Source organism: Gavia stellata, chromosome 1 (genome assembly GCF_030936135.1).
Source record: "Gavia stellata isolate bGavSte3 chromosome 1, bGavSte3.hap2, whole genome shotgun sequence".
NCBI lineage: Eukaryota > Metazoa > Chordata > Aves > Gaviiformes > Gaviidae > Gavia > Gavia stellata.
Window position 1 is genome coordinate 79,357,583 of NC_082594.1, and position 288,358 is coordinate 79,645,940.

General features: G+C 38.1%; 2 protein-coding genes and 1 non-coding gene across 3 annotated transcripts; 1 reads left to right on the plus strand and 2 right to left on the minus strand.

The window, feature by feature from the left end:
• Positions 1-32,585: 32,585 nt before the first annotated feature.
• Positions 32,586-112,133, minus strand: PUDP (pseudouridine 5'-phosphatase). Its single transcript, XM_059830754.1, has 4 exons — positions 112,051-112,133; positions 83,826-84,044; positions 67,661-67,890; positions 32,586-33,072 (listed from the first exon to the last, which is right to left on the minus strand). Exons 1-4 carry the CDS (start codon positions 112,124-112,126, stop codon positions 32,896-32,898), a joined length of 702 nt encoding a protein of 233 aa, XP_059686737.1. The 5' UTR covers positions 112,127-112,133; the 3' UTR covers positions 32,586-32,895.
• Positions 112,134-112,279: 146 nt separating this feature from the next.
• Positions 112,280-227,421, plus strand: STS (steroid sulfatase). The gene is made up of 12 exons (XM_059816268.1): positions 112,280-112,353; positions 112,998-113,051; positions 140,558-140,710; positions 142,080-142,201; positions 144,807-144,929; positions 150,583-151,006; positions 159,542-159,678; positions 181,584-181,598; positions 182,463-182,600; positions 193,459-193,618; positions 196,314-196,435; positions 226,858-227,421. The coding sequence occupies exons 1-12, from the start codon at positions 112,280-112,282 to the stop codon at positions 227,238-227,240; spliced, it is 1,905 nt and encodes a 634-aa protein (XP_059672251.1). The 3' UTR covers positions 227,241-227,421.
• On the minus strand, positions 197,649-197,721 carry TRNAK-CUU (transfer RNA lysine (anticodon CUU)). Its single transcript has one exon. It is a non-coding gene; the product is annotated as a tRNA-Lys (tRNA).
• Positions 227,422-288,358: the final 60,937 nt, after the last annotated feature.

The window sequence follows — 288,358 nt, forward strand, 5'->3', positions numbered from 1 at the left end:
GGGGAGTCTAGAAACTGAAGGTTGTTTTGATGATTTGTGCGACACGTCTTCAAATGTAGAAGCAAATATGATGGAAAGTTCCCTAGGGATTTTCTTCTGCCTGCAGGCATAACCTCTTTCTTACTTGGATTTAGTTTCAATTAACTCCTCATCAGCTATGTACTGAGCTCAGCCAGGTACCAGACCAGTCAGCAGCCTTCATAAGTTGTGACAAATAAACAGATTTAAATATAATCTGAATAAGTTTGGTTGCTAAACATGGGTATGCTGATTTAGCATTACTCTGCATTTTTGCATGGCTATTTATGCTCCCACATAGTGTCTGCAAAAAAGTACCTTCTCTAATCTGATCATATTTTGCATCCCTTTTTTCAGTGGCAGTGAATGTATCGCCAGACATTTGGTTTATATGTTTTTATGGTCTACATTGTTTTACTTTCTACCTTTCCTGAGGTTTGCTAACTAACTTCTAAATCAGTGTATCCCCAAGACAGGTAAACCACTTACTGCCTACAATCAGCAACTACATCTATATTTATTATTGTAAAAGGGTTTGACCCAGGTAACTGATTTAAATGCAGCCATAAAAAAATGTTTGTCCAGGACAAGGTACCTCTTAGAATGTATTTGAAAACTGCCTGGAGCTGACCTGATGAAAGGAACATTTTTAAATGGTATCTCTAGCCATGATCTGATATTAAAATACATTTTATGTACTACCACTTGAAAGCCAGCTTCTGTTTTACTTTCATAGGGTTGCTTGGTATGTCAGAAGCTGTGATAAAAGACACTGCCTAGGTCAACGCTATCTTCCAAAAAAATTAGCATCTTATTCAAGAAGAGCATGATGATGAGACAAACTTCTTAAAAACAAGCCCAAAACTCTAATAGGGAGGGTGCCTTAGGGTACCTTGGTGATCCAGACATTCTAACTCTTTAATGGAGTGGGAAGCTAGACAAGTATTCACAGTATAGGAAAGAGATCTATCTCAGAAATTACTTCAGAAGTCCTTTTATGTACCTATCATGTTCCTACAGGCAATGTCCATTCATAAATTTTGTGTGAATCTGCCAGAAGTCTGGGAGAAATCATTACAGAATTCCTCAGTACATATAGGCTTGTTTTTCTTTCACTGGTTAACACCTGGGAAGGTCTTAAGGAACCTAAGTGGTATCCAGTTTCTGCTTACATATCAAGTAGGATGCAGGGAAGTTATTGAGCTAGTTGCAGAGGTCTATCATACAGAAGGTAGTCCTTCTCAGGAAAATCGGAATGGAAGATGGGAATGATACCTCTCCATCCAACAACACCTTATTTTCGTAATTAGTCTAAGATACCGCTTCCCTCCAAAAAATAAGGTTTTTTGCTATACTTATTGTAAAAGTTAATATCGACCTACTATTGTAATAAAGCTAACAATTTCCAAGTGTGTTTGTTACTGCTGGAAAGGGCTTTTTTCTCCCTTTTATGTATTACAGAAGAATGCAAAAGAGTACACACTGAGTTTTTTACTGGCTTTTGTCTAACATAGCAGTGAGGATATTGCATGATGAAATGTGGTCTAAAAAATACTTAAAGCAAGCACTGAATGTTATGGTTTGTCTTTGAGAAATCATGCAGACCAGGTGACACACTTAGATGCCTGCAGAAGGTGCCTTGAGGAAGTTCCCCATTGATATCCTATCAAAAGGTCATTTTCAAGCAATGTGTATCAATTCAATGCCCTTCTATGATAAGGGGAGGGAAAGAAGCAGTAAAGCTTCAAGTTGTCTCTTTTTCTTTCTTTTTTTTGGTTACAATTATAGTGGTCTCATAAGCAAGGGGGAAAGTAGATTAAATTAGCTAAGAATAAATATGGCGTCTACTAAAAGTGGTAAATATCAGTAGCCAAGTGGTAGAGCAGAATCTAGCTACTGCAAGACTATGGATATACTTTCTTTTCTAGGTCTGGTAGTGCTCAATATTTTCATTAATAACCTGGATAGCAGAATAAAGTGATGAGTAAGTGTTAAAATTACATTGATCAGGAAGGGGACTCAGACCCTTTGGAAGACAGCCTCAGAGTTCAAAATGATCTCTGCAGTTTGCCATGATCATCGGTTGTAAAGTCCTGATACTAATGATAATACCAAATTTGTATTTGCCGTACTTAATAGGTAGGCAAGCAAAGGAGAGCGAGATTGCACTAAGAAGCAGCTAACGAGCACTAGTGGCAATAGAAAGGCCTCTGCTGGGTAGTATACATTGATTTCACAATGGCACTTAGGAAAAATATGGAAGCAAAATTACACCACCAAAATCACTAAAAAAATTAGAAAATTTGAATGTGAAGACAGGTTAAAGGAATTTGCCTCTGATTAGAAATGACTGCAACTGAATTTTCCAATATAAAAGGTTGTTATTAATGAGCATGATCAACTGTTCTTTATGTCCCCTGAGTGTAGTATATTAAGTATTCAGCTTAATTTACAGCAAAGAAAATTTTGAATAGAACAGGAAAACACGCTTCTAACTGTAAGCATAGTTATAAGTCAGAACAGGCTGTTTAATAGCCTGCAGAAACAGTGTAATTTCAAGCTTTAAAAGAATTCATACAAGCTTTTGTCAGGGACAACCTAGCTATACTTGAATTGTCTCAAAACAAGGAGGTAAATGATCTTTTGAGGTGAGGGTTGGTTTGTGTGTTCTTTTTTTTTTCTATTTCTATGTTTTTCCTTTTTAGGAAGGTTTATACTTAACAGATAAAATTTACTTTTCTGCTTAATGTTGTTTTTCCCACAAGACCATGATGATTTTTCAGGTTCAAAACATCACATCCATTTTATCAAGCAATCTGGGAGCTATTAGTCTTATAGAAAACTCCCCTTATATTGCTTAGCTCTTCTTGACACGGCGGTAATAATGAAGCCAATATGTTAAACCAGTTTTCTGCTAGATCAGCTACTGGTAATCACTAAAACATAGAAAGATTCTAAATAAAAATATTAAAATAAAGCATAGAGATGATAAAGATAAATAGTAAAAATGGAGGCAAAATTTACTTGTTACTAGCATATTAGAAGCATTAAAGTGAATTTTAATGTAAAGATAATGTAGGATTGAGTGAAAAAGCTTTAGAAAACTATTTAAAAACCCTATGAAAACTACAGAACAGAAGATGTCAGCCTTTGAAACATTACCTGAGGAGGAATTATGTAGCCAGAACATCATGTAGCCAGAAAGGTATCAACAAAACCTGAAGGACATATCCAAGAAGGAAACAAAGAGGCTTTAGAACTGCAGGCGATTCTTACTTAAACAGTGTGTCATGCTGAAGCTATCAGAGACACAGGAAGAAAATGCAGATGATAGAGAAGAAATTATGAGTCTTCCATAATGAAAGGACCACAACAATCCAGCTTCAGCAAAAAAACAGAGGTTCTTACAAATGCAAGTTTCCAGCAGAAAACAATGACTTAGAAAGATCCGCCGAGATAAAGCAGAAGAGCAGGGCTTCGTGGTCACAGAAAAAAAGCATGTCATATCCACCTGTAAATGTTGGAAATAGTTTATTAATGTATTGCTTGGACTGAACTGAATAGGAATTGAGCAATAAAACTTCCCTATATCAGCTTAGTCATATAATAAGAGAACTCAGCTAATATTGCTAGCTCAGAAGGAGACATTATCATTTTGTCCAAGAAAATGTTGCTGCTGCCTCTTTTTAAGTTTCTATGAATCAAAGAAAAAAAAAATTATTAGCTACTTTACTAATTCCTATAAAATATTTCCTATTGAGATCACAATGTTGTTTTAGCCAGATTCCAATATATTTATAATACAAGGGCAATGAAAAAGTTTGCAGTCTAGTCTTCTGATATATATGACTGACTTATTCCAGAAGACCTATACTACAACTTATATTAGTTGTATTAATTGCATAAAATTAGGCTGCTGAATGAGAAGATAGGTGGAATAACTGTCAGAAGGTAAAAACTGAAAGAAATAATCATAAATTAAAACAATTAAAAATTTATAAAAAATCTGAGTAGGAAATAGCTCTCAGGAGAATGCCACAGTGGTGAGGTTAGAATCATCTCATATTTCTAGCTCAGTTCCTTCAGGTAGGAATGAGTATTCAGGAAAGGAAGTCTAGTCAACGTAATGGAAGAAAGAGACAGTATTCAGTTGATACTGCTAAGTATGAAGCTTATGGAAGTCAGCATTGCAATAACTGCAAGGTAAAAAAATGAAAAGAAAATACATAGTATCTCAAGTGTGAGCAGATCAGTAGAATACCACAAAAGTACGAAAGAATGTTAGTGTCTTCCATGGATATATGGACTATGATATTTTCCCCAAACTATCCAAACCAGAGAAAACAACTGAAACTATTCAGCTATACATTGCATAAACTGAAGTCAGTGTCAATTCTCCTTTCTCCTCTTACAAAAGACTGCTAAAACCTCATGTGTAATATTGTATTCGATTTTCATTTTCTTGCATTAAAAATGATCGAGATATTCTGCAGTTAAAGCATCCCTATTGATCTGGATATTCTAAGAACTTACTCATGCTGAGTGTTCAGAGGAGCTGTAGAGTGGAATTCTGTGAGACTGAGAAATTACCTAAATGTGTTATAGGGTAAAAAATAAAGTTTTTTCATTATCTCAGGAACAGAAAACTCTGTGTTTGGAAAGTCAGGATGTCAATAAATTTGGCAAAATATTACGTCACGTGGAACACCGCTGAGAACACCAGCATTCAGAGAAGTTAGTGAAATAATATCGAAAATAAACATGCACAAGTATTTTGAGTTCAAGGGAACTCTGAACCTAGGCAATGTAGGCTGACAGGTATTATTATTGCTATGATAATTTATGAGTACTTTAAATGTTTTACCCTGTCACATTGGCAAGTATAACCATAAAGAAGTAGATAGTCCTGTACCAAAATCCACTTCTGAATAAATAATTTCTTTTAAATCACAGTTTTAGAACATGGAATAAGAATTTTTTTAATGTGTTTTGATTTTTATTCACAGGTGCATACTGCTGAAATGCTCAAATTTCATATTTTGCAATAAAAATGCATGAAAACAAAAGAAGCTGAACTGATTTACTCAACTACATTTTCTTGAAAAACAGTCTCTTGTGACATTTTCTTCTCAGACAGAAAACCACTTGTTTAAGTTTCTGTCCTATCATAGATCCAACTTTCCTTTTATTGTGCCACAATGAATACATTTTAAGAAACTGTGCCTATATTTTAACATCCATCATTCTTTTATTGTTTTGGAAAAAAACTATATACAGAGGCTGAATTTTCAGTTCTGCAGAAAAAAAAGTTAGGACAAACTTAATAAACTTAATAAAGAAACAAGATTCTCTGAGACAACTACTGTAAACTGCAGAAAAGAAGAAAACTAAGAAAAAAATTGTACAGCAACTTTTGTGTGTCCAAATGTGGAAAGAAATTGAGTATATTTTTACACCAGAAATGTGCTCAGCACTCTCTGAAACATGAAATGTCTTCAGCTGAGCAGCAGGAAATCCTAATTGCTTTTGAATTTTGGAAAAAATCATTTTCTGTAGAAAAACTTGCACTTTTCTTCATGATATTTAAACAAGTCTTATAAAAATGCACATGAGCATCTGCAAAGGAGCACAGCATTTCATCTATACAAGCTGAGTTCATCAACTTAGCTTGATATCAGAAGAGTATCATCAAATTACACCAGCTTAGGTCTAGGCAATAATTTAAACCTATTTAAACAAACAAAAATAATGGGGTGTGTGTGTGTGTGTGTGTGTGTTTTCTACTTAAAATACTTGTGATTTTATTTACTATACTTAAAAAAGTTATGGTTTTTATTTATTCTACCTAGTACTAGGATTAGATCACCACTGTTGCTCCCCTCACAAGCTATTTTAGTATAAAATGGAAGTATGTAATAGCAAATCAGTCCCATTGTTGCTTTTTCATATAGGTGTATCCTGTGAATATGAATTGTAATCTTTCCTTATTCTCAGTCTTTTAATTTTATCATTTAACATCACTGAAATTCAATATGTAAATGAAAGGGTTTAGCCACAGGAGAAAAGATGAAGCCAGCCAAACATAGACTTAAAGCTTGAGGGAAAGAACTGGAAACATTGCACTTCATCTTTCTACAGGGCCTTACATGTTCAAAGTGCAGTATGAGCATTCATTAGTGAAAAATGTCTCCTTTCATCCTCTCATGCTAATTACTGAGAGAAGTAGCAAAATGTTAGTAGCGGTAATGTGCATATACACTGCACAATATAGTACCCTACCATGTATTAATTAGCATGAGAATAGGAGAGAAAGCTTTTATTGGAAATATTCCAGGAATTCAAAAGCAGCAGGAAGGGAAAATGCTGTTCCAAAGTACTTGAAGGTAACAAGATATAAATGCCAAATAAAATAAGCTAATCTGAAGAAAATAGCTGGTTGCAATGTTTTGGGTTTTTTTTAATTGTCGTAGTGAAAGGGGAAGTACTTTTTTAATGATGAATCTCTATTCATTCTCATTCAACTTGTTGCTTGTATTCATAGAAAAGAGTAATTGTTGACAGAACCTCAATTAAATATTGTTAGTAAGTCATCTTCCATTATAACCCTGTTTATTCCCCATAGTGAGCTTGTAAATCACACAAATTGAGCACTGTGCCTTTCTCAGATGCTGGTCAGGGTGAAGACTGTGATCTCAAACATTTCTTGGAATTTCTCTCTTCCCCTAGGCAGTCTCTAACTGGAATTTTAATGTGATTTTCCACTGGTTTGTTTTATTTTAGAAGTCTGTGGCAACATTTCTTTTTTGTTTTAATCAGTTTCCCCACTAATTTTCTTTTTCAATGAGAAATGCAAAACTTCATAATACTTTTAAGAATAACATCTGTTCATTTTCATGGAGAAAATCTTATTTTATCTGTTATTTTCTCATTCCCCTAGTAACTAACAAGTGAGAAAAATTGAACTGTCTTCTGGCAGAAGGGAGGGAAATAAGAATTATTTTTTCCCTATATGTTTATAAAGCTTAAGTTGTATTGTTGTTTAAAATTCTGCCAGAGAAGCTGTATTGAAATACTTAGAAACAAAGCAAACTGTTCAAAGATAATAGTCTAAATACTACCAAATATTTTGCTTCAAAACAAGCATTTTCATTAAATAAAATTATCAATTCCTGTACGTCAGTCTTTCATCCTTCAAAGCCACACGTAGAAGATGCAGTTAAAATTTTCAATAACATGGATGCTTCATCCAGTAGGAGGTGGCTTTTCTCCCACTACCTTCTTTGAGGTTTGAAATCTTTATGGTATGGGACACTACTTAAAAATGTAATTCACATCTGGCTTCTGAAGTTTTTTAGGTACATGAGGGAAGACAGAATATCCCAGCAAAAGGCAGAGTTGATTAAGAGAAGAATGCAGCCATGTGGAAAATCTTATTACCACATGTGATTTAAAAACATAGATGAGGACTTAACAAAATGGAGTAATAATTTAATGTTTATTCACCCACAGATGCAAGGGTATGCCAGAATATTGCAAACTGATTCAATGGACTAATACACTGTAGGTATTAGTTATGCACATTCCTTCTTACTGATTTGTCGGAAGACTTCTTCCCTGACAAAGAAAGTCTCTCTTTTTTTTTTATTTTTTTTTTTTAAACAGAGTCCATTTCAGCCTCCTTCTTGTCTTCGTTAGCAAAAGGGTTAATTGCTGCCAGTTGCTCTGATGTTTTTTCCATAATTACTTCATAATCTGTCTTTTATGGGCTGTCCTAACGTCACAAATAATACACAGTATATTTTGGACAACCAAAGAGATAACAAGCACAGTTAGTTCGCTGTAAAGCCCCAATACATATCTATGATATGACATAAACAATTGATAAAAAGCAGATATCACTAATAAATTGTGTTGATCAACTTCTCTATGCACTTCAAATAACTGAAGTTAGGATGAAGGTCTCTGTGTTCAGCAATGCGTGTCCAGGATATGTAGATAACTGTGGCCATTTTCCAGGATTTTTTTTCCCTGCTAATTATCTGTCTTTCCCAAGAGAATCAAAAATTCATCTGCATTGTAGAGAAATACCAGATTGCATAGCAGATCAATATGATGAATTTAGAATTTAATATTCAGCTTTTACATTTAATTCATCAGACAAACGTTACACATTTTGCCTTCACTAATTTAAAAAAAAAAAAAAAAGTTCCAGTAGGGATACTTTTAGACTTTCAGGTAGCAAATATTGAATTTCAACGCAGAATAAAAATCTCAATAACAAAAAAACCCTGTGTCACTTGCAAGTAATTTTTTCTATATAAGCAATTGAAATTTTGACTAATTTTTGAACATATTTTATTCTGAGAGATCAAAAACTAATTATAAACTTCTAAAATCTAAGGTTTGTAATTCTCAGTTTTCTGCGGGCAAAATGTGCTGGTATACTGCACTGATGTGTCCTACTGCACTAGCAGAGTCATATTTTGCATGCAATTGAAATTATTTATTTACAACATTTCAGTCACTTTGTTAACAGTGAACTTCAGAGCTTGGAAGATAGCAAAAGAAACAAATGAATGGAAATACTTAGAGGACATAATCTTCTTTATTTACATCATATAACCCACACTCGCTTGTATCTTATTGATGATGTTAGTACGACAAAGCCCCAAACCATTTACCTGAAAGAAGACATTAAAATGTGTCAGCCATAAATCAGGTGAAACACTGAAGACTTCTTCCTTGTTCATATGTTCAAATAAGAGAACTGTACAATGTAACTCTGTTGTGGAGGTGTTGTTGGTTTGGGTTTTTTTTTTTTTCCTCTTTTGATACTTTAAGAACATTATTTCAAAGCAATGAAGTAATAGATATATTTTATTCTCTGGCATCTTCGGAGAGGTTTATTTAAAAATATATATACACTGTGAGAATATGGATACTGTTTTAAGATGACTCAAGAGACGTGTTTAGGACCTCATGTAACCATCAGTCTTACTGCCCCAAGTATTAAAATTGTACATTTTTATCTTTTGCAGGTGATTTTACTTTCATTGTTGCCACACTGAGTTTATTGGACTACACCACTTATTCTATATGGATGATTCTGCAAAATACTACAGTTTAAAATACATGCAAGGCATGGGTAAACAGATAGAACAGATGCCATCTAAACCAAGCATCACCCATAAGAAATTGTCAGACAGGGTATCTATTGGAAACTAATATCATAAAAATGCACACAAATTTTATCACAAAGCCATTGAGATCTTGCATGCATCTTCCTTGGCATTCCAGCATATGGAATAAAGCCAGTGGAAAAACCCAGAGACCCGGAAATCATTAGTGGATTTTCCATTACTGGAGACATTAGCTAGCAGTGAGTTTGCTCCATTTCGGTGCTGTGCATTGTGGCAGGATTTCTTTGCTCTTTTTATTAAGCTGGCAACGTTAACTCTGGCATTGCAATCCTGTTTGCAGTCAAAATTGGTTGTTCCGGTCAGAAAAGCCAAGCTGAGAAAGTGGCAGCATACTGATCATCTCTCAATAACTTTCCATCCAAACTTCCTTGAGGAATGTGAGGGAGGAAGGGGACTTGTGAGCGTACAGTCAGTGAATGAACTGTTGAACCTGAAAACCAGGCTTTCATTCAGCTAGGTCTTATCATCTCCTTTTACCCTGGGGGTCTGGCGGGTCCAGTGTGCTGAGGTAACTAAGAAGCAATGGCAATGGAAAACTGCCTGTGGTGGGGAGGAGGGATGTTCAAAAGAACAAGGAGGCCAAGATCCTGGCAGCAAAAATTTTCATGTTGCTATTGTGTTTCTACGTCCTGTTACACCATATGCAACTATGGAGAGAACAAAGGCATTGCTCAGCATCCACTCAAGGTGTCCTAGGCAGGAGAAATAGTTTATCTGAATTTGCAGAAAACACGTAAATAAAGATATTTGGATGTCGTCTAGCCTGTTCCCTGGCCCAAAGGCAGGGTCCACTGAGAGGATTCAACAGGTGGAGCTGATGTTGGCAATACTGAGCTGCAGTCAGCCCAGCATGTCAGCGTCTGCTCTGATATGAAGAGCTGAGACGTAAAGGTCTAATCACAAAAAAAAATTAAATCACTCCTCCTGTTCCTATGTTTCACTCTTTCTCAAGAAGTCCAGTCCCTCAGCGTATTGGTGAAATTCACTGTCACCACAGTTCCTTGTTAGTTAAATACTAGTTAGTTATACTAGTATAATGTTAGCTATATCAGTAAATTAAATCTGGCTAAGGCATGGTCTGAAGTACAGGCATGAAAGCATCTCTCCTATACAGAGGGTAGCTTGCTGTTGGGCATGGCTGTGGCTTGTGCCAAATAACCCCCACCTGAACCCTGTTCAAGAGATAGCACAAGCCAGAGACACTTCCCAATGTGCAAACGGCAGACCCTGTAGAAAAACGAGAGTTTAGTCACACAGACATAAACTGTGCTGCTGCAGGGCCACAGAACAGGATGTGGCCATTTTTTAATTTATTTTTATATTAGTTATATGTCTCCATTGAGAATTCTATCTTTCATGATTTTTGTAATAACAGTGAAGTTATTTTATATTAGCTTTTTATATTAGTATATTTATATTTTATAATTTATAAATTTATATTTTATATTAGTATTTATTTTATACATATTTATAGTCACTAGGAAAATGAGCCACAAAGATAATTTTCCTTCAATTTTTCTCATCTTTGGTGGTCTGGAATCGATCTATTCTTTCTTTTGCCTCAGATTTCCATAATTCCTGTTGCAGAAGCAGGAATACATCCTTGTCAATCTGCAAACACATGTTTCCAGCATCACAGAATTCAGCAGTCATGGATTTTCAGTACTCAGACCAGATGAATCACAGAATCACAGAATCACTAAGGTTGGAAAAGACCTGTAAGATCATCAAGTCCAACCATCAACCAACAAACACCACCATGCCCATTAAACCATGTCCCACAATGCCTCATCCACACGCTCCTTGAACACCTCCAGGGAGGATGACTCCACCACCTCCCTGGGCAGTCTATTCCAGTGTCTGACAACCCTTTCAGTGAAGAAATTTTTCCTAATATTCAGCCTAAACCTCCCCTGGCGCAACTTGAGGCCTTTTCCTCTTCTCCTGTCACTAGTCACTTGGGAGAAGACACCAACACCCACCTCTCTGCAACCCCCTTTCAGGCAATTGCAGAGAGCGATGAGGTCTCCCCTCAGCCTCCTCTTCTGCAGACTAAACAACCCCAGTTCCCTCAGACGCTCCTCATAAGACTTGTGCTCCAGACCCCTCACCAGCTTCGTCGCCCTTCTCTGGACACGCTCCAGCACCTCCATGTCCTTCTTGTAGTGAGGGGCCCAAAACTGAACACAGGATTCGAGGTGCGGCCTCAAAGGAGGTTCACAGCAGGACCTGAGGCTGGGTCCATATTTTTGGAATTCTATCCCAACAACTGAATCTTAGGTCTCTCCTCTATGCTAGTCCGCAGATATTTATGGCTTGACCCTGTCTTCATGGCATTTTGTTAAAAAGGTGATGTTGCACTTATATCCCAAATCCTTTAGTGCACTCTGAAATCTGTCAAACCAGTCACGTTTCCACGTTCACAGCATTTCACAAACAACTCAGGGCAGCTTAACTGCATAAATTACATGCCAAAAAGACACAATATAGTCACCATAATGTGAACATAACAGCACTGCCAAGGTTGCCTGTGACAACTGGATGCAAGAATAAGGAGGTGCTTATTTCTTTTTCAGGAGAAAAGATTATGCATTACGATAAGGAGATTGTGCATTACGTATACCTGTGCAATAAATAAATTTTGAAACCATTACAATTTCTATTCTGTTCTGAGCAGTTTCATATCATGCTTGAAAAATTCCTTTAAGTCCGCCAAAGGCCCTCTGAATACTTCATAATGTTGACTTCTTCCTACTCAATAATCACATAAGTCACCCCACCATCAATATGCAATTATATAACATTCCTATGGCAACTACAGCAACTGCTTACATGGAAAATTAATATTAGGAGAATAACATATTTTTAGCCATCTTCCAATACAATTTTGCTGTTGGAAATCTCAGAGGAATGGTACCACTGTGAGATGATGCAGCTCCTTGTGGCACATCAAGAACTGCTCTTTGAAACGGAGGACTGCTATGTTAAGTGGCCACTAGGAACCTAATTAACATTTTCACTTAGTACTAGTCTCTTAATCTGAGAGCCAAATCAGATTTGTATTCCAAGGCATTGCTTCTAAAACAATAAATCAAACTGAAATATTTCGTGGCCATCTTCCAATGAGCTGCTAAATGCTAGTGGCTTCCAAAAAGTAGAAATCAGCATCACTATCAATGCAGAAAAAAAAAAAATAAAGTATAAGCTGTGATCGGTGAGTATATTGACTCTACCCAGCTACATTTTTCATTTTCAAATGTTCTGAAGCACTGCCGAAGAACAACAGACAGATGAAGATCCCTTGTAATCTTAATCTAAAAAAAATCACTATTTTTCAGTGATTTCAATACCTTAGTCCTCACACAAAACCCTGTAACAGCAACCAGCTAGATTCTCGGGGCTGATTTGGCAGTACTATGCCAATTTGCATCAACTGATATCTAGTGCATTACATTTTGCGAACTGTAGGTGCAAAGTTTGGGTGCATGCTAGCCCTGATGTTGAGTAAGCAAATATATGTTCTATATAACAAACTGTTGTCTGCCTGCATTTTTTTTTTATTACTTAGTAGCTAGGCAGGTCAGAAACTCAAGCATCTATTCTATCATTTAGGAAAAAGCTTTTGAATTTGTTACAGTCCCTAGAGGATTTTTGGTCTTCTAAACTAATCAAGGATATATGAAACATATATACTATATTATGTCTGTGATAGATGAATTTTTCTCCCCACTAATGATCCTCCAGCCAGTGTAAGAACTGAATGTTGTTGGATGAAAAATATATATTGTAATACATTGCCTGTAGGGAGTTATACCAGAGAGTGAAATGAGGGAGGACCTTTTCCACAGGTGGTCATACAACTGTAAAATAGACAGGTGTTTAGATATTGTGATTGTGGAAGCTTATTTGTTTTGAGTATTATTTGGATTTTAATGAATACTAAAAACATTTTATGTTCAATAACTTTGTTAATTGCACAAAATTCCATGTTGAGCAGAACATCTAAGGAAAATATGAAGAGCTTAAATTAATATTAAAAAGCTCCATTGGCATGGATGAAGCTGCAGTGGTTTATACCAATTGAAAATCTATCACAAAAATGACATGTGGCTAATGGTTGTGAAGTGCACTTCTTTTTGTAAATTGTGGAAGACAAAAATGTGATATTTTTAGAAGCAATATTGTAAGACACAACTTATGCATACATGATATTAATGGCGTAAGACATTAAGCTCTGAATGATTGTGTTTCCCTGCTTGCATACCAATGCATTATTTTATATTTAACTAATATGTCAGATGGGTATCTGTTCTTTCACCTCCTTTATTTATGTAAGGTGTTTTCTTCTTTTTCTCTTTTACACGTTTTGTTTGTTTGTCTTGATATTTATAGTGTCTGCACATGTATTCTGGGAATAGGTTTTGTTTGTCAGGATGAGTCATGCCCACCCTCTTTCTCTCATCCATACAAGCACACAAGCAGAACTGAAATGTCCCTTATGTCTTCAGAGCAGGAAGACATTCTCTTGGTAGGATGTAATTTATTTCATCTAATAGAGATCTTATCGCAGATGCACAGAGAATGAGAGTTACTTTTGGCTCCTTTACAGGTGGGTTTGGTATTGGTTTGTTTTCTTTTCAAACCCAATGGAGATAATCTTTACTAGATTCACACTTCTTTTATGACCTGTGGGCTAATGCAAAAGCTGCTGCATTCCTTACTGTTTAGTAAAATACAAACTTATTTATTCTTACAAAATTTTTCCCTGCTTCTCCAATTGAGATGTTAATATTCAGTGCATGACCATACATTGCTTTGTAGACAGTGTGTTACATGTCTCCATAGAGAATTTTATCTTTCATGATTTTTGTAATAGTAGTGAAGTTTTTAGTACTATTGTGCATTTATTTTGTATGCAAATAATATTTCATTCAGTTGCATGTCTCTGTATTTCCCTTCAACTGAAATATATGCACGATAGCTATCAGTTATCATATCTGTAATATCTCTTGTACTTAGGACAGTGATACTTTTGCTTCCTTGACACATGCACAGGTATGTGATGCATACATATTACCGACAGGAAAGCAGCAATTCCTAAAGACAATATATTGGAAGTACATCTTGTTTTATAAGCATGTGTAGCTATCTCAATCAGCATTTTTGCTTTTCTTCCAAGAGAAATATTTATGGATAAAACCTCACATTAAAACTGTAGCTATTGACTAGAACTAGAAAGTAGGTTTCTTTGGATAATTAAATCAGCGTAACCACATTAAGTATAACTTACTGGTTTTTTTTTTTTTATTTCAGTCTTGGTCACAATATGTAAGATAACCTTTTTGTTCCACTTTCAACTCCCACACTTCACTCAATTTTTCTTCTTAAATTGGATTAGAATCTCTTGAGTGGAAGCAATTACCTTGCTTCCTTAAATTCTCTGTCAAAGAAAGAAGGTCTCTGAAACAGAGTGAAAGGAACCATCTTCAGGTTTATCTGTCCTTTATTGTGAAATCTGCCAATCACTTTCCAGAGAGGATGTGACAATAGGAGGAGGAGATGAAGGAAACAGAAAACATGTCAGAAAAAATACATATACTTCTGCTTGTATTTTACTTTTTTAACTTCATGGTCGTAAAACCAAAACAATGATTATTTTAAATTTGTGTAATTTGCAATCTTTTAGTCCTTTCAGTTTATCTGTACAGCTGTTTGCGTAGTAGTTTCACAAGGACATAATCCTCAGCTAGTGTAAATCACAACAGCCCCATAGTGGATGTATAAAATTTGTAAACAATTATATTTTTGAATCTTCAGAGTCACAGGCAAATACTGAAATCACAGGTATACATGGAAATGTACCTTGCAGCCTTCTTATCAAGGGCAAATTTGCCCACTGATTCTAAGTGAACTGGAGAGACTAAAGCTGCATGAATTGCATATGGAAGGACCAACAGAGAGAGATGTAGAAGGGAAAGCAAATGTTTAATGCATATGCAGCAGTTCAATGCGTAAGAGGGATCTGATGAATACTTTATAAGTTAAATTTGTAAGCGTGTCCTGACTCCCTCAGTATGCATTGTTTAAATTCAAGTTTTGTACATCCTGTATGGCATACTCAGATTGGATCAACACTTCAGAGTGTTTTGTCTCATTCCCAGCAATGGAATGTACTTCTTGTACACATTTTGCAGAGTAAAATGAGCCGTGATGCTAAGATACACAAAGAAGATATTTCTGTGATCTTCCAAAGTGTGTTGGCTCATTTCCTTCAATTCTTCTCATTGCTTAAAAAACCTAATACATACGAGAATTTTTGTCAGCTTAGTTACAATGTTACTGTTAATCACTTGATGAAAAAGATGCCGATCTCATGCACAGCTAATATCGGTCAAAACAGAGCAGCTCAATTATGAGGACTACATCTGTGGATGTTTTACAATTTACACTTCTGGTGCCTTCTTGAATCGTTGTTCCTGCAACGTAAAGAGAAGGATGGAGATGAGATGCATGAGGAAAAAAAACTGCTGTGAAGCTTTTTTACTAATGTAAAAAAGATAAACTGGGGTTTAGGGTTTTCTTAAGATAAAAATTTCCTTGCAGGATTTGCAGCAAAACTTAACTAAGGCATGAAAACTTTAAAAAGTAATTTGACTGGAAAGCTAAATGATATTGGTTTTTCAAGAGGCCCAAGCTTAGAGAAGTAAAAAAATGTAAATCTAAAATAAATTATAAGAGTATATTTGATTTGAAAAAAATCTGGGAAAATAATTCCTCAATGCATAGAAGGGATGACTTGTGTTGGTAGTTCTTGCTAGCAGAATGTCTTGTTTGTGAGACAGATAAGGATACATGCTTTGGTACACACACTACGTACCTTTAATGATAGTGTTTTAGTTTTAGTCCTTTTTCACTTCATGACATGTCTGGAGCTGAAGTCAGGCATGAGCAAATTTGCTTGCATGAGATGTCAATGCTTTCATGAGATCATTATGGGGGTGGCCTTTCATTTACCTTATTAATTCTTTGTCCAAACTGAAAAAAATGATGGTTTGTCACAGAATCACACAGAATCACAGAATCACTAAGGTTGGAAAAGACCTGTAAGATCATCAGGTCCAACAATTACAAAAAAAAAAAAAAACCACCAAAAAACCCCACACACCACACACCACACAAACAAAAAAACCACACCACACAGCACCATGCCCATCAAGCCACGTCCCACAATGCCACATCCACACGTTCCTTGAATACCTCCAGGGAGGGTGACTCCACCACCGCCCTGGGCAGTCTATTCCAGTGTGTTGCCACTCTCTCAGTAAAGAAATTTTTCCTAATATCGAGTCTGAATCACCCCTGCTGCAACTTGAAGCCATTTCCTCTTCTCCTGTCGCTAGTCACTTGGGAGAAGAGGCCAACACCCACTTCTCTGCAACCTCCTTTCAGGTAATTGTAGAGAGCGATGAGGTCTCCCCTCAGCCTCCTCTTCTCCAGACTGAACAACCCCAGTTCCCTCAGCCGCTCCTCATAAGACTTGTGCTCCAGACCCCTCACCAGCTTCGTCGCCCTTCTCTGGACACGCTCCAGCACCTCTATATCTTTCTTGTAGTGAGGGGCCCAAAACCGAACACAGAATTCGAGGTGCGGCCTCACCAGAGCCGAGTACAGGGGCACGATCACCTCGCTAGTCCTGCTGGCCACACTATTTCTGATACAGGCCAGGATGCTGTTGGCCTTCTTGGCCACCTGGGCACACTGCTGGCTCATATTCAGCCGGCTGTCAATCAACACCCCCAGGTCCTTTTCTGCGGGGCAGCTTTTCAGCCACTCTTCCCCAAGCCTGTAGCGTTGTCTGGGGTTGTTGTGGCCAAAGTGCAGGACCCGGCACTTGGCCTTATTGAACTGCATACAATTGGTCTGGGCCAATCGATCCAGCCTGTCCAGGTCCCTCTGCAGACCCTTCCTACCCTCAAGCAGATCAACACTCCCACCCAACTTGGTGTCATCTGCAAACTTGCTGAGGGTGCACTTGATCCCCTCATCCAGATCATCAATAAAGATATTAAACAAGACCGGCCTCAAAACTGAGCCCTGGGGGACACCGCTTGTGGCGGGCCGCCAACTGGATTTCACTCCATTCACCACAACTCTCTGGGCTCGGCCATCCAGACAATTTTTTACCCAGTGAAGTGTGTCTAAGCCACGACTCGCCAGCTTCTCCAGGAGAATACTGTGGGAGACATTGTCGAAGGCTTTACTGAATTCCAGGTAGAAAACAGCCTTCCCCTCATCCTCTAGGCGGGTCACCTGGTCATAGAAGATCAGGTTGGTCAAGCAGGACCTGCCTCTCCGAACCCGTGCTGGCTGGGCCTGATCCCTTGGTTATCCTGCACGTTCCCTGTGAGCGCCCTCAAGATGAACCTCTCCATAATCTTCCCCAGCACCGAGGTCAGGCTGAGAGGCCTGTAGTTCCCTGGATCCTCCTTCCAGCCCTTCTTGTAGATGGGCATCACGCTGGCAAGCCTCCAGTCGTTCGGGACCTCCCCCGTTAACCAGGACTGTTGATAAATGATGGAGAGTGGCTTGGCAAGCTCCTCCGCCAGCTCCCTTTGTACTCTTGGGTGGATGCCATCAGGCCCCATAGACTTGTGAGTGTCCAGGTGGCATAGCAGGTCGTTAACTGCTTCCTCCTGGATTATGGGGAGTTTGTTCTGCTCTCCATCTTTGTCTTCCAGCTCAGGGAGCTGTATACCCTGAGGATACCTGGTGTGGCTGTTAAAGACTGAGACAAAGAAGGCATTAAGTACCTCAGCCTTTTCCTCATCCTTCGTGACAATGTTCCCTCCCGCATCCAGTAAAGGATGGAGATTCTCCTTGGCTCTCTTTTTGTTGTTAAAGTATTTATAGAAGCATTTTTTGTTATCCCTTAGACCGTGGCCAGGTTGAGCTCTAGCTGGGCTTTCGCCTTTCTAATTCCCTCTCTGCATGACCTAACGAGATCCTTGTACTCTTCTTCAGTTGCCTGCCCCTTCTTCCAGAGGTGATAAATTCTCTTTTTTTCCCTGACTCTCAGCAAAAGCTCCTTTTTCAGCCAGGCCGGTCGTCTTCCCCGATGGCTCTTCTTATGGCACATGGGTACTGCCTGCTCCTGCGCCTTCAAGATTTGCTTCTTGAAGAAGGTCCAGCCTTCCTGGACCCCTTTGCCGTTCAGGACCGTCTCCCAAGGGACCCTCTCAAGCAGTGTCCTGAACAGGCCGAAGTCTGTCCTCTGGAAGTCCATCATAGTGGTATTGCTGACCCCCCTCCTTACTTGGCCAAGAATTGAGAATTCAATCATTTCATGGTCGCTAAGCCCAAGACGGCCTCCGACCTTCACTTCTCCCACCAGACCCTCTCTGTTTGTAAACAGCAGGTCAAAAAAAGCAGTTGTCTTTTCTTGAGAGAGGCAAAGTTGATGGCTATATTGCCACCACTGTTCTCAGCATTCTTGTGAGTAGGGGCATTTATGAAATTCCTATTTGGACAAAAAAAACCCACAAAACCCAAACCCATGAAAATTCATTGTCAAGGCATTTTCTGAGATACTATGTTTTACATATTATACGTTTCTACCTTAAGAGATTTAAAGCTGAATCTAATTTGGAAAAGTGAGATTGTATTTTTTACAGAAAATTTCACAATACAGCCATGTGTCTCTAATGCCCATAAATAATGATGGTTGTCCAGATAGCTATACTGTTCTTTTTAAAAATTGCTGAATTGCATTTGAGATTAATTCATGTATCTAGTACTAAAAATGCATGAAAGATTATGCCTGGCTGTTTTTTGTTAGTAAAAAAACTTAACTTAGCAGACCTGGACATGATGTAAAAGGATGTTTCAACTCAAAGTTTCAATGGGATGAAAGACTGGGAACATTTTTCAGCAAGGACTGAACAGCTCCTAAAGCCCATTTTCATAGATCATAAGGTGAAGTAAAATTATTGTGATCTTCAGATCTGACCTACTCCTTGGCAGACAATGAAATATTTCCCTGAATTAGGTCTTACATAAATTAAAAAAAAAACAAAACAACAAAACTTTCTAGTTCTTACTTCAACATTTCAAGAAATAGTGAATTCAAAACGTCAAGTGACAAGTTCTCCTAGCAACAACATCCTGTTCCAAACCCGCCTACTTTCGAATCTTAATTTATCTAGCTTTAAATTTAAGACTTCTAGCTTACAAAAGCCCTGCTAAACTGAAGAGCTTCTCAACGTTTCCTTTCTCATAGTGGCGGTACCAGTACCAAACCCAGAGCCTACTCTCTGCTCCTGCTTGACATTTCTCCGGGCATGTGCGCAAGGCTGGCTTCAGCCATTATGCTCATGGTGGCTCTGCCTCTTGTACAAGGCAGGGGTGCACAAGGGAGCCCCTCGAGCACAGGTGCCATTCTGAATGGTGGGGAGAAGCCAACATGGCAAGTGCTTTCCAGCCTGGGGACTAAGGATGCCTCTGCTGGAAATGTGGGCTCACAGCAGGGTAGATGGTGTGTTCCCAGGTCTGGCTTCAAAATGAAAGTGTTGCTGTGTCCCAAAGTACAGATACTGTTCCGTTGTTTAACAAAATCTCCTTTGGGCTGACTGGGTGTCAGCCCAACTGCTGGAGGGTTTCACATTGCACATGTGTACATATATATTCTCTGGCCAACCTCCACCCTGCCTGTGCAGAGACGGGGACAGGATGAGTCCCTTGGTGCTGCCTGCGTTTGTGCAAGTGCTCGTGTGTCTGTGAGTGTTACCTGTGCGGCTGGCAATTTACTGAACTATACTATACTGAACTGTGTATGTGGTGTATACATGTGCTCTGTGGGCATGTGCCTGCTGGGAATGCATGCTCAGTCTCACTGCTGGTTGGACCTGGGGGCATGGTGCTGCAGCTGCCTCCTCACTGCAAGATTTGGCAACTCCTAACTGATATGTCTCCTGCTGCACCGGAGACTCCTTTCCTGCAGACCCATCCAGCGTGATCCGGAGAGTTTTCAGAGCTGTGGCTTACCAGGACTGAGTTCTCCGTCCTGTGAGAACGGATTGCGTTCATAAACACTTTGCTGAGAGGCAGTCAGTAATCTGTGAAGATTTTTCTTGACCAGTATCCAGTCATTCTTCTGCCTCCACCTGCTTGTTCCCTCCTTCTGTAATTTGTGCATCATTTGAAGACTGTATCAGTAATTATTTTCCCCCAAGACATTCATAACCTCGTTAAATAGCTTAAAGCCAAAAACTGATCCCTGTGAATCAACCTCCGTAACCACTTAACAATGAGTCCTGCTTATAATTACACCAAGCTATTATTAGATAACTTTTAATAGACTTTATGTATAGCATGCAGATTTTTATATAGTTTCACATTATATATCAAGATACTGTGCCATATCAGGTCAGTATAGAAATCCAAGAATATTACAGCAACAGTACCTTTACAAGTCAGATTTGTATATGTCAAAAAAGCCCTCAAGTTACTTTGACAAGATTTGTTTTCCAGAAACCTGCGTTGATTTGCATTAATTAAATTACTCTCTTCTAATTCTTTATAAACTGGGTCTCATTTTAGGGGTTTCATTTTTTTCCTCGGTTGGTTTTACGATGACAAGCTTATAACTGAATAGGTTATTCTATTTATTCTTTTCTAAATATTGGCACAACATTCATTTTTCTTCCAGATGTTTCCAGAATGTCCTCCATGTTTCAAATCTTTGGAAAATCAACCTTGACAGTGTAGAGAACTCCTCTGACACTTCTGTTATAATTCTTTGATGCAAATTACATAGACATGCTGATGGTTCATCCAAGTGAGAGGGAGAAAAAGTTTAACATCCTTCAGAGTAACTTTTATACTGAAAATTTTTTTATCATCGTCTATGATGGGACAATATTATCTGGATGTTTCCCAAAAGAGAACAGAAATACTGAAGAAAACCTTTTACTTTGTCCAATGATAATCATTGTGAATTCATTATATTCTATTTTTTTCCATGTTCAAACACAAAGAAGCCATGTTCCAAACAGAAAACTAGCCACATATTTTCTTTGCCGATTTGCTACCCTGTAAGCTTTGGGTCCATGACTTAGGACAGGGTGTTGAAACTTCTTTGCCATGATGGGCATGGATGGGCGTGTTCCCAGGAAGCCTGAAGCTCCACAGTCACATTAGCCCACAGCCAACACCTAACAGGGAAAGGCACAGAAACATTAATGTCACTAAGCAGCTGAAGGGTTGCAATTACATTCATCTCGCTTCATTATTTCTTTATTTTTATATTGTGGTTGGTCACATTTGCACTGAATCAACAATCTAAACAAAAACCACTCGATGGGTATCTTAACCCTTCTGCATCCACCCTAGACCTGAAGTAGGCATTGCTCCTATCCACAGTGCCAAAAGACAGCTGAACTACGTTGCTTCCAGTTACCCTGGCTTTATGTAAGCAAAGGGATTTTTTTTTTCCTCAGCCTTTAATACTTTTTATTATTCTGAGATGGTAACTTCTTATTGTGTTGATCAGAGGCAGTACACGTAGTAATCCTGGGTGATTAAGCTCCATATTTGAAGGGATAAAAAAGAAAGAAGGATAAAGAAAAAAGGGATAAAAGAGCTGTCCCTTCTCTTTGTGAAGAGAAGGGACAGCTAGGGATTTACGTGTATTCTAGATTTAGGAGCTATGAGGTTTCACTTTATTTTATATTGTTTTTTAATCTTGATCAGAAGTTTGTCTTTGTAAAATTTACAGCGATAGTTAAAAAAAGAAATTATTTGGAATGTGGCTAAAATACAGCATTTGGTTAAATTTGGCATTTTCCTTTCAATGGTCATTAAGTTGTGTGGTTACAGTTACAATATTCCTGACAGAAATGGTCTTATAAAAAACTAATTACAAACTGTTTACTTAAAATATTATATAATAATATTAAAGCAAATTTCCTCTCAAAAAATCCCAATGCATGACTAATAATTTCCCAGTATTTCAAATCCCTGTTTTCATTCTACCTTATAAGTTTTTAACTTCTATGATGCAGAATTATATTTTTTTATGTGTGTTTTGTGATTAATTAATTGCATCTGCAAAGCTCATGTCTGCTGATTGTTTATATCTGTAATCAGCTGTGCAATCAGACAACTAAAGGAGTTGACTAATTCAACTAGTTCACATGCACTTCTAAAAAACCTGCAAGTACAAGAGGGGAAAAAGTATCATGCTATCATTAGTGAGCTATTACCAAAGACTTCACAGCTATGATTTGAACTTTAGAGAGGGGTATAACTCTGTAATGGTGACAATTCTTACTTCAAGCATTTTGGATACACAGACAGTTCTGCTTTTCTGGTGCAAGGAGTTCTGTGCCCTGAAGATGGCTACTGATACTGAAAGGCATTCAGCAAGGTCTGAATTGCCATCTGGCCACTCTGCAGTGATCAGATGATTACTGATTGTATGCACATTTTGCTTATAGTTGTTGCTAACTTTTTCTTGTCTTTCCATTTGGATAACATGACTAACGGCAGCTATTTTATCATGTAGAAGCTCTTCTAGCATACGATAGTCTATTTATTCACCCTGACTGCACATAGCAAGTGTAGCCCACACAATGGGTTAGCTTTGTATTTCCAGGAGTCCCAGTGTATTAGTTTTAATCTCCAACATCAAAAGTGATTTGTGTTCAGATCACTAGGGATAACTGTGACAGCATGCTGGGCTGTAAACTGAGAAATCTGAGGATGAGATTCACTGTAAAACAAAGATCTAGGTGGTGTTACCCAAAAGACCCCTTGATGAGGTGACAAATTTTACGTTTCAACAAACAAATCTCAGGTTGTTTTTCATTTAATTAGTACAATGCACTTTTTCCCTTTTCACATCTGAAATGGTTTGTGTTTTCCCTGGGTACATGTTAGGTCAGAATCTGATATCAAAGACAAGGTCTCTGTCTAATGCATAAGTGCAAACAACTCTAGTTATTTGGAATTCTTGGAATCTTTAGTTTTGAATGGATTGTCTAAAATTTTGCCAGACATTTCTGTGGACATTTTACTTACAAAGAGATGAGTTACTAAATAAAACAGATAAGAACAATAAATTTTTACTTTTTATACAGGTACAAACCTCAAATATTAAAAAATAGTAATAATTTGGCAAGTTGAAGGTCTTTTTAATTACCAAGGCAGGTAGGACATTTATCCAATGAACATCCATACATTTGAAGAAAGCATTTATCTTAATAATTTTGATGTTAACCTAACAGAACTGAAAAATACTGTACCAAGAATGTGGAACCCAGAAGGGAAGATGGCATTTAATCACTAGTATTAGGGTCACATATATGTTGATGACTCCTTACCTTCCAAGATTAATTCATATGAGCCATAGTGTTCAATCATGTCAAAAAAGTTGATCTACTGTTAGGAATTTAAAAAATATTTTAATCCTTGCATTTAACTTTTAGCACATACTAAACTCAAATGTTTATATGTGGCAAGGGGAGGGGAAGGAGAAGGTAACAGGGGAGAGAGGGAGATGGGCTAAAAGGAAATTGGCTGCATATACTTGTGTGATGTACAGCCCATTTAACAGAGGATGTTATGAGCTGCAATTACCTGTACCTCTCATGAGAGACAATTTTTCTTTAATTCCAGCCACCACAGTCAAACAAGAAATGTGTTTTGCACCCTTCTAGTCTTATCACTACCACTGAACCTGGTAGGAAGACAGTATCATGATTTGTCATAAATCATCATAGTCTGCAGTATTGTTTTTAAATTTTCTACAGAGTTGTTTGAACAATTCTACAGTACATGTTAATTTACATCAATTAAGTGTTGATGAAGTTTGCCTAGCGTCATGGCACAAAGTGAATTGGACATGTAGCTATTGAACAAATTCAGTGCAAAGCAGTGCTGGAAGTCTTCCAGTAAAACTCAACCCCCCTGGAGTCAGAAGTTTGTCTAGTCTCTAATGTTCACTTGCCCCTAACTGGGGCTTAGAAACAGCATGTCTGAGAGAATATATATTACTGGCACTTCTCTGAAGTGACTACTTTTTGTTCTGCAGTTACTTAGCTCTTATAAAAATAACAAAAAAACAAAAACCAGCCAAACAAAAAAAAACCAAACCCAACCCAAACAAAAAAACTGATACTCTTCCGAAAAAGACATCTTAATAAAAAACAACAAGGCCAATGCTTTAGATGGTAGTAACTTCAGATGACTTAATGGAAGGAAGGGTGTAAGCAGAAAGGTTTGTAAATTATAGAACTAAAAATGCAGGGAGTTGTATAAAAATTATAGGCAGACTAGAACAAATAACTATGATAGTTCCTGATTGATGGTCCCAGTCACCTTTGTGAGACAATATCTCAGATACTCAGTATGCAATCACTCACAGATATACTCTCCTAAATGTGCAATCTTTGGTGTGGTCATTACAGCAATTAAAAGCTGATACAATACGCATCCAGATTATCGACAGAATAGCTAGATTGGGTACCGATACTACCATAGAAACATAGAGGTAGAGGTAGCTGTAAATCGTAGACCACAAGAGAGGTAAATATTAATGCAGTTAGCTTGCTCTGAAAAGAAGGCTGCTTCATGTTAGGTGCTGTTATTTGCAGAACATTAGACTAGGTTGTCTACACCTGGTTCAGTATCACTGGAAAAGGGAATGTAAACCTTCCTGTGGGGTGCTCATACTAAGTGTTTAGTCCTTTAAGCACTCCCTCTCTTTAAAGCAGAATTTATGGTGATAAGGGTTTACTTCCATTTCCTGGGGAAGGTTGGTAATTTAAGTAAATGTAATTGAGAAATAGCCTGTATTTTTAAAGCTCATGGAGTCTCAGCTTGGAAGGAGAAGAGCCAAACAGATCTCATAATCATAAATATCTTCCACATCCAAACTGGTGATTCACTTGACTGAGAAGGCTTGAGTCAACTCAGTAGGCAGGGTGCCGTTCTCCTTCCTTCCTTCCTTCCTTCCTTCCTTCCTTCCTTCCTTCCTTCCTTCCTTCCTTCCTTCCTTCCTCCCTCCCTCCCTCCCTCCCTCCCTCCCTCCTCTCCCTCCCTTCCTCCTCTCCCTCCCTCCCTCCATCCCTTCCCTTCCTCCCTTACACCCTCCCTTCCTCCCTCCCTCCCTCCCTCCCTCCTCTCCCTCCCTCCCTCCATCCCTTCCCTTCCTCCCTTACACCCTCCCTTCCTTCCTTCCTTCCCAGAGCTAGATTTGGCTGTTCATTTCCCTTCAGCAAAATTTCACACAGGTGCAAACTTCTCTAAAGATAAAGCACTCTCTGCTGAGTTTATAAGTACTATTAATTTCATATCAGATACAGCAATGGTTTCAAGAAGTGCACAGATGACAGCTCCTTTCATCCAGATGTCAAAAAGTCCTTCGTTTAAGAAGAGGTTTACAAGCTGTTCCTAATAATACAGTTGAGTCTTTACTAGAAAATCAGAGCTGAAAGGACCTATGCCCCATATACAATTTCACAAACCACCTTCCTTCAACCATACCTACAAAAAAATTAACAATGATTTGATAAGATAGCCATGGAATGTGTTTAGTACACTCCAGACAAATTAATTTCCAGCCACAAATTTCAGTTACATACGTGCTCTGTAACTTTGATAAAATCGTTACTAACCAGAGTTACATAACAAAGACTAAGGAAATATGACAGGATGAAATTATATGATTAATAAATTTCCTTGCAGTAAGATTTGCTTTGTAGAGGGAAAAAAATCCACCATGTTTTCCTGCCTCAAATTGCAGTGAAAAACATAAAGTCACTTTCCGAATGTGTTTGGTCTGAAGAAAGTGAATGCCATGGGTTTTACAATGTTTCAGATGCAGACATCAATAAGAACGATGTTGAGGACCATAATCGATAAGTTTACAAGGCTGCAGTCATAGGCCACGAGGAAATCCACTTTGACTTAATCAGCTTTCCAATTTTTCAGGTAAAATACAGCACTTTTGGATCATATCCAAGCACTGAAGACACAGTAATAAAATTATTCAATACAGTTTGCACAGTCTTCACTATTTTACAATCAAGATGGTATTTTATCAAAGATTAACACTTGGCTTCCCCCATCTTGTGTACTCCATTCCTCCCCCTTTTTTGATACTGTAATGAAAACTGTGCTCTCCCTACTTAAAACTGGCTTATGACATCTGTATCTCTGTGGGTATTCTGCAGCAGGTTAAATGTGAAATATTCCTATGTGATAAAACTACTGTTTGCTGAAATTACATTCTGCTACAGCAAAAAGACATTTCAGAAGGTACAACACTAATGAATGACTTTCAGCATTTTCTGAAAAGGGAAAACATTCCTTCCCCCCCTCCCCGCCCCCCCTCCCCCAAGTGTATCACCTTCTTTTTCTTGAGCTTAACTACCATGGTCCAGTGCCTGAGGTGCTGAGTGTCTCAGTTAACTAACTAAAGAGCACGAGAAGCTGCAGCTGGGGCAACCGCTGAGAACAGCGGTTGTACTGGTATGTCACAGAGATGCTTGTTTGCATTTCTGGCAAGGTATACAGAGAATTTTCTGCAACTGAAGCCTAACTGCATTTCACATATTTTTGTTTACCTTTAAAGGTCATACACAACATAGAAAACTGTGAGAACAGAGTAGAATTTGTGTATCCGAATTTGTTATGCCAAAGCAATACTTTGTTTAACAGCTAGAAGAACTCCTCTCCTTTTCTTGGTCTCAAGCACCTCCTCTGTGTGTGTCTTCCTCTTGCCCCTGCACGTTTCTACCCTGCCTTTGGAAAAAGCCATGAGGAATAAAACTATTTTGTGTAACTATCATAGTTACATTCTTCCCCAAACAAGCTGCATCTTTGTATGAGGAGCCCGTGGCGAGTGTGGTTTTCTATCAGTTGTAGATCTACATTATCCCCTACTAAAGACTTCCTTTTCACAGAAAGTAGGAGGATGATCTGGACAATAAACCTCTAGTTTGAAGTTCCTAATTCTTTGATTTTATCACATTTGAGTGTAAGCAAGTTAGCAGTTTCAGCTGCAGTCATACGGTGATTTGGATTGGATACTGTTCCTATTAGACACATTGCCCACACCCTGGGTATGTAGGTAATTAAACTAAAAACAAGACATCCAGATGATGCAGTGGAAACTGCTTTGTCAAATCTACAGGAACTCAATTAAACCTTTGTTCTCCAACTTCCAAAGTTCTCTAAATGAGAAGGAGTTGCTGGCTATATAGTGTTATTGCTCTTTGTGAAATGAAGAGCAAATGACATCACCACAATATGCTTTTTTAAAGTAACCATGATATCATGGACAAAAGACAGTTAAAAGTCCATCTCCAATATCCCCTTCTATGAGCAAATTGCTCTCGTTGCCATAGGGGTGTTGTTGACTTCAAAGAAATAAAGAATTCACTCCATCAACATGCAGTTTGAGCTAAAGATGATGGAGAAAAATGGTATGCAGCAGGTTTTTTCAGTTGTCTTCAAGCTGATGACATACTCTTCCATTTTGTAGCTGTTCAAAAAATCTAAAATTTTGAAGTAAAAACTAAAACGATTTCACAATCTTACAAGCATCTGAACTGAGGCATCCACTGATATGTTTTCTACATTTATATATGCTCATCAAAGGTGATTTACACATCTTCTTTGATTCTGGATTCCAACTGCTTCATTTTCTTTGGACCTTAGTTTTAAGAAACATGCTTCAGGAGGTTGACTCTTACCTCTATAAATCTCAATGCCTCATAACACAATGTCTTTAAATATGTTTTTGACCTGGGTTTTGCTTCTGTTAATGCAAAGATTTTCCCTCCATAATTACTGGTTTTACATTTTTGCTAAGGACAAGCGGAAGACTTGACTTTTCTGTTTCCTTCATTTCATTGGAGTGTTTGGTTCTAGATGGTTTATACCACGGTTTGCTTCCTTGTCTCCAGCTCCTTCTACCATTTTGTTTTTATCCATCGAATAATGCCCTCTCTGCTATTTTTTGAATCTAAGGAACCTTGGATATTGACAATGATCCTGTTAATATTTCACTTCATGTTCATTTCACATTTCAGATATTCTGGGGAAAGAGCTGCAAAGAGAGGGGTGAGAGCTGAAATGCTTTCTCCCTGCTGAGGCTTCTTTTAATCATGAGAGCGAGCCACCTCCTAACATTTTGAATATGCTGGCTTAGAGGCTATAGGTCAAAGGGCTGTAGAACAGAAGAGGCCAAGAGACTTTCTCATGCTACCCCATGCCCTCTAAAATCTAATTTTTTTGTTGCACTGAGCTACCTGGTGTGGACCCAGCTACCGGCACACTCAGTGAGCCCTGCTGCCAGGGCAGGCTCCTCAGCTCTTGGTAGTTCTGGTACAGGCTTTAGTTTGAGTTCTCGTCCTCCTTCTGTTCTCCACTTTAATAAGGCGATTAGACCCACAACTTGTGAAGTATCAGCCAAAGGGAAGGTTAACATAAAGTGTTGATGACAGTCATGTTTCTCTCGGGACAGAGAAGTGTTCTGAGAGAGCTCCTTTTGCTCCACTCCAGTCTTTCAATTTATTTACACTAATTTTTGGCAAAAAAACAGTTCTACCCTCTCAATGTCAAAACCAGGAAGTTCAGTGAAGTTACAAAATGGTAAATTAGAAAAAAAAAAAGGAAACTAATTAGGAAAAAAGTTTCTATTTTTTTTGTTTTATTTAATTTTTTATTTACTATTAGTCTAATATTAAAATATCAGAAAAAAATAAAAATTTCATATGGCCCATGGAATTGTGGAATTTAGTGCCTAGCTAGTGTTTTCAGTGTCTAAATTTATCAAGAGAAAAAAAAAAAAGTGGATTTCTGTATGGATAACTGGTATCTAGAGCTAGTAAAAAAGCAGAAAATTTCAAGCTTCATTCTCTAATTGTTAAAGATACGGATGAATTTTAATGCAGTGGAAAATAATTTCATTTCTTCTTACTATGAAGTTTCTTGCAATTTTTTCTGATCTAGTTTGGCTTCTGCTGAAGACATTTTTGGGAATATATGCAACATGAGCTTGATCCTGGGCAGAGGTTTCTATGGTTTAACTATAGCATTCTTTAGAAAGAAAAATGAGGAATGAACATCTCAGCTTTTTCTGATCTTTATTTGCAGAAGGCAAATGCCAAGCTTCACAGAAAATCAAACTGCATTTTGAAATTAATCGTGTTCCAATGCAATGAATTTTCACCCGATTATATTTGATGATACTCCCGTTTATGTATATCTTTGCAACCTGGAAATTCTACCAAGATTAATCCCATTGGAATTCCAGTAAAATGTAAAACTTAATTCACTTGTGAGGCAGAAAGGAGTTTAAGTTCCAGTACAACACTTCATACACCATTAACTTGCCTTTTTTTTTTAATATATTTTCATGGCTGAATTTAGCTCCATCTTGCTGCACTTATCCTATTTTCCAATGGTAAAAACTTGGTCATGAAGTTTTGCCTTTATTCTGTGGACGCTGGAATTCTTCTCAGGATATGCGTGAAGCACACGCTCTGTATTAAGCCAAATAAAACTAAACATATCCTTAGAAATAAGCTGATGCTTACTTACTATGCTTAATAAAAATTAATTGAGCATGTGCTTTAGTATTTGTTGGGATTGAAGTCTGCTAGCTGAGTTAGAGGATAGTGTTTTTGGATTAGTTTTAACAGTCCTCGTCATACAAACACAGATGGAGCATTCAAATGTCCTGATTGCTCACATGTCCTCATAATCTGTAGCCAGGATCTGGTATGGATTTTTTTAGTTCAGTCAGAACAGGACTTCATCTGGAAAGCAGCAGATGGAAGGAGGGGAAGGGATCCAAGTTTTTAATACTTTTTTTTTTCTTTTCTGAACAGATGCTGTTGAGATGATTGAGCTACAGAGCCACAAATCCAACCAAAGAGTGGGTAAAGAAATACATACAAACTTATGTTGATATTTGGCAGGCTACAATCACCTACTGCTGACATGCATATCCACCTTGCATATGATGGAGAAGACAGGATTTTTAAGATTACTATAGATGTAGAATTTAATTTTGTGTACTTTCTGATTTCTCATTCAGTCAAGAGAAAAGCTAACCACAACACTGATTCTTACCTTATATGGTTCAGCACGGGACCAGGAAGTTGGCCAACAGCATGCAGTAAAGTACATGGAAGGGAATTTTACTAAAAGGAGGGGAAGGTTATACCATATGGCTCAGGTTCACAGATTTCAGTTTGGGGCAATAATCTCACTGACAACTGTCAGGTGGGATACTAAATGCATGAAGGAATAATTGTATGGGATAGGATTTACTGTTGAGTTAAGAAATGATAGTTTTCTGACTATTAATTATGAGCAAAAGATAAGGCTATTAAATTGGAATTGCAGGGTATGCTGATCTCATCACGGTGGTCATGATGAAGTAATTCTGATTTTGTCAGTGATATATTTATTAATGCCTCTACATCTTTTAAAAGAAAATTCAAGACTTTGATGACAGTTTCTTCGAAGGAAACTGTAAATAAGACGTGCTTAATTTTTATTTTTTGTAAAACTCCCCAGTTAGATTAAATATATGCAAAACTTTGAAAAAGTTACTAATTACAGCTTATTAAAGCTTGTTCTACTTAGTAACTTCCCTGTTGGAATTCAATAATTACAAATGAAGGGGATCCCAACAGGCACCTGGTTTACACTCAAAAGCTCTGAATTATTGCTCTACAGTAACACTTTGTGTTATGTAACATAAGTCAAAGGAGGAATTATACAGTAATATTTCTGTTATCTTGTCTGGAAAGACCAGAAATGGAATTCATGTTGGATGGGATGGGTTGTTGCCACTGTACAAACACTAATGACTGCAATATCCATGGGCCTAAAGAAATAACATAATATGCAAAATAGCTTAGATGAAAAGCATTTAACTGCAAACCATTATACTGTATGCAGTAAAAATCTTCTGGTACCATCTAGGTCATATTTGACTGACCATATGGAATAAAATTTTCTTAATTTTTTGAGGTATGAACAGACTACAGTAACAGAAAATAATAACAGTCTATATAAGAGATGTAAAAGTTTGGGTTTTTTTAAATCCCGGAGGAAAAAAATGTAAGAAAACTCACCCTGAATACTGAAGTGTCTATGATTCACTAATTTTTGTTCCTGATGAAAAAACCTTAAACATAAAACAGTTAAACACCAGAAAAGCCTAGAAAGATTTTTGTAAAGAATATTGTAGATAGACAGATGACATTAAAAAAAAATGAGGTCAGACAAGTCTTCTCATAATACATGGAAATTCTCTTATTTGACATATTTCATGCTCCTTGTCTTTATGGAGTTTGATACTTTACCAAGATTTTGGAGTACCTTATGGACACTCAATTAGAAATTTAGTTTTTTAAATGCTGAATACAAGAATTCATTTTATAAAACAGTCATAAACCCTACATAATACATCTTTCTTTAGACAAAGTAAAAGACATTGCTTCCACCATGTCATGCATGTACTTGTGAATTCCACCAAAACCTGTCTACATGTCTAGCATTTTCTAAAGAGACCCTTACCCTTGTCCTGAGGAGATGCCAGAAACAGACAGAAGTAAGAGGGACAGATGACAAAGTAAACATTTTGTGGAAATTATGGTAGCCAGGAAAATAGATTTTAAGTATGTAAATAAACCGAAACTACAGTTTCTGTATTTTAAAAATAGATAGCAAAACTCTCTGTAGGGAACACAGAAAAAAAAAGGGCTCAAGAAAGAGGTAAGAATGGAAAAGTAAGGATGGCTTAAAGAAATCTATTTGGATACAAAGGCGTTAAGGCCATAACTTTACCAGAATTGAAGCAGGGAGACAGGATAGAGTCATTTCACAAGAATGAAAGGGAATGCTACATGGAAACATGGAAAATGAGACGAATATAAGGAAATGAAAGAAGGAAGATGCAAAGCATTTTGGTTAAACTGTAGGATCACACAACCTTATACAGCTCCTAGCAGGCAATCACCATGCCAAAAAAGATAATGACAGAATTACAGAATAATGGAGGTTGTAAGGGACTTGTGGAAGTCATCTCATTCAACCCCCAAGAAGAAAACAAAATAAGAAAACACAGAAAGCACAACAAAAACACTGCAAATGACTGCAAAAAAAATGACAACAGGATACAAAGGGGAATAGATGGGCAAGTACAGGATGAGGAAATGGATAAACATGTTGACAGCGATAACTGTATCAAAACCAATGTAATGGATAAAAGCCAATCCAGAACAGATTTCTGGTTAAGATCTAAACAGTAAGTCATTCAATTGGAAACAGAACAAGAAGCTTCCAATGCAGTTACAATAAATTGTCTAAACAGTTTTGTGATATTCCCAGAAAACATTATAATGTGCAGGGAACAAGGCTGGATTCACTTCACAAGACAAAACTCTGCTTTAATTTAGCATTTATCATGAGGACAAATCATAAACATTCCAGCCAACTTTCAAAGATACTGTGTGGAAGACTTGGTGTTAACAGGATTTTTGTGCTCTAGTTTTAAGGAAGAGAGGAAAAGATGCAAAACAATGATAAAACCATGACAAAATTTCATTCCACTTTCCTGATCTCCAGTCAAGTGCATGTTCATAGACATTAGGCATTAATCATATGCTGGTAAACCAAACAGTTCTGGTTTGAAATCCTCCATGGAGTTCAGCAGTAGTGTTGCCTCCTTTTTAAGATCTGGATTTAATTTTTCATCTGGAATCATAACCACTTGCATCCCTGCTGCCAGGGCTCCTTTGACTCCAAGTGGTGAATCTTCAAACACAAGACACTAAGAAACAAGGAGATGAGGGGAAAAAATTAAAGAATAATGTTACTAAGAACTTTTAATCTTTTGTTTTAAAATTGAGAATGACCCCAAATAAAACTTAGTAGGAAAGCTAAATTCAATTTCTGGCTTAGACACCACTAATTAGAACAAGAGCAAACCTCTCAATTTGAACATCTGTATGGTAATTAACCTGGAATTTATTTCACTTCAAAAAAACCATCAAAACACATACTTAAATCCTAGCAACTGGTTATCCAGATGTTCCTAAGTGATTTGTTTTATAGGGATGGGTTTAAGCACGAGCTTAAAGTAAAGTTAAGCAAGTGCTTAAATACCTTTATAAGCAGGCAATTTAACTCTTCAAGACCAACTTTGCAACCTGCAAAATGGCAAAAGCAGTGATTCCACTAACAGGTGTGGCATTTCCTACACACACGAGAGGGGGAAGACTACACTACCTAAGTCAATATTAGGACTTTGGATGAGTGGAGAGTAAGACAGAAGACACTTGCCAGTAGAGTGCTGTCAAATTCATGCTCTATTTGCTTAATTCTTACAAAGCAATGGTGAGAAAGAAAATCAGCAACTATATTGGAAGCTTACTTTTAGAGAAGAGACAGCTTAGTCAGGTAAAAGATCCATGTCTTACAATAGTCACAATCATTCAAGATCGCAGTTTGGAAGCAAAGTTGTTAAAAATAATCAATACATTGTTTATGTGAATTTTGTAATTTAACATCAGAATATTGAATAATAAACATATAACATAAATAAATATATAACAAATCATCTAGTCTGAACTTTTATATAATAAAAGATAATGCTTCTGAAGTTCATTCCAGAATGTATATAATGAAGCATGTCTTCCTGACATTACCCATTACCTTGAGTTTGAATCTTTGGTTATGGACAATCCAAAGCAACCTTGGGCATCCAACCATCCGAAAAATTCTGACCTACACTGACAAGTGGTTTCTAACACTTCTACAATTCCGACTGCATTTATTATCAATATTATTAGCACTGCTACTACTAATAATAGCAAAATTACTGCCACAAGTAATTTCAGTAATTCAACACAGATGTTGGGATGGTTAGTGCAATTTTCCCCACACTCTTCAGACAGTGCAACTCTGCCTTATCAGAAATCTCTCGTTCATGCATTAAGCCCTTCTCTACAGTCATTACTGATCTACCGAATCCCTTCCTACATACCCAGGATGGATTTTCTTACCCTTTTCTTCACAACACAATAGGCTGTGGCAACTAATACTGAATGGGTAAGAGTAATGATTTGCTAAACTTGATTTAACTTTTGACTGAATCCAGATATGAAACACTGGAAGAACATACAACAGCATACTGAATCTTTTAGGCTGTCTAACACAAAACTATTTCACCATGGAAGATTAGGGATGCACAACGTTTGTCTGTTCTGGCTGTGCTCTAAGATAACGAAGTTGCAACCTGCAAACACTTTATTATGTTCAAAGAAAACATTTTTACAAGACATATTAAATGTCTGCACTATACATAACCATCTGTATCAGAGACTGTGGAAGCGGGAATGAACATTTTCTGCTTTGTTTTCAAAATATTGATTCTTAATCGTCAACATGTCAGCAACTACTTGGAGTCTGCCAAGAGAAAGTAAGGTGCTTTCTACCTTGTATGTAATAAAGCAAAACTTTTTAATGATTTTTAGTGAGCCAGCAGAATCACACTAATCTCTTTTGTGCTCATTTCCTTTATACAGTCACTGAATTCCAGTTTGAACAATGTGGTATTTTCAAATGTTGATCATTATCACTATTACTAACTACAAATATGTAACCAGTTGATCCTGCAAAGCTTGGAACAATTGCTATTAGAACAGAAGCACAGTTCTGCCTACACGTTTTGTTCTTAACAATACCTTAGTTTGTGACCTTAAGCACTCCGAAGACTCTGAAACAGTAAATGAAACCCTGACAGGCTTTGCCTTTTGAAGAGTAAGCTTAAATGTTGCACAGAACAGCCTTATCAAGACCTTTCAGAAACCTTTTCTAATCCAGCCCATACAAAGAAATGTACTTCACTGCTCTGCCTTGAAAGATCTAATTGACTTCCATGATGTCACTAAGCTTATTGTACAATAGGAGCTGATGATTATGGAAGGCAATATACATAATGAAAAGCTTAACTAATTCCCTGGAAATAGAAGCAATTAAAACTCTTAATTACCAAAGAAGCCAGTCAAATGACCCATAATTACAGTAGCTTTAATGTTACAGGAAATAAGTGTACTAGGTCTTCCTCCAGTCTTTCTTGCTACTGACACTTAATGTCAACAGCACAGCAACATTTTTAATGGATGACAAAAAGTTTACAGAGGTTCACATACAAAATGGATTTATTAACTTTGCTGCACAGAGATGTTATAAACTGTTCACTGTCCTGGTCCACTCACATACTAAATTTAGAGATATGAAAGCAGCCAAGTTCTTCCCCATTTTGCTTAAGTATTGCAACATCAGCATCACTCCAACTGAGAGACAGATGAGATTTATACAGACTTCAGCTGAGATTCTGGCTGCTTCTCTGAATTACTTCTAAAACTTGTGTCACTGATCAATACTGCTGCTATGAGAGCTCTCAAAAGCTCACACTAATATAGGACAGTTTTCACTTTGGAATGAACTAGATGCTTAAAAAAGTAGTAAAGCATACTAATTTGTATTTCACTCTGTGAATCTAGAAAAAGGAAAAATCATCACTTAACCTAAGCAAGAAATAATAAAATCACTGCAGCACCTCATTGCCTATACGAAATTTAAGAATATAAGAAAAGACTGTTAGTTAGGCCCTTGGTATGTACCGCAGGCCCTCTCCAACCTATATACTGTAAATGGATGGATGGAATATTTACATAACTAACAGGGATATCCATAAGTGTTATTGCTGTTAGTGATAACCAAGGAGTCTAGAAGGATAAAAGATTAAAATCAGTTTTGAAATTAAGATTTTGAAAAACCTGTGAAGATAATACATATGCATGGGGAGTGCTTATTGAAAAAATATCGTTGACCACATATGATGCTACTGTATCAACTCTAAAACAGAATGAAGGATGAGACTAAATATGGTGTAATTTATACACATGGAACTTGTCTGCAAATTACCATCTATTGTTCTATAAAGAAAGAATGAAAAGAAAATTTTCACCATTTTGAAAATGGGTAAATACAGCCTCAAATTCTTTCATACTGTATCAGAAAAATCTTCCATTTGCTGCTTCCGATCTGGTCTGCTTAGGGCCTTAATCTTGGTGAAAACATCTACAGACATGGGGACTAAACCACACATTTTAGCACTTTGTCTTTGAACCAGAGTCTTACTGGTAAGAGTATCGAGTATTTAATTTCCTTTGATAAAAAGAGTGAGAAGAAAAGGAACTGAGTATTTGTTAACTCATTCCTTTTCTTCCCAAAACATTTTCTTTTAATATATTATTATTTTTCATTGTATTCCCCATATGCTCCATGGGAAACCACTACTATGGAATTAATGAGAAAACATTAAACTTCAGTTTTCATTTTTTTTCTGTTATCACTGTAACATTTACTTTGTGGTCTGTTCAAACTGAAGCCAACATGGTTAAGTCTTTCACTGGGCAAAATATACTTAAAAAAACTTCAGTCCTTTTGAGTCTTACACAGTACTAAGTTAAAACTACCCTGCCTTCTGAGGAACTACTGACAGAATGGCTCTTCTACCATGCATAAAACCCCATTTCAAAACCACTGCATGTATTTACTCTGACAAAAAAAAAAATCCCAAAAGGCATTCTGGTGACAAAAGTGGTTAAAAAATAACGACTAATAATTAATTTTATTCTTCTCTCCTGCTGAATGAAAGCAAAAAGGGAGAACAGTGGAATTTTGAGGTTTCAAATCACAGTTTCAAAAAGGGCTGGTAAGACCTCTGAGAGGTTATCCCTCTGTTCATTCTCCAACTTCTGAACAGGAGCAGTCTCTTTCTGAGCTTGGTGAGAAGAGACAGCACAATATTATTCTATCTTCTGTCCTCAAATGGCACAGAAACATTTGGTATCAGAATGTGACGTATTATGTTTGGGGCTTCTTATGGATTGCATATTATACTTCCGTAACTTCTTTATTTATCATTGATTTTTCTCCTTCATGATCAAATCAACTGGTCAAAAGCATGATACATTATTTGTAAAATTTGCACTCTGGAAACATTTGGTAACCTTATACATTAATTTACATTTACATACACAACACAGTCTTCTATAAACATTTAAGGCCTCATTCAAATTCCATCATATTGCTAAAAAAATCCCCATTGATTTCAATGAGCATCAAAGCGAGCCCCAAAACAGGCTGCAGGAAGAAATCCACCAAGTACAACCAGCTCACGTTGATTTCAGAATGACATTGTTCATCTCTACAAACCAGAGGTGGTCAGGTCTTTAATTTCTACAGGTGACTTGTTGACTCTTCACTTCCAAAAGTATTTTTACTTTCCTCATTGTGAAAAACTAGTGCATACTCTGTGGTTGTAATTCAAAACTAAGTAGTATCTAAGAAATAAATTATCAGTCTGAAAGATAGTACTATTGCAATCGTGGTTTTTGTTTTGTTCAACAACTTTTATCTCTTTTTCCTTGCTGACTCAATTTTTTCAGATTTTCAAAATAATTCCACTACTGACCAATTGTGTTACTAGCGTGAGTGACACAGGAATTTTCAAGAACCACAATATAATTCAGAATACAACACAGACCCATCTATATTCCTTACAAAATTTTGAGATGCTGAAAAGATGCTGTTTATCATTTATGGGAGGTGGTGGAAATTCACAAAAAGAGAAAGGAAATACCAACAACTTTACTAACACGTCATAACACAGATGCTAGGCTGTTTTTTAGGTAATGTGTTTTCTTTTTTTCTACGCTTTGATATACAAAGTATCTAGGAATAAGGAGAAAATGTATTGCTGGGTGACCCATTTACTACCAGAGTTACTTAAATTGCATTTTAAACAGCTATAGTATTTGCAATTTTGGCCTCCCACTGTGTTAACTTTCTGAAGAATTAACAAAAAACAATAATGAAATAACTTGATTAATGTTTCTCTCCTAATCTTTTGAGTTACACTTTCTAGAAATAGTTGGGAAAAGTCTCAGCAGGAATAATGAATTACACTTCATTTTATTTTAAGGACATATGCCAGTTTGACTAGCCAGGGATAACAGAATCATATTAAATATGCTGTTTAAGAAAGTCATGCAGCTTACAGCCCCACGACTTAGTTCCGTTAAGGAAAATGAGGCGTAAGCCAAGATGTTTTTAAATGCTATATAACAAATGAACAAACAAGCTGGAAATTTATAAACAAATGAATTAAGCATCAGAGTATCCAGAATACTAACTACCAGCCACCATTCTTTATGATTCAATGATTCATATTAAGAACTGTTTGGAAATTATATACACATATGCTTTTTAATTCAGATTTTTATTAACTTGCTACTAGGAGTATGTTGCAGACCAGTACAAGAATCAAATTATTTACCAGAAGACTTACAAGATAAAACCAAAAATCATTAGCATAATTTAAAAAATGAAAAAAAAGGAAGTGTATTATTACATCTGCACATAATTAGATCACTCTGCATTTCCAGCTCTTGCATAAATGCCACTTTACATTACTCTCTCACAAACCAGTTCATAGGATGTTTTCTTAAGGTGGGCCAGAAGGAGTAAAATGGTTTGGATGGGGAAGAAGGAAGAGAAATTGCAAATTTCTTGCTTGTTTTCAAGACTCGAAAGAAAGTGCTTCTGTGAGTGACAGTCAGACCCAGACACAGTGGCTCTGTGAGGCAGGGAGAAGGTCACATTTACACATGGGGTTACTGTGATCATTCTGGATGGCTGGAGCACTCTTTTCACAGAGGACTGTGTGTTTAGAGGACAGCACACTGGGAACTTTGTATGGCAACTTGTGTTACAGGCCTCAAGAAATTCCCAGGCGTGTCTGAAACAGTGTCCAATTATCCCAGCAGCAGCAATCATCTAACTCAATCAGCTGCGGCTTGGATTAGCCATAGAAGAGTATTGTTCTTTTATGGAGGACACAAGGCAAATACTCAAGATGATCTCTTCTGAGGCTACTCATACTGCCTAACATGCTGGTTTTTTATGCCACTATCTCTAAAGTGGCCTAAAAAGAAATTCTGTGCAATGAAATAGTTAATCTGTTCTGCCTTCCCTTCCACACAGAATACCTTTACTAAAACCACTGACTTCCTTGACATGTAATACAAAGCACATTCAAGTAACTGAGCTCAATGCAGAGCTCAGAACCCTAGGATCACTTGTACTGGAAGGGATCCCTAGAAACACCCCTACTCAACACAAGTCCAGACAGAGCAGGCTGCTCTGGGCTTTGACCAGGTCAGCTTTGCATATCTTCAAGGACGCAGATTCCACATACCTCCTGGGCAAATTGTTCCCATATTTCACCACCCCTATGGTGAAAATGGTTTTCTGAGCATCTGGCAGGAGTTTCTTTTGTTCCAGCTTGTGCTTGTTGCCTACTGCACTATCACTCTGAATCTTAGAGAAGAGGCTGGCCCCATCTCATGAGCAAACACATCAGAGATACGAACAAGGTACATCCAAAGGAGGAGCTGTTTTAATGAATCCAAATTCTAAGTCTCAGACTGAAACTGGAAGTAGGTATCAAAAGTATTTCCTGAATAAATGCAATGACCTTTTTGCCACAGGGGATGTCTACAAAGTCACAGGTGCAGCACAGCAGGCTGAGGATGGCAGGTACCCTGCTTGTTTTGTGTAACTGGACACCACCACTTGCAGATGCTGCAGAAGGCAGCTGATTCTCATGGAGCAATCCAATTTCTTCAAGCGGCATAATTTTCTGGCAATAGTTTCTTTTTGCTCAATAATGTCTCCTTGACCAGTGTTATTTTCCCACACAGAAAGATCAACCTGTGTACTGAAATGTACCTTAATCTGATCTAAACATCATCTTAATTATGTATAATCTTTGACAGAAGAGTTCATAACGACCCACATACACTTCAGACATAAATTAATTTCCTAATTTCTTCAGTAAAGAAAGAAAGGGTGAGAAAAAGCATTCACCTTTAAATGGGTTGTCGCTGGGAATGAAAAAAGTCATGGAAAAGGTCTTTATTTTCTATTCAGTACAAGCTCCTCATCGAACTGTACATGACACAGTGTCACCCGTTTCAAGTAACTTGGTGAGGTGTAGCTGTGTTACACTTTAACTTTTCATGACCAGGAAGAAAAGTGGTTTTCCTTCAAATTTCAAACAGCTGGAAGTTATCTTTTTCAGAACTTTTAAGATTAATAGCATAAAACTCCAAGCACGAAGCCACAAACTAGCACCTTCAAGTAAAACAAACAAAACACTAACAAAATTTGAATTATAAGTTTCTACATATTTCAACTACAGGAAACAAATACTTATATTAAGAATGGCAATTCTCTGTTCTCAATATAGATTTTCTAAGGGGAAGGTGGACAACAAAGTACAAAATTAAGTTGGAAAAAAAAAAGTCCCAATTTGTTGAATTTGGGTAAACACCAGAACTGAATCTGAAAGACCTTCTGTTGGAAATTGGCTTTTGTAACTTTTAAAAGAAAAAGAAATGAACCATTATTTATGACATTGCTTGGAAGAATAACTTGATAGTACCAGCTTCACAAAAACCAAGAGAATGAAAGCAGGAAATTAAAAGCTGGTTTTACTCCAGTACAAACCAAAACCAAGAACAACAACTAAAATCTTTAAAAAATGTAATATCTTGGAGAGAATCACACCTCATAAGAGGGTTAAAGAAATGGAAGAGCCAAAGAAGAGGAATAAACTTAAGATAATCAGCACTAGGAAGAACCATTAGAATCTGAAATAAACAAACTATTTTTAAAAAGGAGATAAATTAACACCATAGAGAGATACAAACCTGTAAAGCTTCAGATTTTGAAACACAATAGTACAAAGGTTTGTCTCTGTGTCATTTCAGGGGATGTTTGCTAAAACAGAACTACTTCAATGTTTTCTTTTGAATCATTGATATTCAAAGTACTATTTCCACTAAAATATGAACTTGTAAAATAGCAATATTATTAACAGCAATTGTTATAAAATTAGTCTGTTACATCTATGAAAGGATAATATATGCTTCAATATTTCCATCACAAGCCATTAGATTAAATTCCATGTACATGTTTAAGACAAAAGCAAAAGTGACCAAATTAGACAATTTTCTCCTACTCAGGCTTCTAACCTGTTCCTAGGAGGTAATTTCAAAACTAACTGAGCCAAACTAATGGTTTGCTGCCAATGAAAGGTTGTTTCTTTCTTCTCTTTCTTTAATCTCCTGTTAACCGGTATAAGCTACCATCTGTCTAGTAGTGATGGGTGTTGTGTTTGTGTGCCCTTTTGTGAAACAACTCTGTACCCTAATAGCAAACTATTCTTCTATTAGGCTCATAAACTGGAGAACAACCACATGACAGCTGGGAGTGAAGAGGAAGACTGAAGGAGGAATATAAATCTTCCTTTTTGGGCAGTGTTTAAATCATAGAGGGGTTCCTCCCTTCAAACTACAGTCTTATTCCTAGCATGCCTTGCATCTGCCTAAAGCAGACTGTATGTGTAAAACCACAAAATGGCTGTGCAAAGTTTTGCAGAAACCGCTCTTTCATCACAAGCCCAATTGTGGGCATGGGATTACGGTTACGAACTCTGCAATTCCAAAATTTATTTTGCCATAGCAATCTAAAAATATCACATCTGAAATGAAATGCCTCATTACATCAATAACCAGATCTATTTAAGTAACTGTCCTCATGATTTCAAAAGGTGATTTCTCAGCCTCTTAGTTGGCAAAGCTGTTTTGACTGTGCAGGCAAACAGAGCTCAGAACTCAAAATTTCTTACAACATTTTCTCTACCTGAGAAAGTATTTCTGTGTGCTAAATACAGTATTTCTAAAGAACATGAAATCTACCACCAAAAGTAAGAGAATTAATAATAAACACCATATTTCTACAAATACTATGCACAATATACCCCCTTTGAACTATTTATTATGAGAAATAATTAATTAAATGGAGAGCACTCTCCTAACCCTGAATGAGGGATTAACTTTAAGTGCACAGCAAGATCTACCTGATCGATACAATTATTATTGGTAAAAAAAATGTATTAAGAATAAGAGGAAAGTTAAAATGTCAAAAATTATTTTTTAAGAGTTCAGTAGAGAAGTAATCTCTTTCACATTAATCTCTAGGTTGTTTTTACCAGCTTGCTTTGTTTATATTATCTGGGTATTTCAAGCTATGAAAACTGTAAGATGGAAAGCCAGTGAATATCAAGCAGTTTTATGTGAATAAATCATTAAAACAGACTACTCCTCTAAAAAAAATTCTTTATACTGTAAACTCCAAATTCAAATATTTCTATAAATATGAAAATTAATACGCTTTTAAAATGAATTCACATGTAGAAAGTTATTTAAGTCTTAATCTGCTGTTGCAATATATTTCAAAACAGTTCTGTCCAAATTTCCCTAATAATATTATCTAGCTATTTAAAATACTGCATGGAAACACTTTTTTTTTTTTTTAATGCATTGATGACCCACAGTTATCAAGCTGTGCCTTTTTCTCTATTAGACCAGCTCTACCAGATAAGAGAATGCTCCTAGTTGCCTCAATCAAAGGCTATCAGTTCTTATTTTGACACAAACATTCTTACAGGCAGAATAAAAGGTCATTTTCAGTGAAAGGGATAAGGGGCATAAGATGTACGTGAATGTTTCAGAGTAAACAATGAACAAAAATAGAAAAACATGCTTATTTAACTTCGTGTACGTATGCATGTGTATAAATATATGGTGTATATATGGTCTCTATACAGATAGTCTCTTTCTCTGGGGCCTCAGTTTAATATATATTGGATTAGTAACTAACACAGCCATGACACTGACTTAACATTAACGTTAGTTTGGGAATACCAGCCATGGTATCAGCAACTACTAACTATGCTTGTCATACAACTTCTGCCATAAGTAACTTCTTTCGGGTACTCAGTTCTTCAAAGAAACAGTTTTATCATTATCTGGGTTCTCATGAGCTTTTACTTAATATAATTTTTATTTAAAAAACCTCTCATCTGTATATTTCAATCAGAAATAGTGTCCAGATGTCAACAGGGTATAAAGCTGACAGATGGCAGACTAATTTAAAAGGAAAACTACCACCTATCTGCCTGTAAATTGACGTCTCATGGGCAAAGTCCTCAAAACATTGCAACAGGCCACATGCTCAAGTGGAAACTACTTGCTTATACAACACAATAATGATTTTATATGAAAAGTAAGAATCACCACTTACCTAACAAATCCACTGATCTGAAATATCCTGCATTTGCTGACTTTCAACAGTTTGAGTGAGTCTTTGGAAAAGGGATGAGGGTTGATTTCCCATTTAAACTAAATGTGTCCACTTCTCTGTGACTGTTGGAACTGTTACTCCAAAGTTTGCTGCCATGTTATTGTGCTACTATGTTATGGATTACAGATGCCCACACATAATATAAATACACACACAGAAAATAAGCAAATGCTACATAAATCTCATATGGACTCTCAGAATCACAGGATCCCAGGATGACTGAGGTTGGAAGGGACCTCTGGAGCTCATCTGGCCCAACCCCTCTGCTCAAGTAGGGACACCTACAGCCAGTTGCTCAGGACCATGTCCAGCTGGCTTTTGAACATCTCCAACATGGGAGACTCCACCACCTCTCTGGGCAACCTCTGCCAGTGTTTGGTCACCCTCACAGTAAAAAAGTGTTTCCTTGCGCTCAGACAGAGCCTCCTGTGTTTGTTTGTGCCCACTGCCTCTGGTCCTGTCACTGGACACCACTGAAATGAGCCTGGCCCTGTCCTCTTTGTACCCTCCCTTCAGGAATTTATATACATTAGTAAGATCCGCACTGAGCCTTCTCTTCTCCAAGCCAAACAGTCCCAGCTTGCTCAGCCTTTCCTCATACAAGAGATCCTCCAGTCCTTTAACCATCTCTGTGGCCCTTTGCTGGACTCCCTCCAGTAGCTCCATATGTCTCTTGTACTAGACCACAACTGGTCACAGTACTCCAGGTATGGCCTCACCAGTGCTGAGTAGAGTGGCAGGATCACCTCCCTCAACCTGCTGGCAACACTCCTCATCATCAGCCGCCTTTGCCGCAATGGCACATCGCTGGCTCATGGTCAACTTGGTGTCCACCGGCCATCATAATTATCTTTTTTTCTGAGAGTATGAAATCAATTTGCTTTTCTTTCCTGTTCAAAAGTGTGCAGCCACACTCACTGGTGCAGAGACAGATGGCACTGTAACGCAACTTCTAAATTTAAAGGGTTGAATCATGAATGTGCAAAAAATACAGACAAAACATATTGCTAAGTGACCATTAAAGAACCTACGATAAGAATATAAACCACTCCATATAAACCACTCCAATACTGATACAAACACATTTCTTCACAGTTAAGGAAAAGGCAAATTGCCTTCTCTACAAATTCTTGCAATCAACTTACAAACAATCACCTGAATGAGATTTAACATGCTTATAACACATACTTGTTTTGGGAAAAAAACTAAGTCATCTCTGCCTAAGCACAGGCCACCCCTCTTTTCTTCTTTTAAAAATCAAATTATGTGCATTTATATATTAGCAAGACTACCATGGCATACCACAAACAGTGATTTTACATTGCTCTAACTACCACAACACATGGCCTGAAAGAAACCACCTCTAATACAGTGAACACGATCAGTTCAGAAATAGACGCTGCCATGGGTATTGCCAAGAATCTGGATAAATTGACAGGCAGCTGAGTGCTACAAGCAGTATTTTGCTGATAACTTGGAAGCTTCAGCTCCCAGACAGTATATAAGGATTCCCTGGGGAAACCAGACTGCTGCAGGTATGTCAAGGTGACAAAGTATCACTGCCACACAATCCATTGAAAGATATGTTCTGGCTACCAGGTAAAATATGCTGTGACTACAAAAAAAAAGGAGGACAGGCTGTCAGGTGAAGAAGCAAAAGAGAATCTCAAACACCATGATTCAGTATACAGGAACTATCTCAAGTAATTTTTTCCCCCATTTTTTTCTGATTAGAAGCTGTAGTGTTTTCTCTCTATTAGATTTTAAAACTTCACTAATTGATTTCAACTACTTCTAGTGAGATACAGGTAAGATTCATTATTGAAATGAGAAAATTTATAAATTGGATGGCAAATATGTGTAAAGAGTGAGGACTGAAATTTCTCATCCATACATAAAGATTGTCTTGGGGATATATGTTCTGGGTTTGCAGGTCTTGAAGGTGTAGCTAAACACATCTGTTTCGTATTCTTCAAAGTTTCTAAGTTCTAGTCTTAGCAAGGAAAGCAATGTGAGAAAAGACACTAAACTTCTATTTTCTCCATCGACCCTGCATCTGCAGATAAAACACTTCAATATGTTCAAAGCCATAGAGAACAGTTTCCTCATTGAGAAGTAAAGTAGTAATTTAACAAGTAGTTCTATGGAACATCAAGAGATAATGGGTTAAAACCAGAAAGAAACAACTACTCTATCTAGAACTACTGTTATTATAATCTCAACCAGGTCAAGTTTTAACTTTGTTCCCAGAAGAAACAGGAAGAAAAATATTACAAAATCAAGTGACAATTGTCATTTTGAGCTTCTTCAGATTACCAGCATCTTGCATCTAGATGGAGAGCAAAGATGTTGCTCATGACACTAAATGGTTTCCTCAATCAGATGTTCTTGAGCTCAGGAGTGCAGTGGTGCAGGCTGCCAGCCGAGGTTCTTCACTCCCATGTATTCTCCTACTTCCCTATCAACCAAAAAAGTTTTTCTCCCTGCTTTGGATGCCTTCCTAACTACCCTCCTTGGAGAAAAGGAGCACAGCTCAGGTAGACAGTTTTTAATTAATAAGAATCTTTCCTTCCAAATATTCTGTGGTTATGAAACATCACATAAGTCCAAAGAGCATCTATGGAGCATTAGCAGTTAAAATTGCCAAGTATGTTTCTACAAAGAGGGATCTGTACATTTTCATATCTAGAAGTATATATATATACATACACCCCTACACACACACGTTAGTTGATGCGATAGAAGTGCTCGTCTTTGCACACAGGAAGAAGCACAGCAGGAGCAACAAGAGGGCAGGTGGAAAAGCCTGAATCCCCCCCTGCCCAGGTCCTCCCAGGCCCACCACACGAGCTCATCCCTGTGATGCTTGACAGGGCAGGAGGCCCAGGGGCAGGGGGAGACCCAGCAGCCCCCCAGGGCAGCGGACTGTCCCCCTCCCCAGTACCACAGGAGCCCCTGGGGGTCCCCGGGACAGAGCCACCCAGACACGCCACTGGGAGAGGCTCCACGGGTTGGGGCACCCCGTGGGAATGGAGGACAGAAGGAGCTGGTGGGGTGTGAGCAGGGTCCGTCAGTCCACGTGCCCAGCCGTGTCTGTGCCAGCCAGCTCAGCTTACCCTGTCTCCTCTAATTAAACTCCATTTCTGACGGTTTTCCTGGGCAAGGGCTTACTATTGTGCATGACCACATGTGTGGAGGTCTCAGTGCCAGCCCTGCCGCGGGACCAGGAGTCGACAGCACCTGTAGCGAGTATGGGTGTGCAAGTGAGCGGGTGAGAGCTAATGAAGAGCACGCTGGACTAGCTGGCAAGTAGGTGAAGTGGCCTGGGAGCCGGACATGTCTTTACGGGCAAGAGCACAGGCAGCTCTGGCTCTTGGAGCGACAGGGTAGGCATAGGTAGCTCTGGCCAGCTGCTGCAGAGACCATGGCATCTGGGGCTGTCTGAGAGACTCCTTGTGGGAGCTGATGGTGGGGAGCACAGGGATCCAGGACCACCCAATGGGCTGTGCCTAAGCCATCCACTGCATGGGTGTGAGTGAGACAAAGGGGAAGGGGAGAAGGGTCTGCACTGAGGGCTAGAGTGGGGCTGTGACCTTGGGGGCTCATGCCTCCAGGTGTCAACAACTGGGGAGATTGGGATCCAGGCTAGCTGAATGCCTAAATCCAGCTGCTGGAGGGATCCTCAATGCACATACGTGTGTATTTTGCACTAACGGACCTTCATTCCGATCAGTCAGAGAGGGGAACAGGATGAGGCCGTTGGTGCTCTTTTGCTTGTGCAAGGGCTGAGTGTTTCTGCTGTGCCATTGTGCTGAGCTGGCACATATATGTGCATACATGCCTACCGTATACTGTGTGCTCATGTGACTACTGGAAATATTTTCTCACCCTCACAGCTGGCTGGATTTGGGGCCATGGAGCTGAAGCAGTCTTGCTTCTATCAGGCTCCTGGATTCAACACATTTGTTATATACAGATGCATATATGTAGTATATAGTTTAAAATAAGCATCTGCATATACCTCTGTACAGATAAATATCTCTATATATACAGATATAAAACTGCGTGCCTTTATATAGGTAACATAAAAGGCAGTAAAATACCAAGAATGGTAACTCAGGAAGGGTTGGGGAGAAAAAGGCGACTTCCATGATACTTTGTCTGGACTGAACCAAAGCCCCAGGATGATGGGGATTTGCCAGGAACTAAAAATGTTCCTCAATTCAATATGAAAGTACCACCAGCACAGCATCAAACACAAGGAAGGCATTGGTAAACCGAAGTTATCAGTCTTAAATTCTACATTATCTGATATTTCATTGTCATTAAATGTTCAGCCTAATTCAAGCACATGAAATAACACTTTGCCTGCCTGAATGATTTCTAATTGGAAAATGTGATGGGTGAGGTCCTTGCTAAACTTCCTAACTGATTTAGCAAAATAAGTAGTAATTCATATCCCACACTTCCATGTGACATTGCAGATATATACTGAAGTACCTCCAACATGACTGAATTTATGTATCAGACACAGTAAAGTGTACCACTGATATTTGTATCCAGTTGCCTGTTGTTTCCTCCAAGTCCTTCCTTCCCAGAAACCATTGCTGAATCCAAAGAAGGCACACAGTAAAAATTAAGACAGATTTTTGTTTTTATTCCTCCCAGTGTCCTTCTGCGTTCTACTAAAAATCAGTTTCTAAACAACTAACAAATAATTTTTTTCTTCCTTTTTAATTAATCATGACATCAATAGCCAAGCTCTGAATATTTTTACAATATTGCTTCCCAAGACTTTTATCAAAAGAAATCCTAGTCAACATAGATGGATCCACAAGATAAACATAGGTGTACATCTGAAAACATAGATTTAAGTTCTCTAAAATTCGCAAGTTTATTGATACTAGCAAAAGCTTCTGAAGTCAACAGAAGGTTTGGCACTTCATTGTCTGTACCATGAACATGTGTACTTGTTGAAGAATCACAGCATTTTTAACTTTTTGCCAATTAAGGTGATTTTTATTTGTGCTCTCCACAGAAAAATGCAAACTGTGTAGAAGACCCATAAATAAAGGTATTCACAAATAAAATGAGAGACACAGACAACTGAAATGGTACTGAGCCCTTTGCTGTATTTATAAAGAAATGCAAAAAAGTGGTTGGTTGGTTTGTTTTTGTCGGGCAACACAAGCTTTTAATATCTCCAGTCATTCAGACCTTTGATTGAGATTTATTAACCTGTCAAAACAAAAGTAATTTTACAACACATACAATTGCAGTTCATTTCAGAACATTTATTGCTCTGTAGACAGAAAATCCAGATTCTCTTAAACAATCTGTCCCTTTTCTTCTCCTTGAAGCAAGAAGGAAGGTATGGCAGAGAAAGAAATTCTAAGTGTAACAGAAAGAAGTATTCATGAACTTAGATACGCAAGGATACAAAAAGCAAAAAGTTAGAAATTAGAACAGACTTTTACAGCAACTAATTCTATTGAAAAAAATCTTTGGTACCAGTAACTTACACCAGGCAAATCAAATAGGGACACAGAAATGAGAAACAGTTTAAATTGAAGGTGTTCATGATACTGAAAGGAAGACAGCCTTGCCCAGGAGATGATGTAGAACACCCTCCTCATTTGGGCAACATGGATGGGAGGGGAAGGGGAAACAGAACATGGCCACAGCTCCTTGTTTACTTGTGCATTTTGTGCTGTGCAACTCCCTAGCCGTAAGTTAAAGCTAAAAGAAGTGTCAAGTTTCTGTATGCTCTTCAAATCTTTAAACACAGAACAAAATGACAAGTCCAAGGAAATGTAAATAATTGTGGAAGGCTATTTGGCTCATAATTTAAGCTAATAGTATCTGTTGAGCAGAAGCTTGACCATGAAATTCTGTTACTCTTTAGCATTATAATTCTCAAATAAGCAAGGATTATGTTTGAAAAGTTCATTGGTCATTAAAATTAGGAAAGAAGAAAACAGAAGGATGATGATAAACTTCAGGAAGTCCAGCAAAGGGCCACCAAGATGGCTGGGGATGTAGTAACTTGCCCTATGAGGAAATGCTGAAGGAGAGCTTGGCTTGTTCAGCCCAGAGAAGAGAAGACTTCAAGAGGGCCAAACAGCAAGCAGCTGCCCAGTATCTCTGAAGACATTACTTAAAAGATGGAGACAGTCTCTTTACCAAGGTGCATAATATGAACATGAGATGATGGTCCTAAACTGAAAAAAAACCCCAAAATCAACACATAGCAAGAATTAAGCACTGAAAAACATTGCCCAGAAAAGCTGAGTGGTCTTCACCCTTGGAGGCTTTTAAGACCTGACTGGACAAACCCAGAGCAATGTGGTCTGAATTAAGTTACGTCTCAGAAAGCTAGATTAGTTACTTTGCAAGGTTCATTCCAACCAAAATGACTCTACAAAAGAGTTAAAACAATGTATTAAGTATCTGTAAGCATTCCTCTGCTTCAGTTTTCAATCCTTCAAAGCATTAAGAACGATTTCTAGAATACTACCAGTACACTGGATGCTGATCTTTTGTACCTACTGCATGTTAGAGCAATTTTTACCTAAAAGAAGCCCTGCCTGCCAGACCAAAGGGAAATATTTTCTCATACACTCCACCTCCAGGCATCGCTGCAATACAATGCAAAATGAACAGATATCTGAACAACTGAAAGATTTTTTCCACTATAAACTAAGACTATTCGCCGATAATATAATCAATATTAGTTTAGATATCTTTTGCTCTCTTAGTTTATATCTAGAACATGAAGACATCCCATTTCCTGAGTCAGGGGGTGAGGAAAGTTGTGACAGTATGGTGATGTTCCCAGATGGGAACAAATGGGGCAAGACTTGTCCCAACAGAACTGCAATAGAAAATCACAGAATCACAGAATCACTAAGGTTGGAAAAAACCTGTAAGATCATCAAGTCCAACCATCAACCAAAAGAAAAAACCAAAAAAAGCTCAAAACACCACAATGCTCATCAAGCCACGTCCCACAAATATGGGAGAAGATAGTGTAGAATCATAGAATCATGGAATTGTTTAGGTTGGAAAAGACCTTTAAAATCAAGTCCAATCATAAACCTAACACTGCCAAGTCCACCGCTAAACCATGTCCCTAAGCACCTCATCCACACATCTTTTAAATACCTCCGGGGATGGGAACTCAACCACCTCCCTGGGCAGCCTGTTCCAATGTCTGACAAACATTTCAGTGAGTAAGTTTTGCCTAATATCCAGCCTAAACCTCCCCTGGCACAACTTGAGGCCATTTCCTCTTGTCCTATCACTTGCAACTTGGGAGAACAGACCAGCACTCACCTTGCTACAACCTCCTTTCAGGTAGTTGTAGAGAGTGATAAGGTCTCCCCAGAGCCTTCTCCAAGCTGAACAACTCAGCTCTCTCAATTGCTCCTCATAAGACTTGTGTTCCAGACCCTTCACCAGCTGTAGGTTTATTGTAGATCCTACAGTAGAAACTAGGAAACTAGGGTGGAAGAACTCAAAAGGCTCTGAGAGATGCTTAGAAAGGAGGGGTTTTATTAGGAGACTGAAACAGAAGGACTAAGATACCTACCTGTAACACCTACACCTGAACTGGATGTCTAGTCTCCCTTTATGGAGAGAAACATGATCCTAGGGAATGGGCTACTGCTGCCTACTCCAGTAGCCTGACAGAGGGCAGTCAGCTCCATACCCCCTGGCCCAAACACTAGTGAGGCTGAGCAAGGATCGCCGGCAGGCATATACACACCAACACATACATAGATATATACATGGCTGGCCACACAGATCAACGCAGTTACACTCAGCACTCACATGAACCCATGGGTTTGTCCAGCTGGTTCTTCTCTAGCTCTCACACACTCACCTGCACAGACACACTCGATCTGGGAGCTGGCACCACAGACGCACGAGTCAGGCCCCAGTCACCCACAGTCCCACGCCAGGGGCTGACATTTGCTTTCAATCATTCCGGTCCCTCCGGCCACCGGCTCTCAGCACATGGGCCCTCTGGCCCATGGTCCCAGCCCAGCCACCGGCACCCAAACCCTCGCTCGCTCCAGCCACTGGCAGCCTCTGTCCCAGGATATGACTCTGGTTGCTGGTAGGCAGGCTCCCATACATGCCCACACACACAGAGAACAGATACCCCTCAGACAGGAAAAGAGTTAGAAGTGGAATTTAATAAGATAGGACAGACTGTGCTGGTCAGGAGCAGGGCATGGCCAGACAAGCGTGTCACCTATTTATACACATCCAGCCTTTTTTATCCCCTTACCCCTCTATTTCCCTGTAACAAATACTGAGCAATCCCAAAATGCTCTCCCCTTGCATCCCATACTGTGTGCCATGCCCCAGGCAGCATCTCCCCTCCGTCCAAAAGGGAAGCCAGCATTAACTCACCTTGATGGGTCTTATGGCTGGATGATTCACCTTGATGGCTCTCCTGTGACCGCCCTGGGATGGTCAGGACAGGCTGTCCCTCCCTCTGAGTCCTTAATACCGTCTCCCATCTGCCTTCGGGACTCTGTGCTCCCCTGGCCTTGTGGAGACTGGCCTCTGATGGGCTGATGGCTCCTGTGGTGAGCCTGGGAACAGGCGGGCAGAGTGTGATTTGGGATCCCTCACCTGCCATTGCCTCTCTGAGCTCTTTCATGGGTGTGCAGACAAGCTTTTATCACACAACCTCACAGCTGCATCCTGTGGCGGATATTCTTTAGCATCTATCCAATTCTATGCAAGTTTACGCATCACATGCTGCTTGATTCCTAACATGCAAGACCAGGAATCCAAGTAGTTTCTTTCACAGGACTTTATAACTAGGGCCTAGCATACCATACACTATGCTAAATATAGAACTCAATAGGAGAAAAAGAGATGCTCAAATCAGACATCCTATTTTTTCTTTCTTCTCGATGCTGCTGTTATTCCGATGTTCAGTCTGATCCTAAAGAAATACAGCACAGCATGTCACAAGCATTATTATGTCTTCACACTGCCAAGTAACTGAAATCCTTTTATTAAAATACAGTATTCTGTGATGGATTTCTTCATCCTTGAACTGACATTGAGCCTGAAGCTCTTACTAGTAATCACTTTACACAAAGCCAGATCACATACTCAACTCAGACAGAGGAAGCTAAAGACTCAATTCACAGATTTTTAAAAATGGTGTGAAAGCTGGTGAGACTGAGTTGTTCCTGCAAAGAATGGATACATTTCAAAATTTCTGAGAGAAACTACACTGAAGACCTTTTCTGAATAATCAACTTACAGAATGTTTTATTCATCCTTCATTAACACTGTATTATTAAAACAAAATCAGTTCCCAAAAACTTCAGAGAAACAAGAAGAAAGTTATTCCACTGAATATTAACAATCTTAAAGGAATTTAAGGCTGTCATGTACTAACACCACAGCTGTAAAGAAGAGCTGTAAATAGTAAGATATCAGTAAAACAGCCTTCCACCAGCCTACTCAAAGTTAACCATCATCTTTCAAGCATACTTGCTCTTCAACTGATTGCTAAGATGGTAAGAAAAAAAATCAAGCAACAAGAGAAAGGGACAGAAAAAAATTGTCCAAACGCCTTAGAATTACTAGTTAATGAAAGACAGAATAGAAGATGAAAGTCCAACATCAGTGTTTCTAAAGAAAACCTCTTTACTTTGAGAGGCAAGCCAAAGTACACATTTGCAGCTGACTCTTCTTTCCACTATCTTCATGAGATTTTAGACATGTAGCATCCTAAATGTTTGAAGAGTTTTTGCTGTAATGTTAGCCCTGTCACATCATCTACCAATCCTCTTGAGACAGCATGCTTAGCCTCGGAAAAGTAAATGCTTTTACTGTTTCAGTATATACATCATTAACTTACCTACTGTTTCCTGAGTCTTCATCTACACTCCCTAAAAAATGTTTGGGAAAGCGTTAAGGACAAATGGGCTACTGCACACTATTAATTCTTTATAATTTATAATGAAGCTATATAGATTACTTAATGCAGTCACAAATTCAAGTTTTCATTTTCACCTTCAAGGCCCTGTATTATCTTACCCACAATTACTGTATGTCTTGCTTTTATTTCCTTCTACTCCCTAGACATCTTCCATCCTTTCACTTAATTGCATTCTTTATCTCTTTCTCCCACTTTCAGCTGTATGTCTTACATGATGCTGACCTCTGTGCCTTGTACAATCTCCATGCCTACACTCCTCATCCTTCTTCAGCAGTATCTTTAAAAATACACTCTTTCAGGAATCATTGGTACATTCTCTTCTTCCTCCCCTTCTTATTGCTGAGCTATTAACTGAAATTTGTCTTGCTTAAACCACTTTTGCTCCTTGCTGGACCAGGGCAGCAGAGAATACAGCTGAAACCTAATGCAGAGCTGGCTGATTAATTTCTTAATTCTACAAGAAATGACCTCTGTTAACTCTTTAACTCTGAGGAATATTGAGGGACAATACTTGCTTGTCATCTGAAATAGGAATTTCGAATCTTCTTCACTAAAAAAGCACAACATTCACTAAATAAATGCCAATTTGTGTGTGTGTGCGTGTAGTGATTAGTTTCTACAAGCTATGTCTGTACTTCTTATAGTCTTAGATGTTTATATATATTACAGTGCTCTGACAGTTGTCCAGAACAGGCTCCATGCCTATCATCCAGAGTACATGGATTTGCTGCTTTTCTTTCCCCTCAGGGTTTAGCGTGCACTTAAATATAAATGTGATGTACACAGTGAGCAGCCATGGCACACAAACATCAGGAAATTCAGGAGCATTCCCAGGTCTAGTCATGATCATAGTATGGTAGAGTCATAGCCTTATTCCTGACTCCTAGGACACCTGTCTGCAGGACTCCCAGCTTCCTAAACTTCAAACACCTGCTCTGCACAATATAACTCTTCATGGAAGTTATCATATGACCATTGTACTAGTTATTACTATAATTAGAAAATATTAGTATCTTCCAAGGAAAACATTAAAATAATTGCAAACACCTTTTGCTGAAGAAAAAAAAAAAATCTTCTCAAGGAAAATTTTCTGCCTGAAAAGTTAAAAACTCACAACTGAAAGCAGTCTTCAAAGGATATATCATAGCTGATCTTAAAACTGCAAATGCATTCTACCTAAGATACATGATCATTCTTCGTAGAACAAAAAGTTCTGTTGGCATTCTCTTGGGATAACTGCATTATTGCAACTGGAAAGCAGTAAGATAAGTTACATACTATTCTGCTTTTTGCCCATGGCACTTTTTTTGAACCAGTAATATTTTTAGTCTGTAATAGCTTTGAAGCTCAGAACAATAGGCTGCAACCTCTAAAGCTTCCACTCTTTAGTCTGAAGCTGCAGGATCCAATAATGTGTTCTGGAGACAGCAACTGAATGGATCACTGTGACCAGGTATCTGTTCAGGAGAAAGAGGACAATCTCCTAATGGAAGAAAACATGTTCTGTAACAGAAGATACTTTCAGTAATGGATGAAATCTCATCAGCTAGTCTTTCCTAGTCAGCAAGACCCTGAGGCTTTGAAGCAACTAAACTATGAAGTGAAGGAGTTACTAACATTAAAAACCATTTCTCATTATCATGCTACTATTCTAGAAAGTAGTTGTAAATGCATTTTAAAAGAATTCTGGTGTTACTCAGAGAATTATTGACTAGTAAGCCTTACCTCTATACTTGGTAAAATCTGCTGATGACACAAAGTTATGCAGGTTAGCTGGGATAAAATACGTCTGTAAGAAACTTAGAGTGACAAGGTAGTGTACTGGGCAGTCAAGTGTCAAATGAAATACAATGGTCAAGAAGTGTAAGCAATACACATTAGCTGGAAAAAAATAAATGACACGTACATCTTGTAACATTCAGTTTAAGTACTGGACATCACTGCAGACAGCTCAGTGAAAACTCAGAGCTTTGGTGATATTGTATATATTCATAGACATATAATGCTGCCTCATCTGGAATACTCTATGTACTGTATGCCACAGACATTATTCTACATTAAAAAAATTTTTATAGGAAGCGTCTGAAGAAATGCAATCAGAATGCTTATGAGGAAAAAAAATAAAATCCACCCCACACCACCCCCCCAAAAAAAAAATCTCAAACACAACCCTTTCAGATGGTGAGAGTCTGAACAGACTGTAAAATGTTTTACTTATGGAGCAAGAAATGAAAAGGGATGTGATGAGTAGTACTTAAAATACTGAGTGGCAGATCAATTACTTCTTATCTTTCTCACTCATAACATAAAAAAAGGCTGACATTCAAAGAAGTTAAAAGGTAAGAAGTTCAGAACATATGCAAAAGATTTACAGAATTCATTGTCCCAGGTAGTTATCAGCATCAAGAAAAAAACAACTACTGTGAAAGGGTTACTAAAGCCCCCCCCCCCCTTTTTTTAAAATTAAAAAAAGAGCCTTCAATTACTTGACATGGGAGCAACAGAATTTCAGTGGATAAATTAACCCCCTCTAGCTAAAAGGCAATTATTAAGCCTCTAGTATTAGCTGCCATCAGAGATGGTACCAAATAAGATGGACACTGAATCTGAGCATGAACAGCAATTCCTATATTCAGTACCATTTAGACAAAAAAGAAAAGCTTTCTTTGATGGAATAGGAGGACAGCTTTTCTACCACTGCTTGGAATTGTTTTCTACTTTAAATCAGAATCACTTCAGTCTTAGTGAAGCTTAACTTGAACCATTTCCTTCTTGGCTTTGAATCACACTATTATTCTAAGATAAAGAGATGCTGGAATGGAAATGTTAAGCATCCTTTTTCTGCAGATAAAGCTGTCACTTCTTCAGCTCTTGTGTGTGCTACAAGGTCTTTTATCTTTATACCACCAGTCTATCATAGTAACAATAAAAAAAAATTCTCAAACATTGCTTTATGGAGTACACTTTGTAATCATCTTGTAAGTGCACTTATTTTGTGATACAGCAATCAACCTGAGCAAAATGCTTTGCCCTGTTTAGACTACAAATTGTCAGTGTTAATGACGGTCCTGCAACCGTGCCAAAAAACCCAGACTCTTACAAATTCTTTACCATAAAACAGAATAAGCAAAACCCTGACATGAATACCAGCTCTCTGAAAATTACTTACAACTGCATGTCCACAAAGAGCAAGTAACTTAAACAAAAAAAAAAAACAAAACCAAACAAATGAACACTCCCTCCTCCAGCCTTAGTGCATTAAACCAACACATAGTTGACCTTAGTCTTTCAAAGGTTTCTGGAGGTCTCCCCATGACAATAATTTACAAAAAAGCAACCAAAAAATACTGCTAACAATGAAATTCCTTGTTTCAGTCTTCATTCTTCGTCATGAAACTGTTGAAAAGCATTGTTACAACAAGCTCTGGGGTGATTACAAAGGTAACTTGAGATACTTGAGGATCAGTGCACTAGATCCTTTTGAAAGATGATTTATTCATGCTTGGTATAATCCAAGAGATATTAAAAACATTTTTTGTCAAAATTCTTGTTAATTAAAATCTGACTTTTCAAAGACTGCTCTGTTTGGCATCTCCAAAAAACGCTAAAGGTCTTGAAAGAAAGAAAAGATAAGTCAGTGAGCAATTGATCATAAAAGAAGAATTTTTCCCCTCTCTTTTTTATTACTTACCATGCATAATTAATATGTGATAATACCCATAATGAGTTCCCTAAAACAATTAGCAACGCATCTCCAGTGACCTGCTAATCTGAATATAATGCTTTTAGAATTTGGAGGTGTACCAGTCTCTTTGTGCTTACACACTCACCTCACGTAGAAGTAAAGAAGGCTGCAGAACATAGTTTATTATTCTGCATCACATTTCATCAAGTCCCTTAGCAGCTACTTCATATACTATCAAGACAAATGCAAGGAAAAAAAAAAATTATTCCTGTCCCCCCACCCCCCAGGTAGGGTACCCCAAAGACTAAGAACCAATTATAATAGTTCTTTCCTCTTCCAATCAGATACATTAAGTGAAAGCAAACCTTGACTAGGTTGTTTTTTTGCATGGAATTTCAATGACTTTTTCTCATCTCCGTAAGACAAATACATCCATAAATAAACATGCACTGCAGTAACAAGGGCAACGTCTGGAACACTTAAGAGCTAAATTACTTTCAAGCTATGCAACACCTCATTTTTCTTCCACAAATATATAATAAAGACTGCCAGCATGGTGGGGGGGTGTGGGTGCGCACACGCAAGCACACCTGCCTCAGGAGAAGAGGGAGGAAGAAAATCAACCATGTGAACTGAGAGCATGGTAATGGAAAACAAAACAAAAAAAAAACTTTATAACTGTCTCCTTCCTTTAATTGTCTTGTAAATCTAAAATAGTGGCCTATTATGGATTTAGGGAAAAGGTGCATGTGTATAGCAGATCTTCAGAAGTCCGGGATTGTTAGATGTAGTGAAATATCTCACATTCTTCGCTCTACAACCGTGTCCATTACACTTACGAAGCTGGAAGCTGAGCTTCATAATCACAGCCTTCATCATCCAGCCTGGGAGACACAAATAAGGGCTACATGCTTATACTATTTAGAAACTGAGGAAGGTGCAGGATTCAGACAACAGACTATCCAGCAGCATATCACATAAAAAGTACATTCCACTAGAGTGCTGTGATCTTTGCATCCCAAGCTGTAAGCCTCTAGCAGTATTTCAAGATGGAGGTCTTTACACATAAAACTCTATGTTTTTCAATACCTACTTACTTTAAATTGCCTAACAGGCAATTTAAAGGTATAATTTATTAATAATTTATTCCTTTAAATTTCTCCAGTGTCTGTCTGAAATCAATAGCTCCTCCAGCAGGGAAAAAAATGTAAAAAAAAGTTATGCTGTTTATTACTTTGCTCTGGCCACAGTAGCAGGAATTTAAGAGCTAGGCCAGCAACACATACTAAATACTCAAATCACAACTTGCTATCTGGAAATAAGTCTTCAGTCACACTGCAGAGCAAGAAAAGTAAAGGCTTTATGAATTCAGGAAAAAGCACTAGTCAAGAACTTTCCTGAGCAAACAGCTGATGTACCATGTGGTAACTAGGAAAATCCCCAATAAAACCCAAAAACTGGAAGACTGAACTCCTCAGGTAGAATAGTGCTCAAAATGCTGTTTTCCCCAATTCTTTGAGGAAGTATTCCACACAGAGGACAAGATAAGGACAACCCTCTCTTCTGATCTGCTTTAAAAAGAAAACAGAATTCCCGGATTGCTGTTATGTTCTCTACGGAGCCAATTTTTCTTGACACTTTAGGAATGTGCTGGGACTACTTTTCCAATTATTCTTTTCAAAAGATTAACTGTAAGGGATGTTTAGTTCCTGAGAAATAGACACAAGCTGTTGAGACTGGGTAATTTTGGATGCACACATGAAAGCAAAGACCTCATTTCTCAAAAAACTATGAAGTCAGAAAGGGAGGTTCCTACTGAATTTGGCACCTCATCTTGGGTTAAAAGGCAGACAAGTGGAAATGTCCTGTTCTTAAGCCAATAGATAGACTGTTTCATATTTCACTTGCTATCCACTCTCAACACTTAAGGGTATAACTGCATGGAACAACTAAACTAATCTGGGTACACAGAAATGATGCAACATACTTCATTCACCTCCCAATCACCCCACGTACAGTAACAGTAAAATCTGCCATATGTAATCTAAACTCATCAAGGGAGTGAACTCCACTTTTGCTGCAAACTTAAGCATGCCACGTGTACGCAGAAGCAGTGGTTTCAAGCTCTCGTGGCACGGAACTAGTTGCTCAGCAGTCCCACCACCTCCCAGGGAGGACTGCCCCCACCACACAACACACTGCTGCCAAGGGAGAGTCTTCTCTGCTCTGTTTGGAAGCTGGCCACTGTGCAGTACAGGATGCGAGGCTAATGGGAATGCTGAGGGAGCACAACCTTGCAGGTAAGGAACTCCAAAGGGGCACTCTGTGCAAGCAGTGAGGAAATTATCTCCAAAAAAGCCCAACAAAAAAACCACACACACCAGAAACACTCAAACAACCCAGACGTTCAGTCAGCATACTAACCGCCTGGCTACACAGGACTTGGCACCAACAAATCAGATGACACAGGAAGTTCTTAATTGGCTCTAACCCATCAATTGCCTCATTTGAATTAATCAATGAACTGTAATTACATCAGTACAGACAAGAAAGTCAAGTGGCTTCCGAAAAGAAAGCCTAAATTCTGCCTTCTACCTCAAAATGCACTAGCAGCTAGAGTGCGTCATGAAGCAACACTGATCTCTCTACACTCGGTAAGAGGCCGCTGGCATGTGCTGTATCTGCCTCTGTACAGACTGCAGTGTATGTGAACAACTGTGACCTACTACAAACCTTGCTTCATGTGTCCCACTGAATGCAGCCTAACGCTTTAAAAGTCAGGTCTACTATGAGCATTACGATTGCAGGCTATACCACTGGGAGAAGCAAATATCTAGCAATATGCTAAAATAACTAGTAAAAATTGTGACTCCAGGGAGATAAGACAGCAGAGCATAGGTAAATCAGAATGGTTTATACCATGAACAGCTGTTCAGAAGAGTGTTTCAGCTGAGGAAAAATTGGGAACATAGGCCTATTCAAAGGACAGACTAGAGCCAAGGTTGAAAAGACAGCCATTGATGTAGGTGTGAACTAAGTTGAAAAATGTCTATGTATTTTTACATTTAATGCTTTTGTTATTTCTAAAATAAAATGTCTGATTTGTGAATTGTAAACATTCAGGAAAGAGTGCAAGTCAATTTATTAATAAAATGGAAAAGGAGCACATTTATGATGACTAAAATACGTGATTTCAACAGCAGGGATTCCAATTTACAGCACAATACATGACCTAGAACAGCTGTTCATGCCTTTGTAATTTCTGAACCTTATTTAAAATACTCCTAATAAATTCAACCTCCAGGTATACATAAGGAATACCAGGAACATCACTAATAAAAACACTGTTTATCTGAAAACCACAGTAAGTGAAATACATATACTACATGCACACACTAAAAGTGGTGCAGTGGAGGCGGGGGGGGGAAGTAGAAAAAGGAAAAAAATGAAGGGGGGCAAGAAATAAAAAATAGATTTTGGCATCCTTTTTACACAAGCTCACAATAATGATCATAGAAGCACAGAATCGTTTAGGTTGGAGAAGACCTTTAAGATCATCAAGTCCAAACCTAACCCTGCTAAGTGCAGCAATAAACCATGTCCGTAGGAGCCTCATCCACACGTCTTTTAAATACTTCCAGGGATAGGGACTCAACCACTTCCCTGGGCAGCCTGTTCCAATGTCTGACAACACTTCCAGTGAAGAAATTTTTCCTAACATCCAGCCTAAACCTTCCTTGGCACAACTTGAGGCTGTTTCCTCTTGTCCTGTCACTCGTCACTTGGGAGAAGAGACCAACACCCACCTCTCTACAACCCCCTTTCAGGTAATTGTAGAGAGCAATAAAGAGAGCCTCCTCTTCTCCAGACTAAACAACCCGAGCTCTCTCAACTGTTCCTCATAAGGCTTGTGCTCCAGACCAGCTTCATTGCCCTTCTCTGCACATGCTCCAGCATCTTAATGTCCTTCTTGTAGGGAGGGGCCCAAAACTAAACACAGGATTCGAGGTGTGACCTCACCAGAGCCAAGTACGGGGGGATGATCACCTCCCTACTCCTGCTGGCCACACTGTTTCTGATACAAGCCACGATGCTGTTGACCTTCTTGGCCACCTGGGCACACTGCTGGCTCATATTCAGCCGGCTGTCAATCAACACCCCCAGGTCCTTTTCTGCAGGGCAGCTTTCCAGCCACTCTTCCCCAAGCCTGTAGCGTTGCATGGAGTTGTTTTTTACCCAGAGAAGAGTGCATCTGTCGAAGACATGAGGAGTCAGTTTCTCCAGGAGAATGCTGTGGGAAACACTGTTAAAGGCTTTACTAAAGTCTAGGTAGACTACATCCACAGCTTTTCCCTCACCCATTAAGCAGGTCCCCTGGTCATAGAGGCAGATCATGTCAGTCAGGCAGGACCTGCCTTTCATAAATCCATGCTGACTGGGCCTGATCACCTGGTTGTCCTGTACATGTCCCGTGATGGCACTCAAGATGATCTCCTCCATAATCTTTCCCAGCACTGAGGTCAGGCTGACATGCCTGTAGTTCCCCAGGTCCTCCTTCTGGCCCTTCTTGAAGATGGGCATCACATTTGCTAACCTCCAGTCCTCTGGGACCTCCCCGGTTACCAGGACTGCTGGTAGACGATGGAAGATGATGGTCATGTTAAGTACTAAATCAGCCTTTTTCACCCTGTTTTCCTTGTACAATATAGACTAAAATTACAAAATGGTCATAATGTTCTGAATCTCTATTACTCTTTCACTACATCTTTTGTGACAAAAAGTCTCAGAAAATTTCTCTTTGAACTTCTCATTTCTATGACATAAAAAGTCCACTGAGACTCATAAATCCTAATGCCATTTAATCAGTCTGAAAAATTTTAATGAGCTCTCACTAGATTTGGTACAGAGATTATTCGTAACTATGGGATCAATTAATTAATTATAAATGGAAGAAACTGCAAAGAAGTAGTGTTTTAAATTAAGGCGATGATTTACATCGCTTGGAACTTTTTAAATAGAACAGATTGATTCTTCATATGAGAGTTATGACCATTTGTATTACTACAACCTCTTCTTAAACAATGGATATAAATGGTATTTGTTTGTTTTTAAATTACACTACTAGTAAGATCCTTCATTTTACAGAAAAGCTATAGGCAAAACAATCAAAATACTGGAAAGAAAGGCCTTGGCCTGCCACATCCTCAAGTAGGTAAATAATTAATGTGTTTTTCATGACATAAGTATATTGGATACATGTATAAATGTTTGCATGGGAACATATGAAACTCTCTGAGTTAGACTGATATTTGAAATAAATTTAGTAGCATAACATTTTTGTTACTATGAAACAAAATTGCTTCAAGATAACACTAAAAAGTTATAGTTGACATATATCTTACATACAAATACACACAGAAACACACAAACAGCAAGTTTTTTATGAACGCTTTTAAAGCAAAAATTAATATTCTAATATTTATAAATTCAAAAAGCATGATTTTAAACTATTTGAGCCCTTTAAATCACAATGGAACAGAAAAATATTGTTTAGCAAAAGCACTTTTGTTTCCTTATTTTTTTTTCCAGATCAAATCTGTGAAGTGTCTCACTGAATGACAGGATGATTGAGGTTGGAAGGGACCTCTGGAGCTCATCTGGTCCAACCCCCCCACTCAAGCAGGGCCACCTACAGCCTGTTGCCCAGGACCATGACCAGATGGCTTTTGAACATCTCCAACATGGGAGACTCCACCCAACATGGGAGACTCCTCCACTTCTCTGGGCAACCTCTGCCAGTGCTTGGTCACCCTCACAGTAAAAAAGTGTTTCCTTGCACTCAGACAAAGCCTTCTGTGTTTGTTTGTGCCCACTGCCTCTGGTTCTGTCACTCAGCACCACTGAAAAGAGCCTGACTTTGTCATTCTTCCACTCTCCCTTCAGGTATTTATATATTATTAAGATCCACCTCAGCATTCTTTTCTCTTCATCAGCAAACTGCCCCATCAACCAGGTCATTAATGAAGAAGATAAACAGGACTGGAGCCAGTATTGACCCCTGGGGCACACTGCTAGTCACTGGAATCCAACGAGACTTTGTGCTGGTGATCACCACGCTCTGGGCTCAGCTGTTTAGTTTTCAGCCCACCTCACTGCTCATCTGGCCCATACATCAACACCTCCTCTATGAGAATCTTATAGGAGAAAGTGTCAAAGGCCTTACTGTAGACCATGTAGACAACAGCCACTGCTCTCCCTTCATTTGCCAGGCCAGTCATTTCATCGTAGAAATTTATCAAGTCGGTCAAGCATGACTTCCCCTTGGTGAAGCCATGCTGACTACTTCTGATGATTTGCTTGTCCTTACTGTGCCTGGAAACAGTTTTCAGGATTAATTGCTCCATCACCTTTCCAGGGCTCAAGGTGAGTCTGAGCAGCCTGTAGTTCTCTGGGTTCTCCTTCTTTCCCTTCCTCAAGATAGGAGTGACACTTACTTTCCTCCAGTCTTTGGGCACTTCTCCCACTGGCCATGATCAATCAAAGATTATCAACAGTGGCCTTGCAATGACATCTCCCAGCTCCCTCAACACTTGAGGGCGCATCCCATGGACTTATTAGTGTCCAGTTTGCTTACGAATTCCCTGACCTGATCCACTTCCACCAAGGGTACATCTTCCGTGCTCCAACCCTTCCCCTTTGTCTCTGGGATCTGGCATTTCTGACTTGCTACGTTCAGTACTTCAGCCTTTTTCATGTCCTGTGTAACCAAGCCCCTATCTCATTCAGCAATGGGCCCACACGTTCCCTAGTCTTTCGTCTCCTATGTACTTATAGAAGCCCTTCTTGTTGTCTTTGATGTCCCTTGGCATATATAGCTGAATTTATCAAATTTCACAGTAGTGTCATCAATGAAACTCCAATTTTGTCTCTGCAGCACATTTTAAAGGTTCCCCTAAAAGGAATTCCAGTTGTAAAAATTTGAAACATAGTAAAATACTAAGTAACTAATTCTAGAAAAATACATAACAACTTGTTTTCCAAATTATGATCCTATAAACTTAGGAAAATAATAAAAAACCCCAAACAAAAATAATACTTTGAGGTTTTTTTTTCAATTGTCTAAATAAAAGGTATGGAAAAGAACACACTGTTTTGAACATTGCAGCCTGAAATTTCTACAATATTCAAACACACATTGTTTCTACATATGTACAGCTCCATCTGGTTTTCTTACAAGTTGCACCTATGTATCTAAGAGCAGACTTTGGCATATATTTAAAAAAAGAATAAAACTGAATTTTAGTAAAAGACAAAATTTCTAGCATTTGATCACATTTTGAGTACCTGACTGATTTAATTAATTAGTTATATGACAGTGCATTTTTACTAGTGTTGGAAGTTCATATGAAACTTCATGCATCGTAAGATAGTAAGACCTAGGCTAAATTTGCAGGGTGTATCGTGTTCGAAATTCCTGAGCTATGGTTTTGTCATTATGCTTATTAAGTTCCCAATTAACCAAAGACTGCAAACCAAAAGGTTAATATTTAAGAAATTCCCAGATGGACAATTATGACATCCTTCAATGATAGTAAAGCAGACATTGTATCTCTTTTTATATCATTTTAGAACTGCCTACTCGTAGAAGTATGCCTGCACAGCAAGTCACAGGCTGATATGCCACTATAGCTAAAATTCTGGATTTGGCCTTCTATGGCTACATTGTCTTTTTTGCTTAGAGCAGCAGTGAAGTTTTGAAGCAAATCTGACAGTCCTCAGTTGCTATTAAGTAGTTTTGGTGTGTACTAGGTTGCTTTAGCAGGACACTAAAGTGGAAGTCCTTTCCAGGTGCATATCAAGCAATCTCCAATGCTTATGCGGACATAAAGCTCCAAAGAACCTTATATAGCTTTCAGCCAGGGATCAGAGTAAATCTAATCCAATGGAAAACATTCAAATCACATATAGCATAGATGTATGGGCCTAAGCACCAAATACACTGCTCTAATAATCTGCTTCTTTTGAGTCCAATTACTTGCTTACGCAGACATCGCCTATACTTCCTGGTATTTTGCTGCGAACTTGCATGTTACTGATTTTTAGCATGAAATCCAAAGCTGTAACTCTATTACTTCACCGCTTGGGACTAAATGCTACAAATGCCATCACTACACTGCAATTGGTCATGAATGCCTCAGACAGTTTCACATGCACTGTTTTGATTTTCTTCTTCTTGGGAGTTCTGTGCTTGTGCTAAATTCCTACACTTCGACATTCGTGACTTTTGTAGATGCGACAAAAAAAAATTCAACTGAATTATCTGCACTGAGGGAACTCTGAATGCTGTTAAAATTCATATAAAGGAAAAGCATGGGTTCAAACATTTATGCTCTTCTTCAAAGAAAGGTTAAAGAAAATAACTCTACAAAACTATGATGAACACTCTGAAATTTTGTTTGTCTAACATACACTTAATAATTTTAAACTTCAAAGGTAATACAGATGCTACTATTATCTTCAATTATTTTTTCATTGTTAACACAGTGAAGGCTACTTACTGCTGAAGAAATAAAAGTATCTACAACACAGTGTCAACTGTATTATTGGTTGTTGTTTGGTTTTGGTTTGGTTTTTTTTAATGTTTTTATCCTTTTTAATTATTACCACCTTGTGACTTTTCTGAAATAGAGCCAAATAAACTAAGAGCTTTTGGAAAGCTGTCCCTCTGGATATTACTATTAGGCTCCTCACATGAAATAATAGTTTAATTTGTCATTAACACAGCTGACATTCAATTTCCTTACCACTCCTTCAGATACAATACCAGTGATGACCCAGCTTTATATAAATTTTCAATATTTTATGCTGTTTTACTTTCAGAATTACAGAACAACTTACAGCCACACCTCCAACCAATTGAAAAGTATGCATTACACACCTCTCATCCTGTTTCACAAAAAACACACCATACAACATTACAGGAACATACCCTGATTTTTTGTTCCCTAGACATACAGTTAAGCCAGAAAGACTAATTTTATATGAAAAGAAGATTAAGCTGTGGTTTCAGCTTGTTTTTAACTCCCCTCTTACTCCCTCCAAAACCTTGCGCTGCTTCCCAGTATTTGCTCTCAATTGAGTATTAACACGTTCAAAATTCATAACTACTTGACTCTAAGGTGAGATTTACAGCCTTGCTGCTCAGATTCTTCAACATTTGGAATGCACCATACATACAAGGCCTATTCACACAAGTACCCAACACGTACATACAACTGCCATCCACATGAACATGATTATGTACATTTGGTGTATCTTTTCTGAACTTCTAAGTTTCCAAATTTAGTTGATGCACATACACAGAATGTCAAAAGAACTTGCAACAGAAAAAAAAAAACCAACAAAAACCAAAACCAGCTTGGTTAACACTGTTCACAGTATGCCACATTGCATCAAACTTATTTCACTTTCTATTCCCAGGCAACGCAAATACCATTTGCGTGAGAACTTGACGTATGAAAGGCTGAAGAATCTTAGCTAATCATTCCGTATGTATTTGTGTAACCATTTTTTCCTCAATAATCCTACTGAGAAAACAGTAATTACAGCCTAATCCACCTAAAGTTGTTACTTAAAAATTAGTATGTAATGCATTTTTCTGCAGTAATGACACTCCAGAACTTCAGAACTTATGTTGCACTCGGGATAGACAAGAAGTGAGAAAAATATTTTAAAGAGAAAGGCAACTGAATTTCAAATAAAAGCAAAGACATTATTTTAATTAACTCTTAAGTTATCTTTCAAATATTCTCCCTACAGATTTCTATTTCATAATCAAGTTTGGAAAGTTATATATCAGAGAGAGAAACTAAACACCTCTACTGTTTGAGAAAGATTGCTCAAACTGATCGGTTTTAAATCAGAAAACAAGAATTATGATCTCAGAGATTTAGAATGCAAGAGGAAAGAGATTACTTAGGAAAAAAATATGCCCTCTTTACAAAGAAGTATCTTTAATGTTTAGACGCTTAAGAGGTAAATCAGCCATGAATGTATGAAAAATAAACTGATCTATGTTTAAATAACTGTTTCCAAACTTTGAGTAGTGAAGTTAAGCTTGCAGATTTATGCATGGAACAAGAAATCATTACACTTTCCTATCACTGCACACTACCATGTAGTAAATCAGAGAAATGTGCATTACAAATATTATACACTGTGGGGGGAAATGATGCTTTCCAACAATCTCTTGCTTCAACAGTATAAACATCTTTGAAAACAGAGGTTGCTGATTTTCATAATGTTTCTATTGAATCTTAACCCAAGTATTTATCACGTTAAAAAAACCCCCCAAATACAGCTCAAACAGACTATTCCTAACTTTTCAGTTAATTTGTTCCCTCCCCTTCTTACCTTCTCTGGAAGTGCAGGAGGGTGAAATCTCTTTGCACAAACTAGAAATGCATCAGGCTGTGGCTTGCCACACTTCACCTCGGGGTCATCTCCCAACACAATATGATGAAAAAGACCAAAGAATTCTTTGTGTCTGGCTGTTTTAATCTGAAATGTCACTTCAGCTGAGCTGGTGGCAACAGCTATGGGTATGTTGTGTTTGTGTAAATGACGGATCAGCTTATCAACCCCTGCAAGACAAATATATACATCTTATTTCTTATATATATGCATATATGTAGGTATACGTATTAATATTTATGCCTACTTACAATATATTTAGTAGTAGTTCAACAATGTTGTTTTACTGAATATAACAACCTACTTCAATCAGTGTAGAAGAAAATTCTTGATATATCTGAAATATTCCTTCTCCACACAAAAATCACGGAACATTCCTCAAGGTATATACTTGTTCTGTCATCAAATGATGCTTTTCTCAAAATATGCCAAAAATGGGTTCAACATCATTGCATAAGTACACCCACTACAAGCTCATTAAGCAAAGTCCCCAACATTATGTATGTTTATTATTTCAAACTCTCTGTAAGTGAGAGAAAAGCACAGAGGGAAACATTTTCTTGTATACACAGAGTTATGTTCCTGGAAAAAAAAAAAATCATAGAAATATACTCTTCTCACTGAATGGTAGAGTTTTAATTTCTGAAGCAGGTATCCAGTTGGCTTAAACCAGCCCCTAAAAGAGCTCAGTTTCTCTCTTTTGCAATTACTAAAGCAAGTAACACTGGGCAGAGGAGGGGAGCTGTCAGTCACAGTTGTCAATACCAGAGCTTTATCTGTTGATGCTGTGAACGCAGAGTAATGAACACCTCAAGCCTAATGGGTAGAAACTTCAACCTGATCCAGTCTTCTAGGGAAGGTTAATGCAGGGAACAGTGAAAACACAGCAGTCTGTGTAAGAGGGAAACATATTTCATTATTTGGTGCAAGTTTTGAGTTACCTATGCAGAGGTTTCAATGCTTCTTTGCTGCAGCATTCTAAATGCTGGATACCTCTCCCAGACAAAACAATTAGCAGTGTCTTATGGTGAATGAGAGTGGATGTCTGGTCTTCACCAAATCACAAGAGAAAACCCCTCCATATCTGTAAAATCATTTCAGCTCTGCTTCTTGGCATGAATCCAAACTGTGCTGGACACAGGATATTAGTTTCAGGTAGGTAAGCCTCTAGTTGACTTTTGTCTCTTTGAACCAACTTGAGAACAATTCTTTGTTTTCATCTTCCAGTTGCATGAATTCCTGTCCTACTTTTCATGCCTGGCTAAAGTAATCTTATTCCCTTCCTCCTGACTCACTATCATACTTATGTCAAGTCCCTGTTCCCTCAAAACATTCCTACTCCACATGTCCATTTAATTCTTTCTTTTGCCACCCCAGCATCTCTGATTTGCTTTTCCCATGTGATCCATTCTTTCCGCTCCATTATTCTGTTTTGACAATTTTACAAACAATCTTATCTGCAATACATTTTACGCAAGTATAGTCACATGCCTAACTTGGAGAAGTTATAATTACTACTGCTAATAAAGTGTGTAGATTAGTAAATAGGTGCATTAACTTACCCATCTATCTGGAAATATGACCTGTAGATATGACCCTCCACAGATTTCTTCTCTATTCTCCAGAATCTAATCAATCCAATTAATAACTGACATTTCCAGCTCCATGCTTGTATTTCAAGACAGTCTTTAAACTATAAATACATGCACTTCTGTGATGTTAGATTTCCAGTTAGACAGAAATAACAACAGTGTTATTCCTCCTCTAATGTCAATGCATGACCCATTTAAAAAGCCTTCCTATGCCCCCTGAAATGGTTATACTAATAATAAGCAAGTGCATTTTTTCCCAAATGATGCTACTCTGTCCTCTCATTGAAATATGATGCTAAATACAAAAGTTAACTTCTTATTCCAGATACAGATTATGTGTTCATTCTGAAATATGTGAAGTAAGTCCATATTAAATTAATGGAAGTACTAAGATCTCTTAATGTAAAGCAGTAGCCTAGATGTCTTTTTTAAAAAAAAATGCATTAATTCAAAGGAATTTATTCTAAATAATCTGCAACATTTAGCAAGGCTAAGATACTGTGTATGTAGTAATATAAAGAAATCTAAAGTGAGATCTAAAGATGACACAAGACAACTTTTCCTATGTCTATGACCTTGCTACAGTTAGCTTTCTCTAAAGTTGTGCTCTTTTCAAATAGCTAATTTTCTTCAGTCCCACTGCATCACAGCTTCAGTTCATCTCTCACAGGGTATGTTTATTCTACATTTCTAGTGGAGGTAGCCAGCCACAGAAAAGCACTGTTGCAGAAAGGTTATTTCTTCAGGGTTCTCTCTTACATTCCCCCAGCACATGTCATGATTTCGGTGTGTATATGTGTGCATGTGTGTGCTTACTTTCTCTTTTTGGCTTCCCTCACTACAAAGGAACTAAAATGCAGCTGTACCTAATAGCTCCAGAGAGCAAAGATTTACATTATTCAGAAAATGCACTTTAATAAAAATATGCCATTTAAAAAATGATTATTTGCATATGTGTAAACATAGCAAGACATTAGAAAAAATACAAGGAGAAAAATCAGCTGCATGGAAAAAAATTAAATTGCATATGGAACAATAGCTAGCATAACTTAACAAGCTCAAGACAGTACCAGCTGAAAAATATTTTCATTCCAGGTTTGTTATCTTTTTGTAAAAACTACAGATCAACAAAATCCGTTTTTGTCTGCATCACTTACCACCAATATAGGTCTAGACACTTTGCCACCACATCAAATTACGGACACAATTATTGTACTAATTCAGCATATAATTCTTCATTAGGAAGATAGTATCTTTCTTAGCATCTTTGTTGTGCTTTTTTTACAGAAAACGTCAACAGAAGGGGAAGTGGGGAACTACTTTAAAGATCTGAAAGAAACTTTCCCTGGCATATACTTTGTCATTATATCCCCTGCAGCGACATAGATTTTTCAATCAAATGGAAGACTTCAGTTACATCAAAAACAACCAATAAAAAACTCAATGGCTATGAATACGTATGGTGAAAATTCCTGTGAACTTGCTTACTTCTAACTTACTTGTAGCTACCATGTAAGGGACTGAGGCCCATTCATCACAGAGGAACCCGTCTGCTAGGCTTTCTGGGATCATCTTCCACCCCTCCTACTGAAAGCTTAGCCACATACAGCAAGCTCTTTTTTTTTTTTTTTTTTTCCATTCCTTTTTTTTTTTTCTTTTAGCATCAGGTCCTGCTTGACCAACCTGATCTCCTTCTATGACCAGGTGACCCACCTAGTGGATGAGGGAAAGGCTGTCAATGTTGTCTGCCTGGACTTCAGTAAAGCCTTTGACACTGTCTCCCACAGTATTCTCCTGGAGAAGCTGGCTGCTCATGGCTTGGATGGGCGCAGTCTTTGCTGGGTAAAACACTGGCTGGACAGCCGAGCCCAGAGAGTCATGGTGAATGGAGTCAAATCCAGCTGGTGGCCCACCACAAGCGGTGTCCCCCAGGGCTCAGATTTAGGACCAGTGTTGTTTAACATCTTTATCAATGCACTGGATGAGGAGACTGAGTGCTCCCTCAGCAAGTTTGCAGATGACAACAAGTTGGGAGGGAGTGTTGATCTGCTCGAGGGTTGGAAGGCTCTGCAGAGGGATCTGGACAGGCTGGATGGATGGGCCCAGGCCAATTGGATGAGGTTCAACAAGGCCAAGTGCTGGGTCCTGCATTTGGGTCACAACAACCCCATGCAACACTACAGGCTTGGGGACGAGTGGCTGGAAAGCTGCCCTGCAGAAAAGGACCTGGGGGTGTTGATTGACAGCCGGCTGAAGATGAGCCAGCAGTGTGCCCAGGTGGCCAAGAAGGCCAACGGCATCCTGGCCTGTATCAGAAACAGTGTGGCCAGCAGGAGTAGGGAGGTGATCGTGCCCCTGTACTCAGCTCTGGTGAGGCCGCACCTCGAATCCTGTGTTCAGTTTTGGGCCCATTACTACAAGAAAGACATTGAGGTGCTGGAGCATGTCCAGAGAAGGGCGACGAAGCTGGTGAGGGGTCTGGAGCACAAGTTTTATGAGGAGCAGCTGAGGGAGCTGGGGTTGTTCAGTCTGGAGAAGAGGAGGCTGAGGGGAGACCTCATCACTCTTTACAATTACCTGAAAGGGGGTTGCAGAGAGGTGGGTGTTGGTCTCTTCTCCCAAGTGACTAGCGACAGCACAAGAGGAAATGGCCTCAAGTTGCACCAGGGGAGGTTTAGGCTGGATATTAGGAAAAACGTCTTTACTGAGAGAGTGGTGAGACACTGGAATAAACTGCCCAGGGAGGTGGTGGAGTCATCCGCACTGGAGGTGTTCAAGGAATGTGTGGATGAGGCATTGTGGGACACGGTTTAATGGGCTTGGTGGTGTTGGTTGATGGTTGGACTTGATGGTCTTACAGGTCTTTTCCAACCTTAATGATTCTGTGATTCTGTGATCTTTGATTAAACAAAAAATAAAGAAAGATCAAAAGAAATAAGGATCTTTCTTTCTCCAGCATAAGGATACACTCCTAATGTGGTACACATGCAATAACAATCTTAGGCAATACAACATAAATTCTTCAAGTAACCATAAAAAAAATAAGGAATAAATTTCCCACATTGCTATGCTTTATTTCCAAATGTAGTCTTTCATTTCAAATAGTCAAAAGGTAAATATTGTTACTTTCCTCTATCGCTTTAAATATTAAGTTTTAGAACACACACAGAAGCTTACTATATTATAAAAGTAGTAGTTAAACACCGATGACTATTGGAAAGAAAAACAGGTGAAAAGAATTGTAAGCTGAGTTTAGTTACAAAAGCTGAAAAGAAGAAGGATCAACTCTAAATGTCAGCATCTTTAAAACCCCATTAATCACAAATATCAATGAAGTTAACAACTTTGGGAAACAAAAAACTAACTAAACCAACAGAAAGCAGTTATTTCATCTGAGACCACAGATGCATTGTAAAGGAAGAGATCAGCACTTCTGTTCTGAAAGTTGCAGAAAAACATGTATTATATACATTTTTTTTTAAAAAAAAGGAAGCATTATTCCTCCATTAGAGTCACAATGTGATTTTTGTTCTCTTTAGATTCAGCTGAAGCCACGGTGACTAATACATAGGATCAACTGACAAACTAAAATTAAGACTTATACTGAACAACAAAACCCTTGGGCTAACTGTTGCATTTTCCTTTTCACTGACTAATACAAACATGTACAGCCAGAGTTCAGGAAACCAAATAATGCTATGCTAAAATGGTCTAACGATAGTCCCTATCTAATTATTTATATGCTATTACAACACTGTTTTTACATGATTTTTTTTTCAGTTATCACATTTTATAATCAAATGGCATTATTCATTATGAAGTGAAAATTATCAAGACGTAAGTACTGAGAGCTAATTCAAATTGATGGAAAACAAAGGGAATTTTTATTTTCCTTTTAGCTTTATACAAACATGAGCTCAGTGTCATAAAAAACACTTCAGAACGGTGAACAACACATAAATTTTTGATACATTTTATTTGATATACTTTCAAATTTTCATACCATCACTTTTCCTATGTTTGTCTACCACTGAACAGAACACTGTTCTTAACTTATATCAATTCTGGAACACCATATTCAGACCTATTTCTTGTGAAATGCCTCCAGAAAAATAAGGAGATAATATAAACCTCTTATTTTTTTTTCTAACCAAACTTTTGTCTTACAAAGCATTTTTTATTTTTTTCTTTTCCTAAAGTGAAGTTTCTATGAACATGTTATAGCTGACTGTAAGAATGCTTTACAGATAGAAAAGAAAGTGATCTCCATCACAAACTGGTCAAACATCTGAGATAGGGAAGAGGATTATGCATGTCAGAGAATCACAGAATCACTAAGGATGGAAAAGACCTGTAAGATCATCAAGTCCAACCATCAACTAACACCACCAAGCCCATTAAACCATGTCCCACAATGCCACGTCCACACGTTCCTTGAACACCTCCAGTGCGGATGACTCCACCACTGCCCTGGGCAGTTTATTCCAGTGTCTCACCACTCTCTCAGTAAAGACGTTTTTCCTAATATCCAGCCTAAACCTCCCCTGGTGCAACTTGAGGCCATTTCCTCTTGTGCTGTCGCTAGTCACATGGGAGAAGAGATGGCCTGTGGTGGGCCACCAGCTGGATTTGACTCCATTCACCACGACTCTCTGGGCTCGGCCATCCAGCCAGTTTTTTACCCAGCGAAGAATGTACCTGTCTAAGCTACGGTTCGCCAGCTTCTCCAGGAGGATACTGTGGGAGACAGTGTCGAAGGCTTTACTAAAGTCCAGACAGACAACATCCACAGCCTTTCCCTCATCCACTAGGCGGGTCACCTGGTCATAGAAGGAGATCAGGTTGGTCAAGCAGGACCTGCCTTTCATGAACCCGTGCTGGCTGGGCCTGATCCCTTGGTTATCCTGCACGTGCCCTGTGAGTACCCTCAGGATGAACCTCTCCATAATCTTCCCCGGCACCGAGGTCAGGCTGACAGGCCTGCAGTTCCCCGGATCCTCCTTCCAGCCCTTCTTGTAGATGGGCATCACGTTGGCAAGCCTCCAGTTGTCTGAGACCTCCCCTGTTAACCAGGACTGTTGAAAATGACGGACAGTGGCTTGGCAAGCTCCTCCGCCAGCTCCCTCGGTACCCTTGGGTGGATGCCATCAGGCCCCATAGACTTGTGGGTGTCCGGGAGGCATAGCAGGTCGTTAACTGCTTCCTCCTGGATCATGGGGAGTTTATTTTGCTCTCCATCTTTGTCTTCCAGCTCAGGGAGCTGTATACCCTGAGGATACCTGGTGTGGCTGTTAAAGACTGAGACAAAGAAGGCATTAAGTACCTCAGCCTTTTCCTCATCCTTCGTGACAATGTTCCCTCCCGCATCCAGTAAAGGATGGAGATTCTCCTTGGCTCTCTTTTAGTTCTTAATGTATTTATAGAAGCATTTTTTGTTATCCCTTACGACCGTGGCCAGATTGAGCTCTAGCTGGGCTTTTGCCTTTCTAATTCCCTCTCTGCATGATCTAACGAGGTCCTTGTACTCCTTGTCACTTCAGCACTGAACCAAGATTTCAGTTTCCTCTGTTCAACAGTTGAGTGATTTCTGGTGTTCATGTTTCTGCTTGCAGTTTATTCATTTGAAGGCATAACTACATCACCACGCAGACAATCACACACTAAGCTCTGCCAGTACCTTAACCAGAAAATCCACTGTTTGATGGTCTTATAAATATGGACAAAGTCCTACAGTCTTATGGCTTCAGAAATACAGCTGGCTTGTGTCCTGCCAGCACAGAGTGTAGGAACAAGGTCACATAAATGCCCAGGCCTACACAGACAGTCCCACTGTCTTTTCTAATGTCTGTTTCAATCCCAAAAAGATGAACATAATCTATGTAAGAAAAAGCCCTTGAAAAATGAATGGAACTCCCCAAGGCCTTCTCTTAAGCAAAAGCATACATTGTAAATAGGACCACAAGAAGTTAGTATCCTAAAATTTACAAGGTAGCTTTTATGAAAATTAAGCTTCAGAATTACATTACAGGAGCTCCTACCTGGCTGAGAAGGCCTCAACTAAACAAACAGTGGCATTTTCAGTGACAAATCGTTTCATGAACGTCACAGTGTACCATACCTCTCTTGCTTCTCTTGAGTCCTTCCTTGGGTGCCACCTAGGTACTAATTACATCTAATTTCTAATTAATAGTATTTTAACCATTATGCAATCCCAGGAAGAGACACAGGAAATCAGTGGGCAATAGAGAAGACTCTGTGTGTGTGTGTGCGTTATGTCTTTTTAAAAATTTGTTACTTGAAAGCTAACATGTTCTGCTAGGAAGGACATTTAGCAGACACATCCCCATTTTTCCCACCCTCAAACAAAACCCAAACAGTTCACCAGGGTTTCTGCATCAACGATCATAGATAATATTCCTTTATAGTTTCCAACTAATTTAGCTACGGTGTTAACCAGTTCAAGAACATTTTGAGCTGGAACAGACAGCCATCATATACATTAATACCTTACATTCTTCCAAATGAGTGTTGTGCTTATTCAAACAATACATCTAATAATCTGAGAAATAGTATAACACAGGATTATGTTAGTTCAAGACAGTAAATAATGAAAAAAAAATAACCAAACCAACCAAACAAAACACCATAAATACAGCATATTCCTTATGCTAACTAAATAGAAGCATCAAGGAGCCAAAGAAATCAGTTTATATTGTGGAGTTTCCATAGATTCTGCCCGTTCATTTTCAGATTCAAGTGAAAAGTCAAGCTAAACTATTACAGAAAGCTAAAGGCTACATGTACAGAAATGATAAAAGCTTCAGAGAGACTTAATATGATCATTTTGCGTCTTTCTCTTCACAGTTGCTTTTTTTATAAAGCAAACAAATTTGAACTCTTAAAAAAACCCAAAATAGCAAAGGGGTATTTTAAAACTGATATGAAGATGACTTTCTATGCCCAAAAGCTTCTCCACAGTTCAGTCAGTTTAATGAAAGATAGTACTTCTCATTTAAAACCTTCCCTCACATAGGCCTCAAATCATTATGATTATACTAACAATATTACTGCTACCTACAACTGCTGTGTATCCTTTGACATAGTTTTGGGGACTACAGAAATACTTCAGAAAAAGTGAGTTATTTATGTCTTTTACTGATTAAATTGTCTTATGCCCCTCCCCAGTTGGTTAATGGTTATTTGATTATTTATCCAATTAGATTCCTGTGCTATTCTTTTATTTGTGTCTGTATTTTGTAATTGCAATATGTAATTTGGTCTCCAGTTAATTTTAATTGTTGAAAAGATACTCATTCTCCTTACTTCAACAAGCTATACAGGCCACTCTCATTTGACAATTTATTCATGAATACTATTAGTCACATTTATTTTATTGTCACCTGTAATAATAAGCCCAAGGAACGATTTTCTCCATAAACTTTTTGATAAGAAACGTGCTTCTTTGAAAAATGGGGTGGGGTATTGCAACATGCCACAAAGGTCTTTTTAATGGAGAAAAAACCCTTTATTTCATGGGCAACCAAGTCTTTCTCTATGTATATTTTGTTGTATCTATATATGCTTGAGTTTTCTTGTGGGGGAGCGCACGTAATTTATTTATTTATTTATTTAATCTGAGCTACTTACTCTTGTCCAAAAAATATTCATTTTTGTTTTCCTTTCCTTTTGTTTTTCCTTCATGTTTGACTAATCTGTTAATCTACTACCTCTTTTATCCTGTTTCCCTTTTCCTTCACTGGTGTATGTGCATGTGCATGTTTTGTTTCTCTTTCCCTGCTGTACTTTTGGAGCTCACCTACACTATGTAGCCTGTGCTAATATAACTATACTCCTAAGTCTTGTAGCTGAGATGCACCATATTCTGCAGAAGACACAACATGGCTACAGATTTTTTACAGAACACTGTCTTGATCAACAGACTTTTGCCCTGTGCACTGAAATCTTTGTTGGAAGAACTATACTGGTCGCCGTGCTCTTTTTTCACATAGCTTGCACACAAATTATGAGCCCAAATACAACTTTGCACTCTTTTTGCAGACTTTCAGTACTCCCTCTAAGATCTTCATATACATCTATCACAGCCTTGCTCTTCATTCATCACAGTGTAGACACAGTTAGCTTTCTACTCACACTAACAGCATGAGAACAGAGGACACCTGAACTCTGGGGCACTAAAAATCAAGGCTCTTTAGACAACCATATTCAAGTCCACTTCATTTTGCTGTAACATTACACAAAACAAGCTGTCCGAAAGCATTCAGTGTGTATTTGGAAGAAAATATTTACTGCTGAGAAAAAGACTAAAGGAAACCCAAGTGCTTCATGCATTGTTTAAATTAACTGTGTACATGCATTATGCATGTCTTGATGATTTATGTCCAGTTGCGCACAAATGGAAATCTTAAGGATAAATATAGTCTCTGTATGAAAAGACTGCTCCTCTTTTTCGAAATCATTTACAGCTCCTACATTGAATGTGGTATCAGACCAAACTTAAAGCTTTTCAAGATTTCATCACTCTCTTTAATCAAAGAAAAGCTAACACTACCACTCAGAGCTTTGTCAAGTTGATTGGATTTCTAGCCAATTCGATGATAATCCTTTAAGTTCATAAAAGCAATTCCATGGTAAAAACCTCAGTAGCCTCTGAACACTAAAAGCACCCAACAAAAAAAAAAAAAAAAAAAAAATCACACTTAGAACATGAAGCAGCTGTCTGTTCACTTAAGTCACAAACTGATTAAAAAAATATTTTTTATGTAGTTTGGTGTGCTACAACAGTTGCAAGCCCATCAGCACAGTGCTATTCATTATCTACACTTGCTCTCAATCCTCAAGTGAAGTCAGCATTGTTGCTGTGAAGGTGACAGTGTGACAGAGGTGGAGCTGTCCACCACTTGGTGTAATTGCCATGAATGCTTTAACTTGGTCAACCCTGAATTGGTCAGGCAGTTGGACTAGATGATCATTGTTAGGTCCCTTCCCATTGAAATAGTCTCTTCTATTCTATTCTATTTCTGATTCTCATGAGACTATGGAAACATAACTCTCAGATCCACCTGTTTCTTTTTTGTTCTGAGACATTGTTTAAAAATTCTATCTGCAATGGTATGTTATTGTGCTGGTTTTGGCTGGGGTAGAGTTACTTTTCTTCATAGTAGCTAGTGTGGGGCTACATTTTGGATCTGAGCTGAAAACAGTATTGATAATACAGGGATGTTGTCATTATTGCTGAGCAGTGCTTACACAGCATCAAGGTCTTTTCTGCTTCTCACACCACCCTGCTAGCAAGTAGGCTGGGGGTGCACGAGAAGCTGGGAGGGGACACAGCTGGGACAGCTGACCCCAACTGACCAAAGGGATATTCCATACCATATGACATCATGCTCAGCATATAAAGCTGGGGGAAGTAGAAGGAAGGGGGGACATTCAGAGTAATAGCGTTCGTCTTCCCAAGTAACCGTTATGCATGATGGAGCCCTGCTTTCCTGGAGATGGCTGAACACCTGCCTGCCAATGGTAAGCAGTGAATTAATTTCTTGTTTTGCTTTGCTTGCATGTGCGGGTTTTGCTTTACCTAATAAACGATCTTGATTCCCCCCTCCCCCCCCACTGTGGGGGAGTGAGTGAGCAGCTGGGTGGTGCTTAGTTGCCAGCTAGGGTTAAACCACATCAGTTATCCTTTCATTGAGCTACAAAAGTGGAGGTGGAAACTAATAACCTACTCCCTAATTTGGAAGTTAATTGGCTATTAATAAAGAATTCTATCTTCTCATCTTATTACTCTCTACCAGAGATCCTTCTGGTGGCAGAGACTCCCTGTTCACCAAATCGATAATCTCTTTTTAGTCTGGACATACTGTCACACGCATGGCCATGGAAAAAATATAAGTACTAAATTTTACACAGTTCAGAACGTCTGTCAACTGTGTTGCTGATTTCCTGGTAAAGCATTTTTGGGTTGCAATCCTTTAGGACTTAATGTGAAGGCCAAATGTTTGAAATCAGCCAAACAGCATCATTCTGAATTTCCAGATAATCGACTAATGTCTAGGAATTACAGGCTCACTGAGCCCAGCATGGACTCACTAGAGTTTCCTACCATTAAAACAGTAACAGCAAGGAAAAGAAAAGATAACATGGGAGGAAGTCTGTTTAACTGTTAAGGGCGTAACATGAATCAAGGTAACAATAGCTGAGCAAACTAGACTGCTGGTTGAATAGAACTGTTCAAGAAAAATATATAAATTACTTTAGAGCAAGTTGCCATTGGAACTTGAACTGGTTTTCTCTCTTCTCTTTTTGTGATTTCTGACTGGCTTCATTTGGTACTAAAACTGAGCTATGAAATTTATTCCTCATGTCTGCAAGAGACAGTCAACTGTACTTGAACTTGGAAAATAGTTTGCACATCACATTCTGCACTGGCTGAACAGGAGCTGCAACAAAGAAATCCCAGTTATCATGAAAACAACGCAGTAATGGAAAACATCTGAAAGGTATACACAACCACACAATCCTTAAAGATCTGTTCTTTGTGATGATGATGACCCAAAAACCAGAGACTGCTATGAAAGAGTGGCATTAATTTCATAATCCTGACATGATTATAGCAACTGTTGGCAGCTGTGTAACTTGGAGTTAGGTTTTTCTGGCTCTGTATATATTCTGGGTTTATGCTAAGCAAAAGGACATCTATAAATGTATAGGTAAAGGTACATATGCATGGTTTTCTTCTGCTCCACTTGTCACTCCTTACTCTTCTGATGATCCACTTCCCTGCAATGTAGTACTGCATTTGCAGAAACAGAAAGCCTATTGTGTTACTCTTGCAAATAACAATGTCTGTACTCTGACAGAAATATTTAGAAAAGCTGCACAAGTGGCAGCCCTGTCATTTTGTCAGTGTTGTCTTGGATTCCTTTCTCCACTGAATCAAAACCAACCTTCCCTAAGATTCTTTCAGAACTAAAAATAAATCTAACCGTGAAAAACTCTCAAACAGTTACCGGAAAATTCCATATTAGAAATGGATATATCATCTTCATAGATGAAATCTGTATTCTGGCCACAGCCTGATGTATTGAAGCTTGTCAGTCAATTCCGCCATACTGAAATAGTCAAAATTCTATCTTCAACCACTAATGCCTCAGAACTCTTGTACATTAAGTGGCATGGCTGTGATATAGCCTGTCAGGCAAAGAACTGCTTTGCCAATCATATATTCATACAACTTCCACACCATCCTTAACCATGACTGACATACCTGTCAATTACTTGATTTTGGAATTAACAGAGTTATCATCGCTGGCAGAAACATGCACATAGCTCATTCTATGTCCAGAAAAAAGGGCTGCTTTGCTTGAGTCACTTTCTCAAACATCGTTTGTCATCATTCAGCACTGCTCTCCATCAAACCAAATCTGAATCTTATTTTTTGGAAAAACTGTAGAAATTGATTGAAAAGTAGAACCTCACCTGTCTATTAACTGTCAAAAGGTGGCCAGAGACTCAGCATGTCAGAGTCATCTTATGCCATTAATAAATATGACAATTAACTTTCACTTTCCTGTATTTACCTGTAACTATCTGAAAGATAAGTTCAGTCAGAGAACATCGTGAACTCAAAACATCACCACAGTCTTGCATCTTACACAACACCAGCATGAAGTCCATTCTTAATTAAAGAACACTAAGAGGCTGTAGAATAAATCCACAAGGATTATATTAATAAATATCCTCAGAAGATACAAAAGAACAGAAGAAAAGTATCAGATTAAAAAATCTGATTATCAAACTGAAGAACAGGTCAGTCCTTAAAAAAATTAAATACTAAGTAGGTAGAGCCACCTCCTTCTAGATTATTAGCTGACATCAACCTGGTTTTCTCAAAATTCATGGCAGTTCAGCTTGTATCTCATATGCTGCTACCAAATAAAGTAGAGAACCCATTACTTCAGTGACCAAGGCTGCCTTTGCTGTCCACAATGGCCAGTGAGCATGAAGTATTTAAGTTCACATCAATTCAGCTTTAGAAAATAGCCTGAAGAAAATTATCACATGTATTTAGTTGAACTGAAAAGATAATCAGTTGAAAAATTCTGGCAATGATAAAAATGTTTACTTGCTTGTCCTAGTAAGAATTTTGCTTGTTTCATCTGTAATAGCCCAGCTTCAGCGAGCCCAGAATTCACTTTTTGAAGGCAGGAACAGCACAAAACTTCATGTTTCCTTCAGCTAATCTGTTCCTTCACCTCTCTGCAACTCTGTTCAAGCCAGCTCAGCCACATTATCACAATCCTCGGCAGGCACAGAATATCCACTTAATGGCATCTATAACCTGTGCTTTTACATTACAGTGACTTTTCCCTGTGTCTCCTAACATTTCACCCAGTCTGTCCATCTGGCATTTTCTAAGACCAGACTAGGGCTTTTTTGTTTGTCTTGCAAAAGATATAGCTGCAAAGTTAGTCCCAAAAGTTTGACATGAAAATTGAAAACCACATCTTTCCATCTTTCTTGTTTTCCTAGAGAGTTTTAACTAGGCTTACAGTTCTAGGTAGATCTGTAAGTAAGAAAGATGCAATTTGAAAAATCTTGCATATAAAAGACAACAGAGAGATAATTAAATACATTGGCTGCACAAAATACTCAAGTTTTTAAGCTGCCTAAAAAAATTACACCTTTTATTTTTGCTGCTTGTTATTAATTCCTAACATATCACAAATTTTTAATTTTCATCCTCTTAATGCATTATGAAACTAGGTATAAACAAAGCATCTAAAAATTAAAACATCATTAATATGCTGTAGAGATTGTCTGAAAAAGCAAGCACACATTCATACAGGTTAGAGGCTGACCTGCTGGAAAGCAGCTCTGTGGAAAGGGACCTGGGAGTCCTGGTGGACAACAGGATGACCATGAGCCACCAATGGGCCCTTGTGGCCAAGAAGGCCAATGGCATCCTGGGGCGCGTCAAGAAGAGTGTGGCAAGCAGGTCGAGGGAGGTTATCCTCCCCCTCTACTCTGCCCTGCTGAGGCCACATCTGGAGTACCGTGTCCAGTTCTGAGCTCCCTGGTTCAAGAAGGACAGGGAGCTGCTGGAGAGGGTACAGCAAAAGGGCTACAAAGATGATTAGGGGACTGGAACATCTTTCTTATGAGGAAAGGCTGAGGGACTTGGGTCTTTTTAGTCTGGAGAAGAGAAGACTGAGGGGGGATCTTATCAATGCTTATAAATACTTAAGGGGTGGATGCCAGGAGGATGGGGCCAGTCTGTTTTCAGTGGTGCCCAGTGACAGGACAAGAGGTAACGGGCACAAACTTGGTCACAGGAAGTTCCATCTAAACATGAGGAGGAACTTCTTTACTTTGAGGGTGGCAGAGCACTGGAACCAGCTGCCCAGAGAGGTTGTGGAGTCTCCTTCTCTGGAGCTATTCAAACCTCGCCCGGACGCATTTCTGTGCAATCTGCTCTAGGTGAACCTGCTCTGGTGGGGGGGTTGGACTAGATGATCTCCAGAGGTCCCTTCCAAACCCTTTCATTCTGTGTGATTCTCTGATTCAAAGAGAAAAAAACGTAACAGTTACACTTGTTATAGTGACATGTAGCTATATCACTTCTAATACGTTTTTTTATTCCTCCCCCTCTCCTCAGTCCTCCTTTTTTTTTTTTCTTTGTAAATTATTGGTATTTGCTCCAGGAAGTTTAACATTGTACAAAAAGTTAACAGCAATCCTAGCTTTAGGTACTGCTTGTCTTGCATGGCTGAGGACTTTTCTCTAAGCATTTCAGATGTAAATGTAATGGAATCAAAGTATGAGCTCACACCACAGCTAAGATTCATCCTCTTGCTTATCTTGAGGTATCTGGTTTAAGCTACTCATTCACACTTCCTGCACAATCACTGGTAAAAGACATGTATCTTCAGAAGGTGATGAAACTTACCTGTCTTAGCTTAACCTGAGAAACCCTCCCCCTCCATTGACACACAGCTGGCTCAGACACCATGCTTAAGTTTCAGTGTTCAGGTCAGGTGAGATGAATCCCAGCTGAAAGAACCCACAGGCTCATACATTTGCCTGCACATTTAAAAGTGTATTTGTGCTTAACAAAGCTGGACTACGCTCATAGCCAGAGAAAACTAACTTGCTAAGTTACACAGCTGCCAACAACAATTATAAAGAATATCTGGTTTACAAAACAGAATTCATGCACATTTACCTAGTCTTTTTTTTTTGTTTAAAACATATAGGAAAAAAGCTGTTCTCCAAGTAAACAAGAAAAAAAAAGTTTTCAGTACCCTTTAACAGTTAAAGTATCTCTTTAACAGGTAAATAACAGGTAGATTTGAGCAAAACTTGCTAAAACAAGAGTGATGAAAACAAATCTGAATGAGAAACTGTTTTGTGGAAGGCAGATTAAAACCTTCTACCTGGTTAGCATTTCAGTAATTCCATAAAGAGTTTATAAATTTTGAAGAGAAACATACCTGGCATCAATTCAGCAGTAGGGAATATCTTCTCCTGCTTCATTTTACTTTCATGTAATAACTCTTCTTTGGTTATTGGAAGATCTAGAACATCTCGAATAATCTGTGCCCCTTCTAGGGCTTTTTTACCCATGACCAAGGATTTCACATCCCAGGTATAGGTCTTTCCAAAACGCCCACAGATCTCTTCGAACACTACTGTATAGAGATGCTCGGTATCTGCCAAAAAAAAAAAAAAAAAAAAATTAAAATCATGTACAGCCAGCTGAGCAGCCAATCTTACAAGTAAAACCACATAAATGGTCACAGAGTGAACTGCCAGGAGCCAGAGGGCATATCAAAGTGGAAAAAATTGCCTCCCTTTATTTGCAGAGGGGAAACCAGACTTGTAAGATCACCTCAGAGGTACCTAGGTTTTCCAAGCTGTCACTTCTGTGTTAAGAAAAGGTTACTGAGGGTCACAACAAAGAACTATCTGGACCTGCTCTTTCATCACCTTTCTTTACTATACAGGTTAGCAAGAAGTGTCTTGATTAAAATACTCTATTTATTCCTTGCATGAGAAAGAAAAGAAGTGAACGGAATCTGGTACTTGGGGGATGTCATTACATATTCCATGTAAGTTGAAAAAAAAAAAAAAGATTTAAATAATTAAGAGTGTCTTTGAACGTAAGCTTCAGAGTGCCTTCAAAGACACTACAGTCATTATTACAGTGCTGCTGGCACCTCTGCATTTACATGTGATTACTCAAGCAGAACACACCCACTTGAATATCCAGGGGGTTTCTGGCAAGAGTAAACTTCAGGCTGAATTTTGCCAGTGAAACTATCAGCTTCTATGTCAAAGGTGTTTTTAGTTTTTGAACTAATTTTTTTTTTTTTTTAACTACAATCAAACATTCCTTCCTGTCTTTCTCCCAGACAAATCTTTGAAAAAGAAGGTCAATAATATTTAATTTAACACTAAAACGGGGAAGAAAAGTCCTTTCAACTCTTGGCTTCATTTCAGTAAAGATCTTGAACAGTGGCTTTTCTACCAGTCTGTTTATCTTTTTAAGTAGTCTCCTTTGAAACGCCAGTTACTGCTGTTAACCATGCTTTAATTTCCTTCTCATGCACGTCTTTGCCCTCTGTATCTCTAAAGGTATGTTTATTATTATCGCTTTAGCAATGAAAGGCAAAAGCGAGGAAAGAAAGTAGCTGCTCTTAGGAGATTTATTTAGAGAAATTAGGGACTTCACTTATCAACATGTCCTTTGCCATGTAAAAGTATTTTTTATAGGGATAATAAAATAGTGATTTTATTCATGCAGACAATGTCTCACTTTCTGAATATACAAGAAGTATGCAACAATTTAAGCTTTAACATAGATACTACGAAGAAGACAGACTGAATAAAGAAGAGCAGAGCCCATGACTACAATATATGCGAAGATATTCCCTGCAGTCTGACAAACGCTTGCCGCTTAACCACAGTAGTTTGCTTGTCCTGAGATCAGCAGATGATTCCAATCTGAAATCAAATGAGAAACATAGGGGCCATTTCGTATCATCGCACCTACCATCATGTGAACACACAGCAGTGCAGAAGACACGTTCTGCCGCCTGCCAGAGCGCTCCTCTCCATGTTCCTCTTCAGTAACTAGAAGGGACGTTGAGCCAAAAGATCAGCTAAAGACCCAACGTACTTGTCTGGACTGCTTAACAGGGCAGCAAATGGTTCACAAAAACGTCTTAGCTTAGAAATGAATGGAAAAAAAAAAAATAGCACCTGTACTACTTTTTGCAAATGCTTCTTAAACAACGACATGAAAAAAAGTGAAGAGTAATCTGGAGACCCATAAAACACATAAGAAAGGTATCACAGCAGAAACACAAGTAACTGGGTTTTGAAAAGTGTTAAGCTGGGTAACACCAGGAAGGAAAAAAAAAGAAAAAAACAGCAACAAAATCCCCCAGATTTCTTGATAATGCCAGGTGGTACTCTCTGCGAGCTGAGAAGGTGAATACAGAATACAGTGTTTAAAATTTCACAGTTCTCTCTTTCCTTTTTTCTGATACACTAATTTTTCTTCTATATCTCAGACTCACAAGGTGAAGGACATAAAGTTTTTACCCTAAGTTTAAAATTGAAACTGAAAATTAATCATCATCCTATTAAGTAATACATAACAAACTAAGCACAAATAAAACAAAACAAAGAATCAAAAAGTATAATTGTAGAACATGAAAATTTTCCTACAGGTGTCTGCGATAATTACATGTTAATCTATGTGAAAGTGAAAGACTCAACTGTATAGCTAAAGATACTCAATTTAATAGCCTCCTACTTTTTAAATATCACATACCAGACATGTGAATGGAATTTTCTCTTTCTTCTTAAAGAAATGCTTAATAATGTCCAGATTGTGGACCTAAAAATAATCTGTTATGCAATGTTGCAGTTTGCCAACTGAAGAGCACTCATGAACAAGTTTGAGTCAAATCTATTAAAACGGTTAAATGTTATCCTATTCGTATTGTGTTAGAATTCAGTTTTCTCAATGCTGAGAAAAAAAAACACCACACACACAAAACAAACAAACAGAAAAAAAACCAAACTGGTCAACACATCACAACTGATCACTGCCTACGTTTAATTTAAATGTGAGTTAGTCTCACATATTACTCAAGTGTTTAAAGCAGCATAAATGCTTGAACAAGCAGGATGTCAGAAAGCTTTCTTTCCTTCCCTCTCCTCATTCATTATCCATTAAAAGAACTGGCTTACAAAACCTCTAACTTTTCTTTCAAAGAGATCACTTTCATTCTGCCTGAAGTCATAGCATTTGGACCCTGGACATCAACTTGGTTGCAACGAAAATTATCATCATCTCAAGATTCATGACCTCTTGTAAGATTCTATGTATTTGTAATTCTTGAGAAACAATGCAATTCTAATTCTCATGATTGGATGAAAAAATCACAGAGGTGGACATTTTACTGGCTCAAATAGACATGTTTCACTACAGCACATGAATAGAAACTGAAATCTGGGGGAAAAAATTACACACACACGAGCTACACACACATACTGCAAAATCTCCAGTTGGAATCTGAGGAGACTGCTGCTGAAAAAGCTGCACTTCCTACATACATGTATAACAGATAAGGACATACATTCCTTTTGATTGAAGACAAAGGAAAGTCTGTATGTGCCCCTCATAATTACACAGCAGTAAATAAATACTAAATAATGATACAACTTCAAGATTTCTTATTCCAATTGAAATAGAGGCATCTCAAAAAAAGTGCATAACAAATACAAGGTAGGCTAGCTTTTTCACCACTGTAACAAGAAATAAACCATAGCACAACTGATTGATAAGATTTTAAGTATGGCAAAAAATCATAATTTCAAACTACTATAAATCTGCAATACAATGAGCAATTAAATCTCATGCACACACATGAGTATAACACATCAGTGAAATACAACAAGCAAGACAAATTAGAAGTTCAATTCAAGTGCCTAATTATAGGCACCTACTGGTACCTTAGACACCCCAGTAAGTCCAAGACATCCACACACAGTTGACATCAAAAAAAGTAATATGGGCGAGACTCACACCTTACTGCATGAGCAGCTGGATGCCCTACAGCATCACAAGTGGTAATAAACACACACATTTCAGCAAGGGAATCCAGCCCCAGCTGGTAGCTCCCATCAGGAATACAAGCTCAGAACACAGCAGGATACAGGTGGCAGTGGCCTGTTCTAACAGGGGGAAGGAAAAGCGAGACTTCTTAGTTCCTGCAATTTGCAGTAAATGTATAACCTCAGTTTCATTCTCTTCGGCCTTTCAAAATATTCTTCATCCTTCTAGCTCTGGTCCCTTGATAGACCTTTTACATGGACATTATCAGCACAACGTATGGTCCATCCACTCACTACATTTCACTGCGAATGAGTGATATTCATCCCCTAGCACATATCGTCTTCTAGTCATTTTTATAGCAACCCTTCTTCTATATAAAAAGCACAGTCAACTCCACTGGTGCTGTTTACGGTGTGTAAAAGCCAGTCACAATAAATACAAATAAAGTAACAAGAATGACAGAGGCACTGGATTACTCAATTTGTGATCTGGCACAAAAATATGCTGACGCATATTCAGGAAAACCTACAGGTAACTTGGAATCAGACCACAATGCATAACTGGAGTGTATGATCTGCTCAAATCATTGCAGAGCCAGAATTAGAAGTGCAGATCTATGTAGGCTGGGGGTACAGCAAGCACCTCTGCAGTATCTAAACCTCAGCTTTGTCAACCACTTACACATGAAGACATCCTAAGCCAGAAGATTATGACTCCATGAATGAATACAGAACTTGATTTTTTCAGAAGGTTGTAAGCCTTCTGAATTTATTAAAAATAATTTATTGTAATTCTAAAATAATCTCTATCAAGGAGATCAGGTTAGTAGGCATCAAAGGTCATCTTAGCCATAGGTCATCGTAACCATTGGTTCTGAGTTCTTCTTTGTTTGAATAACTCATCCCATCTTTGCATTCAGCTTCCCAGATGAAATACACCTACAATTTATGCTTCTGCTAGAAGTCTAAAGAGAATTTTAACTGTGTACATTCAATATATTCCACTAAGTCAAAATCAGATCCTGGACACCTAAACTCTGCAAGACTTTTATTTTGATGGGGGATATAGAAATGGTTAAAGGGAAGAATTTTAATTCCAGCAATAGGTTTCTTGTGTCCATACCTGTGAGGCAGATTTCTGTCCATATGTAGAAGAGAACCATCTTCAGTATTCAATTTAGCCAAATTCAAACACAATTAGTAATTTTTACCGAGATTTTGGCCCCAGATTGAGAAAAATCTCATTAGATTTTGTCACTGTCAATAATGAATGAACACACAGATGACTGATTTTGCTTTCCTATCAGTCTTTCATAATATTCCTTTAATCTCTTTAGGGGATGCAACAGTGTAAGAAGCCATACAAATTACTGAAATGCTCATTTGAGGTACAAAAGATAAATATAATTATAAATCAGAACATAATTATAGAAGTGGAAATTTTTGCTTTGCTTTTTGCAGCTCAATTGATGGCATTTAGCACAATATAAAGTGTTAACTTGCAGACAAGTCTACGCAATTGTTGAAATGGTGGGGGCAATCAACATTCTAGAGAGTATTAGATGTTTCTTCTACTTACGGAGTTATAGCAATAGTAATGACATTTACATTTTCTCTCATTTCTAGATTTAAGTGTAACACAGGCCTTTGTGTGTTTATTCTCCCACTGTATTAACTGAACAGTGTTAAAGAACACGGGATTTAAACACAGTAATGGCAAAAAGAGAATAGTGACAGATTTCCCATCAGAAAGACTAACTTTGTGAAGTCTTGAATATCACATGCAGAACTCAGTCAATGGTCCTCCAAGCTTTATGTCCACCTACTTCAACATCTGCAAAATCATGAACTCATGGTTCCCTTCCCTCTCTCTCCAGCATACAAAACACGTGGTTGATCAGCTCACTGACCAGTTGTGTCAGGTTTGTCAGACTCAGGAGTATAACAAATACTGCAGCACTGCATGAAAGCCAGGGAATGGATGTCTCTCAGTATGGCTCTGTGCTCTAAAGAGATCTGTCATCAAGCCTGGTGCTCTACAACACCTCTCCCCACAGGCAGTAGATGCTCTTAGCATGTTTGATCACAGAAGTGAACCAGTTCTTAAAATATCCATATAACTGAGGATATGAACATCAAACAGTGGTACATTCACCACATTTCCAAATGGTATGTGGACTCACAGAGTTCAGGAAACACCGCTGCAAAGATAAAACCCACATAACGATCCACAAAACTTCCAAGATCCTGCTGGTGGTTTTGGCAAGCAGGAAAGAAGAAAAGAGTGGGAAACCAATGGCCTCTGATCAGCAAACTTACAACATCCTCTCAACCCAAAGAATAACTCAGGATGTTACTATCCACAGTATCAATTACAGCTCCATCTCAAAAAAATTAAGAAGGAATAATACATTATGACAAACTACTGAAACATAAAAATACGACAGCATTATAAAAACCAGTCACTGAGGGAGCAATAGACTATGCCACTGAATAAAGCATGGTGCATGATTCATTCCCCATTCTTTTTCTATCCCTACCATTTCTTTCAGTGGGAATCTGAGACTGCCCCCTTAAGATATCAGCAGTCAAACAAGACAGACAACACCAATATAAGCAATGCAAAAGACTAGCAACTATACAACTGCTACTGGAACAGGTCTGAAATTGCAAAAAATAGTTTAAATCACCCAGAACCACTGAAAAATTAGAGCTGAAGGCTCCTAAGTCAGCAAAACAATCAGAAAAAAAGGAAAGGAGAATTTGAAGATTTTTTTTTTTTTTTTAAATAAACAATCTTCAGGAGAAAACTGTCTTGCAATTTGTGGCAAAAGGTCAGTCTTGCAGTTCCTTCCCAACATCCTTCCATTCACATTTTCACTACTGTGAAAGCTAGTTTAAAAATGCATTACTATGGTTACCCATGATGGCTAAGAGAATAAAACCAGCATTTTAACAGCTGACCTCAAAATTACTTACAGTAGCTTAGCAAGAGTGGGGATGAAGAAGGCAGGCAACAGAAATTACTTTTTGCGTGATAGCCTAAGTCTTACAGCACCAGTCTAGAAAATGAGACTCAGCCTTTCAATCTACCCTTAGGGCCTGAGCCTACTTCTCTAATATCCCAGGAGATTTTTGTATGCTATTATGTTATATACACATATAAACAATTTATATGCTTGTATATAAAGCATATAAACATATTTTTTATATATATATAGTGTGTGTGTATACACACATTGTGCTGGTTTTGGCTGGGATAGAGTTAATTTTCTTCGTAGCAGCTAGTATGGGGCTATGTTTTGGATTTGTGCTAAAAACAGTATTGATAATACAGAGATGTTTTTGTAATTGCTGAGCAGGGCTTACACAGTCAAGGCCTTTTCTGCTTCTCACACCACCCCACCAGTGAGAGGGCTGGGGGTGCAGAAGAAGTTGGGAGGGGACACAGCCGGGACAGCTGACCCCAACTGACCAAAGGGATATTCCATACCATATGATGTCATGCTCAGTATATAAACTAAGGGGAAAGCTGGCTGGGGGACCGCTGCTTGGGGACAGGCTGGGCTCAGGTGTGAGCAATTGTTTTTCATTTGCATCACTTGGCCTTCTTGAGGTTTTGTTGTTGTGGTTGTTTTCCTTTTCATCACAATTTTTATTATTATTATTATTATTATTTTATTTCATTTCATTTCTTAAACTGCTCTTATATCAACCCATCCCGCTGGGGCAGGGGGGGTAACGAGCAAGCAGCTGAGTAGTGCTTAGTTGCCGGCTGGGGTTAAACCATGTGCACACAAACACATGTGCGCACACACAGAGTATTGTGTTTTAAAGGCAAAAGCTGCCTTTTAAAGTAAAACTCAGACGAGTGCTAGCCAGTGAATACAAATCAACCTGGAGCCTGTTGACTTAAGGGCTCCTTAAAGGGATGTCGATTTAAACTCCTTAGCAAAGAAGGCCTCCTGAGGAGATGAGGAACAGGAATGTTATATTCTTTGCTGTAGTATTCCCCCCATTCCTTCCAAATGAACTTGCTTATGAAGAAAAATGAAATCTAAATTTATCACCTTACAGAGACACCCGCTTCAGTCACTGTCACAGGAGGAAATAAGCATTGCTTTTATTCATGCTCAACCAAAATATCTGACCCATGCCTAAATTTCAAGGCATGTACCCAACCAGGCAGGCTGAACCTAAACACAGTCTGGCCCATCAAACCAAAAGAAATGCTGCTGCAGTATTCATGTCTTGTACATTTCAACTGATTTACTCTCATAACCAGTACCATTTAAGTTCACCTTATTGTTACCTGTAAGTTAAAGGAACGTAAACCCTCTATTCAAATAAATAAGAAGCACCAAATAATGGTACTTCAAAATCATAAGCTAGTTATAAACAGCAAGTTATTCGGTAAACCATTTTACATGATTGATAGACCGTAACTTCCAAATATAAAGAAAAAATAATTACTATAATTGCTGAAAATTAAAATTACTGCTTCCAATTTAATTGAGTAATGATTTGCAAATCATTATATTTTTGATTAGCACTTAGAAAAATTCACTGAAATGATCCATTATCCATTTTAGTAGGGAGCAGGTAGAAGTCTGTTCTGGAGCTTTAATTTTTGCAAATCTATTTCTTTTTTTCTGTTGTACTAGAATATTAATATAAGTACACTCCAATATATACGAATATGCTACACAGTGATTACTTCACTAAGTCCAGAGAAACACACTGCCACTGGCTAACTCACTCAAAGTGCTGTCAGTCTGTCTGCCCTTCTCTGATATGAGACAACCTACCATGAATTCAAGTAATTGCTAACAGGCTTAAAAAGAAAGTAAGTTTGGTGCCCAAAAACTAATAGCTGCATAGAACTGTTCCCAAACGAGTATCACATATTTGCCCCTCTGGGCTTATATTACTGGGAGAATTCTTCCATGGCAGCTATTGAGGAAGCTAATTTCTCATTTTATATGCACAGAAATATTTTACTTCTATGGTGAGGGGAAGAAGCTTCTGAACAAATTCGAAAGGCTTTTAGTTTACATTAATAGACCAGACATATCTTAATACTATCTTGTATTCACATATGCACCTTATCCTTCTTTGTAATGCCACAGGGAAGTGAAAGAAACAGTCCATGAATAAACCATGCAAACACTCTTCTGATGTTGAGCTGTAAGGAAATACTCCACCACCAATACAAAATAGCACATGTAAAAGCAAACAGAGGTGTGTATTTCAATTCCGGAGCATGAGGGAACCCAACTTTGAAATAGCAGGCAATATATATGACTTAATTCAAAACATTCTAAAACTGTACTTATTAAACATCAACTATGTGACAGCATCTCATTAGTTTAAAAATACAAAAGCTAGGGATTAATAGAAACTGCCTGATATGCTTTCTTAGGCACTCACGCAGGCCCTTAACCATTAAAAACAGAACTATGCAAATAGCAGTTGATGTGATGCCTACACAATCCCACTCACTGGGCCAAAACCTATGGCTAACAGAGATGTAGCTTCTTGAAATGTGTATGACAAGGCCCAAGTCAGGTAACAGTTACACTGTCATTAGCATATGAGCTACTATAACAAGGCAACAATATTATACAAGGACTGATCTCATCCAGAGGAACAATTACTAGCTCTGGGAAGAACAGCTTATAGCATGTTCACAAGGAATCACAGAATCACTAAGGTTGGAAAAGACCTGTAAGATCATCAAGTCCAACCATCAACTAACACCACCATGCCCATTAAACCATGTCCCACAATGCCTCATCCACACATTCCTTGAACACCTCCAGGGAGGGTGACTCCACCACTTCCCTGGGCAGCCTGTTCCAGTGTCTCACCACTCTCTCAGTAAAGAAATTTTTCCTAATATCCAGTCTAAACCTCCCCTGGCACAACTTGAGGCCATTTCCTCTTGTCCTGTCACTCGTCACTTGGGAGAAGAGACCAACACCCACCTCTCTGCAACCCCCTTTCAGGTAGTTGTAGAGAGCGATGAGGTCTCCCCTCAGCCTCCTCTTCTCCAGACTGAACAACCCCAGTTCCCTCAGCTGCTCCTCATAAGGCTTGTGCTCCAGACCCCTCACAAGCTTCGTCACCCTTCTCTGGACACGCTCCAGCACCTCAGTGTCCTTCTTGTAGGGAGGGGCCCAAAACTGAACACAGGATTCGAGGTGCGGCCTCACCAGCGCCGAGTACAGGGGCACAATCACTTCCCTGCTCCTGCTGGCCACACTGTTTCTGATACAGGCCAGGATGCTGTTGGCCTTCTTGGCCACCTGGGCACACTGCTGGCTCATATTCAGCCGGCTGTCAATCAACACCCCCAGGTCCTTTTCTGCAGGGCAGCTTTCCAGCCACTCGTCCCCAAGCCTGTAGCATTGCATGGGGTTGTTGTGACCCAAGTGCAGGACCCGGCACTTGGCCTTGTTGAACCTCATACAATTGGCCTGGGCCCATCCATCCAGCTTGTCCAGATCCCTCTGCAGAGCCTTCCGACCCTCGAGCACATCAACACTCCCACCCAACTTGGTGTCATCTGCAAACTTTCTGAGGGAGCACTCAATCTCCTCATCCAGATCATCGATAAAGATATTAAACAACACTGGTCCTAAATCTGAGCCCTGGGGGACTCCGCTTGTGACCGGCCGCCAACTGGATTTCGCTCCATTCACCACAACTCTCTGGGCTCAACCGTCCAGCCAGTTTTTCACCCAGCAAAGAGTGCACCTGTCTAAGCCACAAGCTGCCAGCTTCTCCAGGAAGTTAGCCTTTCGCCAAGGGGGTATCTCTTCTTCTCAATACGTTGCTGACAACACACGACAGCAGTTCACTGTCCTGAGGACCGCAAAACAGCATTTTTGTTACAGATGTTACAAGGCACTTGGATAAAACTCCCACACAAGGTAGATGAAACCAAAAGGGTCACTATGTTATCAAAGTCAGCAGAAGAATAACCAAATATATCTTATTAATTAAGATATACTTTCTATAGGAAGAGCTCTAAGTTACATGACCTTCCCTGAACAGACATCCCAGAGCTGTTCTGTTTAACCCCCAACCTGAAACAGCAACAATGGAAAAAAGAATAGGCAAGAGAGGGGGGAAAAAAAAGCATCAGAAAATATTATTCCTCGCTCAAAAAAACCCCAACAAAATGAGAGCAAAAAGAAAATTCTCTTCAGCATGCCACAGTTCTCATCTAACACCAATTTCCTTATTCTCAGAAAGCTTTTGCTTGCCCAGGAGACTACATATATATATATATATATATATATATAAAGACCTAGGCAAGTTGTGAATTCAAGTTGTTTGAGTTTCAGTGTTACACGTTTCTAAATCACTTTCTGTAATACTGTCCAAAATGTCAGTTTCCTAAACAGTGGAAACATTTCAAAAGACAGAGTGACTTTAACAGAAAAGAAAAACATTATTTTTTCAGTGTGGCCTTGGACAATGTTCTAAACTTAATTGCAGCAATGTGTCAAACACGCTACCACAAAGGGAGTGTAAAGAACTACAGATTAATAAAGCTAATCTCTTCTGTCCGCTCAAGAGCACCTAAAATTTTTGAAGTAAATCTGCTGATGGAGTAATTTCTCTGTGGTAGGAACACTAAGAAGAGAAAACCAAACATCATCAATGCGTTTGATTTTCCAGGAGAGAGGACATTTCTACAGTCCAGAGGAAAGCGTCAGAAGCACTGCAACAGCTGATCACAGAATCTCTTTAATAGCTGTATACCAAGAACTCCTAATCCTAACTAGAATCTAAAATACAAAAAAGAATCAGACCTTTGATGTGGCAAGTGTGATATAGCAAACTGAAAATTATCTTTTATGAGCTGTAATCACTGTCTGTTTGAAAACTGCAGATAAAACCTCAAAACCATGGTATAGATACCAATTTAAGGGACTTCCAGTACCACGTAAGTGTGGACTTCTACCCAAGCGAGCCACCGGCTTCTCTGAAGTCGCATGACCACAGCCCTCACCTCCCACGGGGGGCTGAGGATCAGAATAGAGGGCTATTTCCACAGAGCATTGAGAAACCTCACAGGGTGACAGCAAGAGTTGTCCTATCTCCAGACTCAGCAGTAAGCTGGAGGCAGGTCCTAAATGACTCCTAGGTCAAATACAGCCTGCAGCCCAGAGTGGGACTACTCAAAGATAGTAGGCTATCACAACTTATGGTACACGAGTTCTTTTTGTTTCCTAACACCATGGGCAGAAGCACAGAACTACACGAAGACTGTAATTTGTTTTAGACTATAATCACAGAATCATTAAGGTTGGAAAAGACCTGTAAGATCATCAAGTCCAACCATGAGATTGCTTATAATTTGCATGGTGAAATAAAAACTTTTATTTGGCCATAGAAGCTTTTAACTAAGTCCCATTGAACCCAGTGAGAGACAGGTACCTAAATCATAGAATGGTTTGGGTTGGAAGGGACCTTTAAAGATCATCTAGTCCAATCCCCCTGCCATGGGCAGGGACATCTTTCACTAGATCATGTTGCTCAAAGCCCCATACAACCCACAACACTTCTGTGTTTCTGAGCTCAAACACCATTTGCACTCCAGCAGCGGCAGAGCAGATGCTGTGCGCTGAGGACACCTTGTATGGCAGAAGGAACTTTTCCTATTCCCAGGAAATTAAGCCAGCCTGCTACTCAACTGCAGTCGGACTGTTATCAATACTAGATCTTTGTATTAATACTCCCCAATAAACTGACACTTACAGAGTTCAGTATGCAATAACAGTTGTTTAATAGGATTCCTTTTATTTTCTTTATGGGTATTTACACACTAATTCTCAGTCCTGCTGCTGAAGAGCTGTATAGTTTTCCTCCCAGTACATATTTGAAATTTTGCTGAAAATCTTTGGCCTCTCTGCATAGATGATGTACTCTACCTAGTAATGCTAGTATATACAATCACACTAAAAATAGAGAATATGTCAGCATTTATCAACTGGAAAACCTTATCAGCATATTTTGAGCCAGGCTTCTGTTGTGAAAATTGTTATAAAAGGTTGTGTGATCTGCCCAACACCTCTACCTCCCATCATACAAAGTCTCTACTTAATATGGCAGATACGGACTGATTAGGAAGTAGGCATCAACTACAGTTCCTGAAAGATGTGGAGGAGACATTTCAAAATTAAACATTTGATGCAAAATGCTGTGAAAGGGTTTCAAACCACCTCAGTCTGAAACCACCCCAGGGACCTCCATCTGGAGAGAAAAAAGCATCAATCTCTTCACTGCACACAAAAATGATTTTATTTTAGTAGAAGTCCTGTAGAGAACACTTCAAAATTTGGCACACATGAGGTACCTAAGGGGGATGTACTGGACCCAGCCCCAACTTTCAAGTAAAATATTTTAGCTTTTAAAGCTTCTCTAAGAGTGGCATTTCCTGGCAGACAGGAGGTGGCTGAGAACAGATCCGCCTCAACTTCTGCACTTGGATCAAACTGACCTAATATTATTCTAGCACATTATGACAATTCTAAACTAGCATAGGGTCTTCAAACATCAAAATCCGTTTAACCTGAACTCTACTATCTCTTGTTTAAAACAGGGGAAAATAACAAAACAGTACCAGGGATGTTTTATAAAAAGACATAAAACTTATCCACACTACAAACCTGGAAGAATACTGTGATTACAAAAAGATTCAGACAGAGAATCTCACTAACACATCAGTGAACCCAATTCACTTGAAAACTACGGGAGAAATAGAAAGCTGGAAGAAGACTCTCCAACAGTAGCTGTTAAGGTTATATTTTCAGCTATCTCAAAGGCGAGAGGCTGAACCTTATTTTGCTAGAGAGCAGTTCTGGGCATAATGTAAATGTTATGTTATGACTCTGCTTTGAGTGTGACAGCTTAGAGTTACAAGAAACACTGCTGTGTATCTTACTAAATGAAATAAAAAAATACGTGTTCAGAGACTCAAAGAGTGCAAGAAACTTTAGTCCATCATTTCATTCTTCCATACGATTAATGTGCTAAAAAGAAAAACAGATATTGTGAACTGAACTAGGAGTCATTCCACTTTCACTCAATCTTTCTTCCCTTCTACCTCAGTTCTGCAAGCCGAGGTCAAAGTTTACATCTTGAGACACAAGCGGCTTCTCTCCTGTGGTTGGAATTTAATAAGCCTGACACAGGAGTTACTTCGCTGGGGTGTGCTTAGGTCTACTGCATCAGCACTCGCAAAAAACAGGTTGGCACAGTATATGCTCAATAAGCAGATAAAAGGAGATTTTTTCCTTTATTTCCAAAAATAGCCCCAACTTCCTTCCCTCCATCCAAAAACTAAAGAAGAAAAAAAAAAATCCAGTAGCCTTTCTCTCACTACCCAGAATTAGGTGCAAATTACCGAAATCAATTAAGTCACAATGCTACAAGCAAGAGACAATCAAGCTCAGTTTCTGAATTATATATCTACGTTAGATAAGGCACACAATTCCAATTCCACTGTAACTAACCTGAAATTAGATTTACAAACAAAATTTCTTTGCTCCATAGCAACAATTTGCTATCATTCCGCTTGTAAATGCGAAAATTGTTTTTGAAGGTGCATTGCAGGCAGCTTCACAGTCAGAAAGGGGCAAAAAGTTTAAGGAAATTAAGAAAAAACCTAGTATCTCTGATTAACACCTGACAAGGTACAGCAGAAATAATACCTAGAAACGACTAATATAAGCATCACGTATGCAACTATATATAGTAACTATGAAAATGATTATGAACAGGCGTACTCAGCAGTATCCAAACAGATCTGACACACAAAATCTAGAATGAAGAAGTTACTAACACCTGAACATGAAATAACTCTGAAAAATGCCGTGTTCAATAAATAGCTTCCCTGACCCCACTCCACTAATTTCCTTTTGCTTGATCTAAAATCAAGCTTACAATCGGCAATATAAAACGCGTCTGCTTCATTTGCTGAATACACTGCACTGAGCCACTGGAAATTAAATGACTTTTAGACAAAAAGATGAAGTCCTAAGGCTATACCTTCTGACCCATTATGTTTTGAAACTGTTAGAAGGACTAACATGTCCTAGGCCTATAGTTAAAGCTGCATATCCAGTTTAACAGGATAACTTAGGTGTTTCCTAAATGTGAGGAAAAAAGAATTAGAAGGTATACAAGTTGCAATAATAATAAAACAGCTGGTCACCAAAGGCCTTTCTCTTCTGAAAAGAGGCAAATGCACCATAAGCCACATCTTTCTAATAGCCTCTGGATAGTAGTTTTCAAAGAGATTGAAAACTTTGCACAAAAATGCAAAACTGATATTCCATCAACAAGCTGAAAAGCCTTTTGCTTTTTCCTGTGGTCTGAAGAGCAAATCTAACTATTAATGTAAGAAACCAATTGTATGAAATGTTGCAATTGAAGAAAACAGAGCTGAACACTGTTGAACATGGCTGCAGTCTGCCTTCTAAAATGTAAAGGGCAGCTTTAGTCACTGAGCTTGTCATAAGCAAAGAGGTTGGAGGCTTTTTTCTTGTGTTAGGTTGACATGGTTCATGGTGGTATTGCTATAGGGCCGTCGGCCTGTCATCATTTCTGTTATGAACTTGTATTTTCTAGAGCTTAAGACTTTGCCAGTAAAAAATAAATAAAATAAAATTACACAAAAATTGAAGCTGTTTTCTTCAGGAAAGGGATTTCTCCTGACAGAACCTCTACCTTATTATTATTATGTATAGAAAATACAGCCTGACTCTTGAGAATTTAACTGACTCCCATGGACTGTCAGAGGAGCTTAAGTAGGTCTTGAATTGGAAATGGGAAGCATCTACATTGTCAGTACTGAAGCCATTAAAATGCATCATCATCACTCTGTGAAAAAAAAGAAAAGTAGTCTGTAATTGTCTCAAAGGCTCCATTATAGACAATTCAAGTCGGTAATATATTTTTCAAACTTAGACTACCATTAAGTAGAGTTATACAATACCTGTAATCATTGATCTTTGTAAACTATTTTGTTGAATATTTGATTTATGCTTCTGGGTCTATATTATCAATAAAAACTTTCATAGCTTGGAGGAAAGGAGCAGGTACTGTTATTTCAACAGAACTGTAGGATTTTGTAACATCTGTGTCATCTCCTTTACTTCTATCCAAGGAAAGAGCGATATCTGTAAAGTACACCTTATTACATCTCTGATATGGTACACCACCTACGTACTGGGCACCTTGTAACCACTCATGAGTACAAATATAATCTTTCTGAATGATGTATTTCCATGCTGTGCTCATCTCTAAAAAAAGAATGGCATGAAAGAACAAGGTTTTGGGGAAAAGTTATTGATAAGCACTATCAAATCAGCTGCCAAGTCACGTAGACTCAGATAAGATGAGGATTTAAAGACTTCAGTGAGAACAGTTTCTAGGAAAATCAGATCAAATCTCAGCTGGGCCTAAACTTACGGAGTATTTTTTTTTTCAAAAGCAAGCCTATTTTTAATTCACAGCACAAGAAGGCTACTTTAAAGAAAGAGGAGGAGAGAAGAAAGGTAAATGTAGGATCCAACCCAGAAAGAATGAATGGGTACTGGAAGTATTTTTCTTACTGTAACTCTTGTGAGATATACTTAGGAATAATGTTAGAACATCAGTGAAATGTAATTTTTTGTACATACAATTAGAATACAAAGCAGACAACTGAAGCTCACAATTTCAGTATGCAAGATACTATGAAGAGAAAGGTAAACTAAATATCTACTGAAGAGTACACAGAGGGAAAAAAGTATTTTACCTTCCTTTTCTTTATATACAAATACAGAAACATTTGTGTCAAACAGGAATATTTGGTTTAGTCCCTTGAAAGCTGCAATTGTAACAGAAGGAAGAAAAAGAAAATATGAATCTATTCCATGTTGAACTACAGTATTAGAAAAAGGAATGGATGAAGAGGGGAATAACTTCCATGGCTTTTCTTTTTCCCCTCTTAGTAGAAACTTCTAAGAACATAGAGCCATTTCTCAATTAACCAGGGCAATGAGGAGAGAAAAAACATGCTAACAAACAGTTTAATCACCTTGTATTATTGCCTGGGGGAGAAGCAGGGGGAAACAGATTTGTGCAGAGAGCAGTTTTAACCAGCAGGTAGGTACCAGCTACCGATCCTGAAATGCCAACTCTTAAAGCCAAGAGCTTTGATTAGGGAAAAACAAGGCCTAGTTAATTTATAAACCATATTATCCAGTTTTATTGTTAATTCCCCATTATGCAAAGAGACTTCCTCAAGAAAATTTTGACATCTTTCTAAGGCATTTTTCTTTGACAACTTCAGAGTTACTGAAAAGCCACTCATTATCTTAATAGTTATTTTAAATGGAAGAAATCGTCTCCTTTGCACACATACACACCTGTGAAAAGACATCCCCTGTATCGCTTTATCCAGGAATTCTAGGGTTTTGTAGAGCACTGGAAATTTCCAAACGGAAATAATATTATTTGAAAGATTCTAAAGTCTGTACACCAAACAGATACCTAGAAAAAAAAATCAGCATATACAGAAAGCCTAATACTATGATGTACACTTCACAGACTTTCTTCTGTTTATGAAATATATTTGAGATAAAAGCAATTCCAACATAATACATATGTGATATCCAAGGAATATATAATATAAAATGTAATATTTTATATATATATCACATAATATAGATGTGATATCCGAGGAATTATGTCCAAGGAATGATAAATGCAGAATTTAGAGCATAGTCTTAGAAAAACCTTAACAACAAAAATAAACATAAAAGAAGAAAATTCCTAATGCTATGACACTTCCCAAGATGCCATCAAAATTCAGAACTTTTCTCAGAGACCAAGATGTCACATGAAGACTGCTATACAAAGGATATTCACAATACATGTATATATGCATAAGTATGGGAATAAACTCTTACATGTTGTTAACACTGCCATTGGTAAGTACAGTTACCTCTGTAGGTCCAATGTATACATTTGGGAACTCACAGGCTATTTCTAAACCCTGGGACCTAGAAGCACTCAGGCCATATGTTATTTCAAATCTTGTCCCAACATGTGTAGACTGCCTCCTCTCTCCACCATCCTGCTTTCCATAGGAAAAGAATGGTCTGGACAGCAGTAATGGTGCTACAGCAGACTCCAGAAAGCTCTCCTCTCAGGACAGTTCAGGGACAGCCTGGACAGGGAGGTTGTGTGTGACAGATCACAGCCACCCAGAAATTTTGCAGTGATATTGTTTGCGGTTTTTAGGAGATGCAGATGTTTCTAAAGTTACGAAGACCGAGGTAACAGGCAGCTAAAAAACACACCAAAAGTTCTTTCAAACTTTGTATACATTTAGCAGGCGATACTGTGTCATGGTTTAACCCCAGCCGGCAACTAAGCACCACACAGCCGCTCGCTCACTCCCCCCAGGTGGGATGGGGGAGAGAATTGGAAGAGTAAAAGTGAGAAAACCCAAGGGTTGACATAAAGACAGGTTAATAGGTAGAGCAAAAGCCGCGCAAAGAAGCAAAGCAAAACAAGGAATTTATTCACCACTTCCCGTCGGCAGGCAGGTGTTCAGCCATCTCCAGGAAAGCAGGGCTCCATCACACGTAACGGTTGTTTGGGAAGACAAACGCCGTTACTCCGAATGTCCCCACCTTCCTTCTTCCTCCCCCAGCTTTATATGCTGAGCATGACATCATATGGTATGGAATATCCCTTTGGTCAGCTGGGGTCAGCTGTCCCGGCTGTGTCCCCTCCCAACTTCTGGTGCACCCCCAGCCTACTCGCTGGTGGGGTGGGGTGAGAAACAGAAAAGGCCTTGACTCTGTGTAAGCACTGCTCAGCAGTAACTAAAACATCCCTGTGTTATCAAGGCTGTTTTCAGCACAAATCCAAAACACAGCCCCATACTAGCTGCTACGAAGAAAGTGAACTCTATCCCAGCCAAAACCAGCACATACTGAAACTTTTTTTTAAAAATCTGTAAGAGAGAACTCTAGGGTTTGTTAATGAAAAAAATGGTAGAACTGGCATTAGTATAACAAGTGGTATAAAGATGCAAAACTTTTTTTATTAACTTAAGCCTTAGAACCTAGAACTTCAATTTTATCTTGTTATTCCACAGTGTTTCCAAGTGCACATGCTAATTGCCTGCTCTCTGTAACAAGTTCCACAAGAGGGAAGGGGAATAGTTCACTTCCTTTTTGAAAAAGGCAAAGCCATGAGAGACAGTAAACTATGCAAAGTCAATGGTGAGTCAGACATTCTAAGAAACTAAATTTTACAATATTGTACAATTTGCAATCAACTGCCACATAAAAAGTTTCAAGTTCTAGAACACACAAAACCAGAATAGCAACACTACTTCTTGCTCTTTACTCTTAGATGTCCTCATTCATGAAAAATGAAGACGTTCAAATTAAAAAAGGGAGAAGGATAAAAATCATAAAATTATGATCTACAACATTAATAACAATGCAAGTTACTAGGCAGCGAAGTAGCAATTAGACTACAATAGTAGTAGTAAGTAGCAAATAGACTACTACAATACCTTAGTGGCCCAAATATTTTCATTTTCCTGAGATATGTTCCCCATGAAACACTGTTTCTAATTTTTAAAGACTAGAAATTTATTGCATGGTGACACACTCTTTGTGGCTCCATCTCCCCTGAGCCACACAGCAAAGAACGTTTTGTTAATCCAATAATAATATAGTGCTATAGAGAGGATTCAGCCCTAGCATAAAAAGATCCACTGTTTCATATGATGTAATTTTCTGCAGTAATGGTCTTGTAGCAGAATGATGACATTATCCAAGGTTATGTCACTTTACAGACATACATAGGTCTACTCTTTTGCCCTGAAGAGACAGCTCAAAGCAGCTTTCTGTATGTAAATTACAAAACAAAAAAAAAATCTTTACCATAGAACAATTTATTCAAATGAAATTATGCCTCAGTGTACTCATGCTCCACCTTAAACCCATTAATTTCTCCCAATTCAGCCCTTCTGATACGCTATAATCCAAATTTTTTCATTAAACACACATTATCTGTCATTCCACTCTTCTTCCAGTATTAGTGCAAATTTTTCATCTTCCTTAGAAAAGTTCCCAAATGAACAGCACCACTGTCAAACTCATAGAACATCCCAATCTAACAAAGACACTTCCTCTCATCACTGGTCAGTAATCAAATAAGGGTCTATTAGTTTGAATACATACTCTGTGGCAGTTTACATTACACCCAAATGGACCGATTAAAGCAAAACACAATTTTAAAGACATAATGCTCAAGAAGATGCCCTAACATGAGCAGGCAATTTGCAGTATATGGTGACACTGTGAAAGAGAACCTGAGTGAACTAATATTTATGCACAGCAGACAATCAGTGCCCAGGAGTGAATCAGAGGGCTGAGCTGTTTGGCAGCAAACCCGATCAGTTCAGCACCTGCAAGCACAGGACTGCTGCAAAGGACTAGCATGTATCTGTCCTTCAGAGAGCGAAGGTTACACAGGGGCTGCTGGAACTACTACACTAGGTCAGAGAACATGTATTAATGAGCTGGGAGAATGAGACACTGTATAACGCTGTACATATTACACAACAACAAAGGTCATGAGTAAATTCCTATGGTTGTTAGATAGAAAGACTAGGCTGACAATAGTAAACTGGGCTTTCTTCTCAGTTGTCTTGCATTATCCTGAGACAAACTGAACATGAAACTTGCCCAAAAGAACCACGTACAGGCACAGCAGAGGCAAAAACTAACAGCAGAGGGAAAATGTAATATATGGAGCGCTGACACGTAACTGGTGCCCAAAGGAAAGCTTTAAAGAAGTAGAAATAAACCTGTTTCATCAGAGGCACACAGTCTACTAAAAATAGGACTTATTTGATGACTTTTACAAAAATACTTCATATACCTCAAAAGAGAAGGAGGAAGACAAGTAAGAATACATTTTAAAAAGAAACCAGCTATTTTACATATCAACAGCAAAACTATACTTGGCAAAGAGCAGTGACCACTTAGATGCAAGTTTTCCCAAATTACAGCATCAGATTTATTGCCAAACTACGATGGAAAATAGTGTTTATTTTAAGAGGAATTAAAAATTACTAAAAGCTGCACAAGAACAGAAAACATACATAGAGCCAGCAAACACTGATACTACCAATAGGTGTGCAACCCTTCAAGAAGCAAAATATTGCCAAAAAAAAAAAAAAAAAAGAAAAAGGAAAAAAGCTGTCAGCCATCAAAAAAAGAGCCACAAGAAACAGAGACAAGCGTTTCTTACTGATTATTGAAGGAAAGGAAGTCACAAGTGAGATAAATAAAAATCTTTATAAAGGTTGGCAGTACCTCAATGAACTTCGGGTCAGAACACTGATTTTATTATTATTATTATTATTAAGGGGAAGGAAAAGGATAAATCAAGGTCAGGAGTCTCTGTCAGAACCGTTGTAAGATCCAAAAATGATCTTGGTTAAATACTTCTCAGTAGTCTTGTGAAAGAAATGAGGATCAATACAGAGAGGTACAGAAACACGTAACAGAAGCAGCAACAATCACTAGCAGTCTTTACATTGTGCAAAAGAAAGTCAGTTGTCCTTAATGAAAGCAATAGATATCAAGTTTGAAGGCAGAAGATATTTAGCTTAATTGCTTTTGTGTTGTTAGTTAACATAGTTCCTGGTGTTTAAAAAAGCAATGATCATATTGTGAAAACTATCATCACCATTAAGGTCTGTTGCCAAGAAAATAAAAAAATAAAAAGTTAAAAATAGTAACAACAACCAACACCCTCCCCCCCCAACATCAGAAGTATAAATGCCAGTATTCAAGAATAAGATTGTCTCTCGGAGAAATATACCAGCAGAACTCATAGAGCAGAATTTTGCTGGTAAACTGTCCTACCCAAACAAATTAAGGTATCATTACAAATTCCACTCTCAAGAGTTCAATTAGCCAACTCACAACAAGGCTACATGAATGAATTACAACTACTCAGAACAAGAGCTGCAGAGTTGGGCCCAAGATGGCATACAGTGTTAACTACTGCCGGTGTGCAGAATAATAAATCCAGGGTTGTTAATGTTGTTTTTCTTCTTAAGTAAAAAGAAAATTGGAATGCAACAGCTGGAAACAGTGTTATTATAAAGGAAAACTCTATGCACCTTTTCTTTGTGTGAAATTCTGTTCCATTTATGACACCTTATTATTTACATTCAAAGCAAAATAACTGGAACTTCATACACAAAACAGTGTACGTAGCCAACAAATATAAATCCTTATCATCTACAGATTCGAAAATCTGCATTTAGGCACAGAAAGAGAATAATTTTTATAAACAGTCAAATTTCTGTGTGAATCTTTAAAATCACTAAACAGAACCTTTAGACTCCCAACACCTTCAAAACGTACCTCTCCACTTGCTAAAGGCCCTCTATGCAACTGAACGTGTGTAACAGTCAGAAAACAAAAGCCACATTATTAACAGTGGGAATGAACCCTTGGGTTTCATTTATTTAGCATGTTTGGTTTTTTCTTTTAAAACCAAAGGCTTTGGGTCTGGTGCAACTAATAAATAAATAAATCAGCACCAAAAATGCATTGCATTTGTGTGTAATTTATGTGCAATATTAAAATCAAATCATGGATCTTTCAGCTTGGGAGCATTCCTCTGTTAATTCCCCAGGGAGAAAAAAAGATCACCGCTAATGCTGCCCATGACATTTTGAAATGTGGTAACCCTTACAGAAATTAAAAAAACTCTGTTCTACAGATGCTGAACTAAGCCCCAATTCTGGATCATTCTAACCACAAACAACAGGCAACCATGTGGGCAATTTGCAAATCAATCATGGGAATATTAGAAGTTAGACACTAGGTTAGTATGTCTCTTATGTCCTTGCCAAAATTTTCCTTGCTGTTAAATTAAAATGTTAGCTTTCAAACATATGACAAATCTTATTTACTCTATTTATGGTTAGATAATTCTTAATGAGGAGCTCTTTTACTTATCTCCAACATTTGCTCGTGAAGCATCTATGAGGTATTTTAATCTAATAATATCCTTGAACTCTTTGTTTTTGCAACAAGATACAAGTACAGAACACAAGGGCAAGACAGGTTTTTTTTTTTCCTTCTTTGTTCCCCAAAATCAGATGGAAATGGAGAACGACAAGAAAGTAAGTTTCTACCACCTAGAAGCAGAAAATAGGCTTACAAGATTGCCAGTTTATAGCCTAAGAAGATTAATTCTTGCACTTAAACCATAATAGAGGACAATCTAGAAAGGACTGATGTTTAGTTGAATTGGTGCTATTTGCTCTGATGCAGAAGAAATAGGAAGCTGTTTTAACCTCCCATTCACACTGTAAAAGACAGCATGCACATAAGCAAACTCCAGCATGGAATTGTTACCTGTTTTCTTGTAACAGCAATCTCCTAGGCAACTTGTGCAATGAAATGAAAGTAAGAGTACATTTTTGACTTCTGACCTTGTGACAATGGGTAGGTAACACCCAGGAGAAAGAAAACATGCCAAAACTCTTGTGAATTTCACAACACTGCAATGAATTTAACTGCAAGTTAATTTCTTCTAAACTATAGACCAGAGATTACCAGTATGACTAGCCATGCACGAGCTGATTAGAAGTGGCACACAAAAAACAGCAGTCTTCTCCACACAAAAGAGATAGCAGCTGCAAAAGAAGAAACTTGTAATCCCAGTTGCCTAAACTACTTCTTGCTCCTCTGCGAACAGTCAGAAAAAGCTGGCATACCTGTGCCTATACAGTAACCCATGACTTCGAGTTATGGTGAAGGCATCTTGCAAAACTAAGCTGCTTTAGAAACCATCTCCCTTTTAGATGTACTTGAATATGCTGACTTATCTTATGTAAGGTGCTGCTTCACAACACTAAGGGACACAGGCAAGGATAATAATTTACATAAAATGGTCACTGCTCCTAACAAAAATTTAAACAAAAATAAATACATGACTAAACTTTCTATACTGAAGTGTCATGTTCTCTGCATGTTAATTTAGCTTTAGTTCAGCTTTAAGCACAATGCTAAGAAACATCTTATCTTTGCAGCAGTTTTCCTAAGTTCATTTGTCAGTTAGGAAAGGTTAATATTATACACACAGCTTGTACAGAATATAATTTCTAATTTAAAATATTTTCAGCCCCCTACAAGTTTAGGCACAGATCAACAAAGGCAACATTCAATCCTATCTGTGTTCTGGTGGTGGGGTAGCTATTGGCTACAATTACATAACAAAACCACTTGTCATAGCTCAAAATACAACTTATGCAGTAAATTGAGAAGATAGATCCTAGGGGGCATTACTCTAGTGATATATTTTGTACCAATTCAATAGATTTTTCCTCCTGTATCTTCACGTTGGTTTTGTATGTTTTTACAATATGCTGAAATGCCAGGATCAGATATTAAACGGTACAACTATAGTGAAAGTACTTATTTAGGTATCAAAGATCTCTAGCTTCTGTTCTGGTTTTTTTTATTTTTTATTTTAATCAGCTAACCCTGTACTGTGTGCGTCAGATAAGTGCACACATAAGTAGGTTTAATAGTTTTAATTATACTACATACTAGCGGTTAGAACAGTAGTCTTCCGTAGGAAAAGACTAAAGCATTTTAAGAAAAAGCAATCTACTGTACAAGTTCTGAGTATTTGTTGTTAGGATTTGCTGTAAGAAAAAAAATGGAAATTTAACAACACAAAGTGTTGGTTTTAAAAATAAATAAATGAATTGTTGGTGTACTGCTGTACTTTTAAAGTTAAAATTTACTTATTCCTTTTCCTCTGGTTTATACTACACAGTGAAGTGAGCACCGCTTACAAACTACACTAAATCTTGCTGCATATGTTTAATAAAGCAGGATGTAACTGTAGTACACTAGCACAAAGGCTGTTTTTTCTATTACAGCTGGAATTTCCTACGAAAAGAAGTCCGTCGATTAATTTTACGTATTAAATAACAAGCTGTCTAGAGGTGCTGTTCACATATTTTACTTACTAAACAAGAGCACTATTTTCCAGTGTGCTAATTTCCTGGTAACTGGAACAACAGACAAAAAACCTAAGATTTCATCCAACAGCTCAAAGGGAAAAAGAAGGTAATTCAAAAGGAGAAAAATCCAGAAGAAGGGTGAACTGCATTTATTATAAGTGCTGAAAAAAGGGTGTTAGATAACACTTCAAATAATGATACAGAAGGACTCCGAATGAAAGAGATGAAGTGCTTCCACTGGCAGTTCAGGGGCGAGAACTTCCCTGTGGAAGGTAAACTGATATATCAAGGTGGGACTCAAGGGCAACTTAATCAATCTCAATTATGTTAAAGAGATTGGGAAGTTAAAGTCACAGAAGATCAGACTCGGCGACGCTTTCACATAGCCTAGCGTCAGCCGCTAAAGTATACAGATGCAGGTTCTATAGGTTCCAAACACTTCCATTGTTTCCAAAGTCAAGAACCTTGTAAGTGCTGAAACCTCATTTAAGGATTTTACACTCACAGTTATGAAGTATTCACAAATATTTTGCAAATCTTCCTATCAGAAGACATCCTATCTTCTTTAATCAGAAGCAAGTATGTGAGCTATAGAAAGCAAGTTCATCGCACATTACGTTAGACCAACGTCATGTTCAATTCTTCATCATTTATAGATCAATTAATATTTGTTCTATAAAATAGGCACGGTTTAGATGAAAACTTCCAAACCCAGTCACATATATTTTCACACCCTACCTTGTTGTGAAAATTATTGCAAAGCCTAAAGTTTCAGATTCTGGAAAACACAACCAGCTATGGAGGTACTTCAAAACGTTACAAAAGTGTAGTTATAGATATCCAATACCAAAAATTTTGTTTCTGCTCTTTCAAAAGAAGTAATTTTATGCAGATTTCTATAGCTTCTAGAAATACGTATGTAATTCATTTTCGATAAGCACTATGTGACACATTAAAAATTTCATAAGAGAATTAAAGATAAGGTTCTTATTTCTCACGTAGGTTTACACCAATATAACCATTTGTCTCATTCAGAAGATTTACAGCAGACAGGTTGGGCAGAAAGCATCTAACCTGTGCACCCCTTATTTCATTCCTTCCCCAAAATTATTGCAAATTTCTTGAAACATTTAGGAATCTTGGGGAAGTCCAAGCAGTCTCCTGACTGCCTTTTTGCCTCCTAAGGGTCACAACTCATTATGAAACAAACAAGTTCACCAAAAATTATGTTAAAGTTGTGACAGAACTCGAAGTATTTAGAGGCTGAAACATACTACAAGTCCTCTGAAAGGAAGTGTACACTATGAAAATCTTCAAGGTGGTGTCCCTTTTATGCCTCTGTACTGGAAAACAAGAGTATTTTCAGTTTAATTTTATCCACAATTACGGCTTTCATCACAGTTTAAAGATTACTGAAATACAACACATTATTGCTATGCAACTTTTTAAAATAGAATAAATCACATCCGCATTGTAGCATTACAGTAACTAGGGGAATGGAAACACAACAAATATTTATCAGTGCACAGGATGCCTCTCATATAGGGATGAAAATAAATTATATCAGCATGCATAAACTCCTCATATAAGTATATTTTATATATAAGCACACAAAAGGCCATAATTTATGTCTGTTATTTTATTTGAATCCAGAAAGTGACAAAGTATTTCTCTGGAGCTGTACTTTACAACAGATAAATTTAATAACAGCAAGGAGCAGGTTTATACCTTGAGTGTCTCAATCTTGGCAAACTTAGGTCCAAGATTTATGGATCCTTTGTAATCACTTTCCCAGTATGAGGTACAGTATTTTTAATGCTTCTTCACTGTATGAAACCCAGGAGTTTGGAGAACTAAACATGACTCAGAACCTCAATTTGTATTGGTTTTGCCTGTTTGGAATGTTACAGAAAGGCAATTTCTAAATATAGACAGGATAGCATCTGAGAAAAATGTCTTTGGTTCCTAGAATACTGTTCAAAACTAAAGCACCTACCCTGTAAATACCTGTGCATAATAAATTCACTTAAAACTGATATAGAAATCTTACATAACCATATCAATTCCTAAATATTTATATTGCTTTCCTAGACTGTCCTGCTCAGGTGAGTATTATGTGTGAAGTAGATTTTCAAATTATGCTAAAAAGCAGTAGTAACTAAAAAAGCTTTCCTGAAACTTCTAAATAAGAATGAAATTAAAATAATTGGTTTTAGATTAAAAAAAAAAAAAAACATAGCCCCAGGCTATTTGAAACTCCAGTGGTGAAACTGAAAATGAAACTGAAATAACTCACTTAATCGCTGTTTTGCATAGCATATTGAGAGTGCAGATGAAACAAACAGAAACCAAAGGCTCTAAAATGCTTTAAACTATTTGTGGTAGTGTGAGTAGTCATTTTTGGTTTAAACCACGATAACTGAATTGCCTTCACCTGTTATAAGCATGAAGGAGGGGAAAAGTGCACGTTTCTTGGAAACAGAGTAACTCATTAGACTTCACAGCAGTCTTTCCAGAAACTGCAACAACTTGGGTTTTGCAGATGGAAGGCACATGCCTCAAGTTCACACTTTTTAAGAATTCACCCACATCCAAAGCTGCTTCCTATGCGATTATCCACATAGACTATTTCAAATACCAAGTCACATACAAAAATACTCCAGTATTCTACAAGACACATGCTGCAGAAGCCCCTGATTCGACAAATAGTTAAGAGCAGACTTAAATGCTCTTCTAGTCATGCTGACTATTCAAACCTCAAGATCCAATCTAGCTGTAGCATGAGGGACCGATGCATTTCAGAAGAACCCTGCAAAGCTGAAAGTCTACTGATACAAAAATTGGGAGATGACCGTCACAGAGATTTCCAGACTTTTCAGTTGGAGATTGCAACCCTAAACGCTCGCCCGTGCCCTGCACAGCACAAGCAACCCCAGTGTAAGGGACTCGCTTCTCTCGGCCGCCTCCTGCAGACCTCCAGGCGCCGGGGCAGTGTCGCGGCCCTTGGGATTCTCCAGCTCTGCAAACTGGGAACCCATTCTCCATAGCCGCTTTCCCCGGACGTTAACCCCCATCTACCCCGCACCTCTCCCTCCACACCCACCCTAACTTCATTCAGCCGACCGCCGTTAAGGGTAAGCGCCCTTTTCAATCTCAGCCCCGGATCTTTTAATTTAGGCGAAATTTGCCCACGAAAGGCAGACGGGTTTAAGCAACACCGCCCCGGGCGCCCTCGCTGCCCGCCCGGAGCGAGGAGACCGCGAAAGAGCGGCCGCAGAGGGCAGGCCGCTCGGCCCGGCCCGGCCCACTCCCCCCGGGCCCGGCAGCCGCCTCGGCGGAGGGGCGGCGCGTCACGGTGGGGAGGGGGGGTGCCCGCCGCCAGCTACGGTCCCTCACCGTCCGGGCGGCCGGGCCGGGCCTCGCGGTGCAGTGGGACCGGCCAGCGCGGGGCGGAGGCCAGGCCGCGGCAGGGGAGAGGGGCGAAGGCTACACACCCAGCAGGAGACCATCCATGTCAAAGATCAGGTGAGTGACTGGCCGCAGTGCGGCCGCGGAGGAGGAAGCGGACATAGTGAGGCCAGAGCAGCCGGGAGCCTGTGTGGCAGCGGCGCAAGCGCGCTCCGCCGCGGCGGCCGGAGCCGAGGGGGAGCTGTGCCGCTGCAGGGCAAGGCCGGGCCGGGCCGGATGGGAGCGGGAGCGGGCGCGGCGGGGGGGCTCGGAGCCATGTGGCGGTTGCGAGCGGGTGTTCGTACCGGCAGCGCCGTTGGGCGGGCCGGCAGCCAGCGGGGCGGAGGAGTGTCTGTTGTTGGTTTGTTCTGTTGTTCTTTTTTTAAAACAAAGTCTGTTTCTCTTCGTCGGCCTCTTCTCGTGAAGGATTTTGTTTTTAAATCTTGCTTGGTGCTGCTTACGGGAGAGACTGGGGAGTTCTTCGCGTTTTGACATTTAAGACAGTGTTTCCTCACAAAACTTTTGCGTGCCTCTGTAGAGACTTACAAGGATAATATTACCGCTGGATCATAATTGGAGCCATAAACAAAAAGGTGCAAATCTGTGTAAAACTGCGAGGAAAGGGTAATGTTACGGTGTGTAAACCCGTCTCTTAAGGGTTGCTGAATGTGAGCATAGTTAATTGGGGGTGTTTGGGGGGGGTGGGTGGGTTCTGAAACATTCAAGAAGTTCTGAAGTTCAAGAAACAAGCCAGTGTTCTTGAGACGAAGCAAAATCTTCCTGCGCGGACACACCACAGTTTTGACTGGGTAGTTGTGAGGGGAAGAGGTAACTTTCCTCATCAGGCTTCCCTTTTTTATTTTTTCCTGCAGGTAACTCACTGTTCGGCATCAAGAGCGTTGACATGCGAGTTGCAGAAGCGGAGGTGAAATGAGCTGTATCAGGCTCCTAAGGTGACATACTGGCTTGAAGATTTGCTGCCTTCTGTGTGAAGGCAATGGTTAGTTGCGGCTTTGCATAAAGGAGGTCCTGTCTCTTTTGTCTGTAGGTAGGCCTCTCAGCAATTCATTTTTTTCTGGCAGTGCCTTCATTTGAATTGGCAATACTTCACCATTTTAGCAAGTTAGTGGGGATTTTTAAAGCCCTAACTGGAGGTGTCATACAATCATATTTGAATTTTAATTTACCCCCCTTATGCATCTTACCTACCCCCAAAACCTATCCCTTAAAAGAACCCTCACCCTACATTTGTGAGAAATACCATAGACACAAAGTCCTCATACCTCCTCCTGTCTTGGAAATAAGAAGACAAATAAAACATCCTTGGCCTTTACTTTTACCTTTTTACTAATAAAACTTAACTTTCAAAAAAAGTTTTTTGAGTTTTGGGTTGGTTCTCTGGTTTGGGTGGGTTTTTTTTTAACTTGTCTCATTTTGTAATGATTAGGTTTGATAATGCTGCTTAGGCCATGTCTATGCAGGCTAGGAAAAAGACTGTGCACAGTGCCTTAAATGTCTTGCGTAGTCATGACATGCATTTGTTAGTTCTTGCATAGGTTTAAGAAAATGGGTCCTGTGCTTCCAGATTAAATTTTTCTATGTAACCTTACAATATGAGTGTTAAGAATACGCACAGCTGAAGAGCTGTAATAGATACTGTGCAACAAGTCAATGTTCCAAATTTGTTTCAGACAGCAAACGTGTTGGTTTGCTTAGTAGTTCACTTAGGTGGGGGCATAGCTAGAATCAAAAGAAAAGCCAAATCCTAAATACAGTATGTCCAAAAAAGTATTAATCTGCTAAAAGAAAAAAAAAATTCATCATATTCTCAATACTTACAATAGTAATATTCTGCTATCCTAAGAAAGAACATGTTTCTGCTGTAAGAGTGTACGCTGTTCTGGCAAACATTTCAAGAGGGTGAGTAATGAGGTGGTATGGCAGTTGTACCTGAGGTGGATTCATTCACTTTCTAATTATCAAATATTCTAAAAAATCCATCTTTAATTGTATTTGTTGGCATAGTAACACCTGTACTTGTTAGCAAGAAAGCTAACAAGTCATTCAGGTATCTTGAGTCACTGTTCTAATTAGAGAAAAGCGTAAGTATTTTGATCACAACTCCACCTTCCCTCCCTCCCTCCCCAAAAGGGGAGATGCTTACTATTTTTAGTGTGTAAACCACCAGGTCATCTCATAAAACATAAGGCTTATGCAAAACTTGAGTATTTAAAGTGCAAATCCTAAAGACAACCTACTTGAAAAAAACCCACAAAATGGAAGTGCAATACACAAGATGAACCTTTTTAGCGTGAAGTGGTCTGTGATACAAATCTTACTGCGCACATTTCAAGACAGACAGGTTACCTGACATGCTGACAACTTCAATTTGCTTTGCTTTATTCTGGCTCATCAGCGATAATCAACATAATGTTAGCTTACTTGATTCTTCAAAGCTACATTCAAACACAGGAAAATCTTCCCAATATAGACAAACTGTTTAGGTTTAGTCAGCGTGACTAAATCTTCGTACTAACAGAATGAAGTGGGATGAAAGTCCAAGCAGAACTTTTAATTCATGGTGAACCAGAGTTGTCTAGATGCACAAATAAGTGAAAATGCTGATGTAAGTTTTATTCAGTCTTAAATATTTGTCTCAAACATCTCAGCAGTAGTATTTGATTTTTTTTTTTAAGAAGGAATGAAAAGAAGTTGAGATTGAGAACTGTGCAATTGATTTTTTTTTGTTAGCTACTTTTTTATTATTATTTATTTTAAGCCTGTTTCAAATGAAGAGGGCTTTACTTTAATAACTTTTGAGTTGTGGGAAGCATACTATGGTGGAGGTACAGTAAACATGAAAACTGATAGTTAATTATATGCTTACTAACCTGATGTCTCCTTACTGAGAAGGGTGAACTTGAGTTACTGAGATGTAGTCATGCAAGTATACTTGAATCCTGCAAACTCTGAAGAACACATTTAACTTCATGTACATTTATTTAATGAATTTTACTTGCTATTTGGTCACATACCAAAGCAGATGAATAAATCTTTGCTTAGTTTTACATTTTATGGTGTTACATGGTACAGATACAGGTTTTTAAACGACTGTAAATTAGCTGCCTGTAGGTATTAAACAAGTCTATTTTCTCTGGTTTGTAATAATATGTTAAAATCACTTTGTTTTTATTGTTCTTACATGTGAGATACAGTGAAAATACTCAGGTATGCATCCATGGGCTTATTAAGTATGCAACACTGTTTTAAGTACACAGTCCTCATAACCTTTTTTTAACCTTTGTATGTTTGTTTGGGTTTTCTTTACCTTGAAGCTAAAAAGTTTTCCACATCAGTGAAATGATTGTGACTTCTTAAGCTTTTACTCTCTAGGAAAAGAACTTCAGAATATGCTTAAGTGTTTTCTTGGTTAATACACTTGACTCAAAAATTGCAGTTTCCTATTTCAATACTTCATATTGTGCTTGAAATATGGACTCACTTACAGTATTTTTATAACATTGATAGGAACATCATGCACTATGTGTTTCACATGGAAATGACTGACTTTATTTTTCTTGTTCTGCAGGCACCTTGGCAAAGAGGATAAACAGATTATAATCCATTTTGGTTTGAATATTAAAAAAGAATCTAAAGACTTGAACAAATCCAGTAATTTAAAAGCTTTCACAATGATTTACATGAACAGCTGTTAAACCCGCTATTAGTAACAAATTACTTGGAATGAGTTAGAGTTAAATGTAATTTAATTCAGGTATCAGCTGAGATTCACAACAGTTGCTGTAGTTGAGCCTATAAGCCCTCAGAAAATGAAACCCCTCCCAGTGCTGGATGTCACCAAACAAGAGCATTTCACCCTAAGAATATGAATTAAGTGGATTTTATTGTTTCACTTCATGTTTTTATGGTTGCAAAAGGGAAAATGAGCACATGTCTTAAGGCAATGAAATAATACCATACACCTGCTGATCTAAGTCATGTTTTATTGGTTACATAAGTCAAAAGGGAGTATTATCCTCTTTAATGAATCGTATGGGTCTTCTTACAGCCAAGCAGCTAGGGGGAGGAGAGGAGAGACATCCATTTTCTGGATTTTGATATTTGCCACCAATTACAAGTGAGTTAGTTACAAAGGCAAGAAAGATGATGTGTTACGCTTCAGGAGAAAAAGAGTGAAGAAGTTATATGTTGGTCATCTACAAATTTAGATGAAGCACTATAAAAAGTTTCTTAAGCAGAAATGAGGGGTGAAATTCTAGCAAAGCCAACCAAGCACGCAAGAGGGAACAAGGGATCTAAGGTATCTTTAGATGTCAATTGCTGTATTTATTGGTGGGATTGTACAACAGAACAGTTTCTGGCGCTGGGAAACGAAGGCATAATGCTATGCCTCAGAGCCTTTTTTCGTTTCCATTAAAGTCAGTGAGAATCATTTTCTCTTCTCTATGGCTTGTGAATTAGCTTTTTAACATCATTTTTGTTCTTCCAGTAAAATACTGGCTGCACACAGGCAAAGTGTTCAGGTGATCAGCAGTGTCATTGTAATTGAAATCCTGAAGTGCTTAGTGGGTGGGTCCTCCTTAGCCTTAAACTATCAGAAAGATTAGGGCAGAAGGGAATGCATCCCCAGAAAAGATCTGAAGTGTTGTATCTTGGTTTGGTTTTCCTGTGTGATGTGGGCTTCCTCTGGAGGATCATTTGCAACTTTATTTAACTAACTTTCAGTTATTGCAGGAGCCTAAAATACTGTTTATGCTTTTGGTTTTCTTGTCTGCATGTGAATTTTATGGCTATATTTTTTTTGTTTAACTACAGTTCAATTGTTACAGATTATAGGTAAATTTTTGTATTTGTAATGCCATGTGGAATACATGTTCTGTGAACCTTCCTGAGCAAGACATCTATCACTTTGTGGCTGGCAATAAGAGCAGAACTGAATGCAGTCACCCTTCCAGTGGTCCCTTTCAGTCTTGTGTTCCTAAGCTCAACTTTTTCAAAAGCTGCAGTAATTATATCTTCAGATGCAAAAGAGAGAGAAGGAATTGTGATTCTCTGCGTCACAAGGTCTCTAAGCCACTGATCTGTAATGCTCCAGATTCAGGTTTTATATGCATGTTCTCCACTCGGCATGCAACAAGCTGGAGAGTTGAATCTGCAGAGCTCAGACATGCTGCCCATTTTGTGGGTGCATGCCCTTACAATTTTGTATGTACCCAGAAGAGTCAAGCAGAGATAAATGAGCTCGCTGACACTCAGCCCAGAATGTCTACATGATCAGGGTAAACATGCAATCAGCCTAGGTAGTGCAGGGAGACTGTTGGAGTCCAACTATTGTACAGTACCACAACTTTCATGTTTTTGCAGTGATTCTAGCAGTCTGAGTGTCTAGCCAGAGAAGCCATAACGCTATACTGGAACATATGAAGTAGCAACTCTGATCAGGAAGCAGAAATGGTGGGAAGGGACAGGAGAGAGGGCAGTGCCAAGTAGAGTTAACCAGCTGCTTCTTAAGTCCCTGTTGCAGCTGAGTTAGATATATAGGCTGTTCTTGACTAGGGGAGTTAGGACTTTTCCTTGGCTGCAGGAGTTGGTGTACCTCCCAACTAAGTCATAATTCCCTTTGGGAAATTCCTCTTTTCCCTCCTGAAGCTGCTGCCCTGTCTTCCTCCCTACATGTGCAGACACGCAAACATGCACTGGTAGGTAGCATGCTCCAGAACATGCTGTTGTGGACAGCCAATGTCAAATATGCTTTGTGAGCACTAGCATGTAGGGCACTGACTAATTTTTGGGTGAGGAAATAGTCCCTTCATTAGGTTGTCCACCTACTTTAAGTTAAGCATATGTTTACATGCCTTGAGGAATTAGGTTCAGTGTGTTGTAACAAAATGTATGAGAAAATAATGTAGCCTTATTTCTTATTTCATACTTTGAACTAGAATTTTCTTAGCAGAATATCAGTAACAGATACTTGTTTTCATGAAACATTTGTAAACCAAGAAACACCACTTGTAAATACTGATACAGTTAGATATTAGGGATACCTAAAATGAAGCATTCTAGTCCCAGTGCTGGCAAGCCAGTGAGAACCTGATTTCCCCCCCCCCCCCCGCCCCAAGCCAGCTAGCTCCACCTACTAAGTGCATCTCAAACATTTCACTTTGGGTTCTGTGAGGTGAATGATTGCTCACAGTGACACTGGAGGACTGAAAGATTCCTAAATTGCCATTTCATGTGCTTACGCATAGGTAAGACCACAAGAGATGTTCAAGATCTAGATGAATTCTTTGTATTGAGACAGAATTGTATATGCTTAAAATGTCTGTCCAGACATGCCTAAAATTTTCTCATTGCTCTATTAGGATATCCCATGTTCTTCCTCTACTTTTTTATTTATTTAACAAACTTCATTCCTTTAACCTTTCCTCATAAGTTATGCTTTCTGAAGCTTTTAGCATTTTGATTGCTCTTCAGGATTCTAGTTTTTCTGTATCCTTTGAGAAGTCCAGCACTCAGGTAAATTTTTGTAGCCGCAGGTTTTATAAGTGACAAATAGAAAGGCCATCTTCTACTAACAGACTGCCTTCTTAGTCCCAGATACAAAATTCTGTTGAATTAACATAAGAACTGAATTACTGTTTTTGCCATACTTTTATTTTGTTCACTAATGAATGATTTGTAATTCTTACAAATAATTTTTTACTATTGCTGCTTGATCAGGTTGTTCCCCATTTTGTACCAAGCCAAAAGCTGAAAACTTTTGTTGCCGCTTGTCCAATTTAAAATTTTCTTTATGGATCACTTCTAGCTGTATCCTCATTAATTAAGAATAGTCAACATTATACTTCACTGAAAGAGATCAGTGGCAACATATCCAGCCCATGAAAAGCGTTCATACCTTCTCATACAGTTTGAAAGATTTTTCTGCATTTTTAAGTATGAAAAATTTTTTATCTTGCAAGCCTGATGAGGCAGCTGTCTGCAAGAAGCTGTGTTACAGAATGGATTGTTGTATGTGACATTTAGACCAGTGGCTGCCACAAGCAATAAGGAATGAGTATTATATTAATGACCATGTTTGACAGCCTGGCTCCATAATCTGTTTTTCACTGCTTTCTCCTTTTTAGGCCAACAATTATGCCCTCATCTGGAAAAATTAGACTAACGCAATTTTCCCAAAGCTATTAACAAGACTTCTAATATTAAGATGGCTGTATATCCTAATCAAGTAGGATGTGCCATCCAGAGACTAGCCTCCTTGTGTTGTGGTCATGAAATGACGTAGGTTTAGGCTGCATTCTTGACTTGCAGAGCTTGGAGGAAAGCCTAGGTGCTTCGGTAAGCATTGAGCTTCACTCAGTAGATGGCACTCTTGTCACTGAACCTCTACCAGCCTCTTCGGGGGTGGTGTCTGCACTAAAGCTTTTTAAAATTGGTGGAAATAGAGTAAACCCTTACCCACTTGCAATTTTTTAATCTATTTAGCTGGCTGATTGTTGCTTTTTGAAGGACCTGACAAAGGGTGGGAACCTGCATGTTCATCTGCTTTTTCTGACTTCGTCATATCCAGGAAATACAGTAAAATAGATTATCTATCTAGTAGATCCAATGAAATATATTTTTCCTGTCTGTTCAAGCCCATCTGTCTTTAAAGATCCTGTTCTTTTTGTGGCGTGAGGTAGCTTAGCCAAGTATTATTTGATAGTCAGAAACTATGGCTATAGCGACTCCAAAACCTGGATCTTTATTCTTACATGGCATAGCTGATACATTCCTCCAGCTAAACTCCTGTATGTAACTCTTAACTAAAGTTAGCACAACCGTGAAAAAAAAATACAAAAATCATTAGACCACGTCACTGAGTTCCATACATAAAAGCCATTGTGACTTCCTCAGAACTACACAAAGTCCTCTGCAATCCACAGATTTCACAAGTTCATATCATGATTCCCCTAAGTCCTTCAGGATAACTACATGGCTGCAGAATTTTTACAGTGAAACTTGTCATGTGTCTTTGGACTAAGCCAAAGAATGAATGAAGTTTAAACATCTTTTTTCACTGCAGATTTGTTGCTGAATAAATATCGTCTAACAGCCAATAATCCAGTTTGTATGTACAAAGTCCTTAGGAACAGCAGAGCTGTATCTTTTAATTCTGGATATGTGTGAGTTTCAAAAATAGCTTCTGAAATTAGCTAAGTTCCTTAGGTTTTGCTATAAAAGAAGTTAACAAATACCCTTTGTTCCATTTTTAGCTTTGTTATTGGTCTATTTCATTTGAATTCCTGTTAAATACAAGTTTGTATTAGATGTGTGTGGAAGCATAAGCATTTAGATGTGCACCAACATTCAGCCAGTCTAAGACAGCAGTGTGCTTTATCATGTTTTGATTTTATAAAGATGTGTGTACTGTACCTGGTAGATGAACAATTTGTGATGTGATTAAGTTTGATCCTAAACTTTGGAAGCTTTGGCAGAGAAATTTTGATGAACTGAGACAAAAGGTCTGCCTCACTGCAGCTCTGCTCTTCCACTAGATTCCAATAAATCCAGTCATGCATCCTTCTATCTCTTTTTCTTCCCAAACACTATTTAAAAAATAATTTCTATTACCAATTCGACGAGTTGAACTTTCGTTATACATATGAATGTTCATACATAAATGAGTAGACACTGTCTCCTACTTGGTGACCAGAAGACCAAAGGATCTTAGAAAAACAACGTTTCTAAGAATTATGAAAGAAAAAACAAAGTGGATTCTGTGTTCATATCCATGTGGAAAAAAAACAAAACACAAAAATGCCTATTGATCAAAACAGATAATACAATCCATTAAACAACATAGATCTGTTCCATATCATTGGAGAATACATTACTGGGTAATGTAGTACCCTATTTACCGTAGCCTAAATACAGCCTCCCTGTTAGCATTTCAATTTTCAGTCCTACTTATGCTTTGAAGTCATTGAGTAGCTGTCACTTTAGCACCCTTTAGTGATTTCTAATTAAAAATGGAGAATAAACCCAAACAAAGAAAAACCCTCTGTTCAGTCTTCATTCAGTGCTTATGTTTGGATAGGAAGGGGGAGGATGTTTGGTTTTTTACTCATCATCTCATCGTAATTTCTTGCATACTGTTTTAGTTAGAATTAGTAGATCTTTTTATGCTGCATTTTGGGTTTCCACATCAAATGCCTTGAATTGTCACACTAATTAGCGAAGACAAGTCTGCTTTTCATTCAATCCATCTATATTTTGGCATACATATCCTTGTTTTATCACTGTTTTCTTCTAATTTACACAATCACAAGCTTTTGAATTAATGTTGCTTAATATTAATTTGTTTTAATAAAATTTATTGTAAGTAAATAGTTATTATTGTACATTTCCAAAGAGTTGCAGTGTATGTACATAAAAAACGTGGTGAAGTATGAATGTTTTTGTGTTTTGCCAATGGATGTTGCAACTCTGCAACTGAAGAAGAATACAAGGACCTCGTTAGGTCATGCAGAGAGGGAATTAGAAAGGCAGAAGCCCAGCTAGAGCTCAATCTGGCCACGGTCATGAGGGACAAAAAAAAATGCTTCTATAAATACATTAACAACAAAAAGAGAGACAAGGAGAATCTCCATCCTTTACTGGGGGGGAACATCGTCACAAAGGATGAGGAACAGGCTGAGGTACTTAATGCCTTCTTTGCCTCAGTCTTTAATAGCCAGACCAGTTATCCTCAGGGTATTCAACCTCCCTGAGCTGGAAGACAAGGATGGAGAGCAGAACAAACTCCCCGTGATCCAGGAGGAAGCACTTAATGACCTGCTATGCCACCTGGACACTCACAAGTCTATGGGGCCTGATGGCATCCACCCAAGGGTACCCAGGGAGCTGGTGGAGGAGCTTGCCAAGCCACTCTCCATCATGTATCAAGAGTCCTGGTTAAACAGGAGAGGTCCCAGATGACTGGAGGCTTGCCAGCGTGATGCCAATCTACAAGAGGGGCTGGAAGGAGGATCCGGGGAACTACAGGCCTGTCAGCCTGACCTCGGTGACGGGGAAGATGATGGAGAGGTTCATCTTGAGGGCATTCACAGGGCACGTGCAGGATAACCAAGGGATCAGGCCCAGCCAGCACGGGTTCATGAAAGGCAGGTCCTGCTTGACCAACCTGATCTCCTTCTATGACCAGGTGACCCGCCTAGTGGATGAGGGAAAGGCTGTGGATGTTGTCTACCTGGACTTTAGTAAAGCCTTCGACACTGTCTCCCACAGTATTCTCCTGGAGAAGGGGGCGACTCGTGGCTCAGACAGGTGCACTCTTCACTGGGTAAAAAACTGGCTGGAAGGCCGAGCCCAGAGAGTTGTGGTGAATGGAGTCAAATCTAGTTGGTGGCCCAGTACAAGCGATGTCCCCCAGGGCTCAGTTTTGGGGCTGTGTCACGTTAAAGGGCAAGGCAATTTGGCAGAAAATAAACCCCCTTGCGTTCCAGCTTGTCCTCAGATATCAGAGGGGCTGGGGGCGGCTAGGCTTAGATTCTGAGTGATGCCCAATTTTTCTGTGTTACAAGTCCAGTTGCGTTCAATGTATTGAACTCTCACAATTATGGATACACTCGTAACACCGTACACTTTCAGTCTAGTCGCGTTCCATGAACTAGCATGGCCACACTTAAGGGATTTGGTGGCGTTCAATGAGAACTCTCACGGCTAGAGTAGTGAATAGCGCAGTTTATTGAAGCAACAGATACACAAGTTCTTTTGGATTGCCGGTGATAAAATTACTGCTTGCAATGCATGTGCAAATACCAAGAATATGAGTAATATAGCCTGGCTACAAACGCGTTAAGTTATAAAGCAACTCTATAGACATTTCTAAGTTTCCCAGGGAAGCACTGGGTATAACCAAGTGTTCGAATCTTACCCAAAGGCATCCCTGTGGGGGGGAAGAGAGGCTCAGCCCGTCGACTGATCCCAGGTGTCAGAGGTGGTCTGCAATGGTATCTGCCCTGGCATCCTTCCTCTCTTAAGCCATTTTTATATTATTTGTCCTTACAGGTGGAGCTTGAGTGACTCTAGTCATACATACCTCTATTGTAATTGGTGTAAAAGTTTCTCGTTTACTTTTAAAGGTATAGACCAAGAAAAATCCAGAGCGCAAGCTCAGTGAGGGGTGGTCGCACCTTGGAGGTGGGTAGCTTTGGGATGGAGGTGTCTTTTCTGGTATTATAATGAGATTATAATGAGCAAAGTTCACCCAAAGGATAGTATTTTGTCAAAAAATGACAGACTGTTGGCTCAGGGTGGTAAATATGCAGCTCAGGGTAGTAAATATGCAGCTTGTCAGTTCCATAGTACCTTCCAGTTCCCGTCTTATCACAGAGCCTGGCCGTGGTGTCTTCACTCCACTCCACCCTCCGTGTAGTTTCTCTTAGAGTCAGCGCACCAAGCTCCCCTGGTGTTACCAACATCTAAGGTTGCCTAGGGAACTTCTGTGGGATGGATTCCTTGCATATTCGCCACACTCCACCCTGAAGATTTCTTCAATGCTGTACCTTTAATATAAATTTAATTCCTAAATTACCTCCAGCAATTATTCCACAGGCTGGCCTTGTTTAGTATCTTTATTGATGATCTGGATGAGGGGATTGAGTGCTCCCTCAGCAAGTTTGCAGATGACACCAAGTTGGGTGGGAGTGTTGATGTGCTTGAGGGTCGGAAGGCTCTGCAGAGGGATCTGGACAGGCTGGATTGATGGGCTCAGGCCAACTGTATGCGGTTCAACAAGGCCAAGTGCCGGGTCCTGCACTTGGGTCACAACAACCCCATGCAATGCTACAGGCTTGGGGAAGATTGTCTGGAAAGCTGCCCCGCAGAAAAGGACCTGGGGGTGTTGATTGACAGCCGGCTGAATATGAGTCAGCAGTGTGCCCAGGTGGCCAAGAAGGCCAACAGCATCCTGGCCTGTATCAGAAATAGTGTGGCCAGCAGGAGCAGGGAGGTGATCGTGCCCCTGTACTCGGCTCTGGTGAGGCCGCACCTCGAATCCTGTGTTCGGTTTTGGGCCCCTCCCTACAAGAAGGACATAGATGTGCTGGAGGGTGTCCAGAGAAGGGCAGGGAAGCTGGTGAGGGGTCTGGAGCACAAGTCTTATGAGGAGCGTCTGAGGGAGCTGGGGTTGTTTAGCCTGGAGAAGAGGAGGCTGAGGGGAGACCTCATCGCTCTCTACAATTACCTGAAAGGAGGTTGTAGAGAGGTGGGTGTTGGTCTCTTCTCCCAAGTGACGAGTGACAGGACAAGAGAAATGGCCTCAAGTTGCACCAGGGGAGGTTTAGGCTGGATATTAGGAAAAATTTCTTTACTGAGAGAGTGGTGAGACACTGGAATAATCTGCCCAGGGAAGTGGTGGAGTCACCATCACTGGAGTTGTTCAAGGAACATGTGGACTAGGCATTGTGGGACACGATTTAATGGGCATGGTTTTGTTAGTTGATGGTTGGACTTGATGATCTTACAGGTCTTTTCCAACCTTAGTGATTCTGTGATTCTGTGTTCTCATCTGTTGTATCTCTCGTACTGCTTCTTACGTCTATATGAAGGATTTTTTCTCCGTACCTTCTAAAATATGATTTATCTAAAAATATGATTAATCAAACAGATTAAAAACTAGCTGGTTATTTAGCTTAGGGAGGTTGACAAGATTTTTTAAAATTGTCTTTATTTTCACTCGTTAATGCTTTCAACAACTGCAAGACAATAGGTGCAGAGTTTTTCAAAGGTTTACAGTAGAACTAGCATTTATTATTTTTATGTGAGACAGAGAAAAGGCTGGTAATTTAAAATTGTTTCAAAGATGTTACAGTACAATATTATTTTAAAGTAGTTGGAGGAAAAATGCAGGAGAAAAGCTCAGAACAAGCTGTACTGATTTCTTGAACCACAGAAAAACATAATTTAAACTTCGCATTTAGACAGCTGTTCAAAAACATTGATGCAGTTTGATTTCTCCCAGTCAGTGTTAGCTTCAGTGTTTTGCCTGGAAGAAAAGTAAAAATTTATATTTAGCATGTAAGGCTTGGATTCTGTTAAGTTTAGTTAGCGTTGATTGTCACACATGTTTGGACCTGTATCTTTCTCTTCCTGATCAAGTTTCCTTGTGAAAAATACATAAATTGGGGTGGAGTGAGGAGGCTAACACATAAAATAGCACGTTTCAAAAATTAATGAATGATTTTTCATATTAGGGTCCTTGGACTTCCTGGGAGCAGTCATTTTCTGGGAGCACATATAGTTTCTAAGAGAATGTGTAGTGAGCAAACTGGGATGGGCTATGGTGTACAGTATTCATATAGAGAGAATCTCAAAGTTCTATGCCTCCAATGGAAAAGTTTGAAAAACACTGATCTGAAATTATGCTTAAAAAGGTGTTTTAATGCATTTTCTCAGAAGTTGCTATGTAGATAGTCTGCAGGAATGCTTACCTTGTGTACCGAAGGCAGAAATGTTCCTGAGATTCTGGCACTACCCTTGTTTTCCAAAAATGTGGTGCAAAGTCACTGTCATTTGAAAAGCTTAACAGATCTTCAGCAAGAAACTAAGACAAGTGTATTGGTTAGGCATGTGTATATAGGCATTATGAAGACATGTTGAGATTGTTTCCTGCTAGTGAAGTAGTGTCTTATGAAGAAATAGTGTCAACGTTGTATAAGAAGTTGTTATCTTTTTCAGCGTTGTCCTTCTTTCTTCCCCTCCACCCTCCTGTTTCATTTCACATGACTGGACTTTGTACCCATTACAGATAAGTGCACAGCCATTGTGTTTGAAAACTAGAGGCAGAAACTGAAACAATTCCGTGCTGCAAGGTAAAATGACCCTCCTGCCCCAACATCCGTCATTTATATATAGTTTCATTGTAAGCCTTGAGTTCACGTATAGTTGGAGTTCATATTCTTTCACAGCTCCAAGCAAATTCCTCATGGCAGGAATTTAGCAATTATGAGAAGTAATAACGTATGCAGTGTTGTCTTTTCATCATTAACTTAATGCAATGTATTTTATATAAGAAAAAAAAGGATGCTAATATTGTCTGCTTTTGTCTGTAAGATACTATCAACTATAGTGGCAAATTATTTTGTAACAAAACGCACTTCATTATTAAGTATTGCAATGGAGTAGAACATTCCCTGCCTACAACGAGTTAAAAAGAGTGTAAGCTTTACTTGAATTGTGAAAGCATTTTGAACAAAAAAGAAAGCAAGGTGTTTGTGAACTAGAACATTTTCCAGCTGTGCAACAGTGGTTTTTCTCTTACCACTTAAGCTCTGGTTGTTTAAAAAATAATGTTAAAAGCATATGTAATTTTGATTATGGAGTCTGTTTCAAGAATCAAATGGAAATGAATTGTTAAATAGTTTTGGACGGGGTTAGGTTCTGAAATAAGCTTGTAGTTTTGAAGTGACTCTGGTTTGTGTGCAGTGTATGTAATCTGACAAAATCTGTTTGATTCAAAGGTGGAAGCCTGCAAGACTTAAATGTGACTTTTAAAGTGATATTAAATAAATCTAATCGCTTCCTTTGTAATCTCATACACATTCAACTTGCTAACTGGGGGTAAACACAGCTGCTGAGGGGACAGTATCTGTAAGAGGAATCACTGAGATAGAGAGGATGGCAAGGAATAACAGGGAAAGAGGAAAGGTACGGAAAAAATCATCACTTCTGAATAGGTTGTATCTGCCAGGCTTATACAAAAAGACTGCATTTGGGCAACCACACTGAGACAAGAAGACAGAAGATGAAAGAGGAGAAGCCTATTTAACCAAAACAAGTGTTGAACAGAATCTGACCACACATACTGCTTGCTATGCAGTTTTGTAATGACTCGTTAATAATATGGATTCCATACTTCCTGTTTTCTCTCAAACGTATTTTTTGCTTCTGCCCTTAGGGTTCTCTCTAGGTGGATTTTAGTAAGTGCATTCTTGTATCTAGGTGTTAAATCCCTGTCAGACTAGCAGCTGAGGCTGCTGTAATACCAGGAGAGCCATAGTCACCAGTAGGAATCACTCTATACTGGTGGCTGGTGGAAGAGCTGATGTTGTGGAGAGAGAAGTCATGGAGGAGGCAAGCAGAGAGAGGTAGCAGCATCAAAAGTAGTAATGGTGGAATGGTAGTGATAATAGCAGTACCTGGGAAAGCAGAATTGAAGGAGTCAAGGAGCTGCATCCAAGAGGTATTCAGTCTGAGTTTAGATTGATGGCACATTAATACGGGATGCTTGAGTAGGAAGGAATTTGGAACAGGGTAGGACATGGTTTAGAAAGATTAGAATTGCAGAAGGGTTTGTGGAGTGGCATCTTGATTGTATGAGAGGAAGTTTAGGGATGAGGAGGAATGAAAGAAAATTAGTTTAGGGTGAGAAGAGGCATAGGAGGAAGACGAGATATTTGAGATGGATTGTTAAGTCCTTAACAAGAATTGTGGCTGTGGCACTCTGGGCTGTGAATATAGGAGTTTGAACTGCATCAAGTTCACAACGATGATGATCTTGGATTTTTTATATCCTGAACAAAATTTTTAAATTAAAAGGTAATGGTGTAAAAATGGCCTCATCTTTTTTCTACCATGCTAAAGAATTGGTTGATTAGCCATACTCATAAGGAAATCTTAGGGCACAGAGCTCAGACAGACCTGTTTTCCTCTGACGTTGTCTTAAACTAGCCAGATTGGTGGTTGTATGGTGTTGTATGCGAACATTCTTTCTGCAGGAATCCCTAGTGTTACAAAATTTATTTAATTGTAGGTCAAAGTCAGTAAACTAGAAGGCTACTTTATCCTCTTTTTTTTTTTTTTTTGTGGGTGATGTTTATATTCTGCACTGCTGACAGAACTGGCAACTATGCTGAAGAAAATTAGAAGCTGTTGACATGTATTAGTCAGCTACAAAAGTTGCTCTTAGCTATGTAGGAAGTGTCATGTCTCCCATTCTTATCAGTTATTATAATAGACAACTGGATATGTGGTCTATTATAGCAGTTGTCTAATAGAAGCAGTAGAGTATTAGTCCTGAAAAATGCATGTTGGACAGAGGGAGCGGTATGTTCTTTTTCACTGATGAACAGAATGCATCCTTTAAAAACATAAGGTTGTGTCATACCTAAAGGCACAGAGCAAAGGAAAATGTCTTTTCTTAATAACTTATTTAAAGACATTCTGATACGATTGAAGAAGCATGTTATTCTCTTCAAACATGCTTGCAGCATGCTCCAGTCCAGGCCAAAAGATAATGAGACCCCCGGAGCTATTACTGAGAAACTGTTCAAATGCTAAAAGGAAGTTAATAACTGATGTACCACAAGAAAAAAAGTACCACAAGAAAATGGAAAAAAATGCCTTTTTGGAATACTTATTATACTTATTTATGTTCTTGAAATGTCATACAAAATAAGGTGAAAATGAAGTGAATTACTATAGTCTTGAGCTAATGATAAATTTTATTCATTTTGTCATGTTGGGATTTTGCCTCTTAGCTCCTGTGTACACAGGGATGGTGTTCTGATTTAACAGCAAGAATTTTAAAGTTTCTAGAGTTCATATGAAAGAGAGAAAGAAAGAAGTAGAGAAAAAGGTAAGGGGAGGGAAGGGGGAGGGGAGGGAAGGAGCAAGAGTTTTCTACTCACACAGGGCAGAAGGAACCTGGGTACCTTGTGGCTCAAATGGCTGTTTTTCCTATATTGCTGTAATACAATATATGCATTTCTACACTGTTTGTTTGAGATACTTTTTTTCTGTCAGACTCTAAGGACCCACTTAGCCTCTTCTTGTATTGTAGGCAGATATTTTTAGTCTTAGAATTATTTGCTGTTTCAGATACCTTTCATTTTAAGACTTTCATTGTAATCCTATGATATTTAAATTCTGTCCCTCAACTATTTCACCAAGTATATTCACAATTTTTTTTTTTTTTTTTTTCTTGATGGGGCAGTAAGTCAGCTATTAATTTGTAAATTATTAAATCTTTGGAATTGGGACAAAAAGTTGGCTAATATATATGCCTTATTTTTTAAATGTCTTTGCCCTTTGGCTTGCACATTTTTTAGAAGATTCTGATCTATGTAGTTTGCAATCAGGCACCTATATAACCACTATGCAGCTCATAATCCTTTTACTAATTGTACAAGTGTTCTTCCAGGGTAATATTTTCCTGGTTTGTAAGACCTCCTAATTTCATGATCCATGCCTTTTGTTACCAAATCTTTTTTCCACTAATTATATTTGATTTTAAAGCTATTTTGTACTTTTAGTGTTTACAATGAATAATGCTAGTGGAGTATCTCTGCATTAGAGCTGGTTAGAAAATGGCTTACTGTCTTACTATTTTTTATATATATATAGTTCTGAAGCTTTTTTTTTCACCATGTTAATTGGGGCAAAATAAAAATTATGAATGGATAATTCTATTCTCTTTGTTCTAATTTTGCATTAGGTCTTAAAAATTTGGGGACTTGGGGGGTAATCTTTTAACCCTGTTCAAAATAACATAGTAAAAATATCTTCCTGCCCAAAAGAACAACAAAAGTGGTTTGATTTCACCTTGTAAATGGTAAACAGGCTGTTTTTCTAGGTGTAAAAGTAAAGGACAAGAATTTCTTTTTTAAATTGTGATATTTTAAAAAGCTTTCTTTGCTTTAAAAATTCTTTTTTTTTCCCCCACTAGAAATAATTTTGTCAAAAAAATTCCGAAGAGTTTTTCACAAGATATGTTCATGACTATTTGCAGAGTGAGGACATATTCCCTGAACATTAGTTGTATGACAGAAGTAAAAAAACCCATTTTCCTTTGTTTTAGAAACTAGAGAAGAAATAGTGGTCTTCAATAAGCAGATACACTTACTTATTTTAAATGTCTCTTACTTGTGCAAATGAGGAGGAAGGAGAAGCTATTCTTTTATGCCTTGTGAGCCTTATGCTTACACCAGCAACACCATAAGTCAGCTGTTCTCAAATTGAATTATTTTTTACTTAAAAAGCTTTTCCATTTCTATCCCTGGTGGAAGGGACATTTAGAATCTGGATGGATTAGATCACAGCAAAGAAACTTTTGGCTAATGGTAATCACTGGAATTAATTTGCCCCTGGATCCATTTATTCCATTTCATTTTAAGTGTGGTGTGTTGGCCCTGGGTACCAGCCAAGCACCCACACAGCTGCTCTCTCACTTCCTTCCCTCCCCTCCCCAGTGAGATGGGGGAGAAAATAGGAGGAACAGGAGTGAGAAGACTCATGTGTTGAAATAAAGACAGTGAAATAACTTACCAAGTACTGTCATGGGCAAAACGACTTGGGGAATTTCCAGGTAGCATAAATAATGATTTACTGATTGGGGTACTGGGAAACAATAAAAAAGGACAAACATTTAAATATGCAGGAAAAATGCCTTTCCTCCCACTTTCCCTGGCTCAACTTCAGATTCCTCTCCTCCACCTTCCTAGTCTCCACTTCACACCTTCACTCCAAACATCTCCTCCTGACATGTTACTGCTGCAGGTTGCACTCAGTCCCTTCAGTGAGGCAATGGGTGGCACAGGAGGATGAAGTAAGTGCTTAGCTATTTCCCTCTGCCACTCCTTGTTGCTTGTTGTTTTTTCCTATCCTCTGGTGTGGGCCCTTGACGAGCCACAGTCCCTTTGGGCACGTACTTGCTCCAGTGTGGAGCAACTCCTACTACTCTGGCCTTGATGTTTCTTCCTCCTCCTCTGTCTCTGCCCCTCACCACCCTTCTCTCTGGGTTTCTCCCCCCCAGTGTTTTTTGCCTGTAAATATGTTTGCCCAAGGTGCCACTAGCTTGGCTGATGGGTTCAGCTGTGTCCTGCAGTGGGGTCCATTGCAGAGCTGACTGGAATTGACTCTGTTGGGCACAGGGCAGCCCTTAGTCTCTTCTCACAGAAGTCACCCAGGCAGCCCCCTGCTGCCAACACATGACACCTGCATCCAATACATTACCATGAAAAAGCAATGTTGTTTTCAGTAGTTTGGTAAACAGATAATCTGAATGCAGATACAAGTGAGATTTTGTTTTGATAAACATGGAAGGCATGCTTTTTTCTTATATTCTAATGCTTTTTCTAATACATGTTCTTTCTAACAGTGTTTCTGGGAAAGAATGCAAAGGTTGGACGTAAGTAATAGTCCAAATGCAATCATTTCCTCTTGATTAGTTTGCATACCTTCTAATACAGCCACTCTCAGTGTCTGCAGTGGGGCAGATGGAACAGCTCCTTGTGGATAAACAAGAGAGCTGTTTGCAGTACCCCTTTCTCCATCAAATGATCTGAGTATATCTACACTGTGTGATAAGTACACCATTACTTTCTCTTCTCCTACCCCTTATGTGAGAGGATAGACATGTGCCTCACTGTCCCGTAATGAGAATGAATGTGTCCCCCATGGTGTGATGGGGGTCAGGGAAACACATGTGATACTTCAGCATGTGAGTAGGTGCATTCCAGTGACATGACCAAAATGTATGCTATCCATGTGAATTGCTGGAAAGTGCCTGTGCACATTAACAGACTTGTTCTTGTCATATATCAGGAGCTGAAGTGTTTTTTCTTCTATGACAAGGACCTCATGAAAGAAGGTAATGGGATCTAGTAATGACTGGCCAGTCACAGGCTGTTTTGGTTGCCTTGTGTGTGTGTAGCCCACAGGCAAGAGGGCAGCAGGGAGTAGGCTGTGAACCACAGTCAGGCTGAGCTCACAGTCTGTTGGTTGGTCACCTCTGACACCTTCCTTGACATATCATCTGGCTTGATTAACAGTGGGGAATGTAATTTCTATTCAGTCAGAACTCTGTCAGAGATAAAGTTTATTTGTCTCATCAGACTTGTGAGCGTAACCTAAATACAGGGTTGACTATAGCTGACTTCAATCGGAATTATCAATATTTCTATAAAATAATCCTTGCTGTTGGATGTAATCACTCTTATATGAAATATCTTTTGTTTGAGAGAAATGAAAGAATAAAATATTTAAGATGGAGTATTCGTCAGGTTGCTATACAATCTGGAAAGGAAAAATACTTATATGCATCCCTTGGAGCAAAATTTTGCAACTAAAACTCATGAAAAGTTGTCCCTAGTTCTCGGATTTCAGTGGAATTACTCACAGAGTAAGAAACTGTTACACCAGTAAGGCTGGTAGAGCACGTTATACTAATTGAAAAATGTAGTGCTTGTTCATGACACAAAGTTGTTTTTTTGCGTGTTATGCTGAGCACACACAGGCCACCCATCATCAAGGTGGGTTTTATTTCATGTAAGTTTATTCTTTCTGTATACATACGGTCTAAACTAGGTGTTTAGGCTCTCTTTCTAGTCTGTGGAAAAAGAACATGAGCATAACATCCAACATTTCATTATACCAATCTTAAGAAGAGATGAATCATCCTCTTAGGGTGCCTGTCTCTTCCTATTAATTAGAGAGGAAGCCTAGATAATTAGCTCAGACCAAATGCATAACTTTAAAATTAATACATTCCAATGGATTGGTTTGCACCATGAGTACCTAGTTGATATGGGCCATCTAGGCATTTAACTTCTACATGGGTAAAATTAATATTGGCTGAAGGCAGCCTTTTCTCAGTTTTTGTATCTGGTACAATCAGCTGTTTTGAGAGCCCTTGAGTGTTACCATAATGCAAGTATAAATAACAATAGAACTGTTTTAAAAATAATAATCCCACACTTGGAGAACAAATTAATGCAAATGCAACTTCTCTTTTATTTAAATGGAACATTCTTTTGGAAATAGTATAACATACTGGATCATTTTATTGATGTGCAACTTGCTAGCTTTATGTAGCAAAGAAAAATTAACTGGCCATTTTACTGCAATTTCTCTGGTAAACCACTTAGGCTAGAAAAGTGGTTGTAGATAGAGGAAAATTCAATAATATCATGTTATAAAATCCAAAGCTTTGGTCTTGACAAACTCCAGAGGATGCCAGTGAGTAACTCAGGGAGATGGGTTTTTTTGGGTTTCGAGGTGTTTCTTTTTCTCCTGTTAGGTTTCATGTTTTCCACTGATAGGCATTTAAAACCTACCATTTAAGTGAAAAAGGCTTAGAAACTGCTTTCAAATTGAATGAAATTAAAATCTGGTATTAAGTGGTTGACCTTTTGTCTTACTGTCCCTCCAAAGACTTAGAGCAGGATTTACATACCAATCTTCAGATCTGTGCACTGTCCCTATGAAGGCAGTGTGTTGGAGGAGTTTAGTGTCTTAGTCCAATGTTACCTGTAATTAGACTTTTTTTTTTTCCTTTTTAAACGTTTTGTGGACTATTACTTTGAATATGAATGAAAACTCAGAAGAGACCAGTTTGGCTGTAGTTGGGTGAAGGTGAAGAGACTGTAACCACTTGATGAGATGAAGCTCTGGTTTATATGTTGGTGCAATTCAAATGGACATAACGAAACTCTTCTGTTAACTGTATGTGTGAAACTTGCAGTCCTGCAGAGCTGTACAGTCTTGTCTGCTTGCTTAACATAAAACCAGAAGTACAAAGTTTTAGTGACACAAGTTCTTCTTCCTCATGTCCATTTGACACTCTTGAAAAAGGCAGTATCAGAAATAGTCATTTCACACATCATCTAGCTCTGGTATATTAAAAAAACCTGACTTGACAGCTTTTAAAACTATTAATTAAGCTAGATATCATGGATGGATTTAGCTAAGCCCTCAAAGTGTGTAAGCAAGTGTCATATTACATTTGTTAATACAGTGTTATAAAGTTCTTATTCTAATAGGCATACACATTGAAACAGATACTTAATAATAGCATATATCAACAGCTTTACAAATGTTGTCAGTCAGCATCATGTAATATTTACTGAAGCTGATACGGATTTCAGAAACGAAGCTTTCTTGTCTCTCTCATCTTTCTGTTCCATCAACATCTAATGGTAATTTAGTATATATTTATGCTAAACACAAAATGTATGCAGAGAGCTACAGACCTAAAATCCTTGTGGTTTCAAGGAAGTGACATGACACAGTCACTAGTAGTTACTCATGATTAGCTTTTTTTTTTTTTTTTTCACAGAATCATAGAGTCATTTAGGTTGGAAAAGACCTTTAAGATCATTGAGTCCAGCCATAAACCTAACACTGGCAAGTCCACCACTAAACCATGTCCCTAAGAGCCACATCTACACGTCTTTTAAATAACACTAGGGATGGTGACTCAACCACTTCCGTGGGCAGCCTGTTCCAGTGCTTGATAACCCTTTCAGTGAAGAATTTTTTCCTAATATCCAATTTAAACCTTCTCTGGCACAACTTGAAGCCGTTTCCTCTTGTCCTTTTTTTTAAACGAAAAGATATTTCAGTATGGTGCATAACTGGCAAATAGAATGACTTCCTGTGTTATCTTGTGATTCTCCTTTATTATATTGCTGACCAGAGCCCATATTCAAAATTAAATTTCAAATAAGCATTTGGGTAACAGAAGCAATATTGCGAAACAGTAATCATGGAAAAGAATATATGCTCTAATATGTATATGTAATTATACAGGTTTTTTATTACAAATAAAATAATGGCATTATATCACAAAAGATAATCTTATCTTCCATTCAGGTTATAATTTAGTATCAGATATAATGTTCGTTATTTATTCATACTGCTATTAAGTGCTGGAATTTAGTTGAGATGAAACCAGCAAATTCTTGAGAGACCATTTAAAAAAGATACTGAAATTGGACTTATATCTGATGGAGGCTGTGTGGCTTCATCTCTATTTGATTTGGACCCAGTTATTAATCATGCTTGAACAATATTATTTGTTCTGGTGTTTTTCCCACCTCATGTTAAGTGAAATTGCTGTCTTGGAATGAGACAACTTTCAATAAATTAAATACAGATTTTCATTTGTGTACATGGTTACCTGAAGATGCATATTGAAATCTAATGGCACTTTTCAGAAAAGCATTCCAGCCTTTTTACAGGCAGAGATAATCAGTTTACAGAGACAGACAGACCCAGCCCTCTTTCCCTACCATGAGAGGGCTGAATGCAAATCAGTTCCAACCTGGAAAACAAATAGTCATACTACTCTGGCACTGAATCTGAACTGCCTAACCAATAGGTAGGATGGAAGATTCCTTTGTCACTTAGGGTCTTCCAGAAAAAACAACCCAACAACTAATAAAGCACGTCAAATGTGCCTGGGCCTGAGGAAACCGGAGAAGCACGTCAAATATGCCTGGGCCTGAGGAAACCGGAGAAGCACGTCTGGCTCTGAGGGCTGGAGAGGATTCTGAGAAGGTACCTTACCAGGGAGGAGGAGAAATAGCAAAATATTGAAAAATCAGCATTAAGAAGTACTGAGTTTACACTATTTAAAAGAATAAATATTAGAAGCAATCATATTACTGAGATTGAGTTACCAGTCATCAATTAGGATGCCATGACTGACTTTTTGTATCATCTTAACTTGTTGCAAATGCAAAGTAATGTTCGTTTGTCTGAATGAGTTAGCATTAGGAGCAAGCCAAAAGCATATGGTTTTATTTCTGTTTTCATGGTGACATGACTTAAAATATGCAACAGATATTACTGATTTGTAAGAGAGGAATTCATTGAGCGATTTGAATGAATCTTAAGCTGATATCAGAAAATTATTAATAGTATATCATAATACTTTACCATTTGTTACAATTTAAAAACTTACTTTTTTGTTTCTCTTGAAACAGAGGAATTTTCTCTTTACAGAATCTTATGGAGGGCAGGGTTTTCTTCTAGTATGGTTATTTACAGTATGATTTTTAGGACTTTTAGGGAAATTTTTTGAGTTCTGGCATTCAGTTAAGCAAGTTAATTTTTTTTTTTTTTTTGCATATAACTTAAGGCTAGCACAGTATTTTTTAATGAGGTGAATATCTTTAAAGGATGCTTATTTCATCAGAAAATACTGTACCTTCAAGGATAAGGTATATTAAGCATTTACTCAAAGGGTTCTGTTATACTAAAAGAGTAGTTTAGAGATAAATTGCTTAATCAAACTGAATAGCAATGCTGGGATCATTCAGTTGGGAAAAGGGGTTTGAAAGAGTTTCATATCATTGTTCTTGTAAGAGATGCATGTATCTGTAGTAATCAGGATAAGGATGAAACAACTAGTGATATCTTGAGCCAGTTATGCCAAGGGGGGAAAAAAGTCCCAACTCTTTGGCTTCTATATGATCTGCCAACATTTTTTAATGTAGAAAACTAAGACTTAAAAGAAGTGTTTGGTAAATCCATATGAAATATCAACAAATAATGTATTATATCGATTATTTGTTTTCATCCATTTGTTCTTACACATTTACACGTAATTTGTTTTAATACAAATAAAAAATATGTATTAGAATCCCAGTGATGTAATTTGAAGATACGTAGAAAAAGTAGGATATGTGTGTATATGCACCCACATCCATGTGCAGATGTGTGTATCAACACATCTATGTATGTATGCATGTATATATGTTCATATACAATGATTAAAGTATAGTAATTTGAAACAGTGTATATGAAATCCAAATTCTTATATGCCTTTTGTTGTAGCAAATTAAGCACTTTTTCTTAAATCTACTCAGCAGCACCCTTGGGAAGAAAGGAGGTACTATTAGTCCTATTATATCACAGGGAAAGTGAAGCAGGGATTAAAAATTGCACTTACGTGTCCTATACGCAATTAAGGAAAAATGTTGCCACCTCAGTCTAGAACATAAGTCTTCAAAGCTGAAGCCTATTGCAGGAACATCTAAAGGATGTTGTGGAAGTAAAAAAAAAAGCAAATTGATTAAATGCAAAAAAACCACCCCAGTTAATTGGTTCAAAATGGACTAAAACAAATTCATGAAAGTAAAAAGATCCATGGGGACCTATTGAATACAGTGCTTCCCTGTCCAAAATACCCTAAATACTGACTGCCAAAAGCTAGAAGGGCACATTAGTAGAAGAATATACTTGCCAAGTTTCTTACGTTCTTTCCTCAAGCATTTGGATTGGCTGCTGTTGGAGACGAAACACTAGGTTAAGTGAAAGTTTCATCTGATTTAGTGCAATCATTTTTATGTTAGGTCTGCACATGCCTGTCTTTTCACCGTTAAAAACCCTGGTGTGACACAGATGAGCCTCAGCATTCTCAGAGCTTCATTCTTCTCACGTCCTTCACTTTTCACTCCTCTGAATTTCTTTTCTGTTGTCCATTCCACTCAATTTTATCCATCTAATTTTTCTTGCTTTCCAAGAACATCCCTTCAAGATGCATGAAAGTCTGCTGCAGTGAGAGTACACTGCCAAAATCAGAGTTGTTGGGATTAACTTTTGTTTTCCTGTTTCCTTATTGATGTCACTTTAGGGATAGGATATCAGGTGGACGCAAATAGCCCAATGTTTTTGAGTGTCTACAGATACTCCTTCAGACTGGTGGAGTATCCAACAACATTGTATCAGAGACATCTTTCAATAAGTTTATTTATTTATTTATTTCAAAATGAGAAATGGAGATACTAAATGAGGCTAACTTCTCCAGGAACAGATCCAGACGATAAGAGAGTTTCATCCACTTTGCAAATGACAATGATCCAGTTGATACTGGGCACAACCGTTGTTAACTTCACTGTGCAGATTTGTTTAAAAATATTATGTGAAGTGGCTATGTAACATATACAGCAGAAGATTTTGGATTTTGACCAAGGTGATTTATTTTCTTCGGTATTTTGGTGAATAGGTTATTCGATGTTGTCTCTACACAGACTTGAAATTGCTTTGAAATTCAGATAAATTGTAGTCAGTTAATTTGTAAGATACTTCACTCGGTTTTTAGATTTCTTTCATTCTGGAAAATAAAATACAGTTACTACTCTGGTTTCCAACAGTAACTTTGCTCAGTAAAAGGAAAATTAATTTTCTTTGTTCATTAGTGGCTGAAGACCCCACACATATTCAAAAAGACTACTTCCCATAGCTCCGTTCCTTCTAATTAAAACACAGGATGTTTTGCTTGGACCAGTTGAATTAAACCTTGGAATTGCTGTTTGTAAAACTTGCAAAACCCACTAGCTTTGTACCTTTAAAATGATGGTTTTATTAGTGACAGAAGTATGTATTTCTAGGTTTTATTCAGACAACGTGAAGCCTACAACAAAACTGAGGGCACTCAGTAATTCTATGAAATAAATGTGCAGGTCCTGCGAGCATCCGTGCAACTCTCTGTATAATGCCACCAACATATATGTCACCCTTTTCAACATCCCTGTTGCCATGGGCCTTGAGACCCTTGCAGTCTGAACAGCGGAGTAGGAACGTAAGATATGGCAGCAGGTTGTTCCTATCCTATGGACTCAGTGTGTTAGTTGTTTTCTTGCAACGCATGGGAAGCAATTCACACTTGTTTAATCTTTCAGGGAAGAAAGGTAAATTTACTGCAGAGATTAAAAGTCTGCACTGTGGCAGGTGCTACGCAGCTTCATTAGTATGGTAATTTGATGAAGGGTTGGTTAGATGCATCCCACCAAGCATAACTATGTTTAGTGTTTTAGTCTCAAAGTTTGTGTATGCATTTTCCATGTCTGAAACAAAGTAGATTGCTTCCCATTAAGTGAACCGGGTAATGATCTGTTACCACAGCGATAAGGCTGGGATCTTTAGGTGTTGTCAACTGAAGTCTAAACCAGAACTGTTGTCATCAAAGTGAGGTCAATGGGTTATAAAATGTGCATTAGGCAGTAAAAATCAGCTAATATACTTACTAGTGTTTTATCTGTATGTGAACAAGCACTAAAAGAGTTAAAATGCTGTTTGCACCTATACTTTCTGACAGAATGGCAATAATGAAGGTTGGCAATCAGAAGTCCCAGTCTGTCACGGTTGATCCCCTCTATCTTGATCTCTTCTCATGTGTGTCAGTCCTGAGTCTTATCTGCACAGGCTTTTCTTTCCAATCAGTTCCCTTCATCTTAATCATAACTTCTCAGCTCTTTCATCCCAGACACTCCCAGTTCTCTCACCTCTTTTCCTCAATTTGTTTTCCTATCCACTGTCATGCTATCCCTTCCAGTTTCTTAAACCCTTTACCATTTCTCCTCATTTCAACCTGGAGTTCTCATTCCAGCTGGGTCTCAAGCTTCCCTGCTTGGCCTTTATTCAAGTCAGTGCAAGCTCTTCCAGTTCTGACTACTTCATCTTCTCTACAGATACTTTTACCCACCACACCTCACTGATTTGTGAATCTGTCTCCCTTGATGTCTAGTCTCTTTGTACCAGCTCTTCCAGTTCTGGCTTCTTTATCTTCTTCCCAGTTATTTTTATCTACCATAACTCACTGATTTTCAACTGTTTTCTTTCTTGACCTGCTGTCCCCATTCTCTCTGGAAATTCTTGTTTCTAGTTCTTTTTCCTACTCTTTCACTTTCAAATTTCTACCGCAGTCTTGGTTTCCTCCACTTTCCTTCTTGTCCCAGTATAATCCAGAGTGCAGGTGAGACTCATGCCTCATCTGCATTTGAAAAAGGCTGCCTGCATCCAGAAAAGATGGGAGTATTACTAGGGGCAAAAGAGAGAGAGTCTGTTCTTTTTGATGTGTACACCTGGCATAGTCCATCACAGCCTAGAAGCATTCAATTTCAGCCAGAGCATGGTCAATGCAGTCTAAAACCGAGATATGACAAGTCCCTGTTTAGGTAAAATAGCATTCATAGCATGCACATTTGCAAATAGACTGTGCTTTTATCACAAAAACATATGATGGTATGTAGTATTGTGTACAATACTTTCTTCTTCCTGTTTTAAGTTGGATATATCATGAGCATTGTTTATAGAACATTGTGATATGATATCAAATATTGTTACATATTTTTGTTATAGGCTCTGATTTTTACAACATTTATGAACGGGTTTTTCTTAAAGATTCCTTTAAATAATTTGGCAGTGCATCTCTTCATCCTCTTTGCTATAATACTTATTCCTGTCAAGAAACTTGAGCAGCATTTTTTTTTTCCCTTGCTGAAGAGAAATTCAGTCATTTAATTCAGTAGCAGAATTGATGAACTTTTTTTCTGCAATGAACCTTGGAAATATTGGTCCTAAATTATTTCTGTTTCTGTGTTCCTCAAATCACTTTTGTACCTAAAGAAAAAAAAAGCACCTCATTTGCTCTCATGATTTACTGCTGTGTAGTGCAACTGTGTATGCAAAAGTATTGTCACTGAAGTTTTCACTAGTTCTTTGTTCGTCATTATTTAAAGGCTTCATCTGTGTAAAGGTGTGGAAGGAAAGATTGGCTATATACTAAAAGATGCATTTTTATTTTTAAAAAATATGACAGAGAAAATAATGTAAAAAACCAAAACCCTATTGAGAAAAAAAATTCTTTTTCTAATTTTCTTTTTCTCTTTTACTATACAATCCAGGGCAATCTGGATTAAATTAACAGTCAAATTAAAAAAAAGTCTTTATCTGTTATGTTTTCCACCTGTTCTTACACACCAGGAAGAAGATGAGACTCCTTTTATTTCTAATAACTTGCCAGTGCACCATAAACTGTGTCAATACCCACCATGTTTCAAATCCCAATGTCATTTTACTGATGGCTGATGATCTTGGTATTGGAGACCTGGGATGTTATGGGAATAGAACCTTAAGGTATGTTGATACATTTGGGGGAGCCATAGCTTTGGGGTTTTTTTTAATTTAGGGGTTTTTTTTTTATTTCTTTTTTTATATTTTAGTTTTTTAGATTTGTAAGGTTAAAAACTCAAAAACATTCAGAGGTTTCATTAAGTTCTTTATAAGTAACCAAAGTTAATAACCTTCCCAGAGAATTGAATATTCGACCTTTGTTTTCTTAGTAAGGAAAAAAGACTTATCTAATATATTTATACAGCTGAAAAGTTGCATCATAAACAGAGAATTGAGCAACCAACCAATTAAGAGTAGGTCTAGAGAAGCAAAGTATAATCAACAATTTTCTTTTAAAATATACATGACGCAAACACTATGAATTAAGCATATTTTGAAGCACTCATGATTTGAGACAAGCTTGTCACTAACCAATTTGAAATAAAGTGCTGATTTTTTTCCTTCATTTATCTTTATGCTGTAGTCAATAAATTCATTGAAACTAATCTTAATATACCTGAGTAATTCATCAGTGTTCCCCAGTACGATCATTACTACCAGCTTAGGTATGATGGTTGTGTAAACAGCACAGGTTGTACTTAGTCATTGTGTTTCAGTGGTGCAAAGTCTTTGATCATGTTAAATAAAATATTCAGACAAAAAGCACTGTCCTGTCAAATGTTAAATACTCTTGTTCCTGCTGAAGTTAGCTGGAAGTAAAAACTCCTCGTAATTCACACTCAACAAAAATCACTCAAGTTACAGCTTCTAATGTACAACACCGATGCTTGGATCGCTCCCCTCCCAAGGACCAAAACTGCTTCAGGAGCTATGTTCTGATGTGACAATTCAGAATTAGATCTTTGGAGTATGAAGAAATTTCATTATACTGCTTATTATCTGTAGGTGATATTAGAGATAGCAAAGTAGTCTGTTAGAAAATTAACGTTTCTGACTATTCAGACTTAGATGATGGGAGGACTACTGTCCCTTGAGGTCACGGTCATTAATCTCCCAGGTCAGGGACCTATTAGAGCATGCTGCAGCTCCTGGCCATTCTGCGTTCCTAGTTTTCTTTCTGCAGGGTTGCAATACAACGCATCCAGGTGTCACGGTTTAATACTGGCCATGAAGAGTAGATGAAAGTAGGGAAAAAGATTTTTGGCACAATGCCACAGTGTCTCAGTTCAGTGTTAACACCTAATGTAAAAATATTTGACATGATAGCATTTAGAATTGCAGCACCACTATGGTTTTGATAATTCGCGTACATACAATCTTAACTTGATTTTCCTGATAGTTTTTGCCTTGGATGCCTTGATCTCACCATGCCTATTTCCAAATAATCACCTTTGTGTATTCTTTTCTTCTTTTCCTGCTTATATTTTTCTAGAACCCCTAATATTGACAGGCTAGCAGAGGAAGGAGTGACACTTACTCAGCATATAGCAGCATCCCCACTTTGTACTCCAAGCAGGGCAGCTTTCCTGACAGGGCGATATCCTATCAGATCAGGTAAAGTCCCATTACTTTATTTATGTATAAATATCATCTTTTATTTACAGTAAACTGTATGCATTTTTTTCTCTGGTCTTTCTTGATATCTTTATTGTTACCAAGTTAGGTATTCATTTCAGTGACTAATCAAGCTCAGCAGAGTTGGTCAGCATTTGAAATCTTCCATATATATGGGAAAGTCTCACATTTCAGAAGCATTAACACAAAAATAAAGCTTTTTTTATTGAGGAAAAGATTTTTTTTTAAATACCAAGGAAAAAATCTGATTGTGGTTATTTAATGGAAGGTGCAGCCAAATTCCATCAACTTCCTTCACTGTCCAAATGACGGTGGGCTCTTTGCCTGCCTCCCCAGTTGTATTCAGGCTGCTCCCAGGATGTTGGTGGGCAGCCTGAGTGTTGAACATCACAGAGATGCATCTAGAAAGACACAGTGGAAGAACCCAGTGTAAATCCTTCTGCTCAGACATCTCTGTTTCTACAAAACCTTTTGGTTTAGACAAATTGTTATTTTTTTCAGGGGAGGGAGGGGGGGAAGGACAGTTCATTAAGGTATTCCAGCAGCCCTTAAAGCCGGGAAGAAGAAAGCAAAAAATCACCCTTCTTTCGAAGTGTTTTTGTTCCATATCTACCCATACACAGTGTTAAGTATCCTATGAATACATGCATTTAATAACTACTTCTTGAAGTACCTGATCCAAAGCCCATTTGAGTCATTAAATATCCAGTCTGTTTATTTTAGTGTGCTGGGACTGAGCCCCTCAGTGCTTAGCCATGCAACTTTAACATTCCCTTAACATCATTTTTAGCAAGGATCATTATACATTAATCAGATCACTTCTTCATTAGTGATAAAACATCCTGTCCTTGCTTCTGGGAATGAAAGCAAAGCAAGACTCTGGAGTCTACTTGATAACGTTCGTGCTCATTCAAATCAAGTAACAAGCTTCTGCAGAAGTGCCAGCTAATATAACTTGCTAAATTTTCCATTACAGTCAGCTGCAAAGGAAAATTTTATATACCTGTTACAGCTATATTGCTATTAATATTTACCATAGGTAAAGCCACAGGTCACTTTCCATTACAATCCTTGTTCTTATGTCTGAAAAATTAGCATTTGAATTGATTTTTTTCTTAACTGATCTGCTCTCAGTCATACTTAATCATTTCCATGTAGGTGCAAAAATAGAAGTTTGTCGTAACTAAATTATGAAATTGCTAAATATGAACTACTTCCAAATATCAGTGAAGAACTAGTAAAGGTTTATTATAGAAGATGCTAGAATCATGATGTGGAAAAAAAATTTTAGAAATTTAAAACTGCTGCTAACAGAGCTAAAGAAAAATATTCCAAAGTGCAGTATTTGATGAGACACAAACTCAGAGAAAGGTAATGATGAAAACAAAATAACATCATGGTTATGTACTTTTGTTCTGGTAACTTAAGGGAATTACACTGATTTCAGTTGCAAGAGACTGAAGTATATAAAAATAAATATAAATAAATATATAATAAATAAAGAATAGCTATGTATTAATGACTAAAACTATGTAAACTGTTGATCAATAAAGCTAGCTGGGGTGAAAATCTGAAGTCAACATTTGAAGGGTAGGTTGAGCTGTCTTTAATAAACCAGTCTAACGAGTCTTATTCTCATCTAACCACAAGGGATACCTGAGGGAAGATTCTGGTTGTCTACATCAGTCATGTAACTTTGGCACTGCAATCATCCAGTTGCATAATTCAGACTTCCTGGAGATGTATCTGCACAGATTTGCATAGATATTCTGTGTTCTGTCTGTCTATACTCAGAGCCAGCTCTCATCTGGAATCCTAGTAATCTAATTTTCATGAACCTGAGCTCTCAAGTTCCTCATCCTGACAGTAGTTCATAAGCTCAAGTTTGTGTTCCTCAGACTCTCAGTGTATAGAAATTACTGTGCCTTATTTAGATGTTGTCTTGTTAGCTGATACCTGATGCTGCTTTAATGCACTTTACGTGCATTAAATCATGTGTCTTCATGCCATTGTAGCATTGGTCATCTCCAATCAAAACTGAGTGCCCTAGCCACTCTATTTCCAGAATCAGACCCTCTCTTGCTCTTTTTTGACCTCATGATATTTACATGCCCAGCTGTAAGACTGCCCTGTTTGAACTGCCTTCTCTCGAATAATCTTAAAGGCTTGTAGAAAACCACGTCTGAGGAAAGTGGAAGTTCTGAGAGTAGAACTTGGGAGTGATCTCGCTTAGTCCTCAGCTCCATTCCTTCCCCATGTACAAGAAAAATAAATTATACAAGCTCAACTTCTTTCAGATATGTTATACCTTAGAACATCTACAGAAGGGGCTGCAGCTGTTTATGTGATGGCTGGCCCCACAGATGTAAGCAGAGAATTTTTTATCCACTTCTCAATTCTGGTGAACAGCAAAGACCTCGCTCAGCTAAATGAATGATTTTACCTGCCACTTGCAACATTTACTGTCTTGTGGTGATAGGTCATTTAAGTGATACCACCTAAAGCAAAAAAATGCATGCAGAAAGAATGAATGGAAATGGTTTCCCTATATTATCCAAGTCTCATTCATTTTCATTGTATTTAGGAATGGCTGCCTTCTCACGAGTTGGTGTCTTCTTATTTTCTGCCTCTTCTGGGGGCCTTCCTTCTGAAGAAATAACTTTTTCCAAACTCCTGAAGCAGAGGGGCTATGCAACGGCTCTAATAGGTAAAATTGCATACATACACAGCGTTATTTTTCATTCATTTCAATCAAAAGAACATTAGCTTTCCATATAGGCTATTAAGGGTCTGCATTAAGCTTTTTTCCCCCGCAGCATAATGAGTTTATTTTTCCAGCACAAAGCTGAGCACATTCCTATGCATATGTGAAACGCTAATGGGTAAGTATGTCTAATTCACTTGTGTAGTTATAGTCTCATTGAGCAAGGTACTGAAGACACATGATGAACAAATTGAAAATTAGTCACGCTCTTGAAAAGTTTTCAGTATAAATAGGAGTTTGATTACAACAGAGACAATGAGAGATCGATCACAGGGTACAAGTCAGCACAGTGGTGGGATTAATTTCACCAGTTTTCAAATATCTGTAAAGTAGATAATGTACTAGCTGGGCTAACCGTCTGGACTCTCTTCTTAACCATCAGACAGAAATGGGCATTTCTAGGAAATTTGTCTCATCCTGTGGCAGATGTTTAAAATAAAAATGTGTTTCTATCTTATTATACAGATAGTTCAGACAACTAATTGCAGCATAAATATCTAGTGATGGGTAAAAGGAATCCCACCAGATGAATATTAAATGGAATTGGAATGACTATCATAAAAGTATAGCATTTAAATAATGTGATTATTTTTTTTTCCTAATTTGGCCACTGACTTATTCCACACTGTTTACATTTTAGAAGATTTTTGTGAAATACAACTTTGTATTACTTAATGTACATTTCTGTAATGGAATTGCCAGGAAGTAGTTGTTTAGAGAACATCATACTGGAATGTTACTACATTCTTTCAGAAGCTGGATGCACCCAATTTGGTTTTTAAATGTAACAAAAGCTTGCAATTTTGGGAGTAATTTTTGTTTTAAAATTAGGCTGTTTAGCAAGGCTAACAATTCACACCACTGTTCAAAAAATATCTGTATTATGTAGGTAACCAATGTTGATGTTGCTAACTAAAAAATCCTACTTAGCTATACCTCAGTCTTAGAAAGAATAAATACCTTAATGTCCTGACAGATTCAAAACAGGAAACAAGAAAATTTTAACAGAAGTATATTTAGTGCAGGTGTATTTGAAGCATTGTGCAAAAAGGCCATTCATAATTCATCATGTTCGTCATGGAGTTAATTCCTATTGCTCCATATTCAATTAAAGACTGAAAAAAAATCATTTTTCTGTTTGTAACAAGCACTGTAATACAACTAATTTTCTGGGGCTGACCTAGATAATGTACTTTTTTTAACTACTTTCACTGCAACATGACAGCTTGCCACTTAGATCTCCAGAAGTTATCTCCATGATTCTTAATGAACAATTCCTCCAAGTGGCCTGAATGATAGCTACGAAACCATAAGATGTAATATTACCATATCCTTAGTGTATAATGAAGGCTTCCAAAAATCAAGAAGTGCATTAAAATTAAGGATAAAATATATGTAAATGACAAAAAGAAAAATTATGTAGATTTGAAGACTAGATAGACAGGCTCTGATTCCCAACCAGCCCATTTGCTGCCTCTGCTGGTATTCTTATCACATCGTATTAGTCTAGGTCAGGGAGTCTTTGGCTGGTTCAGTCTAACTCAGCAGTTCCCAAACAATTAATTGTCAAATCTTGCATCAGTGATGGATTGGCATAAGGGTAATTTGAAGCCTTTCAGTTCCTCAAGCCTGTACTGTCATGTCTCCTTTTTGCCAAGTTTCTCTCCCCTTTACTCTCTAAGGACATTTTTTTCTTTCCTGAATGCCTTTTCCTTTCTTTTTTAATTTTTTTTTCACTCCTCTGAATATATACTTCCTCTTGCTTGATACGTCCCTAATATATTTTAGCTATAAATCTATTTTATGTATATTTTTTTACCTCATGTTTTTCCCCTGTGACACAAAGAAGGTGACATCCAATAGATCTGTCAGGAAGAGACACAGTCAGAAGATCTGCAACAAAACCGAGTTTTATCAGAAAAGGCTGATGTACTGAATATGTAATATTTCACCAGTTAAGGATCCTGGAGAGTAGCAAGAATGTTGATGTTTTGTAGGAAATAGCTATTCATAATGCAAAAATTCCACTGAAAGTAGATGGGTATTGTTTTAACTACTGCTATACTCAATTACAGTTGAGTAAAGGTCAACTTTTCCTCACTACTGTTATCCAGTGTGTTGTCTAGCATCCAGAGAAGTTTAAAATCCACCTGTGTAGCTTATCTCCAAAGTTTAAAGAACTAATGGACAAACTGGGACTTGTATCTTTCATCCAGAATGAGTTGTTGTGATATTTGGACACACCATCACAGCAGTGAGAAATACAGGATTGGCTGAATCTTTGAAGTAGGATTAGTACAGCAGTTATTAATAGAAAAGCTTACAATCTGATTGTCCTAATGATATATGCATATTTACTTTATATTATTATTGCTATGTATATCTTATAAATATATTTCTATGAGCATATAACATATTTGTTTGCATCTTGCTCTGCATCTTGCATCTTACCATTTATCTGAAGAGCACAAAACCATACCAAAAAAAATATATCGGTATATACAACTCAGTGTTCAGATTGCTCCCTTTTCAACTGTCTGAGGGAAAAGTAGAGAGAAAAATATGGATTTTTGCAACATTTCCAGCATTCTGGGTTCTGAAAAGCTGAGTTCCAAATGAAGTTTCTTGGCTGAATAGGACTTGCCTCTCATTTCCACTTGCCTTTCATTGCATTGCTTTTGCTCTGCAGAAATCTTAATTGTGGCAGAAGGAGAGGGAAAAAAGCCTAGATCTCAAACTATTAAGGTACTTGTAATTTACAATTAACAGCATAAATTTCACTCAGAAGCTTAGTAGGGTCTGCTGAAATGCGTATGATGCTTGTGTGAAGTGTCCATACTATGAAGCTTCCCTTTGCAAAGAGGTGAGGTGAGAGCATTTTGCACTGCTTTCAGATTCAGAAATGCTCCAGAGTGTAAAGCACACTACAAAAATCTGTTGAAATGCCAGCTCAAGGCAAAGATTATTGTCACAAGTAATGAAACAAAACATGCATTGTGGACCCAGTCATCACTTGCTTTTTCAGAGTAGCACAGGACCTATCAACCCCCTCTACCTCGTCAGTCATTTGAGAATGGCAATTGTGTCTTTCCATCACAGCTGCTGATACGATTTGAACCAGTGCTTCTGTTGTTTTTTCCAGCTAACCTGCTGCGTGCTTTGTTTGGCTTAAGTTGCTTCTGAACAAATCTTTTTTTGAGGCCCAAGTTCATCTTGACATTGAACAATTTGTTGTGCTTGCTAAAACCCTTTCGATAAAAATAGGTCCTATATTTTCCCCTGTCCCAATTTGTTGTTGCAAGATTTCTTCTGTCCTGGCTTGCAATGTCTAGTTCTATTGAGATCCAGTTTAAACACACTTCTTTATATCATAATAAATGACCTTGAAAGTATATTTAATTTGCTTAGGTTTCTTTTTCGTGTTTTTTTACTGAATTATAGGTGCCTTGAGATTGACAAATAACAGCAAAAAATTAAAGCTTTAAGAACATTTATATTCGTGATTATAAGCCTCTACGTTTATTTCAGTTATCTAACTTGATGAGAGTTGTTTCATGCTGACTTTGCTACACATTTGGCTTTACGATTATTCCATGAAGACAGTCATGTAAACCTAAGAGAAAACACTGAAGCATTTATTTTCATAAATCTGTATCTTTGCTTGCTGGGAATGAAACTCAGAGTTGCAGTCTTAGCTAGCCCTTTATGGCACCATTATAACATCTAAAAATTCAGTACAGTGGTCTGCATTGCTATTTTTGTAATCGGCCACAATAACGTTCACTGGACCATGTCAGAAGTAGTGAGTAGAGCCATTCTGCCCGGGGAAAGCAGAATACCACCTCAGGTGAGGGGGGCCATCTGACAGTAAGTGGGAAAACTTCTGATGGGATGAGAAAGCTGTAGAGGCCTCCATTCCACTGGCACATAAGCAGACCTGAAAATGCTTTTATACCTGCTTCTATCACCATCAAGAGATGTACAAGGAGAACTGGACTCTCAACTAAGCATTCAGTCAGGCTCAAGATTTCTGCAGTATTTTTCTCCACCTTTGCTGACGAGTGAACTTAGGCACACAATATTCCCATTGCATACCTTAGCTCTGTCGTTTGTGAAAGAGAAATAATGACACTGAGCCCATTTGCTAGGTACTAGTTCAAAAAATCAGAACTGACCCCCATCTTCACCCTCTTTGGTACTGCAGTGCCCGCATTTGTCATTGCCAAAGGCAAGAGTGCAGGATGAATATGCTGCTCTCTAGACCCAGGAGATGCTCAGGACTGCCTGCATCAGGACTCTATCTTACAGATATATAAAAGCTGGAATGGTTCAGGAAAGGGGAAAATTCTGTATGTGCTTTATTCCTTTCATGTACTTTCTACCATATGCATCCTCTAGAACAAAATATTTCAAATTTCTTTAGGCTAGGTTATGGGGTTGACGTTTTACTGGGTTTGCAGGTTTTCTTATTTATTTCTTTTAAGATCACAGCCCCTGAATTGTGCTGGTCACGTTTAGGTATTTGATTCAGAAAAAATAAATAAAAGTTGGCCCAGCAATATGTATCGTTACCTGTTTTGTCAAGGGTGACATGTTTTGTCAAATATTTAACACATTTCCTTGCTGACACCAAAGAGCATAGCTCTAGTCATAATTTATGTCAATAGGCTTAATTGAATTTGAATTATGCATTTGAATTTAAATAACAGCTACCAGTTAGGTCTGTTGCACTAAGCGATGCATAAGCATATGGTAAAGGGTTATACCTGAGTCATAGAATGAATTATCTAAATACTTACTATAATCAGCATGAACATAGATTATGCTACTATGGTGCAAATCAGACTCATTGTTTTCTTGTGTCAGCCGGTGTCCAACGTTATTGCAGAATTAGAATGATTTCCTAGTGAGACAAAATGCTGTGAGAGAGAGTATTTGGTGGTAATTTACTTGTTACTGTTGTTTCTTTTAAAATTTATATCTATATAAAATATAGATAAAATATATAAAAATAAAAAATAATCTCCCTCACTATATATAAGTATATAGTGAGGGAGATCAGCAATTTCAGAGATTTTGCAATAATAAATGCCTTGGTAATTTCAATATTCTTGATTTATTTCCTCTTTGTTACTGTTTTCTTCTTTTTTTTTTAACTAGCCAAATGTGAATGATTTGCCAGAAAGATTTCAGAAAGCATATTTTATAACTCCATATTGTCTCTTCCTAAGAAAGCAGTAGCTGCTACAAAACGGTATTTTCTTATGCCTACTTGACTACACATGCACAAAGGCTTCATTTTCAAAGTTAACTATCTGTTAGGGCTCTGTTGCTCTTCAGTGACCTGCTAGCCCACTCAGAACTTAATGGTCTCCATCAGGAGCTGTGCCAAACTATTTCTAACTAAAACGAAGAGGCAGACATGAAACAAAGTCTTTGATGAAGGCATAAAGAAAGATTAGATAGAAAATAGGGATCCACACAATAAATCCTGGGTGTGTGGGATATCAGTCAGATAGTGACAGTTTGGAATAGTGTACGTTATAAGTCTGATGATTTAACTACAAAAATACTCCCTGTCCTTCTCTCTTTGTAGGAAAGTGGCATCTTGGGATGAACTGTGAAAGCAGTAATGACTTCTGTCACCACCCCCTCAGTCATGGATTTGATTACTTTTATGGGCTTACCGTGACCAATTTTAGAGACTGCAAACCTGGCCAAGGCAGCGTATTTTTAAAAGGGGTTCAGAAATCCCTTGTCATCCCAATCCAAATCGCTGGAATCACCCTGGTCTCTTTGGCAATAGTGCAGTACATGGGCCTCCTCAAAGTACCTCTCCAAGCATGGGGTTACTGCTTCTTAATAACTGCTATTTCACTTGCGGTTTTGATCTTTTTCTTCTATCATTTTCGACACCTGAACTGCTTCTTAATGAGGGACCATCAGATTATCCAGCAACCACTATCCTATGAGAACCTTACTCAGAGACTGACAAAGGAAGCCGTGCAGTTTATAGGAAGGTAGGTTTCTAATTGTGTTATAAGTTAATGCTGGCATTTCACAATGATGATGCTTCCAAAAAAGTAGAAAAAAAATGCGAACCAGTGGGCATGAGGAATATGTCATTATATTTTACCATCAATTTTTTCCTTTAAAAAATGACTGAAGTTAATCTTTTTAGTGAAAGTGACTGTTTTTTTCTATCAGGTATGTCATTATTTTCTCATAAAAATTAAAAACTATTTATGTTTACATGTTTCAGAACAATTTTTCAAAAAATAGCCAACTTCTTTAGGATTTTCATTCTTGAGAATTTCATGTAACTTGAAATCTGAAAAATCTTTTGTGGTGTGACTTAATTATGTGAAAGCACAATGCAGAGTCATAATCTATGACTTTTCTGGAATGGGAAAGTGTTCTTCATCATTGATTTGATGCATCCATTAAATGGCATTCATAAGGCCAATTTTTAAAGATACTGTCATTTTAGATGCTTCCACTTTTATGCCAGGTTCATTTTGAAAAGACTTGATTTTCAAAAGTTAGGAAATAAATGTTTTTTTGAAAGCAATGATTTTTTAATAGCCATTGGATCACCTAAAGATTGGCTGTACAAAATCATTCTAATTCATTCTTCATTTTTGCAAAGTTAGCTACTTTGGTGTAATTGTCACTACAGGGCTTTTAATGGGGTGAAATCATAGATGTATACATTTTTATATTCTGAAATATAAATCAGTATTTTTGAAGCAAAAATATTTCATCCATTTAACTTCATGAAAAATATGCCAGAGTATTTTTCTCAGTCACTTTTGAAACAGGTTGCACCATTTCTAAAAAAAGTTAATCAAAAGTAAAAACGTGTTCTAAGACATGAGAAGTCCCTTAATGACTATTCTGAAAAGTATGTACCAGGTAGTTACTGTGAATACATTCATATGGTGTCATTGCTGACTAAAAACTTATACCAAAGAATCAGAGGCTAAATTTTCTAGACTTAATGACTGCATGCAGTAGTCATCAAGACTTTTAGCAAGAAAAAATGTTTATCTAAAATCTTGATCTCATACTGCAATTTTTCTATCATTTCTATCATTATAAATATTTGATGTAGCCATCTCTACTCATCATACCAAAATAAAATGGGTTTTATATCAAATTTCTTTAAGTGACTAAGTCTTTCCAACAAGCAACATTCTCATGAGTATTTATAAATAAACTAAAACATCTTTATTGCCTCTTGCAATGATGATAGATATAAAGATAGCTTCTCATCTACATTCTAACTAATTTAACAGTGAAATACTTTGTTTACTACAAACACACACACACATACCCCCCTTTGAAAATTGTTGAGAACTTATTTCGTTAGTCACCAAGCATGTGGTGATTTTAAAAGGCTCTTGAGTACATTAACTATATATTGGCAGTTTCTTCCGTGATTTACAAGTACGTAATGTGCCTGTAGTGATTCATAATGTTCTGGATATCTCTGAACGTTTTGTTGATTTCAATGCAGTGACAATAATATGGTAGCCCCAAAACAGGTGAGTTCAAGATTGGAAATCAATGCTAGAAAACTAGTAACTCCCTTAACTTTATTAATATTCATAATCTGCACAGTGTTATTGTATAGCTTAGTCAGTGTTTAGAGCTGGCAAAACAATGTATCATCCAAGTCAGCATAGCTTTGTTGACTCAGCTGGAGTTAAGTGTCTTTACATCAGCTGGGCACTTGGCCCCAGTTCTCAATGTAGTTTCCAGACAAAAGTGATGTTAAATTGAAGTCAAGTTAATAGCACATATTCGTAATTTACAATAAACTTTGTTATAGGAATGCTGCAGTTATAGTAAGAATTATAACCCAGACAATTCAGAGTCAGTGTTAAAGAATATCCAAGCACATTAAGGTATTGAGAAGCAATTAGGGCATTTGAGCAATTTTAACTGTGCCCTGTAGTGAATTCACGTGTGAAGTGTATAACCATAAAGCTTGCTCCTGGGGATAGGAGTAATTAGATTAATATTCACTGAACTGATCTGTCCCATATAATAGTGTGAGCAAAAAAATCAATATTTGCTTTGACACACTGGTTCTGACATTATATAGTTCATACCTGTCAACTCCAGTGCACCAGTAGACCATTGCTTTTATGACTAAAATACTGACTTTGGCCATTTGTAGGGGAATGGCTGTCAAGAGGCAAGCAGGTTGCAGCAGCAGTCAGACATCTGGCATTCATAAGTAAAGGGCCACAAGGTTTTTGGAAGCTCCAGAGCGTTCTTGTGTTTCTAATTCTTTCAGTGAGCAGTCTCCCTCAACCTTCCTTTAGCCACACATTTGACTCAACACTTGATTTGTCATACAGGCTTATTTTGTTTAAATAATACAATGAGTAGCAAGTTCAGTCCTGTACACCAGTAATCCCTGTGCACAAATATACCAGAGTTCAAACAATCCTGAATTTGAAGAATTCAGAGTCATTTCCCTTCAATGGTTCTTAATACATTTTATCATCAAACTAAAAATCATCAGCTGTCATGCATGTTTTAATTGGTTAATTATCTTTACAATAAATATATGATGAAGCTCAAATCTTCAAAAGCACTGGTACTTCCTATATAGCCCTTTCATGCTATACTTATAATATATATTAGTGTATATATAGTTTTATATATATAACAATTAAAACATAAATGGTTTTTTTACCTATGTAAGTTTATTATACCTATTACCTATATTAACTTTATAAGTTCTTCAGAGTTCAGGCCATGGAATTCCTGATCTTATTCTCTTTTCTAGCTATTTCTCAGAGATATTGACAGCGTTTTGACTTCTTACCATGTATATAATCATCAGATCTTGTCTTTTTCAAGTCGTCTTATAATTTATTCATGCCGTTATACTTACTTTGGTCTGTTTGTTGGAGAGTTGATACTGTATTTGTCCTTCCTTAGTCTAGGATATGTGTATTACTGTTTTCATTTGTTCCTAGGTAGATTGAAAGAGAATAAATACAATATTCAATGCTCAGAAATGGCACTGGGGAAGAATATATACAATATACAATTACAAGTGTCAGATCCAGTGCGTGAAAAGACATAATAATTTAGTTGCTCACCCTAGTTGTAAATGGGCAGGTCAGCTCAGTGTATGTTAATTTTAATTTTTCCCAAAAGAAAGTGTGTGTACATATTGTAAACCAATCAGAACACTCTCTAGGCATTACAGTATATTTGAAAGTCAAATGGATGCTAATTATTTCATGTTAAGTTCAATATATTTGTCACTCATGTGTCTTCAGCACGTCCTTTAATGACCAGCTGCACAGACAATCCAAATTTCGAAAATGCCAGAGTCCTGTTTTTAACATATCAGTAATTAACAAGACAAGTACCACCCTATAACAGAGAATACCTCTCTGAAAATTTTGGATAGCTGATCACAATTAATGATGATATTAAAAAAAAAAATCCTAATGAAATCTAACTTCTGGAAAACAGTGTTTGCATACAAACATGTTTATATTCAAAAGCTATCATAAAGATGATGTTGAACAATTTTCCTGCAGATTTACTTTTTAAGTCATAGATTGCATAGCCATAATATTAAAAATGTTTATGTCAGTTAATACATTTTTTATTTTCTTTTTATCTATTCTATTTCAGTTCTTGAAACACTGTTACAACACATGTTCAAATTTATTTTCATCTAATCTAGCAGACCGTGGTTTAGAGGTTTTCCATATATCACTAGGTCTTAAGATCAGGCAGTTGGCATGTTGTACTGGAGTTAGAGCTCTGAAATCAAGTGTTTTTATGAATCCTACAAGAAGATTCCTTATAGTTTACAGCAAAACACTGTAGAGAAGAGTTTGTGTATCTCTGTATACACATGATGTATATGTGCACATGTATTAAAAAAGGGTAATAAATTATAAGCCATAACAACTCTACTGGATCTTCATCCCTTTTTCTCAGCCCTCTGCTTGTTCCTTTTGAACAGGAGAGCTAAAATATTTATTCATGTACTTTAGGGCCATCTGAAAATGGAAGATTTTAGTCATAGAAGTAATTTAAGCATGATTAAGGACCTCACTAGTTCTGCAATGAGTGACAGACTGCATTTTAAATGGAACGCTTCTAAAAAGCTGAATATCTGTATACTGGACTCCAAAGTTTTGCAGGGGAGAGGCATTTCATAATGAGTATAATTTGTAGTAGGTGAAAAATTTCTTTTTTTCCCCATGCTTAAAAGAATGTACTTTCTGAAGGGGAGAAAAAAGGTTATATACAAAGGAAATAAAAACATGTATGAATTGTGTACCTTAAGCATTTAAAGGAAGAAATAGGCATGAAATTAGAGTATCAATTAGATAATCAGTTAGTCAAAAGTGTCTTGGATATTTGCATGGAAGAATCATTTCACAAATGCAGATATAGTAGTAACACATCCTACTTCTAATATCTTCTAGAAAGAGTCAGATTTTCCGTATATTTACATTTTTTTTCCCCTTTCTCATTCCATTTTCAACACCTTTTCTGGTTTTGATAAGTTACCCCCAAGTGGTCTGGAGTTTTCTATTCTGATTTTGAAAACTTTTCAAAATATGAGATTTGTGGTTTAAGGTGTGTCTTTTAAAATAGTAAGACAGAAATATTCATTCATTAATTCATTCATGCTAACAAAGATTTTAGCACTGTTAGTGGTCAGAACAAAACAAAATCCAGCTTGTAGGACAAAGTCCTGCTCCGATACAACTAAGCCAAGATTTACCTTTTTCTTCTGCAGGAACAAGGCTTAATGAAGTGCATTCAGCCAGTCCAGTCACAAAGAGCACTGTCTAATTGGTGATCTAATCTGGAAGTAGAGGAGGGAGCCATGGGGAATAAGCATTGAATGAACTTATCCGCTGGGGGGATATTGAATAAGAAGAATGTTTTTGGTAAACGGAGAGTTACAGGAAAGGAAAAGTTAGGTTTGCATCTGCCTGTATCAACACACTGTTACATATTTGTGCTGAAAATGTATATTCAGATTATATATTGCAACATTTTTGTTTTCTTTCATCTCAGTTGTGACTCTGGTGTACTGTGGCTATGTGCAAATGACATATTCTCATTCAATATATCTTATTAAATCATATGTACTTATTCTTGTAAGATGTAATATATTTTACCCCTATATCTATTTCAAATAGTTCTTTGCAGGCTATTTCAGTCATATGGGTGAATTAGCTGTAATTTATAAAACTTTGGGGACTACAGAAACAATTGTTAACCCAATTTTAACATGGCACAGTGTTTGTCCAGCTCAGTCAAAGCCAAGTATATCTGCTTTCATAGTCAGGTGCTGTGAATCGTAATACCTCAACTGGTATAGGGGGTTTAATGGTCTAACAGGTTAAAAATATGTACTTTATGACAGAATGTGAGGATAATTTCACATCTAGCAAAAAAAAAAAAAATGTTGTTCAGAAAGATCATATTGTCTATCACATTAAAGGTTAATTTAGAATGTATTGTGAAAAAGTTAAATGGGGGTCTGTATTGTCATGTTCCCATCTCGTTTCCAGTACGGAATCGTACTTGAAATCTTGGTTTGATTTGACAACCACAGGCCAACAAATTCAGAGCCCCACCTGTTGCTCTGCTGCAGCAGTCTTAGGTTAACATCAATGCACAGAAAAGCACCCAAGGAGTTTTCAATGCAGCAAGTATTTAGAGCAAAATTTCAGGAAAAAAGTTAAAAGACCCATGTGTGAAGTGCAAAGTCAGATTAGTTGTAACTTGCTCTTTCAGCCACTTTAAAGCTGTGTTTTACAGCTCAAGCCTGAACTGAATCCTTGAATAATGTAAAGACTCCTCAAACTAAAAAAGAATAATCTAGTACTATGCAATATGCAGAGGAGTCATCAGCAACATGATGCTTTTAGATGTTTTCAAGATCAGTTAAGCACACATTAAATGATGTCTTATGTCAGATATGTGTAATCTCTCTGGCTACTTTAAATTGAAAAGACTCTGCTTCATGTCGGAATAAAGGTTTTTACTATATTTGAGTAGAGTGAATCTCAGATCTTTTGAAACTGAAGTTCCCTGTGTTTGAACCATGTAAAAGATAATGGCAATACATTTTTGAAGGAGCTGTTTACTGAAGTGGTTCAGGAGTTAAGCTGTTACTGTCAAATTTCTCTCCTGCCTACTAGCTGGTATTATTCCATTTTCAAGGTCACGGTAAAGGTAGTCAGTTATGATTCTCCTCAAAGAGTTTTGGCAGGAGATTAATAGCTGCCTGTGATCTTTTAGAGGATATTAATAGGTGTGACACTTCTCCACCTGACAGCGAGCTGTCAATCAGAACCTGTCAATTTGAGTTGCGAAGAAGAGAATGATGTAGTGCCCTTCCATATAAATCATTGATTCGATGACTCTTCATGAAAGTTAGATCTTTGTGTCAGTTCAATTTAAAAAAAACCCAGACCTGAGTTATTATCTCTTGAAAATAACATTTAAAGTGGAGGCTTTTGATACTCACTTTTAGCATTACAGACATACATTTAGAAGTATGCACTATCTCTGTGACATTAGAACAAGGCAGTTTGCATTAAAAGTAAATTGTGCCTGCACCATTATAAGTATAAAGTAGATTTTTGTGGTGTTTTACCCTAGAATTTGTACATTACTCTCAATTCAGTGAACTGTGTTTAAGGAAAAAGTCAAAGATAATCCCATGCAGTAAAAAATGCAAGTTGTAAAACAAAAACCAGCTGCCTTGCAGAAATGTTCTTTAATGAAAGGTCAGTGTTACATTAATATACATATGAAATATTAAACTTAAAAGTATACATCTTTTTTTTACTTGAAGTGCTGACATTTTCAGTCTTTTTAATTGACTCAGAAGTCTCATGTGTTATTTGTTGCTACAATGAAAGTTTCTCACATATATGACCTCTCAAATAGCAACAAACACAACTTCATGGAAAGTGTATCTTCTATGAAAAATACTGTCTTGTCTTTATTTTTTTTAATCTGTACTTTATAATACTAAGATAATACAGGATACATGCACAAATATTTGAAGGGAATTCAAATAATTTTGTTTCCATTTTCCACATGAAAAATGTTCTATTTATTCTGTCATTTTTTTAAACAAGGAGAAACTTTTTATAAAGAAAAGTCCCAGTCAGAAACACACTTATCAAGTAAATAATCTGGATAAAATTTTCCCATTTTGTGTTTATGTACTGCTGCTTATGCCAGTAAGAAAGAAAGCTTTAACCATGCAACTTGTGCAAAAACATGCAACCAGGGAGAGAGGAAAAATGGATCATAAATATAATAGATTAAACCTAGTTATTTTTCCTTAAGAGTAAAGTATTGATACCATATGAATCCTTTTTATTAAAAGTCTTTGTTTTCAGGTTCTAAAAGTTAGAATTTTTTTTTAATTTTAAAGAAACAGTTTGTATGTACATGTCTGTATTGTTCCTCCCCCCTTTAAAGGGTGGATGAGTCAGCTGCATGAGAAAATACATAGTCTCCCTTTGATGTTGATGTGAATCACAGGTATTATCCACCACAGATTGGCAGGGGAAAATATGGTAAATAAAGCCAAAAATACCCTGTAATTATCTGAGTGCTTTAAGGTGAGATCCAGACAAGTTTTCTGGGTAGTGCTTTTGTGATTCAATTGGTATTTACAATATACGTAAAATACAATATGTACTACAAATACTGTTAAGAGTGTATAGCAGTAAATTTGGCTAGTACTGCACAATTTTAAGTAAAGTTCTATAAATAATGCATAAGAAAAAGTTCTTACTTGAGCTGTGCTTTCACAGCATGCTGAAACTGATCATAAATACCATGCTGACAGATCACATGAACAGCAAAATTTACAGTCTATTTATTGCACTCTTTCTTTTGTATCAGTTCAGGAAATAGATGGAAGACAATGAAGTCTGTTCATTACTGTGACAGGAAAAATATTTCTTTATATTAGTATGTACTTTGAGATTACTTACTCTTTTGTACAACATACTTGTAGTGTTATGTACTGATCACATGCATACACACAGAGCGTTAAATGACAGCAGAAGATTTGGTCATATACCTTAGTCCAGGGTAAAGAAGGAGGAAAAGTACTAGTATACTTGCTTTGACGTAGTCAGTGATACTATGGTATGTTTGACCCTGGTCCTCATAATAGTCTAGTTGATCCGCTTCCATATGACCTTGTGAGGAAGGTAATTGTGTTTCACGTATGTATGTAGTTCTGAAGGTATGGTTTTGAACAGCAGTTTTATTCAGGTTTTTAAATATGTGTTTGTAAAAGGAAGAGAGGTGCTTGTAGGCAGAAATTCTAGGTTCCTGGCTTTTTGTGTGTGTGTGTGTGTTCCGGATTACCCTGTAATCAGTTACAGTATTCCTATTCCTCTTTTTTTGGGGATTGTGGGGGGTTTTTTTGAGCTCTTTTTGAGATTTCATTGTAAAAATCTTGTTATAAAATATACTAAGGTTTTGGGGGTTTGTTTTGTTTTGTTTTTTTACAGGAACATTGATGCACCATTTCTTCTTGTCCTGTCTTATCTTCATGTCCATACTGCTCTATATGCTTCAAAAAATTTCAGAGGAAAGAGCAAGCATGGTTTATATGGGGATGCAGTGGAGGAAATGGACTGGAGTGTAGGTACGTTACATGTGCTTCTAACATCAATGGAGGGAATTCATGAAAGACTTGCATTCATGTCCACCAAGTGCAGACTTCTGCAATTTGCATATCTATGGTGTATCTGACATACTTGTCCTTTGTACTTAGGGGAAATAAAGGCACAATAATCTGGCCTCTTGCAATATCTACTTCATGACCAAATTTATTGTGTCCTATAAATGCCTGGTCTCTTCTTCGACTATGAAGGTAGTCTATACAGTATGGAGTTAGCAAAGATATGGACACCTTAACTGTGGACAATTGAACCAGAGTAGCTGAATCCAACCCCATGAACTTCCAGGTGTCCTCTGGCCTCTGCAGGTTGTCCTCATAAAACAATATACTAACTTGAAAAGTGTCCACATGATACTGATGTAAAAATATTTTCAAATAAAGTGACTACAATATGCACTGTTAGCAAAAGTAATTTGCTAATTATTTTAGTGGGTTCTCTGAATTAGTGAAGTCACTCAGGTGAGGTCCACTTCTGTTCATGAAGAACAGTCAAAACCAAACAATTTGCCCTTCAGAGCTTTCCATTCTCTCTGAGGCTGGAGAGCAGTTGACTGTTACATCTTTCAACAGACTTTTCTTATCTCTAGATGTATTGGAATGACTCTCCGATTCCAGATGTAATCACCTGTGATAACAACTAACATATATTTTTAAATAATCATATTGGAGAATAGCAGTAGTAGGAGCTAAAGATTAGCTTACATTACATAAGCTAAGTTGATTCTGTTCTCAGTACAGCCCAGTGCAAAGTGGCTTTCTTCAAGAAAATGTTACTTCCTTATTAAGCTGCTATAAACAGATATTCAGCTTTGGTGCATACATGTTTTTAAACTATGCAAGCGTGTGCAGTTAAACATCATGTATATCTCTTTGCATATTTTGCCTCAAGAGATCTAGTTGCAGAAGGTAGGGTACAAACAGCAGCAAAGTACATTCAGTGATTTATAATGTATGTAGTGCAGTACTTGCAAAAATGGGGAAAACCCTTGTGAGAAACTGTGATACACTTAGTAGGAAAGGTTTTCAGTGTGGAAGACAACAAAAAAACCCCTCTTTTGTAAATCAGGTTTTGTAAAGAGAGAGTGGCTTTCATTCCAGTTGTATTACACCCTGAATCTTTATCACTTCGGTCAGTGGCCACCAGTATTTGGTCAATGAAGTGCTTGCATTAGATAATAGTATGCACGTGTTGTCATTTCTGTTTGCATCCGTATTGTAGTAAGCTACTGAGTATTAGCTGGGCTTACCGTCTGTGTTGGATTTTGTTATTTCTTTTCCTGTTGCATATTTAGCTTATCCCAGCCTAATTGGTCATTTGCTGCTGCCATTACGTTTTGCTGTGTCCTTCAGGAGAGTGGCTCTGGGGTTTAAACAGCAAGTTGGACTCCAAGGCAGCTGACATGGTGCTGTTTCAGGCTATTTAAGGTGGTAACAGATTGAAAACCACTGCTCTCTTCCAGGCTTTTAGGAGATGTGTCAAACAAACCAAACTGTAGGACAGAAGCATATTATTAAAAAAGCTTGGGATAAATCAGAGATACAAATTTAGTGGTGAAAACAGAAATTTCAAACAAACTCAGAGAGGAGATACACGAGTTTCCTTATGTATTGTCCTTTACAGTTCATTACAGGAGCATCACGGGCAGTGGAGCTAGCTTCATCAGGAAACAGATCAGCTGGGGGTCTGGTTACTTGGTTTTGCTTATGTCTCGTAAGACTTCTCTGTTGACGGATGGCATATTTTCTCCAGCAGGTAGAAAAAGTGTTTAGTTCCTCTGTTACTTTCTCCTCCAGTATTAGAATGATGAAAAAAAGTTATGGCTGGCATTTCCAAAGGAGTCTGAAGGAATATGGGTTTTTTTCTTTTTTTTCAATTGAAGGGAGTACTTATTTCCATTTATCTCCACTGAAAATTTCAGTCTTAATGCATCAACTATGTCAGACAAAGTAAATTAATTCACCGTACTGCTGATGTCAGTAACCAGTATTTTCTTGGAATGCTTCTGAAGATGTTACAGTAGAAAAGTCAAACAAAATTGTTAGGAAAAGCTGAAAAAGTGAAAACTATTAGCTTTCCACAAAGGGAGGTTTTAACATTCACTAGATAGAAACTAGTATTTATGCAGAGATGAATGTAACTTGAAAAAACAATAAGAACAAAATAGCCCAGATATAACAATATGCTGCAAAACCTTCTAATTAAAGACAACACAAGCATAGGAAGAAAAAATTAGTGTATGGAAAACTGTGTTGTAGTACAACATCAGAAATGTTTGGCATCTGGTAGGGAAAGAAACACCAACTTCAACTCAGTTGAAGAAACTTAAAATGTGTTATCTGCTGACTGGGAAATGTTGTGGAAAACCTTTTGCATGACAAAAAAAGGAGTAGAAGAGAAGTTACAAGTAGAAGTAGAAGTTAGGACTGTTAGGTACCAGTTATGAAAAAGTTATATCAAGACTGGACCATGAAATGCACACATTTAAGAGATCAGCTGGAATCAGAAAGAAGACTTCAGCTGCCATTTGCAAGAGAAAAAGCAACAGCCTTTCTAGTAAGACAGAGAAGTGCACTCAGATTGAGAATTCTCAATAAAGTCTTATGAGGAGCAGCTGAGGAAACGGGGGTTGTTCAGTCTGGAGAAGAGGAGGCTGAGGGGAGACCTCATAGTTCTCCACGATTACCTGAAAGGGGGTTGCAGAGAGGTGGATACTGGTCTCTTCTCCCAAGTGACAAGCCATAGGACAAGAGGAAATGGCCTCAAGTTGCACCAGGGGAGGTTCAGGCTGGATATTAGGAAAAAATTCTTTACTGAGAGAGTGGTGAAACACTGGAACAGGCTGCCCAGGTCAGTGGTGGAGTCACCCTCCCTGGAGGTGTTCAAGGAACGTGTGGATGAGGCATTGCAGGACATGGTTTAATGGGCATGGTGGTGTTGGTTGATGGTTGGACTTGATGATCTAACAGGTCTTTTCCAACCATAGTGATTCTGTGATTCTGTGAAAAAGAATTCCGTTTTCACTTGTTTATTTATTGAGAATCAATTACCTAATTGGACAATAATTCAATTATAAAGCAATCTCCATGCTAGGAGGAGAAAAACCTATAGACACATTAATAAAATACTCCTTTGAATATTTCATGTTTGTGACTTGTTAAACCAATACTGGAGTATGATTACAGTCCATGTCAAAAATAAGAAATACAAAGTCTCTGGATAAGCTTTGGGACCATGTATGTCTAGTGGTTTTGCATACTGATGTGTGTATAACAGAATTCAATGTTTAAAGCATTCACAGTTATAATGTCACTGCATGCGCCATGCCTTAGAGAGTTATTCTCTGGCTAATAACATTAATTTTCTTTCAATGTAGGCTAAGCACCTTATTAATGCAATTAATTGTAATTCATATGAGAGCAGATGAAATAATCTTACAGTCTAAAAATGGAAAAAGAAGTGATGAATAAATGAATGAATGAATGAATGCAGTATTATCCTTTTCTTCCTTCCTCCCTTCTTCCCTTTCTTCATTCCTTCACTCCTGATTGAGTATAGGAAGAGAAATGGATGTGTTCAGAAATTGTTTTTGATGTAAATTGCATTACACTAATTTAATCCAAAACAGATCACTACAAAGAGTTTTGGAGCCCCCTGTAGACTTGCATGCAAGCTTTGTGAAGACACACTAATTCAACACCACTTTTGCAAATGGCTGTTTATTTTTCTCTTAACAGTAGCAAAACTACATATGAGTTCTTAATCCTTTGTGGAACAATCACAACTGAATGGCTTAAGTGTAAAAAAGTCTCAGAAATTGTAGTGTGGCACAAGCTAGGTAATTGTAAAGTGGATGCTTTGTCTGGATGTCTTTATTATGTGAATGCCTTGCAAGCTGAAAAAAATGTAATTGCTTCTCTGCCATGATCTTTTGACCTGTCTTCGGATCAAGTTATGCCAAGAAAATATTACCGTTGTCTGATGTTAGTTAATTAGAAGAAAAGGAGTGGGAATAAATCCCAATGCATCTTACGTGTAACTTGTGTTTGAAATATCTTAAAAGGTTTGGTAGAGTTATATATGAATAAAGTAGCTCCGTATCTCCCCGGTACAAGAAGGATATGGAGCTACTGGACAGTATCTAGCAAACGGTCACAAAGATGATTAAGGAACTGGAGTATCTCTCCTGCGAGGAAAGGCTGAGGCAGCTGGTGCCGGGTTCTTCTCAGTGGTGCCCGGTGACAAGAAGCAATGGTCACAAACTGAAACACAGGATGTTACCTCTGAACATCAGGAAACACTTTTTTATTGTGAGGGTGACCAAGCACTGGCACAGGATGCCCAGAGAGGTGGTCCAGGAGTCTCTCTTCTTGGTAATATTCAAAAGCCATCTGGACATGGTCCTGGGCTCCAAGTGGCCCTGCTTGAGCACGGAGGGTTGGACAAGGTGACCTCCAGAGGTCCCTTCCAACCTCAACCATTCTGTGATCCTGTGAGATGCTGAAGAAAAGAAAAAAGCTATTCATTAAAGTCAACTCATATTTTGAAACAAAATCAGACATAACCTTTAAAAGTCAGTCTAGAGGAACCAAGGAACTGTTCACTGAAGTAAACAGAAGCAAGATACTCTCATGATACTCCCCTCCTCTGCTGCTCTCTCGTGAGAACCCACCTGGGTACTACATCCAGCTCTGGGGTCCCCAGCACAAGAAAGACATGGACCTTTTGGAGCAAGTCCAGAGGAGGGCCACAAAAATGGTCAGAGGGATGGAACAATTCTCCTCTGAAGAAAGGCTGAAAGAGTTGGGGTTGTTCAGCCTGGAGGAGAGAAGGCTCCAGGAAGACCTTACTGCAGACTTCCAATATATAAAGGTGGCCTATAAGAAAGATGAAGAGAGACTTGTTATCAGGGCCTGTGTTGACAGGACAAGGGGTAATGGTTTTAAACAGCAAGAGGGTAGGTTTAGATTGGACATAAGGAAGAAATTGTTTACGATGAGGGTGGTGAGACACTGGAACAGGTTGCTTAGAGAAGTTGTGGATGCCCCATCCCTGGAAGAGTACAAGGTGAGGTTGGCCGGGGCTTTGAGCAACCTGACCTAGTGACAGATGTCCCTTCCCATGGCATGAGGGTTGGTCTAGATGATCTTTAAAGGTCCCTTCCAACCCAAACCATTCTATGGTTCTGTGTTACTACAGTGATGACAAATTTTGAGGATGCTAATGGTATCTTAAATAGGTTTTCCTTACAAGGAAATATAATGCCTAACTTTTTTTAACTGAAAGTACTTATGTAATTAAAACCTTGGATATCTGAATAAGTTGAACCTTACCTGAGGAATATTTATGACTTGTCAAAGCATTTGTGATACTCTGCTACACAACTCTCTGGGACAATATGTCGCCTATAATGAAATACAGCAAGGCAGAAGTAAAGTATACTTAATTGAGAAAGGCCAGCTAGGATACAATCTAGTTGGACTGACTGAAAATCAGACCACTTTTTACATTGTTTTTCTTTGATTCAGCTGTTATCATGATTAAGAATTTTCTAGAAATGAGTATCTTCACACAGCGCTTTCAAAGAGGAACGGAAGGGCAAAAGCTTCACCAAGTCAACTCCAGACCTTTGTGGAAACATCTAATTTACCTGTTCTGTAATTAGATTTCCAAGTGTTGTAAAAGAGATTATATCAATACATACATGCAGGATTATGCTGTGGCTCTTAATTCTTACAGTGCCTAAATGTGAGATAATAAAACCTAAACGCTTATATGCCTTTTATCTGATGAATGTGTGCATGTTTAAATAGTTAATACACAATGTATGTGGATTGATCACGTCCTCTGCTTTTAACTTCTATTCTGCTCTGGAGTGATGGGAATCAAGGGCCTAAATGGAAACCATTCCAATTTAACATAAACAATTTTTATTGACCCCTGTGTTTTTTTCCCGCAATACTTTTAGTAGAATTCTTGCTCTGATGAAGGTATCATAGTCTAAAGCATTCAGAAAACAAAGGGCCTAAATGTTACAGCCAAAGACTTCTTGAGGTTCTGAAGCATGTTACAGTCCTCCAATTTTTCAGGTTTTATATGCCTTCAAATAGCATGTGATCTGTCTTCAATTTTTTAGTAAAAACATTTTCTTTCTCATTTTAAAATAATTATTTTAAACTTACAAGCCTATGAGCGCTTAAACTTGACTTATTATTTTTAATTACAAAGTAAGTAAAATATAATTTCAATATTTATTTCAAGTTATTCTGCCCTGAAATTGTATTCCTAGATGTTTTGGGGGTTTTTTTTAATGTTCTTTCATATATTTAGCAGTAACTATTCTCCTTCTGGGAAACAGCATAGTATTAGTAAGTATCATCTGAAATCTACGTCTCCTCTTTTACATACAATTGTTACTGGCTGTTATAGTGAATACTTACATCTTTATTTCACTTTACAGTGTTTGTATGCTTTCAACCTCTCTTTAGAATCCTACTCTATTAGGATCAATCTAAAAATGTACCACAAATCTTCTGAGAATTCAGAATTATGCTAAAAACCAAAATAATAATTAATAATATGAAAGGGAAAATAATTCCTATTGCTTTGAGAAACAAATGAATGAGCTATCTTTAATTATTTTTTTTTTTCAGAAAAATTCTTGTACACAGAGATAAGCCTAATTTATCATGGCTTTTCACCTGATGTGGTCATTTATAATAGTGCAAAGTTGATCTAAAAGATAAGCAAAGCAGAATGATGCCACATTATCAGAAGTGGAGGATAAGCAGGCTCAGATTGTTTTATCCAGCTATTATGAATGTGACAGAAACAGCTGAGCCTGAAAACTTAAAGATGGAACTAAAAATCTGGAGAGTGATGCCTGATGCTAATGGTGCATTTCTTGACCTTGCTTTCCTGAATTTATACTGGTATATGTCTCAAGTCTAGAAGGTTTATTTTTAAGCTGGTTTTGTTATCATGAAAGATGTTCAGCCAGAATCTCTGAGAAAGAAGGTATTCAGCCAACACAGGTGCTCTGTGACTAGAAGAGCATTTTCCCACCCTGTTCTGCCATCCTGCTCTTACCCTAACATTAAGAGACTGTTTCTTCAGCTAAGACATTAGTGAAGCTCTTGAAGCACATTCACTTTTTAAGTCAGACCTGGGAAAATTGTCAACAAGGGTGCAGATTAAAGACTTTTGTCATTCTGTCTTTTACAATGTGGATGCTTTCCAGTTACAATCTGCCCTAAAACCCAAACTCATTTCATATGTCACTAAGAAGCAGTGACTTTCAGTCACTACTGAACGGGACTGCAATTTAAGAGGTGACTAAGTGGTGCAAGACTCCCATTTCCACTATGATAAGCCTCCCGAGCTACCTAATCCTCCTTATGTACTGTTTCCTTTTTCTATATTACATCTTCGTACACAGCAAAGCTCCATCTTAGAACATTATTTGCAAGATCACAAAGCACATCTGAAGCAGCCATTCCTATAGCATTTTTTTAATCAGTCAAGTTTAAATAATGTCTTATTAACGTGCACTCCATGATGGAAAACTTCAGTGTAATGCAGCTTGTGGTAGTAGTGCTGTGTTGTTCAAAATTTGCTGCCAGCTGCTGAACAGATTTCATTTGCATCTGATATTGCAGGAGTTAAATAGTCAGCACAAGATGTGTTAGTGCATTGTGCATTTTACTTTACAAAAATGTATTCGTATAACTTTCAAAATTTTAAAGGCTTTCTATTAGTTATGAACCTCTGAAAATTGGGTCTAATACAAAAACAATGAAATGACATCTAACATTGTGATCAAAATTCTCTAATCAGTGAAAAAAATAGCATTACTCTTGGGACAAGCTGATTTCCATTCGTAGGAGAAAGCTCATAGATTGTTTTAGATAATCTAGGGATAAGAGAATCCCAATGACTCTCCAAGCAGTGAGGATAGGATGGTCTGTAATGAAATGTGCTACCAACCTTTTGTCTAACCTTTGCCCCTAAAATATAATTTTACATATAAATGGTATGGTTGGATTTTGCTCCTTGCTTAAGGTGGGTGGGGAAAGTCATTATGAGTGGGATTAAGAACACAATAAAGATTTAAGCCAAAACTGACCTGCAGGAATACAGTGATTTCTATGTATACTTGGATGAATGTTGCAACGAGGAAACTGAATGGGACTAACTTTATCCAAATTCTAGATAATCTCCAAAATACAGACTGGGAAAGGAATTTAAAGGAAGCTACTAAAGATTTTGCTGTTGGAGTGCCTCTGCATAGCAACCTTTTTAGCACAGATAGTGTGAAGCTGTTAAAAGGAATTACATTTGCCCTGTCCCAAAGAAACTCTACAGGAATTTTGTAAGTCAGTCACCCAGAACAAGGAGTCAGGATGGCAGACTTCACTCGCTTTGGCAAAAGTGTCCCTGTTGTGAACCTGAAACCTTCAGCACTGACTTATGAACATGATTTTGCTATCCTTTTTCTTGCACACTTGGACACTGAAAGCAATATCTGTCTAGGTATTTATAGAGCTTGTAATGATGGTTTTAATAAAGGATGCAATTGAGCTAGTAGGTGAAGGATGTTGCTGGTAGACGTTACATCTCTATGAAAGAAGCCTAAACGTGAAACAAAAGAACAGGGAAACTAAAGATTTTAAGGATTTTTAATCTGGGCATTTAAACCTTCCTATCCACACCCCTTCCTTGTACCTTCAGATAGTTTTGTAGTGGATTACCCAGTACCTTAATATAACTGATACAGTCCATGAATTCATACAAACATGCAGAAGGCAAGAGTGAACATTGTAAGGCTATGAAGTCAAGTACTCAAGGATAGGAAAAATCAATCTTCCTATGCTTGTGTCTTATGGTACAGTTTTTAAGCATTTGTTTACATGCCATTTCTTCTCCTGTTGGAACCCTCTCTCCTCATTACAAAGTGCCTTCTTAATGAGCAGCTACTCAACAGTAAGTGTATTCCTCATTGTTAAATATGAATTCTCATGTTTTATTTAATACATGCTATTGAACTTCTGTTTTGAAGACAGATTACTTTGACATCTCTCATCTTTTCTGTGGTGTTACTTTGCTAGAGTATATAACAGATTCACAAATAAGCATTTTCACAAAGTCTTTGTAAGATAGGGGAATCTTCATTAATCTGTTTCCCAGAAGAAAAGCTGAGGCACAGAGATAATGTTCAGATTTGCCTACTGAGGTATAGCTTTGCTTCCGGTGACCCACTAATCCAGCTCTGGATCTATAGTGAAGCTTTAGGACTTCAGCTGGCATGGGAATGGAGAAGGGGGGAAAAAGCCATTTATCCTTCCAGGTCTTGATCCCTGTTGGAGGTGGAAAATTGTTAGAATGTGCATCTGGACTCAGGAACTCAGGTTTTCTTCTGTTCTTGGGGATTAAGTGGTATTTTTTAAGGATAATTAAATACCTTCACCAACATATGAACTGTAATGATATGAACAGTTTCTGTGATGATTCAGGAAACGTTTTCCTGCCTTTTACCATTTATTCATAGCTGGCTGCATCTCATTTAGCTGTAAAAAAACCCTAAAACTGACTATGTGCATTTCAGTTTCAGTGATGATTCTGAGAATCCTAGAGGTTCTTTTAAAATCATCCCTGATGTTTCTTGGAGAGAGACATGAAACTTTTTCATGTTTCTTTTGAAAAGTGCATTAATTATTTTGAGACCATACTGTTAAGAAAGAGGGGAACTAATTTGCAGTGCAAACAGTAATCATACAATAAAGTTTATGTCAATATCGATTCTGTGTTGTAAACTAATTGTTCATCAGCAGGCTGGCTCCTATGAGTGAATTGCCGTGCAGAAATTTCTCACTGCTGAATCACAAGGCTCATATTCCAGGTGGTAATAAGCTCTTATTGATGAGGTTGGTAGAACTGCCTTTTTATTGACTATGGCTGGGTTTTTTCCAATGGTACATTTGACTGCTAAAACAACCACACTATATAATAGGCAGGCTGGTAATACTACCAAAGATCATTATTCTTCTAGAAACCAGTTGTGTATTTTGCATTACAGAAAGCTTTTTATCGCTTTCTGTATAATCATGAAATATAATAATGAGATAAATAATGAAATTTTTAAGCTTAGGGAGAGCACTTGAGTAATGATGCTGTGATTAGTGAAAGGCAGGCTGGTAAAGTGATAACTTTGCTCTTCTCCAGCTTTTTCCCTTACTACTTGATTGTAAAATAAGACATTTTGTTTCAATTTAGGGTGCTGTTTAAGAAAAACTGATACTGAATCTTTGTTATGCTTTCCTACCTGTTAGTTTTTAATGTTACTGTTTTGGGGTTTTTTTGCATATTTCATTGAGTGTCCTCAGGGGATTTTTTACTATTTTGAATGCTTTCTTTTTGTTTTCTCTTTCTTTTGGCTTAGTTCTTGTATTTTGTATACACACTTCTCTTTTTAAATCATTCCCTCTCCCTACTCACCTGTGGAATTTTCTTTATAACGTTTCCTCACAAAGAGCACATTGTAGTAACCCTGAGAACACCCAACAGATTTTATGTTACAGTAGTAAGCTCAATATCCAAAGGAACACCTGACGCCTAAGGGCTGAGTTGCTTGCTTGAGAAAGAGACTCCTGGATAATCAAATCCCTAGCTTAGACCAGCATAAAGCTATATTCCATCGCTTCAGTGGATCTTGCAGCTTGCTGCTACCTCAAGAGGAGAGGCAGAGCACCCTTCCTTCCCTTCCCTCCTTTTTCCTAACCAGCTTCTAAAGAAAGCAGAAAGGAGGAGAAAGAGAAGAAGCATCGTCCTTTTTCAGCAAGCACCCTTTTAGCAAACTACTAGATGGACTCATCTATTATGTCACAATTAGTTTGCCAAAAATTATGTGTGATTAACTTGGCCTTTAGGTGCTTCAGTTCACATGGTTTTGAAGTACTGCTGCCATTTCTGTGTTATGAGGATAAAGGATTTAGGCTCTTTAGGCTCTTGTATTTCAGTGGATGAGGTATTTGTGCATTAGAAATTGATTTTATTTCCATATCTGAATTAGACCAGAATTTAAAAACAAACCAGACAAATAAGAAATAATACAAATGTAAATGTGTTTTAATCTTAAAAAAAAGAATGGCCTGGCCCAGAAAAGCAGTATGAATTTTGTCTTCCTGCAAACCCAAAGATAACTTACTGCCAGATGTTTGAAACAGATGAGTATCTCAGGGTGTCTCAGCATTTCTAGCAAAGTCATGGAAGATACTATTTTTGGCAGTGTGAAAAATATAGCCTTGTGTATAGTATATGGCTGTGTGAAAGGTATCAAAGTGCTTCTAATCTAGAGTACGGTTGATTTTGGCACCATAAAACAGCAAAGCACACGTTAAGCAAGTAATAAATTAATGCATTTTTTTCTTTATTTACAATTCAAACAGATATAATTTATCTGTTTGGTTTGGTGGATGAAAAATTGGACATGAGCTGGCAATGTGCACTTGCAGCCCAGAAAGCCAATCATACCCTGGGCTGCATCAGAAGAAGTGTTGGCAGCAGGTTGAGGGAGGTGATCGTCACCCTGTACTCCACTCTCATGAGACCCCCACCTAGAGTACTGCATCTGTCTTCAGGGCCCCCAGTACAAGAAAAACATGGACTTTTTGGAGCAGGTCCAGAGGAGAGCCACACAAATGGTCAGAGGGATGGAACAATTCTCCTCTGAAGAAAGGCTGAAAGAGTTGGGGTTGTTCAGCCTGGAGGAGAGAAGGCTCCAGGAAGACCTTACTGCAGACTTCCAATATATAAAGGTGGCCTATAAGAAAGATGAAGAGAGACTTGTTATCAGGGCCTGTGTTGACAGGACAAGGGGTAATGGTTTTAAACAGCAAGAGGGTAGGTTTAGATTGGACATAAGGAAGAAATTGTTTACGATGAGGGTGGTGAGACACTGGAACAGGTTGCTTAGAGAAGTTGTGGATGCCCCATCCCTGGAAGAGTACAAGGTGAGGTTGGCCGGGGCTTTGAGCAACCTGACCTAGTGACAGATGTCCCTTCCCATGGCATGAGGGTTGGACTAGATGATCTCTGAAGTTCCCTTCCAACCCAACTTCAGGACAGAGTGAAATATTATGTAAGTTCCTTTGTATCCACCGCAGCACATTCTACAGGACAAAGTTTGAACATCTTAGCATGGTGCTGTCGGCATAGTGCTGCTATGATGGCTTTTTTACCAGCATTATTTTAATAAAGCACAAAATTGGCAGTTGTCCTTAAAAAAATCCTTAAAACTTTTCTACGGGACATATCCTAAATATTCTTGCCAATTTAGAGCTGAGGTAGTCAAGCCCCGTATCCCAGATTTCTCAGTCCATTCACATTTCAACTTTTGTGTGATTCTGCTGTAGTTCGTCAACTAGTTGTTGCAATAGTCCCCAGGTGCTGCTCATAAAAGTAGTTGGCAGAGTTAAAGAGAAATTTGAGGACCTCCTTGGCAAAAAATACTAGAGAATAGTATCACATTTCTCTCTCAGAATGTAGACTTATTTTCTGATGTGATATTTAATTACTTCCCTTGTTCTATATTAACTTTAGGACTACACAGTAAAAGAGTAGAAAATAATTGTTTTAAATAGGACGCACTGGTATAATAAATACAATATCAGGAAACATATGCAAATGCTCTATCCTACTGTTGTCATATTTAATTCTTGAGTCTTGATAACGATACAGTCAGTTGCTTTGTATAGCTAGCCATGCTTTTCCAGTGCCTTCGAGAGCAGAAATCTACTTGCTGTTGTGTACTTACTTCTCTCTGTATGTGATACTGAAACACCAGTCTGTTATGGAACTGTTCATGTGAAATGTGGAGATTTCAAACCTTTCCTGTTCGAGGATGTCTATCGATATACAACTTCCGTAGATTTGATGTTATATGTTCAGTAAGAACTATGTTAAAAAAATATATTAATAGGGAGGGACTAACCCTGTACCTGCCTCTCTATCCATAGGAATAGTGCTATTCCCGTAAGTAAGAAACATGCTGGCTGAGGCCTTCCAGTGGTTATTTGCCATCTGTGCTTTGGGGAGTTTACTTTGGCAGTAACTCCTCTCTTCCCCAAATACTATCTATTTACAGTTAGATTAAATTGTTCCTTGTATCTATGTTAATATTTCAGCTGATCTGTGGTGTTGCTATGTGAATGATCCTTCCTCATCTCAAATTTAGCCTTCAGATTTATCCTAAAAACCACACCTCACTGTGATCCTTGTATGCAAAGCAGAGCCCTTCCAGAAATCTGTCTTGCCTTCACACAGGAAAGTCTCATAGGTCTGTTTTTGTAACTTCCCATTACAAACCAAATGACACATAGGATTCATATTGTTGAACCTTCGTAAACTGAGATTTATAACTATATTAGTAATTTCACGTGTCACATATTTGCTTTATTCATGAGTAAGAATTAGGTAGAGAAAAGGCAAAGAAATGGGCCTGATGACCTCAGGGCCCTCCATGATCTCATGCCCCCACCATGTCTTGGGGGCATCAAATACATCTTGGCTTAAGCAGAGACCTCAAGTATTTCCAAACCAATTTAAGACGAGAGTGACATATTTCTCTTTCCAGGCCTCGGACCAGAAAAAGGCAGATTTTTTTTTTTTCTTGTAGACACCTGCTGTGCTACTGAATACTACTCTGAAACTTCAACAAAAGCTCTTTCCGAATAAGCTGGGAATATTTTTTCAGAGCACTTAGATGAATTAAGGAATCAAAGTCCCATTTCATAAGCTAGTGAGCAATCTTCCGAGCTAGTCATCTATTATCAACGAGAATGACCCGAAAAATTATTTGCCTTCCTTTCTGAAAGGATCCTCTGGAGTTTAAATCAGCATAGATACTGTCACATTGAATACACACACACGTACCAGAAAAAAGAAAAAAAGAAAGGAAATAAGGAGAATAAAAAGCTGAATCATAACAAAAGATTTGTGGCCTTCAATTTATTTGTTGTTTTTTCCTAAGTTCAGAATGTCATCTAGAAAAGACAGGTTGGACTTTACATTCATTAGTGGAAAATTCCCTTCAGGACAATTTTCACAGTCACGCTTGCTTTCTTATTGGTATTAACAGTGTCTGTACAGAGATACATTCACAGCTACCAAAGTTTGGAGATGGTGATTGCAAAGTAGGCTTCAAGTACTTAGGCACAAAAGCCACCGAGTTGCCCAAAAGCAATTAGAGAAATAAGTGAATTAGCAAGTGTGCATGGTGATGGTCATGTCAAGGGGGGAAAAAAGGCATCTTCTGTTTTGGGGGTGAGTTAATGCACAGCTACTTTCATGTAAGATTAGATTTACACAATTAAAATGAGAAACCTGGGAAATGAAAAGAATTAAGATTTCATGAGGAATATTAATTCCATCTTGATAAAACTCCTCTTAAGTTTATGGTATATGATTTATAGTAAATGTTTAAAACCTGCTCCCAAATCCAGCAAAGATTAAAAAGTTTGGCTGTTGAAAGACAAGAAATGCTTAGGCTGTAATGACCACCAATTTTATCACCATTCCAATTTTATTTAATAGAAGTTATAAAAATGAAACAAACACACTTACAAATACTTTGAAATTTTCAGAAAAGTGCAGAGGATTAAAATGGGTGGTTAAATTACTTGCCCTGTTTTAAATTCTTCATAATTCTTCATACTTTAATCTGGCAAAATGTTGGCGTTACACATTTGGATCTAAGAGCATATACATATTCAGTTTAAAACTGAGTCTGACATTAATAAATGTTTAAACCTTTGAAGATATAGAGAAGGGTTTCTTTTATCACTCCATAATTATTGAATCAATCACCATCAGCATATGTTGGAATGATCAAATAGCTGAAGCCTTAACTTCACCTGACAGTCTAAATCAAAAATTAATAGCATCCTTTGGTTGTCATTACAGTTTGCCTAGGTCCTACCTAAAGAAATCCCTTCCAAAATTTGAAAGACTACATGGGAGACCTCAAAGTGGGGAACTAAACAGTGTCTTTTGCATTATGCATCTTAGTTGTATATGTGAAATGGCATCTTATTCTCAGATGTGTGCAGAATGGAGATGCAAATTTACTCAAACTTATCACATCTGTCATGCAAAATGCAAATGCAATGGACCCTCCTAAAATTGCATGACCATCTCTCATATTTTAGCATTTTAAGCAGGCTAAAAATTAAGATTTACATTAGAAACACATAGCCTTATGTTCAACAAATGTAAGGTCCAAAAGTGAATTTCAAGCAATGCATTTCTTAGCTAATTTAAATACTAATAAGGAGATAGCCACCAACTAGTTATACTTTTGACCTTTGATGATCCATCATTAGTGTTATAGTACTGATGTAAATATACAAACCTTTCCATCCTGCATTGTCTATATTGCAGCTATACTTACAGGTCTTCACAACTTTCATAACTGCATCTTAACTCTGTGCTTTATTATCCACGTGTATTTGTATATATTTTAAGTATCATTCCAACTTTCACATTTACAAAATAATTTGAACCCTGTATGAATAAGAAAAATAAGAGATGAGGTACTCATCTCTAGTAAAAACTTATCTTATGCATAATTGTGAGTTAAAATCTGGTTGATTTATTCATAGCTGCTAAGCAGTGCATACCTAATCTGCTGTGCACTATGTTGAAAATTTATCCTGAGGATCTGAAAGACACATTAGACTTATAAGACTGTATAAACAGTCACAAGCCAATTACAAGTTTACAATTATATGGCAATCCAAATCCAAACAGAAAGCAAATTCATACTGATAGCTTAGCTGACCCCACACAAAAGTTGCTTTGGTTTTTTTGAAAAGACTGCCCTTCTCCAAGCCTTTACACTGGTTTTACTTGTCTCACTGTGAGTCTAGGGGAATCCAACAGAAAAGTGTTTGATGTTCTACAGACTACCTGGACCTAACAACTACTGATTTGAGTGGTAATTGTAGGTAGTTAAATCTGGGGCAATTGCCTCACCTTACCTCTTTCTGAAAAGAACTCAGAATTTTTTGGGCTAAATTCATTATTCTTAAGACAGGTGAGCTGCATATGAAAATGCTTCTTTTGCTTCATTGACTTTTAAAAATGTTTATAGTAACTATGTCAGATGTAGATGTGTACACTGTATGTAAATCCCACTCTCTATGTATCTACAATATTCACAGGTGGAGCCTGATTGTGCTAACACCAGAGTTTCAATGTAGGGTTCATCAATCCTACCATGTTTTGAACTGCCAACAGTGGCAGGTCTGAACTGTCTTCCAAGATGGATAGAGACTGTCAGCACACCAGCAGAGACAGGAAATCCACTTCAGATCAGGTCTACTGTGGTCCTGTAGACTGAGTGCCCATCAGTAGTGCAAGTGCCTTAGGTGCATTCCCAGAGTCCATCCTCGAGTTTAGTTTATTTTGAAAGGAATCCAGGCCATGAAATCCAAGAGGGCTTTGCTATGCAAACAGAAATATATTAACTGCCCATGATTGGGTTTACTGTAAATATGCACTCCTGATCTGAATTAAAACGGTAATATTGATGTGCTTTTTCAGAACCAGATGCTACTTGTTTGGCAGAATGTCCTGTTGATATTGAAGATCCCACTAACCTAATGTAGTAGGAACTTAGCACGTTTGAGGCTCCAGCTTTGTACTTTGGAGAAGACTTCATTCTATGCACTGTTTCCATAGCGTAACTTTAAAAATAATAGTAGCGCAGTAGAACTGATTCAAAAGTTTCCACTGAATCTACACTACACTTTCTTCCTGCAGGAATTATTGTACATTTTGTAATGAGTTATGCATTTGTTTTCTGTTCTAGTCAGTTATACTAACTACTATTCACTCTCACCTTTAAGGTTCATATGCTAATGTTCCCCCTATGCAAAATCACTCGTCTTCTTAGGTGGATGTGTTCTGTTGACTGGCTAGATAATGTGCCGTAACATCAACCTATTGCTTCGTCCCAGAATTTCCACTCTCCAGTGGTTGTGTTCTAGCTCTGAATGTTAAACAAGTTGCATGCAGAGTTTATGTACTGTTCACCATATGTGCAGCCACTTCTTGTGTTGCTGTCAATGATTTTATTATTTTTCATCTCTACCTCAAGTGTTGTGCTCAATGACTAGGTCTGAAAATGATAATTACTTCCCCACTGCAGAGAAAAACTGATTTACATATTTATCAAGGGGAGACTGGATGGCTCTGAGCATACCACAGAAAAATTTGCATATTTATAACCAGAAATGTACAAAAGCTAAAATTAAGATAGGGATGTCTTGCTCTTAGTTACTAAGCTTGTTTTTATACAAAGGTTTTAGTCAGTGGATTTTGTAATCAGATCAGTGCATTAAAGAGTGAAGTATCTTTTTTCATCACACAAAATCAACATAGAGATTAAAGTGATTGTTAGCTTGTGAATGATGGTGTGCAGAAGTTGCAACATTAAGCTTTCATAAGGTGAAAATCTTAGTGTTTGAGCCCTGAAGAGCTGATGAACTGTGGAAATACACAGTTCCTGTAGCAGGAAGAGGGTCCCAAGAGGTTTGCTATGTAGTGGCTACATGTTGAATGGAATCAGTATCTTTTCTGGGAGAAATATGGGCTTCCAGGTACTTATGCACGTAGGGTTAATTTGTAGAAGTTTATGCATGTCTTCAAAGCACTCCTGGCTTGCCACTCACAGAAGTGAACCCCTTCAGCTGACAAGTTAGTTGTGATTCTGGTTAATGATGCTATTCTGAATATGCTTTAGGAAGCATTTCTTTAACGAGAGGGTGGTTAAACACTGGAACAGGCTTCCTGGAGAGGTGGTCCATGCCCCAAGCCTGTCAGTGTTTAAGAGGCATTTGGACAATGCCCTTAACAACATGCTTTAACTTTTGGTCAGCCCTGAATTGGTCAGGCAGTTGGACTTGATGATTGTTGTAGGTCCCTTCCAACTGGAATATTCTGTTCTATTCTATTCTATTCTATTCTATTCTATTCTATTCTATTCTATTCTATTTGTATCAGTAGGGAATTCTAAAACAGCAAATTAAAAAAAGAAAACAAAAAAAACCCCAAACTGCCTCTTCTAGGCAGAAATGTGATGGCTGATCTTCCCAGATAATTTTGTCCAATAATTGTCTCAAGCTTATTGTAACCTTCTAGATACAACAGAAGCATGTGAAAGTCTGCTGGAATGGGAAAAGAATGTTATATTTACAGGAATTTCCTTTATCATCAGCTGCCTTGTCCTGAGACAGATCCTTAACCCTCCTTCTGAATCCTGTTGTTTGAATCTGGCAAACTGCTTTAAAGCTTTCTTCACAAATAGAGAGATTATTTTGTCCTAATGCCTAGATTACACAGAGGTATTCTGTATTCTAGAGCTTTTTATTCATAATTTCAGCAAGACTCTGAATTATTTCAAATTAATACAAACAACATTTCTGTCCTATTGACTTCAAATGACAGTAAGCTAATTTATGAATCAAATGCATTTGTTCATATGCTTGCTTGACTAAACCTTTGAACAATTTTCGAAATCACTAACACATTTGTAAACACATTCTTGTTTCTCAATGTTTGTACCTTGTTTTCAAATGAATAGTTTTTATAACCCCTGTATCTTAATGTAAATGAGTACAGTAGGAGTTTTATATGGTTCAAAACTCCAGAAATTACATTCAGCATTGGAGAAGCTGGTTCAGCTCCCATTCATGCTGTGTTAGAGAAGCTGAATAATGGCACTCTCAGTTTCCTTCTAAAGAACAGAGTCAATTGCAGTTATCACTTTCACCTAGCTATCACTCCATTGAAAATGGCATTTTCACTTCAAGAATGAAGCAACTCTTTATAATTTAACATAGCTTGAAGCGAGAGTGGATAGCAGAATGTCGACAGCAGTCCTCAGTATATTTTGGAGGAAGCTTTACTTACATTTTGGAACACTGACATACTAATTAAAACAAGTAACATCTTAATGCTGTCCTTAATCTGTTTTATATCTTAAAAAATACAAATGAAAGAAAAGTGTCCAGTGATCTAATGCCTTTGTCCGCTACAATGTTAGACACCTACATTAGGGTATACATTGCTAGAATGGCAATAGTAGGAGAAACTTGGTCTGAAATTCTAGTTGCTAAATAGCTTCTGAAATTATGCAGCTCCTTCAGTGTTAGATTGATTTTATTGTTCAGAAATGTTGTCTTTCCAAATCTGTTCTGTTGAAATCAGAAAAAGTGTAAATGGTAGCATCCACAGAGATCATTGCAGCTGTTAATTTTTTAGAACATGGCTTTCAAGTAAGTCTTTTCAGTCAAGAATCCTTCCATGTTTATTGATGATTTCCTGCATTGGGGATAGCAATGTACTGTTGCTTGAACAGAGCTATAGTTTTCCCAGTGTTTTGGCTTATTTATCCTACAGTTTCATATTCTGGGTAAATGCTTTACATTGAAAAAATATTTTAAAATTTGCATTGATTTCTGCAAACAGCAATGGGACTCAAAGGGGATACTAAGCCAGCTGAAGCCCCATTTTTGTAATTAAAGAGCACATGACATACGATACCTTCCAATCATATTTTATAGGTGAAACAATCCAGTTTTACCATCTTCTCTTACTCAGATGTCATTTATCTGTTCACCACACTCATTAAAGTGTGTTGCTCATGTAATTGCATGTCTAGCACTTTGGGTAGGATTCATCTTACTATCCTTGATGTCTAATATGAATGCATTTTGTTTTGAACTAGTTGCCTGTCTTCTCTTTTTTAGCCAAGAGGTAAAAAAGGCCTTTTTACAGTTGTGATTCACCTCTTCCAAAATTAGGCAGCTATAATAGGTTAGATGAAACTCCTCCTTGTTCATTAACTGGCATTGCCTGGGAATGTTTATACCTCAATTTTAACTTAATTCTAAAGTCTCTGTGAAATCTACAGAAATAATAAGAGTGGAGGAGCTAAAGTAAAAAAGAAATTAAATTGTTATAAGAAAACAGAAAAGGATGTATTTTGCCTACTTTGTAGTATTTACTTCCAAAATTAATATAACACTGCATGTGAAAGGTATATGTTCATAGAGATCCACAATACATTCTTTGCATTTTTCTTCTGTATTGGTTACCATTTAGAAATGCTAATAAGTGAATGCGTTGCTTGTGTTAACAGTAGCCACATCATTCAAATACACTTTAATGAGGCTTATCTCCTGGTAGCACACACTTTATTGCTTATTTATAGTTTTCATTCTAGCAGGTGTCAGTGTTCAAGATGAAAGTAGAAATGAAAGTTTTTCTTCATTTCTGCGAATGCATTATGATTGCCATTTTCTGACAATAGTGTTATTTGAATTACCACTATTAGTCCATCTGTACTGAAAAATGTTGTTGCTAAAATAAATTGTCATTTTAGGATTTGTTAATTAACCCTAATGTAGCCAATCCTTTTAAAGTTTAAAAATCCAAATGAAGGAAGTGGAAGTTTTACCATTGAGTTCACCAAGCTTTGGATGAGACTTTCTATGCATTTTATTGGAGTGTTTTTTCTGAAATGGGTAACATTTAAGTGTCAGAATTTATTTTTTTTTCAGGCCAAGTCAAGCTACTCAACCTTGTTTCAAAAAAAAAAAAGTCATTATAATGATGAGTGCTTTAATTATTTGTGATAGCAAGATGTTTTTCATTGCTTCTCATTTTTTTCCAAATTAATTAGAAAATCAAAATGGTCATTATTGAATGACAGCAGATGTCTCTGATCACCGGAGATCATTTACTGTGATGTAGTGGAATTCTTGTTTTATTTTCATTTTGTTTTATATGTAGGATGAATTTGAAAATCCAATTTCATCAAGGAAAACTGTGTACGTAAAAAAAATGCATTTGTGCCTGTCATTGCACATATATTTCTTTGTGCAATCCCATTTATTATTATTATCATAGAGTCATAAAATCATAGATTGATAGAGGTTGGAAGGGAACTCTGGAGGTCATGTGGCTGAATACCCACACATAATGTCCTAATTTATTTATATACTCCACTTCTTTAACATTATTGCTACCTTTGCAAAGGATATTATAATTACTTAGAAAATACATTCTCCAAACAATCTCAGAAGCCAATGGGAAATTGCCTCTTTCTTTTCTGGCACTAAGTACACCTGCTGCAGCAAGCGAATGGCTTGTCAGGTGGATCTGCATGATTTTCCCTCAACCCACCAACTTTAAAATGTCAGCCTTTGTAACAGATTTTCCTCAGTTCTGTTGGGAAATTTTAACTCCCACAAGGTTTCAAAATTTACATAAACAAATGTACTCTTACATTTCTTCTTTGGTCCTAGTTTACAAACAAGACCAACAGGTATCACTTGTTCATCTGCTGATGTTCCTTTATTCATGACCCGGTCGTTTGAGCTGATAGGAAATTAAGACAGTCAACATTTTTAACAAGGCAGTTTTAGAATGCTATAACATAAAAAGACAAGTAGAAATGGTAGCAATAAGGTAAGGTAACTACTCCTTATCCAGAAAAAGAGCATGGCAACAGAAATGATGATCTGAAAATCGTTAAAGAAGGCTATGTATTTCAAAGTTCTTATCTCATCCTCTTTGACACAATAATTGGGCATTAGCTGATGAATTAATTCTTATTGGGCAGGTGAACAAATCAAAATTAACATTCAAATTGGACCATTCTTGCATGTTTAAGTAAAAAGAATAAAGATAAAATGGTTGTCAAGACAGAATTATCTTTATATGCTCTGAGATCCCTAAAGGACAAGGTTAAAGCTCATTTGCAGGCTGATGTGAAGAAGTATATTCTTACACTTTGGTCGGTTTCCAGGACCAATAATTTTAGGTTCCTAATCAGTATAAAATTCACTGAAGCAAGTTTCAAAGAGCAGCTTCACTCTCATTCATATAGAAACCCTCTTTAAACAACTCAGTCTAAATAGGTTTGAATGTAATTTTTGTGCACTGCAAGGCTCTCCACAGTGCCAAAGTAGTGTGAGGAGCCCTCTGCGAAAATGGAAAGTGAGCCCACAGTGCCTTGGAGTTTCAGAGCATATCCATGTGCGTTCCTCTTTTAAATACGTGCACGTGTGTGTGTTTATTACATTGCACATTTTGAGATTAGTTGATGTCTAGTCTTATATGATAACAAATTAGGGACTAATTAGTAGGTTTGATAATGAAACCATGTGGCCTCCAGAGGCACTCCAAATATTAACTTTCTTTTTTTTCTTAGAATGTCTTATTCTAACACTCACACTGAGATTTTTGCCATGCTGCCTCTGTAGGTTGCTAGGCAGCAAAGCTTTACCCCAAAACTGTTAGCTGTATTCTGCATGCTGAGACTCTCACAAACCCTCAGCGGTTTGAATCTTCTTGCTGAGGGGTTTCCTTGATTGAGAGCAACTGCTTCCAAACGTCGCTGGCTCTCTGTGGATCAGCCCTTTTCTCTGATGTGCAGAAATCATCTCATTTTATACTTCAAGAAACCCTGCAGCAATCAAACCATGGTCCTGATTGCAACAAGCCTTGCACAATTGTCCCCTACTCTATGCTGCATGGTGCCAATTGCGATGTATAATAATGTTTATACGGAAAGCAATCTTAAAAAGGCATAAGGACAAAAATATTTGTATGTGCCAAGGCTAATGACACAGCCACTTGAAGATATTAAAGTTGTTCTTTCTTTTATTTTTTTTTTTTTTTTTAGGTCAGGTTCTAGATGTGCTGGAGAAATATAGTCTAGGTGATAAAACTTTTGTATACTTTACGTCTGACCAAGGGGCTCATGTTGAAGAAATCTCCAGTTCTGGAGAAGTCCATGGAGGATACAATGGCATATATAAAGGTGAATATTCTCTGATGATATTTTAAAATTGTGTCAGAAAATATCTCCTTGGTTTTGCTCCAAAACTGTAATATACTCTATGGCCAAGAAGGTCAAAACTTGATTCCTTAACAGTAAGCTTTTCATGACTTTCGTTCTAAATTCAAACATAGGCAGTAAATATAAGGGCTTTACTTATCAAATACAGCAGCTCAACCAGAGTACATGCTCAACCAGAGCTCTGTGGATTTTCAAGACTAGCAAATATACTCTTGAACTGGCCAGAGATACAGCTTTGGGAAGGGTGTCAGTTCACAGTACTTTACTGTCATGGCTGGAGAGCAGAATAGAAAGGAAAAAAAATGTGGTTTGTGAGCCATCAGAAATCATGAATGAAAGCTAAATACCATGGAGTGAGGAGGTTCACATGAATAGAAGATACAGAGAAGGTGGGAGAACCATCAGCAGAGTCCAGTGTATTCATTACAGAAAAAGTAGGAAAGAGAAGTTAGGTTGAAAAAGAAAAATGAGGAGCTGGATTGAGTTTGGGATGGGCAAGTTCCACAACAGCCAGAAGAGGACAAGATTTCAAGCAGAAAAGTCTGAGTTGAAGAAGAGAATTTTGAGAATAATGCATAACACACTTAGTGAATTGAAGACTGATTTGGAAATGGAGAGACTTTAGTTAAAAGGACAGAGTTTAGTTGTATTCTTTTAGGGCAGGTCTTGAGAAGATTAATGGTCTAAAATCTGTTTATTCTGTGGAGGCTTAAAATATGTTTAAAGTCTATCTTATTGTAATACACTTTCTCCCAGTGGTATCACACAAAAATACTGAAAGATACTGCTTTTGTTGCAATATGGTGATCTTGTAGGAAGAAAAATTCCAGCTTAGCAAACAGCCTTCCACCATTCCCATATCCCTGACATGGTGATCCCTTCAGTCAGCAGGAATGTAATACACCACTGGATAGTAGACAACATTGTCAAATATGAAATAAAGGATTCCCTCTGAGAAAGTACAGGAAACAGTGTTTTACAGTGTGCAAGTGGTGGACACACAGCATCAGGAAAATGAATGTCAAAATGTTTTTAATAATCTTCAATCTTATTGAAATAGGGTAAGAATGCTTGGTTTTATTATTTTTCATGAAATGCAGTGAATATTTTTGTCCTTTTACCAGAGATAAAGTTCTTTTCACTCTTTCACTAGGAAGTGTCTGTTTAATTTGTTTTCCCCTCATATTTTAGGGGACAAGATCAAAGAAATCCAGCAGTTTTTGGAAAGTCATTTACTAAACCTGAAACTTTTAGCTGTAGAGAGAAAGAAGTAAATTGGCTTTAGGTATGATTTTTTTAAAAAAGTAGTGTTGCAGAATTACAAAATCACGTAGTATTTGAGTGTGGAAGGCACTTACCAATGTCTGTAGTCCTAGCCCCTGCAGAGCAGGGTCAGCTAGAGCAGGTTGCTCAGGGCTGTGTCCATTCAAGTTATGAAAATCTCCAGTGATGGAGACTCCACAGCCTCTCTGGGCAACTTGGTCCAGTGTTTAATCACCCTCACCATAAAAAAAAGCTTTTTCTTTTGTTTAAATGGGATTTCCTGTGTTTCAGTTTGTGCCCATTGCCTCTTGTCCTGTCCCTGGGCACCACTGAAAGAGCCTGGTTCCATCCTCTTTATTCAGGTAAATCCATGTATCCATACAGATGGATAAGATCCCACTGAGCTGTCTCTTCTCCAGGCTGAACAGTCCAAGCTCTTTAAGCCTCTCCTCATATGTCAAATTCTCCAACCACTTAATCATTTTCATGGCGCTCCTTTGAACTCACTCCAGTATGTCCATGTCTCTCTTGTACTGGGGAGCTCTGCACCACGACCCAGCACTCCAGGTGTGTCGCACCAGTGCTGAGCAGAGGATAAGGATCACCTCCCTCAACTTGCTGGAAACGTTCTTCCTAATGCAGCTCAGGATGCTGTCGGCCTTCCTCGCCACAGGGACACATTGTTGGCTCGTGTTCCGGTAGCTGTTCACCAGGACCCCAGGTCCTTCTGTGCAGAGCTGCTTTCTACCAGCCAGCCCCTAGCCTGCGCTGCTGCTAGAGGTTATTCCTCTGCAGGTACAGGACTTGGTATTTCCCTTTGCTGAACTTTATGAGGTTCCTTTTGGCCCATTTCTCCAGCCTGTCGAGGTCCCTCTGGATGGTAGCACAATCATCAGTGGATTAGCCACTCCTTCCAGTTTTGTATCATCTGCAAAACTGCAAAAAGGAAGATAGATAGATAGATAGATAGATAGATAGATACAGTAAACAGTAACTATACAGTGAGGTTTTCAAGTGAGAATATTCTGCAGTTTTTAGTCAGTAGGTATCTGAGAAATGACGCTTTTATTTTAAGAGAGCTACAAAGGAGTTGCTGCACAAGCAAAACAAGCAATGCCAACATCATGAGGTTACAAACTATCAGATGGATCCCCTTGGGCTAACACCAGAGTGACATATATCTTGAATGTTAGCACTTAGGCCTTACATAGTTATTTAAGTAATTAAGGAACCGTATGGTTACATATCTGTAGCCGTAGGCACAGCCTGAGGTGTTTTAGAAGCTCTAAAAAATATTTGCCTTCTAGAATGCCAGACATAAGACATAGGATAAATGACGAAGAGGAAAAAAAAGACAAATACACTGGGGAAGATGCCTTCCTGGAGAACTTTGATTGAATGGAGTCTTTTTTATCAAGCCTTGCAAAATTTTGTATTCATACTTACAGAATGGAGAACAATTTTAAATAGATCTTACCTGAATTAATAAAAAATCTGACTGATAGGGTTACTTGGGGATTGATGTGGCTTCTTATTTTTAAAATTAATTGGGGGATTTACAGTTACCACCTATGCTATTCTGGCAAATGTTGTAATATACTATGGGAAAGAAAATAATCACTATAGAAGAAACAAAATAATTTTTGTATGAGAGACATTCTTAATAAAATAAAAAGAAAGTAAAAGACCCATGCAATCAGTTGAAAATACTTTTACCACTTTAAAATACAATTAAATATGTTTTATCTTCCACTCTCCCCATCTCCATATCAAGTCCTCAATTTAACAGGTGTATTTATGCATTATTTTCAAAAGAGCAGAAGTGGAAGTGATCGATTAATTGCATAATTAGCAATTATCATACATAAGAATTTATTCATATTAACACTCATGTACAATGAGATGTGTTAGAGGTCTGTACATCTCTGGCAGATTTAATGACAACCAGCCCTGTGAAGCCCTAAGTCTTGGGCACGGATATAGCAATGTGCCTAAAAAAGCAAAAGGATGACCTTCATGCTGCTTGTGCTCATGTGTGCACACACTAGGAATTTGCTTCATCTGATGAGCAGTTTACAAAACTGGGAGACATGCATGTCCTTTCTCCCCGTCTCTGCTAGATAATCTCTGTTACTTACCTTTTTGGATATGAGCGCTGTATGAATGCAAATCTGAATCAAGCCACTTAACCCTCTAGTCAGAGCTGGAGCAGTACGCCCAGCGGTAATTGGTTCTGCCTTAAAATCAAAAGCTCTCAACAGATCTCCACAATTTGAACTCTCTAATTTATCTTGATATCCAGCCAAATGAGCACCAATAATAAAATTTAAGAGGAGTTTGGAGACTTAGGCTAGCGCTGCATGACTGAATGCAAAAAGGGGAAATTGCTATCTGAAGTTTTTATTACTCCGGATTCTGACTGTGGAACAGTCACCGTAAATTTGGATAGCCCTTCAAATTAGAAACCAGATCTAATGTGGTGTTTAACTAGTTGCTGTCATACATAGTCTAGTTTATCTCTTCCGTACCCTTTTTTAGAAGACTTTATATAGTAATATAGAAGTGATGGATCAAAATCATGGCTTCTCTTTCCAGTGGCCTTTTTCTGACAGTTGTCAGGATCGGAAGCCTTGGAGGAAGATGCAGGAGCTGCGTAGTGAATAAAGAAGGTCCCTAAGAAGATCTCCTAATCCTAGATAGTATGACCTTGGTTTAAGCTGTGAATCCTGAAAATTTAGATTCTACAAAGAGTTTTAGCATTAGTTATATAATTTTTTATCACTTAAAGATGAAATTTCACTTCAAATCTTTCTAAATTCTTAGCATAGCCTAAATCCTTTGGCAATGAAAACATGGTGCTTTCATTTACTATTTTGAAATGGGGCAGATGTAAATTTCATGGAACATCTATAAGTTTAATAGTGTTTACTCACTGATATAGGATAAAGGAGGGAAAGTTTTCTATACTTTTATTGTGCCTCTTTCCCTTTAATACCTCATTCAGAAAAGAATTGTCTGATTAGTCTCTCATCCGTCTTAGGTGACAACTTTTTCCTTGTCCCCAATTTCTTGTTATCTTCTGTGAGCTATTTCTAATTGTGCAATATATTCTTTTAAAATGACTTTACAGTTATTGCCTTTCAGGTTTTGCCATGCAGTATCACTACATGTTTATATACTTACTTTTTAATATTATCCATTTCATCCTATAGATTGCCTGTTGTCTTTGTATCTTACTGATTACAGATGTGCATTAAGCATTAGTCTTCACATAGGTCCTTTTTCTTAAGTATGCAGTGAAGATTATGGTATGAAAAACTAAGACCATAGACCCTAGTTCAGTTATTTTTTCTCTGATGTTCATTGTACTGCAAATATTTTTACAGAATTTGAACTTGCATCTTGTTTCCTGTTCATCCAGCTTGGTATGAAGTCCATTATCTTTTCTTCTGAATTTGATTAACCTGTGATACTTTGTATCATACCTGGATTTTTCAATTCCACAGCTCACTTCCCTTCCAAAACTGAAGTAAATATATTAAAATAGAAAGGGACTTAATACAGAGTAGCATCAAGGTACCTTACTATTGACCTTTTTGCAGTGTTACAGGCTGTTTGTTTTATCGCTTCGTTTCCTGTCTGTTAGTCAGATGTTGATTCATGACGACCTTTTGTCTCCTAACCCATGATTAATGGTCCAGAAACTTTTCCTGAAGGTCCTTGTCAAAGATCTTTCAAAGGTTTAAATCTAGATACAGCCTCTAAAACAAAACAGTGGCTATTTTAGAAAGAATTTCTTCCCAACAACTCAAGACCTTCTTACCTCAACTCCTGATACATGATAATATATTTTTCCTGGCTACTTAGTGTTTTGATCAGAAACTAATCAGAGAAATTGTCAGTTTCTCTCAGAAACCTAGTAGTTCCTGTGGACCTACTGGGCCAATCAGTCCTTTGAGTCATTTGGGCCTTTGGAAACTTCCAGTTCATGATCTATTTTTTTGAAAAATCTTTGTTTCCATGTATTTTCCTATTTAGCTCTTTATCGTTCATATCAGATCACTGAATACTTTTGCATATATTGGCATATAAGTCATATCTGATACATATTTTATAACCTCTAATTTATTTATAACAGGTAAGTTATTATGACTTACAACATACAAATTATGGTCTGCTTTGTCTTATTAATTTTAACATTTTCAGATTGAAATATGGAAACTATTGTGTTTAAATGAAGTATCTTCTTAAAACTTTCCATGTAATTTTTCCAACAATTTTTTTTTTTCAGTTCTGTGACATTTCTCTGTTAAAAGGTATAGAACTTTGAGGTTTTGTTTTTGTATGCGATATTTTAGGATACCTGCACTGACTTCTTTTTAGGTGTTTGTCACTAGCTTTCTCATTAGTATGACATCTGCAATTTAAGTGTGTCCATTTGAGCCAGTCACCTTAGCTTTCCCTTAGGAACAGAAATAAGGTTAGTTTTTCAAAATACTTTAGATCTCTACTTTAGAATAAGATGAGTAGGATAAATAGATTAATTCTGTCCATTGAGTAAACAGGCAGCTTAAGATGACTGGTCTAAAGGATGCCATGATAGTCTTCTTTAGTACCCTGAGATATTGAATCTAGTAATTTTGTGGTAACTTTTATTTAGTCGCTTAGTGACTCATTTTTTAATTAACTTCAGTGTGTTATAAAATGTCTCTCCTGTTACATACTTTATAGCAGTAAATAGTGAATGCATTAAAAACTTTTCTCCACACTTTTTCTCATTATAGTATTTCACTGGTACATATGCAGACAGTGGAAGTCCTCCCTCATTATCACTTGTTGATATCTATCCTACTCTGTTACATAGGGGATTTTCTATGGAGTCTCCTTGCATCTCTTAATACTCTTACTGTCAGCTTCTTTTGGATACATAGCTAAATATATTTTGCCTGTACCTTGCACCTGCACATTAGGAACATTGGCTTTCTTTGTATTTATGAAGCATTTAGCACAATGCGTACACGCACTTGGCTTCTGTCATGCTGCTAGAGTGGGTCATGAGTTCTAGTGCTAATGGAAATGGAGTCAAACGCTGATAATGGCAAACCATTTAAACAACATTCATTTTAAGTACTTTGTGCCTTACAAATAGGTGTATTCATAGTTACTTCGTTAATACCCATGAAAAATATCTATGTTAATATCCATGAATAATTAATGTTTCTTAAGGACTTAGACCCTGATTTTTTAAATCTACTACAGATTTGTGACAACTAAACAAGGACTGGAGGAATCAATTATCCAATATTTTATTGAAATACATTATTTTTACACTATTTCATATACTACAGTGATAAGTTCATTCAGCAGTGTTTCTTGAAGCTATTAGCAAACCTTTTCCTATCTGTAAGCCACAGAGAAATCAAGCTGACCATTACTTTGGCCTCAGGAACCATGCTATTGCATATTTAGTGATATTAGTTGGAGTTCCACTTTTGGCTTTAAAGACAGAAGGAATTGACCTTTTTTTCAAATGTACTATATTTTTATATTCTCAAATTTTTAAATCATCAACCCATCTTGTAGTTTTGACTGAAACAGAAAATATCCTGAGAGATCATTTCATTTGATTGGAAGAAAGATCAGTTGAGAAGATGTCCAAATGAGCTATGTCTATTACATTCACCTGTACAAGAACAGCTCAGGTTGAAAATTAACAAAAGCAGTACATGAAATAGATTAAAAATCAGTAAAATAGAGTGAGCTTGCCATGAAAATAAATTGGTTTTGATCATTTTATAAGGTAAGCAATAGTAACCAGTTTTGATTATCTATATTTGTAGCATAAAGTCCAGTACAGATGGGTTGAATAATTAATCTCCTTGTATTTTTCTATCATTCAAGAGAATAAACTGGGTTTGGAAGCTTTGCTTTTAGAAGAATTTAAGAAGGAAAGAAAGGTAGTATGGTTATAATCCAAGTGATCTAAGAATGTTATTTCAAATAGTTTTCATAATTCAAAATATTAATAGTGATATACCACAGAGTTCTCCTTTATATATCAAGTTTTCTAAAAGGTCTATTCCCAGAGTTAGGTAATAGCAGTCAATTTCAACCAGAGGGAGAAAAAAAAGAGATATTCTTTTAGCTAAGATTTGAAATGATGTTAAAATGGAAATTTGACATCATGTTGTGGATGACTGCAGAGAGTTATGTCTGTACTTTTCCTGCTCCTGCAGATTTTTCAGGAAAGGTGAATGTAGGCTATTGTTCAATATAACACTGAAGGGTGCAACTACTCAGAAAGCATAGATAGCTGAGCATGAAAATACAGCCTGGGGTGTTTTATGCTGTTTTAAAAACATTTTTAGAAGAATTTAAGAGAACAAAAATAATATATAGCTAGGCTGCCTGGAGTTTGCCAGGCATATAGACTACCAGGTTGCTGCCTTTTCTCTGTTTCAGTGTTGTCAAGTCCAAGCGAAATACAAAACTAATGAGTCGGATCCTGAAATATCTAGAGATTTTATTTTTAAATAATGACCTTTTGTGGATTTTTTATTTTCCTTCTAATATTTTAGCCATTTGGATATGTGCTTCATGTTTCAGGCATTAGTAGTGAAACCTTGATTTATTTTTTAAGGAAAAAAGAATGCAGATAGCTTGAATAATGTTTAACAGCTGAAGTTTTAAAGACAATGCATATCAAGGCATTAAGCAACTCTAGTGATGTCACTAAACACAGTTCTAATAAAGATGAACACCATGTAGGCATAGATAATAGAAGACAGTCTTCCACAATGACCTGTAATTCCTGCCCTGGTTCCCTGCTATTCCTAACCTCCAGAGATATCAAAAACTTATGCTCCAATTAGTCTTTTGAAAGGAAAACAGTAGTCACTTCTTCATAGATGTAAGCGAGGAGATAGCCCTGCTGTGGAATCCATTTTGCTTTTTATACCTCACAGCAGGGAGGCAGAGTTTGCTGAGTGCTCCCTTTGTGCTTGGGTAATGTGCAAGTTTTCTGTCCTGTTCTGTAGTGATTCAGGAAAATTGTACTGTGAACCTAGGAGCTCTGAAAGTGATCCAATATCTAGATTTCGAGAATTGCAGTGTGTGAGAATGGGATTCACCACTTACCTTGAAATTGTTCTGTCTTCATATTACACAGGAGGCAACAGTAAAACATGAATTTATTTAAACAATCCAATCTAGCTAGTACTGTTACTAGGTTCAGACAGGTATACAGAAATAAAAGGAACCTTATGCTTAAAGCTGCCTATGGTATAGATCAGTTTTTAGTTTTCTGTCTGTCCATACTGTCCAGCCAACAAGCTGCTGTGATGTGTACACAGAACTAGGATCTGGCTCATGAAATAAATCATCTCCCTGGCATAACTGTTCACTGAAAAAGATCTTGATTTGAGGATATCTGTAATTTTATGTCCTGGATTTTTATTCAGATTTAACTCCTCCCACTCAGCAGGATTTTCTGTGAACCATAACTCAGTCAGGATCTTAATCTTGACACTTTCCTGCTAGGTAACACATAATCCCCACCAAACTTTTAAAATCCTAATGACTGTTGTAGATGGATAGAGTCATCTTTTCTACAGAAGATGCACACAGCCTATTGAAATCTACACTGGTCTTTACCCAACTGTATTAACAACCCATCAGCATACTGTTGGGTGAACACTTCCTTCTGGTTAGGTGACAGGTGTTTTAAACCTCACCAAATAACACCTTTATAAACTTAAATCTACATTTTCTTTAGATTTTTGTTTTGAGAATAGTATTTTTTACAAGTATGTAAACAAAAACAATCCACGCATCTCATTCCTGAATTTTAGAATAGGTAGCCACATGCTTTATGGTGAGAATGGAATTGCATTTGACGCAGAGATGAGTACATTTTTAAGACTGCTCTAAAAGATAGGTAGTCTTATTGAGATCTGAACTTGGCACTGCTTTCCAAAAACAACTTAAGCAAAGATTGTTGCTTGATGTAATGTCGGATATTAGAGAGTCTAAGTTTTCTGATGTCAGACTAGATAATTATGTGTCCCTGACTACTCAATATTATGAATTCTGATAAAGCCCATGAAAAAAGTAAGCAAAAATATGGTATAACAAAGAATCATAAGCTAAAGTTTTTTCAGCCACAAGACTGTATGTATATATAATGGATAAAGATCTATGCAAAAGAGAGTTTTCTCTCTTGAAGTTGCCACATACCTTTATGAACAGTGAAAAACCTATAGAAAACCTTATTGAGCAGTGAAAAACTTGTAGAAAAAGAGGTAGATTCTGAATCCCCCAATGCTGAAACAGAAAAGATCATTGACGAGTCAGTAAGACAGACAGCATGTATGGCAAGGCTTGTCACCGAAGATACTAACATCTATGTGGTGTTTTGAAGGTCTAAGAGGCTGAGGGGACAGAACTATTGAAGTACATTGTTGTAATATTTTGTTCTTCTGTGGGTTTTTTAATTTGAAAACGGGAGATACAGGAAAAATAGGCTCATAGTATTTTTGTTTGAACCATGAATTGCTGTTGGATTCAGTTAGTGGCAGGGGTTCAACACACACGTTCCTCACCTTTCAGACATTTCTATTATATAAAACAGTCTTAATTTAGTTCTAAGTGCCTGGACCAGACCATGTTTAACCACATCCAAAACTTATCTGTTCACCAGAAATAGTTTTTCCAAGTCATATATTAATTTTAAAGATTAACCTGAAGTGCTGTACATAGTTACATGACTGTGTAAGACATTAATAATAGTACTTGTGATAGCTTTTCATACAGAGTTGTGCCAAACATGTATTAAATAATGGTAGAAAAGTTGTCATAGAATAAACACATCTTCCTTCTGCAAAGATGTCAGGAGGACTGGCAGTGATCGATATTGTAGAAACAAAAGAAATGGCTGCAATGTGATGTTGAATGCAATCAGTTGATAATGCATTTGATGCAACTCTGTTGGTTTAGAAGTTGAAAAGGTTTTCACAGCATCCTGAGATCTACAATCACTGTAGCAAATTTATTCCTTATGGATTGAATTGGAGAATTCAGCAACATAGGTAAATTAGTACTTTCTTCTATCTAAAGTCATTAAGCACCATTTTTAATAAAATATCATGTCTTCTCTCGGTTCATACCTTAGACATCTAGGCATGCTTCAATTTATTTTTGATTCCTGTTTTTTTGGTTGTATCTTCACATATATATGTGGCACACTATCTAGACCAAATTCTATATGAAGATTCCTGCAAGGTGCCATTTTATCTTCTACAGCTGTTATTTAATTTCGTTTGTAAACTAAATACATTTTATAAGCTCTTTCTAATACATATTAGTAGATTTACTATGAGAAAGGTACTGATTGTAGGTGGAAAAACTAAAACTAGCAAATTAAAAATAAGATAAATACATTTAATGAAAAGTTTCTAGCTGGACAGCATGTTTAATACTTGGAAATTGAATCTTGCGGGGGGGGGGATTTTTCTAAGAAGAAATTGTTTTCTTATCAAACAAAACTTTCATTTTTCAGGTGGAAAATCAATGAACTGGGAAGGAGGTATTCGTGTGCCGGGGCTTCTCCGCTGGCCTGGAGTGGTACAGGCTGGTGCCTATGTTGATGAGCCAACAAGTAACATGGATATATTTCCTACCATAGTAAAACTTGCTGAAGCACAGTTACCCTCTGAAAGGTGTGCTTTGTAGTTATCTCTATTTTAGAGAATATCTCATGAATGTTCTATACATTCTGGTGATGTCTATTAAGATAGAGATGAGAATGAAAAGAAAAAACTACATTATAAAAGCACTTTTTTGTCATTACTTACAGTAGTATGTTGTCTCTTTTCATACTGACATAATGCTACATTTTGCAGAAACATTGTATGTAAATACAGCTTAACTTCCAGTACAAGCACCAAGCAACAAGAAGGTAAGAGAATACCACCAAGAGCAACATACTATGAAATCATGGCCTAGAATTTTTTACTAAAAGCAAAAATGAATCTATCAGAAAACGCTCTGTTCTGCATGAGTGAATGTGGTAGAAAAAGGAACTGCAAGTGTAAATTATTTTAAACTTTATGAGCTCAGCCTTGGCCTACTTAGTATAACAAAACACTTCAAAATGCCAGCTAGGTTTTTCTCACAGGATTTTTTGTACTCTACCAAGTTAGTGAAAATAATCCCTTACAGAGTTTTGCAGCCTGATAAGAAAACCACTGGACTTCTAAAATCATAAGATTCTTTATTGACAGTCCTACATCCCTGTGCTTAGTCTTGTTCAGGAGATACCCAATCTCAGCAGCAAGGTGCCTCCACCTAAACTCTGTTGCCATCCAAGTCCAATAAGTGGAGAAACCTGCTGATATGCATATACTTTGAACACATCCACCATACACAAACAGCTTTTGAGCACAAAGCATCCAGAACCCACGTGGGGAAAACATTAGTGAGCAGAGACACTATGCTAATGATGATTCATTGAGTGCTTGAAGGAAATGGCAGGGCAGGACATGTGTAAGACATGAAAAATTAGTCAGACTAGTCCTGAGAGATCCCCTACAAGCAGTAACTCTGTCGAACCTAAGCAGTTCAGATTGTTCTTAGTATGGGCAGATATTATGCCCCTTGTTTTCATATTGCTTGAATGAAGACTGAGCACTGATGTTTTATTTTTATGTCTTTGATAGAAATCCCAATATACTTGTATAACTTCCACTGGCAAGTTGCCCCACTCTGATTCTTCTGTGTAGACTAGATGCCATAATTACTGCTTCATGGTAGGTCAGAGTGGGATGCTATGGACTAGCTTGAAGCATTTTTGATCCAGCAGCTGAATTCCTATCAGTCCACTGAATTCTTCTTAAGAAATAAGAGAAATTACTATAGTTAGGATTCAGTCACTGGAAGGGAGCAGGTTAAAAAAGAAAGGAGGAGGTGCTCCTAGTTAAAGAAGAAAAACAAGCCATCAGAAAGAATATATCTTTTATATATATGAATATATAACATACATATATGAATATATATCTCATATATATATATGAATATGTCTCATATATCCCCCTGAAACCAGCAGATGTGGGAATGCAAGAGTACTGTAGACACATTACTGAAGACACCCTTTTCCCCATCAACAGGCTGTAGAACAGAAAGTGTGCAATAGACATGCAGCTGTCCTGGTCTCAACTTGGTAGTGAGCAAACCTGCAGGGGTGAGACAAGATTTCATTTACTCAGGCAAGAAAACACGACAATTTGAGAGTGGGAAAGACCCTAATTCAACAGACACCCACAGACCCAGAAAGCAGAGTTCTCAGACAACGTTGCTTTAGGAATGTCAGTATGTTTTCCTGCCCATCCTTTGAGAAGAGTCCTTCTCAGAATGGTGGTGTTGCATACAAATGCTGCCAAGAATTTCATAGTCATACGCAGCTCGTGGCTTAAAAAAGTGAAGTTAGTACCTGTTTTGTAGTAGTTGCACTAGTGTGAAAAGGGTTTTACATGGTAATGAAAATTAACATAGACATTTTTAAACTTTTAAAAAGTTTCAGAGAAGTTTTTATGAGATGTTGCTCAAAATGCTTAAAAAATAATTATCTGCTGATTTGTATATCATCAAAAAGTAATTTCCTGTAAAACTTATTGTAAAATTTGTAATTCACACCAAGTCAAAAATGAAGATTGTGATTTCTCCCCCACCAGCTGATTCCAGCAATTCAAAGGCTTAATTTATGAAAACATTTAAATGTTTTGCCTATTTTATAACTCCATTTTGATGTAAATTGACTGACTCCTTCAAAGTATGATCAAAATTATTCAGCAGCATTTAGAGAATTTTTATGTGTATATATATCTATCTCTGTGTGCGTATGTAATTGATAAACACATATTTAAACCTAGTTCATTTTCAACTTTGAAATTACTAATTCTGTGTTAAATTCTGGCATGCATAATTTGCTGGACAGAATTCTTACCATTCCTTCTGAGGATGCAAACACAGAACAGCCTATATTTCTCTTGTTTTAGAGTTACTTTGGCCAGACTAGTCCCAAACAGCTTGAGCAGGTATATGTGTTTGTCTACCTAGAAGACTGTGTTGTAGCAATTTATTCACATATGGCTGGTCACTTTCTCAGAAAAAAAAAAAAAAAAAAAAAGTGGTTTGAGGAAGCAACCATTGCTAATGGCAAAATGTAAAATTAGTGTTTCCTTAAATAATGTAAAAATCAGAGGGGAAAAGCACCTGAAGGTTTTTCTCTGAATTGACCAACTGGAGGTGGCCATTCAGATTTATTTTTTTAAGGAGTGGAAATGCAGAGTTATAATATCTTCTCAGTAAAGTGAGGTTTGGGTTATTCTTCTGATTTTGAAATGCCTTCTTACCCAGAATTATTGATGGACATGATCTGATGCCCTTACTTCAAGGAAAAGTTACCCGATCCAAGCATGAATTTCTCTTCCATTACTGTAATGCATATTTGAATGCAGTGCGCTGGCATCCAGGAAACAGTAAGTAAACTTGCCTGTTCACATTTTAAATGTTTCATATAATTTTTACTGCAGCTTGAAAAGAATCACGAAAAAACCTTGGCCTATAGTAACAAATTGTTTAAAATATCTAGTCATTTTCCTTCTTTTTAATTTTTCTTTTTGCCAGAACACTCCTATTCACCATTTCACTGTTTGAGTTTAGTTTGTTGCTATGCATTAATGTTGTATATCAGTACAATACTGAGAACTATGGTATCTGAAACTATTTTTTTCTTTTAAACTTTCCTGAGAGAGAGAGTCTGTGTTGCAGAATGAAGTAGTCAAGTTTAATTGTTACATCTTCCTAAAATGTACGGGACGTACAGGTGATAGGATGGCTTGCTGAATAACAGCACAAGGATGATGTCAGCATGGCCATTTTTGTTAGTGAGCTAGCAAAGTATAGAAGAATCACTGAGTCGAAGTCATAATTATCTAATAAATGAATACAGTATTATAGGGGCCCTTTTCATGCTTTTTATGAACGATATAATTACACTTTGTAAGCCAAGGAAAAAAACATTTCCTACTGATCTTCTCCTTTTAAACTAACAGCTCGCTGTTTCTGGTAGCAACTTCCACACTAATCAAAGCATATTTCCCTTTTGTGCTGGTTTTGGCTGGGATAGAGTTAACTTTCTTCATAGCCGCTAGTATTGGGCTATGTTCTGGATTTGGGCTGGAAACAGTGTTGATAAAGCAGGGATGTTTTAGTTACTGCGGAGCAGGGCTCGCACAGAGTCAAGGCCTTTTCTGCTCCTCACACCACCCACCAGTGAGTGGGCTGGGGGTGCACAAGAAGTTGGGAGGGGACACAGCCGGGACAGCTGACCCCAACTGACCAAAGGGATATTCCATACCATATGATGTCATGCTCAGCATATAAAGCTGCGGGAAGAAGAAGGAAGCGGTGGACATTCAGAGTAATAGCGTTTGTCTTCCCAAGCAACCGTTACGTGTGATGGAGCCCTGCTTTCCTGGAGATGGCTGAAGTGGTGAATGAATTCCTTGTTTTGCTTTGCTTGCCTGCGTGGCTTTTGCTTTACCTTTTAAACTGTCTTTATCTCAACCCACGAGTTTTCTTACTTCTACTCTTCCGATTCTCTCCCCCATCCCACCCTGGGGGGAGTGAGCGAGCGGCTGTGTGGTGCTTAGTTGCCGGCTGGGACTAAACCACGACAGTCCTTTTTGGCGCCCAACATGGGGCTCAAACCCATGACCCTGAGATTAAGAGTCTCATGCTGTACCGATTGAGCTAGCTGAGCTCTATAAAAAAACCTATAATATAATCTATATTATATATAAAATCTATATATAATATAATTGTATATATTATAATCTAATTATATATAAAATCTGTATATAATATAGCTCTATAAAAATCTCTGTGCTGAATGAAGTCAAACACACATTTGTCTCATCTCAGTTGACACTCAAAGTGACGACTTGTATTACAGCTTCAAAATGATGATCCAAGACAAGCTTTGGTGTAGCATTTTTTGGTTTAAGTATCTTGGGAAAGAACTTGCTTAATACTTAATTTGCAAACTGAAATGAGTTGGAAACTTTGTCTTCTTGGTCATCTGTAGGTTCACTCTCTACCTGTCTTGGGCTGTAAACTAGGAAAAGGGAAATTATTACATAAAATATTTATTAACCACAACTTTGCCTATATATCTTGCATTTGATAAATAATCGTAAGGAAGAACCAAATAGTCGGAAGATGTGGTTATGTAGTACCATTTTGTGTCTGAGTTTGGATGAAATCATTCTGCATCATGATGAGGAGAGAAGTAGGCAGTGCTCCATGCAGGCAGAGAAGCTGTTTTTCTCCAACAAACACCTTTGCTAGATGAAGTATCCCTTGTCTGAGGAAATGGTCAACTTTGTTATTCATTGAAGAGGAGTTTAATGGAAAATGAAGGGGAGCAATGATAAGGGTCTAGTCTGTTCTATTTACTTGAGGGGCAACAACGTAGATTGTGATTCACACTTTATCCTTTCTCCAAGGCAATCAAAAGAGAAAGCCCACTCAGAACCTGGCAATATCATTTTCATAACACTGGGCTGATTTTTGTATGGAAGTGTTTTTGATATACTACCTCGTCAGCTTACTTTGTTGTGTGAGAGTAGGCAATAGCCAGATATTCCTCTCTACTCTCTTTTGTACCAGTCTCCTGGGAGTGCTCAATGCCTGCTTCTTTCTTACTTGTCCAATCTCGGATCTTCAAAAATGCCTTTTCCATGTAGAAAATGCAATCATATTTGTAAAGATATTTGTTGCAGTCAACAAAAGATTTGCCCCTGTTTATCTCTCTCCCATGTGTTATTGTTGTATAGAGAAATATACTTGCATTACAGCTGTATGCACCTGATACTATCAGCATTGCTGTGGGTACTCATGTGGAAAAATGAGTATGGTTCATTTTTATTCTGCTATCTGAGCGGCTCTGTGTGAATCAACTGATAAGTTCAAAGTGCATTATATTGCTAGTTAGAGTATTATTGTCTTCTAGACTCCCACCACAGCTCGCTCTTTACAGCTAATCTCAGAGTCCATCCGCAGTCACTATTTCTACTACTTTTAAGTGATATTTTAGTATACGAAAATGAACACAAGTAAAGCAGAAATATAATGCAATGCTTTAATTTTTTTGCTTTTTTTCTGGAGAAGCAATTATTTCAAACATTTAATTCAAAATGTTGCAGAGCTTTTGCCTGGCAGCAAAGAACTAAATTAGAACTGTCCTATAGCAACAGTTTATTCCCTATACTTAGGAATACATCCAAGAAAATGAATGAGGTCATGTTCACTAAAGACAGACTAGAAAGCTGGAAACTTTCACTTAACCTCAGCATGCTACTATTATCAGTTACAAGGCTGTAAGTCTTCAGGGTCTGGGTGTAGACCGATCACCATTTCTAACTCTGCATGCATTCCATATCTAACACACTTTATGGCCTAAATAAGTACCACATTCCTCCATGAGCATACATGCTTTCCGGTATCCAGAAATGGCTGTAGGATCTCTCATCTTTAAGTTGCACCTTGCCAATGACGGTAGTCAGGTGAATAGCACTCAATTCACAGAGGACCGCCAGAAGCAGGTACTTAATATTCTTAAGTATAGCCTTGAAGAGGTGATATTCCTTATCCAAGAAAAATCAGGAAGTTCTTGAAAAAAAAGTTGTCAGGAACAGTTGTCTCTTTCTGTATACTGTAAATGATCTTTCAGACCAGGAAAGACTTGTGTTGTTCTTGGTCTGTGTTCCCCAGATAGTTAACTAGATTGACTACAGCTACTTTGGAACTGTGTAGAAACATGCTACCTGCAGATTATGCCTGTTCATACGGGCCAAATGCTGACCAGCTCTGCCTTTCACTAGACCTGAGGCTTAGCAGAAGAAACTGTGATAGTGTGAAATGAGTAAGGCCAGCCATGTTCAGCATCTTCTGCACTGCTCTGGTGATGGGCCCTTATTAGGAGGACCCAATTGTTCAACTAGTCTGGGACTACGTTATAGATTGCTGATCCCTTCATTAAATTTGCAATTTCTATTGATTTTAAAGATGCACTTTTTGAAGAACAAAGCAGCAACAGCTAGGAATTCATAGAAAAGAAAGCTTACAACTAACTTTCCTTAACTTCCTGCTAAGGAAAATTGTTTGTTTGTTTATGTATTTATTTATTTATTAAAGTACAGTCCATTCTAAATAAATGGTAAAGGTGCATATATTGCATATATGCACTTATTAATGCATATATTCTCATATTTCTTTCTATATTTATTTTCTGGGAAATCTTAGTTTGTATGTCAGCTTCAGCTTGTGTATTCCACTTTTTCCCCTAGATACTCAAAGTGTAGGATTAGCTTTGTCCTAAGGAAAAATGCATGTATCAGGAAGAGAGAGGGAAGCAAAAGTTTCTGCTTAGTCATTTGGAACCTTGTTGCCTCCATCACTCCACAGTTCCCTTCGTAACTGTCTTTGACATTGTTAGATTTCCACTGTGCTTCAGTCTGAAAAAAAATTTTTGGTTTAATTTTTCACTCTTAGGCTATATATATGAAACAGGTAAATTTAGTATATGTGAAATTTACAGCACTTGCACACCTTTCCCTCACTTGCAAGCTTCTAAAGTCTGACTTAAGCAGGTATGTTTCTCACATTATACAGGGAAGGTCAGAAACTTCAGAGCGAACAATTACCATTTTACATTTATATATTTAGAGGCTAAGTATTCCTCATAACCAAATCAATACACATCTTCATTAAGAAATATTAGTTAGGTCAGGTACTGCATTCACAATATACTTTCCCCTTCATGAGCCCTCTGAAGGAGCATTTAGAGGATATGTGCTATGTAATGCGTTTCTTAAGCAACACTTCAAAATTTAAGCTTTATCCTTTCTAGAGAGATGTGAGGAAAAGAATCTCTCTTTCCTCTACCCTCCTTCTCTTTCTCCCCCACAGAAAATAAGCTAACACCATTTTCTTCTTCATCTCTCTTCGATTCACTTACATTTTACCTGATACTAAAAAATAATGCACATTAATCTTCACATTCTGAATTAAAAAAAGAATGAAATATCAGGCAATTTTCTTTGTTCATGATTCATGTCTCGCTCTCACAGATTCATGCATGCTGACACTTGTTATCAGTGCCTTGGAAACAGCCATGACATACAGTCCTAGTCCCTGGAGGATGATTTCTTGTTATTTTGAAACCTTATAAATATGTGTAATTTAATTCACCTCTTAAAAATACAGAGAGGAAGACATGCTAAAACAGAGTCAGCAAAGTACTGTGATTTCCCGTTATCAATGCTTATTCTCCACAGCTGCCTGGTGTACCATGTAAGTACCAATATACGAAAGCAACACCTCTGGGTGAAAAAAAAATCCCCAAACTTTTCTTTCTGCCTAGTAAGGTGTAACCATTTAGGTCTTTTTTAATCATTAAACATTTACATTTAAAACAAAGCAGGTGTAGGATTTGCCTTTAGTTTCTTGAGTTGAGCCACCCAAAGTTTTATGTAGCTTTCTGCTAGTTGTGTATGTCAGATTATGCTTTGGCCCAATTTAGCTCTGATCACATGTTCTTCTGCTAGTGCAAGTAGACCAGTACTTGTGTATTTGCTAAAGTTATAATTTAGCATAACTGAATACTAAACTATCAAGAGCTCTGTCTCCAGAACATTCCTGGCATATGAATTAGTAGTATTAAAAATACTTTGCTATGACAACTTAATTATAAGGAGATAATTCATCAGATACAGAGCAAATCTACAGTTGAATGGAACTACTGCATCTTTCAGGCTCCTCTGCTTGTGTGCAAAATTTTCATTTGATAAGGAGGAAATATATTGTAATCCTCTGTAATAAACATTGAAAAATGTAATGCAATACAGTCTGTACTACAAAGAAATAATAATAATCTTCACAGTATTTTGGTACTACTAAAAAAGTATAGTAATGTTTCTGATAAATGCTAGAGTGACTTTATTAGCAGCACTTCACCTTTTCTGTTTCAAAATGGATTTCATTATTCAGTGGAAAATGTCATTCAGTAAACAAAACAAAAGACTTGTTATAGCAAGTTAAATTGAAGCACAGTAGACAATAGAATCAAACTAGCTTATCATGCAAATATAATGAGTTTTAAAGACAGTAGAAGTTCACTGAAAAACTTTACATAGGAATTTTCCACTTTGCCTCACTTAACAAATAGGATACATTTCAATTAGTGTTTAATCTGAGTTTCTTGTATGTTGTGACCTACTGCAATTACTGAAAATAGTTCAAATTCACCAACCAGCGATTTTTCTATATTATTGTAGAATTCATAGCTATTGTGATCCCTGGCTGTTGCAATGTTCTTCAGTATCCAACTCTCTACAGTATTTCATGAAAGAGATTTTTTTCTTTGACTAGGGATGAGGGGATCTTCCTAGTCATGGATTTAGCCTTTTCTGCAGTATCAGCTGTTACAAGTTAAAAAGAAACAAAAAGAGAATGAGAGAGGAATATTTTCTGGTTTGCAGCTTTCAGACTGGGTACATAGGATAAATTTAAAGAATAGGGTTTTTCTTTGAGTGGTTCCTTCAGGTTCTGTTTGACTAAAGACATTAGAGTCATCATGAAGAGAGGACAAAGCAGGAAAAATCTGCTCAGAAGGGCCATTTTGTAACAACTTCTGGTTTGGACAGGTATAGCCTTTCTTGTGAAATGGAATTAAAATAAGACATATTTCTGAAGAAATGAAAGTAAGAAAAGGAATACCTTGCACTTTTCCTTACCTCTCAAAAGGACTATGATATGCATACCTTAAGGGATAATAAGGGTTACCTTATTAATTAAGAGGGCTTGCATTATTTACAGAGCCATTCTTAGCTTCATTTTTGGTAATATCACATTGAGTCTTAATAGTTAAAAAGTGTAAACAGAATGCATATGCTTAAAGAACGCTAACTTGTGAACACAATATTGTCCTGAGAAAGAGAGAGTGCAGGAGACAAAGTCTAGGCAGGTAGCAAAAATGGAAAACCTCTATGAAGCTCTATAGAACCAGCTTAAAACTCTTGTTTTTCTACTGTCAAGTTCTCAGTGTGAGGGTAGGTGAGGCTAGTGGTTGTCAGTAGCAAATGGAAATGCAATAATTTGTATGTGAGAGATATTTCGGAGTGTAAATAGTGACAATATACTCCTATTTGAAAATGCCAACCCTTTCTTGTTCAGTCCTCTTAGAGCATTGAAGAAACATAATCATTCAGACATCCACAAAGTAAATTAACAGTTCTGTTTTCTCTAAAGTAGAAAATATTAGAGATATCACTAAATATTAGGTATGTTAGAGATATCTCTTAATATTTCTTCTACTTTCTGTGATATAAACAAGACATTTCAATTCATATATTCTCTGAAGCCTTGTAAGTGGGTTTCCTACCCTCCTTCTCATTATTTTCTTAGTAGTAGGAAAGCAATTTTTTCATTGCACTCTTTGCCATATGGTGAATGAATGCTATGGTAGCTTCATATGTAAACTGTGGGATGTGCTTGTCATACCCAGTAGACCCATTGGCAGAACCCATACCCTTGCCTAGCTTTTTCCTATTCTTTTGCTTGCTTCCCTGAGGAGCTTTTTCCTTTATGGTTTACTTGCTTTCTCTGTGGTGAACAAAGGACTTAGAGGATGCTGTTACAGATTAGTAAGGATTCACATTGACCCTGAGAATGCCAGCAGTTATAGTTACTTGCTTTCATTGCTTAGCAATACAAAGGAAGGTAAATTTAGTAGAAGTTTGATCCAAGACCACCTTCTTTTGCACAGCATCTTCAAAAGGAGAGATAATACTACCATGTGACTATAACCGCTATCAAGAAAACATTTTGTTTTCTTACAAAGAAATATCTTTTTTTAATCAAATCTTATCGTACCAACCTCATATCTTTTCTCAGAAGAGAACAGATGGGAAAGGATAAGGAAGAAAGGATAAACATTTGAAGGAGTAAGATTTTCCTATTGTCACAAATTTGTCTGCTTTCTAGCTAGAAAGAATAAACTTCTTTAGTTATAGTAAAATTGATGTAGAAACACTTTTGTCTCAGAGAGCCATTCCCCCAGTGAAAGACCGTGGTAAATGTCCTTGACATTGACATACACACAGACTTGCAGTGATCATATCATAGTGCTTTTTCTTCATATAAAAATAGCAACCATAACATACTGGTCTGTTGAATCTAAGATATCCTGACCTAAATTAGTAATGTTCTTAGTGAACAGAGAAAGGTTGACAGGTTTTGGTGATCATATAAAGGCAAAGGCATTTAAAATAGCTAATTCAGTATTATTTAAACTTCAGCTTGAATGGCTTGCTGTCAGATATTGTGTCATGCACTTGTGACAGTACAAAAGAAAAATCATATGGTTTTTTTTTATGTATACTCCACAGCTAACACTTAAATAGAAAAAAATAACTGACTTACAACAACTGTCTGATAATTTTTTATCTATTTATAAAGTTAGCAGCAGCCAAAACAAATATAAATAACAACAACTATGTAAAAGAATAGATAAAAATGCACTGCAACTTTCAAAAATGAATTTCAGCTTACCAAGTAACATAAAAAGTGTGTCTTTAAGAATTTCTGAAGCATTATACTTCCAAAAATATCTTTAGTTCACTGTTGGATTTGAGCCTGCAGCATTCTGCATGTTACATTCAGAACATAGCGCTGATTCATCCTAATTTTAAAATTGGATTCAAATGGCATATGTTGTCTTAGGCAATGTTCTTCAGGGGAAGTAGTTAATGCATGCATAACCCACATAGAGTATTCTGTGTGCCACAGCCTCTAGCATCCTATTACTCCCAGAAAATAAAGCAAAGTATTTGTTTATTAGAGAAATTTCCTGGAAACCTGACTGTCAAGAGCAAGATGACTTCTCAGTATGCCATAAAAGACTGTGCCATGAAAGGCAGAAGAAATAATTATAGAAGAAAACAGTGCTCGGAGGGTGGGTGCACTTGGACAATATTATGCTGGAGGTCAGTGTGCATCTGTGGATGAGGTGCACTCTGTACAGTGTAGGTGCTTCTGAATGTAAGTCCCAATCAGTACTTTGGAAAGCCAACACAACCAGAAATATTCAGTAATCAGTGTAAATGTCCTCAGCCTGAGAAAAGCTCACGTCCCAGTACAAAGGGTGACTTTCCTGTTGATTTCAGAACTATTTTTATTTGGTCTCAAACTATTAGAGGACACATAATGCGTTACATTTTTCAAGTGTCTTTTGTTAAGACATCCAGAGTTTCCTAAAACTAGAAGGCAGGAAAAAATGCAGCTTTTAAAATTTGTTTCTTGTTTTGTTGTTCTTAGCAGAGAAATTTTGTAGATGGATTTGTGTAAAAGCTTTTTGAAACTGAAAGAGGCTGCATTTCACTAGTAATTTTCGTCATAGTTGTTTCAATGACATCTTAGTAGAAATGCAAAGACGATGAAGTAGTAAAGAACAAGTTCCTACTGATTATGACATTTTTCAAATGTATTCATTATTCCAAGTTTTACCCAATAATTCATTGAAAATAATTTTTCAGCTGCAGTTCAGCCATATTCAGCAGAATTATAAAAATAATGCATATATTTTTATTGACTCTGTGGTGTTCCAGATGTGAGACTCTAATGCAAACATGTGTGAGACTCACTCACTCACTCCTCTTCAACATTGTCATTTTAAAGCAAAACAGGTTTCTAGCATTCATAGTAGGAGGGGAAAGTTAGAAAACATGGTGCAGTCACAACATTAAAAGTCAACAAGACCGTAAAAAAACCCATAAAGATCATGACACTTTAAGTACTTAAACCTAGCACTAGTGCAATAAAGAAAGGTTGACCCTTTTAGTATTAGGAAATGTTAGTCCTCCATAAGATACATTTGTCGTTACCACGTGTGTGATAATTTTTCATGTACAACCTGTTACCTGTCTGTTGTACATTAATTTTTAAATGGTATGATACCACAGAAGTAAGCTTCTCAAACATCTCACTTGCTCAGTGAGAAGAGTATAGTCTTTAAGACTCAGTAGAGTCTTCAAAATTAAGTTAATTATATTATCTGGGCTCTCTTGAATGCCATAGTATGATGTACAAGCAGAGCTTCACTCCGTAGCTCTGATCCATCCATATGGTTCCATTCAGTGACAAGTGGAGACTGACTCTCAGTCCTAAAAGCATTATAGTTGCCTTAGCATCAGTTCATATCCTTGATAGCAAAACTACTTAGCCAGCAACGATTTATAGTTTGGGCTCAACAACGTCTTGATCTATTGTGCTGCTGCTGATTCCAAACCAAATGTAATTCTCTACTCTAGCCCTTCCTTACAGAATTGTCATTTTGGAAGGTTTGAGTTGATTCACACCTTTTTCTTTTTTTTTCTGAATAGACAAAGTGCCACCCCCAATTCTAAACTCTAAACACTTTATATATTCCAAAAGCCGTCACTGTTAATTAATCATTTGGTGGAGCTGCTAAAACACTACCACAATACATGTACACGAAGTTAAGTAGAGAGAGTGAATAGCAAAGTATAAATGGTCTCATGAAGATTTTGAGTCTAGCTCTACAAAAGTATGAAGTAGAAATACTAAACAAGACATTGTGAGTAAATAAATCTACCTACATGAAGAATTACTTATTCTCTAAAAATGGTATCTCAACACTCTGTGGACTTCCTTTTGAATACATTTTTCTCCAATTCTAGAATGCTGTGGAAGACATTAAAATTAGGACTCATTAGTTCCTCATGGCCATGGTGTCTTAGAATTGCAAATTCTTTCATCCAACTGGGGTCTAGGTCCACTCTTTTTCCTACAGCTGGCCGTGGAGGCGCTTTCACTCCCTTCCTTTACTTCTCTTTCTAATCTCCCAAATTATCCCAACATTCAGCCTAGCAAATGGGGATTCGTCGCAACTGCATTCCTGTTTGCTTTTAATCAGCTGTTACTTTTTTGTCCTAGATGTGATTATGTTGTATTAAGAGAAAATGCAATTCCTTCCTACAATATGTAGACTGTGGATATAAAAATGGAATTTGCTGTAGCACTTCCCTTTCTGTTTTATGCAGCATACCTAACTTAGAGCTAAAACAATGCTTTTTGTGTGAAAGCTCCTCCCATTTTTTCAGCTGCATCAGGTGCACTATATGATATCATGTTTTCAATGTCTAATTTCTCAAAGCCTAATTCCCAAACTTAATTTTGATTCAGAAGTATTATATAAAAGTTTAAAGTTATGAATTGTACCTATAGAGGATGATACTGACTTCTGTAATACTGAGTGCTAAATTGCTTGTGGAGTTTATATTTGACAATGATTTTTGGATTCTGAAAACAATGCCGTTGCTACTAAAGCCAATTTTCAGCTGTAGCCAGAGGCTCTAAGAACATATATATTTATGATTCAGAAACAACTGCAGTTCATGAGTGTTCAGGTCAGTTTTCAAAAAGAAACTTATAAGAAAGCCAAAGATAAACAAAACTTTTTTTTCCAGAGAAAATCAGTTTCATCAGTAAGGACTATTTGTATGTATGCCACAAAGGCATGATCTTATGCGTAAGTATATGGTGAAACATATGTTTCACAGAAGTGAAGATGATTTGAATTGTGCTGTGAGAGGGAAGTTTTGCCATAAAAGCTTGGAATTTGCTGAAAAAAAAAAATCATCTGGAAGAATTCATCCTAACAGAGTTGGTCAGCATACGAAGACTAAAGCTAGAATCAAGTGAATGAGGGAGAGAAGAAAATGTAGCTGTTGTGTCATGCTGAAATTGAGGCTTTGAATAGTTGACTTTTTTTTTAAACAAATACAGAAAGCACATAGAATTCTGTTTGGAGTCCTGTTTGCAATGGTCACTTTCAAGCTTTGAAGAAAAACTTTGAGACGTCATACATTATTTTTATATTCATTCTCTATTTTTATCTTTTTAGTATGGAAAAATCTTAGTAATCTTTAGTTTATCTTGAGTTGTAAAAAACGCATTATCATACTTGAAATATGGGTTATAATAAAATGAAATCCATTATGAAAAATGGATTATGATATTTGAAATACTTGGATTATGACATTTGAGTTTATCAAAATTAGCAACATTTACAGGTTTTTTTATAACTAAAATTATTGTGTTGAATATCATACTTTGACAGTTTGCAGGTTTATCCTTCCGAAAATCTTGCAAAGTCCATTAATAGGCTTGTCTTAGCACAACAGTAAGTACTGAACACAAATGTTTGATTTTAGTTTCACTGTCAATGGAAACATAATCAGTCAATGGATAGAAAAGCAACTGGGAATTGCAAAAAAAATTGTACAAGAATACAGGTTGTTCGTTCATCTGCTTCATTCATTCAACTCTGCCCTAGCAGAGCTGCTAGTTCATTTAGAAGTTCTGGTGATCTCAGGAATGCCAGGTAGCTCTAAACACCAGAACTATGTAGTAGCAACAAAAGACTGGCTTAGAAAACCATGCTGGTGTTCACAGTGAGGCTGTAATAATCAAGAAAAGGTGCTGAGAAATGCTTTAACTGTATTTTGGAATTTGATACGAAACACAATGCCTGCAGCACCTGAGCATTATCAGAGGCCTCTTTTTTTCTCCCTTTCATATGCCAAAATATTTCGGGTCTTCTGTTAGGAAGTGTTTTAATTTTTGCCAGTGCTTTTAAATAGTTATGGCATACTGAGTTTTGGCCAAAAAAAATAAATAGAACCACATTCTGAGAAGTATATTTGAATGTTTAGCAACTAGCAGGTTGAACTAAAGAAAAGTGAATGTCCTACTCATCTTTCACAGAATATTTTTGGGTACATATCTTTCAAAGCATTTAATCCAATTTTAAGTAACCATGAGAAGTGTTCGTATTTTGAAGATCGAAAATATGCAGGTCAACATATTACTGTGTCTCTTTAACATAAACCTAAAAAAAAAATAATTTTTATATCTTAATCAAGTGAAAAATTTGCGTATAAATTATTTGAATGCTGCAAAGGATTATTCCATTAGTGCGTACTCCTCAAACTTAGGATGTTGGCAAATTATTACAACTAGCAAGGACAGCCAGCACGGGTTCATGAAAGGCAGGTCCTGCTTGACCAACCTGATCTCCTTCTATGACCAGGTGACCCGCCTAGTGGATGAGGGGAAGGCTGTTGATGTTGTCTACCTGGACTTCAGCAAAGCCTTTGACACTGTTCCCCACAGTATTCTCCTAGAGAAGCTGGCGGCCTGTGGTTTAGACAGGTACACTCTTCGCTGGGTAAAAAACTGGCTGGATGGCCGAGCCCAGAGGGTTGTGGTGAATGGGGTGAAATCCAGCTGGCGGCCGGTCACAAGCGGAGTCCCCCAGGGCTCGGTTTTGGGACCGGTCTTGTTTAATATCTTCATTGATGATCTGGATGAGGGGATAGAGTGCTCCCTCAGCAAGTTTGCAGATGACACCAAGTTGGGAGGGAGTGTTGATCTGCTTGAGGGTAGGAAGGCTCTGCAGAGGGATCTGGACAGGCTGGATCGATGGGCTGAGGCCAACCGGATGAAGTTCAATAAGGCCAAGTGCCGGGTTCTACACTTCGGCCACAACAACCCCAGGCAACGCTACAGGCTTGGGGATGAGTGGCTGGAAAGTTCCCCTGCAGAAAAGGACCTGGGGGTGTTGATCGACACCCGGCTGAATATGAGCCAGCAGTGTGCCCAGGTGGCCAAGAAGGCCAACGGCATCCTGGCTTGCATCAGAAATGGTGTGGCCAGCAGGAGCAGGGAGGTGATCATGCCTCTGTACTCGGCTCTGGTGAGGCCGCACCTCGAATACTGTGTTCAGTTTTGGGCCCCTCACTACAAGAAGGACATTGAGGTGCTGGAGCGTGTCCAGAGAAGGGCGACGAAGCTGGTGAGGGGTCTGGAGCACAAGTCTTATGAGGAGCGGCTGAGCGAGCTGGGGTTGTTTAGCCTGGAGAAGAGGAGGCTGAGGGGAGACCTTATCGCTCTCTACAACTACCTGAAAGGGGGTTGCAGAGAGGTGGGTCTCTTCTCCCAAGTGACTAGTGACAGGACTAGAGGAAATGGCCTCAAGTTGCGACAGGGGAGGTTCAGGCTAGACATTAGGAAAAAGTTCTTCACTGAGAGAGTGGTGAAACACTGGAATAGGCTGCCCAGGGAGGTGGTAGAGTCACCCTCCCTGGAGGTATTCAAGGAGCGTGTGGATGTGGCATTGTGGGATGTAGCTTGATGGACATGGTGCTGTGTGGTGTTGGGTGGGTTGTGGCTTGTTATTGTTGTTGTGTGGCGTGGGTTTTGTGGTTGTGTTGTGTTTTTTTGTTGTTTTTTTTTCCCCCCCCCCCCCCCCCCCAGGTTGGACTCGATGATCTTACAGGTCTTTTCCAACCGTACTGATTCTGTGATTCTGTGATTCTGTGACAGTGTCTACATGCACAACTGCCTGAGTATTCCCCGCTAAGTATTTCTTCATGGTGTCAAGCTTGATAAATAAATACTAATTCTTTCATAGAGAAGGCTTATTGCCATGGCATGAAAGAGCCAGTAACAGGTTTGTACCTCATCAACATGAGAACCTTAGTGCTTGGTTGAGCCTAACAATGCAGTCTCTGCCTAGACACACAAGAAAAAGTTCCCATGACAATTATACATGGTTTTTCCTAACCAGTTTCAAGGGATGTGTTCACTTTGTGGACTGAATTGACCTCAGATAGTATGGTAGTAACCATTTGTTACTAGATTTTGTCTTTCAGATGCTACGTATTCTGACAAGTTGTATGAGAACACACTGTGTCTCAGGCAGGGAGAGGAGTACCTTTAGGAAGGCTTAAATTGTCTGCGGTCTTTGGTCATCCGAGGATCTACATGTCTGTGTAATATGTCTGTATATGGGCATTTTAATTCCTCCTCTGATAAATTTTAATCTGTTCTTGAGGAGATGGTTGTGGAAGCAGACACCTTTTTTACATTTAAGTTTTTCATCTTTTTATGTTAGATAGACAAGAAGAAAGTAGTGATCCAAAGTTCTGAAGATAAAACTAGACAGACCTGTGAGATTAAGCAAGGCAGGAAAACCTTTCAAAGTGAAGGTGAGGATCTGGGTGATAGGAAAATTGTTTACCAAGTCAATCTGCCTGGCTTGACTTCCATTCGAATTCAGTTTGATTGGGAAATTACCTAATATCTAATCCTAATTGAATTTCAGGTTCCTTTTTATGTCTATACAGCAGAGTGCCAAGACCTCAGTTAAGAATACTGACTCAGTATTAGTAAAGAAACAGAGTTTAAGCTTAGGCATGTTCAGTGTGAATGCCAGCCAGTTAGAGACATCTTTGGGAGTGTAAGAAAAAGTTAAGCAACCATATAAACATGAATTCGTATGTTTTAATTAATCATTAGACTGAGGTTGTGGTAAACATCTGCAGTGTGCAATGCACTATAGTATAAAGCAGAATGGATTACTGTGAACCACTGCTGAATGCTAAAACAAACCTGTTTTACAACTGAAAACCATTTATGTAATCCATTTTCTTTTCCATTGCAACAGATGAGGAATGTGCGTATGGTTACTTGCATTGTGGAGAATAGCACAAAAATGTGTAGAAGAAGGAGCCATGGTAGTGAATACAATAGGAAAACATTTCCTGGTGTTTCCTGTTACCATTACTGTTGTCACAGATCTTTAAAGAGTATTTTGACAAAGAAACCAGCTAAAATTGAGAGATGAAGACTGAGTTTGCAGAACAATGAATTAAAAATTGAATGTAAGCTTCAAAAGCCAAAAACCAACTACCAGTACGCAGATGTTTGTATTTCATAATTGCCTTTGAGTGCTATCATCACTCTTAACTGCAGTGAGGAGGGAAGGCATATATAAAATTTATAGCTTGTCATGTAATGCCAAAAGCCCTTTCAGTAGTTTTGAGGAAGTACCATGTGTAACTGAATGACTTCAGACTGTAAGATGTTTTATATTCTATTTATTTATATTACTTCCTAAAATAACAGGTTAAAGCCCTTAAAGTAAACCATAATCTATGGGAACATACTCTTAGACCAGTAAAAAGATGTAGGATTTCATGCTTAAGAATGAGGCTGTCTTTGTTTAACTCATCTTTGTAACTGTCTTGTGTAACAGAGCCTGGACCTCATAGTGCCACAATAAACAATAATAAATGTTGGATTAAGTTTGTGACATAAGTGTCCTCTTCAAAGATACTTTGAGGCATGCTAGAATTATTAGTTAAATTAGTTAAAAATAGGAGATCTAGCCAAAAAGAACAAACATTATCTCTACCACCTCATTCACAGCAGTGGTCTACCTACCCTCTTTCAACTGTGCTTCAGAGATCGGAGGCTAAAAAAAAGATAATTCATTTTGCCACCCATATATCATGGGAAAAAAACTCAAAAAACCCCACCCTTATGGCCCATGGAAATGATTGGCTAGAAGTTTTAAGTTAGAATCTGCCTGAAGTCCTAGGAATTTTGTCTTTTTTACATATAAAAGTGTAAGGAGATACAATGCAGAGAATGAAGGACAATGGCTGGAGTTTCCCAGCTCCATTGCTGCTTTCTTCTAGTTTGAGATGAACTCACTCCGGGGCTGATTACGTCTCAGCTGAGCACTCTGGACGTTGTGCAAGACTTTTCTATGCTGCTGAATATCTCCAGCAGGCTCAAGAAGTGGGAAAGGCTTTGTTCAAATACTGCACCCAGGCCCATGCACCACATAGCTCAAAAACACCTGGACTTACCTGGATATACTAGGTAGTATGTCATGTATACATATCCATGTATATACCAGAAGAAGAAAAGGCAACAGGATTTTACCGATGGGATGTTGAGTAACTGAGGAATTTATGTTTGGAGTTAGAGGATGTTGCTAAGCAGGCGTGAGTTTAATCTTCAGGGAGGTAAGACCTAAATTTTGAACACTGATTTTTCTACAAGGTAGAGTTGTCCAGTGAACAGAACACTTGTCTTAGACTTGGTAAAACTTGATTCAGGTTTCTTCTTTCTACAGACCCTGAGACAACATTAAATAAATCACTCACGGTGTATTCATCAGTATCAGTGTAGCAAAGAAATAAAACAGTTTTTATCAACTGTTTTGTTAAGCAACAGCACAGATCACCAAAAAAAAAGTACTCAATTTTTTTTTCTTAAATAGTTTGAAGTAGGAGATTTGATGACAGTTGAGGAGCATATGTAGATCCTTGCTTAAACAATTAGTTGAGCACACAGCAGCTTCAGTCACATTACATTGTACTTTGCTCAATTTAAGCATGAGGTTATTATTTGTATTCTTAAGCTAAGGTAGAAATACTTCATTGAACTGAGGGCAAATAAGATTAAATCATCCTCTCAGTAAATTCAAAGGGATTTTAACATTCACTTCACTGCACCACAACTCTACAAAAGGTGTAGAAATGGAATTTAGAGTAGACAATGCAACAGGTAATTGAGGGATGGGGCAACCCAAATGAACTCTAAGACAATCATCTGCACCAAAATCTTTATTTAAACTCCAGCAAAAGTTCGTGAAGGATTTGTATTTGAAAAAGTTAGTAGATAAAACACTAAGTGAAAGGAGTATGCCAATAAAATGTCTTTGTCTTCTGCAATAAAGGAGATGAATGATAGTAGCACAAAAGTTACAATAGAAGACACCATCCATCAAGAGAGTTCTTAAAAAATACATTGCAGGGAACAATTGCGCGGTGGCAGGGGGATGAATTAGATGACAAAAAGAAAATTCATTTGAAATATCTGAAATGAGCTTTTGTTCTTATTTGCTACAACTGGAACAGAGGAAACTGCATACGTTAATATGAGAAAGATACAGGCATCGGGTAAGCAGAGTCGATGCAGATGTACTGTAGTTAGTGACTATATTTCAAAGGTCATTGGATGATCATTAAGCATGAGTAAGACTTATTTTAAAAAGTACACAGAAGTAATGTATATGAACAAGAAAGGCAAACCTCTCTGTATTTTCTGTCCACATCAGTTAAATATGTAGGTTTTACATATACTTGAGAGATGTTTAACCCACTACCTATGAACACTTTCATAAGGGATCTTTCATAAGCAGCAGCACCTTGTAGATAGATATTTGATCTTAGAGAACAAAATTAAAGATGGACTAGAGAATGCTGGGGAGCCAAGAAGTTCGACTCTCTAACTTGGGGTGACACTTCACTCTAAAAGTGACTCCAGCAGAACTGTAAGTGACCCGAGCACTGTCAGTGTCTACTGACAGAGCAACGTCTTCCAGCACCTGAGCAGAGTGAGCAGAGCTGGGTGCTGATAACAGGTCCACCAATAGTCCCAGGCTAGGCAAAGTGGTGATTCAGGTTCAAGGTCTATCCAGGGAGTCCAACCAGGAGGAGGAGATGGAAGCACAGACAGAGCTGGAAGAATGGCTACAACCTAGGGCCATACAGAGACAAGGATGGGAACTGGCAGTCCTGCAGCACCACTCAGGCAGGAACTGATGGCCTCGGGCTGAGCTGAAATGGGAATCCTGGTCCATGTGCAGAGTGCATGGATGGGGGTCCACCCTAGGGCTGAGCAGGGCCAGGGAGGCTCTTGTTGCCCTCAAGGCTCTTGACACCTCAGATTTTTAGCAAATTCTGAGGATGGTGATGACAACATGTACATGTCTACAGTGTAAACACCTACAGCTGAGCTAACCTGAGCTAATCATTCTCATCAAAAGAGGAAACAAGCAGAATTCTTCTCACCCTAAAGCAGACTTCTAACAAAGGTAAGAAGCAGATCAGTGTAGGCTGGTAACTAGCTTACATAAAGACCTCCACATTGCAGTGATCCAAAATTAGGTGAAGTGACCAGATTATCAAATTGCATACTAAGTAGCAGCATAGTGATGAGCAGTAAATCCTACCCAGTAGCTTGAATTTAAAATTAGAAATGCCTTGCCACCTTTTTCACAATGTGAAAAACATTATTATTTTGCTAAGTGTCAGGAATGACACTATGGGAGTCTTTTGAAGTTGACTGGGAATTTTAGGATCATGTCATTTAGTGTCATTTTTCTTTTAAATCAGCAGTGGTTCAAATAAGGGCCTGTCCACAAATATGCAATAAATAAGATAGCCAGGTTAGACTGTATAGTAAAATACAAAGAGTGAATTGGTTTTGTAGTACAGAGTGTCATTTTATCCATGCATCAATGTCATGAAAGAACTGACAAGAATGGTCAGAAAAGAAAAACATGGATGAGATGCAGATCCTGATTTGAGTTACACTGGCATAAAGATCTTTAAAATCTAATTAAGAAAGTGCCACTTGCTTTGCTTGTTCAATTTTCCTTTTAACACAAGACTAAAACAGTCATTTACCTTGTCTGTTAGCTATCAGCTCCCTAAGAATCTTTTTATTCTTTCTTACAGTTGTTGCTGGTGATTGGGGCACCTCTTAATGTGGAGGCATAGGTGTCCTACCCCAGAATCACTTTATAAACATCATTAAGTCTCATTAAACCTCATTCCATGTCACCAGCCTTTGTCTTAATAGCAACATACAGTGGCAAAGTAATCTGTCAGAGAAATTGTACAGACACTTGTAACAATAAGTAACAGGTTTCCATAGATACATAGACATATCTTTTACTGATATTTACACATTTGCATGTTATAGTCCACAGCAAAGTTTTTTCTTGAGATTTCCTCAACAGTAGAAGGCAAGTGCTGCAGACCACTCTTCTGGTTTTGGGGGTCACCATGTATGAAAAACATTAAAGTGTCAGTGTGATGTGGGTTTATGTCTGTTCTCCACTAGTTCAGCTACACAATCCCATGAAAGACTTAAATAGCATCAAGTATCCAATTCACAACATGTAGGTCACGGGAGAAAATTCACTTTTCCTTTAATAGTAACTCATGAGCATTCAAGTTACTTACACCACATTTTTGTTGGACAAAGAGCAGCCCCTTTCTCCCCTCTGAACTGTGTCCATTTACCCTATTTTCATCCTTTTCCCATCTGTTTATTCCCCTTTCTCTCCCCATTTCTCAGCTTCTAGTCTCACTGATAGTGAACCTCCTTTTGACCTTCTTAATTGATCAATCCCTTGTATGAGTCTTTCTCTTCTGCAACTGCAGAAGTTGTAATAAACTCTGACCCTCATGAGGGTTTTCCTGTCTTTCGCCTTTTCTGTTTTTTAGTCTCACAAGTTCCTTCACTTCCACTGTTCTCTATAGAGAAGTCTCTTATCTTACAAGTGGGGTTTTTTTTGTTTGTTCTTTTAAGATCTTTTTGTCTTCTTTCTTTGCTGCTGGTTTTCTTCTTTGGTGATATCAAGAAGACATACCTTTTTGCACTGCATAAAACATCTGGGTCACTTATTACTATTTCTTGCTGAAGTCCATTACAATCTTTTAATCTACTTGATTATTGAAGATATTTTGTTTCCCCTGCTTCCTAACTTGCTTTGTGAGCATCATCTTCACTCTTTGTTTGCCCCTTGGGATTTTTTTTCTGTCTCTACCTGATCTTGCCCATTTCTTGCCCATGGAGGCACCACAATCAAGAAAAGCCTTGAAAAATCCCAAATCCCTCGTTTGTGTTCACTGTTTCAACTGCAACAGCTGTAGAAAGCAGAACAAGCATCAAGTGTCATTTACCTGAACTGTCTCATTAGGTATTTTAATTTGCTATCTTCATCCTCATATCAGAGCAGCTGCAGCTGAATTTGGGTGACACAGTATGGGCATATTATTTGGTAAGTGTGAAATAACATAACTGCTGAACGGGAGAAGACCATTTCTAGCTTGAACAGAGACCACAAAACTGTTTATATCAAGCTCAAGAAATTGACCTACTCAACTGATACACATTTCTGCTAACAATATTTTAGGTAGGAAAGTGTTTCCCCTGACAAGCATGACAAATACTGTTACAGTATTTTCTTGCCTCTGCTCTGCTCTGTGACAGTGGCAGCAGAGTTATTGTTAGGCTCAGGCAGAGCTATTTATACTCTGGGACTTGCAGTGCTCTACTCGCTACCAGTGTTCCCCTACTTACTATAGGAGAGAGAGACAAATAAAGGGAAGGAAAAAAAAAAGAATGAAACCCTGTCCTTTTTTAACAATATATATACCCTGTTCCGAATCAAGTAAGAACATAAACCCAACTTCCTAGTTCAGTTGGTTAAGTTGAAATGAAATAGAAACATTCTCTTGTTTTTATTCCTGTTATTTGTCTTATTTGCACTTCCCTTTCTCATGGTTTAGATTGCAAACTAAGGGGCAGGAATGGCTGCAGCATGGAAGGCACAAGCCAAACCTCCGGTACACCAATCCAATGAATCATTCTTTATTACACACCCCCCCCCAAAAAAAAAAAAAAAAAAAAAAAAAACCAAACACAAACAAACAAACAAAGAAACCCCCCCCAAAACTTGATTATTTTGATTACTCCATGCATGACTGAACAGAGTTTACTAGCCAAAATTATTTTGTATTAATTGAATGACAGATCGAAGTAAACTTTCATCAAAACAATGCTGACCTCTCCATTTAAGTCCTATATAAGGAACAGTTAAAATGTATTCATCTCATCTGGAGCCCCAGGAGACCCTTCTCTGTTCTTGTTTTAAGTAGGAAGGAGATTTTAGCAGGTTATACACTTCAAAAGGGTAAAGCCTGTTTTTTTCACTATGCTGCACATATGCATTCCTTAAGCTGGAAATTAGGAGGACAGAGTCAAGGTTCTTTCCCTTTTCCATCACTTACTGTCATCTGGAGAAGAGCATCTCTGCATCCTTCTTGCATACCACCAAGACAAGAAAATACTCCCATTGCTTTCCTAAAACTCTTCTCTTCAAACTCAAGCATTCATGCTGACTGGAGAGCTGTGAAATGAAGTCTGGTTTTTGCATAGAGGTCCAAACTGGCAGACAGCTGAATTTCTCTGAAATACCTTAACCTTGAGAAGGTCCATGTGAAAACAGAAAACAGACTTCTAGCAATTTTCTTAGGAATAAATTTATATAAGAGTCCCTGCTGATCATCTTTAAAAGAGCATCCTGTGATATGTCCTTTTGGTGTTTAGGTTTAATTCAGGATTTTGGGGGATTTTTGCATTGTTTGAACATACACTCATTGATCACATTATTCTGCATCACCGACCTTCATTGAATTTCTGCTTTCCATTTCCTTAATAGTATTGGTTCCATATGATAGGCTTATAAGAACTCTAATGAAATAGGTTTAAACTTTTCTATGCACCTCAAGATTCAATTCCTTTCTGAAATGGTGGATATTATCACACCCCCAAGCTCCCCAAGCTATCAGGTAATATTCTTTTTTGTAGTTCTAATTGGCTTAATACCTGCACAACTTTTCCCACTTTTCTTTCTAATAAAAACAAAGGATGCAAATTCCTATTTACTTTCAGCTCTTCATCCCAAATTTTAACACCATTTGTAATCTTTTGTCAGTTTCAGATACTGCCAAAGAAAGACATGCATTTTCTATCAGTGGGACAAAACTTATTTTCATCTATTTCAGTTACTAAACAGGACATGCTATAATCTTTACAATAAAAACAGAATTCAGTCATTCAGAATCTTTTTATTTATATTTAGGACTGACTGATACTGAGATTTTGCACCATATAGTTGAGAAATGGTTGCTTTCTTTAACTCAATTTTTTATTCTGACAAAAGAAACCCCTTTGCTATGGTGTCATTTTCACTTGACTGATTCAATTTCCAAAGTAAAACAAATATTTTTTTTTCAGAAAATTTCCTAAGTATCCTAGTAGCTTTTTTTAAAAGTAAAAAAAACAAAATAAAATGATTCAGCTATCTGAGACACATGTAAGGAAGTGTAATTCACCTTTGTCCTAAACTTCTTAAAATAAAACAAATGAATATTCAGTATTCTTTGGCAGTACACACAATTCCAGGCTACTGCATTTACAAAATTTCTACTTTTAACTTTTAAAGTAACTTTGCATAGTTATTTCTTTGTTTTTAGATGCAATTCTTGCTATTTAAAGGTAAAACATGCTATCAATTTTCAGATTAATGATTTGGAATACTTATAGAATCATAGAATGATAGAATCATTTAGGTTGGAAAATATGTTAAATCATCAAGTCCAACCGTAAACCTAACACTGCTAAGTCCAGCATTAAACCATATCCCTAAGCGCCTCATCCACACGTCTTTTAAAAACCTCCAGGGATGGGGACTCAACCACCGCCCTGGGCAGCCTGTTCCAGTGTCTGACAACCGTCTCAGTGAAGAAATTTTGCCTAATATCCAAAAGAAACCTGCCTTAACACAACTTGAGGCCATTTCCTCTTGTCCTATGGCTTGTCACTTGGGAGAAGAGGCCAACACCCACCTCTCTGCAACCCCCTTTCAGGTAGTTGTAGAGAGCGATGAGGTCTCCCCTCAGCCTCCTCTTCTCCAGACTGAGCAACCCCAGCTCCCTCAGCTGCTCCTCATAAGACTTGTGCTCCAGACCCCTCACCAGCTTCGTCGCCCTTCTCTGGACACCCTCCAGCACCTCAATGTCCTTCTTGTAGGGAGGGGCCCAAAACTGAACACAGTGTTCGAGGTGCGGCCTCACCAGAGCCGAGTACAGGGGCACGATCACCTCCCTACTCCTGCTGGCCACACCGTTTCTGATACATGCCAGGATGCCGTTGGCCTTCTTGGCCACCTGGGCACACTGCTGGCTCATCTTCAGCCGGCTGTCAATCAACACCCCCAGGTCCTTTTCTGCGGGGCAGCTTTCCAGCCACTCGTCCCCAATCCTGTAGCGTTGCATGGGGTTGTTGTGACCCAAGTGCAGGACCCAGAACTTGGCCTTGTTGAACTGCATACAATTGGCCCATCAATCCAGCCTGTCCAGATCCCTCTGCAGAGCCTTCCTACCCTCAAGCAGATCAACACTCCCGCCCAACTTGGTGTCATCTGCAAACTTGCTGAGGGTGCACTCGATCCCCTCATTCAGAACATTCAATATTAAACAAAACTGGCCCCAGTATGGAGCCCTGGAGAACACCTCTTCTGACCGGCCACCAGCTGGATTTGACTCCATTCACCACAAGTCTTTGGGCCCAGCCATCCAGCCAGTTTTTTACTCAGCGAAGAGTGCACCTGTCCAAGCCATGAGGAGCCAGTTTCTCCAGGAGAATGCCGTGGGAAACAGTGTCAAAGGCTTTACTAAAGTCTAAGTAGGCAACATCCACAGCCTTTCCGTCATCCACTAGGCGGGTCACCTGGTCATAGAAGGAGATCAGGTTGGTCACACAGGACCTGCCTTTCATAAACCCGTGCTGGCAGGGCCTGATGGCCTGATTGTCCTGTATGTGCCCCGTGATGGCACTCGGGATGATCTGCTCCATAACCTTCCCCAGCACTGAGGTCAGACTGACAGACCTGTAGTTCCCCGGATCCTCCTTCCAGCCCTTCTTGAAGATGGGCATCACATTTGCTAACCTCCAGTCCACTGGGACCTCCCCAGTTAGCCAGGATTGCTGGTAGATGATGGAAAGTGGCTTGGTGAGCACTTCTGCCAGCTTCCTCAGTACCCTTGGGTGGATCCCATCCAGTCCCATAGACCTGTGGGTGTCTAAGTGGTGTAGCAGGTTGCTAACAATTTCCTCTTGGATTGTGGGGGCTTCATTTTGCTCCCCATCCCTATCTTCCCCTATCCCTATCTTCCAGCTCAGGGGGCTGGGTACCTGGAGAACAACTGGTATTACTAGTAAAGACTGAGTTAAAAAAGGCGTTAGCCTTCTAACTTCATTAGCATGTTGACTTCATTAGCATTCTGTGTGTCAAGGGGTTTTTTGACATCCAATTTTTGAAAAATGTCTGGAGAAAATAATTTATAAATAAATTCCTGGGAATGGTTTTGGTTTTGGTTGTTTCAAATTTGTCTGAAATTATTTGCAGAAGTTGCTCGATATCAGGAAAATTGCTGTCTGAATCTTGCAGATCTGTTCATTCCACTCAGAAATATTGCATCCACTTTATATAAGAGACTAATGATTGTCCTCAATTTATTCTCTCTTAATAAAACATTTTTTTGGAGGATAGAAAGAACAAAAGACAAAACACAATTCTGAATAGATTTCTCTTTGGGTGTTGCCATCTTTGGCAAAGTGGCTATGCTTTGTTATGTTCTTAAGTGTGTTGCTCTCTAAGTTCTTAACTGCATCTCTTACTGACTCCAGTGGAAAACCAGTACATGCAAATCAATACTATTTCTCTCACAAGCAATAAAATAAGGCTTTTCTGTTTTCAAGGACTTTTGAATATAGGTTGGAAATGACCAGTAATTTTTTGTGCCAACATTATCTTCTGGCAGCATGCCATCGGCTGCTGCTTGGATGAACTGAAAATTACCTGGACCATTCAACAAGTAAATAGATTCTTTAAACAAATCTTTAGCAAGTGTCAGGATTATGTGCATCAAATTACTATGAATGGAATTTTATTCCAGGGCAACATGTATTCTTCCATGTAGCTGTTAACTACTACTTCCAAATATGAGGCATAACTTTGCATTATAGCACTTCCTATTTTAGCAGCATAGTTTCTATACCCACAGATTCTTCCCATTTGGGACTTTCTGCAACAAGAAAAGAAAACACTGTAAATGATCAATCAAATCTTTTTGAAGCAGATGGTGATGAATTCAGGAAAATAATTCTTTGTCAGCTGCTACCATTCAGCAGATAACCTTGACTTTTTGAATAGAATTCAATGGAAGCTTCTCATACCACAGCAGTTACTCTAGCTAAAGAGCTAAGCCATGAGATTTCTGCCATGCCTTCAGCAGCCTCAGCATGGTTTCAGTGTCTTGTATTTGTCCTCCAGCAGTTGTTCAGTATGATTATTAGATATCCACCAATGTGCAGTCCTTTCTGTTTTAGAGGATATGTAATGCTGCAGTTTCTATTCTTAAGATTTTAAAATCACTGCTACTACTGGGTTTTTTCATGGTTTTACCTCAAATACTGCATGTTCTGCACAGTTCTTTATGCAAGCCTCTTCTAGCAAGAACCGATTCTCAGAAACTAACATTATGTCTTTGAATATCACTCAGTTATTCTCCACCTACACTGGGACATAATGTGCTGTCTTTTGACTGATGTAACAATATAACATCGGACGATATCCAGATATTTAAGTATCTAAAAAAATACAATAAAGAACAATAAAGTTACAAATTTTCAAACTCAAATAACAGATTTTTATTAGCTGTTTGAGGAATGCATGTAGTCATAAAAATAATATGTATATTTTCTTCATAGTAACCAAATAGTATTTTCTATGTGCTATATATAGTTCTACAAGAATTTAGCAACCTGTGGTGGTGCAGTCCTTCCCCTTGTCTCTCAGAAACCTTTTCTAAATTGTTAAATTATTGAAAAGCTGAATATATACACATACGTGATAACTACTTTATATAAGATTAGCAGAGAACCTAACAATTCTAAATGATTCTAAAGATACAGGAAGCAAGAAGAAAGGATTCAATCTAATAACAAGAGTTATCCGAAGAACATAATTTTCAAGTGAGTTGCAGCTTTCATCTGCTAGTCTGTAGAAATGTTGAAGAGCTGGCATAAGTTAGAGCGTGGGAGCTGACAATGGCTGCAGAGCACACTTGAGATACAGGAAAAGTCTGTGTGCAATTTACATCAGTACGCTACGCCCAAAGGGTTATGTTCAAAGGCATCTGAAGTCAAGGAGAGACCAGCTCCCCAATTTACAGTGAATAACAAACTTGTTTAACTTGTTCTTCTACAGAAAGAAGAAACAAAATAATAGGAACAAAGGAGATGACAGTAGCAGCAAACCCATAAAGCTACTGTCATAGATTAAATGCAGTAAAAATGAGGTCCAGGAAATAACACAGCAATAGCTTCTATTCATGTCAAGAAATGCTTATTAGAAAACAACATTTAGCCATTAATGATTAAGAACAGGGCTATTGTAACAGAAATTACATCCATATCCAGTGTCACTTCATCTTGGAAATATGAATATATCTTACTGAGAGACTTATTTAATCTCATGGCTGCTACCTGTCTTTTGGAGCTACGGTTACCTGTATAAGAGGGTAAATAGGTGGGTGAAGGATAATAAAACAGAAGAGGAGTCTGCTAGGGAGGTCGAACTCTGAACAATTATGTTCATAGCAGTTTTGCTTGAACTAGTTGCAACCTATTTTAATTTGAGACTATTTATATATACAACTTCTGTAGTTTTTGTTTTTCTTAATGTGTGAAGGAAAGAGGTATTTTGAGAGCTGAATAGGTGAAATTGTTGGACAATTCAGAGAGCTGGAGAATTGCAGGAAAAATGGACACTAAATAAAGTAGCTGTGAAGCATTGGGACAGGATCTTGAAGGGTGCTGCAGGCTTAGGGCTTGCCTGCTGTTTTAGAAGGGACCTGATGGAGTTGAATGTGGGGGAGCCCTGACAATTTTACTACTAACTTCACTGAGGAAAAGACATATATTTGTCTTTTTATATAAAGAGAGTTTACTATCCAGATGCTTTGCAGAACAAAAGTATCGTTAATTACCAAGAGATTAATTTGATCCTTTTAGTTAACCCTCTGACAAAATGAGATTTTATATCAGCTGAGAGAGAGACTGGGAGAGAGCTCTCTCTTTTTAATATTGAGCCTCATACAGTTCATCAGCTTTACAGATTAGAAGTCTGACAGCTCTTTATGTCTCCTAGTGTATTACACTGGCTGCTCCACAGCCACAGACACTGACAGATATGCTTTAATTTTTATAATGCTTAGGAAATCAGCGGTTAAAGTCTGCGCTGCTGTTCCTTCACCATCACATGAAGTTCCAGATTGCTGCATCGCTGCAGTGTAACAGATGAATGTTGCACAATAACAGACTTTGCTCTCCCAGAGCTCAGTGTTTTGTGCAGTATGATCATGATATTATATAGCTGCATAGCTGATAAACTAGTATCAGCTCTTCAAAACACTAGCAGTGTGATTCAGACATGATGTGATGTCACACATGCCCTGTCCCCAACCCCACACATGATTTTGCAACATGCCATATGCTCTGTATATAGGCAAACCTGAACAATTCTTTATTCTGTGGGGAAAAAAAACATGGTAAAACTTCCTTATTTCTTTCTTCCCCCCATGTCTTACCTATATGAGCTGCTTGTACTGACTTGCATTAATTCAGAATCCACAACTTTATATTGCTATCTGTAAGCCCGTGAACTGGCCTGGTGCTACAGTGCCCAACACCAAAAAAAGTTGGCTGAAAATTTCTTTTCAATGTCATTCAGCATAAATGTACCATCAAAGATAGATGTGCAGTAAGACACCCTGACCACAAAGTTCTCATGTGCATAGCCTTACTGGAATTTCTTTTAGTTGACATTTTAATAGCTATATAAATTTTTTCTGCTTTTCTTCTGTCAAGGTGTTATAGTGCCTTGAATCAAATTCTCAGGTGGGCCAAACGTGGCATGGTCTACAAAGGCACATGGTGCACTGATTAATAAAGCCCTTTGGCTTTTTCTGTTCTTCATTGTCCATCTTGCCAATTAAATCCCTTTAAAGAGCCTGAAGGAATGCTTAGTGTAGAATTACATACCTTCCCAGAATGTAAATTCTAAATCTCAGTAAATGAGAGGCATATTTCTGCTCTGGGAAATGTTCCATGCATAAATTCAAAGAAATTTAAGGCAGAATGTTAGATTTTGTTTGTTTATTTTAATTCTGAGAAAACAGCAAAGAAATCAAGTATCAAACCACATTTTAAAATGTTATTGGAAAGGTAGATGAAGGAATGCTTCCCTTCCCTTCCCTTCCCTTCCCTTCCCTTCCCTTCCCTTCCCTTCCCTTCCCTTCCCTTCCCTTCCCTTCCCTTCCCTTCCCTTCCCTTCCCTTCCCTTCCCTTCCCTTCCCTTCCCTTCCCTTCCCTTCCCTTCCCTTCCCTTCCCTTCCCTTCTCCAGTAAGACTATGCCATTGCTGCTGTCACAGCCAGAGCCTTTTAAAGCCTGCCACATCCTATTGTCTGTGCCAGCAAGTCACTCTCAGCCTTTAAAGCTCCTTCCCCTTTGCTGACTTCCAAGCAGCATTCAGAGGATTCTCCCAGTCTAATGTGTATAATAACCATCACCCCTCCGACCCTGATTTAAGTGCAGACTAAGTGAACTGGAAGTCTCCAGGCTCTGTCATTGAATTAGTTCCTAAAGGTAAAATCTCTTATAATGTGAAAAATGCCATGGGATAGAAGAAGCTGTAAAGAATCTTAAGGTCACCTACTGTCCTTTAAATTCATGCTGTAGACTGGAACTGCAGCCTGATTCTTTAGTCTGCTGAAACATTTCTTTCTTTAAACCTGTTTTTATCTTTAAAAAAAAATTGAGTGTGATGTAGTTACAGCATGGCATGTACCTGTTCAATTCTGCCCTTCCCACATTTTCTAGCGCTTTCCATTCTATTGAATTGATGAATTAATTAATGAATATGAACCACTGTAGAACACACAAATCTGTGACATTCTGTACTAGATTAACAAGCTTTCTGTGAATTTAACATTCAACAAAGTACCAAAAAAAAGTTCCCCCAGTATTTACAAAAATGAGGGGATACAAAAAATGTTTTTCGCAGTAGGGTGCTGAGGAATGTAAATTACCGATGAATATGTATTTCTGATGTCTGTATACACTCAAGGGGGTAGGTAGTCTGACGTCATAGACCTCAGCTGTTTAGTATCCTACTTTTATTAAGAATAAAGTACAGACTTTTGACTCTAATTAATTATTCTCTGGTCCATTTCTGGAGAACTGTATGCTTCCCTGGCTGTGGGAGGATGGTGTGCTTCTCTGGAAGTCCCTGTCTGTTCCTGCCTTCCCTGTCTGTTCTGTGATGCTTGGAGAAAATAGTAACCATTTTTTGTTTACTCCTTTCTTGTTAAGTATTTTCAGATTCTCCCGTGTACCTTCTGCTCAAGAGTGCTTCTTGGAGGAACCAACTGATACCTGTTTATTCTTAATCCAGGAAATTATTAGTATTTTTAAACAGTGACAGTACTGACTGAAATTACTCTAGTGTGGATGGTTCGGTTTCTGTACACAGCAAATTAAGCTGAGGGAGAATGACCAATCTATAAATGAAGACATTTGGTTCCCATTTTACAAAGCAGAATGTCACCTAAAAATTGCACTACCGTACAGTTATTTCTTTTTGGAAAAAGCATATAGTGGCTTAAGACAGGGATTTAGCATCCATTATACCTTTTCATGTCATCACATTTAATAAAATGAGAAACTCTGTCTCCAGTGTTTGCAATGAAAGCATGTGGCAAAGGGCAATGTGTTAAAACAATAACGAAAGGAAGAGAGAAAAAGGTAAAAATGAAATGATTTTGATTAGCAAAATGAGAAGAAGACATGGCCCAACAGTGTCTGGATATGGTCAAAGGGCAAAGTTACATTTTAGTGAGTCTTGAAGAAGACAGTGCAATGGCTTAGTAAATTTATGCAAATCTTCTTACCACTGTTTATGTAAAAACAAAAAGTTCTTTTAAGTCTTCGATGATTTAGTTAATCAGAATTCTTCCAAGGGAATGAAATGATCATAATTATTTCATAAATATGTGTAGAATGAAAATCACTGTGTTTTGCTTATTTTTGTTTTGCTCAATTTTGTTTTACTCTTTCAGTATATTGCAGTTTCTGTACAGAGCGAGGTGGTACCAAAAGACTATTTTGCTGTGGTGTAAATTAGACTTTCATAAGACTAGGGGACTTTTAGTTTGTCATTTTATCACCAGCTGTTTTGTGTCTGTAAATTGCAGGTGAATCTGTCTGGAAAGTCTTCTTCTTCACTCCAAACTTCAGTCCTGAAGACTCCAATGGTTGCTACGATTCTCATGTTTGCTTCTGCCATGGAGGATTCATCACACACCATGATCCCCCACTGCTCTTCGATCTTTCCAGAGACCCTGAAGAGAAAGTCCCACTGACTCCAGAAACAGAGAGCCGTTTCTACGAAATCCTCAGGGTCATAGACCTAGCAGTAGACAACCACACCAGATCCCTGCATGCTGTCCCTGACCAGCTGTCATGGGACAACCTTGTCTGGAAGCCATGGCTCCAGCCGTGCTGCTCATCTCTCTTTCAGTCTTGCTACTGTGACTATGACTCAGAAGGGAGCCTGCTGGAGGTGCATTCGGGATGAACAAGCTGCAGTTCCCTTTCAGAACCTGGAACAAGAGAGTATGGGTAGCTGACTTGAACCACGGCAGTACTAGGTTTTGTTATGTAGGAGGACCTGTCTTTAAATACATCATTGCAGTAGAAGAGAGTTTCAGTCAAGAAAATGTGCCAACAGAAGGAGAGTAAGACACACCTTTTCTGTCTTTATAATACAAGAATCAGTATGAAGCACGTGTTGCCATCCTTATCTACAAATGGGCAGGCTGTAGGCATTTTCTAGATGAGATAATTTTCTAGATCACAGAAACACAGAATGATAGGGGTTGGAAGGGACCTCTGGAGATCATCTAGTCCAACCCCTGGAGATCATCTAGTCCAACCCCTCCTGCCAGAGCAGGTTCACCTAGAGCAGATTGCACAGGAATGCGTCCAGGCGAGTTTCGAGTATCTCCAGAGAAGGAGACTCCACAACCTCTCTGGGCAGCTTGTTCTAGTGCTCTGCCACCTTCAAAGTAAAGAAGTTCCTCCTCATGTTTAGATGGAACTTTCTATGACCAAGTTTGTGCCCATTACCTCTCATCCTGTCACTTCAGCTTTTTTCTTACACAGCAAGAAACTATAGTTTCTGTCAATTACAACCACTAAATGCACACTTTCCTGTCCTTTTTGCTAAGTATTATCCACAATTAGTAGGACATAGCACCGAGTAATTAAAATAGAGAGATAATAGTGGAGAGGTCTACCTGTGACTATAATTTGATAACTGATAGATATGTCAAGAGCAGACCTGTAAAAGCATCTCTATCAACAAGCATCACATCTAACATTGCATATGCCATAAAAATGTAGAGAGCTATGTAGTGGAAGACCTTGCATCCACATTAAAATTGTGCTCTCTAGCGAGTGTCTTATTGCATGACAGCAACCTTTGTTTCAAAAGGAAACCACTACAAGTGCACCAGTCATGTACTTGAGTGTGTACCATAAGTCTCCATATATATATATGCAAGCCAAATTCATAACCCCCCAAAAAACCACAAATCCTTCAATCTCGGATAAAGACACACCCTTATATGATTATAGCCCAGTTGCTAAAAATGAAAGATTTGGTCCATACTGGATACCTGAGTTCCAAATTCACATGATGCTACAAAGATATCTTTCACTATCTATCTACCATACCTATTCTTCCATTGATGAATGTAGTGTGCATCACAAATAAATAAAATTTGGTCTTCCTTTAAATATCTTTGCCATCGTTTAAGCTCTCTGAATAGGATCTATCATTTTCTAAGAAAAAACTTGGGCTTGAGCACTTAAAGCCAAATATAACTGTCTCTGAGTTCTTAGCAAGGCCTTGTGAAATCTACAGTACTTCAGGGCTAATTTTTGTATCCATTTTTATCTGCATCTTATTCAGGCACATTTTCTTGCCACTGTACAGGCAGGCAAACTATTTTCTTTGGCAGATTGTACCAGAGAAGAACATATCAGCAAAATACTAAAATGATTTGATGTCTGATAATAGAACGTGACTTGCTCTTTATCAGAAAATGCTAGTTAATTCCAACATTATAATGTATTAAAATCCATTTGGTGGTATTAGCACATCACTAATGCAAAAGTGATCTGTGATGATAGTAATGCAATAACTTCAGTCTGCCAACATTAAGGTTGTGATCTGGTTCTTGGGAGCTATTGAAGCCTGTCCTATAAAAATACATTGTGATATATGGTATATTTCTCTGTCTGTAAAACCTAGGCTTTATTTGATTTTTCTGCTGCAGTTTCATTCAAAATTTCATTCTCCACAATATCCAGATGTCTGTCCTGGGAAATGTACTCTTTCCTTGAAGTCCTATTTTTGATGTTTCACCTTGTGATCATGATTGTGTGTCATAAGTATGTGCTGTGCAAGCTCTCTGTAGGTAGCAAAGTCCTGTGTGTGCTGATAAAGTTAGTCTGTTCCGGTATTTCCCTGATAACCACTCAGGACTGTTTATATTGTACCTGGAACGCTGTCAGATGGCCATTCACATAGCATAATTCCCTCTTTGCTTTATTTAATCACTGAATGCACTACATAAACTTAAGAAGAAAGATGCCTGCAGTTTGACCACAAGTGCTTTTCTGCAGTGATCAGAGGCTACCTCTCAACATCAAGTGAGGATCCATACAACCCAAATTTTTGGTCCTTACCATGTGGCCCAAGAATCCCTTGGGTGCCGGTGCCTGCTTGCCATCCCACTGCAGTGGGTGGGCAGCCTGGGCTGCGGCCAGGGTGCTGGCTGCCCCAGCACTGAGCAACGTGGCATGGGGCAATGCTCTCTCCAGCTCCCATAGCTCTGCTGCAGCTTACACAAAACTTTTCAAGTGAATATTCCTGCTGAAGCATATGGGAGAAAATATGTTGTGTGTTAGGTATACAGCAGTAACTCAGGCAAGGTGTTTGGTGTCATTGGATCTGTGTTGTTCCTATGGTTGCTGGGCTGTGACCTTAGCAGGGATCTCAATTCATATTCTCAAGGACATCCACATCTACTTCTTTTCATCGGGAAGATGCTATGTTGCTATTATTTCTTTTCTTTCTGCAGGTGCAGAATTGTTTGTTCTGGTAGGCAGAGCAGCTGTTCTGTGCTGCCTAACTGATGTATCAAAAATCATAATTTTTCTACGGCTCTGATTTCTTCTTGCCTGAATATGGCCTTTCTTTTATACCCTCCTTGGCTTTTGGTGCCATCTCTCTAATCTCCTTTCTTAAAACATCCGCACCCCTCAAATACTTTTCCACCTATTTCTTTGCCACTCAGTCCTCCCATTTGCTTGTCATATTGATCACGAGCACTATTTTGCCCTAATGAATCAGAAAATTGAAAGTGATCTTTGTGAAAAGGTTTGACTTTTAGGGCTCCTTGCCTCTGCTAAACCTACTTATTTAAGGTCTGGCAAGGATTATCTTTGCATTATGAAATCTAAGAAATTAAAACACACCCAAGACACCTGAATAGTAGAAGTTATTTCTTCTTTGTGGACAAGCTTCATATTTTTCAAAATATAATTTAGTACAACATTTAATATTTTGACTTCAGCAGTAAAATGTGAAATCCATTTTTACAATTGTTCCTTCAGGAAAGATTCTATTAAGAATAGGGCAGTATTTTTCATACTCTATGTTAATGCCATTTCATTTAATGCCTAAAGTAAACCATCCCTGTATTGCAAATGCATTATACCTTTCAGTACTGTACCTTCTGTTCTGGAGGTGGTATGTCAGATCATGGCAATTAAAGTAGTCTTGTTTATCTGCAAAATAAAATGAGAAGTGCAATATACAATTTTTGTAATGGCACTGCCTGATCTAACAAGGAAAAGTTTTGTTTTTCACAAGAGGCTATTGATGGGATATACGTGATTCACAGTTTATTAACAAGGAAGGCTCAAAGAGAATGTGCTGCTGTGGTACTTTGAGACTGACTTTCAATCTGTCATTTAACGAGCATTGGTATTGTAACATGGTGCCTGTTTGCAGAATATGTCAGTTTAAACTGGGAGTTAAGCTTCAGAGGGAAGTGTATTCCTCTAAAGTATTGTTTAACAGTATCACATCCTAGTTTGTCACAGAGTCCCTGTATGGCCCACAACAAGTCATTTAACTCTGTTTCTCAGTTCCTCCTCTGTGCCCAAAGAAGGATAACAGTATTTCTCTAACTAACTGTTGGGAATACTGAAAGAACAAAAAATGCTGAAAATAGTAAGCTGGTAAAGGTGCACCGTCCAGTCAGTAAGGCACCTTCTCTACAGAAGGTATAGTTTAAGAGCTGGAAAACTAGGATATAGAAGATCCCCCTATACTAGGAGGTATAAGATAACCTTAACTTCACGTTTACAGTTACGTTCTGTGCTTACTGTTTAGCACATGTGGGATCGGGGCCTGGAGGAGAGAGAACAGATGGCTAAAAAAGATGCACACCAGGGATTCAGAGAATGTCACATTTCTGTAATTATATTTATTCTCTCTTTTAGCAGACATAGGAGACTACATGGAATTATTTAAATAATATTTCCCCCTCAGGGACTGGATATTACAGGTTCCTGACTCTTAAAAATAGAGATGTCCAGAGATGTCCTGTCTTGCCTCAAATTACTCTCTCAGAAAAACAAAAAAAAAAAAGAAAAAGAAAAAGGGAAATATGAGCCTCTGGAGATAGATGTCAGCTCACTGAAATCCAACTGACCAACTGGAAGTTTGCAGAGAACTAAGTGACTATGGTCCGTATCCTTCACTGCTCAGTGAGAATCACCACTTGCCAGCAATAGTTTATTTCACATTATAGTAATGTGAGAGCTGGGTGTTCAGATGTGTAGACAATGTAGAAAATTTCACATAAGATGTCACCTGATACAAGAACAAATGGAAAAAGAAAGAAAAAGAGGACAAGCATAGCTACAAAAATCCTATGTTCTAATAGAGTGCATATATTAAAACATATGGGGTTTTGACTTACATGAGGACATGATAGTTCTGTGCATAAGACAGACCTTTTAATCTTCTGTCATTTCTCTTTCCTCTGGTATTGCCTGTGCAGCATCTGAAATATGCTCTGAGGAGCTCAATTTCAAGAGGGGTCCACCCTGCCCGAGTACACTACAAGCAGAGTGGCTGGTCGTGTGGGCAGGAGGAAAGGCTGGCATAGCAAAACTCTGCACTAGGAACCACCAGGGAGCAAATGGTTTCTGGGGGTTATCGCCAACCTGAATTCCGAAGCCTACAAATTGCTGGTTCCTCTGGGTCTGTCAGGGACTGCAGGTGACCAGGAGGAATGAGGACGCGCCTCTGTGGCTGGCTGGTCTGCAGTGTGTTCTGCAGTAGTATCCTTTAGTGTCAGACTGTCAGGGGGAAATTTGCTGGGGACCCACAGGATGCAGGACCCTTTGCCTATGAGTAAACACACCAAGCAGACTACTCCCAAATCATCATTCAGGAGGTGAGAGAGCTTAATCTGAAGCTCTGGGTCTAAGACAGCAACAGTCACACTTTTTGTTCCCTCGAAGACCAGAAGACCTGAGCCAGGCTCTAGGGACTCCCAGTTTTACAGGCTGATAAAACTGCAAATAATTCAGGGAGTCCTGGAAACCGCCTGATAGATCATAGGGCTTTTCCAAAACATTTTGGTGTTCTTGGTAGCTTTTGTTTACATCAAAATCAATAAGAGTCTGCCTAAAACTTCACCTGTATAGCAATCACAGGTTGTTGCAAATTGTTCTTAAGACTACTCACGACAGCTTTAACCTGCTAGTTCAGTACTGAGAGCAGTGAGCTTATGCCAACAAAAGGTTCAGCAACGGGAGGTTTCTTAACGCATATGGAAAGATGCTGAATTCCAGACTCCCACTGAAGCTTGCACTGTGCTGGCTAGTATGGCAAAAACTGGCTTGATTATCCTCACATCTCTAATTGTACTGTCAAAGTTATGAAACTTTGTAGCCCTTGCAGGATGTGGATTATAGGTTTTGCAACGCTTATACAGCATCGCTCGAATACTTAAAAAACATTCCTTTAATACAAATCACGCTGGATTCCCTATGTAGATTAATGTTAGTCTTACTTATAATAGAATGTTCCCACAGGTATTTTCCTTTAAAAAAGAAAACTATATGTGAAGAGAACAGAATCAGCATATATGGTCAGCTCAGTTACAAAAAAGCCCTCCAACATTATTTATTCTACAGTTATCAAATAATAAAGCCTTTTTATGCAAATAATATTTTATTGTACCTGATTTATGTGAAAAATACTGTGAAGTAGTTGAAATTATAAGGCAGAGCTCTTCATTGTGACACTTATTTTAAGAGAATTTGATAAGAAGTTGCTTTGGGTAGCAATATTTATTACAAAAGATTAGACACAAAGCATCTCAAAAGCCTTATGGACTGAAGTTGGACTGCAAGAGAATAGCTTTGGTTTAATATGGTCTTCATTGCTCACAAATGAAAAACCAAGCCATGAAGAAAAAAACCCCCAACTTTAAAAACGGTTTGCCTGTGCTGATAGTGATGAAAAGAATACTAGAAGTTTGTACAATGTGTGAGAATGTCTTTCTTTTTTTCCTTGTGTTTACCTTTTATGTTATACCTCCTCCTGCCAAACAAAATATTCAGGTTTAGGAAAATGTGCTGATTGGTTTGTAACTGTCAACCTTACACTGTTATATGTAATGCATTGGGAAGAAACTGATTAATGCCACTGTCTGGATAACTGTTTAAGCTCCAGGGAGATTGTTAGAATAGGAATTTTACATCCTAGCAGCTCCCTGTCCAATACAAATGAAAAGCACAGTCATTCAGTGACATGTCATCACTCACCAAGCTTTTAAAATAAATATTATTCTGCAAAAGAAGATGCTTCATGCCCCATCCTTCTCCCCTATGAAACTTACTAAAAATAAAGGGAAATCCTCTCTGATACTAAGATTTATGATACTGAATGACAATCCTCTTTGATTATCTTTCAACAAAATTCAGTCATGAGAGGCCATCCCTAGGAGCTAGAAGGCATTCTGCCATTTCTGGAAATTAATGACAATGATAAAAGTCTTTTGCTAGAGCTCAGGCAGCTGCATTAATGTACACTAAATGAATGCTGCAGACACTTAGTTTTGCCCACCAGTTTTTAAGCACTCAGTACCAGACTATGTAGAGGGATGCCATCTTCACACTTTAAACCTATGCTCAGTTTCAGGTATCATCTCCTGTGTTTTTCCTTTTTGCTCTCCAGACCCATGTTGGGGAATGCAGTTTTGCTTTAAAAAGTTGGCTTGGCAGATCTACTGTTTTATGAAAATGTAAACCCTTTCTTTGCATGAAAGGTTGTTATACCATAAGATGAATCAAAGTGATTGTCCTTTGAGATCCAGACTCTGACCTTCACAGATTAAAGGCAGAGTTCAGATCTTAATGGGTGATCACCTTGATCTAACAATATAACAACTTCTTTTCATGCAAACAAATGGTTTGCATCCATAAAACTGTCTTAGGTAAACCCGTAGAAAGGCAGCAATGTCATAGGAGCCTCTTGAGGAATTGTATCTGATTAAGACAAAGTTCCTCTTATGTCTTGAAAGCAATGCAAACTGGAGCAAAATTTTTGCTATTCATTGAAATCTTTCTACCAGTAAATCTCTGCTGATCAGAGACTCGTAAGGCACTAACCCTCTAACATAAGCTGTGGCTTAAACTTTTATCCAATTGATTCTCAGGGTACTGAACCTTCAGCTTTCTTGAAAGGAGCCTGTGTAGTTACACTAGCCTGACAAAGCCAAAGGAATACATAATCAGGAAAGAGGTAGAATAAGGAAGCCTTTTAGGGGTCGCAGAGTATGTTTACAGACTGGAGCCTTGCACATGTTTTCCATCTTTTGTCACCGGCTATGGGCCCCAGCCATTATCTCATTCCATACTGGCTGGCCTTCCTATGCTAGGGGAGAAGGTACAGAGTCCATGGACCAAATGGGCATGGTGCCTAATTTTTTTATTTTTTTTTTTTTAAAAAGAAGACTGTGAAGTTCATCAGAACATGCATCTACAAGCCAGTTTAGAGAAGGCAAGAATGTTATCAGGAGGTTGAGATAAGAAATCAAGAACTAGGAAAGTGTACAGGCTGGGAATGAAAAAAAACCACTCTTCATCTTCTGGTTGAAACTGTGCCACTGAGTAGTAAACAATTTTAAATCCAGGGAATCAGGAAGAGGGTAATATTCCCTAGCAGTAAGGGCACTCAGCTGGGTTGTGACGGCAGCTTTGCTATGAAACTTCAAGACTGATTAAGTATTTTTAGTCGCATGAGGTACACAGATTGCCTCTGGAGCAGAGAGGGGCATACCTTTTGCCTACGAAGTCACTTTCTGTCACTGTTACTCACTCCCCAAGCCAGTGAGTCTAGGAGCCTTTCCTGCAGAGCAGCAAAGCTTGTACAGGGAGGGCAGAAAGTGTGTTGTGCTTCTCCTTGCCCACCCTCTTCTCACACCCAGCCAGTTGCTTAGGGATGCTTTGTTTTTAACTGCATGTTCCATCTAGAAAAATGTTGAGGAGGGTAGGCTCGAAAGAACTATTTCTCTTCTTTGATCCCAGGGTTTGAAAGAAAACTGTGCTTGTGCAGGGTGAACCTCGTTCTTGCATTGTCAGGAGGGCTCTGAAAATAGAATCAGAGTCCTTAGATGTTGTAGGGAGGATGTATTCCCTGGCTCCAGAAGGATTTAGAAATCACTGTAGGTAGAAGTGTAGTTGCAGGTCTGAGATTTATCTTATTTAAGCTCATACACCTACAATGAAGATATCTAGAGCTGAGCTCGCCTCCATTTCTACCTCAGGGAGAGAAAAATAAGATGTGTCTAGCCTAGCTTGTATAGCTACGTGAAGATTAAATCAGTCATGCCTCAGAATATTCTTTCTTTGTTTTTTCACTGATTAAAAAAAAAAGGCATAGGATAACCAGTATAAACAGCATAAATCTCAAGACATCTGTGTTTAGGGAGTTGAATCCCACTTCTGTCTTCTGCAATCTTTAAAATCTTTTTTAAAAAGTGAGGCATGTATGAAATTTAAATGCTTTCAACAGTACCCAAATGGCGATTTTCACAATCAGAATTTTGCAACTAAATGCCTAAGTTTTACTTAAAGCACTTTTTTAAAGGCTAAGCTTCTTTGTTTGCTTGTTTGCTTGGATTTTGGTTCTGACTTTCAGTTCTTTTTGTCTTTACCATGCTCTGCAAATCAGTGAAGAAATGTCCTGTTGAAAGTATTTAAAAGAACTGTCATCATTATACAGGTTAAGCAATTTGTTTTTAAGGTCATATTAATAATTTTGTATGCCAACATTTTAATTAGTTTACTAGGTTGAGATATTTCAATTAGAATAGAGTTTTGCCAACAGTAAATTAAGATCTTTTCCAATTTATATTTTCTGGTAATATCAATTATGAGTGTCTTGAAAAAACTCGACTTGAAGAATACTGCTCAATGTCTGGAAAAAAGTCATGACATTGAATATGCAACTGTCAATCTCTACTATAGTGAATGTTTACCTGCCATGTTGAAAAGTTTACATTGTTATATGCATATCGTACATTTTCTATCTTCTTGTATCTTCAGAAATACTTCTTATCCAAGCAAACAAATAAACTGCTCTGAATTATGCATCAAAAATTACTTTAGGGCTCGATCTGCTAAACATTTTTTAGTTTATTAAGTTTAAAATGTTTACCCTGCATTATATTGGATATAAAACTAGTTGCAGCACCTTAATGGATTTTATGTCTTAATATTCTGTATTATCACATGACTAGGTACATCTCTAGTAAGAATACGAGCAGGAAGATCCTAGTTCAACAAGGCATTTGAACACAGGCTTGCAATTTAGCTGTCTTCATCATCCCACTATGTTCAGGAACTTTGCTGAGTGACACTCTTCACCAAGAGAAGATACACAGACTGAGTCATGTATAATACTTTACTCTTACTGTCAATATCTTTAATTTACTCTAAAACAAAAATCTTGTATATGTTTTAAATGCCAGGTGTTTCCAATCTTTCCCATTTCATAATTTCAGGCTGTGTCCATCAGATAGTTGTAAGCTTGCCTCCAGCCTTGCTCTTTGTTTGAAATACAATGCAAGCTAGTATTTTTTTCTGAGTGAGTTCAACAGCCAATTACTTCTGTTACTAGGATACTGTTTACCATAAAGATCATGATATAGAATGTACTGGCTAAAAAAGATAATAAAAAAACTAACAGAACAAAGAAGAGCTTTCAGAGGGGATATATCCAAAGGGACTGAGGGTTAACTACTATCCAGCTATAAAATGTACCTTTTTACATAGGTCACAAGAAACAACACTGAATCTGTTAGATTCCACTGTTAAAAACAGAGGTCAAAAAATATTTAAATGAGAGAGGAAAGAAGCGTTTTTCACATGGAGTTAGAAACAAGCTAAACCCAGCATTAACTACGATCACATTGGCTTATGGCTCCATAGAAATAAAACATTGTTGGCAGGACAGGAAATAAACTGAAAGATAGAAAAACTTGATGCAAGCATGAAGTATATGCATTAGACAAGTAGCCAGAGAAAGACATAAAAAAAAAAAAAAAAAATGTATGCCAGCTCCACTGACCTTCATAAACAGAACAGAGAGGAAAACATGAAATTAAAAATCTTGACCAGAATAAGAAAGCACGTTTACAATTAGTGCCATGGGTGGTGCATTAGAGAGAAACATTTCTTGGTGAAATGAGTAGGGAAAGGCAGATCCCTGGCCTATCCTATAATCTTATACTTGGATGGGAAAAGATCTATTTAATTTAGACAAATACGAAGCACTGTTATCAGGTGTAGAGTGGAGGAAGTCCTTCTAAATGTCTCCTTTTCATACATATATTTAGTGAAGAAATGAAGATGCCTTTGAAGGTTTCTAGAGCAAGGTCATATTTGTGTTACTTGTAAGCAACAAAATTAAACATGCAGGTTCTCCCTCCAGATGTGCTGAAATGGAAGCTTTCACGGCTGGTTTTCGAGGAAGAAGCAATCCAGAAGTAGTGGTTTTGAAGCTGTTGGAGATCTGGGACAGAGGACATCCTTCAGCGTCATCAACAGCTTTTATGGTAAGTCTTTTCTTATTCCCTGAATAAAATGAAATAAAAATTTAAGTGTGATTTCACCAGACTATTTTGGTCAATGTTATAATAGGCCAAGTAATTAGACAGACAAAATAAATATTAGGGCAGATAAAACATGTTAATTTCAGAAACAATATGACTAGCTGTAGGGATAAAAAAATTATTCGTTACTTTACCTATGTTCAAAATATTTTATGTTTGGACAAGTCTCTTATTTTCATTTGCTTCTATCTTTTCTGAATGAAAGACATTAACAGGAACTGACTCAGATTTGTTGGACTAAATGCTCTGATCCCAGACTGAAAATGTAATATATACATGTGTTTCTAATTTTGTTTAAAACACATCTATACTTAGGGACATGTAAGTTTGTTTTGATATGAATCACTAAGTCAGTAATTCTGCATTCTCGTTTCTCTCCCCCACTTTAACTCTGCTCTTTACCTACTTCCATTACAATGTAGCATCACGATCCTAAGTACTGTCAAGTGACAGGTCAAATATAATGTCAAATATAATGCTAAATAAAATACTAATACTAATAATTACTACTACTACTAAATAAAATTCTAAAGCCTCTTAAAATGTAGCTTCCAAAAGGAATAGCGAATAAAATCGCTTAGCAGCATAACATAACCCTTGTTCAGTTCTGTGCTGACAAGGTTAAACTGCAAACCAGCAGCTGGGTAAGCTCAGTAAAAAAGCTCATTCTATCTACATTAGCTACACTGAAATCTGAAGTACAGCCATATCCAAAACTGAAGTAATTTGATGTTAGCAAAATATCTGATTCAGACCTATAGCACACATGTTTCTTTTCTTTTTGCATGAATACTATAAGCATACATTTCCCCACATATTTTTATGAATTATTGGCTCTGTCTTTACTATAGAGAACAGACAATGTAGCAAGATAGAATATATCCAAGAAACAATATATCAAAGGATGATGTAGGTTTCCTCTGATGGAAAGGACAATTAACTGTCTAAATGGGCTGTGATCCAGATTGTTTGTTTCTGTTTCTAGGAATTCCTAATTCACAGAAGAACACAATATAGAAATTAGCAAGGGATCCTCCAGAAAACAAGAAGAGAAGGAAATATTTCTAAAGATTTCAGTGTGTGAATCTTTCTGGAACAAAAAATAGTGAAAGAGTTCAGAGTTGAAGCAGCAGACTCTCCATTCTTATGCATTATTAACTGTCTTAACAAAAGTAACATGTACATGTCAACATTCATTAGAAAATTTGAAGCATATTAGTCTATTTAAGGACTGTCATATTATGAAGCCTACCCAATGTAACTGATTAGGAGAGACAATTTGCAATTTTAAGTGGACTGTCTACAAGTTCCACTAATCACCTTAGATGAAAATCATGCCTAGTGATCACAGACAACGAGAATGGTTCCTTTATCCATGTTTTCATATTCATTTACATTTGTTTTTGCATAATTGAAATTAATTGGAATAAATGTGTGTCAAATAGTTAAGAAGTCGGTAACCTGATTTCAGCAGAAAAATTAATTTCAGTTTCACAGAAATGTCTGTCTATATTTTTTTTTTATTTTTGTCCCATGATCTCATTTTACAGTATATGACAACCATCATCTGTTCATAAACCGTGATTATGAAAGTGTAGAATACAGCAAATAGATGATTTATTCAAATTTTGTGTTAAAATAAGACAAGTGATTAACATAATACTTATTAAGATGTAAATGATTCATAGCTGACCAATTCAGGGACACATACCATTGCCCATACTGAGTACATTATGTGATACGAAGATACCATCATTTGAAAGGTGGTCATGATACTTACAGAAAGCACTTTGTCAGTTCACCACACACCACATGACCAGCAGGATTTCTGACTACCTCTCTTTCTGTTCGATTGCTAATTCACACAAAAAAAAGCACTTTGGCTAAGTGTCCCAAAACAACAATTTTCTTTTACTTGCGGCCATAATGCAGTATCTACTTCCAGCTATTTCTGCAATGAATAATATCAGTGCTGAAGCATGCACAGGCCAGTGTAAAGGATAGCACTGTATAGGGATCATGGTTCTGCTTAGCAATTTCCCTCCTCCTGCAGTACAGTCAGCAGCACTCTAAAAGTTAGTGCGGCAGCTGACAGAAACATCCAGTACCAGCATGGTAATTGCAGCACAATTTTCTGTGTATTCGGTCAGTTCTGCAAACGTGATTGTTCAAATTTAGCAATTATTTGAATTTTATGTTGGGGTTGTTTTTTCTTTTTTTCTTTTCTCTTTTTTTCCCCCCAGTATCCTAAAGTTCTTCTAAGGGCTAACACTAATCCAGAAACAGTTTTCAAGTTCGTATCTTCCATGTTCAGATTCTTACCCAGCCATGAACAATGCAGATGATTGATGTATCTTGAAGTGAAGAGCTTTTTTGTCATTGTCACTTTGATTGGCCAGAAATTATTCCTAAATGCAGTATATGAAAGGAGACTCAACCTTCAAAGGAAAGTGTAGGAGGGAGTGAGAATGGTGTGACAGAAAAGTTTTTCCGTGTAAAAAAAAATATCCATCAAGTTTTTGTCCTCTTTATGCCATTGTGATTTTGCTCATTTTCATCATCAATGAGAACCAGTGTTTTCTAAAGAAGAGATGAACAGTGTTACCAAATTTAAGAAGTGATTAACAGGAGATATTCAGGGTGGAAATTCAGGGAAGTGGGGGAATGAGGTTTAGGAGTAAGGTTTAATCACTGCTTCAAAAGATACATCCATTTAATTAAGTGAATCTGCAGCTAAGCTCCCTTAACTAGTGGACACCTAATAAAACACCCTTAATACTTTTAATTTCATATAAGCCTTCCTATCTCTTCCCTTCTCTCTCTTCTCTTTTTTTTCAAGTATGCTTTAATCAGGGGAAGTACTGCTAAACTCACAGTGGTGTAGTGATATTGATTGATTTTAAATCTTTCACTACACTGACATTCCTCTACAAATGTCTCCCAGACCTGAGAGGGAAGGTAAGAAAGCTAAGTTGGAGGCGGCAAAGGGCATATGTGCAGAGCAGGGGGTTGGATAGCCGTTGCTAGAAAGGCAGCACACAAGCTGAGTGAAGAGAAGAACTGCCAGCTAAAGTGTTGAAGGTGAGAGGAAGAAGGACTTGAAGTATGATCAAAGCACCAGAACAAAATAGCAAATACATCAGAGAAACAAAGCCATGGTATCAACAAAGATACTCTTTTCACCAAACTAGAAAGCAGAATAATATCTCAGCCCTAAAAAGTAAAGTGAACATTTCCATCTGTCCTTTGAATGCCACTTTTTAGAAATAGACTTTGACTACATTGTTTCCCTGGCTACATAGGCTTCTTATCATTCAAGGGCATATGATGAAAATTTATAGTGGTTTATGATGACTGCATTCAGTGAGAGCCACTAAACACTAAACAATACAAATTTTGGAGGAAAGGCTCTAGAGCTTTCCATATAATAAGGATTTTCTGATTTATTTAAACTGATTTATTTTTAGGAGACCTTTGAAAGCAGGTACTGAAGCCATTGTGTGATGCTGCCCATTCAACTACATTGTCTGTTCTCATCTTTTTCTCAGTGTCCTTGTATCAGCAAGATTAAATAATACTGTCAGTTAAAAAGCCTTGGTTTAACTTGCATAGATATATCTGGAGATCCATGCCAGACTTGAGTTCATTTAAGACGTTGCTTGACAACCTGATCCTTTGAACTCAGTCTGTACTTGATCTTGCACCTCTACGTTGCCATGGCTCCCAGATAAAATAATGTAACTATTTTACCCTAAAGGCACACCAACAACTAACATGTTGCAAACAGGTCTCCTTGGCTGTGCTTTCAGTTCTAGAATACTGATGCACAAACTCTATTCGTGCACGAGCATGCACATCATTAAGTTTTCTTTAAAAACCTTCAGAATATTCTTTGAAAAAAAAAAAAGGAAGAGTATCTAACCTGAATCTCTAAAACTCCATTAAAATGATTGTTATGATCTCTACCCTGTTAACCTTTATGATCTCATTTGCCACAGTTGCTGGTAAATTGCTTCCTGCAAAGTGCCAGAACAGGTGACATTGACAATATGTTCTTCATTTTATCCACAATATCAATAATTCATCAATAATTATGATCCCCTAAGAAAATATTGCACCTATCTTTCTGTGAGATGTAAAAATGGTAAGGTGCATACCACTGTCACACAGAATGAGGTGCTCTTTGGAATACCATAAACAAAATGCAACATAAAATAAAAATACATGTTATGTGTTAGGAATCTAGGAACATAAATGGATTCTTAATGTAAGCAGTTTTTCTTCACAGAAAAAAAGAGAATTTAAAGTGCACCAGAAAAACATTTTTCTGTGAATGGCTGGAGCTGCAGGAGGTGATTGAAAGCTTTGCAATGTCGTGTGGTACTTGTAAAGTCATGATTTCTTGTTATAGAATATACATTTTAAATTATTTTAAATTATTTTTCAAATGTTTGCCACACTAGCTTAGATTCAAACTGTGAGATATGTAGCAATAGTGGCAAACATTTCCCAGCAATCACAATATTTTCAAAGAACTATCTGTAGTGAAGCAGAATATTCATCTGAAGGTGAGCAAGATATGAATATGGAACTAGGCTGTCACGTTGACTTGGTGAATTCCATTTTTATCATGAAACATTTGGTTGTGTAATTATGAGGGAAAACAGGATGAAATAAATTTGATTGGATTTTTTTTAACCTTAAATGAAATATTTTGACAAAATTCTTTTCTTTCTTGGGCTATTCCTTTCCCTTTTTCTTCCTTTTGCTTCTCCTTCATCTTTCTGTTGAGAGATATGTTTTTAAGATTATGCAGATTCGGACTTTTTTTCTTTCTCTTTCCTTTTTTGAGACAAACATGAATATATTTTAATTAAAATTTTAATTTTTGACAAAAAAGCTATCTTCCGTTAGTGAAAAATATAAGAACAATTTTGCTGGTAAGTCAGTGTTGTCATTCTACTGTTTTCTGTAAGGCACTGCTCTTGTGTATGCCCTGAAGCATTATTGCAAGTTAAGAGGAAGGATGTATGTCTGGTGCCTACAATCAGGGATATAAATCCATATAAATCCATAAATCCAGTAGAAGGGGATAATTTTTCAAATACTAAGTACTCCCAGCTATCTGTGACTGACTTAACTGAGAGCCAGATACCATATGTTTTGCTACCAGATATAACATTTTGTTGTGATGCAACATTGCTTAAAAAGACATTTCTCAGCCAGTTTAGATTTTTCTTCTCCAAGGAATACAAAGTTTTGTCTCAAATAAAGGGTGAGGGGTTTTTTGTGATATTTATTACTGCTCTGTGACTATTCCCTGGCCTCTGCCCCTGTGGAGCCTGCCCTTTTTAAAGTCTTTGAAGCATACATTATTTCGGTGTTCAAGACACGTTATCGCTTCAGTCAACATTTCAGCAGGGCACTCTGTTACTGCCAGAGCACAAATAGGTTCCGTTCAGCTCAGTGTTAGATAATGGATTCTTGAACAAGATTACAGAAGCAGAGCAAGCCCATATAGCTAAGAAATTAGTCTCTATCATATGTAGGACTTTTACTACATTCATATCTTTGAATTTATAGGGTGTGCAATGGTGTCTCACATAAATGGTACAAGATAGCAAAAAAACATATTCTTCATCCTGGAGAAGTTAATCAGATACAGTACTGATTTCTAATGATGAGAAAGAAGGGACTGTGGGGGAAGATTTTTCATGGGTTTCTGATGTTTTTTCCCTGTGTTGGAATGCAAGTCTTTTGGCTATAATACTGAAACAATAAAGATTAAGTTCCTAACAGAACTGTAACTATTCTGTGTTATAATGATACATCTGATATTGTAAAGAACTTCTGAAATTCAGTTGTTTATCTGTCTGTGTGAATTCCGTGCATTGCTTTCAGTCTAATTTTTAATTTTTGGCAGTTGATTCTGTTTAAAACTGTTTATCATGTGTAATCTACTGCTGACATAAATACTGATATACTTAGCATTAATCTTCCATGTTGTGTTGCAAGAGCTCTGACTCTCCTGCCTCCTCACCACAAGCTTGTTTGCCATGACATACTACTTATATTTTTCCTTTAATTCAGACCTGATGCACAGGATCCCCTTCTTATAAATGCAGCAGTAGGAGCCCTGGAACTGCCACCCCAGCCCCACAGTTTCCCCAAAAGGAGAGATGTTTTCCCAGCTCTGCCATAGAATCATAGAATTATAGAATCATTTAGGTTGGGAAAGATGTTTAAGATCATCAAGTCCAACTGTAAACCTAACATTGCCAAGTCCACCACTAAACCATGTCCCTAAGTGCCTCATCCACACATCTCTTAAGTACTTCCAGGGATGGTGACTCAACCACCTCCCTGGGCAGCCCGTTCCAATGTCTGACAACCCTTTCAGTGAAGAAATTTTTCCTCATATCCAATCTAAACCTGCCCTGGAGCAACTTGCGGCCATATCCTCTTGTCCTGTCACTTGTCACTTGGGAGAAGAGACCAACACCCACCTCTCTGCAACCCCCTTTCAGGTAGTTGTAGAGAGCGATAAGGTCTCCCCTCAGCCTTCTCTTCTCCAGGTTAAACAACGCCAGCTCTCTCAACTGCTGCTCATAAGGCTTGTGCTCTAGACCCTTTACCAGCTTTGTTGCCGTTCTCTGGACATGCTCCAGCACCTCAATGTCTTTCTTGTAGTGAGGGGCCCAAAACTGAACACAGTATTCAAAGTGTGGCCTCACCAGTGCCTAGTACAGGGCCACAATCACCTCCCTGCTCCTGCTGGCCACACTATTTCTGATACAGGCCAGGATGCCCTTGGCCTTCTTGGCCACCTGACCACACTGCTGGCTCATATTCAGCCGGCTGTCAATCAACACCCCCAGGTCCTTTTCTGTGGGGCAGCTTTCCAGCCACTCGTCCCCAAGCCTGTAGAGTTGCCTGGGGTTGTTGTGACCCAAGTGCAGGACCCGGCACTTGGCCTTGTTGAACCTCATACAATCGACCTTGGCCCATTAATCCAGCCTGTCCAGATCCCTCTGCAGACCCTTCCTACCCTCAAGCAGGTCAACACTCCCACCCAACTTGGTGTCATCTGCAAACTTACTGAGGGAGCACTCCATCTACTCATCTAGATCATTCATAAAGATATTAAACAGGACTGGTCCCAGTATTGAGCTCTGGGGAACACCACTTGTGACAGGATTAGTTAGGGTGAGAGCAATTACAGTAATTACAGGCAGGTCTGTAGTTCCCCAGATCCTTCTTCCAGCCCTTCTTGAAGATGAGCATCACATTTGCTAACCTCCAGTCTACTGGGACCTCCCCAGTTAGCCACGACTGCTGGTAGATGATGGAAAGCGGCTTGGTGAGCACTTCTGCCAGTGCCCTCAGTACCCTTGGGTGGATCCCATCCAGTCCCATAGACCCGTGGGTGTCTAAGTGATGTAGCAGGTTGCTAACCAGTTCCCCTTGGAAATTCTGCTCCCCATACCTATCTTCCAGCTCGGGGGGCTGAGTACCGGGAGAACAACTGGTCTTACTATTAAAAACTTAGGCAAAGAAGACATTACGTACCTCATCTTTTTCCTCATCCTTTGTCACTAATTTTCCCCCCGCGTCCAGTAATGGATGAAGATTCTCCTTAGCCCTCCTTTTGTTGCTAATGTATTTACAGAAACATAAAGGCTTAAAAACCAAATAAACAAGATAAAGTAGTAGGTTTAGGTTTTTTGGTTTTTTGGGTTTTTTTAAATAAAAAGACCTGCCATTCCTGTTCTATCTGGGACAACCAGAATTGCCAGCTCGGTCATGTGGGTAATCAGTACCTTGAGGTGGGGCCATTTCTTCAGCCTGAAAGTCAATCTTGTGACTTCTAGTCCTTTCAACAATCACCCACTTCCCCTGCCCTTCCTCCCCTTTTTTTTCCCAGGAGTAGGTCAGTTTTGGATGCATTCCCCAACAGAGCTGTATTTCTGGAGGGGCTTTGCTGTCCCCCTGCCACCCCATTAGTGGAGCAAGCAGCTCCAGGGATCTCTGGCCCATTCCCCTTGCCAAGCTTTTGCCTTTATCTGTGTCACCCCCTGCGTATTTCAGGTGAGATCCCACATGACAGAGCAGAGGAATGGGAGGGAGGGAAGGGAAGGAGAAGGTGGCTTTGAAGGTAATGGGATTTTTCTGGTTTGCCCTGTCAACTGCTTCTAAAAGGTATCAGCTGATGCCTCAACGGATGCCTCTGACCCTCTTCCATGCCCATGCCTGTCTACCAGTTCCTCAGTGGAGGAGGAATACTTTGCAAAAGATATTTCATTGGCCATGTATAGCATACAGACTGGAGAGAGACCAAAATATTTCTCACTGTCAGGGTCTTAAAGTACTGGTGGTTGGAGTTTTCCCATCAGAAGGAGCAAGCTGGCAGAAGGTAGACAAATTGCAGTATTCCTTGTAATCACACCCCAAGAAGTGGTGACTCTCAAGCGCCATGTTATGCCAAGCAGACCTGTTATATATTCTAGGGGATATTTGTGTTGCTTTATAAAACTTTGATCCTATGTTTGAAGGGAAATCAACCAAGTTAACCAAAGTATGAAAGAAACCTGAAAATGAGGACAGGGAAAGTAAGAAGTGGCTTAAATATAATGAAGAGGGAATAAAGAAAGAGTACTTGCTGAGGAAGACCATTACCCATTGGATGCAAAATTTATTGAAAGTTCGATCTCAGTGGGAAAGATGTACTTGTATTACAAACTGAGGAAGCAACAAGCAAAGAGGATTTAACATACACAGAATAGTAAGACACCTTGTTTCAAATAAATGGAGGCATGGAGCTTTATCTTTCAGTTGCATGGTTTGTCACTGGAAGTGCTCAAACTAAACAACTGGGTGCACAACAGCTACTAGAAATTTGAATGCACAAGATGCTAGCTTGCATATAAAATAAAAGAAAATTAGAAGAGTTTGAAAAAACAGACTCTTGAATGGTAGCCCAGAAATGAATGGCAGACTGCAGATGGGAGAGTATGCTGAAACAGAATGCTTGGATATTGACAGTGTTTCCAATACTTTTGTTCTATTTAAACACCTGTGTCATCTGTTTGCTGAACAGTGGGAGATGCCTGTGATGTTGCAGCTCAGATTTCCACTGGATACAAAAACTCATGGAATGTAAGATGAGTCTAAGTGAGCTGGAGCATTTACCCACATACATACTTCTGAAATGATACTGCCAGTCAGCAAGCAAGCAAACTCTCAGACAGGGATCCCAGCCTACCAGATCCTGCTGCCTCTGGAGCTGAAGTTAACCAGACATCACTGCAGAGACATGAATTTTCTGCATTGCCACATTTCCTTCTCACTGCAAAATCAGTTGCTTTTTTACAAAAAAGCTTGTAAGAATCTTCAAATGAGAACACAGATCTTTCTAATAGTGAAGACATGTTTGAATGATTGAAAAAAAGAATTGGTGCCATGGGCTGTTGCCTGCCATAGTTTTAGCTGGGAAGGAGATGGTCTGACGTCAGGAGTTAGTAACTGCTGTGAAGAATGGTTGTATTAATGCTGTGGTGGCTCCATGTCTGTCTATTACTCTACTATTAAAAAAAGTAGGTGACAAAACGCTGGATTTAATATTGCTCATAATAAAACTTAACATATTTTGATTTCCCTCCAGCAGATATTCTATTCTGTACACAAAATGTGGCTTTTTTTTTGGGGGGGAGGTGGTGGTGGTGTGTGTTTGTTTGGTTGGTTGTTGCTGTTTTTTCAGTCAAGGGAGCACCCACCTGTCATGAATATGGTTTTTGACTGTGTGCTTGGATAGCAAATTTCAAAACTCAGATTTTCAGATATCTGACAGCTTTTCCATACCATCCAAAGCTCTGTCTCCTTCCTGATCTCACATGGCAAATTAATACCAAATCCTTTAATAGATATACGCAACTCAAATAACCTTGGTGTGAGAATCTTCCTTTAATTAGGTCAGATATATCCAATATTCCCAAACTAGGCAGTAGGATGCAATATGCTAATTTACAGTAAAAACTTAAAGGATGCTTCTGATGAATGAATATTGACTGCAAATTTGTGGAAATTAATTTAAAAACACTGATTAAATATTTCTAATGAATTTTTAAATAGATATTAATGTTGGTCTGCCTGGATATGCTCATCTAATCATGGTAACACAATAGCATATACAAATATAATCTTTACAAGACAGAAAAAATGTCCCAGAATCCTGTGGCCTTTTGGAGACAGATACAGTAAAAATTCAAGAAAGAAGTTGTTGTACTACATTGTTAGCTCTCACTTTTCACTGGCCTTTCTTGTTTTCTGTGTTTATTGAATATTTTTTCTAGTATAGCAGCTCTGTTTTTGTCTTTACAGCATTTAAAGAAAGTTATAAGGAAGTTGCCTTATTTGAAGGAAAATAATATAAAACTGTATGTACATTGATTATATGACTGTAATTTTGAGTTATTCTTTTGGTAATATTTATATACTTTTTGGAGGGGTAGTGAGCAAACAAAATGCCATTCAAAAATCAGTTTTAATTTTGGTAATTTTACAGTACACAAAGTCAGTCATACAGGTCAAGAAACAAGGGCTGTACCAAGAAAACTATGTAGTGATGGACTTTTCCAGTTTGATGTTTCCCTGTTGAAGAGAGAGGACCACAAACTTCATCGAGATTTAGGCACTGAAAAGTCAGTTAATTTCAATTTAATCATAATGTCATTAGTTTCAGTCCATGAAACTTCAGCATCTAAATGCCTTCAGGGATGTGGGTCAAAGAGATTCAACTTATTTAATATCTACATTCAGCCACACAGATTAACACCTATAAAATGTCTCTGGGATAAACTTACTCAACTGCAAGAGAGTCATAATTTTGCTTCTCAGCATTACTATGGAAGTCGCTTATCTTAATTAAACAGAAAACTTAATGAAGTTATAGATTTTTATTTTGATCAGATATGATTTAATGGTGCTATCACAAAATCACTGAATGGTTGAGGTGGGAAGGGACCTCCAGAGGCCATCTGGTCCAACCCCCTGCTCAGTCAGGGCCACCTAGAACCAGTTGCTCAGGACCATATCCAGATGGCATTTAAATATCCCCAAGGAACACTGGAATAAGTTGCCCAGAGAGGTTGTAAATGCCCCATCCCTGGAAACACTCAAGGTCAGGTTGGATGGGTCTCTGAGCAACCTGATCTATAGTTGAAGTTGTTCCTGCTCATTGCAGAGGGGTTGGACTAGATTACCTTTAAAGGTCCCTTCTAACCCAAACTATTCTATGATTTTATGAAGGAGGGAGATTCCCCAACCCCCCTGGTCATCCTGCGGCTGTGCTCTGTCACACTAAAAATAAAAAAGATGCTCAGACAGAGCCTCCTGTGTTTCAGTTTGTGCCCATCATCTCTAGTCCTGTCACTGGGCACCACAGAAATGAGCCTGACTCCTATCTGCCTATACACATATATTTTTATACACATAAATGGACATTTAAAGACACACATATACCCAGAATTATTATTCTCAGATTTATGCCTCTTGCTACCTGTCTTGTTTGGCATATCACTGTAATTGATACAATTGTCTTAAGTGGATATTTTAGAGTTTTTGTTGTGGCAAGTATAAATGAAAAACAGTTCTGATTTTATTCTTATATGCTTCATGTTTCCCATTTTCTCTAAGTAATTTTTCCCAGTACAATATTAATTTTCCTTCTGCAGATGTGCCTTGGAATTTGAGTTGTTTTTTTCCAAATGAAAAAGATATATACTTCTATTCTAGAGTTTACTTCTCCTAAAAGGTGCCAGCTGAAGTAATGCATCATCTCTACTCTAGGACCTCTGTTTGGTTCCTGGATAAGAAAGAACAATTCAAGCGGCGTTGTTTAATGCAGCTTCTGTATTCCCTATACAGACAGTGGAATGTGAGTCAGGTGCCTCTGAAGGACTGCACATAAATTCTTTCCCTTCCTTGAGGTACCAAAACTGTAAAATTTTGTTTACCACTAGATCCAAACAACTATAGCTATTTTTTCTGCATCTTGCCATGTCCTGATCTCTATAGGCCTTTGTACCTCTGTTTATCGTAATGCTTCCTGAGTGCACTATCTTTTGTCCATGCTGGATTTTATGGAAGAAACTGTTGGTTGCAACACGCGTAGCTGAATTTCCATACTCTGTCAATTTATACTTTCATCTTTTTCATAAGCATCACTCATCCCAAGGAGTAATTTGTATATTGTACTTTATGACTTTAAGATTTGTTCTAAATTTGCCCTTCAGATTTCTCTTCTACTTTTCATTGGTCATGCACTTAGAAGAAAGAACTGTAGCACATACTAAACAGCAACAGCTGCAATGGCAACACTGGCAACAACAACAATACAATTTTACTAGCCATGCCTATAATAATATATAAGATTGACACAGATGTGCTACTTGCAAAGTGCCAGCTGCTGGCACTTCTTTTCTTGTTGACTATAAGCAAATGAAAAAGAAATAAAACAGATTATTTCTGTGACACACCACTTACTTTATAGGAATTTCAGCAAACATAAGGGCACATTTCATAGCTGAATATATTTTACCGTTGGATACATTCAATTTGTATTCATTTTAGAATTTACTCTGTTAATTAGAAAAGGTTATAAGATTAATAAGTAGTCATTGTTAATGTATGCAATGGACTATAAGCTTCACTTGATGTTTTTTTTTTCCAAAGAGGCATTAGAGATTAGTTCATACAAATCATAGTGAGCAGTATATTCTGTCTTTCAAAGCTGGTCTTTATCTCTATGTTGCTTTATAATCTCTGAATCATTTCTAAAATCCCTGCCAGAAAAGCCAACAAAACCCCAGCAAACCCTATAAAATGATATATTGCAATTTCAAACCCTTTTATAGAAGAATTGATTTTCAAGGAATCCTTTGTAGATGTAAAATGAGATAGCTTAGAAACACACAGAGAATACTACAGCTTGTGAAGACCCTTATTTGTTAAGAAAAAGTAGTGTTAACTACTTGGTATCAGTGAGCAGTCTATTTTTCTGGTTTCCAGGGCATTAGGCTGACCCTTGGCATGTGCTCCAACCCCAGCCTACATCATTTTTGAGATTCATGATGACAGTCCAGAAGGGCAAGGTCCTTTCTGCAGTTGACCAAGATCACAGTGCCCAAACACTGGCTGACAAAAAAGGCGGTCAGCCAGTGTCCTCTTCTTTGTGGTCACCCAGAGCAGGAGTTCACTGCAGTGCGGTGTCAGAGTGGCCTCTAGATAGGTGATTAGTGAAGAGATTCTTCCTCGCTTGGACAGGTTTCCTGATCAGATCACTCAGATATGAAAAGAGGCTATATCCCTAATCATTTTACTACTGACTTACTGAACAGTAGGCACCATCATACTGTTGTGCTACCTTTGCTTCATTTCCCTTTTCTTCTTATACTCCCTTTATTGTTTGCATCCACTTCCTTTTTTTATCGGATGTCTCCTTTTGTTTCCTGCTGGATTACTTTCCCTACAACAGGCATATCCTCACCTCCTTCCTCTTCCCAGCTGCCAAATCAGCAAGGGAGCTGTAAATCATCACCAGAGTAAACCCCGAAGTTCTCATAAAAGCAAAGTTTCAGAAAAAAAGTGTGCATTTATTGAGCTCAAAATATTAAAAAAGAAGAAAAAAGAGGTCTTGGCTTCAGAGAACTTTCTCTGGTTTTAAGGCAGAGCTGCAAAGGAGGCTCACTGGCTGGGACTATTGGCACTCCTGGCTGAGAGCAGTGGGTTGGGGAGCCCCTGGTAGCTGCTAAGTGACGTTGATGGTCTTGTCAAGTCTACAAGTGGAATTAGTGGAAAACAACATCAGTTTTAGAGGATGGCTCTAGGGGTATCAAGAAAGCTTCTGGCTTGCTAAAAATGTGTAAATGTTTCCTAAACATGGAGCTGGGTGGATGACATTTATTTACATGTGTATTGTATTATGTGGATAACCCTACCTCAGTCATTCTCACTTCAGACTTTCAGTTTTCTTCCCAACATCCTTCCTGAAAATATACTTAAAAATTGTAAGCTGTTTTCTATCTGAATATTTCACATGGCCTCATGAATGGTCTAACATAAATCAGACCTAGTCTAATTGACCTGATCTATATATTTAATACCCAGCTGGCATATTCCAGATGTTTTCCTGTCTAACTCTTACAGTGGGTACAAGATAAACCTAATACACTCTGATTTATTTCTTCTTTGTTTCTAAATTATGTTGTTTTTACTCTAAAATTATGTTTGGAAAAGAGGACACAGACTATTGAGCTCTCATGCAGGTTTTAGGATGAGCCTGGAGAATGGACATCTACTTAACCATCAGCTTTAATCAGTGTCAGTGTCTGGTCAGGTGAACATTGTTTTCACTGCAATGATGGGCCCACTGTATTTGTCTTTCACAAAAAGGTTATGAAGAACAGCATTATCAGGTGTCCATTTTTCCAGCTGTTAATGGTCAGTATTGCCACAAGCCATGCAGTTACAGAGGATTAAACTCTCATCGAAGATTATTTAAAAAGATCAGCAAGTCCAAAATAGCTTGCTGAATGGCCATGCTTGAAAATTAGCACCAGTTACAAAAGCTCTGATATTAGTGCTCTGAAAACAGACGTTTAAGTTAGTGGATAACTGCCTGAACCTACACAGGCATGTGCTGCTTATTTTCAGTGCTTATGAGCCACAGACAAAAGAACCCAATCCTTACAATGTGATCTTCCTTTCTGGAGATTATGTATACATGTAGTGTCACCTGAAGAAGCCACCTTCTTTCTCTCTGGTTTGACAAGATTTTCTTTTTTTTTTTTTTTTTTTGAACCACACCTCTGGGGAAGAACATAGTAAAATGAGCTCCCTTCCCATCTTCCATTGACAGGAAAAAGGAAAAAAAATAAAGCAGAAACCAGGACTATTCCACTCATTCCTCCATCATCTATCTGTCTGACAGCAACAGGAGAGAACCTTAACTACCCAGACACCTAATAAATGCTCATATACAGAGACTCTACAAAAGCAGAGAGAGGACTGAGGTGCAGACCAGCATCCCAGCCTTAGGAATGATAGGAAAGAATCCCAGACGCTACGTGAGAAACAGAGTTAAAGGAGGAAGAGAATTACTGGGTTCACTCTGCAAAGAACAATATTGATTCTGAGCTTTAGGAGCAGAATTAACTGTTAGGCGAGGAATGAACAGATGTGGATTTGTTAAAGATTTTTGTCTCTCTTTTGCTCGCACATATACACACTTTTTCAATTTAAGTACCAATTATTTCTATTTCATATTGCTGTTAGTTTTGCTCTTGCCCCAGCAGATGTTTAAGATTATGAAACATGGGAATTTGATGTTCTTTTTAGATAAGCTCACTGAATCTTAATGTCTCATATTTTCATGTGATTACAGAAGAGTTCTGATAGAAGAGAATTCATTTCTGGGAAACATATAAAAAACAAAAAACACATTACCTGTCTATATAACAGAAAACCACTGTGTATACATTTACATATATAAAATGTTTCTGCCAGGGGCATTTAAAATTGTCATTTTTTCTTCTCTTTAATATCATAAAAATCTACCCATGACAACACGTTATAGGCTTGTAAGTAGAAGCTGACAATGAAGGCTTGACTTGGTCCACCGTGAGGCAGTATGCTCTAGCGAGTGTACTTGTTCTTGAGAATCTATAAATGTCAAGACTGTTAACTATTTCACTGTTCATCAAAGCATGTCAGAAAAAAGAGAGTTTATTCTCTGAAGAGGTGCTCAATCAACTGAGAGTGACAGCTCCTTTTTTGTGCCATGAATTTATGGGTTTGGGAAGTGCACTTTTCCGCCCCCACACCCAGTGCAGAAGCCCAGCAGTGCTCTGCAAGGTATCTGGCAGAATATACCTCTGTTGTAATGAGGGCAGGTTTCAGTCACCCTCACCCAAGCTGTTGCCCACTTGAGTTTGAACACAGATATGTGCTGCCCCTCAGGAGACACACATCTGGAGCTGGACAGCTCTTCACCTGTGGTAGCCCACAACTAGCTGGGGTGCTCAGGCCGACCCTTGCAGTTTTGGGCATAACTATACTTCTTTCAGGTGAAGCCCTGCAAGGTAGGAAGCTTAAAGAGGCAACACAGTTTTCTGGTATTAGTGCCAGGTATTTCAAATTAGGACAAGTCAAGACTGAAGAATCGAGACAGAGCATATAAACATCTTTCAGATGCTGCTACAGTCCTCAGCCAGCCATTTCACAGACTCACAGAATGATAGGGGTTGGAAGGGACCTCTGGAGATCATCTAGTCCAACCCCCCCACCAGAGCAGTTTCACCTAGAGCAGGTTGCACAGAAATGCGTCCAGGCGAGTTTTGAATATCTCCAGAGAAGGAGACTCCACAACCTCTCCGGGCAGCTGGTTCCAGTGCTCTGCCATCCTCAAAGCCAAGAAGTTCCTCCTCATGTTTAGATGGAACTTCCTATGACCAAGTTTGTGCCCATAGCCTCTCGTCCCATCACTGGGCACCACAGAAAAAGGCTGGCCCCATCCTCCTGGCATCCACCCCTTAAGTATTTATAAGCATTGATAAGATCCCCCCTCAGTCTTCTCTTCTCCAGACTAAAAACACCAAAGTCCCTCAGCCTTTCCTCATAAGAAAGCTGTTCCAGTCTCTTAACCGTCTTCATAGCCCTTTGCTGTACCCTCTCCAGCAGCTCCCTGTCCTTCTTGAACCGGGGAGCCCAGAACTGGACACAGTACTCCAGATGCGGCCTCAGCAGGGCAGAGTAGAGGGGGAGGATAACCTCCCTCGACCTGCTTGCCACACTCTTCTTGAGGCACCCCAGGATGCCATTGGCCTTCTTGGCCACAAGGGCCCATTGGTGGCTCATGGTCATCCTGTTGTCCACCAGGACTCCCAGGTCCCTTTCCACAGAGCTGCTCTCCAGCAGGTCAGCCCCTAACCTGTACTGATGCATGGGGTTATTCCTCCCCAGGTGCAGTACCCTACACTTGCCTTTGTTGAATTTCGTAAGGTTCCTCTCTGCCCAGCTCTCCAGCCTGTCCAGGTCGCACTGAATGGTAGCACAGCCTTCCGATGTGTCAACCACTCCTCCCAGTTCTGTATCATCCGCAAACTTGCTGAGGGCACACTCTATCCCTTCATCCAAGTCATTGATGAATATATTGAACAGGACTGGACCCAGTACTGATCCCTGGGGAACACCACTTGTTACAGACCTCCGACTAGACTCTGTGCCACTTATCACAACCCTCTGAGCTCTATCAGCCAGTTTTCAGTCCACCCCACTGTCCATTCATTTAACCCACACTTCCTAAGCTTGCCTATGAGGATGATGTGGGAGACAGTGTCAAAAGCCTTGCTGAAGTCAAGGTAAACAACATCCACTGCCCTCCCCTCATCTATCCATCCTGTCATGCCATTGTAGAAGGCTATCAGATTGGTCAGACATGACTTCCCCTTGGTGAATCCATGTTGACTACTTCTGATAACCACCTTTTCCTCCAGGTGCTTTGAGATGACACCCAGAATGAGCTGTTCCATCATCTTTCCAGGGATGGAGGTGAGGCTGACTGGCCTGTAGTTTCCTGGGTCTTCTTGCCCTTTTTGAAGACTGGAGTGACATTGGCTCTCCTCCAGTCCTCAGGCACTTTGCCCGTTCTCCAGGACCTTTCAAAGATGATGGAGAGTGGCCCAGTAATGACTTCTGCCAGCTCCCTCAGCAGTCGCCAGTGCATTCCATCAGGACCCATGGACTTGTGGATGTCCAGTTTAACTGGTCTCTAACTTGATCCTTCTCAATCAAGGGAAAGTCTTCCTTCCTCCAGAATTTCTCTTTTTACCTCTGAAGTCTGAGACTCCTGAGGGCTGGCCGGAGCAGTAAAGACTGAAGCAAAGAAGGCATTCAGTATTATTCATAATCAGTATTTCTCGTAAGGGTGGTCTGTGAGTAATAATTGCCTGTTGACCTCATTTAATAACTGTGCTAAACCATAATGCTAGGATCTGAAAAATATGATGGCTAAGTAGTTTGAAAATGTGACTCTCACATAATTGGACTTGTAGCTTGTCAAAGGACTAGCAAAGCTCTACACAGGACTCTTAGGATGCTTTATGGAGGAAAATGTTCAAATGTGTCATTAAGAGATACGTAATGTATACTGAATATTGTGCTACTAATGACTGTAGCTTATGCACATACTCAGCATACAACTAGCATAATTAACTAATTAGAAAAAGCATGTTGGAAGATGACAACCAATGCAAAATGAATAGTATACTGCATTAGGAACTGCTTACTTGTGCGAAGAGGAATTGTAGTCTCAATTCTTTATATTGGACTGCGGACCAAGGAGAACCAATTTTGTGCTTTGTAATCACAGTGCTATGTATAGGTTTGTTAACCAGAATAAATGCCCCCCCAGATAAAGAAATCTGACCGACAAAAGCAATATCAAGCTGGCCAAGCACCAAATGAATGTGTTCCCTTAAGAAGATAGAGTTAGATGTAAACTCTGGACCAGACAGCTGTGGCCAGCAGAAAAGTATCTGTACCTGGTATGACACGACTAGGGCAGAATTGCTGAAATGTCCTGGACAGCTGATAGTGGACAGTGGGGCAGAGCAGCCACTAGCTGTCCGAAAAGGGGGCCCTGTAAGGACTGACCAACAACAACAATTTACATGTGGTCTAATGAGGATATGGATGAAAGTCCATACAGGGGGTTGCCTAGGGCGAGACAGTCCGCCCCACGCATCACAACCACCTCTACTAAGACAAAAAGGAGGGTAATTGTCATAGGCGATTCCCTTCTGAGGGGAACAGAGGGCCCAATATGCCGACCAGACCCAACCCACAGGGAAGTCTGCTGCCTCCCTGGGGCCCGGGTGAGAGAGGTCACTAGGAAACTCCCTGGTCTGGTATGGCCCACTGATTACTACACACTGTTGGGTTTGCAGGTTGGCAGCAACGAGGTTGCGCAAAGAAACCTAAAAGTGATCAACAGGGACTTCAGAACGCTGGGGAGACTGGTTGAGGGATCAGGAGCACAAGTAGTGTTTTCTGCAATCCCTTCAGTGGCAGGGAGGAACGCTGAAAGGAACAAGAAAGTGAACCTGGTTAACACGTGGCTCAGAGGCTGGTGCTGGTGGAGGAATTTTGATTTTTTTGACCATGGGGCAGTTTACATGGCACTGGGCCTGCTGGCAGCAGATGGAGTTCAACTATCCTCAAGGGGAAAAAGGATTCTCACTTATGAGTTGGTGAGTCTCATCGAGAGGGCTTTAAACTAGATTTGAAGGGGAAAGGGGATGAAACCAGGCTGCCTAGAGATGAGCATAGGGGTGGCGTGCCAATGTCAGGGGCAAAATCGATAGCCCAGCTCAAGTGCCTCTACTCCAATGCACACAGCATGGGCAGCAAACAGGAGGAGCTGGAAGCCATTTTGCAGGAGGACAGCTATGACGTAGTCGCCATCACAGAAACATGGTGGGACGACTCGCATGACTGGAGTCCTGCGATGGAGGGCTATGAACTCTTCAGGAGGGATAGGCAAGGAAGGAGAGGCGGTGGGGTGGCTCTGTATGTTAGGGAGTGTTTTGATTGTATAGAGCTCAACGATTGTGATGACAAGGTTGAATGCTTATGGGTAAGGATGAGGGGGAAGGCAAACAAGGCAGATATCCTGCTGGGTGTCTGTAACAGACCACCCAACCAGGACAAAGAGGCGGGCGAAGAGTTCTACAAGTGACTGGCAGAAGTCTCACAATCGCAAGCCCTTGTTCTTGTGGGGGACTTCAACTTACTGGACGTCTGCTGGAAATATAACACAGCCAAGAGGAAACAGTCCTGGAGGTTCCTGGAGTGTGTGGAAGATAACTTTCTGACACAGCTGGTAAGGGAGCCTACCAGGGGAGGTGCCCCACTTGACCTGCTGTTTACGAACAGAGAAGGACTGGTGGGAGAAGTGATGGTCGGAGGTCATCTTGGGCTTAGCAACCATGAAATGATAAATTTCTCAATTCTTGGCGAAGTAAGGAGGGGGGGCAGCAAAACCACCATGATGGACTTCCAGAGGGCAGACTTCGACCTGTTCAGGACACTGATTGAGAGGGTCCCTTGGGAGATGGTCCTCAAGGGCAAAGGGGTCCAGGAAGGCTGGATCTTCTTCAAGAAGGAAATCTTAAAGGCACAGGAGCAGGCAGTCCCCATGTGCCATAAGAAGAGCCGGCGGGGAAGATGGCTGGCATGGCTGAACAAGGAGCTTTTGCTGGGACTCAGGAAAAAAAGGAGAGTTTATCATCTTTGGAAGAAGGGGCAGGCAACTGAAGAAGAGTACAAGGATCTCATTAGGTCATGCAGAGCGGGAATTAGAAAGGCAAGAGCCGGGTCCTGCACTTGGGTCACAACCACATGCAACGTTAGAGGCTTGGGGAAGAGTGTCTGGAAAGCTGCCCCGCAGAAAAGGACCTGGGGGTGTTGGTTGACAGCCGGCTGAATATGAGCCAGCAGTGTGCCCAGGAGGCCAAGAAGGTCAACGGCATCCTGGCCTGTATCAGAAATAGTGTGGCCAGCAGGAGTAGGGAAGTGATCATGACCCTGTACTCGGCACTGGTGAGGCCACACCTCGAATCCTGTGTTCAGTTTTGGGCCCCTCACTACAAGAAGGACATTGAGGTGCTGGAGCGTGTCCAGAGAAGGGCGACGAAGCTGGTGAAGGGTCTGGAGCACAAGCCTTATGAGGAGCATCTGAGGGAACCAGGGTTGTTCAGTCTGGAGAAGAGGAGGCTGAGGGGAGACCTTATCACTCTCTACAATTACCTGAAAGGGTGTTGTGGTGAGGTGGGTGTTGGTCTCTTCTCCCAAGTGACAAGTGTTAGGACAAGAGGAAATGGCCTCAATTTGTGCCAGGGGAGGTTTAGGCTGGATATTAGGAAAAATTTCGTTACTGAGAGAGTAGCGAAACACTGGAACAGGCTGCCCGGGGAGGTGGCGGAGTCACCATTACTGGAGGTGTTCAAGGAACGTGTGGACGTGACACTGTGTGACCTGGTTTAATGGGCATGGTGGTGATGGTTGATGGTTGGACTTGATGATCTTACAGGTCTTTTCCAACCTTAGTGATTTTTGTGATTCTGTGGTTGATTCTGTAGTCTCTTTTTTTGGTCTTAAATGTTTTAATACTTCACTGGTCTTTGCTTTTCTTGTGAGCAAACAACATATCCTTATACCAAGAGGTCATGGGCTCTAATGGCTCTTCTTACTGAGCCATGCCTCTGGGTGAGTTCGCACACCAATCCTCTGGAGCAGGAGTAAAGTCATTCTGCCCCCATCCATACTCCTACAAGTGCCCTGTTCTTCCTTCTGGCAGTGTATCAGGGAACTGTATCATTCAGATTTGAACAGGCGAAATGCTAGCACTTCTTGTTGGAGGGTGCTGCACAGCTTTCTATAAGCTTTATCTGGGAGCTTTCACACTGGCCAGCATTCCCATTATGTCTTTTCTACGCCCACCCCCACAATGATTCCTGTGACGCACTTTTTGCATAGTACAACCCAGGCAAAACACTTCCCTTATGAAATTGAAAGTATTGTTTCATCTTCAGTTTCTTTCTTTGCCAGGGGCCATGAGAGAATATTAGGAACAGGTGGTGCTAGCCAAAGTCCTGGATTTTGCTTTATTATTTGTGTGCATTTACAGCCTTCCTATGTGACAGTCTCATTTAGTTGGTGCTACAGGCAATCTCTATCTGTACCTAAAAATATCTTTAACATCTGCACGTAGGGAGCAATCATGGGGTAAGGAAAAGAAGCATACAAAAGCAAAAGGCAACTTAGAAAGGAATTGGAGCCAGAGGAATTCAAGACTGGGGTTTTTCTATTACCTAAAAGGACACTTATTTTGAGAAGCATGCAGAGTTTGCTTTTACTGATTCTATTTTTGTTGATATTTTATCCGTTGCCATTGTTTGCTTAAAATAATTTCTCAGGAGATACCTGGTGGCTGCAGGCAGCAAATTTTAGCAAAATAGCTCTGAAAGTGAAAAATTGGATTATTCTCTGCAGAAGACAACTACTTTATACAAAGACAAAGAAATAACTGTGAATCTTGGCATTATATATTGGGATACGTGACAAGTTACTGTAAACTCACAGACACAACCAAGAAATAGAGTGAAGAAAATATTTTTCTCTCTCTTCAAACCCTCACCTGGAAAGACTGGGGAGTAATATCTTTTATCTCTTTTTCTGTTACTCACTGGAACATTCACATTTAAAAGTTCTTTTCTGTCCTTTCTTCCCAAAGTTCTTGTAGCACTTATTATCTCACAAACTTTGCCTTATCCCCTTCCTGTCGCCCTGTCACCACTTCAAAAATTGTCAAACCAGGGCTGAGGAAAATCATTCTCTCTTTGTAATCCCAAAGTGGAGACCTTAAACTGGCAAACAAAAACCAATTTATAACCCCTTTATGAACTATCCCTCCCTCTGTTTCCTTCCTTTTCCTTAGGTTTTCAGCTTCCTTATAAGTGTTTTGGCTGAGTGATTAGGCAGAAAATGCAGTATAGACTAGTTTGTCATTGGACAACCCATCAGGGCTGCCTGACACTCCAGGTCAGTCTGCCTGTTCGATACTTGTCTAAATCCTGATTAATTTCCTCCTCCCTGCCACATATCCCACAGCTTTGACATCATAATAGGAGCAGGTTTCAGGATGTCCTAGTCTCCTGAGGGATAAAATTAAGCATTCTCCTCATCACAGAACAGTGTAGGATGGTAAGTAGGTTATAAGATTCATGCTGTCTCCACTTGCTAGGTGTTTTTACTTGTTCAACATATTGGGTCCCTGAAGAACTCTAATTGGAAATGTATTAGAAGGAAAGACATACTCAGGGATGTAGGAAATGATGTGGTGTTCCTCATATCCAGTATAAGAAAAATTATTTCATAGTACCTAATGTACAGACAGATGACCACCGTTTTCACAGTCTTTTTAGTCTCATGTTACAAGGGAAGAACATCAGAAATCTGTGCAGTGTGTCCCTGATGCCAGTGCAAGACTGCCCACACATGCTCAGACATTTTTCTCACCTTTTCCATGTATATCTTATCTGAATTATAAGTGTCTTGTGTTTTCTCTGTCCGTCAATTTATTCTGGACAAATATTTGTCTATTCTGTCATAAAATCCTCCAGTAAGTGGGATTCTACAACATGCCTAAGTACTCTTTTCTGGTGCTTCACTAAATATTCTTAACTTAAATAATTTCCCTCTAATTCCAAACAGAATAAAATATAAAACAAAACACGTACACAGACTCTATTGCTTCCAAGTCATTTTTATTTAACTCATCTCTGGCAAGATTCTTCTGACCTCCATTTAGATGCCCATAACACAAATATCTAAAGTTGAGCTGACTCTCATTGGCCTCTTCCACAGTCGATGGAGAAAAGGAGGCACTTCTAGACTTCTATTCATCTGATCTATTTTAGCTAAATAGTAAGATTAATCATGACCTGGAAGTTCCTACTTCACTCACTTAGCTAGACAGGGACCTTAATGAAATTAAGACATAGGGCTAGAGTTTTACATTTACTCTGTTAAGTCCCACCTAGAGAACACAAGAAGAATGCTACTATTAAAGTCTTATGAATTATTTCTGAATGAAAGCGAATCTTACCTATGGTGCCCAGAATCAGCCAATAGCATCATAATAGCTGCTCAATCATCCGAGATTAATCTGGTATTTCACAGTTAGATCAAGTATGGAATTAAAAAAAAAAAAAAAGAAAAAGTGAAGAGGAGTAAAAAATAAATGAGCATAAATTAAAGCCACACAAAGGTTCTTTACAAATACATCAAGACAATAGGTGTTATGAGACCAGAGAGTAGATGCATTAAAAAGTAAACAGGTAAATGAAAGTATTCAGACTAAACTCATGGGCTTCTAGCTGTTGTAATAAATGTGGAGGAAACTTTCCAAACATGAATTTTTTCAGAGACACAGCAGAGTGTGAGTGCCTCTGAAGTGAATGCCTACCCCCTTTGGTTTACCCTTGGCCTCTACTGATCTCACTGCGCAGCAGTACCACAAGGAGTTCAAGCCATCAGAAAGTAATGTGAACACTTCAATCAAGTCACCCCTTGGGGGAGTTTCAGGCCAATGACTGAAAGAAATAAGGAAAAAGAAAAGACTTGTTTGTAAGTTTCCATTTCATGCTAAGATAAATTTGCTCACATATTTGCAAGAACACAAAGCAAAGCTAAAAGAAAGTTATAGTTGTCAGTCATGAAGTCAAACATTCAAAGTTTTCCCTTTTTTATGTGAGAATTCCTGGGGTTTATACCTATTTTTTTAGTTTTTCAAATTCCTGTTTTTCCCAGAAGCCTGCCTTATTCAATACAAAAAAGGCAAGTTACACACAGAATTAGCAAATTTTCAACATTTTTCTTTCAACTGAATTGTTGAAAGTGTGATTCATTGAAGAAGAAGATGGCTGCAGTGATAAGAAGTCTAGTAAAGATCTCATAATCTCATAGTGGGGTGGACCATGCATGAAGACAAAAATCATTAATCTTCAAACAAGGTGAGAAAAATAGAAAAGTACATGTTAGGAGTACAGGAATGATTAAATTTGATTTTTGCTCATGCTTTTCTGGTAAAGCACCAGAAAGCAGAAAAACTACTATATTCTTTGAAAGACGATGAGGACTTCAAAGGTGCAACCTGCTCCCTAGTTCACAAAAATGCAGTAAGTTCTTAGAGACATACTGGAGCTTACCATTGGGGGTCTGTGAGGGCTAGCTACCCCACGGGAGGGAGCCAAGGGTGGCCATGGAGCCAGCAGGGCCATGCCCTCTAGAAGCAGCACCCAGTGAGGGAGCAATGCAAGGTTGTGGACAGTGATTGGGGCCAGCCCAGAGCCCACAACTTCTTGGCAAGACCACAGGGATGGGGAGGACTAAGGTCCGGTGAGGAGTCAACATGATGATCTGGTCCAGAGCATGGGCAGCCAGGTGTGCCCTGGGGTCATGGGAAGGGTGCACACAGGCCCCTGGCACATAAGCCACCAATTTCTCACTAGCTTGACATAGCCAGTTGAGTGGACAAAATACTTCAGTATTACTGCAAAAGATCCTGGCTGCCACCATCTTTTTTTTATCTCTTTTAATATGAGAATGCCATCTGTGTGAGTAACAAATAGAAAGAAAAAGAAAAATTAAGTGGAAGGCAGACAAAAATTTGAAAAATTCTCTGTATTTAAATAACTGCCAATAAAAGAAAGTTAGACGGCAGGGCATGGGAACCAGTTATGTAAAGTATCTCTGGGATCTTCATAGAATCATAGAATCATAGTATCATACAATGGTGTGGGTTGGAAGGCATTTCTAAAGTTCATCTAGTCTAACGCCCTGCAGTGAGCAGGGATATCTTCAACTAGATCAGGTTGCTCAAAGCTCCATCCAATCTGACCTTGAATGTGTGCCAGGATGGGGCATCTACCACCTCTCTGGGCAACCTGTTCCAGTGTTTCAACACCCTCTTTGTAAAAAGTTTCTTCCTTATATCTAGACTGAATCTACCCTCTTAGTTTAAAACCATTACCCCTTGTCCTATCGCAACAGGCCCTGCTAAAAAGTTTGTCCTCATCTTTCTTAAAAGCCCCTGTTAAGTATTGAAAGGCCACAATAAGGTCTCCCCGGAGTCTTCTCTTCTCCAGGCTAAACAACCCCAACTCTCTCAGCCTCTCCTCATAGGAGAGGTGTTCCATCCCTCTGATCATTTTTGTGGCCCTCCTCTGGACTCGCTCCAACAGGTCCATGTCTTTCCTCTGCTGAGGACTCCAGAGCTGGATGCGGTACTCTAGGTGGGGTCTCGCCAGAGCAGAGTAGAGGGGCAGAATCATCTGCCTTGATCTACTGGCCATGCTTCTTTTGATGCAGCCCAGGCTACGGTTGGATTTGTAGGCTGTGAGCACACATTGCCGGCTCACGTCCAGCTTTTCATCCACCAGTACCCCCAAGTCCTTCTCCGCAGGGCTGCTCTCAAGCCCTTCATCCCCTAGCCTGTATTGGTAGCAGGGGTTACGCTGACCCAGGTGCAGAACCTTGTACTTGGCGTTGTTGAACCTCATGAGGTTCACATGGGCCCACTTCTTGAGCTTGTCCTGGTTCTTCAGGCTTCCTGTCCCTCAGGCATGTCAGCCACGCCATTCAGCTTGGTGCCATCTTCAAATTTGCTGAGGGTGCACTTGATCCCACTGTCTATGTCATTGATGAAGATATTAAAGAGTACTGGTCCCAATACGGACCCCTGAGGGACACCACTCGTCACCGATCTTCATCTGGACATTGTGCCGTTGACCACTACCCTCTGGATGTGCCCATCCAACCAGTTCCTTATCCACCGAACAGTCCATCCATCAAATCCATCTCTCTCCAATTTAGAGAGAAGGATATTGTGGGGGACCGTGTCAAAGGCCTTACAGAAATCCAGATAGATGACGTCCATGGCTCTTCCCTTGTCCACTGATGTAGTCACTCCATCATAGAAGGCCACCAGGTTGGTCAGGCAAAACTTGCCCTCGGTGAAGCCATGCTGGCTGTCTCAAATCACCTCCCTGTCCTCCACATGCCATAGCATAGCTTCTTGGAGGATCTGTTCCATGATCTTCCCAGGCACAGAGGTAAGGCTGACAGGTCGGTAGTTCCCAGGGTCCTCTTTTCTACCCTTTTTAAAAATGGATGCAATGTTTCCCTTTTTCCTGTCACAGGGGACTTCACCTGACTGCCACGACTTTTCAGATGTTGTGGAGAGTGGCTTGGCAACTACATCAGCCAATTCCCTCAGGACTCTGGGATGCACCTTTTATGTTCAGGTTCCTCAGGTGGTCACAAAACCGATCCTCTCTTACAGAGGGAGGGACTTTGTTCCTCCAGTCCCTGCCTTGAGGTCTATCCACTCGAGAGGTGTGGGAAGAGAGGTTGCCAGGGAAGACTGAGGCAAAAATGTTGTTGAGTACCTCAGCCTTCTCCTCATTTGTCATCAGTTTGCCAGTTGTGTTCATCAGGAGGGGTACACTTTCTTTGACCTTCCTTATCTGGCTGACAGACCTATAGAAGCCCTTTTATTCTTTGTGCCCCTTGCCAAGTTCAGCTCCAGCTGTTCCTTGGCCTTCCTAACCCCTGGGCAAAGCCCTGTATGACCTGATTGTGCTTTGAACAAGAGGTTCGACTACATGACTTCTAGAGGTTGCTTCTAGCTAACATTTCTATGATTATTTTCAGTACACACCTTGTAGCACTTGCCAAGATTTGAGAATGAGAAGTGGAAAACTCATGCAGCATCTTCAGAAAAGCTTAGAAGAACAAATTTTTTCACTGGATAAAACTTAAAATAAAAAGTACTAATCAAGACAGAGAGATAATGTTAGGTGCTTGCAAAAAGTTATACACATACATCTGACCTAGGCTAACTACAAGTACTTTTACATTTTTGTGAGCCCTGGATTCATGCAACTTCACAATTGCAAGGTTTGATTCGATCAGCTGATTCTATGTTTGAGTCAAAGAGGTCTGAGAGGCACAGGGTTAGGTTAATTTTTATTTCCTACCTCTAAAATAGAAATCTGTAAACACAAAAGAGAAAAAAAGGTAAATACTACATACAATTTAGCAGAAGTGGCTTCATGTTGCACCTTGTTGAGTTACTGAAAATGGGCACTTTTTAAAGTGAAAGCCTGGCTGCATATTTCCACAGCTCTCAGTGCTGAGAGGCACTGAGGCATCCTTGAGGCTGACTACTGGGCATTCTGGAGTATAAAAATAACTAGAGAAGTGCACATTTGATTAACAAAAATAAACACCTCAGTAACTTCTGAACTGTGAATCAACAAATGAACACTACTTAGCTGTAAAAGATTGAGTTCTAAATGAAAAATATTTGCTGAATTTCTGATCACCGAGGATAAATTTGCATTGCAGATAAGTGACACTTTGAAAGGGTCATAGCACTTTTTGCATGTGTTTCAACACTGCTGAAGCTTAATTTATGTACTGTCATTAGAGAGAGGGAAGTATAATGGATTTTTAATTATTTGGAGTTACAAAGAGCAAATAGAAGGTAGTTCAGTTTCTAGACAAAGCAGGAAGAGAATAAGGAGTTTTAAAGAGCAAATTACACAGTCATGCCCTATTAAAGTTTTCTTAGGAATGTGACATTCCTATATTTTAAAAAGTATACATTCATTTCTTGATTGACTCTCAGGGTGCAATATTTTATCATGTTTTTAAAATGGTTAACAAGGTTGCATGCACCAAATTAACTCTGGTTTATTTATATTCGCACATACTTCTTTGCTTTTGAGTATGTAGGTTGGTGTACCATACAAAGGCAACAAAGCCCTGCTGATAGACTTAATTTTTCTGGCTTTTCCTCTTCTTTGACTTAAGAAAGTGGAAAGTTATTCACATAGTTTCATAAAGTTCTTCATTCTCAGATCATGTAATAAAGTACACCATTAGTGGGACTTTCAAGCTTAAGTTCCTTCAGTAACTGCTAGCACTTAGGATGAGAAGTTAAACGGCCAAACTGCCTGATGGCCTGGGTTTGGCAAATTTTTGCATTGGTGCGTTTTTGGATCTTAAACACTTTTGTTCAGTGGTAGCTGTTTACAAGGCAGATAGATAGTAGTACTTTTCTATATCTCTTTCTTTCTGTTCACTAAGAACATGATCCAGCACCTATTATAGTCACCAAGTCTTAATAATTTCAATATGGATTTAAACACCACAACACACAGAGCAGTTTTCTTCCCTATATCTACCAGAACTATCACTAAAACTAAGTTTCAGTATTCTCACTTCTCCCCACATACACTGTTCCAAGTCTTCCATGTATCATTTTTTTTCTTTTTTCATCCTGTTTGCAACTGAAAATACATTTGACATGGGTTTTCATTAAAATAATTAAAATTATAAATATTCTTTGTTTAGCTTCCATTCATCTAAATATAGTAAATTTTGATGAGTAGACAGAGTTCAGCTGAACTCTTTGAATAGTTTGAGTTTTAGAACAAATCTGGAGATCTTACAAGAAGAGATTTTCTTGGGAAATTTAGAGCTGTTAGCTTTTGGTTCTGAAATACTGCAACAAACCTGGTTGGTGTTTCATCATTTGCATTTCCATCTGGAACCCATAAGGAAAATTTGCATACACAAAAATAAAATGTTATCTGAATATTTCAGACCTTCATTAAAGGTTTGGTCTAATTTATGGTCTAATCACAGATGAAAGTCAAGTGGTGTTGGGGGACACTTAGATTTGGACTGGTTTATATCTAATTTTCATTATTAGGGTAACTGCCTTCTCTTGGGAAAAGGCAATAATTAAAACCTCTGCTGCTTTTTGTCAAGATTATCTTTATGGGAAAGTGATACAAGAAGTAAATGGATTGGATTCAAACACCTGCAATGCCTTTTAATAGGCTTTGAAGGGCTACAAGGAATGAAAGGTAACAATTCAAAGACAAAAAGTTTGCATGCACCTACTGTCAATAATTTATATGATTTGGTTCAGAAAATTCCCTCGTAGAACATAAGACTGGTTATAGACTTCCAGACTGAGTCTCTATATGGCAGTGACAGCTATGCTTCAGCCATAAAGGAAATGAAATGTATTTTTATTACTGTGTTAAAAATTTTGAAATAGATTGATTTCATTGTTTTTTAGAACATTACTTTATTGTGTTTCACAGCAGAAAAATTCACAATGGGACCTTTTGAAGACCCCTGGTGTCTGGAGAGCTTGGGCAAAATTTAGAGGGCTTGCAATTGAGCAGTCTGTGATTTCACAGAAGGAAACCTACTACTTCCATTATTTCGAGTTATTAGTGTTTGGTTCCTTTATTTTTCTGATACATACACAATGTGTGAGGCAGTTGGTTTCTTTTCTCAAATTAGATTTAACAATAAATGATAGCAGTTTCACCAGAAACGTCCCATATACCACAGAGACCTTGGCCGTGTCTGCTATCAATAACATAAAGTAATATCTGAGACACTCCAGGGGCTACTAAAAGAGGGAACAACATCTACAGTATCAAGTTCTTAAACCAGAAAAAAATCTAAAACGGCAACATCATAAAATCTGCCTCTGTGAGTAATGGCAGACATGGATACAAGTCTAAGGCCCAGTCTTAAATGTAATGTATTACTTCTGCTTCTGCCATTCCCTGGTGACTGTTACTGCTCTCTGTGGGAGCATCCAAGCTACCAAAAATTTGTGTTTGCTGCTGTTGGCAGACTGTCTGTGAGAGCAACAGATAAAAAGGGAAATCAGGTATGTGCCATCCACTCCTGTGGAAGTTCTCCAGGAGGGATTTCAACCTGCAAACAGGATTCCCTTCTCTGAGGGAAAAGTGTGGGAAGACATTTGCCTGTTTAGGAAACAGTGCTGGAGGTTGGGCCTGATGAAGTTCTTTGGGGATAAAGAAGAAAAAATCTGTGTCTTCTAAAGTTCAAGATGATAGCAGATAAGTGTAGAGAGGAGAAATTAATGAGAACATTTATGCACATTAGTGAAAAATGACCTTTTAATCAAAATGAATATTTTTGATCAGCTTGAATTGTTTCACACTAAACCACAGAATCTGAAGGTTAATGTATTTATCCTCACTTCTGACCATTTTTGTAATTTCCTGCAATATCACAAGTAAATAAGATAACAATGAAAGAAAGAAAACAAAAGCAAAGCAAAACAAAAAAATCAAGAAAACTGAAAGCAAGTACAAACAAACAAGCCTCCCAGGGGAGCATGAAAAGTCATCAACCTTTATAGTGAGTTTTAAGAAAAAAATAAAATTGCTCCAGGAAAAATGCTTTATGATGTTATTTTTAACACTCCTAAATTGGAATATCTTCTGGAATAGTATTGCAGTCATATTATATTCTTGTCAGCTGAAGCCCTACTGTTACTAAATGTGGCAAGCATTTACCTTGCAGGTGCATAGAGACTAGAAAAATAAGGACCAGACTAATACAGTCAATATAGACTATTAAAACCAGTAGCATCTCCCACACACATGGCAGCTAATATCATAGAGGTGAAAATTTTATTTGTTGCTACAGAAATAAGCTGGGAGAGATCTGTGAATTAGATTGCCATCATCCACAGCTTTTAAAATAAAAGCACTGCTGAATAATGAGCAAGTTTTCTCAAGTCCTCACTTGAAAACCCTGAGCCTCTGTGATGCTAAAAATTAAAAGGACAGCCATTTAAAAATGATCCCACAAAAGTGTACAAGCAGACACTGTAGGTGCTGAATACTGTTCCTAGTGAAGAGACTTAGGGGCTATCCTATGTGCAAAGAAGTAGCCAGTGAGAATTATACATGTGTAATCAAGATTAAGAAGTTTTCTGGAGAGACATAAGTGTGGTGGACATATATTTTCACTAATTCCAATTTCCTTTTCTGATCTGGTGTTTCCCAGGGGATATGTGACCCCTTGGCTATTGTTTTTTCAGTAGTAAGACCCTCCTTCTTTGCAAACTTTCATGGGAAAAAGGCTTTTTAATACAGGTCTTCCACACCCTTTAGATATACTTAGTTTACCGGGTGATGTGTACTGAAGCCTCATGCCAGTTATAATCAGAAATCATCCAGTCTGGACCTGAAAATCTCTCCATTGAAAACCAGTACAGTTCCATTGACAGGCGTAGTTGTGACAAATCAGTCAGCAAACTGTGTCTATCTTCACTGGTCTTTGGTATTGCATCACTGTCATGAGGAGTGCAATTCTTCTCTTTTTCAGCAGATTGACAAGATTTATTCTCATTTAAGTATTCTTAAGCTAGTTATGGTACTTTAGCTAATAACAGAGTTTTCTTACTGACCTCAAGAAAATTGATGCAAATTAAACAAGGGGAACATAAATCAAATTGTAGGTGAAACCCTTGTGCCAGTTAGATCAACAGGTTTGCTATCAACTACAGCAGGGTTGAGGTGTTCTGCTTAAAAAAAAAAAAATCTTACAGAAAGAAGTCAAGTAAAAAATGTGTCTTAATCTTCTTTTTGACATCATTGCAATATTAACCAAAGGCACCAGACAGCCTTATGACATATGATTGACAAAGTTTTTGTCTTTCTGCCTGCACTCTTAGAAAAAAAACAAACAACTGAATGTGTTAAGTCTCTCACCTTTTGGCAAAATTTACAACATGATCTGAAAGAGCATTTATAAAATAACCAAGAGGATTTGCTGACCAACATCCATATCCTTGCCTGGATTCTTTTGCAGTTCTGATCAGGACAGAGAAACAGACATTGCAATCAAGAAGCCATCATATCAAAGCTGTTTTCAGTGTGTTGCAATTACAAATTTAAAGTGTGATGTTATTACAGGGGCTCAGTAGTTTATATTTAATGAATTGTATATCGTGGTATGAACAGAGAACAAGCTTTAAAACTCTGCTGACTGAAAACCTAGAAAATCTAGACAATCTAAAGAAATATCTGTAACCAAAAATACAGACAGAGTGCCTATCAACTTGATGTAATCAAAACCTCATGAGCAGAAATGCACAGAAAATTGACTAACACACCAGAAATGTGATAAGGCACACTGAAAGGTGTGAGATTACATTGACTAGAGGGCCTTAGGAACCCCTTTCTTCTTTCTTTACAGCATTGGGGTGAACTTACTCATTTGGGTACCACTTGGTACCACATCTGCAAGACAGACAGCACTTTCTCTTTTGCAGCATTGTATGTATGAAACTGCTTATAGAAAGGGAGATAATGCAAGAAGATGACCCTCCTTGCAGCTCAGAAGGAAGGGTGGTACCTGCCTTGTAGTGGTGTACAACCTCCAAAACCTACCATCTCTGCTGTTGCTATCCACACAGTAGGCTGATCCAAAAACAGTTCAGGGACAATGACCCTTCTGCCAGTAAGATCTGTTCCTGTTTCCACTAAGTAAAACTTTACAGTCTGGGGACACCGAAAAGAGCCATAGAGCAGATTTCCGGGTGTTCTGACTCTTCTGCCTTTCAAAGGGTGCTCCTAGTGGACTGGAAGTGATGTAGATCCTGTTACATTTCTTTCATTGAGATTAGAGTGTGACACCAACTAAAGGACCACATGGAGTGGCATTATCATGCTTTCATTTAAGGAACTCCATGAAAAACACATGGCTGACAAAAGAGGGCTTAGCACAATGAAAATTCAGAGTTACATGACAATGAGGTACATTTAATGCAGAAAGTCCCTAAGAAGTTTCTTAGAATAAGGAAGCAACACATTTTCATTGCTTTACTATAATCTGACAATAAAATTCTGCATTTGACTGAAAAATAGAAGAACTTAATCTAAGATATTAATAGAAACCTGGTTCTTGACAGTCAGCTGTGATTAAATAGATGTTAGGGAGCAAAGTCTTTGACAAATACCTCTGACAGATAATTATTATTTTCCTTAAAAGTTTCCTTTTTCAAAGCAAGGTCAATGCAGGAAGATATGTGAAAATGAATAAAAAGAATGAGCTGTCATTTTACAAAGTCTTTGCTATAAAATTAACAATATGCATTTATGTCAAGATTATAACAGCACAAACGGTTGGACTTGATAATCTTAAAGGTCTTTTCCAACCTAAATGATTCTATGAAATGTAACACATTGTGTAAGTATCTTGATTCATTTCATGTTAAATTTTACATCGTAAGTGTCCACGCGCAAGTCCAAGACCATAAACTGCAACCATGAATAGCATTTATGTGCTTTAGAATGTGGAATGGATAGGACTAATAGGGTAACACATAGCCTAATAGGACAGAAGTATGTTAGACACTGGTTATTTATGTTGTTGACATTGTATATGTTAAAAATATTAAAAATTTCTCATCAGCTCAATGGATAGTCATATTTTAAGTGATACAAAGAAAAGGAATAAATATTCTACTTTTCCATAGTTCTTTAAAATTATATATGCACACATACACGTGTAATTCCTTCCAAATTCATGGGTTTAATTCTTTATTCTACAAAACCATAAACTAGTTTTCATTTATAGCTCTGTGTATGTATAAATGAATAAATCAGGTCAACTTTTACCCATAGATTGTATACACTTTTCATCAGCATCCTGAAGAAAAGAACAATGCTATTAGTAAGATGCAGAATTGGAATTATGTAATTTTGTGAGTTTTTGTGCTACTGTAAATGTTGTAAGGGGAAATGTAATTATTAGTCCTGTTTGTTAACTTAAAAGATTTTGTATGAATGCCAGCAAATAAGATTTGGCAAGAATTCTCCTTCTCATGGAATGAAACTATGTCTGCTTTTCCCATTAACCCTTTTGATTTAACAAGTGAAGATGTGCTATACTTTCTGACAGTGTCATGCAAGAAATTAACAAAAGGCATAATTTCAACCCATCAATGTAAAAAAGGTTGTTACCTTCAAAATGCTTTTTAAAAAATATGGCAAAGTAGCAATTAAGCACTTTGAATCCTTTAAAATTGCATACCTGACAAATACTTCTTCATCTGGTGCAAAACAATATGATAATTTATTTCAAACTAAGCATGATAAAAAATTGATTAGTTTCACTAAATATTATGGCATCATATTATACAGAAATGTCAGAATGAATAGTTAAATACATACTACTTATGAATAAAGATATTAGCTGCTGACCCACTGAACTAGCACATCTACAAAGAGCTGAGATCTTTTGGCATTGAAATTTTGTCTGTGATATTCAGAGTGGCATCACCTCTCTTACCTTAAGGTGTCTGCAGCATAGGTGTAATATTTAACATAGAGTATCTAGACCTTCATTTTATTCTCTTGAGGCCTACTCAATGCCATCCGTGGCCTCCAGAAGTTTATTCATTCCAGTGTGATCCAGAATATACAATTGGGCAGATAATTGCATCCTAACCTCAGCTGTCTAGCTGATCTTCTGTAATGGAGACCTAGACATGTTACTAACATGTAGAGGTCTATTTTGTAAATGCCTAAAGCTAATGGACCTACCACCCTTAAAGTAGGTATCACAAAATCCTCCAAGAAGGGAGAAGTGGAATGCAGAGGAGAACAGTCTTTTTTTCATTTCTGGCAGTAGCCAAGCACCATTACATACTATTAGTCATCATGAGAGTGACAATTGAAAAAAATGAAAATGCAGATGTCACTTTGTTTTAGCACTAGTATACATCAACCTATTAAAGTAGGTCAACACCAGCATTCACACTTCAGACTGATGAATATAAGGAAGAGAACAAAATGAAGTCTGGATCTTAACTAACAAAAAATAGTTTCCACAGAGAGAGCATAAGGAGACGTTTCAGTATAAGGCTATATAAAATAATTATTATCTAAAGCTCTTTTCAAGTAGTTTTTCTTGGAGAGCTTTGTATGGTGAACTTTCTTCTCTTTTAAGTACTGACAATGTTAAATTTAGGGTAATACTTCACATCACAGACAAAACACAACTGATCTTGTCAACCAAAACAATATGAAGCCAGGAGTATAAAGGTCTGTCTCAGGAATAGCAAGCATTTGGCTTTTGTGTTTGCTGCTTTATGCTTAAAATAAAGAATAGTGCTAGATTATAATGTTACATTTTTAAACAAAGGAAAAAATGATCCAACTTAAAAGTAGAGCGAATATAATGGATTAGGATTGTATCAAATGAATTGCTAACCTGCAGGAAGCATTATACTGAAAAATGCGTAGTACTTCTCTCTCCAAATATGTTTGTTCAGAGAAAATCTATAGCTTTAAATATAAAGAAATCAGCAACAAAGAAAGGAGATTCTGAAAAAGAGAAACAATATCAAAATGCATTACTAACATATTTAGGAAACAAGGTATTTAGTACTGGAACACAATCATATATTGTACGTACTTTATGTGGAATTAAATATGTGTGTGTGTGTTTATGTGTGTGCATAAATATTCTCCTTTGGGATGAACCCCCAAAATTTCATCCTTTTGTTTTAAACTGTATGAAAGACTGATAATGTAAGCAAGAAAAGGAATATGTACATTCATGGAAGTAAATTATGCAATGACTAGAACTTACCTAGGCACTAAGTCATACTTCTTTTTGCTGAGACAATAATTTTCCCAATGCAGAATAAAACATCTGGTACTTAAGTAGCAGGGCTCTTGATGTTAGCATACTTCTTCAGACATCTCTAAATGACACAAAATGAGCAGAAGTGACAGACTATTCAGAATCAATACGTACTGTGTGTAGTGAAAACTAACACAAATTAAATAGAAGCACCCCTCCTACAGAGAAACCAAAGAAAACTCGACTGAAGAAGCAATTGCGGGCTTTAACGTTCACATTTGCATTTTGCCCACTCATACAAAATATCCTCCTGGCATCCTATTCAGTCTCTGGATGGAAAAGTATTGATGATTTTGGGGTAGAAGTTGGGTTCCATGATTTGAAAGCATAATTTACTTCCTGAGGAAAGCGGACTCCTTGTAAATGTAAGTATATAGGACAGATCTACAGTTGTGCTTCTTTGGCACTCATCTCTGGTGTGAGTGGAGCGTCAGAGAAGGGGAGAGACAAGTAGATTTCTTAGTCCTGAAAGTTGTCTCCAATTATGATTATTAAAGATTGCTTATAAAGAATCATTTGTGAGCTGTATGGTTACATCTATACCATTTAATTGAACAATAAGGTTGTTGTACTACTGTTCTGTTCTGTTCTGTTCTATTCTATTCTAGGTGATTGTTGGACTTGATGATCTTAAAGGTCTTTTCTAACCTTAATGATTCTGTGATTCTGTGAGATGGTTAGGAAAGGAGAAAAATCCCTGTGTAATGAAATGATACAAGACCTTCACAGCTGTAGGCTACAGCTACTCTAGTAAATCGAAAGTACCTCAGACCACTGACTGACAGAGAGGACAATGATCAATGAAATAGTCCAGATCTATGCTAGTAAACTCCTATAGCCCCCAAAACAGGGTAGCCATAACAAAACTGACTGTTGTGAGTGGGCTCTGGTCCATGCCAGGTATGAACCATGGCTGGGAATTGTTTAGGAGACCGTTAGTGGGCAGTCTCTTCCAGGGACTAGAATGGACCCAGCTTCCCAGGTTTGGGGAGGAAACTATTCCAGGGACTATTCACACAGGCATACCTGGAGACAGCTTTCAGGACTTGGGAGTCCGCTCTGTTTGCTTTGCCACAGTCCCCTGATGTGCTTACCTGACTGTAACATCACTTCTGCTGCTACCGCTTGTCATCACTTGCCACTGCTTTTGTTGTTCATTCTTAGCAGAATTGCATCATCATGTTGGGACCTGGATGATCCCGTACTGAGCTGCTCCTGTGTCTACAAAAGTAGTAATTAGTCCAAAGGGAAGAAATGCTCTGCCTGGCCTTGTGTGAAACTGCTTAGGTTTAATCTATTAGCTGAGACTATTTGGGGCAATTTCATGTTGCATCACACTTCATGTCATGGCTAGCAGGGATGCACCTCACTGGAAACCTCTGTCCTGGGAGATTATTAACAAATCAACATTACAGTTCAAAACAGACTAAATAAGTTGGATATCTGAGCAAACCTAACAAACTGGGTGCTTTAACAGTCATAGAAAAAAACAAGGAATAACTCCTTTCTGTGTGGCATAGCTTTTGGAAGGAGATAGGCCCCTAAGTCAGCTCAGCCGTAACCAGAGGGTTGATGAGCATGCCATGCAGTATAGTTGTAGCTATTTTCTGAAACTTCACATGATGTAACCAGCTGATATTTTCTTGAGATGGTCTGTGAGGTCTCTAAATTCCACCTAAATGGACCTTTGTGATCCTCATTTTTTCACTGAATGTGGTCATATTAATGTGGTGCAACAAATTGTCCTATACCATAAAGAACCAATACTCACAGTCAGCAGCAAATCACAAGGTAAAATATCTGGACTTAAAATTCAGTTTTTCTTAGCCCTAGATCTTATTTGTGGACTTACCAGCAGCCTGATTCATCAGGAGCTAAGTTTTTCTTTCTGATTTCATTAGGTTTTGTTCTGTGTTTAAACTGTTAGATCTGCCATTTCATGTTATAGATTTATGTGATTTAGAAATGGTAGCAGAGAAAAACAACAACAGAATCTTCAAAAACCTCCATCAGACCTAAACTGTACTGGGGATGCTGTTGAAGTACACTGTCATCTTTGCTCTGCCTTCAACAAAAATGAAGGTGTAAAATGAAAATGTGTCCTTCATATAACATACAGAATAATTTACATGCAACAACATGTTTTTTCTTATCCACATAAGCCCATCTGTGCAATAGAGAATATGACAGAAATAGAAATTGGAAGGCAGGGGGAAAAGATATCTATCTGCCATGTCAATGTTCATCTAGTAGGCCAACTAAAGTAGCACATGAGCAGTATAAAATTCTGTCTACTAGCTGCCTGGAAAGGACTAACTGATTTGCATTAGTGACCAAAATCTCATTATTATTCTCAACAGTATGGTGAGGGTGGCCAAACATATTCTGTGCCTTGCCTGGTCCATTTCCGTATTAATTTTGAAATAGTGTTGCAGTTGTGTGCTGGTCTTGTTTAAGCTGTACTGCAAACTGGGCACCTGGTTTCTTTAACACCTGTTTTCTTTATCCCATAGCATTCCAATATGATCATAGGGAAATGAAGTTAGAGGGGACCCTCCAAAGCAGCTTTGTTCAACTAATAGCAATTACTTCCTGAAAAGCCATAAGAAATCTGCCTGCTGAGCTTCTTATAGACCAGACTGGAACCAAACTGTAGTGTTTGTGGTTACTCAGGTGCATATACTTAGAGAAAACTTGAGGAACTCTCCTTTGTTAAAACACAAAGGTTTGTGGTATCATTTTGTACCCGGCAAACTCCATAAAACCAATACCTCTCTTTCCTTTGATATTTGCCTTTCAAACCCATTATGGGACCAGTCTCTGAGTTTCACTCGTTGCAAGACTAGTGCATGCATCCTTTTCTAAAAGATCTACAACTGGCTGGAAATGGGAGAAGGCAGACCAAATGGTAAATTTGCATAAAAGCTTTTGTCTCTAATCGTCCATTTGGTTCTGCAGGTCAAAATACAAATCACTTTTTCCTGCGTGTTAGAAAATGTTCTCTGACCTATAGGGTACATGTAATTGCATTTCCAGAAGTAATACAGTGTGATAGCAGCCATTCATCAATTCATAGCAAAGAGCATAGAATTGTTGGGACCGGGTGTCATTCTGATAGAACTGCTGGTTTTATTTGTTGAGGTTTTTTCCTCACATATACCTTATGTATGATCATATCTTAACTGTTTAGAAACTCAGACAAAGGATTGGTGAAGTTACAGGATCCTCCACTGTTCCTACTGTAGTAGCAGCTTATACTTTGATATTTACTTGAAATAAGCATATTCATCAAGGACCTGGATGAAGGGCTAGAGTGTGCCCTCAGCAAGTTTGCTGATGACACAAAACTGGGAGGAGTGGCTGACACACCGGAAGGCTGCGCTGCCATTCAGTGCGACCTGGACAGGCTGGAGAGTTGGGCAGAGAGGAACCTTATGAAATTCAACAAAGGCAAGTGTAGAGTACTGCACCTGGGGAGGAATAACCCCATCCATCAGTACAGGTTAGGGGCTGACCTGCTGGAGAGCAGCTCTGTGGAAAGGGACCTGGGAGTCCTGGTGGACAACAGGATGACCATGAGCCAGCAATGGGCCCTTGTGGCCAAGAAGGCCAATGGCATTGTGGGGTGCGTCAAGAAGAGTGTGGCAAGCAGATCGAGAGAGATTATCCTCCCCCTCTACTCTGCCCTGCTGAGGCCGCATCTGGAGTACTGCGTCCAGTTCTGGGCTCCCCGGTTCAAGAAGGACAGGGAGCTGCTGGAGAGGGTACAGCAAAGGGCGGCAAAGAAGATTAGGGGACTGGAACATCTTTCTTATGAGGAAAGGCTGAGGGACTTGGGTCTTTTTAGTCTGGAGAAGAGAAGACTGAGGGGGGATCTTATCAATGCTTATAAATACTTAAAGGGTGGATGCCAGGAGGATGGGGCCAGCCTTTTTCAGTGGTGCCCAGTGATGGGACGAGAGGCAATGGGCACAAACTTGGTCATAGGAAGTTCCATCTAAACATGAGGAGGAACTTCTTTACTTTGAGGGTGGCAGAGCACTGGAACCAGCTGCCCGGAGAGGTTGTGGAGTCTCCTTCTCTGGAGATATTCAGAACTCGCCTGGACGCATTCCTATGCAATCTGCTGTAGGTGAACCTGCTCTGGGGGGGGGGGTTGGACTAGATGATCTCCAGAGGTCCCTTCCAACCCCTATCATTCTGTGATTCTGTGGTTCCTTTTTGAGTTTTAAACTGAACAAAAAGCTCTGCTTGTTTTTTTTTCCCCTGCTGTGACTAGTTACCATGCCAAGCATCTGTTCAAAATCCCCTATACTTTACTCTGACAGTAAATGGAGACCTTACATCTAAACTACCTGATTTCCTAGGAAACTTGTTTTATCTCATAATTTGAGTGCTCTCAAATCCCCATGCAAGATCTACAGTTTGTACAATTTAGATTTTTGAAAAGTCTTGTGACCTTGAGGCAGATCTGCATTGCTATGTGTTCTTGTACTGCAATTGCAGGCAACTTTAAAATGCCTTAAATTCTAAGAAAAAAAAAAAAGAGTATTACATTTTAGTAATGCTATAATGTTTTATACATTTATAGTTAAATATAATGCAGACAGATTTGGGGTTTTATCCAGGTAACTGAATGTTTGTTTTCTTGACTTAAATGTTGTTCTCACTGACACTGTTTTAGCATAATAAATGTAATAACTGAACAAAACAATGGTGACAATAATGTGGACTTTGTTGTTATTTTCTGTGTAATGAATAGCATTCCTCAGTACCAGAAAAATATACTGTCTAAAAACGAGAAGAGTATCTTTCTTCCAAAAAAATTCACAGAATCCAGAAACTTGATGTGAAATATCAAATAGTAAGCCATATGTTTTGCTTATACCTGTGCCTTTTTTTCTCTTTTTTGAAAGTAATAGCAGATGAGATCACATTGAATCATACCTTGTACCTGGGAAACCCTTCTATTAGTTTATTCATAGCTGTGTATGCCTACCTACCTATCACCCGGTTATTTCCTTATTAACCACTATGTGATCACACTTCCCATTAATTTCATTTTTAAATAATTAAAATAAAAAATCAGTAATATCATCCTCAAAAATAGAGAAATATGGTTCTGTATAATTGCCTAAAGATCTTAGGAAAAATAAGGATTATGTTTTACTTTGAAATTATTTTGGATGTAGGAGTTTAGAATCTGAACAAAGTTCTCCCCAAACAGGGATTCAGATAAAATATCTTGTGTTGTTCCAGTTTCTCATTGTGAATATTGACTTGGGACCAATTATTTCAAGTTACAAAAATCAATCTTAAATGCATGCAAGAAAAAAAACAAATACAGTCCCCTGGATATATATTGAAATGCTAAGAGTTTCTATTAAATAACAGCATACTCAGGGAGTTAATAATAGATAATTAACCTGATATAGTTATTCAGTTAATTCCAAGTGTATACAAGCCTTGAGAAGCGGACTTCACTTCAAGGCTTTCCAAAATCTCCTTGTGCTTTGTCTATCATTTCATAAAATTTGCCTCAAAAACTGCAAGGCCAATTTTTGTTGAAAAGACTGTGCCAGCAACACCGCTTTAGATCACACTTTGTGCTGACAAGTTTTGGTCAGTAATATTTGTTATAGATGTAGGTAAAAAAATCCACCATCAAAAGAGATACCCTTAAAAGCTACGTGAAAATTATTCTTTGACTGAAACAAAGGCAAGAAGAATAATTGTTACTGAAAGTTTTCAGTAGCATTTAGATTTCCAAAGACTGATTTATTTGGAAAAAAAAAATATTTTTTTTAACCTCTGTTAACAGTTAAACGGTATACATAACTGTTCCTTTAATTCATATCCATTTTGTGTAAATTTTTGAGCTCTTGAGATGTCATATTTTATAATGCATTATCTAGTCTCATACTAAAAACTTAATGCCTAACCTTATCGGATTCCCTGAGCAAGACAGGTACAACCAGCTTTCCTCTTTGGCTTTAGGAAGTGTATATATATTGCCTTGATGTCAAAACTCTGACTGAATCATCAGCTTCCCACAATTTACATTTATCCAAAACATCTAGAGTTTCAGAAAACATCTTATGCTTACTCATACTATAGGACAAGCTGAACCCAGCAAAAGACTCAGCTAAAGTTAAGTCTCTCTGGAAAGATGGCACTTTATTATTTTTGTAGTAATTTCTTGATGGTAAGAGCTACACATTCTGTAAGTCCTCTGCTGTCTGGATGCCAGTACCAACTGATATGAGACAAGCAAACACACCTGCTTGTTTTGCAGAGGAAAATAAAAGCTTACTTTTTTGTGCAGATATCCTTGCCATGCCAAGAATTTTGTTTTCCTGTTTGTTTTGGGGTTTTTTAAATATTTTTTATTTTATTATGGCTGCAAAAAATGAATTGTAGGTAATCCCTGCTAGCTAAGAGACAGAGAAACAGCAGGATTGGTATCATGATGCACAGGCATTTCCTGAATTTAATAGAAAGAATGCTGTTGGCCAGGATTTTCCACACAATATTTTCAGTACTTAATTATTACTGTGCAGTTCAGTGCACTCTTTAAATTAAAATCTAGAACATATGAGCTTCAGCTCCTAAACACTCTGGCAGTCTTTGTTTGACTGCAGTTTACAGGACTTTTAACTTCCTAGAGCATAGCAAATGTTTTTCGGGGTTTTCATTCTGTGTAAATCTCCACTGAATTTAGTTGATTTTAAATGGTTGTGTGGAAGACATATTTCTTTTCTAGAATTTCAGATCTTACTGAAGGATAGAAATTCCAATTCCTAAGTATTTTTTTTTAAGTCACAGTGTTCGCATATGACTTGCATTTCATTCTAAACTTGCCTTGCTCAGCAGCTTTTTTGTCCCTCCTAATGTTAACCTCACATTGTCTCCTGGATAGTATTTCACATCAACCTTTTACACTTATAGACAGAAACAAATCATGCACTAAGTGACCTTGAAGCTTCCCAAGATTCTTTCACTAGCCCATTTGTTCAATGCATGAAGGTACCTTAAACATTTCCCATTCTTGTCTCAGTGAACTCAGATGAGGAGAGTAGCTACCCTTTTTCAGAACAAAAATATTTCTTTTTGTCATTTAGGCCTTTTTCCCTAATTACTGATGAATACTTATGGAAGATATGTCTTTTTTGAGCCTCACTGCTGTTGTTACAAATGTTTCTGCCCCTTGGCTGCCACTGGAAGCAGATGGTAGGCTGACAAGATCTATTTAAGTTCTGAGTGCCTTAAAGGAAGTAAAAGCAGTAAAGAAAGGTAATTTGAAGTGTGATGAGTGTAAATCATACCTTCATCAGCATAAATGTAAAACTAGGCTTTGATCCTGGAAGAGAAACTTCTCACACAGGGATCTGTACCTGATATCATAATATGTGATGGTACTCTGTCAAAAGTCTCAGTGCAGATCCTTTGCCAAAGACCCCAAACATCCCATGCCTTACTCCTTCCTGAGACTAAAGAACACAGGTGTGCTGCGTCAGACCAACAGTCTCTTCAGCCTGGTATCCTCTACTTAACAATGGCCAAAAGCTGATGTTGAGGGAAAAGTGTAAAAACAGAGGAATAATTTGTGATTTTTTTCCCAGTACTTCACCAATCTTCACTTATTTTCATCTGTGCCACCTATGGTTTACGTATTTCTTAATATTTATCATTTTTCTTCCATGGCCCCGACAGGAACCACTGCAATCTGCTGTTGCGATCATATCCCCCTTGGAAAATGACCTCTATCACTTCATTTTAGGTCTGTTGTATAGGCAGTGAACAGTAAATGTACAAGATCTGAAATTCTCTGTGAAGATGCTCAGCTATCACCTTTGGCTACAAAGAGAACCATCTTTGGCTGGGTTTCAAGTGTAGGCACTTCAGTTAGTTATCTCAGGATATGAATTTTGAAGTTGACATTTGCTTTTAGAAGATAGATTACTACCAAGTGTTGAGTAGGCTGACAGGGGGCAGTCTACAAAAGAGATAGGAATAATATTATTTACTGTTATAACAGTAGGATGTATGTCCAAGAAAGGCTTTGCCAAGTTATCAACTTTTTCCCAAGGATATGACTGCCAGCAATAAAAGCCAGGTTCATATTTGAAGGAGTCACTACTAACAAGTTGGCTCAAGCCTGAAATCAGAAATACAGAAAAATTAACCTAAACTTTCTAACATTCAATAAGCAGGTTTTTGCCATTTTCAGACATTTTTCAATTAGCTTAAAACCCGGTATTTTCAGTAATGGGAGAAAAATCCAACAAGATAAATAAACAGGATAACACACAGTACCTAGTTCCTCACGTAATTATGAATTTATAACACTTCACTCTAAGTTTAGGATAGTCAGTTCTTTCTGAGGAGCAAAGCCCAGTTTGAACCGCGCTGTTGTTATGGTATGAGTTACTACTGCTCACTGTTCCTTGCGCTTACTCCAGTCATCCTATTCCTCCAGCCATTCCTTGTTCTGCTCTTTGATGCTAACTATCCTAGGTAGCCCAGCAGGGGCACAAACAGATTTTTATTTTGCATCTGAGCAAACGTGGCATTCTTCTGAATACAAAATATCTGCCACATATAAGATTCTGGTTTTGATCAAATGAAAAATGCATACACAAGAGTCCTGATTTCTTTCTAAGTTCTTACCACTGAACCTCAGTGCTAAAGTCTATTACTTGAAGGCACATGGCCACTTATCCAACATGCATTTAGACATGGTTACTGCACTAGATTACTGTACAAGATTGCAAATAGAAATTTTCCTCCATTTCATGACAGGAGTCCTTTTTTGATAACAATGCAGTCAGTCATAATACAAAACAAAGCATATAAACCTGACATTTCAGGAATATCTATTGATCCCCTCACCTTTCTTCTCTAGTCATGAACACCACTCTCTGTCTTGTTTGGGTTTCTCTTTGGAATTCTTGTTGGGGAGAGCAGAGGAAGCCTGGAAGTTTTGTTTTCATATTAGACCACAGCTACCAGGTCTACACAACAATACTCATCTGTTGCTATTTACTTGTTACTCTCTAGATCAGAACACAAACATGTTTTATTAATTTATTTTTGATACAGTTTGAAAAATGGACATATATGATTAAGAAAAAAAGGTTAATAATAATTGGGAAAAAATAAATAAGCATTCTAATTAATAGTTACTCATAAACTGAGCAAAAGTAGCAACCTATTTGCATTGCACTATGTCTATATTACAATTGTTTCCCTAAAAAAGGCAAAATCTAACCTGAGACCAAACATGTGCTGGTGAAATAATCAATGTAATTATCTGGCAAAAATAGGGAAAGAAGCTGTTCCTTCATTTTCATATAAAAATGTTTTCTACCTAGATATATAACTGATAAAAGTTATAAAATAGCTAGAACTATTTATTTTTGCATTTTCTTTGCTATACATGAAATAAGGAAAGTTTATTTTAATGATAATAAAAGAATATTCAAAAATTACTAAAAATAAAATTGAAAGGGAACAAAACATTTTATAGAAAATAAAAAGTAATATGTTTAAGAAGATAAAAAACTAATATGTTTAAGAATATTTAACACGTATGTTACTTTTTATTATGCAAGTATACATGTACCTTTATAAGCCAATTTTATGTTGCTTGCCAGCTTGAACAGTAACCTAGAGACCTTGTTAAAAGCTGGAAGAAACCTGGGTTAAAGAACTTGTTTAATCACTTCAATAACTTCACATCCTGCAGAAAAAAAAAAAAAAATTACATACTATTAATTAAGTTAAAAGGTCAAAAAAATCTAAGACTACAGCTAAGAAGATCAGTTGAAAAAGAAAGGTCAAAAATGTGTAGCACCAAAGCACACATATGCATGTAAGACAAAAGTTTGTTTTACTCTAGTAAAAAGCCCTAAAAGTGGGGCCTCTGATATGTCTATACTCCACAAAGGGAAGAGACTCAAGTTAGAACAAGCCTATTCCTGACCAAGGTGTTATGTCTACATGATTCCAAGGAGAAAGGAGCGCCACATACAGCTCCAGAATACCTCCACTCGAACTCACTTAGGTGTGTGTGTTTGTACTTCACTGCATAGTACAAGCATGACATGGATTAATTTTCAAAGTGTGGGTGGGTGGCCTTGTTCAAAGAAAGAAAAACCTCATTAGACAGGTTTTGCTGTTTGTTGTTGGAATTAGGAAGTGGGATTGAAAGGCATATGAAAGTCAAAATTTGGTTATAATTAAGCTCTCAAATATAAATTTGTCGTGTTGAAACCCAGCCTTTTATAGGGAGCTGGATGCAACAGAACTAGAACCAGTATTTCTTTGAGGATGGTTCTCACTTAAAAGTCACTTTATTTTCTTTTGTTGTAGCCATTACATGAGTCAGCCAATAAACTATGATAGAGTTAGGAATACATTACAGAAAAATTCTTGAGTGACAGAATGCATTGCTTCAACTGGTCAAAGTGCTATTTAGATAAATAAAACTTGACAGTCTGGGACAAATATAAAGAGAAAGCAGCAGAGTTCTTGAGACTGGAACAGAGCTAGTTTGGCTAATAAAATTTTATGTGATTATAAATGTGCTCAGATTTATGTGTCAGGTAGTTTTTGTTGAGAAATAACTTTTTATTGGAAAGACTCAGTAAAAAAATCATGAAAATTTTTGTTTTGAACTGCAAATTCGGACTGCATTAAAAACAGGAGCTAAAATAAGAACAAATGTTCAGAGCTACTTACATCTCTAGCTGTCAATTATGCTGGTAAATTGCATCTTATTTTAATCCTAGTTTTAGGGTCAGAAGGCTACATGACCATCTACTTAAAACACTTTAAATCATCATTTATTAAAAATATCTCTGCTCAACACTTCCTCGATTATTCTAAATCTAAATAACTTCCTCTGTGTGCATATACCTTCTGAATTATATCTTTCCATGATATGCACGACATTCTCTGTATTGAACTTTTACCTTCATAAGACAAAGTCCGCATTTATTAGATGTATTAAAACAGAATGCAGCTTCAAAGCCTCATTGTCGTCTTCAAAGTATCAGCCAGAACCGTGCTTATTGCAAAATAAACATACGAAATGTAATTAGGAGAATACACGAAAGCTCTCCTGTGCTCAGTTGTCATGGTTGATTATCTTAAAGGAAAAATTGTCTGGATGGAAGAACTGGCATCATTGAAGTCAATAGCAAACATCCTCGACAGGAATATGACCAAGATTTCCACAGAGTAAACTGTATTGAGGTAAGATGAGATTTTTTTGAAGCAGCTTCCACTCCCAAACTGCATGCTTTTGACTAGTCACCAAACCAAATCTGACAACTTTGAAAATCTCATCCATAAATCACAATGGCAACACAAACCCGGCAAACTCATATAAACACATTTAAGTGACTGTCTCCAAGTGAAGACAGATCCAACCCCAGGTTAAAAAGGAATAAAACCCTGTCAGTGCTTAATAATGTCTCACTTTTAGGCCCACTCTCTAGTTTTGAGGCCTAGGCATCTCCAGTAGCTCTCATAAAAATTAATCCCAGTTACATGAACTAGAGCCTGTTAAGGTAACTAACTGAAAATATTGTGGGATAAATGCCTCTCCCTTGCATCTCAGCACTTTATTGAGCCTCAGAAAGGATCCTTTACACTCAGGGTTTATAGCCTGGAATTTCCCAAAAGCTTTCTTTGAAAAATGGAGACAGATGAAGCCCAGGAATCTCCTATACCTTATTATTAAACACCTCTAGCTCTAAAGCACTAGATTTCAATACAGGAAAAAAATGTACACTTCCCTCCTCTGCCCAGATCTTAGCTTTCCTTTCACTGGATAGTACCAAAAAATCACAAGCTGGAGCCTATCCAGAGTGAAGGGAAGCTGTTCATTCTACGTTCTTCCTTTGAAGCAACGCCACTCTGCAAAAGAGCACAAAACATTGAATGTGTCAGAGATCAAGAACATGTGCAAGATTGACTAGACCAACAATTAGGGCATTTCTCTGTCAAGGGAAATTCAAAGGTTCTGGTTTATGGTCTCACACTTTTATTGTTCATCTGTACAGTCTTTCAGAATTAAGGATAATAGGACACAACTTCCTTAACCCAGGAGAAATTATAGCAATTTTACAGTCTCTAGCAAGTTAACATTAACAAATTGTGAGCATAGCAAATGTTTATGAGATTAAATACATTGCTCAGTTAATGACCTTTGTTGGCAGCGAACCCAGAATGAGGAGTGCTTAATGGGTGTAGGTATCTCCTGCTGACCAGGTCCGTGAAAGATATATGGTGATGACACCCCTCAAGTGAAAATAGTCATATGCATAATTTTTAGGACATAAAATGCCTAATGGGGAACCACACCAGAGAGGGTAATTCTCGTAATTATAGACCTGTTATGTGGAGTTTGCATAAGAAAATCTGAGAGATATAAAAGCACTTATTAGGAAGATTCTGTGAACAAACAGTAGCAATGGCTATGATTAAATGTCTCTGTCCCTCTTTTTTTTTCATTTTTCTGGCAGAAGCCATCTAATGATCTATTTTTTATATGCTTTGCTAAGACACTTCACAGTATAATTGCTACTCCATGTTTCAACATCACAATAATTGGCACCACTCTGAAACTTTGTGTTGTTTATGGTGTCCTAGATGTCTTACTATCTAAAATGTCATACTAAGTCTATTTCATAAAATCAGAATAATAGAATCATGGAATCATAGAATGGTTTGGATTGGAAGGCACCTTTAAAGATCATCTAGTCCAACTCCCCTGACATGGGCAGGGACATCTTTGACTAGATCAGATTGTTCAAAGGCCCCAACCAACCTGGCCTTTTCACATTAAAGGGCAAAGAAATTTGGCAGAAAATAAACCCCCTTGCATTCCAGGTTGTCCTCAGATATCAGGGGGGCTGGGGGCTGCTGGGCTTAGATTCTGAGTGATGCCCAATCCTCTGCGTTACAAGTCAGGTCGTGTTCAATATATTGAACTCTCACAATTATGGATACACTCGTAACACCATACACTTTCGGTCTAGTCACGTTCCATGAACTAGCACGGCCACACTTAAGGGATTTGGTGGTGTTCAATGAGAACTCTCACAGCTAGATTAACGAATAGTGCAGTTTATTGAAGCAACAGATGCACAGGTTCTTTTGGATTGCCGGTGATAAAATTACTGCCTGCAAAGCATGTGCAAATACCAAGAATATGAGTAATATAGCCTGGCTACAAACACATCAAGTTATAAATCAGCTCTACAGAGATTTCTAAGTTTCCCGGGGAAGCACTCAGTATAGCCAAGTGTTTGGATCTTACCCAAAGGTGCCCTTATGGGGGGGAAGAGAAGCCCAGCCCATCGACTGATCTCAGGTGTCAGAGGTGGTCTGCAATGGTATCTTCCCTAACATCCCTCCTCTCTTAAGCCATTTATACTATTTTTCTTTTCAGGTGGGACTTGAGTGACTATAGTCATACATACCTCTATTATAATTGGTGTAAAAGTTTCTTGTTTTGCTTTTGAAGTTATAGACTAAGAAAAATCCAGAGCGCAAGCTCAGTGACGGAGGATCACACCTTGGAGGTGGGTAGCTTTTGGGATGGAGGTGTGCTTTTTGATATTATAATGAGATTATAATGAGCAAAGTTCACCCAAAGGATAGTATTTTGTCAAAAAATGACAGACTGTTGGCCCAGGGTAGTAAATATGCAGCTTATCAGTTCCATAGTACCTTCCAGTTCCCATATTATCACACAGCCTGGCCACCGTGTCTTCACTCCACTCTACCCTTCGTGCAGTTTCTCTTACAGTCAGCACATCAAGCTCCCCTGGTGTTACCAGCATCTAAGGTTGCCTAGGGAACTTCTGCAGGATGGATTCCTTGTATGTCCACCACATTCTACCCTGAAAGTTTTCTTCAATGCTGCACCTTTCCTTAAAATGTGAATATGAATTCAATTCCTAAGTTACTTCCAGCAATTATTCCACAGGCCTTGAACACTTCCAGGGAAGGAGCATCCCCAACTTCTCTGGGCAACCTGTTCCAGTGTCTCACCACTGTCAATGTAAAAAATTTCTTCCTAATATCCAATCTAAAACTACCCTCTTTTAGTTTAAAACTGTTGCTCCTTGTCCCATCTCTACATGCCCTGGTAAAAAAGTCTCTCTCCATCTTTCTTATAAGACCCCTTTAAGAATTGAAAGGCCTCAAGAAGGTCTCCCCAGAGCCT

Bases quoted from the DNA above. Each gene is read 5' to 3' on its own strand.
- PUDP (XM_059830754.1), bottom strand. From the start codon at position 112,126: ATGTCCGCTTCCTCCTCCGCGGCCGCACTGCGGCCAGTCACTCACCTG. The intron at 84,045-112,050 runs GTGTGTAGCCTT...TTTTTTTGGCAG, and splicing joins CATGGATGGTCTCCTGCTGG to ATACCGAGCATCTCTATACA. The intron at 67,891-83,825 runs GTATGTTTCTCT...TTTGTCTTGCAG, and splicing joins TACTGCTGAATTGATGCCAG to GGGTTGATAAGCTGATCCGT.
- STS (XM_059816268.1), top strand. From the start codon at position 112,280: ATGTGGCGGTTGCGAGCGGGTGTTCGTACCGGCAGCGCCGTTGGGCGG. The intron at 151,007-159,541 runs GTAGGTTTCTAA...GTTTTTTTACAG, and splicing joins GCCGTGCAGTTTATAGGAAG to GAACATTGATGCACCATTTC. The intron at 196,436-226,857 runs GTAAGTAAACTT...TGTAAATTGCAG, and splicing joins GCGCTGGCATCCAGGAAACA to GTGAATCTGTCTGGAAAGTC.